The sequence below is a fragment of the Mytilus edulis genome, chromosome 3 (assembly GCF_963676685.1).
Source record: "Mytilus edulis chromosome 3, xbMytEdul2.2, whole genome shotgun sequence".
Lineage (NCBI taxonomy): Eukaryota > Metazoa > Mollusca > Bivalvia > Mytilida > Mytilidae > Mytilus > Mytilus edulis.
The window spans coordinates 102135369-102423726 of NC_092346.1; the positions used below are offsets into that span (position 1 = coordinate 102135369).

Genomic DNA, 288358 nt, shown 5'->3' on the forward strand with positions numbered 1-288358 from the left:
TACTCATTATAAGAGTTGTTGCCCTTTAAAAGATGGTTTCTTGTGTAAACTTTCCTTTTTGAATTTTCCTCGGAGTTCAGTATTTTTGAAGTTTTACTTTTTCCCCATATTTGAATTTTTCCTTACTATGTAACAAACAAACAAAAATACCAAAAATGATCTAATAACCGAAACCATCACGAGTGATTATTTTTGAATGATGATTTAGGAAATTTTGCCAGAACCTAATACAAATATTCTTCTGTCATTGTATCGATTTTATGCCAAAATACCATGTACGTGATACTGGCCTCTTTGAGTCTCTAGAATAAACTTTTATACATAAGAAAAATGGAGGTAACAATCGTTTAACTTTAAAAAAAAAATTAAAAAAATAAAAAAAAATGCCAACATTTATGACAGATTTAAAACTCCGTAAATGTTATGGAAACCATCACAAATTGGTTGATCCATACGATGTTTTTATCTAAACTAAGGACATTTTTACCACGTCTTAGATTGTGGTTTGCCATTACGTCGTCTGATCTTTAAAGTACCGAACGTGACTTATTCCGATTGTGACTGTTTTACTAAGTGTGAATTCGCATTGCTATAAGACAGTATTTTGCTATCCAAACTTTGATGTTATATCTGTTTTTCTCATCGGATTTTATTCAATGTCTTATCGTTTGTAGTTGTTAACCTTATATTTTTTTTTCTGTTCTACTCGTGTGTTAGGATAAAGATAATTAACCCCCCAGTTAATTTATAAGATTTTAGTTTGGGTCAACTAAATTTATACGATGTATTTGATTTACAGTTTGATATAAAAGAAATATACGACGTAGCTAGATTATCTATTTACCACTGGCGACAACGTGATGATCGTAACTGCAGTTACGATCATCCCAATATGGTGGACACAAATATAGGGAAATTTTATAAGGCTGATTACTCCACTTTAACAGGTTATTTTCAGATATGTATTATTTCAAGAAACATCTTTATAAGCATTGCCAATGAAATATTTTTTCGGACTGGATGGAAAAGCAACAAGAAGAATGAAAATCGAGATACAAAAAATCACGATGATGATCGTAACTTTTATTTATTTTTATAAACGATGATCGTAACTTGTACTTAAGATGATCGTAACTGTTTGTTCCAACGGAGCATTTTCTGATAAATAAGGACAAATAAAGCTGTCTAGTATGCGACAAAATGTACGTTATCAGCTGATATTGTGATAATAATGACGAACGATCATAGAGGGGAGGATAACGTCCTATTGGTAAACTTGTGCACAAATGGTAATGATTTCGCGAGATTTGGTATTTCTTATTTATCTAGTTCAATATTAAAATGCATTGAGGGTTAACAAAACTTTATATTGATTTCATATGTTTTATATAAATAAGGTATTGGACAGTTCATATTAATGACCAGTTTGTTAAAATTTAAGTTTTTATTTTATTTTTTTCCCTACACTTTTAGGGACAATAGTACCTTTCGAGGATCTGGTATTTTTGGGGAATTCAGACTGTATAGTTTCTTTTATTAACAGATTTACGATTTTTAAGGGAGAGGTTGGGAAAATAAAGCATTAAGAAGTGAAATCATATCTGTTGAATAAAAAAAAAACCAATGAAACCGTCAATAAAGGGAGCTACTATTTGATTTTTATTTTGGGGGAGGAGCTAGGATGAATAGTTTTGTCCTGCATTTTTTTTTGTCGAACTCTCTATCCTGTGTTTTTATTTTTACTCTGTTCGGTCCTCCTTTTTTTCATCCTGATTTATTTTACATAAATCGTCATCCTGCCTTTTTGTTTGGCCAAGATGTCCATCCGGCCTTTTTTTACTCAAATCTCCTGTCCTGCCTTTTTCCAAACATCTCCCCTTATGATAGATCCCTTATTGATACGTTTGGCTCAACACAACTTCTTCGACCAACTTCAATAATACATGTCATATACCGTATAAATGTAATAATTTGTAGCTTGAAAAATCTAATATGAACGTGTATACCATCTATTTCAACTTTTCCTTCTTTACATAGATAGTCAACCCATGGTAAATATAGGCAACAGTAGTTCGGTGGCGTATCCAGAGATTTTCAAAAAGGGATTGGGGACTGGCTGCCTAAGAGTAGGCCCGCTACAGTCATGCTTCATTGATTCCCTATACAATCAACCAAATTTCCCCCACAAAAAGGTGATGCGAGCACCTTGACCTTCCCTCGAAGTCCACCTCTGTAGTCTTCCAATTTTTAATAGTCATAGTTTGATTAAGAAAACCCGAGACCAGGCAACAATTTAAAACCGATAGAAAGTCATCAAAATAATGTAACTTCATGCCCTCCTTTACTTTATTCAGTGAAAGTTTTGGTCTGTATTCTTAAACTGTATTATGAGAATGATATTTATATCAACTTCATATCCACGTAAATCCATTTGCAATGTTAACTTAATTACTCATAATGTTGGGGACATTTGCATATAAGTCTGCTAATCCCCCTTATGTCATTTCTTTTTAGAATAGCGGTTTTCATTTAATCTTTGTTTGATTTTAAAATAACATGTTTTTTATCGTGACTGCTAAATAGGGTATTCATTTAGTGGAAAAAAAAACATTCGTAAATTTTGAGTTACAATCATCTTTTTATAAAAACAAGTCAAAGTTACGATCATCTATAGACGAAGTTACGATCATCATCGTGATTTTTTGAATCTCGATTTTCGTTCTTCTGTTTGTTTTTCTGTAACTTATGAAAAACACATAGTTTAAACATATTTTATTTGCAAAAGTAGCAAAAGGGATTGGACACAAGTTATAACAACATTAGAGACGTCCTCTCCCAATATAAATATAAACACAAAGTACATTAGATAATGGCGAAAAAGAAAAAATACAACATAGTAGTAATGCATGTAATACATACTTCAAACAAAAATTAGAAATAAAAAGAAAAAAGAAAAAAAATACAATATAATAAGGAATAATAATGAAACAACTAGACTGGAGTGAAAGGTTGTAAAGTAGAAATTTAGAATGTTAATTGATTGTTTTAAATCTTTGTGTTATTCTGATATAAGATTGTACGGACTCAAAAATGTCTTTGTTTTGCTGAAAAGAAAGGTCACCGTCACCAGCTAATAGAAGCTCAATGGATATAGCATAATTTTCTAATTTTGAAAACAGTATTTCTCTTGCTTCGTTATGAAGAGCGCACTCTAAAAAATAGTGTATACTATCCTCAACAGGGTGGCCACAGCTGCATGCGGGACTTGGTTTAATATTAACACGATGTAAATCTGAATTTAAAGAACTGCACATATTTCTCAAACGTGTATGAATGATATTAAGTTTTCTATCCCCACAACTAAAATAGGAAGGTGGCTGTATCAATTTGGACTTCATCTTTCGTTTAAAAATATTTATGTTTTTGGACGTACGTATGTCGGGGGGAAGGCTATTCCATTCAATAGTAGTGGATGGGAAAAGGATTTTCTAGTTATGTCTAGTCTATAACCGTGAAAAACACATCCAACGGCAATGCTTATAAAGATGTTTCTTGATATAAAACAAATCTGAAAATAAGCTGTTAAAGTGGAGAAATCAGCCTTCTAAAATATCCCTATATTTGTGTCCGCCATATTGGGATGATCGTAACTGCAGTTACGATCATCACGTTGACGCCAGTGATTTACTACCACACTTTTATATTTAAAATAATAATAAGTATTGGATAATTATTAGTACATGTTATATCAGTATAACAAACCAAATCTTGAACTCGATCCTATTTTTTGGAATTTTTTTTTAATTTAAATGTGATGTCATTTTTGTGTGTCGATCTCTTCGGCTAACATATACTACGTTGTTCGGCTGTGCGTTTTTTATGTTCTGATTTAGTATAGGTTTTTTTAAGTATTCGTTATTATTCTGTAGTCAGTCACCACTTCGGTGAAAACATGTATATCTATTGTTTAGTCATTTTTATAAATATACTGTATGAATTATTCTAAATACTAAGGACTTTCTTATCCCAGGCAGACAACCTTAGTCGTGTTTGGCACATTTATTTGGAACTTTTGGTCCTCTATGCTCTCCAACTCTTTACTTTTGGCTTTCGATTTTTTTTTATCTGAGCGTCACTGAAGAGTCTTATGTAGACAAAACGCGGGTCTTGCGTATTAAATTATAGCCTGGTTCCTTTTCATAGCTATTTTTTGTGTGTTTCTCAGCCCTGTATGTTCTCTCATATAATTTTATTGTAGTCCTGTCATGTAATGTTGTTATTTTAATGTTATATTCAACTTAAAAGCGTGAGGTATGGCTTCAACCCACAGTTTTCTCTTAATATGTCCTGTACCAAGTCAGGAAAATGGCCATTCTATCTGTAAGTATCTTCAGCAAATTAAGGCACACACTCGGGAACCCGGAGTACGGTATATAACAAATGTTAGATATATACACTGAATATTCTCCACCAATATTTCAGTAAATCCGTAAGTATTATTTATACTGATAAATGTTATACTATACTTGCGTTTCTATGTGTGTAACATTTTAGTGTTGTGTTTCTGTTGTGTCGTTGTTCTCCTCTTATGTTAAATGAGTTTCCCTTAGTTTTAGTTTGTAACCCGGATATGTTTTGTATACCCCACCTACGATAGTAGAGGGGCATTATGTTTTCTGGTCTGTGCCTCCGTTCGTCCGTCCGTCTGTGGTGCCGTTCGTCCGTCCGTCTGTGCGTCCGTTCGCTTCAGGTTAAAGTTTTGGTCAAGGTAGTTTTTGAAGAAGTTGAAGTCTAATCAACTTGAAACTTAGTACACATGTTCCCTATGATATGATCTTTCTAATTTTAATTCCAAATTAAAGTTTAGACCCCAATTCACGGTCCACTGAACATAGAAAATGATAGTGCGAGTGGGGCATCCGTGTACTTGGGACACATTCTTGTTTCTCCAGCAATTTATGAAATTCGAACAGCGGTATACTACTGTTGCCTTTTTTATATTTCATTTCAAAACTTTATTGTATTAAAAGTTTATGTTTATATGTAAAAATAAGACCATGTCGACCAAAATCAATTTATTTTTAAATTGTCTAGTAAAATGTTTTGTCATACATTTGCATACGGGTTTGCGTTTTAACGTAAAGGTTTGCGTTATTTCGCAAAGGTTTGCGTTAAACGCAAAGGTTTGCGTTAAACGCAAAGGTTTGCGTTATAACGCAAGTTGCTTTCGTTGTACATTTAAAATATTAATATTTGAAAATTTATTTGAAGAATTTAAATAGTTGATAGCAAATAATTAAATAAGTAGGATATGTTATTAAAAGGCATGTACAATCAAGCAATGTGGCCACTCACTAAATACTTATAAATATCTTATCAAAAGGCAGGTTTCATCAAGCTATGTGACCACTTATTTTTCAGACGCTTTCTGTTTGATTCCATAAGTCTGGCTTTGGTTATTTTATATATTATTTATATTTCTATATAAGCTTATCATTTGAACATCCAAGTGTGACCCATTCTTCCATTTAATAGTTTGAATACACAGTAAGTAATTACGTCAATCGCCATTGTTGTCATTTTATAGACATGCAAAGTGAAAAAATCAAACAAAACTACCCCATTCAGAGTATGTCAACTACTAAGTGAAACGTGAAACCTTTAAATTTTTACGCCTAATTTGTTCACTTAGAAAATATTTTTTTATAAATCAAATACAAACCAAATAAATTTTATTGAGTATGGATTGAATTTTAATTCAAAATTTCAGTTCAGTATGCATTAGATGTATTATGTCCATTTAAATTAAATTTTTAAAGTGTTCAATTTCAGCACTGAACAGAAAGCGTACTAGTATGTATACTACAACTTATATTAATTATCCTTGTGACATGCGTGAAAACGGAAGCAGTCAACCCACTTTTTTCAGGCGGGATCTTGTGACAGTTGTAGTCTAACAATGGCAAGTATTATGATTTTGTATTAATCCAGTTTTCCATTCTTGATTCATTTTACATTAATCTAGAAGGAATATGTTTTTGTTTCAGAAATAAAAAAAAATAAAATTGGAATAGGTTCTTTTGCAAGAAGTATAAAATTCTACTTTGAAATCCAAATATATTTTTCTAAAAATGAAAGAATTTTGGTCAAAAGGAAGTAATATCACTAAGAGTACACATATGTATTGCAGGACCTAAGTCCCTCTGGAATTTAAAACTGGTTATCTGTTGTAATGTTGTTTTACTGTTGCAAATTAGCTGTTTGAAATGTAAAATAATGTTTACATCGGGTCGCATAAGATTTTTGAAAACAAGATTAATCTATCATTCATGTTTGACCATCTGCTGCTGTTTAACTATACGATACACTCCGCACAGTAGCCCGTGCTCTGGAAGTGGCATATTTAAGATGGTACTTTTTGTCACTTAATAAATACCTTTTTTGTACTGTTACACCACGGTTAAAAGCTAGGAAATGGTTGACGTCTTCCAACTAGTTTAACACTGCCACTTTCGATAAATGTAGTCCGAAGTCAGGACTTGTAATTCAATGGTTTCCATTTATTTCTGTATATCATATTTGTTCTTCATTCATTATTTTTATTACATAAATCAGGCCGTTAGTTTTCTCGTTTGAATTGTCTGCCCTTTGTCACTCAGAGACTTTTATAGCTGACTATGTAGTATGTATTTTACTCATTGTTAATGGACGTACGGTAATCATAGATGATAAGCTTGTGTCGTTTGGTCTATTGTGGAAAGTTGTTACAAATGTCTGAGCAGAAAGTTGATGAACCAGGGGTACGTCAAAGAACGTCTCGTACTTTTTCTAAAAAGTGTTCATCGGAAGATACCAAGATCTTGTTCACAAATAATACACGATGGTCTTGAAGTATAGATTATGTGTACTGACGGTGTTTATCATCTTAAATATGTGTTATATTATTTTTTAATTTTACCTTTTTAATATCACTTTTACTGTTTAGTCTATTTCTGTAAAATTTTGTATTCTTGTGACATTATTTTTTCTAATGTGCTAATGTGTTTTGTCTATATGCCTTTTTGTGTTTCTTTGTTATATATTTGTTGGTTTTTATAGTGATTAAGATTATAAAACAATGTTGACTGCTGACCCCCAATTTTTAACATGTTTACCTTTTATGTCCGTCTGGTTTTTTTTACACATCGATGTCAATATAATGAAATTGTATGCGACTGTCATACAAGTAAGAGGTTTAGCTAGCAATAAAACCAGGTTAAATCGATCATTTTCTACATAAGAAAATGACTGTACCAAGTCATGAACATGACAGTAGTTTTCCATGCGTTTGGTGTGTTTGTTTTTCTTTAAATTTCCAATTTAATTAGGAACTTTCCGTGTTGAATATTCCTCGGAGTTTTAGGGCTGATATCCATATAACCACTTAAGTTAAAATATCCAGTCGTAGTACTAATTCATCGTCGGACATGTAAAACATCGGCTCGTCTGAACAAATCTTAACTTAGTTTTAATATGCATATCAGCCAAAGGCAAAGCATTTTGTTTTTTACAAGCTTGAAATAATCTAGACAAAATACCGGTGTCATAGATAATAACAAAACACACCACCATCAGAGAGCAATATATACTAATATAACAGATACACCGACATATACATTTTCACACCGAATTAGATAGATTTACATGTAACTTTAACGAGACTAACAAGTAAAACCGATATAGTCTCACTGCAAGGAAAATAACATATATAAGATGTATGCAGTTACTAGTCACATTAGTTTTCATCAATATTTTTGAATGATAGTAAGATCATTACAAGGTATATACGTGTACAAAAGGTTTGACAGTTTAAAGTTTAAACAAAATTATAAAAGTTAAGGGAGCACGAAATGACATTTTCTAAAGAAAAAACATAAAATTGAACACCGATGTATGTACAATACGAACTAATACGTTACATAAATGTTGAAAGTTTTAATGGAGAAGTTTAACATAAGTGTATTTACCATTTAATAAAAGTCTTTAAATCTGTATACCATACTTCACTATTTGATTTAACTTTATTCTGAATATAGACTCAATAACACGGACATTTAAAATATATATGGTTACTACTTCTCAATTTACATTATCACTGAGGCGATATGCATGGTTAATCTCATTCAAGCATGTGACTGGCCACAACGTTGTTGTATCTTTGTCTCCTATGAAAATGTGAAAGTCTAAAATATGCAACAAGTGACTATTTTGGTTTTTTATATTTTCAAAATTTGTTCTCGATATCAGAATTTCAAATATCCGATTTTCTATTTCACTCTCATCATCTATCAGAAAGTTGATAATGAATGATATATCAAGGAATACTGTTTTTAATTAAAAGTCATATGAAACTTCAGATTAAAAAAAAAATTATAAAACTTATGAACATATACTTTTTTTTCTAATAAAATTCTTTTATGTTTTCCGTATGCAGTTTTCTCGTTAATATCCAGTGATCGCAATACGCATGGATCTGTCATTGAAATTAACTTTTATCTGATTGTACATTTTATATACTTGCTCAATATCCGTGCTTCTTTGTTGATTGTTTACTATAAATACTTATGAAGGTGACAATCGACAAACTATGGCTTCAAAAAAAATAATTAGCTTTCATATTTTCACATCATAACAGACCAAGAGTACTGATATTTGGACGATTATACGATATGGATGCGTAACAATTGATAAAATCGTGCACAGAAGACTTAGTTTATGATATATACATGCATCGATTCAAGAATTTTATAATTAAAACATTATTTTTCACCAGTCACTCGTTTCATGTGATTTTAAAGTTCATATTTAGAGTTTTAATAGAAACAATAATGTTTTAATGATAAATAAAGTATTAATGATAAATAATGTATTAAATGACAATTAATATATGCCAAACTGATTTATAAATATATACTTGAAAATACCCTGGTCTTTTTATGTACTAATATACAGGGATATAAACTGAAATGGCTGCGAAGAAATCTGTAACAGCATGTGCAATATTGTTGTTGAATACCAAAAAAAAAACGAAATGTGCTAATTGCTAATTATCAGCTGACATAATGTTAGTACACCTATTTTTATTGTATAGAATTTATATTATTTAGTTAAATTTGTAGGCAGAAAACTTAACAGAAGAACAAATAGGAGGTATGTTTACTAAGACTGTAATACAAGTTAGAGGTTTAGCTAGGTACAAAACCAAGTATAATGCACCGTGTTCTACATAAGAAAATGGCTGTTCAAAGTCAGGAATATTACAGTTGTTATTCATTCGATTTATGTGTTTGAGCTTTTGATTTTGCCATTTGACTACGGAGTAGCCAATAGACGTTGCTAACTTTAACTACCAATTATGTATTTTCAAGGCAGCTAAATACAAGTGCAACATATACATTGAGCTGCAAAATTTTCTTATTTTCAAGGCAGCTAAATTCAAGTGCAACATATACATTGAGCTGCAAAAGTTTCTTATCATCTTCATCCGATTTCACCTGGATAGATGCACGCTTGATAAAGCTAGTTGGTCTAGCGAAATATATTTTCATCATTTTGTAAATATTTTAAACATTTTTATATTTACATACTAAATAGTGTGTTAAAATTACATTGTTATGCAATCTCTATATATATATATATATATATATATATATATATATATGGTCTAGCGGGACGGCTACAGTGCAGGCGATTTGGTGTCACGATATCTCAGTAGCATGGGTTCAAATTCCGGGTGAAGAACAAAAAATTGCGAAAGCAAATTTACAGATCTTACATTGTTGGGTTGATGTTAAGACGAGTTGTATATAATACATAATGTACAAAACCATGTATCACTATCATTGCTGGTGATCCGATGGATAAATCTGTTGTAGAGTTGTCACTGACTCAGACGTACTTATATGACCCAGGTGGTCGTGTGGTCTAGCGGGACGGCTGCAGTGCAGGCGATTTGGTGTCACGATATCACAGTACGTTCAAATTGGATGAAAACCGCAATTTTTTTACGTGTGCATGTAAAACAAATTGAGGTAAATATAAGGCATGAAGATGTTATTCTTACAGATCAGCTAAATTATCTATAGTAAAGGAACCTTAAAATTAATGTAGGATACAGTCACAGAAAATAATTACATTTATAAGTACGTCTGAGCCAGTGACAACTCTACAACAGATTTATCCATCGGATCACCAGCAGTGATGGTGATACATAGCTGTGTACATTATGTATATACAACTCGTCTAAACATCAACCTAACAATGTTAGATCTGTAAATTTGCTGTGGCAAATTTTTTGTTCTTCCCTCGCCGGGATTCGAACCCATGCTACTGTATACGGTTTCCTTTTTTATAACATCATAATAAAAATGTAAATTAAAAATGATTTGTTCTCAGCGTTGTCCTCCATCCTTAGTCTATTAACTTGATACATGTTGTACAACGATTCATATCTTTCAAAAACAAGCTATCCGTCTCCTATTAGCTGTTTATTCCAATAACTCTTTATACGAGGATATATAGAGAAATAAGAAAAACAAAGTAACCGTTTTTGTGATTTTATAAATAAAAAGTTAGCAAAGGAAACGATATCGGGAAATATAATTTCCATATATAATGGAACTGATTACCCTCTATCAAACATTAACATTGACCAATTTTCCTAAATTAAAGATTACAGAGTGTTGTTCTGCAACAAAAATGATTGGTATGTCCAAATTGCGAAATTTTTTATTTAAAATTTTATTTATTTCAAATATCATATTATTTTAACCTAATTTTAAAAACCGAAACTTGAAGCATAAACGTAGTCAGATCAAAATTCCGACATATTTGAATGCTTACTTTTAATTTCAAAATTGGGTGCCGATTTTTGTCAACATTTCCCGCGAAAAAATATTTTCAAAACCAATAATCAACGACCCATAAATTCTGAATTGTTTGTAGTTGCTTTGCAAATGAATATTTTCCATTTAAAAATTTAAGTCATAATCAACATCCGGCCCATACTTTTATTCAAAAACACTGCCAATTATACAGGGGGGGGGGGGGAATATAAGCTTTTAATGCACAGTTGGGCTGTCAATGGGCAATGTATGTTGCATTCGTTTGACATCGCAATACGACCGGTACAGACAAGATACATACATACTTATTCTTTTTTAATTCGTTGTGAATGGTACAACACAGATGTCTGTTTGTTATGTTGTTAAGTGATTTAAAGTTGGTGCATGTATATCCTAGATATAGTGTCATATTCTTTATTGATTTGAATACCTGTTTTGCACTAGACCGATACGCGAAATGCAGATTTGTTTTAAATGTCAAAACTCCAAGTTAACAGTCCGTAGGAAGCTAGACCATATTCGCACACATACTATTGCACGTGCAGGAGCCGACCAGTGTATATTCTTTTCCTCTTAGAAACTTCAGTGAAGATTGAGAACAATAATGTTACCAAATTGGGGCCGATCCAATGACCTGCCATCGAGGCAAACATGCGTCAATAGAGACAATTTTTTATGCTAGTAATACGTGTCAGGTATCTTTGCCAATCATATGGTGAAAATGCATGCCTTCCAAACCTATTTTTACTTTAAGCTTGTTCTAGATATGATGATTTGCTTTAAAGATTTTTCCTGAACCAGCTCTATAGATATGTATAGTGTAAGTGTTAACGTAATCACCTATACCTTTGTATACTGAAGTAACAAACAAAATAAGACCGTTTATTTGTTGATACATGTACTTGGATATGGTTTTAGAAAATCTATTCACTTGTGCATACAAGGACGAATATCTAGATATGACATGTTTTTATGAGTATAGAACAAGGTAAACCTTGGTAGAAATGCATATCTCCATATCGTCGATTCACTTGTATTGTGCATGATTAACATACATTGATTTATTATGTCGTTGACACTTAGTTTCGTGTGTAACTTAAATACTATGCTCTAATTTATATATATATATGTATAACTGAACCTACTGATACTTTCTGATGAATAATTTAGTCTTGGTTAATATGTTTATTAATTTATTTTTTATTTGGACCTGGCTTTGAGTGGTTGCATCAGCAACCATGTTTAACCCGTCACACATTTTCTTTTGTTGCTTTATTTCACACACGTTTTCGTTCGTTGTTTTGTACATAGATAAGGCCGTTAGTTTTCTCGTATAACTTGTTTTGTCGTCTTAAGATCTATAGCTGCTTTCATCCAAGTCTGATGGTCTTTAGTATATATGTGTATTCTATGAATTCATATGTCCTCTTATATGTATACATTCAGCATTCATTTTGGATAATTTTTTGCTCCATGATTAAGGTACATAAAAAAATGGCTTTTTTTGTTAGGTTTTAGCTAAAAGTTAATAGAAATTAAAAAGATTTTAATAAAGTTGAATCGAAAATAGATATAAATTAAACCTATCACTAAAGAAAAGATAAGCGAAATGTGTTTAACATTTAAAGTTCCTGTCAATAGAAGGCGTTATAAGTTTAACAATTAATATAAAGTATGTAAAACATGATTAAACAGACCTTTTTACGAATGGGTTTTAATTACTATTTTATTTTAACAAGTACCCTTGCGGAAACATCTTTGATAATATACAAACGAATAATCTCATTTTTCTCGGAAATGTGTCGTCCAACTTTAAGCGATAGTTGTGCACAGGATTTTCCTCTTACATGCATCAACTTGTTTCGCGTTTATTTGCAAACATAGTTTCTGTACCTTTTTGAGTGCCGGGTTAATCAACAGTAGAACATCCTGGAATTCTGTGATGTTATAAATATTCATAACGATACTTGAATGCTAAGACGTTTTCTTTTTTGTGTCATCGTTTCGCTCAAATTAGTAAATAACAATTTATAGTGTACTTAGTGCACATTTGTTAAAATTCTTTCTCTGTTTTTCTCCTCTCACTTGAGCTGTGCGGTGGCCCAAGTTATAATGAGAGGTCGTAGATAAGGTCATTGCATACGGAAAAATATTTGTTGATAAGTGAACGGGAAGGCCAAAATTCAAAAGCAGTACATGTATGAGATTTTGATTGAATGAAGGGTTGTCTTTCACAAGAAAGTTCACGTACACTTGGTATAAAGTACCAATTCACGTTTAAAAAACATATTCATATTTTGTTTTTTATTTGAAGTTTCATATGACTTTAATTTATTTTTAGTACTAGATTAAATATCCATAAGATTTCCACCTAATCAGTTGGAATCTTTTTTGGGGTAAAGAAACATGTTATAAATACTTAATTTCCTTTGAAATAAATTTAACATACTTTTTTATCATTAGAATTCAAGGAAGCTTTCAGTTTATTTGACAAGGACGGTGATGGTACGATAACAACGAAAGAACTTGGAACAGTTATGAGGTCCTTAGGACAGAATCCAACAGATGCTGAACTACAGGATATGATAAATGAAGTGGATGCTGATGGTATTAATATGTAATCATTTCACCAATGTTTTTTTCATATCCAAAATTTCTTTATTAATTCTAGTTTTGCACGTTTAAAAAGGGTATTGTGAAGACAATCTTTCGATCTTTTATAACCAATAACAGATTTGTACATGATTTGATATTTAACTCCTGGAATAAAAGTCTCTAGAGAAGAATCGAATCAGATAGTTTTGACCCGGCTTACTAATAATCCAATTTCAAATCAAGGTTCGTATTGTCCTTGGACCTTATTTTTTCACAGTTTTGGTTACATAATGTTGAACGACAAATCTTTAAAGATTTATGGAAAATGAAATAAAACATTTTTGCATGACCCTTTTTCATTATAAAATAATATAATATTCACTAGAACAAAAACATTTACTCTTTTAATCAGTCCGAAAATAAACATTATTTTTGGTCTTTTGTTTTTCGAATAGGCAGGGGTAATAAATACACAAAAAAGTTTGTTCAACATGAACAAGTGAAAATATGGTGTGTTGAAAGATCTTTAAATATCTCATAACTTCGATACACATGTACCCACATTGCACAATACTGTTGGAATGTTTGTTCTGAGAAATGACAATATATTGAGATTTGATCGTTTTGAAATGAACTTAGTCAACATTTATTGTTTTTACTGTTACGTTGATAATATATCATAAAAGCAAAGCATGTCAAACTGACACTAGTGTTGGTTAATATATCGAATATGACCAATATTAAAGTACGAAGATACTAGAACACTAGTCAACATCACCAGAAAGTAGCTGTGTGATACTCACCATGTTAATAAAGTGATGATTTTGACAAAGCGTGTTGTAAAAGCCGTAATGAAATTGAGAGTATATCCTACACACTGGAAATCAGTTTTAATATTTGGATGATATCTTTTTTTTGATATCTAAATAAACAGTCTACAGTTCGAAATAGCTTTTGGATATATACAGATAAAATTGGACTTAAGTAATTAGTTATCAAAGGTACCAGGATTATAATTTAGTACGCCAAACGCGCGTTTCGTCTGCATAAGACTTGTCAGTGACGCTCAAATCAAAATATTTATAATGCCAAAATATAGATAAAAGGGCATCGTGCTAAACGTGAATCTTTATAAAACAGTTAAATACCGGGTATGCGTTTTCTGTTTTAATTTAAGTATTTAAAAGATAGAACTAATATTGTCTTTTGTATGGAATATACAATTAATCAGTACAGCTTGACATTAAGCAATCAACTATAAATCAATGAAACATAAATTATAAACCCTTAATCCATGTTATAGGAAACGGAACAATAGATTTCCCAGAGTTTTTAACCATGATGGCAAAGAAAATGCAGGATACTGATTCAGAGGAAGAAATAAGAGAGGCTTTTAAAGTATTTGACAAAGATGGTAATGGATCGATAAGTGCAGCTGAACTCCGTCATGTTATGACAAATTTGGGAGAGAAATTGTCAGACGAGGAAGTGGACGAGATGATACGAGAGGCTGATTTAGATGGGGATGGGGAAATCAATTACGAAGGTATTTAACTTTATCCTGATTTGGATGGGGATGGGGAAATCAATTACGAAGGTATTTAAAATTATCCTGATTTAGATGGGGATGGGGAAATCAATTACGAAGGTATTTAACTTTATCCTGATGTAGATGGGGATGGGGAAATCAATGACGAAGGTATTTAACTTTATCCTGATTTAGATGGGGATGGGGAAATCAATGACGAAGGTATTTAACTTCATCCTGATTTAGATGGGGATGGGGAAATCAATTACGAAGGTATTTAACTTCATCCTAATTTAAATGGGGATGGGGAAATCAATTACGAAGGTATTTAACTTTATCCTGATTTAGATGGGGATGGGGAAATCAATTACGAAGGTATTTAACGTTATCCTGATTTAGATGGGGATGGGGAAATCAATTACGAAGGTTTTTAACTTTATCCTGATTTAGATGGGGATGGGGAAATCAATTACGAAGGTATTTAACGTTATCCTGATTTAGATGGGGATGGGGAAATCAATTACGAAGGTTTTTAACTTTATCCTGATTTAGATGGGGATGGGGAAATCAATTACGAAGGTATTTAACTTCATCTTGATTTAGATGGGGATGGGGAAATCAATTACGATGGTATTTAACTTTATCCTGATTTAGATGGGGATGGGGAAATCAATTACGAAGGTATTTAACTTTATCCTAATTTACATGGGGATGAGGAAATCAATTACGAAGGTATTTAACGTTATCCTGATTTAGATGGGGATGGGGAAATCAATTACGAAGGTTTTTAACTTTATCCTGATTTAGATGGGGATGGGGAAATCAATTACGAAGGTATTTAACTTCATCTTGATTTAGTTGGGGATGGGGAAATCAATTACGATGGTATTTAACTTTATCCTGATTTAGATGGGGATGGGGAAATCAATTACGAAGGTATTTAACTTTATTCTTATTTACATGGGGATGAGGAAATCAATTACGAAGGTATTTAACGTTATCCTGATTTAGATGGGGATGGGGAAATCAATTACGAAGTTATTTAACTTTATCCTGATTTAGATGGGGATTGGGAAATCAATTACGAAGGTATTTAACTTCATCTTGATTTAGATGGGGATGGGAAAATCAATTACGATGGTATTTAACTTTATCCTGATTTAGATGGTGATGGGGAAATCAATTACGAAGGTATTTAACTTTATCCTAATTTACATGGGGATGAGGAAATCAATTACGAAGGTATTTAACGTTATCCTGATTTAGATGGGGATGGGGAAATCAATTACGAAGTTATTTAACTTTATCCTGATTTAGATGGGGATGGGGAAATCAATCGTATTTCCGCATTGTTGAAAACCGTACTGTGCTTAACATTGCTTACATCCAAATCATTTGAACATTGGTGGATGGTTGTCACACTGGGAAATCAAACCCCATCTCTTTATTTTTATTTTTTAACTATTCAGTCCATGCATGATACCACTAGATCACGAATGTCATATGTAAGGATAAACTTACGAGTGTTTCCTACTTTTACCATCAAATTTTTTAGCTCATGATCGATTCCACTGTATCACTTACTGCCATTAAAGCCACATCTTATTTTTCACTTGCAAGTGTTTCCTTAAATCATTTAGTCCGTGCACGATACCATTCGACACCGATTGCAAAAAAACATTAATGATGAAAATGCAAACGCATATAAAGCGCTTTATTGCTAATGAAGGTAAATCCAGAAAAGCGTTTCGGATGCACGAAATAAATATGATTTGTTGTTCTCATATTTTACATCACTGGGTCGATACATGTACCTCTGCTGGAGGACTACCAGTCCCCGAGGGTATCAAAAACTCAGTAAACAGTTCTTCGATACTGACATGATTTTTAACAATACTTTCTAAAATTGCCTGTTTATAAACTTTGAAATTATAAAGAAACTTATATTTCAACTCCATCAGGCACAATTGGCCTTGGGTGGATTTAGCTATTTTCAAGTTCTTTTATGTTTATATAACTCTTCAATTGTTTCAGTTTTTATAATTACTTGCTTTCAAATGTTTGGCTTCGAACGTTCCTGATAAAGGTAAACCCATAAAAGCAGTTCGGACGCATGAAATTTATATAACGTATTATTTTCATATCTTATGTCATTTAAACTACAAAATATCCATTCAATAGTTAAAACTATATTAATACTTCCTGACTATATTGGAAATTTGCAATTCATTTGAATATCTCATGCCTCTCTTGTTTGATCCGAAATAAAAGTGGCTTGTTACGTCAGAATGTATGTTTGTAAATAGGCCTGAAAGACCACTTAACGTTTGATACAACATATTCTGCGTTTTCTACGACCATTAGTAGTTAGAAAAAACAGTGAATATGACCCTGTCATCTTCTATACCAATTAACAAAGTTATGCAGTAAAAGTATACATCTTTTAGAAGTAATATATTTATCTATAATCAAATAAGATGTGTATGGTGCTTTCTGTCACTACCGCATTGCTGTTTCATTTTTTTTAATCAACTTAGACGCCGAAAGCGTTTTGTTCTCAACAAGAAATCTATTGACAAAATAATTTTTCTAAGACCGGAGAAAAAGTGTTCTTCATTCTTAATTTTGATTAAAAAAAAGATAGAGTTAACTGAAAATTTAAATCTTGATTACATACCTCTCAGTTGAAAGATTCAAACTAATATATTTAACAGAGAGATTACCAACCAGGACTGTCAGAAAAACGTTAAAATATATACTTGAGGTATACAGTCAAGTGTATATGGCAACGGGCAACGGTTATATACACTGTAAAGCATGGATATGGTGTATCAATTCTATATGAGCACAATAAAAATACATGCAAAAGTAAAAGCGCTTGCTTGCTGTTCTTAATCTCATATTCACAGTTCAAGACAATCCTTGCAACGATTACAGTGATGTCTTTATTACGATCAGTGACGTATCTAACTATTCAAATATTGAAGTTTGCTTTATTGCTAAGTAAAGGATGATATATAATACAAGTAAAGTATGCGTATATTGCATATGTATGTCTGTATACTTAATGTGTTTAATTGTAAACTGTAGAATTCAACACAATCGTTAGGAAATTATCACATATTATAATTAATCAATCATAATTTCCTTTTTTCAGAGTTTGTAAAAATGATGTCGGGCAATAAAACATGATATGTGTATCAAGAACAGACGAAAAGGCGCATTAAACTATATTTTATTCAATTGACTAAAGTAAAATTGTTTTGTGAAAATATTGTGTATGGATATTTGAGGTATTAAATAATAAGGAAAACTGTTTTCATATATGATACATATAATACTAATCAAAGGTACCAGGCTAATAATTTGATACACCAGACACGCGTGTCGTCGCCATAAAACTCATCAGTGACGCTCAGATAAAAAAAAAATAGAAATCCAGACAGGTATAAAGTTGAAGGGCATTGAGGACCCAACATTTCAAAAAAGTTGTGCAAATCAGGGTTAAGTAATACATGCCTGAGATAAGAACAAGGATGTGTCCATAGTACACGGATGCCCCACTCGCACTTTCATTTTCTATGTTTAGTGGACCGTGATATAGTGGTAATTTCGCATTCAAATTTAAAGCCTCGGTCACACCTTACCGGATAGCACGAACGAACGCCTAACGGATGAAAATAGAAGTGTCCGTTGACAAAATTATTATCCGTTGGGAGTCCGTTGATGTACTGACCGAATAAAACGGACGTGTAACGGATGCATAACGGACACACACCGGATATGCAACGTACGAGAAACGGACACGTACCGGACAGAACGGATGTCGAACGTACATCCAACGGACGAGTAACGCATAAAACGGACACCTAACGGAAGCGTACTGGATAAAACGGATGAACAAGATATACGGAAAACTCAAAGGCAAGGCGACAATAATGATATATATAAATTGCATAAATATTCAAAATGTTTCTGTGTAACTGGTTTTGGTTTGTTCTTCAAAATTCCGGCGAAGGGCAGTGTCTGGCCTGAATAAGAACTGCTTGATCGTGAAGACGTGCCTTTACTCTAAGATCGATTATTATTATAATATGAATTTATGAACCTTAAGAAATCTGACATACCAATAATTGGCATTTCTGACGCGAAATTTCCAATTGGCAAATATCCGTTTCAGATCCGTTCATCATCCGTTTTATCCGTTAAACGTCCGGTAGAAGTCCGTTTCTCATCCGTTCAACATCCGTTTTATCCGTTAAACGTCCGGTAGAAGTCCGTTGGTGAATTTATCTTCCAGACCTCCAACGGATGTATAACGGACACGTAACGGATACAAAACGGAAATGAAACGGACGAGTACCGTACAAAACGGACGCCTAATGGACGTTTAACGGACATTTTATCCGTTGGACGTCCGTTCAAAGTTTTGAACATGCTCAAAATTTTCCACCGGACAGAACGGACGTCGACGGATAAAACGTACGCTTAACGGACATGCAACGGATATGGACGGACGTCTAACGGATAGGAACGGACGTCTAACGGACATGAACGGATTAAAAAAAAAGTTATCCGTTAGGCGTCCGTTCGAGCTATCCGGTAAGGTGTGACCGAGGCTAGAAAGATCATATCATAGGGAACATGTTTACTAAGTTTCAACTTGATTGGACTTCAACTTTAAAGAGTACCTTGACAAAAAACTTTAACCTGAAATTTGCACTATCATTTCCTATGTTCAGTGAACCATGAAAATGGAGGTCAAACTATAATTTGGATTTAAAATTAGAAAGATCATATCATAGGGCACATGTGTACTAAGTTTCAAGTAGATTGGACTTCAACTTCATCAAACAACTACTTGACTAAAAACTTTAACCTGAAGCGGGACGAAATACAGTGAAAAGAGAAAATAAGCCATGATTAAAAATGTTTGCATAGGAATCGATGAAACTTCCACGATGGTTACAATAAGCATACATAAAGCTCATTCATAATGTACAATAATGTCAGGGCACGAAATGAACTTTGAAAGTGGTTAAGTACGAAATGGAGGTAGGAAATGGTTCAGGTACGAAATGGAGGTAGTAAATGGTTAATGAACGTAATGGAGGAATGCCATGGTTGAGGTACGAAATTGAGGTTGGAAATGGTTAAGGTACGAAATGGAGGTTGGAAATGGTTCAGGTACGAAATACAGGTAAGAAATGGTTAAGGTACGAAATGGAGGTAGGAAATGGTTCAGGTACGAAATGGAGGTAAGGAATGGTTTAGGCACGAAATGGAGGTATTAAATGATTCAAGTACGAAATGGAGGTTGGAAATGGTTAAGGAACGCAATGGATGTAGGAAATGGTTTAGGTACGAAATAGAGGTAGGAAATAGTTAAGGTACGAAATGGAGGTAGGAAATGGTTCTGTTGAGATGATCGCGGGAACGTAACGTTCCAACTATTGTACATGTCTATTGTCGACGTCGTATTGTCAATGACGTCGCGTTGGGCGGAAATACGTACTTGTATATCAAATGTTATGGCTGAACAGTTGTTGTAATATCATTGCATGAACTATCATCTATAGGTTCAGGTACGAAATGGTGGTAGGAAATAATAAAGGTACGAAATGATTCAACCTCATTGATGTATTTGACATTCCAAAAAAGTGGTCCATACCAGCGGCATGTCTGTGTATACCGGAATAAAGAAAGAAACCGACCCTTTCAAACCATGCAGATAGTAACCAATTGTTTTGTTAGATTTTTCTCAGTTGAGTCTCTTTAATCAAATAACCATGAATGCCTGTCAGTGACTAAGTCAATACTTAAAAAGGTTGTGTTCAACAGTGTCGTATTATTTCGATTGCTTTAAAACTATCGATAGTGTAGAGTTAAGCTATTCAATGATCTATGTCTTTCTCGTTATTATATCTCAAGACTTAGTTTTTATTGATTTAAATAAGTCTTTATAAAATTTGTAATAAAAAACGAAAAGTTAAGTGTCCCTGAAAGTGTGTGTTTATAGATTGATACTCTATGTCGTGTTTGAAGACTGTTTTTGTCCTTTGGTCGTTTTTCTGTTTTTGCTCTGTTGTTGTCAGTTTGTTTCCCGCCTCTCTTTGGTGGTATATCTAAAATCTACATTCTGGTTTTTTTTCAGTTGAGTCTCTATTATCTAATAAACATGAATGCCTGTCAGTGATTAAGTCAATACTTCAATAGGTTGTGATTTTCAATTAGTGTATTTGACTTTTTGCCTCAGCTGTATGATAAAGGGATTTATTTGAATTATCATTTTTTTTTATTGAGAACAAACAACACATGTTATTGGCTTTCCGTTGATGTAAGGTGGACATTTCAAACTACCACACTGGGCTCGCACGCCATACAGTAAATAGCCATTTTTACTTTCTGTTCCTCCATCTAGAAATTCCACTTTTTCATCTACGCAAATGTAATGTTGTGTGTGTGTGTGTGACACTAAATTTGCAGACAAATAACCATGATACTCTTCAGTCCAACCAGGAAGGCATTGATTCCTTCCAGGAATCATTAGAACACTTGAGTGAGTATTAGGCTTGCATACAGCGCAGGGAACGTCTTTATCCCCAGTATTAGTGCCCCAGAAATTATCCTGGTATTCTGCACCATGAATCTCTGCCATATTGCCTTCACTTTGATGGCTGCCCCAGATGACGTCATGAACCATACACAGAGGATTTGCAGCACCACCTGTCGATGCGTAATTTGTGCCTCCAAGCTGACCTACAAAAGAACATTTAAGATTTCACTGATTTTATCAATGGTTTTATTTATATTAACCTTAGCAGCTTAAAGATGCCAAGTCTATCCGCCCATCCCGTATATGGTATATGGTTTGTCCGACTTCAAGTTAAAGTTTACCAACACACAATTTCATATCAGAAAGTGTAAGATCAGATATAGAGGGTTGCTGCTCACAATGAAGCTATTAAAGAATAGTTCCAAATGGTGAAGTTGAAATCATCCATTCGTAAAGTTGACGGATGCCATCACGAGTTTGTTGACTGTTATGGAACAACCATTTCACAGAGGACTTTACACCGGATTTGTAATAACATAAGCAACACGACGGGTGCCACATGTGGAGCAAGATCTGCTTACCAGTCCGGAACACCTAATATCACTTCCAGTTTTTTGTGGGGTTCGATTTGCTAAGTCTTTAGTCTTCTATGTTTTGTCTTCTGTACTATTATTTGTCTGTTTGTGTTTTTATTTTCAGCCATGGCGTTGTCAGTTTATTTTCTATCTATGAGTTTGGCTTTCCCTCTGGTATATTTCGTCCCTCTTTTTATGTAAGTCATTGGAAATATATTAATCTTAAACATATCATAGATACCAAACTAAAAAAATGCCAGACACGAGTTTCGTCTACAAGACTCATCAGTGACGGTCGAATAAACCTTTAAGAATACCTGAATAAATGAGTGTTGCATTAGTATTACAAGAATGGGTTCCCCATCTGATGTAGGTTGATTTTCCATCTGAAATGAGACAGACAAGCAGTCTTTATTGATATGTCTATAATAGTACTCCATGTTAGGATTTTCCAAGGAAACAAACACAGGGAAAATGATCTTTAGTTATGCCTCGATTATATGTTGGAGAGACATATTTAGATATGTATATAACTTTTCGCGAGAATGTGTCGGCTTTCGCATGATGAAAGCGTAAACTTTCATTTAGTTTAATTGAGGTCTGGAGCTGGCATATCATGCAGTCACTTGTTATGTATCATTGTCATTTGCTTAGTTTCTTTTGATTCATTTTCTAAAATCGGACTAGGACGTTTTTTAAACTGCGTTTTATTGTGCGTATTGTTGTGTGTTTGTTTATTTTATATTTGACAGGGGTATAGGGTGAGGGTTTAGATCCCAAAAAACAAGTTCGATCCCGCCTTATTTTTACAACTGTTCCAAGTCAGGAGCATCTGGCCTTTGTTAGTTTTGTCTTTTCTTTTTTTAATTCTAGTTCATTTGTATGTTTTGGATTTTAATATGACGTCCATTACCGAACTAGTACACATTTTTATTTAGATATTAGCTGAGGCCCACCTCTTTGCTAGTTTTGTATGGGTTTCTTATATATAATTTGGGTTCATGTAAAAATGAGTATGGAAATGGGGAATGTGGCAAAGAGACAACAATCCGACCAGAAAACCGCCGAAGGCAACCAATGGGTTTTCAATACCGCACCCGGAAACGTGCTCTAACTGGCTCCCCAACAGAATTTTATTTTTACAAAATTTACGTCTGAGCACTATCTTATGATCATATACAAACTTCTGGTCCAGTTTATATTTTAGAAATCCAGGATATTTTACGAAAGTTATTAAAATTTTAAAAACATGAACAACATATTTAATTTAATATTGACTTGCAGAAAAAAAGTCAATTTATAAGAAAAGTAGGGTTTATTTTACATAATTTACTTCTGAATACTATCTTCTGTTCAAGTTTGGTAGAAATCTAGGATAGTTTAATAAAGTTATCAAACTTTTACCACCGATTGAAAATTGGTGGACGCCGCCACCACCAACGACATCGACGACGCCGAAGACGCAATGTAGGATTGCTATGTCTCGCTTTTGTGACAAAAGTCGCAGGCTCGAAAAATATCATACAAGACTAACAAAGGCCAGAGGCTCCTTACTTGGGAAAGGCGCTAAATTGCGGCGGTTAAGATATACCATCTCAACCCTCCCCCTATACCTCTAGAAATTGTAGAAAAAAAATTACACACAGCAACACGCACAGTAAAACTCAGTTTATAAGGGACGACATCAAAAGTTCAATGTGGGATAAGAAAGTTAATTCACATAGTTTTTTTTTCACTGACCCCCCCCCCCCTTCTTAAATTAATTTGGGAAAATTTGATTTACCTATATGGATATATGGATTTGAGATTAACAAAGCTTGCAGCCATGTTGACCCCCTCCCCAATCCCCAAACTATTTGAAATAAGTTTGTTTATCATACATCGATATTTTATGTCGTCCCTAAGAAGTTCGAGTTCGATGTATGAATAGGTAACAAAAAAAACTAAACAAAATGACAATGATACATAAATTAATACTACTAGCAGTAACTGACATGCCAACTTCAGATCTATATTAGACTGATTGAAATATTATATCTTCATCATATGAAGATCAAGCAGAATCCCTCCCGTCAGAGGTGTAGTATTATATCACCACAAAATATATGAGAACATAATCCGTGTCATGCCAACAACTGGTTTTATAATATATTTGTTTATTTCCGATGCAAAGACCCTATAAGTGGATCAAATATTAATGCCAAAATATGCAGTCTATAATCAACTGACAACAGTATCGTAACTATATCCCTTCCTAATAAGTCTGTATAAAGGTTTTGTTAGCTTTTGAGGTGGATGCCAACATTTTTTGATGCTTTGTAAAGAACATTACCATAATATTGGATGTGAAATATCTGAACGTATAAGATGTCTGCATGTTGATCTATATTTACGGATGATGTCCACGTACCGATGATGAAATCTAGTAAATGTTTTAACTAGTTTATGCACATGCTTCATGTTTGAAGTTAAGTGTGACGTCTATTTCGGTCATCTTCGCTAGCCAAGGGTTACAATTCACTTTCTTCCTCTCCGCCCTTGGCAGAGTGAGTTAGAATTTCGGAGACACAAGGTAATGATTTTCATCGCTGCATCCAATCAAAAAAACGCCTAAAACATAATCACGTGTAAATGTAGAAAGTGTACGTAAAATTTTGCCACGTGCTTTTTGTGAAACAAGTCTTTTCATCCCTAAACATACGACTATATTTTGTCACAATTTGAAAGTTTGTAATCAACTAATAGAAGTTCCTGTGTATGTTTTTGCAAAAATGCATGAATATCAACGTATATTTTCGTTTCCTGCTGTACCAAGTGTGTAAAATCTACACGCTACCGTGTTTTCCCTCCAAAATGAAGAGTTCAAGTGCTTCCAATGGTCAAGAATAATGTATTCGGAATGGGCGTGACTTTAATCTGCCGATAGATGGCGCAACATTGTTATCACAAGTTCTATCACAATCCGCCAACGGTGAAGAGGAGGGAAGATGATCGTAACCCTTGGCTAGCGAAGATGATTTCGGTAAACTATAACATATTTTATTAACGGACCAGCCGAAAGCCAGCATCTCGAAGCGGGATTTTCTCGCTGTGATAAAGACCAAATGGTGCCTATAGCCTGTTCTGTTTTCTCTTTGACACATTCCCCGTTTCCATAATCAACTGTATTACAATTGTTACCTTGTTACTATTTACAATCTCGCTATCCAATGTTCAAATTTCGATACCATTTAAGTTGATGAATTTCATTTTTTCTTGGACGGAGCTACAGCTAGTATCCCCTGTTATTAATCCTAATCCCGCCAGACGCGAACTGTCTTGTTTTGGCAATAATTTTCATATAAATATATGATCATATAAGTGGGACGAGCGCCAACAAAAACGTTAACGTTAATTACATAAGAATGCCCTAACAAAGAGATCAGACATCATCAATTCTGGCAATACCACTACCTTAAACAATGTGCGAAAAAAATGGATACATTCTTTGCAAACTTAATGAAGAAAAGAAATATAGCAATACAATTGCTGTTCCTTTAATTTTTTTCCGTGCACAAACTTAACTTCTGCCATTGATGTATGACCCATATCCTTTCTTATATACTAGCGACCAAGTAAAATGAACTCCTACGACAAACGAGTGTTGAACTGATGTTTATGGGAGGGGTAAGACATTAATGTTCTATCAACACTACATATATGAGTTAAATATCTACTCCACCTGATATCAAAGTTGATTGGTGATTTAACTGAGTTGTCAATTGTTCCACTTTGTGTTTTCCTTTATTAAGCTCTACCATAATGTCCTGTAATTTTGATTCCATTTGGTCAAGTCTGTTCTGGATAACATCTGGGTCAGTCAAAAGAAGCCGTTTTTGGTCGTTTATTCCTAACACTACTGTAAATAATCCAGCTGAAATAAACCATAATTCCACAGATGACAGTAACATTTTCTACTTGTGGACAGCACTATATATTACTATCTTTGCATTTAATTGGGTCAGAAAGATAACGACAACCTGATAATGATTCAAATGTATTAATAAAATGACATTCTATTTTTCACAGAAAATTACACAAATGCTCAAAACAACAAATCCCCACGTCCTATACAAAATACATGTATACAAAAGTGACAGAGAGAAGTGTATAATTAGTTTTCAAAGGTATAAAACACCTATATAAAAGCAACAATAGTATACCGCTGGGCCATTTTAAAAAAAATGAAGCAAAAGTGTGACATGGGGGGTCCAATTTCAAACTTAATATTTTGTATTTCTTTTTGTCTTGCCCTATTACCAATACTTTAAATTTTATAATTACAAAGTTTCAGGCCGAACGAAACAGACACATTAAATAATCTTATAGCATACATCTCAAAAATATTTAACAGAAACCATACTACTTAAAAACAAGTTTGGTAATAAAACAGTCAAGAAAACATTGCTCAGACCTTTTCCAAATGAAAGTCAATATAAAAAGGAAAATTTTAAAACCAAAATTTCCATCTTTTCTGCTAAATCATATAATAACAATCAAATTGAATAGCTTAATTTGAAAAAAATAATAGTAGCTAGTGATTGAAGTTTTTGCCAATAAAAAGAATCTTAATATATTTCAGTTACAATAGTAAACTTTGAAAGCCCCGAGATTTTGTGATCATTTGCAAAAAACAAAATGTCATTTCATTGTACCGTTTTAATGTAATTGTATGTAGAAAAAGCCTTCTATTTTCAGTATTTTGTCACACTAATGACATATTTTATAAAGATTGAAAAATGCTTTAAACTTTCACAAAAAATCACTAAACACATTGCTATATCATTGATTTCAATTTCTGATATCTTTACCCATAGAACAGGACTTTCTTTTTAGGACCATTTAAAAAAAAAACAAAGAGAGGCACCCCAAAATGTCAGGAGTGTGACAACTGTCTTTAAACATCTACCAAAGAATACAAAGGACTTAAATGTTTTATTTTTTTTATTTTTCAGAAGTGGCTATTCCAAAGAGAAGAAAAAAAATCATTACCACTGTGATATGTTTATATCATAGATGTGGGAGTGCATTATATATGTCAGGAGTGTGACGCTTTTTTTAAGGCATTTTCTGTCAATTCATAATTTCACAAGAACAAGTTCCACAAGTTTCTTTGTGTAAGAAATGTTAAAACCAAGTAATATTCATATCATTTACCTCTTAAATGTGTTATTTATCATGATTGTTTTGGCACAATCAGTTTTAATTAGTCATTTTTCTATTTTTGTGGACTGAGTAATGCAAATTTATCAAAGGAAATAAGTGTGTACAACTATAATATCATATAGGAAAGTGAGGAAATGAATTTTGTACAAAATAGAACAATTATTTTGATTTAAAATGGTATATTTAAAGATGTTTCAAGGATTAACCATTCAGATGTAATTCGTCACACTCCTGACATGAATTTAACAATTTAAGAAAAATATGAAAATTAGCTTTATTTTTAGGACAGATAATTGAAAGACAGCTAGTAAAATGAAGAAACTTTTGATAAACCTTCCATTCCTTAAAACATCTACTAGATTTGCTGAAATAAGCAGGGCAAAATTTTCTAGAAGAAATGATTCAAAGAAAGAGACTTCGAATGAGAGAACCCGCAAATACTGGCTGAATCTGAAATTAAAAATTGATCAGCGGAAGTTGGACCATCTTAAAATAAAAACCTATAAAACCAAGCTAACAAAAAAAACCTTAAAGAAAGAAGAACTTCAAATTCCAAATTTTATAAACAATATAAAGAAAAACAAAGGCAGTGGCAGAGAAACCGTAGAAAAAAAGGAAGAAAGATAAAAAAAAAAAGAAGTTGGGTTGAATAAGGACTTCGAATCTAACAAAAACAGCTCAAAAATTAAAATGAGAACAGATCTGTGACTGTGTCAGATTCCAGATCTACAGTGAGAAAACCTGCACAACAAACAAAAAAAAAAACAATTGCCACAAAACAAAAATGCTTATAAATGATCCCTTCTAGAAGGACCTTTCTTCTTGGTGTAGCATTTTTTATGATGTGTTTCAAAGAACTCGTCCAAGCATTCGGGTTTTGTGGCAGTTGTTTTATTGTTTGTTGTGCAGGTTTTCTCACTGTAGATCTGGAACCTGACACAGTTACAGATCTGTTCTCATTTGAATTTTTTAGCTGTTTTTGTTCGATTCTAAGTCCTTATTCAACCCAACTTCTTTTTTATCTTTCTTCCTTTTTTTCTACTGTTTCTCTGCTACTGCCTTTGTTTTTCTTTATATTGTTTATCAAATTTGGAATTCAAAGTTCTTCTTTCTTTAAGCCTTTTTTTGTTATGATGGTTTTGTAGTTTTTTATTTTGTTTAAGATTGTCCAACTTCCTCTGATAATTTTTTAATTTTATATTCAGCCAATATTTGCGGGTTTTCTCTTTCCAAGTCTCTTTCTTTGAATCATTTCTTCCAGATAATTTTGCCTGGCTTATGTCAGCAAGTCTAGTGGATGTTTTAAGGAATGGAAGATTTACCAAAAGTTTCTAAATTACTAGCTGTCTTTCAACTATCTGTCCTAAAAATAAAGCTAATTTTCATATTTTTCTTAAATTGTTAAATTCATGTCAGGAGTGTGACGAATTACATCTGAATGGTTAATCCTTGAAACATCTTTAAATATACCATTTTAAATCAAAATGATTGTTCTATTTTGTACAAAATTCATTTCCTCACTTTCCTATATGATTTTATAGTTGTACACACTTATTTTCTTTGATAAATTTGCATTACTGTGCACACAAAATAAAAAAATGACTAATTAAAACTTATTGTGTCAAAACAATCATGATAAATAACACATTTAAGAGGTAAATGATAGGAATATAACTTTGTTTTAACATTTCTAACACAAAGAAACTTGTTGAACTTGTCCTTGTGAAATTATGAATTGACAGAAAATGCCTTAAAAAAAGCGTCACACTCCTGACATATATAATGCACTCCCACATCTATGATATAAACATATCACAGTTGTAATAAAAAATTTTCTTCTCTTTGGAATAGCCACTACTGAAAAATAAAGAAGAAGAACATATTTAAGTCCTATGTTTTCTTTGGTAGATGTTTAAAGACAGTTGTCACACTCCTGACATTTTTGGGTGCCTCTCTTTGGTGTCCATTAAAACAATAAAATATGTGATTTAGAGCACCAACATACCCTTAACTATAGTGCTAATATACCAATACAAACTTATTTCCCATACTGGCATTATTGGACTTAAAAACATGGTTACAAGGAAGCTTTAGTTTTAAAAGTGTCATTTTTTTAAAGACTTTATTTTTTGTACATACCTTCACATTAAAGGTCAGTGTTTACTTATCTTAAAATTTTATTGGACAAAATTACCAAAATATTTAAGACTAATAATGTAGCAACTACCAGAAATATTTCAGTATAGCATAAAAACGATCCACTTTTTTCAATACTACTTTGAAAATTTCTATTTTTTTAAATGTCACGCTAAAAGCGTCACACTCCTGACAAAAATGACCTGTTTTTAAAACATTTCTCTGCAGTGGTTTGATATATCTTCATGACACTTTGCAGCAAGCTAGCCCTGACTATCCTGCATTTTATAACACCTGTGTTATAATTCTAAACTTAACTAATATAAAAATATACCACAAAAAGTAAAAAGCTTCATTTTTTTTAAATGGCCCCGCTGTTAAAACGTCACACTTAAGTGCAAAAAAACAACAACAACAAAAACCGCCAATGATACATATAAATAAAACGAACTTTTTGATATCAACAGCCATATACCTGACTTTATACAGGACATTTTAAGAAAAAAAGTTGGTTTGAATCTGCTTTTACGGGTAGGTAAACCTTCCGCTTAAACAAATAGTTACTTCACATTCAAAATTAAAAAAATGGTTCTTTCTTATTATTGCAACATTAAATGAGCTGCTTATGAAATAATACCACAATTGTTTTCCATTTAGTCTTCATTAAATTGTAAGTAGTTTTAAATTGTGCAGAATTCATCATTGTTTCAAATAAAGAAATACCTAGCACGAGTAAACTTTTATCCTGTCCATTACCACAGTCAAAATTGTGCAAACATTTCAATTCGTATAGAAATTTACCTTCATTGTTAGTTAATCAATCAATTTGTCCCGTTTACAAGTTTAAGTAAACATGTCACCTCAAGTTTCCAAAATGAAACATCAAATAAAAACAATGTCCTTTACAAAATACATGTTTACAAATATAACAGAGAAATATGTATAAATCACCTAAGGAGGTCAGGTTAGTTCAATTTTAGCTTGTAGTATCGGCAATACAGTATATAACTTGAAATAATTAGAAATTCATTGACCGTGACTCTGGTATAAAATATCAAAACAAAAAATTATGCCTTTGCCAATACAAAAAAAATGTTTTGTGTGGGACACCTGATAAAATTAAATTCGATTTATATAGTCTGTAAATTCAGCTCCATAAATTTGATTAGGTTCTCTATCTATATTTTCAAAATTTTCCGAAACGTTTGATTTGCATAATCCAGAATTCAGCAGATGTTCTCTTTTTATTTCCGAATTGTATAAATCGAATTTTATCATGTGGCCCTCAAACACAAAGGTGCAATGTCAATAATTTTGAAACAAAAACATCAGTTTAGCCTTACAGACGTAATGTATATGTAAGCTTTTGTGTTTCGTGTCATAGCCTGAAATTAATAAAGTTTTCAAGTAAAAGACTTCCGCCCGCAATGAACCAGTAAATATTATTTTCGTATTGTAAAGGCAGTTAATTATTTAAATACAGTGTCTGTATTGAGTGTTTCGTACATGACCAAAATCCATCTGATAATCTGCAAGGTCACTTAAGAATAGGTGTATTTTCTCAATACCGGGAAGTTATGTTGCATATTGTTTGGTTTGTGCATGTAGAATACTTTTTACCGTTTTATAAAATTGAAATTGTAAATCTAATATTTTCTACTTTTGAACGAGTTTAGATAAGTGGAGAGTCTACGGGGCTCTGTTGGACAGATACATATTAAGCGTTGTGTTTTTAAACTCAAATGGACATTTGAAGTCTCTTTATGAGAGAAAATAGGAGAAAAATTTACAACTTTTGTACTTTTTGTTTTTTTATTTGTCAATAATTGAACAAATTAAATTAACTAGAGGCTCTAAAGAGCCTGTGTCGCTCACCTTGGTCTATGTGAATATTAAAGGAAGCAGATGGATTCATGACAAAATTGTGTTTTGGTGATGGTGATGTGTTTGTACATCTTACTTTACTGAACATTCTTGCTGCTTAAAATTATCTCTATCTATAATGAACTTGGCCCATTAGTTTCAGTGGAAAATGTTAGTAAAAATTTACAAATTTTATGAAAATTGTTAAAAATTGACTATAAAGAACAATAACTCCTAAGGGGGTCAATTGACCATTTCGGTCATGTTGACTTATTTGTAAATCTTACTTTGCTGAACATTATTGTTGTTTACAGTTTATCTCTATCAATAATAATATTAAGATAATGACCAAAAACAGCAAAATTTCCTTAAAACTAACAATTCAGGGTCAGCAACCCAACAACGGGTTGTCCGATTCATCTAAAAATTTCAGAGCAGATAGATCTTGACCTGATGAACAATTTTACCCGATGACAGATTTGCTCTAAATGCTTTGGTTTCAAGGTTATAAGCCAAAATCTACATTTCACCCCTATGTTCTATTTTTAGCCATGGCGGCCATCTTGGTTGGTTGGCCGGGTCACGCCACACATTTTTTAAACTAAATACCCCAAAGATGATTGTGGCCAAGATTGGATTAATTTGGCCATGTAGTTTCAGAGGAGAAGATTTTTGTAATAGATTACTAAGATTTACGAAAAATGGTAAAAAATTGACTATAAAGGGCAATAACTCCTAAAGGGGTCAACTGACCATTTCGGTCATCTTGACTTATTTGTAATTCTTACTTTGCTGAACATTATTGCTGTTTACAGTTTATCTTTATCTATAATAATATTCAAGATAATAACCAAAAACAGCAAAATTTCCTTAAAACTAACAATTCAGGGTCAGCAACCCAACAACGGGTTGTCCGATTCATCTAAAAATTTCAGGGCAGATAGATCTTGACCTGATAAACAATTTTACCCATGTCAGATTTGCTCTAAATGCTTTGGTTTTTGAGTTATAAGCCAAAAACTGCATTTTACCCCTATGTTCTATTTTTAGCCATGGCGGCCATCTTGGTTGGTTGGCGGAGTCACGCCACACATTTTTTAAACTAGATACCCCAATGATGATTGTGGCCAAGTTTGGTTTAATTTGGCCCAGCAGTTTCAGAGGAGAAGATTTTTGTAAAAGTTAACGACGACGGACGACGGACGACGGACGACGACGACGGACGCCGGACGCAAAGTGATGGGAAAAGCTCACTTGGCCCTTCGGGTGAGCTAAAAAGGAGGATTTATAATTTGAAAAAGAAGATTAATCCTATCACATATTCATATGCGGGTCCCAAGTAAGAAACATCTTTAGTAATAATTTCATTCCATTTCTTCATGTTGTTATTTCAAGAAGTCGGACACTTTGGTGTTGATTGCACATCTTTGATGGTTTCTGTTTAGTTCTTTGACAATGACTCAGAATGATCTAGAGCTCGATTTATGGTATTGTTATGAATATGGTAACTCGGAACTACATATAACTGGTCTTACTATTACCAATGTACATTCGGACAACTACCACGTCATATTAAGGAATTCCGGGATTCCCCATGGTATATTTGGCAGTCATTACCCTAGTTATTATCCAGATCGGACGTCCCCACATTGATGAGCGGCCTATTAGACGACTAATGACTCAAGCATAGGATTGTGATATTATAGGTAATATATTGCATACACATAACCCTATAAAAGCATTACAGTGGTGTCAGAAGTCGGCACGAATCCACTAATTTACACTGTTAATCGGTGACATCCGTTCGCGCCATATTTTCATATTTTTTCTTTGTTTTCGCGAGAGGAAAATCTTTGTATCTTCTCTCCGGCTATTGTATTATTTCATGGCGCGCTGATTTATCAGTACTATTGATATTTGCGCGAGTGATATATTCGTTTCATATTTATATTGTGATTATCAGACTTCCCGTGTGATAAAATTCCCATCCCCCTTTTTGTAACACATTTACAAAATACACAGATTTGCATACACCTTGAGAATAAGACAAAATAACCTTATAAACAAACAACTAGTGGATAGTTTTTGATTATCTATTTGGTTTATTTCAGGTTTTGTTTATTTATATAATACAAATCAACACATTTTTTTTCTTCATTCATTGATATTCCGTTGAGCGTCAGATCTTCTGATGTAAGATATCATTTATATGTTTTTCTTTTGTTTTTCATAAATTATTGATACAACTGTGTGCGTCAGATCTTCTAATGTCATAGTTGTTATCAAAATATTTTTTTTTCATTTTGTTTAATTGTCTAGCTTGTCTGTTTTACCGTCTGAAAAGTGTTCACTCATTAAAGAATGTGTTGATAATAAAACTTTTACTGTACTACTATTTGTTGTGAATTGTGTATACATACGTCAATGTTTACAATTTCATGCCTGTGTATAAATAGTATTTTTTCTGAGTTTATGAATTTGTATATATGATATTAAAAAGAAAGACAAATATAAACATATTTGATTGTGTCACTTATATGTTTATTTACATGCATATGTGAAAGTTTTGAATATTTAGGTCCCTTGACTTATATGATAATATAAACAGGGTTATTAAAATTGTTTAATTTCTGAAGCAGCTTTGCGCGTCAGATCCTCTGGTGTCATAGGTGTTTTCAGATTGTTTTTATTTTTGCTATACTTTTGTTTTCATTGGCAAATCGGAATAAAATCAGTACATTTTTTTTTCGTTTTTTTAAGCTTTTATTAAAATCTTAGTTAGTAATTCACAACTCAACTCAAAATATGAGTAACTCAAGTAATTTTGACGGAACAGTGCCACTCGGATGGTCTCTGCTGAAAGCCGATATTGAGTCTACAGCTTTTGAGAAAGGGTGGAAAAGTGAACAAAAATTACAAGCATTGGTATCGAGAATTACTGGAAAAGCACTGAAATTCTATAAGAACCGGTCATACACGATACAGACAGACTACGAAACACTGTGCAAACTATTTAACGACCGATTTGACTCAGTTGGGCATCCATTACTTATTTTGGAAACTCTAGAGAATATCTTCCCATATCCAGATGAGTTATTGGACGAATTTACAGACAGGATTGAAGAGTTGGTAGAAGGGGCATTCCAAAATGAATCGGAGATTGTAAAAGAACATCTTATTATAAAATACCTCACTAATGCTTGTTGTGAGGAAGAAGGGAAAGAACTAGTGCAAGCTGTCGCCGAAGGTTCAGTGTACGAGGCAAAACGTTACCTCTGTACATTAAGTAAAGTAACATCTAAGAGATATTTAAAACTGAAAAGTTTATGGGAACCAGAAATGACAAATAGAATAGATGATATTAATTTCAAGATTGAAAAGACCGGAGACCATGATCCTATTGTAAGAAGACAAGAAACAGATGAAATTGTTGATTCCAAAGAGATAACTAGAACAATTAGAAACGATGAACCAGAATGTTATACCTCATATAAATATTCGAGCGAAGTGGAATGGAATGGAGCAATGGAAAAGAAAGGCGCTGATACCAATTTGATAGAAAAGACGGAAGTCCATAGTCCCGTTATGATAGGACAAGGAACAGAGCAAACGGTGCATCAAGGAAAGACAATCGAGAAAGTATCAGACCCAGTAATAGAACACCATGCAACACCATGCCATTCCAATGTTGTGAAGGAAGATACAGTTTACACAATTGAAAGTCCCAATCCCAATTACGAAGCGTGTTGGTTAAGTGAAGATGATGATAAAGTGCACAGAGAGGAAAGTTCCACTCCTAAGTACGAAACAGATTGTTTAGATGAAAATGATGATGATAACATACAGACAGAGGAAAGTCCCAGTTCCAACTACAAGTCAGATGCAATATGTGAAACCGAGGAAAAGGGACAGAAAAAACTTACCAAATCCCACTGTTTCAACGAACAAAAACATGATTGTAATAACAAAATGAATAAAAGTAAAGTCAGTGCAGCTAAACCATGCAAAGAAACATCGAGGTTAATAACTCGACACAAACTCCATCTACTTGTTCAAGCAATGGTAAAAGACAATAATGACTTGGATAAAAGGAGGTCAACAAACAGACATGAACATATTTTAGAAGAAAGCATAAATACCAATGAAGATTCACAGTGTATACTAAAATACGACCAGGTCATGCAATCTCAACCCAAACACGAGGAAGGAGGAAATAAAGACTTGAAACATTTTATCAAGTTAAATTCATACCAAAATCAGTTAAGTCAATCAGAACTAGAATTGCTTAGTAACACCATTGACCGCCTTACTCCAAATTCTGTATACTGCCAAGATAATTTGTTGACGCTTGAACTTAAGGACAAACAATATCGTTACTGGATGACATCACATGGCAATACGAAGACCCATAATCATGATGAAGGAGAAGATAGAGAACAAGATAGTAATAAGGAGGGGAAAAGTCTTCAAAATACTTGGAGTAACTGCGACAAAAGACAAATTATGAAGACAGAACAAGGGACACAAATTGATGACTTATCTTCAGGAAAAGAATCCAGTCTTACAAAAAGAAAAGAGGTGAAAGATCAGAGTACACAAACAACAGATGATCAACAAACTCCAATACACTTTGATCAAATACATAAATGGAGCATGCATTTTACACAGACAGCCATCAACCATCGCAATACTGTCAACGCAGAAGGTGAACATATTGATCCTGGTTTCCTTGAAGGAACACTATTAAAAGGAAAAACATGTACAGAAAAAAATCAGGAAGTAAAGAGATGTACAAGAGCATACGAGACTAACAATCTGGTCAGAGATGATTTGAAACATACAGAAAAGAAAGCTTACGTGAAGACTGAAAGGTCCAAATACAAGAAAATAAACTTGGAACAACAGATAAAAATGACAAAGCAGAACTTGATCACCAAGAAAAAAGAAACTGCTACAAGTAAAAGGAAGATATTGAGAACAATAAGGAGAAAAGAAGAACAAGTAGCAATTAGAGTGTTACCAAAGACGAGGAGTTGGGGTAAAGACGTGAAACTTAGATGGAAGAAACCTAAGGCTAAAAGATTCCATAGTAAAACATTGGTGGCATCGGATTGGAACCTTAACCGTGACAGAAAGGATGGTCAGACTGAACGTTTGGTGACGGACACATCATTTGATATTTCTGCAATCGAAGATGGAGATATTGTTGCCATACAAAAACTAGTTTCTTAAGTTGTGTTTTTATGTTTTTAATTTGATTGAAATCAAATGTATATAGTTACTGTATTATTTATATCAGAATTACATTTATATTGAATGCTATAGTTACTGCCATGTATATAATTATGTACAAGTGTTGGTTCAGAAAACTAGTGGTTTAGTTTTTTAATTTTTATATTCGAAATGCATATATAATTGTATGAAATTCATGTCTTTAGATATTTGCCACTGGACATCAATGAGCAAAAGACAATCCATCCATTTATTCATTTTAAACTGATGTTTCTGCATAAAAACTACAATAATTTCAGCTTTACTTTAGGTTTATGTCGGCATCATTTTATTCATATTAAACATTTATATGTCTCTTTCTTATACCAGAAATATCCTTTCTTCCAAGATTTCTACTGGTAGGAGCTTTACAACAACGAAGTGAACTATTTTACCCCAAATAAATTGTAGTTGCATTCATATGAGCGTACGCAACTAATGCTTTTAGAATAGAATCATTGTTTTTATGGAAGAGGGAGGAAGTGGAAAGGATATTCATTTCATATTTAGCATTGGCGTTTTAAGAGACATGCATATTGTATTCTTTGAATAATTCTACTTCCAAATTGGCTATCCTCTGAATAGACGAACTTGTTCAGCAATCACAAGATGTCGTGTTGAAACTAAAGCTATATTATCAATATTATTGTATAGGACGTTTTAAAATACACCTTTACGATACAATATATCTTATTATCGTCATAATCGTATATAGAGATTGTTTTATATATTTGTGTACAGAAGGAAAAGGATAGCTGTTTTTCATAACTTAAATGATTATAGCTTTATACTGTATAACAATGGAGAATCTATCTCCATGTATCAACCATATGTGTATCAACTACAACTTTACGGACTAGTGTATTCCAAGGATTTCAAATTAAGGATGTATTTTTCGCATTTAAACATCGAACACTTTATACAATTTAGTGTTGAGATATAAAAGAAGGTGCCATGACTTTATTCTAGAAGAGGTCCATTTCTATGAAAGAGGGAGGAATGTTATGAATATGGTAACTCGGAACTACATATAACTGGTCTTACTATTACCAATGTACATTCGGACAACTACCACGTCATATTAAGGAATTCCGGGATTCCCCATGGTATATTTGGCAGTCATTACCTTAGTTGTTATCCAGATCGGACGTCCCCACATTAATGAGCGGCCTATTAGACGACTAATGACTCAAGCATAGGATTGTGATATTATAGGTAATATATTGCATACACATAACCCTATAAAAAAAAGTAAAAACACAAAAATACTGAACTCCGAGGAAAATTCAAAAAGGAAAATCAAAAATCAAAAGGAAAAATCAAAAGTCCAAACACATCAAACGAATGGATAACAACTGTCATATTCCTGACTGATAAAAGCATTACAGTATTGTCATCTGTTTTTGTTGGAATGTTGTACGTGTCCTTTCTAGATATCTTTTGACTACTTTTGTTGTTATGTTGTTGTCTTATTGACTTAATTTCTATTAACACACCTACACAAATCCAATGTACATACGTAACGTAAAAATATAAAACAACACGTTTAATAATTTATTGCGTCCGAAGCGCTTTTCTGGATTTACCTTCATCAGGAACGCTCAAAGCCAAACATTTGAAATCCGAGATGTATAAGTACCGACAATCGTTGAAGAGCTATATGTTAAAAATACCTAAAATAAATAGCCAAATTCATCTAAAACCAACTTTGCCTGAGGGAGTTGAAACCTTAGTTTCATAATAATTTCAAAATTTATAAACGGACAATTTTAGTAAAGTTTGTTTAATCATGTCTTAACATATGTGTCGTACTCTTCAGTTGTGATTTAAATGATTAATAAAACTTTCTTACTTTAAAAGTCATAGCTTCCTGGTTAGGTACGCGGGCATCTGTTAAATACCCGCACATAATAAATACTTCCTCATCTCTTACACCTACGATGATGAAAAATGAGAATAAATGACGTGAGAGATAACATGTATAGTTTACTTTAGATGTCTAGAGAAAGAGAAAACGATGGTAAGTGATATGTTATTCTGCTTCTTCCATTTTGTCTTACCACGTGATGATCGTACTAAATTAAACTATAACTAACTCGATAAACCATAAAACCTAGTCTAACCTCTTTATCAATGAATATTAAATATATGTTCTTATAAAATGTTTTTTTTTTCATTAATAGTTTTATAGGGAAAATTCTTCCTTTCCTCCCTACACTGGGCTTTTTTTGAATTTTTTTTTTTTTTGTTGTTGATTATTTTTTTTTCATTAATTGTCGAGGAGTAAGGTTCAACCCCCACCCCCTCTTAAAAAATTATTATGCGATTTGTTATACGGTGATTATTCTACACACACAAACAGTTAAATGGCTTTCATGAAAGACATCATTATACAGGATAAAAAAAAGTAGATTGTTTAATTCAAATCTGCAAATTATTCAATATATCCTGATGCACAAGAATTAAATGGAGCATGAAACAAATTTGTGAAAAGGAAATAAAATACCTTTCAATAAACCGTTAACATAACTAACTATAATTGCGTGACTGTAAACAGAAATATTTTCTCTCTTTTGTTATTTTCTTTCTACAGAATTAAAATATTTAACAATATTTCACCGTCCAACAAAGGGTCCCCAGAGGGATATGAAAATAACCAACAAGCGTACCAAGTAGTATATAAAAATTATATAATTTAACGTAGGTGCCTAGGGGGTATAACATAGCTCGGAGTATGTATACTCTCAAATAATTATACAAAGGTCCCTAGGGGCAGAACATAGCCAACAGTCATATTCAGTAGTATATTAACATCAAATAATTAAACTTAGGTTCCAAGGGTGTTTGGGGTAGTAGAACAATGCCAATAGGCAATAAAAAGTAGTATATAAACATCAAAGAATTCAACAAAGGTCCGAAAAGGGGGTCAGTAAAACAGCAATATGCATAAATAGTAGTATATGAACATAAAAGAATCAAACTAAAGTCCAAAGGGGGTAGAATATAGTCAACAGATATGAATAGTAGCATAAATAAACTCAAATAATCAAACAAAGGTCCCGAGTGGAAGATGGGTGGGCTAGACGATTGACATAGCTAGTGGTTTATATACATTGTACACACACAAAATTAAACAAAGGTCCTTAGGGACGAGAACAAAGCCGACAGCCATAAGTAGTAGCATATATTCACTTAAAGAATTATACAAAGAGTTCCTTGGTGTAGATCATACCCAAAGCAATAGCTAGAATAATATGTTCACTCAAAGAATTAAACAAATGATCCATAGTTGTAGAACATAGCCGAAAATCATAACGATTCGTATTGCTTTCTTTAGTATTCTGTGTTGTGTATTATTATTTTTCAGTTTGTCTTTTTATTTTTTAGCCCTGACGTTGTCAGTTTATTTTTGATTTATGAGTTTGAATGTCCCTCTGGTATCGTTTGCCCCTCATTTATAATAGTCAATGCATTCACCATTTAAGAGGTTTCCGATTGGTAGCAGATACCAAGGGAAGCTAACAAACCAGTTACCATGTAATAATGTCTATATCAAATTCTTTGTTATGCTATCATTCCTATCATTGGTGTCGATGTGGTGCACAATTTACTAATTGTATTGGTTCAGTAATAGCATCTTTTTTTTTCGTTTCAGTCACCCGAAATCGTGTCTGCTATTGTGATCGCTGTTTTAGCAATTCTGCTATGTATAGGTATTATTAGTTTTCTGATATTTCTCTGCTTCAAGTTTGTCCACCATCATAAAAGGTTAAATGACCTTGAAGAACAATTAGATAAACTAAAAACACAAGTTAGTGCCGTTACCAAACAGGATGAATATACTATTCTGAATGAATCTAAGCTGAGACACAAGGAGCCGATACACGATAGTGCAATAGAACTTCGAGGTGCTTCTGGTAACAGTTCAGACAATGCTCAGCCTACAAGTGGCCATTCAAGTCTTTCTAGTTTCATAGGGCCACGGTATACAATCAAAATAAGGAAAGAAACCGCAAAATATGTTCGGAAAGAAATCACAAATGTATATGGCAATGTTCTTCCTGATTCGCAAGTTGTTGCGATTGCTCAGCGTTATTACAAAGAGAAAACAAACTCGTCAGACCTTGTGGGAATTGATGATATGGATATAACCAATCAGAAAGAAGAGAAAGAAATTATAAATACTAGGCAGAGTGTTATACTTGAAGGACGGCCTACTTCAATGATGATGGATCTTGATGAACTACCGGATAGCAATAGGTTAAATGAGCAGGGAGTGTTTGTGCATAAGATGATAGGGAAATCGGGTGGAGATCTTCAACTCTTGGGAATAAAACTCGAAATTCCGAATGGAGCATTGAAAAATAATACTCAAATTACTCTAGGTATAACATGGGATATTTCTGCGTACCCTGAACTCACAAAATCACAAGCATTGTTGAGCCCTGTTGTTGTGTGTCAGCCATCTATAGACTTTGAAAAGCCAGTACGTTTATCTTTTCCTCACTGTGCTGTTAATCATGAGTTGCATTGGAAGTTAACAGTTCTATGTAACAAAAGTAACCTGCATGGCAATGATAGTGCATGGAATGAAATAGAACAAAATGGCGTCCATAAAATGGAAATTACGGAGCATCACGTTGTTCTTTTTCTAAAACATTTTACTTTGTACACACTTGCTGGAGAAAGTGTAGAAGGCAAAACTGCAGCCAAGGCAGTAAAATTGCTAGCATTTACATCTCGTTTTCAAATGGACCAAATGTTTACTGTTAGAATATATTGCATCAACAATTATATCGACGAGTCTTCTCCGGAAATGATGGTAAATATGTAATTTACAACCCTTAGCAATGCGTTTATCACTTAATGTTCATCAGTCAACATACCATTATCATATGCAGATTGTCAGTAGACATTAAACAATTACGTTTTTTTTAAATAAAGTTGGTAGCCGATCATAAATATATTTCAATGTTGGCGTCCATATTGAAAAACAACTAAAACGTGTAAAGCCTAATTATACCTGCTGACAAATCTTGATCAGATTTTTTCTGTGGTTTCGAAAAAAAGGGGTAAAATGCACTCTGGGCATATATTAAAAGGGTTTGAATATGTAATCTTTATAAAACACTCATAGGGAAAATACCGAGCTGCAAGGGAAAACAACGGACAGTCCCTTATCAATAACATAATCAAAACCTCCAACAAAACAAACGAACGAAAAACAACTGTGTAGTCCACTATTTTAAGATTACAGGTAAGAAAGAATCCGTGAAACTGGACAAATATCAGAGATCGATATGCATTAATAATGTCACCAAATGATTGTATTTGGCTCTTGTCAAAAACAAATGTACGTTTGCGTCATTTCGTACATAATGTAATGTGTCTTTGGTCAGATAATACTTTTGATTTTAGGTTCTCTTCTTTATTTAACTTATCGACACTAAACGCAAAAGGTGTATTTCTTATAACTTATTCTAACATCACTGTACATTGTGTGTCGGTCATTGGTCAAGACCATCGTCAGTGGTTGTCCATACATATACCTTAAAGTTATTGTCATATAAAGCATTTTTAATAGTCTTTAAAACTTTTGACAACATTGTAGACTTACTGCAATATAAGATCTTGGCACATCATCTTTTTATTAAACGCCGTATGTTTTACCTTTAGGCAAATTTATGCTCCACTTCAAATTTGGTTACATAAGTTGATTCTTTATTGTGCCTTATTTACCGATAGCATTGTCGTCAGATTAGAAATGATAAAGTAAACATCCTTGTTATATTAATGTCTGATGTTATCTTTTAGAATTAGTATTTCATTCCAGCTAGATCATTGTAATTATAATTAATATAAAACAAAAGTAGCATGCATTATAAACAGTTGAAATAATGTTGATTCATAGTCGAAACTGTTGGTATTGATTACAAGTATTAGTGCGTGTGTATGTAGGTTTTTGCTTTGAATGTTAAGGTTGATGATGATTTTCTTGTACAGTTTTCATGTACAACAGCATTTATGTTTTCAATTCCGACCAGACGTTCAATTTAAGCATGAATTTTACTACCGGACAGCAAGTCCAAATTTCTTCTAGATTAAACTAATATACTATTTGTCCACGGTGTTAATATTTGATAGCGGGTTAAATAATAAACATACCGCAAAATGTTGCATACATAGCAAATTAACAAGATACTATATACGTTTGAAGGAGATATAATTGTCTGATTAAGTTATTATAAAAAATATATAACTAAAAAATAATATGAAATAGCGATTGCAGTTAATATTAGTTCTTTTGGTTTATTGAATCAATTGTAACGTAATCGCAGGTTGCATTCAATATCTTTTTTTTTAATTATTGTGGGGCTTCTCTCATTTGAACCTTAATATCACGTGTGTTTATTATTCTTAAATATTAGGTTTGTACAAGTATGATTTTCATTGACAGACTATAATTAAAGCTACAAAAGATATGAAAGAAGCCGATGCACCACAACCCTTGTTCATACATGACAATGGTGAAGATGTCGTTGTTGAACTGGCAAAACTGTCCAACGGCTGGGAAAATGACGGACTTACCAGTAAGGTAAGTTTTTGGCGATGTTGTTATTGCAGTAGCGTACATTAAAATCTCAATCGATATTACATCTATGGTTCAAGTTCATAATGTATTCTTAGCATATGTATAGATGTACTAAAGAAATATTTTTAAAAATCAAGAATTCAAAATTGTTACTTCAAGTCGGAAGAACATTAGTTTCGAGATATTTGAGTTTTAAAATATGGCGGGAAAAGGCAGACTCTGATTTTTACATTATACTTGCATTGGAATTATATGGGTCTCAAATGAAAATAAAATAAATCTAAAATCCTCTTTAAATTTGGTATAATGACCTTTTATGAGCTGTTACAAATAAACGAAAGAACGCTCAGCACAGAGAACACGTAAATATGTAATAGCACATTACTACACGTAAATATATAATAGTACATTTCTACACGTAATCCACAGAATAACAACGGACACCTTCAGCACACAGTTCATCACAATAGAATTAAGAACTGTGTGTCACACAAATGTATATATAAACGCCACAAAAAGTGACACCACGGGTAAATTTATAGAATTGGGGTTAAATGTGTTATGGTGTTATTTTATGTATTTTCTAACCATTAAAATAATATGAATATAAAATTATGTTAGTAATGATGTAATTATTTGTTTTTTTCTAACCATATCGGCTTTTCTTCTAAATGAAAAATGAATTATGTGCATATAGTTGCTTTAAACTAAAAATCATATTATTGAATAAGCTGATTAATTATCTCAACTTTTATAAATATGTAGAAAATAAAAATAGAATTCAAACCACAAAAAATTAGACACAACACAATTTGAAACAAGACTAACAAAAGACACACCATAATTAAATACATGAATATTGGAAGTATAAATACCGAGACACGTCCGGTCATATAGCAATACTAATGTGAATCACATTCGACAAAGCATTCATATTCGGGAATAGGTCACGTTCGGTACTTAACAGACTAGACAACATTGATGGTAAGCCACAATGTCGATAGTTATTTTAGACACAGACACATACGTCCGTATAGTTTGAACGTGAACAAGCATAGTGTAACAACTGCGTTATGTAAACACCATACGACGGGGTAGAGGGTATGTTATTGCTGAGAAATGAGAAATTGATAATTGGGAAGTTGAATTCGTCTCGTTTGTGATAGACTTTAGTGTGAAATTGTCCATTTGTGTCAATATTGAGGAAAAGATAAGGTATGAAATAGTCCCTCTAGTATCAGAAAGGACATTCACAAAAATACCGAATTCTGAGGAAAAATCAAAACAGAAAGTCCCTAATAAAATGGCAAAATAAAAAGCTCCAACACATCAAAGAATGGATAACAGCAGTAGTATCCTAAAGTTCACTGGGATGTATGAGATGTCAGTACTGAGTGAAATATGGTTTATTCAGTGATAGGACATCATCAATATATATCTAAACGTGGCCTTCGCAAAGGTGGTTCTTTTTTTTTAGAATGTTCTGGATGAATTCTGCTTCATAGGAGTAAAAAAAAAACTCGTGCACAATCAGTACCCATTTGAATACCGAATGTCGATGGGACTATTTATCCTTTAAACTCGACAAATATATTGCCGACCAAAAAGTCCAGCATGTTCATCCAAAGAGGAAGATGACGGAAATCGACAAAACATATATGACTTGTATATATCATAAATTGGTTCACTGTGACCGATTCGATGAGCATGTGTCTCAACTCAATAGCGACATGTTTTCGCTGTTTTGGAGGATAAGTTGGTAAAGTCAACATTTTTAATGAAATAATTCATGCCATATTATTCATATATAGTATACATGAAACTAAACGGATTCGGAAACTAGCAAAGTTGTGAACACTAATCTGTCTCCGAAGAGATGATGACATGTGGACGGAGTGTAAATTTATAATAGCCATACATTTATTGATGTTAACCTTGATTTGTTCCTCCTCTGATCATCGGTTAGCTACTGTTGCCTCTAATAAATACTCTAAACTATATAATTGTCTTAAATTATGGAGCCAAGTGTCAAGAGAAAGTAGCCACACTTTTCAATCAATTCAAGCATTATATAACGCTTTATTCTTATACTTACAGACAATAGATTTTGAGAGTATTTGGCACTGTTTAGCTCCAAACTGCAAATATTTGTTTCATCCAACAGAAATGTCATCGACGAAAATCGTGTGTGATTTTACTTATTATCAGCCTAGTGATAAAGAACTTCAACCAAAGAAAAGAACTTTAAAGATAGCCGATGAATATAAAGATGTAAGTCTTGAATTGTATACATTACCAAATATTAATGAAATATTGTTTCAAGAAAGATTTCAAAGGTAATTCAAATTAAAAAAAAAAATTAAAACATGCCAATGGTGAGTTCAACAATAAAATAATTCCGTGGTATCCAAATACTGATACATGTAGCTAGAAACATATCGTTTTGGTTTGGTTTGAGACTATCACAGGCGAAAATTAACAAAACACCATGGTTACTGCGCGTGGCCCAAACCGTGGTTTATAAATATCCTTCAAAGATTCTGACACAACGAAAAAATTGTTGGAAATTGTAATTGTTTACATATTCTATTCAGCATACATAAGTGATATTTGATATTCTATGTCTGTCTTGTAGTTTAAAAAAAGGATTATGGGAAAGTGCTTGTATGTAAATATTGTGTGTGCTTGAGTCGAAGAAAGTGGCGGAATGACACATCCATTTCCCTGTAGAGAAAGTGATGAATGTATAATATTGAGCATTCAATATAAGTTTTGAAATACAGAGTTCATATTGGACTTATTTAAGAATTGTGAAAACATTCAAACATCAAACATCAAACGAAAGGATCACAATTGTCATATTCCTGACTTGTTAAAGGCAGCTTCTCAAGTAGAAACCATTCTATTGTGACTTTTATAACCCTTTTTATAAAATTTAACAACTAAACTTCATTCTGTAGAACTCCCCAGGGGTGACTGGGGTATAGAAATATGGTCACTTGGTCTTCTCCAGACCGGCAGTAAAACGCTTGCTGAAATGGGGCGTCCGTTTGATTGTGCGGGATGTATCAAGTTCGCAGTCACGTCCGGTCAGAAGGGGACGTTAAATCCGATGCCTCGTGTAAAGAGAGTGCCACGCTCTTTGCACGTTAAGAACCCTTGCAACAACTCTTTGAGGGGTCCGTAGGTGGCCTGTTGCAAGGCTAAACTTCTGTCCCTATCCAATATACCCTCATTTTCCAGTGGCAATCCAAATTTCCCCGACCATCATCCCAGATGGCCTCTATTGTATCAACCTACGTATTGTATTTATTGTGAACTTGTTCTCGTCCTGAATATGCATGAAATATTTGCCACTGGACGTTAAGCAACCAACAATCAATCAATCAATCATTCTGTAGAATATTTACTTGTCACTATTTTTAGTCATTTTTTAGATTCATGATTAAATTTTAGAACACTTTAAGCATACACAATAATATCCATTACAAACTTGCAGGAATGGTTAGGTCCAATTTCCTAAGGGATATCAATAGAAAGTATTTCCAGATTAGTAAAAATAGATAGGTACACCATTGCATTCCAAGGTTTCATGCAAAGTTAACTCAAAACATCTTTCGAAAGAAAATGTGAAGTCAGTTTTAATGTACAAAGCATAAGTATAATGCTGAGGAAGTTTTACAAAAAAGCTGCCACGTGATTCAGGTTCAGATGAATTACAAACGTGGAAAAGATGAACGAAAGAACGAACAAATAAACAGATAGACGAACTTCGACGTCACTTGTACATCCCACTTCTAACAGAAAGTTATAAATCACACTTGATCCCTGTAATGACAATTTCTCCTCCATTATATCCTAAATTATAGTTAGCGCATAACAATCACCATATTCCATAAGTCCGGGCGCTCTTCTTGATTTACCCCCAAAGCATTTTATCAGTATCAAAAAATCAATTTTGATCCTGGTTTCTATGATTAGTTTACTCAGTAGACAGTGCTTCGGTAATGGCACTTTATATAACATACCTTTTTTTTTTTAATTTTTCGTTGATAAATAAAAAAGATATTCTAAAATATGGGTTTCTATCACCATTAGGAATAGTTGGCCTAGATTGATTTGGCTATCATATTAGGTTACTTTGGGTCATACAGCTCTTAACGTGTATTTTTGGTAATTATACATCATACTTTCACATGTTTGGCTTTAAGCGTAAGAAGTAATCAAGAAAATTTCTTCAGACTTATGAAATATATCATATGTTGTGTCGCAAGCAGTGGTATCGATCCAATGATATGAATGAAAACAAGAATGTGTCCATAGTACACGGATGCCCCACTCGCACTATCATTTTCTATGTTCAGTGGACCGTGAAATTGGGTAAAAACTTTAATTTGGAATACAAATTAGAAATATCATATCATAGGGAACATGTGTACTAAGTTTCAAGTTGATGTAACTTTAACTTCATCAAAAACTACCTTGACCAAAAACTTTAACCTGAATTTCGCACTATCATTTTCTATGTTCAGTGGACCATGAAATTGGGGTCAAAACTATAATTTGGCATTAAAATTAGAAAGATCATATCATGGGGAACATGTGTACTAAGTTTGAAGTTGATTGGACTTCAACTTCATCAAAAACTACCTTGACCAAAAACTTTAACCTGAAGCGAACGGACGCACAGACGGACGCACAGACGGACGAACGAACGAACGAACGAACGAACGAACGGACGCACAGACCAGAAAACATAATGCCCCTCTACTATCGTAGGTGGGGCATAATAAGTATTATTGCTATGTCAAAACTTGCTGTTAGTACAACTTTCATAATGATCGGAGAAAAGGTTTTCATTATAGGTTCCACACATTATGGAAAAAATGCTATATATGTACTCAATATGGAAGTTAATATATACAATATATGCGACATTCATACAAGCAAGTGAGAGGTATAACTGCCTATAAAACCAGGTTTGGTCCACGTCAGGGATATGACAGTTAATATATACAATATATGCGACATTCATACAAACAAGTGAGAGGTATAACTGCCTATAAAACCAGGTTTGGTCCACGTCAGGGATATGACAGTTAATATATACAATATATGCGACATTCATACAAGCAAGTGAGAGGTATAACTGCCTATAAAACCAGGTTTGGTCCACGTCAGGGATATGACAGTTGTTGTCCATGCGTTTAAGGGTAATGATCTAGTCATTTGTTAATTTTCCTTGGAGTTCGGTAGTTTTGTTATCTTAGTTTTGGCAGAAATTCTTGTTCTTACTAAATAATTAAATACAACGTTCTTTTGATGTGGTGTTGTACGACCACAAAAGTAATAACCTTTCTCTCATTATTCTGGTCAAGTGAGGTACAAATTGTAAATAAGTGTCAGGGTGGCAGTAGTGCTTTGTTACAATGTCAAGTAAAGGTACAAATTGTAAATAAATGTCAGGGTGGCAGTAGTGCTTTGTTACAATGTCAAGTAAAGGTACACTTGTAAACAAATGTCAGGGTGGCAGTAGTGCTTTGTGATCTTTGTTACAATGTCTATCTTTGAATCAATTTGTTACAGTTGTTTAGCTATACGTACTTATTGTTATATGTTGTAGCAATCATCATTAGCCCTAAAAAGAAATTTAACCAAGGATAGAAAACAGATGAAAAGCTTGATTTTAAAGCTAGACCCCAAATCAGACATGGATTATACAATGTTAGCAGAGAAAATAGGCTATCAACCGGAAGAAATAAGATGGCTAGAAGAACAAAAAGGTCTAAAGAGTCCTACCGAAATAATACTGCAAAAATGGATAGACGATGGACATCAACTGATCGACTTGGAACATTATTTTTCAGATATGGAACGGGAAGATTGTGTTTCTGTTCTATGCGTGAAGGGAGCACAACATAAACAATAGACTACCGTTATAAAATATTAACGCTTAGGCTAGGAAGTAAGTAACATGTGTAAACTCATTTAATTCATTAAACTATACATTCTAGTATCGAAAAGCTTAAACACATTTTAAAAAAATTAACTAAGTGTGTTAGTCTAGTTGTCTTGCATAATCAACAACAGTATAAACTAAATACGTAAGCCAATTTTTCCAATTCATCGATTTAGCGGTGGGTATACATGTATATATGTTTTACCATGGGGAAACAAGGTTCTTTCTCTTTGCCATTTGCTATGCTAAAGGGCCTTTTATAGCTGACTATGCGGTATGGGCTTTGCTAATTGTTGAAGGTCGTACGGTGACCTATAGTTGTTAATGTCTGTGTCATTTTAGTCTCTTGTGGACAGTTGTCTCATTGGCAATCATATCACATCTTCTTTTTTATAAATGTGTAAATACACAGTCGTGTCCGATTTACGTCTACGATAAATCATTTTAAATGTTTTTGGATTGGTGCCATAGCTGGTGCTGCATTAGTGCCACGCTCTCGACACGTACAGAAATATGTCAGGGTTATATAGTAAGGCTGCATTAGTGCCACTCTCTCGACACGTACAGAAATCTTTCAGGGTTAAATAGAAATGCTGCATATGCTCTCGACACGTACAGAAACCTTTCAAGGTTATATAGTAAGGCTGCATTTATAGTGCCATGCTCTCGACACGTACAGAAATCTTTCAAGGTTATATAGTAAGGCTGCATTTATAGTGCCATGCTCTCGACACGTACAGAAATCTTTCAGGGTTATATAGTAAGGCTGTATTAGTGCCATGCTCTCGACACGTACAGAAATCTTTCAGGGTTATATAGTAAGGCTGCATTAGTGCCATGCTCTCGACACGTACAGAAATCTGCCAGGGTTATATAGTAAGGCTGCATTAGTGCCATGCTCTCGACACGTACAGAAACCTTTCAGGATTATATAGTAAGGCTGCATTAGTACCATGCTCTCGACACGTACAGAAACCTTTCAGGATTATATAGTAAGGCTGCATTAGTGCCATGCTCTCGACACGTACAGAAATCTTTCAGGGTTATATAGTAAGGCTGTATTGGTGCCACGCTCTCGACACGTACAGACATCTTTCAGGATTATATAGTAAGGCTGCATAAGTGCCATGTTCTCGACACGTACAGAAATCTTTCAGGGTTATATAGTAAGGCTGCTTTAGTGCCACGCTCTCGACACGTACAGAAATCTTTCAGGGTTATATAGTAAGGCTGCATTAGTGCCACGCTCTCGACACGTACAGCAATCTTTCAGGGTTATATAGTAAGGCTACATTAGTGCCATGCTCTCGACACGTACAGAAGCCTTTTAGGGTTATATAGGTATCCAACAATTGAACATACCGTCATTGTTCAAGGTGAGGCCAAATTCCCCGCACTTCATCCCATATAAAAATAAAGAGATGTGGTATGATTGTCAATGAGTTAACTATCACCCACCTTGAAAGTTAAAATGAAATGGATTTATTTTTATGCAATTATAGGCAATCGTTCTGCATTCGAAAATGAGAACAAAATCATACCTTATAGTGGGCTATACAAACCTTACTTAGCATATCTTAGCATATCATAAATCCAATGTGAACTTGTTACCGACCTTAATGAGCATGACAACATTATCAATTAATTCGCGGTATGTCCGTCGCCGACTTGCAGATTAAATTAAAATATAAAATTTATGACAGTATTATCGTTACCAGTCCCCCCAAAAAATAGTGATTATTTTCATCTTTTTCAAATTATTTGTTCTGTTATATATATATATGTTTTTAACAATTTAATTTTAATATATTGTACTTTTATTTTCAAATTTAAAGAAGCATCAATTCCTCCAAAATATGAACTAATATATGATATACTTACAATGTAGATATTATGAATGTTTGTTAAAATTGAATTTTGTTTGTTTGTAACTATTGTTATTTGTATGTCATATGTGTTTTTGTAACAATCCAATATTTGGATTTTACACCAATAAATAATAACGATTTGATTTCGTTCGTCAGATTATACTATGAATTTGTGCAGGATATTTAGAAATTGAAGGGATCATTGACGTCGGGATCACACAACTTGCGTTGGTAGTCGGAAGATTTGGCTGCAGTAGGTTTGGTACAATGAAAAATATAATTTAAACAGATGGATTTTTACGAGATTGTATATACTTTGTGATTTAATGTTGAATGAAGGAAATCTGCCAATTTACAGTATTGCTACTTCATGTTTGTTGTAAGACAGAAACTTAACAAGAATGCTTGTACATATGACACAATGCATCACTTAAACGTTCACATTTCACAGTTCAGCAAAATCGATCTGGACAAACTGTACAATTGGCACATTTAAAAAATCGCTTCATACTGAACATGCATACCAAGTTTTAAGTAGATGTGAACAACACAATCCTATTTACATGATTTATTTATTAGTTGTATAAGGGGGAGAAGGATACCAGAGGGACATTCAAACTCATAATTCGAAATTTAATTGACAAAGCTATGACTTAAAAAAGCAAAAGACAAACTATAACTGTCTTTAAATAAGTACAACTTATATCGGTTCTTTGTTTCTCTTTTTTATGTAAGTGGCGTTATACTCTTACCAATCAATAGATAACTGGGATCCAATTTTAAATGATTTTAACAGTTTGGTCTTGTGTTGTTCTTTTACACCACTGTCCCAGATAAAAGAATGTTCTCACAAAAATATTTAATACCTCTACATTTTTTATGTAAGTGCCTGTCCACAGTTAAGAACCTGTAAATCAATGGTTTCCATAGGTTGCTGTCGGTCCTGTTCGTTCTTTGTTTTGTCATATATCAGACACAATGTCATGCTTTTTTGTCATATATCAGACACAATGTCATATATCAGACACAATGTCATGCTTTTTTGTCATATATCAGACACAATGTCATGCTTTTTTGTCATATATCAGACACAATGTCATGCTTTTTTGTCATATATCAGACACAATGTCATGCTTTTTTCAGTCTGTTTATGACGTCTTTCTTAGTCCATTGGATGTGTTTTACTTGTTAATACATGGTTTTGGAGAGCATGATTTATTTATAAGTTGTAACTTGTTGATACATGGTTTTGGAGAGCATGATTTATTTATAAGTTGTAACTTGTTGATACATGGTTTTGGAGAGCATGATTTATTTATAAGTTGTAACTTGTTGATACATGGTTTTGGAGAGCATGATTTATTTATAAGTTGTAACTTGTTGATACATGGTTTTGGAGAGCATGATTTATTTATAAGTTGTAACTTGTTGATACATGGTTTTGGAGAGCATGATTTATGTATAAGTTGTAACTTTTTGATACATGGTTTTGGAGAGCATGATTTATTTATAAGTTGTAAGTTTTTGATGAGGTGTTAGTCAGTAGTCGGTAGTATTCTTAGATCGGGACTTTTGTTATTTCTTTTATGTTATTAGGTGGGTTTTTTCACACCAATTCATTGTCACTTTATTTTTACAGTTTGTTCTTATTTTGTGTTGTTTAGTCACTATTCCATGCTTAGAGAGGGTTCAGCACCTACAAGCATGTTTAACCCACCACATTTTTATTAGCCTAAAATGAGTGGCTGTCTTTGGTTAGTATCTGTCTATTTTGTTTTTCGTTATTTGTTTTATGAATCAGGCCGTTGATATTCTGGTTTGAATAGAGGAACATTTTTGTCATTTCAGTGCCTTTTTATGATTACATGTATATGTTATTGGTTTTGCTCACTGTTACAGGTGGTTGAACCCTTCGTAAACTTGATAGTATATTATAAGAAAAATAGCGATATATCCATGTAGTGAAAATTAACAATCCTAAACTTAAATAATTAATTATTATGACACGCTTCAAGTGCCGGATGATTGTTATTGAAATCCAAATGTATTATAATATTAACAGAAATTAACTGTACCGGAAGTGCACACTTAATCACTCCCATCCTGAATAAGTCATTATTAAATTAGTGTTCAAATACATAAACTATCTTCCTTTATATCATTTTTCTTGCAAAGATAATGTAAATCATAACTATTAGTAGACTCTTGAAGAATGATTCCATATGAACATAAAAAAGAAATGATCATGAATGGAGCATATTCATTTTTATTATTGCTTGACTAATTGTTGAGTATACGTTTTACGGTTCTGCTCATATTGTCTGTTTATGGTTTAAAATTAACTGCCAGCTCAAAAAGAGATTCACTGCATTTTAATCTCCTTGTGCAGATTTTTTCTTTCCATATGCTTTATATTCCATATGAACACGGGTTATAGCTAGCATTATTGGTTCATGTTTTATATAACGTCGCATTCTGAAGTATGTTCAGAATAATATATCAAAATAATAACTTGTAAGCTTTCCAACGCAAAATTTACCTTTTGAAATGATCAATTGTCATTAATTCATGTTCGTTTTATTTTGCATACATTTCACAGATAAATTCAATATTGAAATACCAATAATTAATACGTGTTTAATTGCTTTGTTACTCTGCAATTTGCACGATTTACTTTGCTAAACAATGTCCCTATACAATGTTTACAAAAAATGCATTATCTGTATTTTATAACTTCTGACAATATAGGCACACCTCAAGAGTCGTGTCTAAATTAAAGCATGGGTGTATAACTCTTAAAGTACATCCATTTTATATCAATCAATATCTAGAAATATCACATTTCCAATACTAACTTAACAACCACAGTCATGCAAACATATAACCTTAAATTAGTGTAGAGCGAATCAGTCCATAGCTTTTTAGAAAGCTAAAACTTGTGTTGATATCTAGTTTCGTAGATGACAGTCTACTTTATTCTGGGCTACATTTCGGGTATTGGTGGACGACCATTATGTCTGCCAGTCACACTTATTTCGGGTATTGGTGGACGACCATTATGTCTGCCAGTCACACTTATTTCGGTATACACCTGTAAAAATCGTCAGATAGCTTCATCAAAAATCAAGATGAATCGATCTACCTTTTCCGTGTCCAATGCTATACAAATGCCAATAATAAGACAAATCTCGACAAGACAACAAGCGCCACAGAAATTAGCAAAGGTTACTGTATGGCCTTCAACACTGAGTAAAACCCAAACAACATTGTCAGCTATAACAGGCCTTAAAAGAAAAGGGAAAGAATTAAAACGAGAAAACTAACAGTCTGATTTATGTACAAAATAATGAACAAAAAGCATATATGATATACAGCAACAAAAAACAACCACTGAATTACAGGCTCCTAACTTGGGACATGCACTTTCATAAATAATGTGGCGGGGTTAAACATGTTAGCGGGATCCAAACCCTCTCCCTAACCTAGGTCAGTGGGGTAACAGTACAACATAAGAACAAACTATAAAAAAATCAGTTGAAAAAGGCTTATCTTATCTCATCAGATTGATACATAGTAGAACGACACCAAACAAACAAAAAAACAGAGTGGACGTGGCAGGATAATCATACATTAATTCCATCCCAACAAGATTAAGACACGAAGTAATGGTTTAGTTCAAAGCCAATAACTAACAAAACACATCTAAGACTATAATACATCTTTCTTTTATACATACCGAGACAAAAAAAATGTACATTGTGTAATCTGTTCAGTTTTGTTCTGTAGATATAAAAAGGAAGATGTGGTATGATTGCCAATGAGACAACTGTCCACAAGAGACAAAAATGACACAGAAATTAACAACTATAGGTCACCGTACGGCCTTCAGCAATGATCAAAGCCCATACTGCATATTCAGCTATAAAAGGCCCCGAAATGACAATGTTTAACAATTCAAACGAGAAAACTAACGGCCTTATTTATGTAAAAATATGAACGAAAAACAAATATGTAACACATAAACAAACGACTACCACTGAATTACAGGCTCCTGACTTGGGACAGGCACAAATATACATCATGTGGCGGGGTTAAACATGTTAGCGGGATCCCAACCCTCCCCAAACCTGGGACAGTGGTATAACAGTACAACATAAGAACAAACTATGAAAATCAGTTGAAAAAGTATTAACTCATCAGATGGACAAAAATACAAGTGGACGTGGCCGGTTACTTGTACATCTCGACAACATGCCACATATTATACTAGGAGGTGACTTTAACCTGCCAGATATCAACTGGGACAATACCACAGTGAACACCAACCCACAGTATGGACAGGAGATCAACTCTAAACTTGTTGAGATAGTAACAGAAAATGACTTCATTCAGATGGTAAAAGAACCCTCCAGAGGGAAAAACATACTTGACCTGATACTTACCAATAACCCAGGACTGATAGAAAGAACACAAACACAGCCTGGAATGAGCGACCATGAAATCGTGATTACAGATATCAACATCAAAGCAAAAACATACAGAAAAAAACCAAGAAACGTCTATATTTATAAAAAAAGCCGACATGAATAGTCTACAAAATGATATTGACCAAGCCTTTACAGATCATTTAAAGAACAAAGATAAGGTCACAAACTCAGTCGAAGATAACTGGATTTTTTTCAAAGACACAATTCTCAACAGTGTTAACAAGCATGTCCCACAAAAAACTATCAGTGGGAAACAAGATGTGCCCTGGATGAACCATACCATTAAGCGACTAATTAGAAAACGTCAACGTAGATACAACACAGCTAAAAACTACGATACATCAGAAAACTGGAAAAAATACAGAATAGCTAGAGACATTGACAAGCAGACCATGACAGAAGCACACGATAAATACATCAGGGGTATATTGAACGAGGACAGTACCAATGAAGAACAGAAAAAGCCTACCATGGGAAAGCAATTCTGGCAATACATCAAGTCCAAGAAAAAAGACACTGTCAACATATCAACCTTGAAGAACAGCTCAGGAACCGAAGTAATAGACCTCACCTAGAGTATGCATCTGCAGTATGGGACCCATATAAAAAGTGCCATATTAGCCAAATCGAGATTGTACAACGAAGAGCTGCCCGATTTGTAACAACAACCTATTCTCGGGAACCAGGAACTGTAACCAACATCCTACAGACACTTGGCTGGCCAACACTAGCAACACGCAGACAAGGAACAGGCTCATACTCCTTTATAAGATCCTACATGGAGAAGCATCAGTCATTATTCCAGATTACATCAGGAGACCAACTGTAACAACCCGACAATATCACAGAGACAGGTTTTCCAGAGTCAGCACTTCAACGGATGCCTATAAATACAGTTTTATCCCAAGAACAATTGTTGACTGGAACCAACTACCTGAATGTGCCATCCAAGCTCCCACAACAGTCGCCTTCCGGGTCTGTGTGTGGCAGTTCCTGGCGTAACTATTGATACCTGATTTTAACCCTGTACAGTTGTTGCAAACATCACATAATTTTATTTGTTTTTGTTCCTGTAAATACACAAAGTTTGTTATTTTTAACTTGGCGTGTACTGGTTGACACACGCGCACAGTATATTTGCATTATGGAATTTCCGACTGCAGATTAACCACATAGAAGTAGAAGTAGAAGAACAAAAAGACACTAGGAACAGATCTGAGAGTACTCACAGTTATCTAATACTCACAGTTATCTAACTGCTAGTTCAAAGCCGGAACAACCAGTAAAAATCAAAGCCGCTAACAACTAATAAAAAAATCACGCATCTAAGATTAGAGTATGCTACACATGTGAGTACAGACTGACGTAGTGCATAACGATAATTTGGACTCGCTTGAATTTCATGTATAAAGCAGATTAGGCCTATGGATTGGTTTGTAACTTATGGTTCCTCAAATTTCAAACTACTAAAAAATAACTAGATGCATAAAACAAGAATAAATTAAAAACCAATTGTTCAGAGAACAATTGAAGGTCTTTCCACCAAAAAATGTAATTTCCAGCATCAAATGATAGCTTAGGGACGACATCAAAAGATCAATGTAAGATAAAAAAACTTAATTCAAATAGTTTGGGGGTGGGGGTTGAACTGCTGCAAGATTTGGTTATCTGACATTGATTTTTACATATATCCATATGGGTCAATCAATTTTTCCCAAATTAAGTTAATAGGGGGGTAGGGGGGTCAGTGAAAAAACTATTTGAATTAAGTTTTTTTTTTTTTTTTTTTTTTTTTTTTAAATGTTAAAATATTTTATTTGAATTTTACATTTGTTAGAGATACATGAAGTACCGGTACCTTATCCCGGCCTCGTTAACGTTAGTATATAGCATTTTATTGATAAGTTAGTACTTGTTAGTGCACAATATGTATATATAGTAATAATGACATGTATGTAACTGAATAGAAATATGATAACAAGATGTATAATAAATTCTAGTTTATGAAATTAATTTAATTTTTTCTGCAACCAGATTATGGAATTTTTCATATTTGCCTTCTTTATTTATCAATATTTCGTGATATTGAAGAAATTCTTTTTTGAAAATTTCAAACATATTAATTTGTTTTGTTTTTTGTTCGGATGTATAGTATCCTTTGTATACAGTAAAAATAATAATTGTAATTAAATCATTTATACTGTAGTAATTTGTATCGTTTATTTTGTATCCGTACAAAAGTGATTTAATTGATATGATGTGATGTCCTATTTTAAGTTTATCAAGCAAAAGTTTTATTTTATCCCAAAATGATTTCAGAAATTTGCATGTTAAAAAGTAGTGCTCATAATCTTCGATGACATCACAAATATTACATAGCGGAGTTTTAGTTATTTTCCAAGAGAAAAGTAATTGTTTGGTTGGTAAAATGTAGTGCAGAAATTTCCATCTTAACATTTTGAATTTATTATCTTGTATATAATAAAAGATATAATTTAGCATTTGTTGTCTTTTGTTTGTGTTGTTTTCCAAGATAAATATGTTGTCCCATTTTTGAAATCCTATTGGTTTTTCATAATATCTATTTAAGAGGGAGATGTAAATGTCTTTGGAGGAAATGTTTTTAAGTGATACCATTTTTCCTTTTTTATCTTTAAATTTATATTCGGAGTCAGTGGCAACTTTTGTTTTTAATGATTCTTCTTTAGTTAGCTCTTGTAACCACTGTTTTGGTATTGCTTTCATTAATTTAGAATATTCTGAAAACCAGTTAGCATGACAGGAAAGTTTATCTAAGATCATGTTTTGATTAAATTTTCCTTTATTATCAATAATGTCATTTAAAAAAAGAATTTTGCTGTTTATCCAGTTTTTGAAGATGAGACATTTACCGTTTAATTTGATATTTTTATTGCCCCATATAAGCTGCTGTCTGAATTAAGTTTTTTATCCTTCATTGAACTTTTGATGTCGTCCCTTATTGGACGCTGATTCCAAAAAATATATGGTTTTTATGAAATATATTTTAAATAAGGGAGATAATTTGTTACTTCCGGTTTGAAAATGTTTCTTCTGGTATTATTTGAAATATCTCGTTTTATATACTTTTGTATTAATAAAGTACAATAAAAACTACTTCCGGTTTACACAAGGCCACTTCCGGTTGGCTTTTCCAAGATTTAGTGGTTTGAAACGTAATGCAAAAAGTCCCATGGCTTTATCATGTATACATATGAGGTAAAAGCAAAGGTCAAAATCTAGAACGTCAATTTAACCTATGACCTTAAGCTCAATTTCAAGGTCATCAACCAAGGACCTCAAATCAAGAGACCCTAGGTCTTAATTATATTTGGTTCATGAGTTATATCACCATATACATATTTATAATAAAAAAAAAGAGGAGAGAAAACTCTAATTTGAACTAAGCGTACACTTTAAACCAATATCTATGTGTTACAACATGTCGCAACTTACAATTTAGTAAAAACATGTTGTCAATATCTTATATCGTGTTTGAAAAGAAGTGAAAATAAGCCAAAATCCAAATTTAGAAATGACTTTGACCTTTGACCTTGACCCTATTTTCTTTTTTTTTTTTTTTTTTTTGGACCAAGGACCTCAAATCAAAAGAACCTAGGTCTCTATCACTTATGGTTTACCAATCACAATTAAATTTTACTTATTTCAAATACAGAAGGGGAAATAACTCTCATATGGAGTTTCCGGACCGCTTCAGTCAAAATTATTTTGAAGATCCTGAGGATATAACGAGCATATTGGTGAAATAATTTTGTCGTAATCTTTAACGGTTGCCAAAGAGATTTGTATACAAGAAAAACAGTGTTTGGGGAGATAACTCTTACAATTAAAAGTGTTTGGCTTAACAGGGTCAGTTTCAAAATCGTAATAACTGTTCGAAATCATATGCAAACAATCTTATCGACATCTTGCGAAACAAAAAAGCACAGTCAGAAAAAAGTGGCGGAAGAAGAAAAAAAAATAATAATAATAATCAGAAAAAAAAAACAATAGGTCTTTCCACAGAAAAGTGGAAAGACCTAATAATCGGATTGCACTTTGTAAGGACCGCATAAGTAATGCATAACTTGACCTGCAAACCCTTTCCTGTCACTCATATCTATTTTCTAAATAAAATAAATGATCATGTATAAATCTGGGAGAAATCCACTGCGCCTTAATTATACCCTTTTGCGCCACAAGTCATTTGCGCAAGTAATATGTTAGCCCCACTAGTTTTAAAAGTTCCTGCTAGTATTACTTGCGGTAAATATTTAGTATACTATTCCGGCAATTCATAGAAAAAAACTTGTTCTAATCTCACATGATATATGAGGGGGGAAACGTGAATCAAATGGTTATGTATTATATCATTAAAACATGAAATATAGCTGTACAAATAAAAGTAAAAAACCCAAAGAAACCCAAGATTTTTTAATCAGAAATTAAAGGAATATAAATGAAATTCAACCAGAATGTTCATTGAACCGAAGAATTATTATTGTCGAAATTTGATGATACACTTCCTGCTTAAAGTTCAGGAAAAAAGATAGAATTTATATGATAGGAAGTATTGCTTTGTGATTAATTATAATATCCGGAGTTTTTTTTATTAAAAACACAAATGAGGAGAGATGAATATAACATTTAATTAATAATACACCATGGGTAATGTAAGTACGATTTAAAAAATAGATTTCTTTCATAATGCAAATATACTTTTTGTTTCAGAATCGAACTATTTTTTTTATATTTTACACAAAACAAAATAATATTACTTTTAAAACAGTAAACGAAGAAACGTGCTTAGTTAGACAAGAGCCAGATATGGATAATTTGAAAAAAAGAATGTATGATACTAGACAAGAATCATGTAATTTCAGTAGATGCCTCCTATAGGTGGCACGGTGGTATTTCCTGGCCCATAGGGGATAATGATAGCCTTTTTAGAATTTTCACCCATTTCTAACACTTCGAAAAATTCTACATTCACAGTTAACTGAAGTACTTTCATTTTACTATTCAGAAATGAATTTGAATGTGTATCATGACCGTTTACTTTTTTTGCTATTTTTAAAAACCTAAGGCCACTAGTGCTTTTAGGTCTTTTATCGTGCAGTGAAAACAAAATTAAAAAAAAATCCAAAAAAATCATTTTCATCTGTATGTAAAATTATTTCATATTTTTCTACACCTGATTCATTCCTCAGTTTGGGAAAGTATTTCAGTTGATACTGGATTTTTTGTCCAATCACACTGTTCAGATACATTGACTTAGGTAGGGTACACAAAAGAGCAACCTAAATTCTGGAATGCAAATACTACTGTGCCACCTATAAATGGAAACGTTTTTTGGTTATTCTGAAGTTCTCTAGCGTCTTTTTGGCTTTTTCAAAAAGTAAATCTTTCAATAGATTTATGACTTTCAAAAATCATTATAATCTTTTTTAGATTAGATTTTGTGATTTGCAATTGCATGTTTTAAGATATTGAATTTATGTATAAACGTTTGAATATATATGAAGTGTATACATTGCATCAGAATTCTTGGTATATCATAATTGAATCAGATGTAGTGGGTGCATTTATATTTTCCGGGTCGTAAAATATACCTACTAAATCATTTTTGATATTTTTTATCAGCAGTGTACATTTTTTCAAATATTTCGCTCATAAATCCCCGCCACTGTGTTTACATAGTTTTACTCAAGGACTTACTGAATACTTAATACACTCTTTTTAAAGAAATAGCGATATGGCTTTGTTGTATATGTTTGCTCTGACTGATTACGTGTTACTGTCTGACACTTTATGATGTCTCCCATTTTTACGGGGTTCTTTTTGTTGACTTCGGTTTCCTGTGTAGTGTTTTGTTATTGTGTTTTTGTTGTTGCGTATTGTTTCTGTTTCGTTGAACATATCTAGAATAGATCTTATTTTATATTTGTTTTCTATATTATTCCTTTGTTGTTTCACAAATACATTTGAGTGTAAGTCATGTTGTATTTTAAACATAAATAGTATTTGTGAATTTTTTAACGTGTTTGCTTCGATTAAATTGGTTAGATCAAACAGATAAGGAAATTGTCAACAAATAAATCTTTTCTAACATATACTTAAACAATTTTAAGATATATTACTTCACATTAATTCTAATTCGTAAATAGTTTGTTTAACTTAAAGATCCAGATAAACAAAAATAGTTTCAGATAAAACACATATTTATCTCGGGTCAAAATATTTCTTTTATTACGGACAAGGAAAATATTTCAATTGCTATACTTGTTATACATCATTATCTTCATAAAATTATATCTCTCATTCATTAGCTATTCAGGTAAAAAATAAATTATTGTCCTACTTCCTGAGTAGCTAAAAAAATCTTTAAATAATTTTGTTCCTTCATAACATGGTTTTCCATCCACACTTGTAATAATACTCTTTTAAAATCCCCCTAAAGTTGTTCATTTACTTGTGCTAAACACTGTAAAGGATTTATCATAAAGCCTACGCAAAATAAAATCATTGGACTATTGTATTTATTGCCATCAGTCCGACCTTAGAAATGTCCTCAATAGGTCATAATGTCCTCGCCGGTTTGTCGGCATGTCCGATAGTACTGAATGTCGCCGGTTTGTCGGTATGTTCGATTGTACTGAATGTCGCCCGTTCATCGCCAGTTCGATCGAAATTGTGGTCTTTTGAGTCTGATTTCATTTGATGTTGTTGGTCCGATAACTAATGCATCGGACCTCCCACGGGGCTATGCATACATCTTTTCAAAGTTGACCATGCAGTCGGTCTGTAATAATTACTGTTAACATCATTATGTTTGAAATATGAGTCTCGAGTTAAACAGTATACAATAAGAATTGTACGTCTAATAATTAGACTTGATAGAAAAGCTCCTAAATGAAAATTTGTGTATCACATTATATTGTGTTTCTTCATTAATGAATTATACAGCTGATTTTATTTTGTAGAACTTAATCATCTGTCAGAGTGTGACATCTCTTCCATAGATTTTTCTTTTTCTTCTTAATTAATACTTGTACCTTGAATGGAGAAGGTTATAAATGAACTGAATAATGAACTAAAAGGAACTAAAAATTGGTATTTGCTGCCTTTCTAGTAAAAACTGGTCAACTAAGAATAATGTATCCAGTTAGTCGTCATGCGGAATGGTACCGTGTGATCTAGCAATCTTCATCGTAATTCCCTTCGCCTATATCCCCCTGCTCGGTCGCTACGTTATTTCAGATCAGATAAGATTCTTTTATTAGATAACTAATATTACATTAGTGTTCTCAATTACAAATCTTATCGGGTCGCGACTTTGACACGTGAGTAGGCAGTATCAGCGACGTCACAATGTCTGAGAAGCTATCAACAATATCACAACGTGGGAGAAGATGTTTTCAATATAAAAAAAGAAGATGTGGTATAATTGCTAATGAGACAACTCTCAACAAGAGACCAAATGACACAGAAATTAATAACTCAGTCAAGCTTGTTTTCGTCTCAAGTGTCAAACTGTCCAACGGAAAGAAGGGCACGTGATTGAATGATCTAACGGAAATGGGGGTACGTGATTGAATGATCTAACGGAAATGGGGGTACGTGATTGAATGGTCTAACGGAAATGGGGGTACGTGATTGAATGATCTAACGGAAAGAGGGGTACGTGATTGAATGATTATCTGTTTTTTTCTGCGTAAAGATATCTTATACTATCAGCCGATTGACACAACATGAAGCTTTTCTACTCGTTTGCTACGTTTGCTATCAAAATAAGGTTCGCATTGTGGTTCGCGGCTGATATTTCACGAAATCAAAGGTAGAATAATCGATAATTTATACGTCTGAGTGCGTCAGTATAAATTGGGGTCATATTCATTTCATATTCACATGGTTTTGTTGTGATTTGCATGTAATATTTGTCGTTGGAAGTCCATCATCATAATCATATCAGTTTTCCCGATATTTTTTTCTGTTTTTTTTTTTTGTAACTGTGGAGTCACGGTTATGTTGGTTTCCTCTGAAATATTCAGTATGAAATACAATTGAGAATGGAAATCAGGAATAGGTCAAAAAGACAATATGCCTTCGGAGTTTTGTAAAACTCGTCAAAAACAGAACAGGTACCATATTGCATTACGTTATGCATTGTGGTGTCTTTATGTTCAAGTCATGTCTTGTCACATTATACTTGGACATCTTCTATGTTATCTAAACGGTGATGGCCTGTAAGGTAAAATCATAGAAGCTAATTAATACATTATACAACATAACCATATTTATGATTAAATAATATATTTTTTCCAGCTCATACTTGATTCATTTTTTTTTTCAGTCAATTCTTTTGATAGCTACGTTGATCATTGCAGTAACTGGACTAACAATTTCTATAGGAGTGGTGGTATTTTTGATATATAGATATCTATGTACAAAGAGCAAGAGATATAAATCTGAATCAACTGATTGTGAATTAAGTCAAATTGAAAACAATAATAAAACAGATATTTATGTCAAACAAAATGACCATGACATTCCTCGACGAAGGAAAGACAATGATAGTGCTATTGAAATGCGGGATATTTCTTCTGGATGTTCCGATCAATATGATGAAAATGATCATGTCGCAAATCACTCTCGATGTGGGATACGCTCTATTGGTCCACAATTCACAATCAGCATTAATAGGAAGAAGGCGAATACAAGCATATCAAGCGACGAAACGGCAAATGTGTACGGTCATGGCCAGCCTGATTCACAAGTTGTTGCAATTGCTCAAAGCTATTACAAAGAAAAAACAAATTCGACAGACATCGTAGGTATTGATGACATGGATATCATTAATCATAGACAGAAGAGAAAGTACATTCTAGAAAGACAGAATGCTATTGATAGACCTACTTCATTACTGTTTATAAACCCTCAAACATCGTGTGATGATAATAACCTACCCCAGCAAGGGGCTTTTGTTCATAGATTGGTAACTAGAGCAGGTGGCGAATTAACTGTTTTAGGTGTGAGATTAGAGATACCTTATGGAGCACTTGAGGAAGATACACACGTTACTTTGGGTATCACATGGGACTCTTCTCTCTATCCACAACTGACAAAATCCTGCACTATGTTAAGTCCTGTCGTTGTTTGTCAACCATCAATACAGTTTCTCAAACCGGTAAAATTATCTTTTCCTCACAGTGCAGTCAGTCACGACAAAGATTGGAAACTCTTCGTTTATTATAGAGAAAATGATATTCATGAAACAAATACGGAATGGAATAAATTAGATTCCGATGAAACGTGTAGAACAGAGATTACTCCAAATCAAGTAGTGCTGCATCTGAACCATTTCACATTATATACTCTCATTGGAGAAAGTTTGGAAGGAAGGACAGCCGTAAAAGCAGTCAAACTTTTAGCCTTTACCACTCCATTCCAGATCAGTAGAATGTTTACAGTTAGAATATATTGCATTAATAATTATGAAGACGATTCGGCTGAAATGAAGGTAAGTTAAATACCATTAAATACGATAGTCAGCAAACTTAATGATACAACTATGTTTTACAAGATATTTATTTTACCAAAAATAACTCTAAAATGTATACTAAAATGTCAATCAAGATAAGTAACAATGTGTACCCATCGTCTAACCACGAGAGGACCGTGATAGCGTCTTCCATCCCCACCACAAGGACAAAACTTGGATGATATTTACGTCATTTGGTCAATCATACAACACCCCTAATAGCAAACTGCATTGTGTGTGTAGGTAAAAGTCTTCGGCTAGCTTGATTGTTAGCTAAACCGTAAAATTATTATAAAGTAAACTATACTACCCATCTTTTGGAGTAGTCATTTCCTACATATAGATTTTTCATCTGTCGGAAAAGTCTTAAAGGAGGGTAGTATACCTAAACTAACCTTATAATGATTTCATGGTTCAGTTGACAAACAAGCTAACAAATGACTTTACCTTTACCTACACAATAAATGCATTTTTCTTTAATTTTATACAAGATAGTGTCGTAAAAGATATGAGTTTAAGTCATAAGAAACATCAAATTAAAAAAATAATGCATTATATGTTTTTTTATAACTCAATGGATAGTTTTCATTATAAAACTTATGTACATATACTTTGTTCTGAAGAAAATTCTTTAATTTGTTCATATTTAGAAAAAGTTTACTTTTTTTTTAATTGCTTCCTTCCAGGAAGCAATTCTCCGACATATTTTCCGTATTCAAAGCGACCTCAGTGTGACCCATCTCGTAAAAATCCGGTGATCGCAACACGCATGGATGTCCTTAAATAAACTTTTATCTGATTGTACATGTTAAACACGTGCTCAATATCAATGTTTTTTTGTTGATTGTTGACAAACAGGTGACAATCGTTAAACTTCGGCTTCAAAACACGAACTTTAATTACCTGCCATATTTTCACAACAACACTGACCGATTGAAAAAAAAATTGACGATAATACGAAATTTATGCGAAAAAAAAGGATAAAATCGTGCACAGAAGACTAAGTTTTTGATGTTTGTATGCATTGGTTCAAGAATTGGAATAACATTATTTTTCACCGGTCACTCGTTTCATATGACTTTAAAGTCGGTAATTCATATATTAAAGTTTAAAATTTAGAGATTAAACTCCGAGATAAAGTTGACTATTTCTATATCTCTAATCTGCTTCCGTAGAACACCTCAATTATTCGCCTAGGACCAATTTTATTCATTTAAAAAAAGGAATTCAAATTTGAAATTAAATTCATTTAATGCGAAAAAGTAAAAATATTAGACCAAAGTTTTTAGGTCTATCAACTATAGCAACTTATTCAAAATATAAATATTAAATGTATTTTTTTGTGTCTCTGGTTTTGTGGATTTAGTATTCTAACTTATGACTGGAAGAGAATTCATGAAATTCTACGAAAATGTCTTTCACAAACTGACTTGTTCGTGTGTAGAAATGTAAATACGGAACAAATTACAATTATAATGCATCACTTCAAAAAATGACAACTATTATTAAGCTGTTCTTAAATATGTATATTTTGAAGGGACTAATTGTATAAATGTAGGTTATTTTTATAATTATCATTAAACTAAGCCGAAAACAGGAAATCACTTTTGTCAACATTACAACAAAAAGCATTCAAACTATAACATTAAAAACCTTCCCTTTTTAGCTCACCTGGCCCAGAGGGCCAAGTGAGCTTTTCTCATCACTTGGCGTCCGTCGTCCGTCGTCGTCCGTCGTCGTTAACTTTTACAAAAATCTTCTCCTCTGAAACTACTGGGCCAAATTAAACCAAAATTGGCCATAATCATCATTGGGGTATCTAGTTTATAAACTGTGTCCTGCGACCCGGCCAACCAACCAAGCTGGCCGCCATGGCTAAAAATAGAACATAGGGGTAAAATGCAGTTTTTGGCTTATAACTCAAAAACCAAAGCATTTATAGCAAATCTGATAGGTGGTGAAATTGTTTATAAGGTCAACATCTATATTCCCTGGAATTTTCAGATGAATCGGATAACCGGTTGTTAGGTTGCTGCCCCTGAATTTGTGATTTTGAGGAAATTTTGCCGTTTTTTGTTATTATCTTGAATATTATTATAGATAGAGATAAACTTTTAACGGCAATAATGTACAACAAATTAAGACCTAAAAATAAGTCAACATGACCAAAATGGTCAATTGAGCCCGTAAGAAGTTATTGCCCTTTATAGTAAATTTTTAACAATTTTCACTATTATTTTCCACTGAAACTACTGGGCCAAGCTCATTATAGATAGAGATAATTGTAAGCAGCAAGAATGTTTAGTAAAGTAAGGTCTACAAACACATCACCATCACCAAAACACAATTTTGTCATGAACCCATCTGTGTCCTTTGTTTAATATTCACATAGACCCAGGTGAGCGACATAGGCTCTTTAGAGCCTCTAGTTTAGTATACATATGGTACTGCTGATCACTGGTATACAGACTTTCCCTTTTATTATAAAAATGGTAGCACTGTTACTAAAACGTTCCTTTGTTTATCCCGGTGTGTTTATGTAAATCGTAGAAGTCCTCAAATAACTGCTTGTGATCCAGGATCATTTTATTAAGCATTATAATACATGTACTTACAATTTATTTAGATAATGACACATTTGATAAGATTATCATGTTAAAAAGTAGGATATTTTACCAAATATGTACTTGCTACCAAATATGAACTTTCTATATAAATAAACTATATCTCCTAGACAACAAAAGTAAACATTACAAAATATAGAAACGTGGGAGAGGAATGGTGTTCCGGTTAACCGACTTGAAGATCCACACACTGCTGATATGTGAACGCGGGTAGATGACCTTGAACGAGGATTTCCTATTTATACTTCCTTGTGTAGTACTTTTACATGCACACAAACTTATAATTGTCCTTTTTTGGGCAACACGTCAATGGTCAAAAATTTATCTTCTAGTTTTTACTGTTGCTTCCCTAACCGATGTTATGTTACGAACCTTCTATTTCAAAAACATAACACCGAAATCGAATCATAAAATATGATATTGACACAGGCACTTGTCTCAGATTTTTTTCCCTATAAATTTATAACATATTAAGGTATATATAGAGAAAAATTCTGAGACAAGTGGTTGTGGATATTGACTGTAGTATATTAGTTTACTATATATATATATGGCTATATAATTGTATGCGTGTGTGTGAATAACACGCAAGCACCAGCTTCCAATCGATATTTTCTTCGTGTAAAGAGGTAGTTTAACGATAATATTAAATTTACCCATTAGATAAGCTTATATAGAAGTTTAAAACTAACTTCTTTTAAATTACAAACACGGTTTCAATTATATTTTCGGCTGGGCCGTCCACTAGGATGGCGACGGGGCAATAAAAGGTGACAACTATTTCATCAAACACAACACTGTAGCATACTTGACCATCCCACTGTTTTTTTTAGAAAAGGACTCAATAAAAGTTCCAAGTGTATTCCTTGTAAAAAGTAAAATCATAAAAATACTGAACTCCAAGGAAAATCCAAAAAGTAAAGTCCATAATCAAATGGCAAAATCAAAAGCTCAAACACATCAAACGAATGGATATCAACTGTCATATTCCTCGCTAGGCACATGCATTTTCTTCCGTAGACAATGATGGAATAAACCTGGTTTTAACGCTTAGCCTAGCTAAAACTCTTACTTTTATGACAGTCGCATCAAATTCCATTATATTGACAACGATTTGTGAACAAAACAAGCAGACATAATCTAGGCAAAATTTGTCAAAAATAGGGGTACAGCAGTCAACATTGTTTTAAACCGTATTATTAATCACTATGCAAAAAAAAACATGCAACAAAGAAGCACAAAATGGCATATAGACCAAGCATATTAGCAAAAATTAAAGACAAGAATAAATGATTGAATTTTGGTGTACATAAAAATTCGCATACTCATATCCTACTATCATCCCACATTCCTTTATCTTCTAGCATATGCCTTACATATTTTGTTGCTATTAAGTTTTTTTAATACATACTTGCTCGTTTTCAGAATATCTTGAAGTCATCGAAGGAACTGAATGAAAAGCAAGCAGATGTACCTCAGCCGTTATTTATTCAAGACAATGGTGAAGATATAGTTGTCAGTCTATCAAAGCTTTCAAATGGATGGCAAAACGACGGTATTACGTGTCAGGTATGGTAAATATTGCATTTGCCTGTATGAATCTCTCTCAAAACAATACATCAACTAAACTCCAAGATAGTGCACCTATTGTTCACATATGTTTTGGCAAGTACAGTATTTGAATGTATTAACATGATAGTCTACCTATCTGATGTGACAATGAAACAAAAGTTAAGTAAGCAATATCACGTAACTATGCACCCCCTTCAAATAACTGGTGTATTAAATCTGCTTACTTTTAGGGATGATACTTTTCTGTTTTGATTTCATAGACATACAATTATATCCAATTGCTATCTAGATCTCAGATGCAAAAGGCTGCTTCTATGAACGACGGACGGGTCAAAAAATTATGGTAAAGTACTTTTAAAAAAACTCACTCGGGTCCCGGAGTCGTCTTAGTAAATATATCGGAAATGAGAAATCAAAGAAAAGTGAAAACGACAAAAAACAACAATAAAAGAACGTATATACCACTTAGAGTGCAATAGGGACATGTGCTCTTGTAACTTCAACAAATATGTATTATAAGAGATCTTTTGTCTTGTATTCAATGCTGGTCATATATTAATAATACCTTTCAGATAACTAATACTTCTTCCCTTTTCTAATTGTATATTGTAGATGATTGACTTTAAAAGTGTGTGGAACTCTCTATCACCTTCATGTAAATTTCTGATACATCCGTCAGGACATTCGGAACGGAAAATAGTTTGTGACTTTACCTACAGTCAGAATCCATCCGAAAAAGAAAGAACGTTAAAAGTTTCCGATGAATACAGAGAGGTAAATAATTTATGATGTATGTCATGTTACAAAATGTATAATAACTAAACTACAGAACTCCAAGTACATTTAAAAACCGGTAGTCCCTTAAAAAATGGCAAAATCAAAAGCTCAAACACATAAAACGAATAAAACAACTGTCATTTTCCTGACTTGGTACTAGCATTTTCTAATGTTGAAATTGGTGGATTAAACCTGGTTTAATAGCTAGATATTCAGCTGAAACGATATCATAGTCTACTCTAGTGATTACTATTTATACATGAGTAATCAAAATGTGTCAACAAAACTCATTAGTACAGCTTAAATGATAGAAAATTCCTTGTAAGAAAAACGCTAATGGTTAAGAAGTGATCACTCCAAGATAGTTACACAACGAGTATTCAGTTTCCAAGTATTTTGTTGTGATTTTTCCCCCTTTTTTTATATAAAGAAAGAATATGCATAGGAGCAATACACATCGAATGCCAAAAAGAGACACAAAGCACCATGATCAAAAGATGAAACTACATAGAAAAAAGAAGATGTGGTATGATTGCCAATGAGACAACTCTCCACAAGAGACCAAATGACACAGAAATTTACAACTTTATGTTCCCGTAAGGTCTACTAAAAACAAAAACAAATAACGGATAAACAACACGAACCCTATCACAAACGGGGTCTGATATTAGGAATCGCGGAAGGGCAAACAGTTCCTGCTCTCCCAGTGCATAATAGCATCACATCGATATGTTACATTCCGTTATGTCATACAGAAGAAAGACACATATTTAATAATGACATTGAAACATATATGTAATATAAAGCACAAGGCTCAATGTACTACCAAAATATCCGTAGTACGTGACAATCGATTTGTTCTCCGGAAAAATCCTAAATTATCTGTGTAAATGGTAGTCTTTATTTGCTTTTAGATATCCCCCTTAGCATTGAAAAGACATCCAGGAACACAAAGAAAGGTTATGAAGGATTTAATTCTTAAATTAGATATAAAAGGAGAAAGAGACTATAGACTTTTAGCAGAGAAAATCGGATACTCGTTTGAACAAATAAGATGGTTGGAACAGCAAAATTGTCCAAAAAGTCCAACAGAGATTATTCTTGAAAAATGGATTGGTGACGGACGTGGACTCCAAGAGTTGAAGCCTCATCTTCATCAAATGGGACGATTAGACGCTGTTTCCGCCATAGAAGACAAAATCATATGATTGAAAAAATATATCATTCTAATTTTTCAACGTTTCAAAAGATTTGTTTTAAGTTTCTTCAGTTATACTATACAAATATCTTCTTTTGTTTAGGGAAACACGTATGTACAGATACGTGTAAGAACTTAAACAGGAGACAAAAGGATTGTGCTATAATTCTGAATATATTTTATTAAAACTTGTGTAAATATCGGCCGGCATGTTGTAAATAAAATAACTTTATAGCTTATATCACTTCATACCACAATTTTGGAGCAGAAGGTAGGAAGTATGTCTAGAGCCACTATTTTGTCCCTAATATTGCAAAAATACTAACAAAAATTCTTCAAATCTTTAAAAAAAAATGTTATTAATTCTACAGATAAATAAATATGATGATACTACTGAATTTACTGGTGAGTCTTTTGTAGACGAAACACCCGTATGGATAACATTTTAATCCTGGTATGTATAATGCGTTTATTAATACATATGATAGCTCTTCCTTTTGCACCACACTTTCCCTTTTTCAAAGTCCTGATTACAAAAATGCACATCATAAGAGATTTAATTACCGGTAATTGTCCAACGTGTACTCAATGGTTCATACAAACAATAAACTAAGAAGTGGATAATACGCCTATTCATGGCCAGTGTGCTGTGGTCCTGGTGCATTTGAAGGGTTATTTGTTACATTAATGATTAAAGGGAAAAGGAACACTTTTTTTAAAGTAAGGATGTATTTTTATTGTTAAGAGATCTTATTGTCTTGTTTGCAGTGAGAAACTAGTGTTCCTCGTCATTGTCCAACTATCATAGACTCTTAGTGATGCTTTGAGTAAAATAAAATAATGACAAGAAGATGTTGTTATTCTAAAATGAGACAACTGTCCACCATAAAAAAAATAATGACGTAGACGTTTGCAACTATAGGTCAAAGTACGGCCTTAAATAAGGAGCAATATCCATAATTGAGTAAAATAAGTCATGCCCTGGATGTCTGTGGTGAAATACTTGTTCCTTGGTAATTGTCCTTCTGCCCTGCAATCTTGGTTCTATTAAATGATATACTTGTTCCTGTTATTGTCTTCATGTCCTGTACTCGTGACAGCCTTTGTTAAGATACTATTCCTTTGTAATTGTCTTCCTGCCCTGCAATCTTGGTTCTATTAAATGATAAACTTGTTCCTGTTATTGTCTCCATTTCCTGTAATCGTGACTTCTGCCTTTGTTAAGATACTATTCCTTGTTAATTGTCTTCCTGCCCTGCAATCTTGGCTCTAATAATGAGATACGTGTTCCTGTTATTGTCTTAATGTCCTGTACTCGTGATAGCCTTTGTTAAGATACTTTTCCTTTGTAATTGTCCTCCTGCCCTGCAATCTTGGTTCTATTTAATGATATACCTGTTGCTGTTATTGTCTTCATGTCCTGTACTCGTAAATGCATTTGTTAAGATACTATTCCTTAGTAGTTGTCCTTCTGACTTTTAACTGTCTGTTGTGAAATCATTGTTCCTGATAAATTGTATTAATTCTATGGAATCTTGACTGTCCGTAGTTAGATACTTTTTCATGTGTTATTTTACTCTAGCTTTGAAACTTGAATCCCTGAGTTCAGATACTGGTTTTTGTCCGGGTAAAGACATTCTTGCTTTAGACTCTTCGCTATATGTGTTGAAATGATTGCCTGGGTTCTTTGGTTCTCTATGCTGAGTCCTGTATTATTGTCCTCCTACCTTAGACTCATGGGTGTCTGTGCTATGATAATAGTTCCTGTGTTAGTGTCCTCTTGTTCTGTCCTGTAATATTTGCTGTCTGTGTTATGATAATAGTTCATGGGTTATTGTCCTCTTGCCTTGTCCTGTAATATTTGCTGTCTGTGTTATGATAATAGTTCATGGGTTATTGTCCTCTTGCCTTGTCCTGTAATATTTGCTGTCTGTGTTATGATAATAGTTCATGGGTTATTGTCCTCTTGCCTTGTCCTTTAATATTTGCTGTCTGTGTTATGATAATAGTTCCTGGGTTATTGTCCTCTTGCCTTGTCCTGTGATACTGTTTTTCTGTTCTGAGATACTTGTTCTTGTATTATTGTCCTCTTGTATGAATTTTTGCCTGTCTGCGCTAAGATATTTGTTCTTGTGTTATTGGTCTCTTGTCATTTTTCTTGAAACTCTGTGCAAACATTTGTTTCCTTGATAGCTCTCCTTACGCCCTGGACTATTGCCTTATTTAAGTATTGCTGTTGATTAATGATTTAATATTTGATCTTGCTTTTCATATGCATGACTGCCTTAATAAATTGTAGTTAAAATTATTTCGTATCTAACCTATATACACTGTGTAGTTACCTTCACCGATACTCAATAACAGGTGTATTAAAATGAATTTTTACTTTTAACTAGTATATCTTTAAAATTTCCGACTCATTGAATTTCAATAAATTGTATCAATACAGTTTAACTTCCTCCTACATACAACGAATAAAAGGAACGAGTTAATTACAACTCCACAAATGTTAACAATAATTCATTCATTCGGAGTACTTTAAAAGATCCGAGGGGAAAATGGCAACTGTAAGTAAATATATGTATAATATGTATGTATAATATGTATGTATATGTATAACTTATTATTCTACAAGTGTTAATAATATTACACTCATCCGGAGTACTTTAAAAGACCCGAGGAAAATGGCAACTGTAAGTAAATGTATGTATAATATGTATGTATAATATGTATGTATATGTATAACTTATTATTTTACAAATGTTAATAATATTACATTCATTCGGAGTAATTTAAACAAACCGAGAGAAAATGGCAACTGTAAGTAGTTATATGTATAACTTATTAGGTGAAAATGGTTAACGTGAGATGAATCTGATTTATGTTTTAAGTCTGTCATAGGTCAGATGATCTCAGATGTCTACTTTGGACCTTCTGATATTAAAAAGGCTTATTATATTCTGGATTTAACCCTATTTTTATTAGAAAATTATAAATCTCTTCAATGATGACACATGGACATTTATATAATAGTACTTCAATCTCTTTTCGGTCGAATTGATGCGATTCTGACTGGGTTTTTTTTGTCCCATGTTTGTCTTGTTATACCAGATTTGGTAGTATCATATGCGTACTGATGTCGAGCCCCGCATCCGTTGCTTTCAATTAGTGCTCTCTATTTTGTTTAGCGATACCTTGTTTGATCATTGGTATTTAACCATTATATATTTATCGTAGGCAAAATTAGGTGATTATCCAACCTAAATAGAAACAATGTACCTTTTGGACTTTAGAATTGCTCATTCCATTTTATGATCTTAAAAAAAATATATGTTGCTGATACTCAATTTTCCGTTTTAATGATATAAAATAATTATATGGTCTTATTGTGTATCAACCAATCTATTACATTGCAGGTAGTGAAAAATATTTAAAAAAATAGACGGTTAACCGTCTAAATTATAACACGATGACGTCACGATAATTTCGACTCTTTTGGGTTTTTTTTGGGGGGGAGGTATTTTTTAACCTAGTCCACAACTTTGATTGATGTTAACAGTAAAAACGAAGTCGATGACCCTATAAATGAAGACAACAGTAGTATACCGCTGTTCAAAAGTTATAAATCAATTGAGAGATACAAAAATCCGGTTACAAACTAAAATCGAGGGAAACACATCAACTATAAAAGAAAAACAACGAAACATGAGAAACACTGAAGTGCAACAAAAACAAACGACTATGCAACAAACATACAAAACAAACTATTGGATAACAACTGCCATACTCCTGACTTAATACAGGACATTTTAAGAAAAAAAAAGAGAAGTTGAACCTGGTTTGGTGGTTAGCCAAACCTCGCGCTTTATGTCCATGTTGATTATACCGATAAAATGTACTAATAAATACAATAAGATTTAGAACAGAAATATAGATAAATAAATAAAATAATAGTACATTTTGACATGTTAACCATAAAATAATATATATAATAATTTTACATCATAGAAACGGAAATTGTTGTACCAAGAACATATTAGTTTTTAAGAAAATCATTATTTTTTCGATTTTCAGATATAGTTCATAGAGCCGAAAATGTGCCACATTTAAAGAAAATCTGTTGCATAGCCCATTTACTGTAACTTGACCTTAACTCTAACGGAAGTACTGTAACTTGACCTTAACTCTAACGGAAGTAAAACTATCAAACACATAATGATGACATTAAGAAGTCAAAATGTGTAATCTCTTCGTTAACTGTATATCTCATTTCTACTATGTGTAATCTCTTCGTTAACTGTATATCTCATTTCTACTATGTGTAATCTCTTGGTTAACTGTATATCTCATTTCTACTATGCATACATGTGATGTGTCTCATGAGCCAAGTAAATCTGGGTTTGATTGGCGGATTCCATTTATGCCTTCGTTTTCTTAATTTGGTTTTATCATATAAAACTGACTTGTGTTCACTAAATAAAATTGATTATTTTGAGATCCGCTTTACATATAGCCTAAATTGTTTCAATAATCTATGGGCGTCAATAAGACTTAACGGCTTAATAAGACTGGTATCTACTGTCAGATTAAAAGAAAAAAAAACACAATATTTTAGCAGTCAAAAGGGTCTACGAAAATGTAAGAAAATGCCATGAATAGCCGGAGCCTATCTTGTTATTGGGACCATCCGACGAAGCTAAATAAGCTGCTGAATTCAATACAAATCATTTTTTAATAATAAATTTGTAATCCTTTGCATACATGGCATAGTTACATGTACATATGTTTAATTCGTCACAATAGATAAATTAACTGTACACTATAATATTTTTTGAATTTGAGTAAAACATGTTTTGATTTGTATCGATCACGATAGGGTGACAAACTATGAAATTTGTTGTCTAACTCAAGAATTCTGTATATTAATATTTGCATTTAAATAAACACATCATAGACGAATGAATTAAAATTTGGTATGCCATACGCGCGTTTGTCTACAAAAAAAAAACACCATGCAGTAACGCGCGAATCAGAAAAAATATTGAAAGTTCAAATAAAGTAAAAGGTTAAAGATCATTCCAAAAGGTATTGCTTAAAAAAACTTTCCAATGTACTTGCCATGTGGATATATATTGAAGCCATATTGAAAAAAATATGTTAATCAAGGAGACGGTTGTTAACTAATGTTTAAATCCCATAATTCGATTAGGAGATGACGATTCAAGGTTACAAACAAAATACGAGAAAATCGCATGAACCTACGCTGGACTAGGTGCGCCGACAGAACAAACAGCGAATAATGGTAGACATGCATTAATCGCCATCTAAATTAACACTAAGTCAAACTGTCACAACCGGAAATATAACACACTCAGTAAATACACATTATACGACTATACTGGAATCTAAAGAAAGAAGGCCCAGAAAGTATGTTACTAGTATTTTGAGACACCGACACATTGTATCGGATAACCAGTTTCATTGAAATGACCGTAAAACTGGTTAATGTCGTTTTCAATCGTTCTTACTTAAAACTCTATAGGAGCAATTTATGTGCTAGGAGCTACACAACTGTAAATGTAATCTGTATACTGTCAGCATGCAACAATGTAACGTATTCCTTCTTATTTCTTGATAGGGAGATGCTGGTCTAATTATTGCTGTACTTGTGCTGCTACTAGTAATAGGCCTTGGTTTATTCGGAGCATTCCTTTGTTGGAAACTCCGTGAACACCATTCAAGCATAAATAATTTGCAGGACCAGTTGGAAAAGTTGAAAGAATATGATAATCATAGAATAATCGATTTAGAAAAAAAAATCAAACATTTAAAAGCAAACATTCAAGCTGACAAAGGAGAATCGTCAGAAATAGTGGATGAAACGGTTACCTTTAGACAAAAGAAAATAAGCAATGACGACATACATGTGGATGTTGATGATATTTTACCGAACAATCCACAACACCAGGACCGTTTAATCAAACCATCAATGGTCATCAAAATTGGAAAAGATATCACAAATGCCCACGGAAATGTACAACTGGATTCTCAAGTTGTTGCAATTGCCCAGAATAATTACAAACATAAAACAAAGTCAAAAAATCTAATTGGAATTGATGAAATGGACTTTGTTCTCAAAGAGGGAGACAAATCTTTCATGTCCGAGACAACAAGGCGACAAACTATTTATAATGGGAGGCCAACCTCTGTACTTATAAACGAGTCTTCGTTTCTCGAGGAAAAGGGAAATTCTGAGAAAGGTATCTTTGTGCATAAAACTGTAGGTAAATCAGGAGGCGTTCTTCAGGTTTTTGGAATACAACTAGTGATTCCAAGTGATGCTCTAACAGAAGATACACAACTTACTGTCGGAGTAACTTGGGATGCATCTATTTATCCATCACTTACTAAACAAAGTTCTTTATTGAGTCCAGTAGTCGTTTGCCAACCTGCAGTTAAGTTCCTTAAGCCTGTAATTTTATCATTCCCTCATTGTGCTGTTCATGAAAAGGAAAACTGGATACTCAAAGTATTAAACAGAGAAAATGATTTGCATTGTAAGAATGATGAATGGAGAGACCTTGATGAAGAGAATGCTGGTGACATTGATATAAACAACAATAAAGTAGTATTAAAGTTAAGACATTTCACGCTATATGCAGTTGTTGGAGAAAGCTTGGAAGGAAAAACAGCAGCAAAGGCAGTGAAACTTTTAGCCTTTACTTCTCCTTTACAAAGAGATAAAATGTTCACTGTTCGAATCTATTGTATCAATAACTATGATGAAATTAAGGTGAGTGATTGTACATGATAACATGAATGTGTCCTGAAACATTTTATGATTAATCTTTTAAATTTTGTTCACTAGCGTAAATATGATGAAGATAGTTCTAAAAAAAAAAACACATATCATAATTTTACCACTGAGTGAGACCGTAGAAATAATATCAATGTGAAACTTCAATAGTGAGACGTCGGATAATATTTTAATACATGGACTACCAAGTTATTATTAATAAACATGATAAGGGGGAGGAATTTCAACGTTCATTTTTTTCTCTCTCACAACGACGAAGACTTAATTTTGTTCTTCATGCTAAGCAAGTTTTCATGATTTCAGAATTTCACGTAAACAACGTAAAATTAAGACAGCTTCAATTTTTTTCGAGATACACAGTATATAGTAAAAAAAAAATCACATAATTTCTATGTAATCCGGGGACAAAAGTAAGGTTCAAGTATTATCAAGTGGAATGTCTGAATCTTTCGTCAAAGAGTCCATTGTATTTTGTTCAACGACTTAGTTTAAACATATTCTATTTCCTCAAAGTAAAATGGATTGGACACAAGTAAACCATACAATAAATTACAATACAATATTAATATGAGCATGCAATAATTCAAAATATAAAATTGAGAAAGGAAATGGTGAATATGTCAAAGCGACAACCACCCGACCATAGAGCAAACAACAGCCGAAGTCAACCAATGGGTCTTCAATGTAGCGAGAATTCCCGCACCCGTAGGTGTCCTTCAGCTGGCCCCTAAAATATGCATAATAGTACAGTGATAATGGACGTCATACTAAACTCCGAATTATACACAAGAAACTAAAATTTAAAATCATACAAGACTAACAAAGGCCAGAGGCTCCTGACTTGGGACAGGCGCAAAATTGCGGCGGGGTTAAACATGTTTATGAGATCTCAACCCTCCCCTATACCTCTAGCCAATGTAGAAAAGTAAAAGAATAACAATACGCACATTAAAATTCAGTTCAAGAGAAGTCCGAGTCTGATGTCAAAAGATGTAACAAAAGAAAATAAATAAAATGACAATAATACATAAATAACAACAGACTACTAGCAGTTAACTGACATGCCAGCTCCAGACCTCAATTAAACTGACTGAAAGATTATGTCTTCATCATATGAATATCAGGTACAATCCCTCCCGTTAGGGGTTTAGTATCATACTATCATAAAATATATGAGAAGAACATAACCCGTGTCATGCCAACAACTGTTTTTTTTAGAAATAAATGTGTTTAGTTCCGATGCAAAGACCCTATCAGTGAATCAATGTTAAAGCCAAAATATGCAATCTTTAATGACCTGACAACAGTATCGTAACTATATCCCCTTTTAATAAGTCTATTTAAAGGTTTTGTTAGTTTCTGAGGAGAATACTGACATTTTTGTGCTTTATAAAGAATATTTCCATAAAATTTTGGATGTGAAATACCTGAACGTATAAGATGTCTGCATGTTGAGTTATATTTACGAATTATTTCCTTATACCGGTGATAAAATTTAGTAAATGTTTTGACCAGTTTGTGATATCGAAAACCCTGGTGTAATAATTTTTCAGTAATACATAAATTTCTCTCGCTAAAATCTAATACATTGTTACATACACGAGCGAATCGTACAATACTTTACCAGTCTATCAATTGAAAAAGATGAAACAATAATGACGTAAAAATTGATGATGATGATGATGATGATGATGATGATGATGATGATGATGATGATGATGATGATGATGATGATGATGATGATGATGATGATGATGATGATGATGATGATGATGATGATGATGATGATGATGATGATGATGATGATGATGATGATGATGATGATGATGATGATGATGATGATGATGATGATGATGATGATGATGATGATGATGATGATGATGATGATGATGATGATGATGATGATGATGATGATGATGATGATGATGATGATGATGATGATGATGATGATGATGATGATGATGATGATGATGATGATGATGATGATGATGATGATGATGATGATGATGATGATGATGATGATGATGATGATGATGATGATGATGATGATGATGATGATGATGATGATGATGATGATGATGATGATGATGATGATGATGATGATGATGATGATGATGATGATGATGATGATGATGATGATGATGATGATGATGATGATGATGATGATGATGATGATGATGATGTGGATGTACCGCAAATAGACTTTTTCTACATAACAAGAAATCTCTCAGACCTTTTAATAAATTCCAATAAATTTTCAAATATATTGACGTTTTGTTCATACAAGAGGTTCGGATTACCAGTTAGATGTTAGTAACTTAACATTCAGTTTATGGTCACCAGGAAGCCATCTTAGATTCGTTCATCAGAATTTTTCTCTGGTGTGTATATAAAGAACAGTCGAATAGGAAATGGCGTACAGTCTCAATGTTACATCCACAAAAACAAGGTGGGTCAGCAATTATATTGACTCTAAAAACTAATAGGGGATATTTCATTTGAAGGTCTAGTCAGATTTTCTTCTCTCTCTTAAGTATTACAAAACCTCGTCATATAATATGTAATGTCATTTTTATTATTTCCATGAAATTTGTTTTAGGACATTAAAAAGGAGGCAATGAAACTAAACGAGAAACAGGCTGATGTTCTACAGCCATTGTTTATTCGTGATAATGATGAAGATGTGACTGTAAGCTTAATAAATGTTTCAAAGGGATGGAAAACTGATGGTGAAAAATCTCAGGTACACAACTCGAACAATTTAAGTATACGAATTGGTTTGCTGAATTAAATTTCAGGTATTATGTACACAAGACGTGTCTTATTATAAATTTAAAAAAAAACAAAAAAAAGTGCTATACAAATCGATTGAGAGAAAACAAATCCGGATTACAACCTTAAACCGAGGGAAACACATCAACATTAACAGTAACAAAAAATTCATGAATTTTGCGATACTTAAATGTAAAATTTAAGATGACGTATCTCTTTAAATGTCTACAATTGTCTTAACAAAAAAACATAACACCATGTTGTGGAATACAGTTTTTATCAAATAATGCATTTTTTAATTTATATTAAAGGAAATCTTGAACCAAAACAAACTTTGATTTTTATATGAATACGCTTTAACAAAATTAATTACCCAAAGCATGTTTGTATTAGTTCTCTCTATAAACATTTATAATATAGTTATGCAATAATGATATGAAAGTGTTCAGGGTCCCTCACAAGTAATATTTAATTCGTTTGGTTAAACAAAATATATACAAATATAGAATACCTCAATCGCACTACTAACAGGAATAAGTAAAATTATCTTACCTCCTATACATTTCTAGGAATGTGATTGGTTAAAAGCGTCCGCGTGAAGACCGTGTATATTTGATATTAGGTTAGTAGGTAGGCGGGGCTTATTTCATACACGGTTAGTAGTGGAGTTACATCCCTTTATATTCCATATTAGGTGGTAGGGAGGCGGGGCTTATTTCATACACGGTTAGTAGTGGTGTAACGTCCCTTTATAAAAACAAAACAGAACTGAGAAAAAATCTTCAAGATTTCAACAGACGAAGATTAGGATTGAAATAAATTCATTAAACACATTTAAACCTAACAAGTTGTTATCGTTGGCTATTGTTCTTGTAGGATCAATGGAATGAGTTTCTTAATGCTAACAGTATTGAAGACTGGCTTGCTCATTTTGGTAGATTACAAGTCTAAATTTTACACGTTAAGATAGTCGGTTAGATAAATTCGTTACATAGTGTGCTAGTGACGTAATACGGTATATATGGGGTCAGTAAATTCCATATGGGGTGAGAGCGTAGACTTGTTATCTACCAAAATGAGCAGAAATGAAACTGAGGAAACAAACATCAAAATGGGATAAATTGATTTAAGTGATTCAATGATAGAGAAAAACATCTACACATATGGTCAAATTCTATATCACGGTATCAAATCTGTAGTGAATTATGCCATCAACACCGTTCAAAAACACAAGGATTAATTACTATGAATAAAACTTGTGGAGTGTTTCTTCATTTAAAGGAAATGCAGATTAATCAAAACTATATCTTCTAAATAAAATTAAAATCAGTACAATACAAATGTATTATCACAAAAATACAGTTCGCCTGTGGATGACTCATCACCTTTCAGAAATGGTGTTTATATGATACATACTACTTTATATTATTTTCTAGAATATTGACTTTGAATGTATATGGCACTGTTTGTCTCCATCCTGTAAGTTTCTTTTTCATCCTGAGACAACTGTTAACAAAATAGTATGTGATTTCAACTATAACCAACATTCATCAACAAAGGTGCGAAGTCTGAAAGTTGCGCAAGAACAAATACAGGTAATACATCTTAACGAGGCAGCTCAAAGTAGAGATTTATTGTATGATAAGGTTGGTGATTATATTATAAGTATAGAAAATTACTGAATCAGATGTGATAGAACCAGTCTTTCTACAATATTCTATATAGGGAAGAAAAAATGTTTATACTAGTACATGAGGAAGTTTTTGAATTTTTGAATTTTTACGTATACTTAAATCTCGCTTTATTGTCTTAGTTAAAAAAATAGGATGAATAAAATAAACTGTAGAATAAAACAACTACATGTATATTATAAAAAAAAAAAAAAAAAAAAAGTAAATCGTTATGTGTCAATATCTTTTTTTTTCAGTTTTTACCTCTTGCTTTAAAGGAAAATGTCGGGCCAGAGTATACACTGCTTCAAAAAATTATTTTAAAATTAGATCCCAAATCAGACAATGATTACAGAATACTGGCAGAGAAAATTGGTTACACATATGAACAAATAAAATGGCTGGAAACACAAGACAGTCCTACAGAAATACTGCTAGACAAATGGATCAGTGGTGGAAAACTTGTTTCAGATTTGAAAGGTCATTTATCAGACATTGGACGACTGGACGTTCTTTCAGAGATTGAAGAATATGAAAGCAGTATCGCCTAAATAATAACCATCTCGTGAGATAATATTGGTTATATAACATAGGTAATCATCACGTTAGATATTTCCTGTATATGAAATCATCATATTATATATTATTATTTGATACCCTACTAAATTATAACACGAAACATTTGGCAATGTTATACCTCAAATATTTCAGGTCTATGAATATTATTTGATATCCGTACTTACATTGATTTTTGTTTTCAATAAATTAAAACATAAATATATATGTTTTGATTTAAAGTTATAAAAACCTCAAGTCCTACATTATGTCGATACTTATATTTGGGCATTGCACAATTTCATAAACTCGTCATAGATACCAGGATTGATATTTTTATATTTGCGTCAGACGCGCGTTTTTGTTCTACAAAAGACTCATCAGTGACGCTGGAATAAAAAACGTTAAAAATGTCAAAATAAAGTACGAAGTTGAAGAGCAATGAGGACCAAATATATCTAAAAGTTTATCCATCTGAAACATGACAACTATCCTTATATATTTACCGCTGGATGAGAGAAGTTCTTAAAAACATACCGATAAAATCGATTGATATGCAGCAACGATTATTATTTTTCACATTCAAATAGTCCTTATTCAGATTGAAACATGTGAAATGTAATGCGAATACGTCGAGAAGAACGCATTTACACGTTCCCAAATTGAAATGATTCAATTTTGATTTTTTTTAACTCTTTAAACAGATAATCTATTGTGTAAAAAATAAATGTCTTTAATTTTGTTCTACATGAACAGAGATAACTTTTAATCTTTGTATTCCCAGAAATAAAAAATGAAAAGATGTGGTATAATTGCCAATGAAACACCTTCCCACCATAGAGAAAATAACGCAGAAGTTAACAACGATTAGTCACTGTATGTCCTTGAACAATGAACAAAAGGGGGGGGAAGACTAATATTTGTATATTCTTGTCATGATTATGAGCTGATCGGCGTGCTCACAACTTAGTTTGAGAATATAGGTCTATTTTGAAAAATTGTATCATGGTTAGAACTATTTAAGTGCATTGATTTATTCAAATGCTCTTATCGTTAAGCAGAAAAGATTAACATTTTTTCGCTAAATAATGAATTGTATATATATTTCAAATAAAACTATCTAAAAGATGAACAATTGCGCTTTAGAAATATCTTTTCCTTAGTGTGGTTACCAGCTAAAACAAAATATTGATTGTGTTGTCTTTATCATACGAGGATTCACCTATCTATTGTTCCCGGGTCATCGGTTTACCAATTGTAATATCACATTTAGTTTTACAGTTATGCAAATATCTTTATTTCTATGGAAATAAAGATTGCAATTAATACAGGCAGGAAACTATTTAAGACAAAATGTACCAATTTGTCCTTGAAAAAGAACAGTTTAATCTAATATAAAATAGAAGATGAGATATGATTGCCAATGAGACAACTCTCCACATGACCAAATGACACCAAAATTCTGTATATATGTGAATGTCCCAAATCATGAGCCTGTAATTCAGTGGTTGTCTTTTGTTGATGTGTTACATATTTGTGTTTCGTTCATTTTTTGTACTTAAATGACGGCGTTAGTTTTCGCGTTTGAATTGTTTTACATTGTCATTTCGGGACTTTTATAGCTGACTATGCGGTATGAGCTTTGCACATTGTTGAAGGCCGTACGGTTCCCTATAGTTGTTGATTTCTGTGTCATTTGGTCTCTTTTGGAGAGTTGTCTCATTGGCAATAATGCCATATCTTCTTTTTATATTAACTCATCAGATGGATACACATAGAAATACTACACAGAGTGGACTAAGTTTGTTTTGATACACAGTTTTTTATTGAACTACATGTCCTTGGCTTCGAGTTATCTCAGTTCGGTGCTTTCAGGTCGTTATTTTTTGTAATTTATCCCTTTCAATGGATTTTTATATTTCTGACGTAAAAGGAACGAATTATAGAATACTATAGTACATACGTCCGCACTTCATTCTGTTAGTGTGCCCGTCCGTCAATAATCCATACGTTAAATTTGTAATTTGTAATAATATGGTACTATTATAGCCTAATTAATAAAGGACAATTTTTACATGATTTGATCAATGTACTACAAGCTTTACACTGTTGTTGAGATTGTTGAGTGAAGAATAGGTTTTGTTTTTTTACGTTTGTCATTTCAGAGTCATGAGAGTTTTAACAATCATATTTGACACAATAGTTATACTATATAAGATATTATAATCTATATTTTTATACTTTACTAATACCAAATAAAATGCTTCTAAATTTTTCATTTAAATATCGCAACAATTGTGAAATGAACAATGCGAGCATATCTGTTTATAACAGTTTGTTCCTATAAGTTGTGCTTATGTGCAATTTTCCCTGGTTATGAGAGTTTAGTCGGCCGCAAATGCGTGTAGCCAAGCCAAATTGTGTATTTGACTTCCAAAGGCAGGACACTGCAACGGAATGTTTGTCGCTTGTTGATGTATATCCTACTTGCACATAAATCAGGACGTTGGTTTTTTCATTTTATGATTTTTTGTCATGGGTTTTACCACTTTTTCTATTTTTGTTACAGTCCAATATATTGCGATTGTATTTCATGTTCTTCATGTTTGCAATACCTGAGTTGTTATATAGAATTCACCCTCACGAACAGTTTTCACAATTATACGTAACTAATATGCAATATTCTTTTTTTTTTTAAATAATGTTTTATCATGTTCAAATTAAATATATTTCCGCATTTAAAGAAGACAGGCTTAAAAAAATAAATTATTAACGAAATATTGCTACAAAGTATTGCATATGATATTTTTTTCCCTTTGAATAAAAATTTACTTGACAAAAGTATCTTAAGCACAAGTTGCATAAAATTATTTGCATCACGAAAGGGTATTTCACATAGAAAGGATATTTGATGAAGATAATATTGTTTTGGGTAATTTAACGAAGAATTAACTAAATGTGAAAAATAACCATCGTTTCAATACCAGGTTCAATCCACCATTTTCTACATTTGAAAATGCCTGTACCAAGTCAGGAATATGACAGTTGTTGTCCATTCGTTTTTTATGTGTTTTGTCATTTGAGTTTGCCATGTGGTTAGGGACTTTCCGATTTGATTTTCCCCTGAGTTCAGTATTTTTGTAATTTTACTTTTTTCAAAGGTAAATTGACTTTTTTCAGTGTGGGTGGGCTAAACATGTTTACTTCAGTTCGAGAAGAATCCCCCTTACCAAATATACCCTTTTCCAGTGGTAATTTGAATAATCCACCCATTTTGAAAAAATAACGTAATGCAATAATATCAATCATTTTTTCAACTTCATATTGAACTAATACGAAATAAAACTTCGTTGAAAAACAGTTATATCATGGATTAATGTAATATCTAAGTTCATGTATTCATATATTTGTGATTAACTGATTTTTGTATAATTTGACATTCACAAATATAATAGAATTCTAGCTATACAGAATGTCAGCTGAAAGGTGTTTTTATAACAGTATATATATTCGTGTTATCAATTTCCCACAAGAAGATATAGCTTGTTGTATGAACCTCAAAGATTGAATATTGTGGACTTAAGTAACGTTTAGTAGACTTTTTCTTTAATGTTCAAGTGTGAAATAAAAACAGGGGAGAATTAATTATCTCGTGTAAGTGTAGACTGTTAAAGATGATCGTATCAATTCATCAAAATTAAACTTTAGAAAGAATGGCGAAAGATACCAAAGGAACTTCTACTCATAAGTCGAGCACACACTGATAATGCGATTGCCAAAAAAGACCGAAAGCAAACATAAGTAATCAAAACACTAGAAAGAAAATATCAGTAATAAAAACACTAGAAAGAAAACTGAGCACCCCAAGCCCCACCAAAATATCAGTGATGGTCTCAGGTGCTCTGAAGGATAAGTGGATCCTGCTCCATATGTTGTATCCGTCGTATTCCTGATGTAAGTAATTCTTATTCAAAAGGTCACATTCTAAAAAATAATTAATAATAGAAATTTGGATATCAGTAACTGATCCATATGGATTCTCAATAATTCTATTTCATTTCACAATTCTATTTGATAGTTTTTTCCGATGCATAATTTGAAAATAAAAGAAATCCATTGATCTGTATCGTTTGTAATAATTTTATGTAGGGTATACATTTTGCTTTTAAAAATTAATCATTTTGGCAAATAGTTGGTTACTCGTAAGAGTGCATATGAACTTATTACATGACACATATCACAATTTATGGATTTTTAATCAATAAATAATATTTACAAAATCAAATTCTTTGGTCTCTGCCTAGTATCCTCCCTGAAAGCATAAATACAATAAATGATTTGATTTCTGATTTTTTTGTGTTTTAATGCCACTTTTAAGCTATTTCGTGGCGGCCTGTTTTATTGGTGGAGGCAAATGGAGCGCTCGGAGAAAACCACAGACCTTCGATAGGAAAACTGACAATCCTAGTCGATTAAGATTAGAGTCGAGTGCACAACAATAAATGACATGCTTAAATAATACCATAGGGTTTACAATAAAAATGGCTTCAATCAAAGGCAACAGTAGTATACCGCTGTTCGAAATTCATAAATCGATTGAGAAAAAAACAAATCCGAGTTACAAACTAAACTGAGGGAACCGTATCAAATTTAAGAGGAAAACTACGACACAACAGAAACACAACATTAAAATGTAACACACACAGAAACTAACTATAATATAACAATGGCCATTTTCCTGACTTGGTACAGGACATTTTAAGAAACAAAATGGTGGACCTGGTTTTGTGGCATGCAAAACCTCCCGCTAAATATAATATAACATTAAAATGACAACATTACCTGACAAGACTACAATACAAATAAATGGGAGAACATATAGGGCAAGAATCACACGAATAATAGCTAACAAAAGATACCAGGTTTAAAACTTAATACGCAAGACGCTAGTTTCGTCCACACAAGACTAACCAGTGACGCTCAGATGTAAAAAGTTTGAAAGCCTAAAACAAGTAAAAGTTGAAGAGCACTGAGGACTAAAAGTTCCAAAAAGTTTTGCCCAATACGGCTAGGGTTTTCTGTCTGGTTCTTTTTTATTTCAAGGCAGCGTATTGGATTGTTTTCATATACTAGCATTGAATTGGAAGATATGAATGCTTAGTCCTCCATTTTTTTGTTCGACTTGATATGTTGTTCGAATTCAACCAATAGCATAGATTTCGTACTTGTTAGGATATTAGAAATATTATCCGATATTGTCATTGTTCAACATGTTGTGTCTAAACGCACTCACTATAGATATTCCTTTTTACTTCACAAGAACTTTGATATAAATAAACAAATAATACTTAAAAGGTCTGTCAATGATTTCTGTACAGTTTCAAACATTCTTTCTGATAATGTTAGATATATAAAAAAAATAATACTTGTATTCAACGGTTGTCGTTTGTTGCTGTTTGTCATATTTGTTTTTCTTTTATTGTTTTGTTCATAAGTCAGGACGTTATTTTTCTCGTGTCACGTCTGGACCTTTTATATCTTACTATGCGGTGTGTGAATGCAGTATGGTGCCCTGTAGTGTTTTTATTTCGACGCCATTTGATCTCTGACTGATAATTGCCTCATTCTTCTATTTGTTGTATATTAAGGTAATGCCAGAGAACATTTCTATTTTCGTTTATAAATATCTACCTTTTTTCCATATTGTTTCTTGTAAGATTTTTCATAACGTTTTTTATAAGGCACGTATTGTTTACCATAATACTTAGCATTTCTTGTTCCATATGATCCCTGAAAACCAAAATGATAATTATAACTATTAGTACCAGTTGCATTATAAGGTGAGTATAGGTTATAGTTAAAGACGAAGTGCTGATATTGTAGTCTGTTTCACTTTCTGTGAGTACATTTTTTGCATCATCCCATTTTTTTAGTTCCGAAGTAAACCATTCATTTTAGTCCTCATGTTTACTTGATTTCATGACAATTTTATTTTCAAAGCCTTGGATTTTTAATCCATAAATTATCTAAACCAAGAGCGATTCAAATCTTCAATAACCGGTCTTTACTTCTGTTTAGTTTCGATAAATATCAAAGAATTATTCCGTCGGTAAAGAAAAAAACATTTTGCTACCAAACCCTCCCTCCGAAATTCAAATATTTCCCCTTTATGTTATGAAACATGCTTAGATGATGGTGCTGCACCAGAGAGTAATATTAATTTCTAAATACCGGTATAATATTATCTTACTTTTGGTTTACCATACAGCTGCATAGCAACTTTGTGTCCATATAACCTATCCTTTTGTCGGACTAAACGGTTATTGCTATCATAAATCACCGAAGAAGGGTCACCATTTGGTCTTGTTTTGACTCCCAAGTCCCGTCTTTCTGTTAAAGATGAAACATACCATGGGTCCGATCGTAAAGCTTGTGGTATTGGTGTATATTGTATCTTTCCAAAAGCTCCGAAATTAGAATCTATCATATTTGGTCTTTGTATAGCGGAATTTGATGTATCAATCGACATTCCATCTAAACTTCTTTGAACTCCATTCACATTGAAATTATTCCCTTTAGCATTATACAAGCCATTTAAGGACATACGCTGCCGGGTTAAAAAATTGTTATTATTTTGTGATCGGTTCGGCATAATAGAATTACTTCCGGTGCCACCGAAATGATCCGGATTTCCAAAACGTCTGGAGTTAAAATTACTTTTTGTCATTCCTAATCTACGTTCACTGCCACCGGCAAACATGTTTGGTGAGTCTGTTGGACGTTGTCCTCCTAATCTACGTTCACTGCCACCGGTAAACATGTTTGGTGAGTCTGTTAGACGTTGTCCTGCTGATCTCACATTCGATCTTACTCCACCACCTACTTCAACATTATATAATAAATTCCTGTTATCCATGTTTCTCGAAACTGGTAATTCATTAACACCAGTTGATGGAACTACATTTCCAACGTTAGACAATCCTTTTTCTGTTCCTTGATTTCCTTGCAAGTGAACAATCAATATCATTGGTCCAACAGCGTTATTAGATGGTGTTCTTGAATTGTCAGATGGGTTTATCGCAGTTGTTTGTCTTTCTAAAGGCTGATCCCAGTTATGACGTTGTTGTAAATCTGTAGGGAATAAAGACAACAGTGGTGAACCGGTGTTCAAATTTTTTAAAACAGTTAATGTCACATTACTTGACTTTTGCCCACAAGATAGGCAAATATATGTATCAAATGTTTCTTGATATGGACTAATGATCATAAAAATAAAAAGAATAACTATATTTCAGGAAAGACAAAAGTCACAGTTTGGCTTCTGCACGCATGAATTTCGAGGTTTTAACACAATTATTGACATAATGCTATTTTTGAATAAGCAACATCGGTATGGGGTATTTTTAAATGCAGAGTAAAAAAAGTAACAACTTATGGCGTATTTGTAATAAAGCGGAATAATTATATCGGGTTTTTAAGTTTAGTTATAGAGCATTGCTAAACTAAAGGCAACACTAACTTGCGTATTTTTATTTTAAGAAACAACACTATCATGATTTTCTGAATAAGTAACAACACAATGACATTTTTTTTCTAAATAAGCAACAAAACTATGGCGTATTTTTGAATAAGTATCAAATTTACAACGTGTTTCTGAATAAGTAACTACACTTTGACATATTTCTGAATAAGAAACAACACTTTGACATATTTCTGAATAAGTAACAACACTTTGACATATTTCTGAATAAGTAACAACACTTTGACATATTTCTGAATAAGTAACAACACTTTGACATATTTCTGAATAAGTAATAACACTTTGACATATTTCTGAATAAGTAATAACACTTTGACATATTTCTGAATAAGTAACAACACTTTGACATATTTCTGAATAAGTAATAACACTTTGATATATTTCTGAATACGTAACAACAACACTTTGACATATTTCTGAATAAGAAACAACACTTTGACATATTTCTGAATAAGTAACAACACTTTGACATATTTCTGAATAAGTAACAACACTTTGACATATTTCTGAATCAGTTATAACACTTTGACATATTTCTGAATAAGTAACAACACTTTGACATATTTCTGAATAAGTAACAACACTTTGACATATTTCTGAATAAGTAACAAAATTATTGCGTATATATGAATAAGTAACAAATACATTGCGTATTTCTGAAAGAGTAACACACATACGGCTTACTTTAATCGCTGTACAAATCGAAGAGTATTACTTATCATTGTATATTTTAAAGTTAATATTTGTCAGTGCGTGAGCATCTTACATTTACAAATATTTACTTACGTGCCAAGTTTGGTCTACCAATAACTTGACGTCCAACTGAATCCATGGCAGCAAAATTGTTTGGTAGGTTGGGTCCAACATCGACCAAAAATTGTTCTCCACCATTTGAACCGATAAAAGAATCTCTCAATCCAATTGTTTCAGTAGCAGTACCTCTTCCATTAGGGGTTATAGGATTCCCACCAACAGCAATGTCATGATGCAATTCGTCAGTGCCAACTCTATCAAACAACAATCTATCACCGGCCATATCTATCCATCCCCCATTTCTGTTACCTTGTGCATCTAACCATCCTGAATTTTTATTTGAAGATGATTGCAAGGATTGGCCATTAGAATTAGCAGTTCCGCCTCCCCATTCGGTATTTCTGGTTGGAACTGGTACATCGGTTAACCAATTACCAACTGCGCTTGTCAGTATATCAGCTGATCTACCATGCTGATTTCCTTGCCTGTTAATCCACTCAGCTCCAGTATTGCCAATGCCGCCGCCATTTTGTAAATGGCGCTCTGGCCTGTTAGTCCATTCAGCTCCAGCATTACCCATGATGCCTCCATTTTGTAAGTGACGCTCTGGTATGTTAGTCCACTCAGTTCCAGTATTACCCATGCTTCCACCATTTTGCAATTGACCTCCTGGCCTGTTGGTAGCCCAGTGTTGTCCAGCATTTGGCATGCCACCATTATTTTGTAAGTCGATAGTTATTCCACCGATAGGCATTTGATCCCCATTCTGTGAGTGACGTTCTGGCCTGTTAGTCCATTCATTTCCAACATTATCAATGTCACTAACCTTTCGTAAGTGAACTAACGGCCTACTATTCCAGTCAGCTCCAACATTACCAATGTCACTAATCTTTTGCAAGTGAGCTACTGGTCTATTATTCCAGTCAGATCCAACATTACCAACATCAGTAACCTTTTGAAAATTAACTACCGGTCTGTTAGTCCAGTCCGCTCCGCGACTAGGCATGCCTCCGCTATTTTGTAAGTCGACTTTTACCCCATCGGTTGGCATGTTACCCCCATTAGACATCACAAGTTCGTATGGGTACAAATCTGTGAACTGTTCATACTGTATCCCATTTTGATTTAGTTTTGCCACGGCCGCTACTGAACCAATTGATAGCAGGAGCAAGATATTCATTTTCTGAAATGATGAGTATGATAAAATGTATAGAAATGCGGAATGTTTTTATATATTGTACGGACTTAGATTTAAATATCTAAATCATTTGATAAAAATGACAGAATCTTCAGTATTCTTTGTAAAACTCAAGCTCATATGGTATAGATATATACACGAAATAAAACCAGAGAAAGTTTGATTATTCTTGAAATATTTTAAATTACGTTTCGACTGTCTTTATTTTGTATTGATGATTTTTACATTAGATCCTTACCTTCACCAACGAATGCAAATTAAAGAGTGGTTCACTGCTTTAAATTTCACAAACAAAATAGACTCTATTTATACTTTAATAAGTCATTTATCAAAATACCACCAAAATATTCATAGAAAATATTAATAGCTTTTTTTAATACCACTATACATTGTAATAACAGATTTGTCAATAACTTTATAATGTAATACCAATGATGTTTACCTCGATTGCAATGAAATTACATTCTAAACTTCAGGAAATGTACATGGTTTAACAATAGTAAACATGTCGTTCAAAATTCTAAAGTGCATCAAAGTTGGGTGTAAACTGTTTCAATCTAGGTTATAACATACTTTATAGAATATAAAAATGATAGGTTGTTTTAATAGTTCATTAAAAACCGTCATCAAACACTCTACAACATTTTTTCTGAGGGAGTTTAAAAGATTCCGTGTTGCTAAACCACTATCTATTCAACTCAATACCATTTGAGGACATTTTCATGTAGCTCATCAGTAAGTAGACAAGGCTGATCGTTCTATATTTGGCGAACAGTAATTTCCCTCTAGCAGTAATTATTAACAAAATACTGGGTTTTTTTTTCTAAAGTACTATACTGGAAGACATATGAAAGCATAAAAAAATATTCCACCTTTGTATATTTATTTGCAATAGTACACTACAGTCTGTGGTGAATCACTGATTCTAGATCGGTAAAAATATCTGACTAATAACATAGGACAACAATAGAGTAATGGGAAAATTATGGGAAACCACTTGCTTTACCACTATTCAATGGTAACATACTTACAGTACAGAGACATTTGTTATGATTGTTACTTTTCTATTAATTCAAATAGATGTTTTTAATTACTGCAATATCTTTTTTAATAATTTTATATTGTTTTATTGATGTCGTTACGCTTAGTATGAATGGATTCGACAACTTGTTTTGAAGTTAAATATGATAAACACCTACTCGACATGTTGGGAAAAGGGTGCAATGTATCAAAATTTTGAAGTAGATGTGTGTATGAGTTACTCATTTTATCGCCTACGCATAGGACATCTGATCTTGACTTTGAATGGTGTTATATTTGGAGAAATAACTACTTCTATAATGTATGCATGCTACTAAGTAAAATGATGGTTTGGTTTTGAGGTTACCCGATTAAGGTAAATCCAGAAAAGCACACAGCACGAATTAAGCTTATAAAGTGTTGTGCTTATATATAACTTTTGCAGCTACAATAAAACTATTTAAACAACGCATCTCGGATAAAATTTATGATCACGAATTACATAATTCTTCATCACCAATTAAAGGAGTAGGTTCAGTAAGACCCCTTTTCGGCCCCAAAATATAGCAGTTTTACAAAATTGTTAGAATTTAAACTATTAGTTATTTATTGGAAAGTAGAATGATTCTGCTACATAAATATGGGCTGTTTTTGACAATACAATGCACATATATCGGGTACTAGCACCATTAAGTCATGCTAAATTACTGAAATCTTCACTATTCTATCATTTTAGTTAAATTTTAGACGGTTTTCGTGTAAAACAAAAGTGGCCACATTCGTGTTCATCCTCAATATTGAAATGCAAGTTGTATTTGATGATAATACATAACATATATAAAGGTTGAGGATAAACACGGATGCGGCCACTTTCATTTTTGACAAAAACCATCTAAAATGTGACATTTTTCGGCATATTTTGTACATTTTTCATATTTAAGCTTGAATCAGATCGTTTTTAATGACTAAAGTAGTTAAAATCTTTCACATAAACTAATTGATTCCAATGAAATAGACACTTAAGTGTTTAAAAAGTGTTCAAAATCTAATGTCAGATGAACCTGAAATTTGAGGCCAAAATCGGTCCTTACCGGACCTACTCCTTTCGTGGTAAAGAATCGGTGCAAGAAGGTCTTACTTTTGTAATTCGTAGTCATGGATTATATTCGTCATCACATAAAAAAAGTATAATTTATAAGAAATCTACAATAAAAATTAAAATCACAAAACGGAAATTTCCTTATCATACAAATGGACAACAACTGTCATACTCCGTCCGACCTTGGTACAGGCATTTGCTCATGTAGAAAATGGTTGATACAACCTGGTTTTATAGGTAGCTAAACCTCTCACTTGTAAAAGGGGAAAAGATGTGTACCCACGTATGTCTTTTTTTTATATATTGTTATTTTAAATATCTTTCACTGCGTTTTAATTAAAATGTTTATTAGTTACGTCGATTAATGACAGTAACAACTATATTTACAACAGAAGGAATGTGATACAATTAATATTTATAGTCAATGATTGACAGATATTGATATAATATAAACAGAAATGTATCTTGTTAGACAAGATATTAAAACAATTAAATTAATTGTAAACAATCTTTATAATGTCATTAGGATACCTGTTGTGACAAACTACACATTGTAATGAAATAAGTATATTATATGTTATATCGTTATCCACTTTCGAAATACGAAATAATGTTATATCGTTATCCACTTTCAAGATATACGAATCAGAAAAAAACTACTTGAGACACATTTCTCCTTGATAATTTGATTGTAGTATTATGAAAGGCAAGACGGTAATATACTGCTTGTCAACATTTGCCTGTACAAAGCTCCAAACGGATTACATAATTATGTACACAATTTAGTTAAAAAAATATTGATGTTGACATCTATATATTTCTTGAGGTCAATGTACAGTAAATAGGCCATGTCGCAATTTAAAACTTTGGCCGCTAGTGGAACTTTAACTGAAAATCAGGGGAGAAATTCATTTGTCTCTTTTATTTGCTAAAATTATTGCATTAATTCCTACGTCACGTTATAAGTTTTAAAAAAGTGGAGTTTTGACGTTTGTCATTATCAACAAGGTTACTGATTGTTGTTAATACACAATAACCAGAAACTCTTATATGGTTATTTTACATCATTTAACTGGGAATGTATGCAACAGCAAATTAATTTTCAGTATTTCTCCATTTTTAATAATTAACAAGTTTACACACCGATTTTAAAAAAAGAATTGTTTAACCCCTTCAAATTTTCATATTCTTATATATGATTGTAAAAATTATGTCTGTCTATCAATTATCAAAATCATTATAATTATTTACTTTGCTCGTCATGGGTCCTTTAACTGGAACAAAATGACTTATCTTATCTGTACACCTTAAAAACTTACCATATACCATATATAATATAAATATTTGAGCAACAGACTTAACCATTAAAATTTAACATTGACCTATTAACCATGAAAATTATATCAATGTCACCTTAAAACAATCCATACACTCCACATAGTTGTCCTATTGCATTAAGAAATAGACCAAAACATAACCAGATGCTCCGCATGGCGCAGCTTTATACGACCGCAGAGGTTGAACCCTGAACGGTTGGGGCAAGTATGGACACAACATTCAAGATGGATTCAGCTCTAAATTTGGATTGTGATTAAAAAGTTGACACAGCATAGGTTTCTGACACAGAATGAATGTGGTCTAATGAACTTAAAATATTTTTTTTGCCTTTGAGCAATTCACTATGCTGTTGAATATTAATCCTCTCAAAAAAATGTTTGAAGAAATTTTCTTTTTATTTATGAAATCTGAAATGAGAAAAATTTAACCCCCCACCCCCATTTGTTTTCACATCCCCCTTTCCCTTTTTCCAAAACTGATCTCAATTCAAATTTCTAATGGAGTTTGCAACAATAACTACTCATTTAAATACATCATAAAATATTAAAATGTAAAATAAAGTGCTTGTTATCACTGAATGGTAAAGATTGTTTTAATTTATCAGTTGGTAGAAAAAGTGAATATACATTGTATATTGTATAAAACAATGATTTAAGTTGATTCAACTACTATTCTGGACAAAGAAAGATAACTCCAATTGAAATTGCAATTAGATATTTCTTGCTATTGCGCAATACTGAGTAATTGAAAATATTTGCTATTGCACAATACTGTGCAATTGAAGATTTTTTGCTATTGCGCGATACTGTGCAATTGAAAATTTCTTGTTATTGCACAATACTGTGCAATTGAAGATTTCTTGCTATTGGTGAATACTGTGCAATTGAAAATTTCTTGCTATTGCACAAAACTTAATATAATAATTTTGGATCCTGATTTGAACAAACTTGAAAACTGGGCCCATAATCAAAAATCTAAGTACATGTTTAGATTCAGCATATCAAAAAAGCCCAAGAATTCAATTTTTGTTAAAATCAAACTTAGTTTAATTTTGGACCCTTTGGACTTTAATGTAGACCAACTTGATAACGGGACCAAAAATTAAGAATCTACATACACAGTTAGATTTGGCATATCAAAGAACCCCAATTATTCAATTTTTGATGAAATCAAACAAAGTTTAATTTTGGACCCCGATTTGGACCAACTTGAAAACTGGGCCAATAATAAAAAATCTGAGTACATTTTTAGATTCAGCATATCAAAGAACCCCAAGGATTCAATTTTTGTTAAAATCAAACTAAGTTTAATTTTGGACCCTTAGGATCTTAATGTAGACCAATTTGAAAACGAGACCAAAAATTAAGAATCTACATACACAGTTAGATTCGGCATATCAAAGAACCCCAATTATTCAATTTTTGATGAAATCAAACAAAGTTCAATTTTGGACCCTTTGGGCCCCTTATTCCCTAAACTGTTGGGACCAAAACTCCCAAAATCAAACCCAACCTTCCCTTTATGGTCATAAACCTTGTGTTTAAATTTCATAGATTTCTATTTACTTATACTAAAGTTATTGTGCGAAAACCAAGAATAATGCTTATTTGGGCCCTTTGTTGGCCCCTAATTCCTAAACTGTAGGAACCAAAACTGCCAAAATCAATCCCAACCTTCCTTTTGTGGTCATAAACCATGTGTCAAAATTTCATAGATTTCTATTCACTTAAACTAAAGTTATAGTGCGAAAACCAAGAAAATGCTTATTTGGGCCCTTTTTGGCCCCTAATTCCTAAAATGTTAGGACCAAAACTCCCAAAATCAAACCCAACCTTCCCTTTATGGTCATAAACCTTGTGTTTAAATTTCATAGATTTCTATTTACTTATACTAAAGTTATTGTGTGAAAACCAAGAATAATGCTTATTTGGGCCCTTTTTTGGCCCCTAATTCCTAAACTGTAGGAACCAAAACTGCCAAAATCAATCCCAACCTTCCTTTTGTGGTCATAAACCTTGTGTTAAAATTTCATTGATTTCTATTCACTTTTACTAAAGGTAGAGTGTGAAAGCTAAAAGTATTCGGACGATGAAGACGACGCATGACGACGGCGACGACGCCAACGTGATAGCAATCTACGACGAAAAATTAAATTTTTTGCGGTCGTATAAAAACTGAACACTGACCAATGAAAAGGAAAATGAGGTCAAGGTCAAATGAACCCTGTCAGTCAGATATGATCACATTACAATCATTTTATACATTAAATAAAGCTGACCTACTGCTTATTGAGAAATGGAACTAACTATGAAAACTTGATATTGACCAATGGAAAAGAATACTAGGTCATGGTCAAATGATACCTGAAAACAGATATGCACATCTATAAAGTATTCAATTCACCAAATAAAGCTGTCATAATGCTTATGGTATCTATTTTACAACCTATCAATGACCAAACACTCCTAAACGTCATTTTTTTTTTTTTATCAAAATTGATCACCTTTTGTCATTAGTAACAGTGTATTGAAATTTTAAGAGCAATATGGTTCATAAGTAATTGTACCGAAATAACAAAGACTTACTCCTGAATGGCAAACATAAAAATATTCAATATCAACTTGACCACCATTTTGACATAAGAAACAACATATTACAATTTTAAGAGCATTTGTTGAACAGTTCTGAGAATCTGGCGTATGTGCAAAATGTAATCCTGGTATCTATGAAGAGTTTATTTATAGTACTACTACAAGAGTGTATATGATCGCCGTTTTGCATTTGCGCCGATTTTTTCTTTCTTTTGCGCCGATTTTTTTTTTCATTTGCGGTAAATTACAGGTGAAATGATATAAGAAGATGTGGTATGAGTGCCAATGAGACAACTCTCCATCCCAGTAATGTTATTTTCATTTATCATTAAAGACCTCTTCCGTTAGCCAGTTGTACATATGTTATGAATTGTCAATCATAACATGTATAAAACTGTTGTCTCCTGCTTAAAATCAAGAAGTAAAAACCTAAGATAAAAGCACTTTGTTTATACTTAAATGACGAATTGAAAATATATGTGCAGCATTCAAATCCATAAAAACGGAATACATTCAAATCATAAATCTGTTCTTGCCGAGTATGCAATTATACTGTGTATTAATATTCAATATTCAGTGGTTAGTGAAGAAGCAAAAACGGATAAATGTTTATACATATAAGAACTGTTTTATTAAAAATAGGTTTAACATGGAGAAACAAACATATTCAAATTCTCATTACTTGGACTAGAGATAGACGATTCAAATAAATGTGTTAGTAAAGGAGACAAAAGGAGGATATTCATCAAGTTGAATTGATAATCACCCGAATGCGAGTTCAGCTCTAAATTATGAGTATAATTTAAATTTACAATCTCTATAAAATGAGAAATGCTATCATATAATTAAAATAATTAAAATTAATGACAAGCTCCTGTATTATAAATGATAATTTTATATGATGCCAAAATATTTTTAACCACATTTTCCACTTAAAACAAAGCAAATTTATTACATGATACTGAACCTAAGAATAAGAACTTTGTTTTTAATGACTGTCTTATTTTATTTTATTTTTTAGCTTTTTAATTAGATAAAAGATTCTAGTTTTTATCAATGAAATTCCACATCGCCAGTCAAGAAAATTGATGTTCACTATTATGAGATATTTTATCATATTAAAATTGATGCAATATATATTTTTACTTTTTAAAATACATACTTGATCCTTTTAAAATAATTAAGTAACCTCATTTTAGAAAATTAATCTATAACTCTATCCTTTTATAAAAAATGGAATTATATATATATATAACTACTATCACTATAGACACTTATTTTGTTTTTGTACAACTTTTAAATATTGTATGGTTAAGTTTTAAAACAAAAACATGTATATAAGACCCTCACATGTAAATACTGCTATGGTGCACATTTCCTTTATTATAATAAAAATAAAATAAAAAGATACAAAATAAAACAGTCTGTATATATATATAAAAACAACCTATAAATGAAAGAAAACCTCCTACATAGTGTGCTGTACATAGTTATCTACATACAACCAGAAAAAAAAATCTTTCAAAATTTACCCCAAATACTCTAATAATATATATATTAGAGGTGTTCCTATTTAAAGGAAGCTAATACAGAGAAGAAGAAGAAGTATGTTTAGGCAACACATCTAATATATTCCTTTCTTATGATTTCGCATCTTCTATATTTGGCGAATTAGTTGACCGTTATGGAATGTGTACTTGCACGTTGTCTAAGAATGTATGACATTTGTCATCAGAAGGAGCGGAGCGTCAGACAATGTCAAACGTGAAGCAGTCATAGATTTCATTTAGGGAAAGGAATGGTAACCTGAAACATTGGGATACTAGCCATTTACCAATTGCAATGTCACTTGATTTGTCTTTATACTCTGTGCTCAGCCAATATAAAAGTATAAACTTACCTGTAACTTACCTGTAAATCCAATTAGGAAAAATATAAAATCGGCGCAAATGAAAAAATGAAATCGGCGCAAATGAAAGAATGAAAATTTTCAAAATCGGCGCAAATGTCATACGCCCTATATGATCTTGACTATAAAGCCCTTGCACGGTTGGCAAAACAAAAAATAAAAAACAAAATCATTGACCAATCAATCATGTGAATGAGGTAAGGTCATGTATACCTTATCGACATTCCATGGTTGAAATCAAAACTAAACAGGACAAAAGAAATGGTTTCAGCTTCCCAATTGAATGTTCTATTTCTTTGAAGCATCATTCCAGCAGCGCCTGCTTACGGAGTATATATTGAAGTTCCAATTGATACGATATCCTCTGATTGTATTTCCTACCATGTTTTCCTTGATAGAGGATTGCTGCTCACACTGAAGCTATCAAACCAAGAGTTCCGAATGGTGAAGTTGAAATCATCCCTGTGTAAATTTTATGGACACCATCACAAGTTGGTTGACTGTTATGGAATATCCGTTTGACAGATGATAACGGATATGTTCATTATGTTGTAACTTCACTCCTCTTCCCTTTTCATGAATGTAACCTACTGAATTAGACTACTTATCGGGTTTGTAATAACACGAGCAACACAACGGGTGTCACATGAGGAGCAAGATCTGCTTATCCTTCTGGAGCACCTGATATCACCCCCAGTTTTTGGAGGGGTTTGTGTTGCTTAGTCTTTAGTTTTCTATGTTGTGTCATGTGTACTCTTATTTGACGGTTTGTCTTTTTCTTTGATAGCCATGGCGTTGTCAGTTTATGTTGATCTCCGAGTTTTAACGGCCTTCTTGTATCTTTAGCCCATCTTTCGCTCATGAGTGCGAAATTCACATGATAAAAATAAAATAGTTTTTAAATGAGCAGTCTCGAACCATTAAAATGAGTTCAAGGACAATGAACGATGGCCATACGACAAACAGAAACGTCTAACATAAGGCGTCTATATACAATGTCTTCTAAATTCTAAAATTAACAGCTTTATATCCTCATCCAGTTTAGCATACCAGTCTCATATTTTGTGACTAGTTGCATGTAAAACAAAAACGAAATATTTATATTGTAGGGCACTCTAATGCTCACTAATGATGTACTATAAGTAATTTATAAACAAATGAATTTTACAAGGAATTGAGATGATACAGCACATACAGCATGATACTAAATTTTTGAAATCTTTGATTTATAGCTCCTAGGTACTTTGCAATGAATATGTCATGCATGGCTTTTGTCAATAAGGCTATATAAATATTCGTTGAAAAGCAAATTTGCAATGAATATTTCATACATGACTATTGTGATAAGGATATTTAACTATTTTACAAGGAATTGAGATGATACAGCACATATAGCATGATACTAAATTTTTGAAATCTTTGATTTATAGCTCCTAGGTACTTTGCAATGAATATGTCATGCATGGCTTTTGTCAATAAGGCTATATAAATATTCGTTGAAAATCAAATTTGCAATGAATATTTCATACATGACTATTGTGATAAGGATATTTAACTATTCCATGAAAAGCAAATTTAAAATGAATATTTCATACATGGCTATAGCGGAAAGGATATATATGTATAATGTTTAAAGGAAATTTATCTGATATGAATGTTGAAAGCATTACTATACAGCATGCTTGAATGAAGCTTAATACCAAACATAAGTTAAATCTAATTTTACATATTCACATATGAGAATATCTTAGTTAATGAGTCTCACTGAAAGGAGATCCTTTTGGATTATTACCAATGAAATTTAGTTTTCTGGTGAACTAATTTATGTTTAAAAAAAATAAGGTATACCGGTTTATCTTACCTCCTATATATTTCTAGGAATATGATTGGTTAAAAGCGTCCACGTGGTAACCGTGTATATTCAATATTAGGTTAGTAGGGAGGCAGGGCTTAATTCAATACACGGTTAGTAGTGGATTTACGACTTTGACACTGTTTGAATATTTAAAAGTATTGAAAGTTCTGTTTAATATTGTTATATAACAGTTATTGTTTGCATTATTTTTTTTAGTGCAGACCAATTGAAGAAGGTTCTTAAAATTGAACACTTGAACACTTTAATATAGAAATAAGAAGATATGTTATGATTGCAAATGAGACAACTCTAGTCTCAATTCAACAAATAAATATAGTCGGTAAGATAAACTTGTTATATAGTGTGCTAGTGACCTAATATGATATATACAGGGTCAGTAAATTCCATATGGGATACTATGTAACTAATAATATTAATTTATAAGAATTTCAACAAGAATAGTTGATACAGCACTTCTTTATTGACAAATATGGACATATATAGCACAAACAATAATCTTAACAAAAACATGAGATGAAAAAAAATAGTGATGAAATGTTCATTTTAGCCACACTTGTTTATAAACACAATGTCATCAATGTCTAGGCCTATCTCTCCTCGATTCTCTTCTTGATGACTGAAAAAAAAATAATATAGTTTAAAATAATTTATCATTATGACATAGTAAGAGTAACATGTTTACTATTAGAAACTGTTAACTCAGAGTAACAATAGTGTCTATAACAAATAATGAAGTTTTGTTGTAATAAGTGAAACAATGTATATCAATCTAATTCCAAATTAGACTTGTCTCATGAGCTGCGTCGGATAGAAATTGACCTTATGCAAGTGCACATTTACATACATATGATTTTGATTGATGCTGGAACAATCAATTACAAAAAAGATAAATTTTGGTCTGTTGTTAAATTTTTGGTATATCAACTCAATTTTCAAACATTTACAGACTTTGCATAGAGATTTTTTTTTGCATTTTTTTAAACCGAAGTAAATAATATGAAGTATTGATGCATAAATTTGATTTCTATCTGAAGCAGCTCTAATTTTTGTCAATAGTGTAAGCCAAGAAAGTAGTGAAATCTTTTAATGAGAGTTTAACTTTTCAAAATTATGAACAACTTATTTTCAATTCTAATTCTTGTAAGCTAATTTTCAAATTTCTTTCATAAGAAAAGTATTCCAACAACATATATCAATGCATCACTCAGTATAGTATGCTAACATGTCGCTTGATATAAATAGAATATGAAAATGTTGTTTCTGGTTGAAATAGCAATGTTAATTATGAATTCTTGTGTCGGGAGAGTGTTATACCCTCTGACCACTCCTGATACAAGTCTTTGAGGGTACATAAGTGAACTGTAGTAATGCAAAACGTCTGTGTCTATGAAAAATACTCATTTTGTAGTTAACATTTCTTTAATTCATTCTAGTTGAAAAACTTTGCAGACCTGAAATCTATTGAATTTATTGTTTATTTTTTATTGTCCTAATTATGCATGACATATCTGCTACTGGTTATTAGTTCAAACATATTTATTTATAGTAGATTGGGAAACAAGTTATTGCAACTTATATTAATCCCTTTCTACTTTTCAGGTGCAAGTGCTGCCTTGTAGCAGCATTAACCTGCTCTTTTTTGCAATCTACGTCTTTTACGTGCAAGAGATATGGCTCTCTCTTAACACAAGTCAGCTGTTTATCCTCCCCTTCCAATGGACCTACCATTGTTTCTAAAGACCATCCTCACAAATGGTGTCAAGGGAGAGCCGAAAATTATTAACCAAGCAACAATAAATTAAACTGTGCAACATTGTATTAGGCAACAGAAAAAGCAGTAGAGTTAATTTCACTCTAAATCAGACATTAACTACATAGAAATGTAGCATATGTTATGTTAAGCCTGTTCGTTTTTGTTGAATTTATAAATATGCATGCTGTAACACTAGAGATGCTGTATTTCTACTGATTTTCTGTAAAACAATTAGTTAAGACAGTAACATACAGAATCTGTAGTATCCATTGGTTCTTCAGCTATAGCTAATGTATTCTCTGGAGAAACATCCCTCATCATCACATCTCTGTCAGACTTCACTCTCTACAATTATACAATACATTCTAAATAGATGTGGGTTTTTTTCAGTAAAAGGTCAATCTAACATGTTCTTGTGATTTTTTCTTAGTCACTTTGAATGTTGCATCATGAACCAATAAAATAATTCCAGCTATAAAATATCACATCAAATTAATGTCTTGTACTATAAAATTAACACTCCAAACTTTTTTTGCTTGGCATGTTTCCAGGTGTTAGATATATATTTTTTCATTGCAAATCAAGTCTGTATTTTAGTAAACAGGGTACACTGAGAACACAAATGCTCCAGCTCAAGCTTGGCAATGAAAATTGAACGGAGGGAAAGACTAAAGGAGGAAAAAATGAAAAGATGGAAGGATGGGTTACACTTTCTGCTCCTGTCTCCTATGGCAATCTTATGTTTTGATGTTTGAAAAATAAAATTTAGCTCACTGCTCCTCTATTTCTATCAAAAATATCTTAACAACAAGTTTTTTATTCAGTGTGGCCTGAGTCATTTACTACTAACCCTTGGATCTGTTGATCTTTTTTCATCTCTTTTTCTACGTTCATCTTCTTTACACCTATCATCGTCTCTCTTTCGTCGATCATCATCCTGTTGTAATTCCTCTGATGATCTTTGTTTTTCTGCCTCCTGTCTTTGACGATCACCGTCCATATTACGGTTGCCGTCACTCAGCACCTGTACTGTTCTGATTTCCGTAACATCTTTTGGCGGAGGCATAAATTGTGATGCTGGTTCAAAACTGTCTGATTTTTCTAGTTTGATTTGATGAGGTTGTAACATGATGAAGTTCTGTCCTTCCTCTATGTTTCTCTTTTCCTCCTGTTTTCTCTTTTCTTCTTCTGGGTCTTTCTCAAGGACATTCATGATGGTTCTAGGAATACAAGCTTTCTGTAAAACACACACACATAAAATAATCAAAATGTGGAATTCTCAATAATTTAATTGTCACTGGCTAAACTGTAACACACATGGCTCACACTACTTAGGAATCATATTTAGAAGCTGAAAATTTGAAGTGGTGTAAATGCTGGCTTGCTACATTATTGCCTCGTAGTTTGTTGCAATTCGTTTTGTCTGCTACAAAGCTTTTATAAATTCAAGATTAATTGATCTCCATTGCTCCTCACTAAAGAAGTTAAATCAAAGTGATGGATATCACTCATGGAAAGATTGAAGAGTAGTTTGAATAATTTCATATCAAGGTATGGTGGGGACAAAAAAAGAACATTAATAAAGCACTAATACTGAAAATTACGTTTATTTATGTACTTTTCAACGTAAACAAATTAAAAAAACTTATTCTATTGAAATGTGGATTTTATCTTTCGTGATTGCAAAATTATATATTCACTTCTTCTATATATTCATCTGACTAAAATTGTTAATAGACATTTGTCAAGGGGAATAAAATTTAAAAAATAAATTTTTTGTTATACATGTATAAATTAAAACTTTTTAAATTTTACTAACTGTTTCAAGCCAATTACTGATAAAAAAAATATAAGTGAACTAACCTAAATTGTTGATTTTAAAGTTACAGATGATTATTGGAAATTTATCAAGTAAATTATAGACCTTACTTGAATACCTTTACATTTTTTTTAAAGATCTTGTTAATTCTAAATTAATCATTTATCTTTCAGACATAGTTTACAGAGTCACTTTTGTAAATTCACTTTATGTAATGTAGATCAAAAGTAATGGGCAATGGATAAATCTATCATCCTTATATGTATACAAACACCTAATATATATACATGTATTTGTGTATTCAATTATGAGGTCAAATATTTGTATATTGGTCTGTATAATTATGTAAGACTGAGATTGATCAGTAATGTGGTCAATTTGATTGGCAGTTAAGGAGGTGGGGCATTGTAATTAAAGGTCCACCTTGTCTCTGATTGTTTGGTGATAATGACACTAGTATTTTATCAATACTCAATCAAACTCATTAAAAAAGCCTGCACATGCACACATCTTAATGACATACATTCTTGAATGAACTGCTCCAAAAATATACCATTTTTTCACAGTTTATATGTGTATTATGTGCAAATACATGAGAACTATAGGGAACTATATTTCAGTGCAGTGAATACATTTAGTAGCTAACCTGTCGTGTTGTTAGGGAGGCCAGTGCCTTAAGAAAGATTTAGAACAAGATCCAATCTTTCCAAAAACAACAAAGTAAGTAGAAAAAAAAGACTATGCTTCTAACGAAAAGATATCCCCAAAACAAAGTATTATCAATTATAGATGGAAGTAAAATAAAGGTCAGGTGAACAAATACAAATTTTCCAGTCTTTGGTTTGACCCTCCAAAGATCAAACCCAAGAATTCCAGCCCTTCAGGCAAGCACACTACAACTAAAAGTAGTTGTCAGACAGACATTTACAATGAACCTGACCATATTAACACCAATTAATGTTAACAGATAAACCATGAAAATGAGGTCAAATGAACCCTGTAAAACAAACATCACAATTATTGTTAAAAATTGTTAAGCTATAAATTTACCTGATGTGCTGTAAAAGTATTGACATGATCTAATAATGGCTCCCTCAGTTCTGGACAAGTATCAAACACACTTTTGTTAAGCTAGTAATTTACCTGATGTGCTGTAAAAGTATTGACATGATCCAGCAATGGCTCCCTCAGTTCTGGACAAGTATCAAACACACTTTTTAGCTGTGGAGCTGGTAGTTGTAACATGACAGCAAAAGACTGAGGTTTGGTACGCTGACAACAACGTATAAATCCTTCCCATACTTTCTTCTGTTTCCATACCTGGATAATCACAGAATTATCATACTACACAAGTTATAGTTTCAAGAAAGCATGTAACTTTGAACACCAGTTTTCTTAAGAAGCATTGAAACCAGGATAAATCTTAGGTGTGTAACTTTAAATAAAGAAATGACATCTCATAAAAAAATATGGCTGATTCTAATTTGCATTTGTTTAATCTAATTTTTGCTTTGAATAAATAAGACTACAAAATCTTAATTTACAAAACAATGAAACCTTTTGAAACCAATTCTATTCTGACAGATTCCTTCCACTAAGATGTACCTGTTTTGTGATAAGTCTTTGTAAGATATTCAGAACAAAGCCTATAATTCTAGGGTACATTGACAATGACTGTAAAACGGTCCTCATAAATAAAGTAGGAATGGGAGTCTGTTCCATCAATGTCTTCATCACAACAGCCAATACTTCCTGGGTGTAAATATTCTTCTCACTAAAACATAGGTTTGTAGCTGAAAATAAACAAACATCATGTTATTTTATTTGCAAATATCATTTTCGTGATTACTTTATTTATCATTTAGCCATTTCTAGCCCACTCGTGGCATTAAAATTTTGAGAGATTTTTAAATCACTTGATGTAGTTATATTATATAAGAATAGATCCAAGTTTTTAAATTTAGCGATTTAGGTTTGCATTATTTTTCTACTTGCGAAAGTTGCAAAAAAAGAATCGCTCACAAACAATCAGTTGGTTTACAGTTCATGTAATGATATATTCATTATAAAGTCTATGCCAAGCCTGTAACCATAAGTGGCTAGTTAATATCAATAAAAATAAAGTAAATTTCAAATTCCAAATAAAAACAAATTAAGAACAGTACCTTTGATGATAGTTTTCATGTCACATTTTGTAGGATCAATATTATGTAAGGCAATTAACAGCTCCACAGGGGATAAGGGAGAATTGTAAGCAGCATCTCCTGAAAAACAAAGCAAATAAATATAAAACATGGCTATTAACAGCTCCACAGGGGATAAGCGGGTATTGTAAGCAGCATCTCCTGAAAAACAAAGCAAATAAATATAAAACATGGCTATTAACAGCTCCACAGGGGATAAGGGGGAATTGTTAGCAGCATCTCCTGAAAAACAAAGCAAACAAATATAAAACATGGCTATTAACAGCTCCACAGGGGATAAGGGAGAATTGTAAGCAGCATCTCCTGAAACACAAAGTAAATAAATATAAAACAAGGCTATTAACAGCTCCACAGGGGATAAGGGAGAATTGTAAGCAGCATCTCCTGAAAAACAAAGCAAATAAATATAAAACATGGCTATTAACAGCTCCACAGGGGATAAGGGGGAATTGTTAGCAGCATCTCCTGAAAAACAAAGCAAACAAATATAAAACAAGGCTATTAACAGCTCCACAGGGGATAAGGGAGAATTGTAAGCAGCATCTCCTGAAAAACAAAGCAGACAAATATAAAACATGGCTATTAACAGCTCCACAGGGGATAAGGGAGAATTGTAAGCAGCATCTCCTGAAAAACAAAGCAAATAAATATAAAACATGGCTATTAACAGCTCCACAGGGGATAAAGGAGAATTGTAAGCAGCATCTCCTGAAAAACAAAGCAGACAAATATAAAACATGGCTATTAACAGCTCCACAGGGGATAAGGGGGAATTGTAAGCAGCATCTCCTGAAAAACAAAGCAAACAAATATAAAACATGGCTATTAACAGCTCCACAGGGGATAAGGGGGTATTGTAAGCAGCATCTCCTGAAAAACAAAGCAAACAAATATAAAACAAGGCTATTAACAGCACCACAGGGGATAAGGGAGAATTGTAAGCAGCATCTCCTGAAAAACAAAGCAGACAAATATAAAACATGGCTATTAACAGCTCCACAGGGGATAAGGGAGAATTGTAAGCAGCATCTCCTGAAAAACAAAGCAAATAAATATAAAACATGGCTATTAACAGCTCCACAGGGGATAAGGGAGAATTGTAAGCAGCATCTCCTGAAAAACAAAGCAAATAAATATAAAACAAGGCTATTAACAGCTCCACAGGGGATAAGGGAGAATTGTAAGCAGCATCTCCTGAAAAACAAAGCAAATAAATATAAAACATGGCTATCAACAGCTCCACAGGGGATAAGGGAGAATTGTAAGCAGCATCTCCTGAAAAACAAAGCAAATAAATATAAAACATGGCTATTAACAGCTCCACAGGGGATAAGGGAGAATTGTAAGCAGCATCTCCTGAAAAACAAAGCAAATAAATATAAAACATGGCTATTAACAGCTCCACATGGGATAAGGGAGAATTGTAAGCAGCATCTCCTGAAAAACAAAGCAAATAAATATAAAACATGGCTATTAACAGCTCCACAGGGGATAAAGGAGAATTGTAAGCAGCATCTCCTGAAAAACAAAGCAAATAAATATAAAACATGGCTATTAACAGCTCCACAGGGGATAAGGGAGAATTGTAAGCAGCATCTCCTGAAAAACAAAGCAAATAAATATAAAACAAGGCTATTAACAGCTCCACAGGGGATAAAGGAGAATTGTAAGCAGCATCTCCTGAAAAACAAAGCAAATAAATATAAAACATGGCTATTAACAGCTCCACAGGGGATAAGGGAGAATTGTAAGCAGCATCTCCTAAAACAAAGCAAATAAATATAAAACAAGGCTATTAACAGCTCCACAGGGGATAAGGGGGTATTGTAAGCAGCATCTCCTGAAAAACAAAGCAAATAAATATAAAACATGGCTATTAACAGCTCCACAGGGGATAAGGGAGAATTGTTAGCAGCATCTCCTGAAAAACAAAGCAAATAAATATAAAACAAGGCTATTAACAGCTCCACAGGGGATAAGGGGGTATTGTAAGCAGCATCTCCTGAAAAACAAAGCAAATAAATATAAAACATGGCTATTAACAGCTCCACAGGGGATAAGGGGGAATTGTTAGCAGCATCTCCTGAAAAACAAAGCAAACAAATATAAAACATGGCTATTAACAGCTCCACAGGGGATAAGGGAGAATTGTAAGTAGCATCTCCTGAAAAACAAAGCAAATAAATATAAAACATGGCTATTAACAGCTCCACAGGGGATAAGGGAGAATTGTAAGCAGCATCTCCTGAAAAACAAAGCAAATAAATATAAAACATGGCTATTAACAGCTCCACAGGGGATAAGGGAGAATTGTAAGCAGCATCTCCTGAAAAACAAAGCAAATAAATATAAAACATGGCTATTAACAGCTCCACAGGGGATAAGGGAGAATTGTAAGCAGCATCTCCTGAAACACAAAGCAGACAAATATAAAACATGGCTATTAACAGCTCCACAGGGGATAAGGGAGAATTGTAAGCAGCATCTCCTGAAAAACAAAGCAAATAAATATAAAACATGGCTATTAACAGCTCCACAGGGGATAAGGGGGTATTGTAAGCAGCATCTCCTGAAAAACAAAGCAAATAAATATAAAACATGGCTATTAACAGCTCCACAGGGGATAAGGGGGAATTGTTAGCAGCATCTCCTGAAAAACAAAGCAAACAAATATAAAACATGGCTATTAACAGCTCCACAGGGGATAAGGGAGAATTGTAAGTAGCATCTCCTGAAAAACAAAGCAAATAAATATAAAACATGGCTATTAACAGCTCCACAGGGGATAAGGGAGAATTGTAAGCAGCATCTCCTGAAAAACAAAGCAAATAAATATAAAACATGGCTATTAACAGCTCCACAGGGGATAAGGGAGAATTGTAAGCAGCATCTCCTGAAACACAAAGCAGACAAATATAAAACATGGCTATTAACAGCTCCACAGGGGATAAGGGAGAATTGTAAGCAGCATCTCCTGAAAAACAAAGCAAATAAATATAAAACATGGCTATTAACAGCTCCACAGGGGATAAGGGGGAATTGTTAGCAGCATCTCCTGAAAAACAAAGCAGACAAATATAAAACATGGCTATTAACAGCTCCACAGGGGATAAGGGGGAATTGTTAGCAGCATCTCCTGAAAAACAAAGCAGACAAATATAAAACATGGCTATTAACAGCTCCACAGGGGATAAGGGGGAATTGTAAGCAGCATCTCCTGAAAAACAAAGCAGACAAATATAAAACATGGCTATTAACAGCTCCACAGGGGATAAGGGAGAATTGTAAGCAGCATCTCCTGAAAAACAAAGCAAATAAATATAAAACAAGGCTATTAACAGCTCCACAGGGGATAAAGGAGAATTGTAAGCAGCATCTCCTGAAAAACAAAGCAAACAAATATAAAACAAGGCTATTAACAGCTCCACAGGGGATAAGGGAGAATTGTAAGCAGCATCTCCTGAAAAACAAAGCAAATAAATATAAAACAAGGCTATTAACAGCTCCACAGGGGATAAAGGAGAATTGTAAGCAGCATCTCCTGAAAAACAAAGCAGACAAATATAAAACATGGCTATTAACAGCTCCACAGGGGATAAGGGAGAATTGTAAGCAGCATCTCCTGAAAAACAAAGCAAATAAATATAAAACAAGGCTATTAACAGCTCCACAGGGGATAAAGGAGAATTGTAAGCAGCATCTCCTGAAAAACAAAGCAGACAAATATAAAACATGGCTATTAACAGCTCCACAGGGGATAAGGGAGAATTGTAAGCAGCATCTCCTGAAAAACAAAGCAAATAAATATAAAACATGGCTATTAACAGCTCCACATGGGATAAGGGAGAATTATAAGCAGCATCTCCTGAAAAACAAAGCAAATAAATATAAAACAAGGCTATTAACAGCTCCACAGGGGATGAAGGAGAATTGTAAGCAGCATCTCCTGAAAAACAAAGCAAATAAATATAAAACAAGGCCATATAAACTCCACATGCAACTATGGGTAATTGTTAGTAGTATCTTTAAAAAAAAAAAAAAAAGGGAACAATTATTAAAGGCCATATGTAACACAGATCAATAAACCCTATCATTTTATATCCATTAAAAATAAAAATAATTAGAAGATGAAACAATAGTTATTTGTAGGTAGCCTCCCCTTGAATATAAATAACATGATTAATCCTTAGATTTTTTTTATTATATCTTTTATGTTAATTTGAAGTTCTAGGTTCTATATAGGTTTAGTGATTGTGCTCAAACTATTTAAAGTGGTAACTTCCTTAGAAAATCTCACATTTGCACATAGAATCTGAAATTGAGTAATGTATGGCACACTGAGACAGATTACTATAATTGATTGTTATTTAGTAATAGATACTGGAGGCTACAAAGAGCCTATAATTCTTATTTTACTTCATGCACATACACACAATATGTCCTGGTTTTGACAGGGTTGTATAAAAGATGCTATATACTTACCATGTCCAAGTAATCTGTTAAACACTTCTTTAACTACAATGGGATTCAGTTTAATCAGCTTGGACAGAGCAGCTATTACTTCACTCTGATAAACAAAGTTATAAATAGATAGTAATCAAACATGGTCAGAATTGTCAGCATTATCTGTTTGCCAAAAAAAACTTACTAAAGACAGGAAGATCCTCTCAAAATTGAAGAATAATCACTGTAAAATGCCTTATTATGATTTATATAAGAATAGACCAATTAAGATGTCATTGATATTGGTAAACAATACTTTAAGTTTTCAATAGAATACAAAATTTCCTTTAAGCTTTATATAACCAGAAAATTAAGTACCTAGGAAAATCAATTTTTCAATAATCAACAAAAATTGGTGGGTAGGAAAATATTAAATCCTGTTTTGAATGTATGCTAAAAGGATAAAAAGCTATTCAATATAAAGATGCATTGGACAAGAACAACATGATTAAGAAATTTAGACGCACTTACTTACAATATAACAGTACTAGTAAAAAGAAAACTAACTGTTATTATTTTTTAGTTAACCAGTTTTTGCTCTCACTCCTTCATGCAAAATGACAGGTGCTTGGTATTATTTAACAAATAACAATATTAAAGTCATTGGTTTGAACTGGAAATGGATAGTTATAACTTTCTCTCCTCAGAGCAAGCACAGAACAACAATACTATCCAAGTTGTTATTTCTGTGTCATTTTTGTCTATTGTAGAGAGTTGTCATACCACATCCAGTGTTCCAGCTAGGTTTTCAAAAGGGCAGGGTGCCAATCCTGAAAAAGGGCATTTAACGCGCGATATGATAATATGAAAAGGGCATATTTTAATAAAAGATGTTAATCAAACATTTGTGTTTATTCGTTGAATCACAGGTTATACAAGAACAACATCTTTAGCCCATATAGAACTCTATCTTTCTACTTTTAAGGCTGAAAAACTTGTCAAGCAGCTTGTCACACAAGTTTTTTTATCATTGCTTGGCACAGTTGAACTTATATGCAGTGTGTTTTGAAAGGAGATCTGTTTCATACTGTTTCTATGGTCTACCACATTTTACCAGTTTCACCTTTCTACCCCTGCTGTGCTTGATGGCAATACAGAACAAAACAGCTGTGCTCAGTAAATTCACAATTTTAGGATATAAAGCAACAGTGAAAAATAGTATCAAAAATAAAGAATACAGAAAAAGATGACCAAGGCACCCTACCAACACTGCTACTAAGACCATCTTTAACTTTTCCCATAACTCAAAATAAATACCTAAACATATATATTCTTAAGCAAGAAGTATGGAGACACATTTTAGAATATGTAAATGGGTTACTCAATGCAAGGAAAAAAATCAGATTGAGTTATCTTTCTTTATTCGGGTGTGCTCCTTCTTTGGAGGATTATAAACAGTACGTAAATATGATGTAAATATGATCACAATATGGCGGCCGATTTTGTTATTTTCGTATCAAAAATGAAGGCAGTCAATGACAAATACGTCTGAATTTTCTGTTTATTTTACAGAAAACAAGTAAAACAATGTCTTCAACGAGTTTATAATGGTTTTCCAACTTTCTGTCATTACGTTTCTTCCATGAAACTACGGTAAACATCGCAAATTGTGCCCAAGTTGTTGTATGCACATTTCTTCAAAGATAATTGCCGACTGACCGATTCTATTTGAACGAATTAATGTTGATGATCATTAATGACCCATCCGATAAACGGATTACCTATAACAACAGATTATGACACCAGTTGTAACCATTGATTAGCTTGGGGTGGTAAACAAAGTCATAATCTTTTCCCCAGGTAAAATTTAGTAATTAGCGTATCATATCAATACGCAAATTAATATGCAATCGATCTTCAAAAAGGGCAGGGCGCCCTGGAAACTGTAAAAAGGGCACAGGGCGCCACTCGGAAAAGGGCAGGCGCCGCGCCCTCTGAAAATGGCCTAGCTGGAACACTGACATCTTCTTTTTTTATATCCAAGCAGTCAACGGCATACATAAATGAACTTATACATACCTTGGTTAATCCATTCAATACAGGAATTAAGAAGCGGACATCTGGTACCCTCTTGTGGTAGAGATCTCTTACTCTTTCAACCAGTTCTGGTGATGGGGTTGCTAAATACAAAAAAACAACCAAACATAATAATCTGATATCAAACATTTTCATCAGACTTTTTAATACATTCCCCTGTCTTGACAGTAAACACATATATAGAAAGTTATAAGCATACCATATGTCTTGACAGTAAACACATATATAGAAAGTTATAAGCATACCATATGTCTTGACAGTAAACACATATATAGAAAGTTATAAGCATATTATATAAATGTTTTTAAATGCAAACACGTATTTAAAACTTTATATGGATATTAATCATTATTTCAAAATGCTTTTTTCATTGAATCAAGTTGTTTTGTGAGGTGAATTTTGTTTAAATAATTTCAGTTACCTATTAAAATTAAAAAAAGTTTAATAGTGCTCTAAGGGGAGTAAAAAAATCAATGATTTTGTTATAAGAATGCCAGTATTAAAGTAATAGGGTATGGAATTAAAGCTGACTCTGCGAGCTACTGCTCAATCATGATACCCCCGCCGCAAGTGGATAATATTAATAGTGTAAAAATATGCAAGTGTTTGGTAAACAGGAAGTTGTTGAGTGATAAATCTGAAAACGCATCACACGGTATAGCTGACTTATATTAACCCTTAAACCAAATTTCAGAAATCCTTGAATTGTAGTTCCTGAGAAAAATGTGACGAAAATTTTCAAATTGGCTATCATGTGTAAAATCATACAAGTGTTCGGTAAACAGGAAGTTGTTGAGTGATGAATCTGAAAACGCATCACACGGTATAGCTGACTTATATCAAGCCTGAAACCAAATTTCAGAAATCCTGGTAGTGTAGTTCCTGAGAAAAATGTGACGAAAAAATTTTCAACTTGGCTATCAGGTGTAAAAATGATACAAGTGTTCGGTAAACAGGAAGTTGTCGAGTGATGAATCTGAAAATCTGTGACGAAAAATATTCATGGGACGGACGGACTGATGGACTGACGGATGAAAGGACAGACAGAGGTAAAACAGTATACCCCCCTTTTTTTCAAATCAGGGGGTATAATAATAAATTTTCTGAAAAACAAACTTTACTACACAATCAATAGAAATATATGAATATTCAATTATGCAGTGATTCATTACAAAATTATAAAAATTATATTAAAGTTCTATAAACTTGTCAATTTCAACAACTGTTTATTGTACCTGATTGATCAAAGTTCAATATAGAGAGAAAACTATTAAATAAAGATAACCTGAAAACCTGAAAACCTGAAAACCTTAAAGCAGAGCTAAAACAAATCCTCACCGTACTCGTCCAATAGAATAACTATTACAAAGTTCATGTTCAATATTGTGTGACAATTATAGGAGTTGAACAATTGCATTATGTAATAAAGATTCTGAGAAAAGACTCATCATCTCTTTATAACTTTGGTGTATGAAGTATTGTAGATATTAGATGCCTATCCCCAGTTGTAGAAATGGCAAATTCAACATTTGGATATGGAAACCTTCAAAAATAATAGCTTCAAAATTTAAAATACCATTAAGTACATAGTATTCTTAGAATCATAATGTAAGTGTAACGTAAAAGGATGATTCAAATTACAAAATCACATTGTCATCTGGGACTCGAACTCAGGAGCTTTGTTTTTAAAGGCAGCTCTCTAACCACCTGAGCTAGGAAGTACTTCCCTAGCTAAACCACTAAGGATCTACTATTTAAGGATATTAAGGAGAGGTGACAAATAACAAGTGGAGATACACCAACAAATGATCGACACAAAAATCCCTTACTTCAGGTAGCAATTGTATAAACTTAAACTACAGATGTTTTTTATCTAAAATTTTAAAACCTTTGTGTCTATATAATTTCTCTCTTAAAGTTTTCCTTCATTCTTTCAAAAGAAAATAAATATTGCATATCATTCACCAATATTCCAATACCACATGCAAACCATGGAGGACATGTTTCCTCTACCATAATGAATTCATTATATATATGACTAGCACATGAGGCATCATGTAATGGAAATCAATAAGATTACCATAGTGTTTCACTGGACCAGTTGAATATTCTGAAATGGAACTGATTAATTAGTGGTGAAATGGTACTGATTAATTAAAGGTACTGATTAATTATTTCATTACTTTAAATACAGTAGTATAAACATGCACCATTAGCAGTTATTCTAAATACACAATTTATAACTTAATAAGTAGATATTATTAATAATTATTTGTTATCTCCCTTATTTCTGAAATTTGACCATAGCTCATATAAACGAATAAAGATAAACACTATAATCAACATCCAAAATGCCTCCATTAGCAGATTATATGTGCAGAACTCATATTTAATTGGTTTTTTCCCCTCTTAAGGAGGCTCAAGGGTATAAAAATTTCAGAAAAAAATTAAACATTATTTTTTCATTACAAATTTTATTCATTACTTTATTAGTTGTTACTTTATCACATGGTACAAAAATCATTCAAAAAATCAATTTCGGTTTGGTCCCAGCTGACTTTTAAAATGTATATATCATTGATTTAGCTCCAAATTATCTCCCTTTGGTCCAAAAATGCAATTTTTTGGCATTAAAATTGAAATATCTTTTCTAACTCATCAGAGACCTATATTATTTATTATTATTTTCAAATAATCTGTACTTAAACTAAACTATTGTAAAATTTGAGCGATTTCTGTAATTTAGTTCTTTTTTTATTTCGATATTACCCCTATTTCTCCTATTAGTTCAACAGAAAAAAAGTACCTTTACAAACATGTATGCTTCTTTCGAAGGCAGCTTGTGAGCGTAAATGAATGGTGACCGCTTTTTTTATTTTATTTTTCTATTTATAAGTATAAGATAAAGTTCAATTATAGAAAAATATAGCGAAATCCTATATTAAAAAAAAAAATTTAGACCTGCGAGCCCCCTAAAGTAGTGATGATAATTTCAAGATATTCCATGTTGTTTGAACTGTCACATATCTGATAATATCATAAACTTAACTTTCTGTGACAAGTATTTTCCCTACAAAGCAATGATTTGTTGGAAAATTCCTGCTGAGTTATTATAATCTTCAAGAATTTTTTTAGATCTCTACTAACAAACAGAAAAGTAAAGCATTGTTATTAATAAGAACTACAATGTATCTAAAGCTTTGATTTCACTAAGTTTTTTTACTAATGCAACAGAAACAAGCGAAAAGCTGACAGAACCAACAAATGCGCCTCAAACTGAACAATTAATGAAAGAAAATAACAAACAAAGAGTGCACACTGTTGTCGTGCTATGCATAATCCCATTCATAATTTAAAGCAATGTAAATAGGAAGTATGTATCTGACCATCAAAAAGTACACATAGGTTACAGCTTATCACATGAGCCGCTAAAATATTGGTCATTCAACATATTTATGTTTTCAGCCTCAGAAAGTGGTCAAATATTCAATCATGATCATCTCATATATATATATATATCCCATTTGCATATTTATGCCTGGGAGAAAGACCATTGGCAGGTGCTTATTCCATTTGCCTAACTGTCTACAGACAAAACAATAATGGTACTTATTATAAATATAAACGATGGTAGGACTATGATCTTGATAAACTACAATGAACTCAAGCTATTCTGATCAAAACTATTTAGTAACTATGAAGCTGCCTTAAACTAGCAAGAAATGTTATATCTTATTTTGATTATGACTTGTCAATGTTGAGGCAATGGAAGTAAAAAAAATACTGTTATCTGTATAACTGACAGCTAGTATTGAATTAAGATTTTACCTTTACCTGTTAGTATATGTATAACTGACAGCTAGTATTGAATTAAGATTTTACCTTTATCTGTTAGTATATGTATAACTGACAGCTAGTATTGAATTAAGATTTCACCTTTATCTGTTAGTATATGTATAACTGACAGCTAGTATTGAATTAAGATTTCACCTTTATCTGTTAGTATATGTATAACTGACAGCTAGTATTGAATTAAGATTTTACCTTTATCTGTTAGTATATGTATAACTGACAGCTAGTATTGAATTAAGATTTCACCTTTATCTGTTAGTATATGTATAACTGACAGCTAGTATTGAATTAAGATTTTACCTTTATCTGTTAGTATATGTATAACTGACAGCTAGTATTGAATTAAGATTTCACCTTTATCTGTTAGTATATGTATAACTGACAGCTAGTATTGAATTAAGATTTCACCTTTATCTGTTAGTATATGTATAACTGACAGCTAGTATTGAATTAAGATTTCACCTTTATCTGTTAGTATATGTATAACTGACAGCTAGTATTGAATTAAGATGTTACCTTTATCTGTTAGTATATGTATAACTGACAGCTAGTATTGAATTAAGATGTTACCTTTATCTGTTAGTATGTGTATAACTGACAGCTAGTATTGAATTAAGATTTTACCTTTATCGGTTAGTATATATATAACTGACAGCTAGTATTGAATTAAGATTTTACCTTTATCTGTTAGTATATGTATAACCCTGGTAACCAGTGTTTCAGCTCCTTTAGGACAGCTCTCTACCAGGGTCAGTAACTCTGGAGACTGCATTCCCATACCTTTTACCTATAAATTATTTACCAGTTTATATGAAATACATATGTTCAATTATAGCTTCAGTCATAAAGTTTTAACACTTTGATTTGATGTAACTAATTGGAATTTGGTTTAAATTTTGAATGTACTGCAATATTGAAATAAGTGGAGAGCAACACTTACAATCAAGTCAATGTAAGACAAATACTTATTGTTGTAAATGTGGGCATCTATTTTCATTTATATCATGGTGAATCAAAATTTCCAATAAATTTTATATTGGTGAATGCAATTTTTATGTGTTAAGTCTGAAACAGCACATAATTAACTACACAAAGACGGCATAGATAAAAGATACTACCACAAAACAGGCATTGATACTTCCTTGAGGAAGACACAAACAAATGATACTCAACTACAATGTCATTACAAAACCCATCAGTAAATGATACTTCCACAAAGGAACTGCATATAATTACCTACATGAAGAAGGCATGGAACTATGATACTTTCACAAACCAGTCATAGACCAATGATTCCATGAAGTAGGCTAATTATACTCAACTACTATGATTTTACAAAACCCATCATTCAATGATACTTCCACAAAGAAGGTATTACAAAGTACATGTTTTGTTAATTAAGATTTGACTTACAGGTGTCTCCAATGTTCTCAGGATTGTACGTTTGATATCAGCAATGGCACCTGTATAAATTACGGCTAATCTGTTGAAATAAAAAAAGTTTATGTCAACTGGATCTATTATATAAGTTGTCAGATGTATGGAGTTCTATTAATTAACTTATTTCTGAATCAGTGTGTATGTACTCTTTTAATGAGTTACTCGTGAATAAGTGTGTTTATTTTTCTTTAATAAATAACTTATAAATCAGTGTATATATTCTATTCCATATCTTATGCAAGATTCAGTGTACACATACTATTTATTAACATACTCAAGAATCAGTTTGAATTATACTATTAATAAGTTGACTCATGAATTATTTTGTATGTATTATTAATAACTTACTCATGAATAGTTGTGTATATACTACTTAATAATTTTCTTACAAATTAGTGTGTATGTACTATTCAATAATTTACTCATGAGTTAGTGTGTATGTACTATTCAATAATTTACTCATGAGTTATTGTGTATGTATTATTAATAACTTACTCATGAATAGTTGTGTATATACTACTTAATAACTTTCTTACAAATTAGTGTGTATGTACTATTCAATAACTTACTCATGAGTTAGTGTGTATGTACTATTCAATAACTTACTCATTTGTTATTGTGTATGTACTATTCAATAACATATTCATGAGTTAGTGTGTATGTACTATTCAATAATGTATTCATGAGTTAGTGTGTATGTACTATTCAATAACGTATTCATGAGTTAATGTGTATGTACTATTCAATAACGTATTCACGAGTTAGTGTGTATGTACTATTCAATAACGTATTCACGAGTTAGTGTGTATGTACTATTCAATAACGTATTCATGAGTTAGTGTGTATGAACTATTCAATAACGTATTCATGAGTTAATGTGTATGTACTATTCAATAACGTATTCACGAGTTAGTGTGTATGTACTATTCAATAACGTATTCACGAGTTAGTGTGTATGTACTATTCAATAACGTATTCATGAGTTAGTGTGTATGTACTATTCAATAACTTACTCATGAGTTAGTGTGTATGTACTTTTCAATAACTTACTTGTGATTAAGTGTATATGTACTTTTTAAATAACTTACTCATGAATGAGTTTGTGGTTACAAGGCAGAAGACCAAGATACAGGTATAAACACATTTTAATGACATCTTCTGTCCATGCATCTGGTATAAATTCTGAAACATTATTAATTAAATATAAACCAAACTTTTATATAATGTATATCTTATTAAAAAAATCAAATAACTTGAATGATTTCTTTTTAAATCAGGCGTATTTATAAAAATCGTAGATAGAAGAATTTAATGTGAAGTTATTTGAATCTCCATTAGACTTACTTTTCTACAATAAAAAAATTACTGTTCAAAATTTAATGTGAATATGCAAATATAAATAAAGGTTTGTAATTTGTAACAATACAACAGTGAACCAATGAGTTTTATTAATTCATTTCTTTAAAGAGTCAAGTGAATTAATCATTTATAATTACCTTTGTTTCTTAAATTACCAAATATTTCTGGAGGTGGTTTTGGATCTAACAATAATTTCAGTGTTCTTTGAGCATATTTCTGAAAAAATTAAGGAAACTTTATTAGCATGAAGTACAACATACAAATCCAAACATATCTTTTGATAAGTTTGGTAACAGTATTTATTTGTATTCTAATAGTTCCCAAAAATATCTAAATTAATCAAACCCAAGTTATAATTTTTTTTATCAGCAAATAGTGATATTATCTAGCACCTTTAGATAATCAAAGCACCAAAGGGTGCTATAGGCAGTTAATCAAAAACCCAAAGGCAAACTTGGCCAAGTTCAGATGAATAGTGTTAAGAATTAGTCAAAATATTTATCTCAGGCATTGTTCTCAGCTATTTCTAAAGTATCAAATTACATGAATAATGCTTGTACAGTAATGTTTATCCTACCACTTTCAAAAGTTATTTCCAATTTATATGGTTTGCCGATCAATGCATTTGAATGGGAGCATATAGTTGGATCCCCTCCTTTATCAAATGGCTGGATCCACCCCTGATACTGATAAAAAATAAATATTATTATTCAACAAATGCTGCATAACTTCAATAGTTTTACGTATTAATGGTTTTGTGTTCCTAAAGATACTACTCAAGATTAGAAGTGCCAAAGGCGAAAAATATAGTTCAATGGTTTCACTTTTTTAAAGTATTAAACTGCACACCTTCTCTTATTACTGTCATTATACTTTGAACCAATTTGTTTAGATTGGGAAACGTTAAAACTTGGGATGCGTTTTAAAGGCATGAAAGGAAACTAAAACAATATCAAGACATAAATTTCATACAGCTATACAATTTGACGCAAATTGATACATCAAAAGCACAGTTTGCTAACTGTCACTTAAATACTAAGAACTTCTGTATGTACACGTATCAGTGGAGGACTTTATTTCGTTCATCAAAAATGTGTCGGACTTTAAAAAACACTTACTGGATTTGTAGAAATTGTCATTGTAAATAAAAAATTACAGTAAATAAATTGTATGTAATAAATGTATGTATGGCCAATTAAAATTAATTGATAGATTTTCATCCCCGCACGCCCCTCTGAAATCATCCCGCCCCGATTTTTTTTATTATATAAAATTTACGATTTACGGATTTTGTTCGTTTCCGTTACCGATAACCGTTAAAATTTCGTTTCATTTATGACTTCCTGTTTCAATTTTCGGTTTTGTACCTCGAGTAAATCTAACCAAAATGATTGTCGACATATTCTGCTGCTCTATGATGACAACATCATCTTTCGAGACTAAAAACTGATAACGATAATGATGTGAAATATTCGTGTTACGAGAAAAACGCTGTGTCCTAGACCACAAATCGCGGTATGTCACAAATTTCTGTGATTAGAAAACTGGATTTTTTTAGGCAATATTTTTGTGTCAGGAAGTTTAAATGTGAAAGATATCCAAAGCGCAAAAATCGTGGAAACCATTGATACAGAAAACATGACTGGATTAAAGATATTGAAACACAAACACGAACTTGTTTATTGAGTTTAAAAAGTCGACTAACATACGCTTTTTATTTACAGAAGCCCTTAGATTTTACCCATGACTGTCTTTTCTTGTTGATTAACACAAAATGTCCCAATATCCCCAAAAGAGTCATTAAACAACAACTTCTTTTTTTTTATTAAGTTCACATGTGTTTTACATGGTAATTTTCATCTTGCATAAATGCATAAGTACTGTACCAACCCTATTATTTTAAACACTGTTTGAGTTTTCATTTTATTCTGTACTCATAATAATTGTGTTGCATACCAATGCATTTGCTTCATTTTATGGGTACTAAAAACAATCGTTTAGGAACCCAAATACATTTGGTGTAGAAAGTCCAACTGAAGAGAGCATTTCTACACGTCTTTGTTGTTTAGTTTCTAAAGCCGCAATTAGAGACATTTATTTTAGGATTTGAAAAATAATGTAAGATTCCTCATACCTGTGTATACATGATATAAGCTTATTTATAAGCTTATTATTACACTTGCATACATGAAGAATTCGTCACAAAATGGTTTCATATGAAATAAAATTTAAAAAATAAAATCCTCCCACCCGCCCCATTTTTTTCAGAAATTTGGATGAAAATCTACTAATTAATTTTAGTTGGCCTATTGTAAATATAAAATAAATGTCTTCAACTTTTATTATTAGTACATATTTCTAGTCACATCGTATATTACTGTTTTTCATGTAACAATAACGCAAATGTATAGCCTCCATAATTATTGTTACATTTGTAATTAAACAGGTCCTGTCAGACCCAACCATGCATTCCGGCATTTAGTATCCAATGTAACAATAATATTTTTATTATTGTTACATTTCCATGTAACCGTAGCCAGTTCCGTACACCTTATCGCTGTTAGTCCGCCATTACTGAAAATCACACAGGTTCCCGTAAAATGTTGACTTCATTAAACACAATATCTGACGCCACAATGGAAAAGTGATTGTTGTATGTTAAAACAAAAGAGAATATGTACATGTATGTACTCAGTATTAACCATAGTGACTAATCAATAGCTATCGTTTATATATCATCTGTGTGCTTGGACTTTAGCATGCTTAAATATAGCATTATTGAATGGCTTAATCTGTGTGGCTTGGCTTACCTGCTAGATTAACAGTAGCAAATATTAGTGGCCTTGTCTTGCTATGTTGTGCTGATTACAAAACCGTTTACATAAAAACTTTTTTTAGCTTTTAAAAATTTCAGTCTGAAATTTTTAGTCTGTATATATTAACATTTAAAACAGTCCATAGTTTTATGATAGAAGTTTTAAATAACATTCTATGTGGAATACTTGTGCCGTGTAACATAAGCCTCACATTCTATATTGATATTTGTGCCCATGTAATATAAGCCAACTATTTCTTAAAATCCGTTTGGATGTGCTCCTCATTAGCAGGAGGAAGATACAGAAAAGAAGAAGAAGAAGTATGCGTCAAAAGTTCAAGCGGCCGGGACTAAGTTAGTGATAAGGTGAATTTTATTAAAGTCTCAAGTTATAACTGAATTAAAATATCTTGATTACGGTTTAACTGTCTTCCATTACTAATATCATAATAAAAAAAACAACATTTATTTAAACTTTGAATAACTGTAATAGTAGGAATTAAGAAAACTTGTTTGTAACTTCAACTTGTTGTCAATGTTGAAAACAAACGTTTCTCGAGCCTCATTAGTCGTTACCTTTTTATGTATCATGCGATTTCTTTTCACATTATTTTTATGGGGAAATCGTTAACCAGCATAAAGTTGCTGAAGGAACCGCATAGAATTGATTCAAGAACACTTAACGAGTGTTTAAATGTGAAAATTTTTAAAAAGAAACATTATAACAAAAAAGTCGTATTTTTATTTTTCTGTACCGGAAATCGAAAAGTCCTTGTAAATCAAAAACAATTACGGTGTGATACACGTCACAGATTCGGACTTTAATATTTTACAGAATATGCGACTTTGGAAGTTGAATAATGCCGTCCTTTAGAAAACAGTTGTCAAAGTTTTAATCTCAATATTTATTGAAGCACATTGAGCTAAATCAAAGCACGTGTAGCATTATGTTATATTGTAACACCAAAGGGAAACAATCTTAAAATGACCTTGACATTGACCAATCAGAAAACTATAACGCCAACTTACTCAAAGATAATAGAGATTATAATTAAAGGAAGGGAAAATAATAAGATTTTGGAACATCAAAACCCGTTACAAAAAGGTTTTACGGCAAAATCCACTCCATTGCTTTGTGAATTGTTCATTGAGGAATTTGAAAGAGAAAATAAAGATCTCAAGTTACCAACCTATGTTGCATTACTGGATGGAAAATCTGCTTTTGATGTTGTAGTTCATAAAAACCTGATACGACGTCTTTTCCAAATTGGATTCTCACAGCAATCTATTTTACTGATCAGCAATTTATATGAAAATGCAACATCCTGTGTAAAATGGGGTAATACAATGTCAAATCGATTGTTTAATATTGAACAAGGTGTAAGACAGGGTGGAGCCATTAGCGCTGACCTCTACAAAGTTTATATCAACCCCCTACTACAAATTCTCAGCAACTCTGGACTGGGAGCCAAAATAGGAAATATAAACTGTTGTGCGCCAACTTGTGCTGACGATATTGCCTTGATATCTAACAATCCATTTGAACTCCAAAATATGATAAATTTAGCAGTTGATTTCAGCCAAAGAGAGGGATATCTACTACAGCCTCAAAAAAGCGTAGTCTTGCCAATCAAAACGTGTAATAAAATGCTAGATGTTGAACAAGGTTTTTGGAAACTTAAAAATATAGATATGCCCATTGTCCAAGACTCCTCTCATATTGGAATAAAAAAATCTCAAAAAGATTCTACTAATGCAACCATCACTGAAAATATAAAAAAGGCCAGAAGATCTATGTACAGTCTTATGGGTGCTGGATTACATGGGGAAAATGGATTAGACCGGAAACAATAGTCTCCTTATTTAGAACATATATCTTGCCAGTTTTGACCTACGGCCTAGAAGTCTTGATACCAACAGGCAAAAATTTAGATCTTATACAACAGCAACATAAAAGGTGGATTAAACAGTTTTTATCTCTCAAACTAAATGTGGCTGACCCGGCTGTCTATATGTTATCAGGTTTGCTCCCACTTGAAGCAGAGATCCATATTAAAATTATTACACTATTTGGGAATATAACCAGATCTGAAAGATCGTCCTTAGAATGGAGAATAGCTGAACGACAACTTCAAATTAAAACCTACTCAAGCAATAGCTGGTTTATTGATCTAAAAAAGATATGTGGCAAATATGACATCATAGAGATAGAACAGTATCTTGATAAGCCATTAACAAAAATTGAATGGAAGAGACTTATAACCAAAAAGATTCACAAGTACTGGGAGGATGACATAAAGACCAAAATGAAGGGGTACTCAACTCTAAAATATCTTAATTGTGAATATGACATTGGCAGAATTCATCCTTTACTTAAAACGACAAGTGCAAATATAACGGAGATCAAGAAACTGTCAATCTGCACTAAATTTGTTACGGGTACCTACATACTACAATCTAATAAAGCGGAGTATTCAAACTATGCAACAAATCCGATGTGTAGACTCTGTAATAAAGCTAACGAAACCATTGAACATTTTATCTTATTGTGTGAAACAACTTCACAAATAAGGTCATCCCTTATCGTCAAAATTCTACACGAAGGTAGTCTGGTCTTAGCAAGAGAGAGCCTGCAAACTCCTATTGATTTAATAACATTAATCATTAATCCTTACCATTACCTACCAAAGAAGATGTGCAAGGATGTTGAAGATAGAGTCGGTAATCACTTGGTACCGCTATGTCGCCAACTGTTATATACACTTCATTCCAAGCGATATGATGTGTTGACAAAAGCTGATACAAAAGCCAACAGAAAATGAAGAACTGTGAATTCATTTTAGCTGTAATATATACATGTTGGGGTACACATGGATCTCCCTCTTTTAGAAGTTTTAAAGTCCATTAAATTTTTTTACGGATTGCACTTATAAACTTTCCTATTTTTTTTTCCTTTTAACAGTGTTAAAAAAAAAAAAAAAACTTTTTTTAATATATAATTGTACTTATTGTCTCTATTGTAACTTATTTTTAACTTATTTTAAAATTAGTTTTTACCATTTTAATTGCATTTGAAATATTTTTAACACTGTCGTGGCGTAAACATGTATGTTAAATAAGATAACCTTGTGTATGACTATTGTGAACTGTGAATTTACCTGTGTACATATATTGGTGGAGGAATTTCATTGACGGAACTACTTTCCTCTTTACGGAGGTGTGCCTTGATTGGCAGAAATTCGTTTACAGATACAGATACAGAAAACTACAATAACAACAACTTTATTTGAAAAGCATGAAGGAAGTCATTTGCGAGATAACGGAATAATATTAACAAGAATACAAATGAGCATACATTTAAGATTACTGAATTTAGATGATTTAAATAATCTCACTCAATCATTTCAGACAAAAATATTAATAAAGTGAATAATAATAAAGTCCTATGTATCATTAGAATCCCCCCAATTTAAAAGGTACGTAAATTTCGTCTTCTATGTAATTTGAAATTGCCGCCAACTTATATCAGCTGATTAATAGACTACTGACGTATGTAATACGTATCGATGACAAACAATATTCCTACAACTTTTGACATTTGGGAAATGTAAACGACTCATCTTTATAGATTTTCGGCGATCAAATATTTCATACAATTGTTCTTTGACATCTTAACCAACAGCACAGGGAATAATAAACTATAGACGGATTTCTATCGAGCACTTCTTCCTATGTGCAACTTCAAAACTTTCCATTTAACATTTTTATGGTAATATTTTTTATATTCCAGAATAAAAAATATGAAAAAAGTGTCCAATTAGTTATAAATAACATGATAGCCAGCCAGATAATAAAAGTGGCACATATTTCAGCATTTATTGGGTTGAACATAAATCTAGGGTGCTCGCATAAAGCAGCTTAACTGCTTAAAAATGTAACTATGATATCACAGAGATATTCTTCTTAATATTGGTTGCAGACACAGTGGTCTCGCTAGCCCAAAATAGAAGGGCGCCGTGCCCTGGGTGCCCTCAGCTGCGCCCTGGGTGCCTTCATCCGCGCCCTTCTGCCCTGACGTCTTTTTCCAAAATTATCTTGTGCCGTTTTGGTAAAATTTTGTTTCATCGATTTCTGATCTCCAAGTTAATTACATATATGACACCTGTGTGATTGCCCCCAGGTTAATCATGTCATTACAATCAATTACAATGATAAAGACTTCAAAGGTGTTAATAACTATGTAATTTAATTAGGACAATGTATCTTTTTGTCATACTTTTGATGAATGTGTCAGCGAGTGTGTTAAGCTTGGGTCGGCATTTTCGATCTCCAAGTTACAATGGAAGAGCGTATATAAATGAAGACTTTCATGACTTTAGAATTGAATTTAAGTCATCAAAATAAAACTATGCCTTTACAGAAATGCCTTCCATCTCAACTTGTTAGCGACAAGCACAGTTTTTATTAACCCAAACCTGGTGGAAATTGATTTTGGAGTTACTTCCCCTGTTTTAGCTTATTACAAATTTGTGCTCTAAAAATATTATCTAGTACCAAAAAAAGGAATAAATTACCAATTGAATATATAATAACATAATAATGTTACCTTAAAGATATTAACTGTCTTTGAACATATTAAATAAATATATATTGCAATTTCTACTTGATAATTATACTTTTAGCAATCCATGTTCTAAACATTGTTAAATTAGTAATGCTCTCTGGTTCAAATCATATGATGTATTCAAAGCTATAATTCCTATATAGATAAAAAAAAAAAAAAAAAAAAAAAAACACATATTCTTTGATAATGGGTAGAGTGAAGTTGAACTGTAAAAACATAATATGTTGATGAAGATGTACTATATCAATCATAACTACACAAACAATGAAATAAAGACTATAGTTGAAAAGCATCTTTATTTAAAAAAACCAACATATACAGTAAAAAAAAAAAGAGATTCGTTAACTCATGATACACACAGAAACGTAGACAAAAAAATGAGCAGTGCCTTTTCTTATCATAAAAAGTGCCCTGCCCTCCACTGGCACCCTGCCCCTTTTGATTTCTAGCTAGAGCACTGAGACATTTTTGTGGTGGGTATCTAAAATATTAAGTCTCGTTAATATCAATCTAGACACCCAACTCTCTAATTCCTATAGGGGACAGACAAACTTACAAACCAGCAAAATAAAGTGTCCAACACCTGGAAACACACACACCCTGGATCTGACACTGCTTTTATGTTTAGATGGATGGACAATCAGACAAATGTAACCTGTCATACTCCTTATACAGATTGGGATATGAAAAAGAGGTAACAAGTAAAACTGTGAGCAACTGCTCACTGATGAAACCCCTGCCGAAATATTTCGGTAAACAGGAAGCTGTTGAGTGATGAATCTGAAAACGCATCACACAGTATAACCGACTTATATAAACCCTGAAACCAAATTTCAGAATTTCTTGTCGTCGTTCCTGAGAAAAATGTGACAAAAATTTTCAACTTGGCTATTATGTGTAAAATGATAACCAGTGTTTGGTAAACAGGAAGTTGTCGAGTGATGAATATGAAAACGCATCACACAGTATAAAAACCCTGAAACCAAATTTCAGAAATCCTTGTCAAGTAGTTCCTGAGAAAAAATGCGACAAAATTTCCAACTTGGCTATTATGTGTAAAATGATACAAGTGTTGGGTAAACAGGAAGTTCTCAAAACACCACACGGTATAACTGACTTATATAAACCCTGAAACCAAATTTCAGAAATCCTTGTCAAGTAGTTCCTGAGAAAAATGCAACGAAAATATTCATGGGACGGACGGACTGACGCATGGATGGATGGACAGACCGAGTTAAAATAGTATACCCCCTTTTTTCAAAGCGGGGGTATAATGAATACCTAGGTATCAAAGAATGATATATTTTTGTCAATAGATAAGTTCCCTTTAACTCACCTCAATAGGACCACAAAGATTCTCATTCTCATATAATTTCTTTGTGACTCTGATGGCAACACCTCTGACCTGTAATTAACAATTCATAAGTTAGTACTCAAAGAATAACTTCAGTTTAGAAATTATTGCACCATTTTTTGTTTGTAATTCATGAACTCTCCTTAATGAAGTTCTACCAATTACATTTCAATACTATTTTTTCAGGTTTTTCAAAATATATAGTTTTAATTTATATACAAGTATTGCAGGAATATGCTTTTACTGCATATTAAACCTTTTCTTAATGTTTATGTCAAAGATAAACAAAACAAAAATATGTATTACTATGTGTTTAAAAGCTGAAGAATGCAGTTGCTAAAATAGTTCCCAAATTCAGATGAATATATTCAAATCCTAAAAAGGAATTATTATTATAATATAAATATAACTTGTAACATACCTCAGGCTTTTCATGAGAACATGATTCTAACAATATGCCTAAAAATCTTAATCTGTGTTCTGGTCGAGTTAGAATCAGGTCCTTTAATGTGTTCATACCTCCAACAACCTTTGACTGGAAAAAAAAATACCATTGTTACTGTAAATTGATATGCCATAATTAAATGTTCCATGAAATATGGAAATAAAATCAAACCCAAAGTTCTTCTGGTAGTTTGTTCCCTTTTAACAAGGGTTTATAAATGAGGAAATACAGTTGATACCATCTTCAATTGGGAGAATAAGGTTCAGTCCTTTAGACATTTATAAGCACATTTTAAAGATTTGAATCCTAGTCTATTTAGTCATTTAAATCAATGGTATCTATGTTTATTGTGGACCCATTTATATTTATTGTGGACCCATTTATATGTGTTTATTCAAGTTCTACAGCTTATCAGTTAGCTTCTTGCAAGCACTCTACCTGGAGAGCATACCTCATCAACAAAGAACCTCCTCAGTATCTCTAAAGCATTATCTGTAATTGCTGGAGCCTCTAGTAGTAATCGATGGAACAATCTGTTGGGAAAAAATAAGTGAGCATTTTTACAACTATTTAGAAAGTTCGAAATGACATGTACCTAATTAATATATAAAAATTTCCTTTATTACTACAAACATTTTTCATTTTCATGAATCAATAATTCTACCATACAAATTTTCAAATTGATTTTACCATTTAAAATTGTTAACATGACTTATTTGAAGACAACTTGAAATAGTGTTATCTTTTTTCAGCAAATGATCTTTTTTAAGACAGTTTTTCAGAATAGTTTGGTGATACTTGTTCTTTTTTATTTAAAACTTGTTTTAGAATTTCATGTATTGACTTAATAAGTAGTGAAAGCCAAGACTCTGTGTTGAAGATGGTGGACAGAAGACCATATATATATATGTAAATATGGTTGTGATGTTGAATGAATCATATATCATATATCAGTCTCTGTTAGGGATCGAAACAGTATTTGGAAGGCCATATAATTTACCTCAATTTAGGATAGACTCTTGAATTTAAAGTGTCAAAATAGGATGAACGGAAAAAATATGAATAAGTCTAAATTGAAAACTACGTTCAAACCTTTGATTGTGTCGGATAAAAACTGCAATATATATATATAGAATAGGTTTGTATTGGTTACCCTTGAGTAGGATGTTCTGGTCTTTCCATCAACCCAGACAATAATCTGGTCAAACATTCATCATAGCTAGCCATAGACAACCTCTCATTGCCTAGACTACTGGCACAAAATCCCTGACAATTAGCATACTCTTGGTATAACCAGGCGAATGCTAGATCTGAATGTGTCCTCAAGTCTTCAAATATATATTCCTGAAGTACTAGAAAAATGTTATGATTTATTAGAATAATAAATTTCTTTTTCTATAGACATAAATAACTTTATTTGTACAAAATTATTTAATGGCAACGTGAAAATTAAAAAAAAAAAAATATCTGCTTATGTACATAGATTTCATCACTGCTATTCAATAATTTTGAAATGGTTTTTTTTTCTGTGTGTGAAAATTGTACTGGATAAGGTTTGGAAAAATGAAATTTCACATTTTTAAATATTTTTTTTAAAGAATAATTTGTATCAAGCATTTCATGAAATCGTAATAATTCATCGTGCTTTTTTATTCATTATTTCTAAATAATTCATGTCAAATAATGCTAGCAAACAATTTGTTTGAATTTACAGTCCCATATCGAAAACGTTTTATATTTTGGTAAGTACAAGTCTATGAAGACATTGACACACTTTATTTTATACAATGATAGTGACAGTTCAATTTTTGGTGCTATAATCATTTAATCTGTGTTGAAGACCCATTGGTGGCCTTCAGCTTTTTCTGCTCTTTGATGGGGTTGTTGTATCTTTGACACATTCCCCATTTCCATTCTCAATTTTATACAACAACAAAAATGCAGTAAATATTTTCAATTTTCTTTCTTATGTTACTCTTCTTTTATTTGGTCTGTTCAGAACTTTGAGTAATAAGTATGTCATTTTTTCTTATTCTATCTAATACAAGTAAGAACCTACAGTTTTTGAGTTCTCCCCCAAATTGAGATGTCAAACTAGCCAACAGTTTAGTCCTAGCTTGTAAAGCATTTCCTTTGGCAGCATTCTCTGAAAGATAAAATATTATTTTGCAAAACTTATTTTCATTATGTTAATTGTGCAATACATGAATTATTACAACTAATACTTTATACAAGATAACACTTTCTTTCAATTATTTAAAAACACCTTAATAATAAAGTGTTGACACAGAGATATGTCACAGCTTAATGTACTTTTAATAGTAAAATGCAAAAGTTGAAATGAAATAACAATACTTCATGGGAATGAGATGAGTCAATGCTAATAAAACAACATACCAAATATTGATAATTTATCGATACTAAATATTAAAAGTACTCCCTGAACAGATACTATTGATAGTACAGAATTTAGTAATGTTTAATGAAACAAACTTCCATATAATAATGTGTTTTTAAAATTAAAAACTATACAATGGTTCCCAATAAACTGACCTAATCACAAAGTAATACATTGTTGACAATAATGGAAACAGCATACTTATGTCTCCCTTTTTGACTCTGTATGTTCAATATGAATTCTTATTAAACTCACTCTCAGCTTTAAGTATTCTTTTAAAGGCACTAGCAGTCATGTTATCTAACCGGTCTCTATCTAGGGGCTGTGTAATGGCTCCAAGTTTAAATATCTTTATTCCTCTTTTGACAGGAAGCTGAAAAGTAGAAATTAACAATATAATCCACAGAAAAAAACCTGCTTATGAACATGCACAATGTTTGCATACATGTAATCGTACCTAATAATAATATATATTTTACTCTTTTAAACAATTGAATTGTACTTTCATGTCATAAAACACTCTAGGATGACTTCTTTTAACACTCTCCCTGATATTATAAGGGATTTTCCCCCTACACCTGTTTTATATGAGATAGTCCTTCAGTGTATGTTACCTACTTTTAGAATTAAACAGTTCACTAGAAATTTTACACCTTCAAAAAAATGGTCAAAATGTTTCTTTCAACATGTATAATTTCTATACATTAGAATATTGCATTACAATTTACACAGCTAACAGAATGTGTTCAATAATGTGAATTACTCATCATTTTACTCACCATAGGAGCTGGCATGGATGGTCTAGATATTATATGATCTTCTATCTCCTGTGCCGTTAAACCACCTGTGAATCACAGTTAACATATGGTCAGTATATTATTCTATTAGAAACCTTGAGAGGACACTAGTTATGTATTCACATCTGAAACCTGTTATCAAAGCCTGACCTGAAAGGTCTTAACATGCACATGTTATAAAGATCTAAAAGTTAATTAAACAATGTGACTGCAGTCATAATATGAAAACTGTGACACTATACATAAAATTTTGGTTCTGTAGCAACCAGACTATATCCAGTAGACTCTACTTAATCAGATATCAGCAAATTCTATGGGCTATTGTAGTCTTATTTCAGTACACAAAACCCTTCCCTATATGTTTAATGATAATTCTATTGTGTAATCATATGATTTATTCTAATAAAGTAGGATCAAATATTAGCATAACATAACCAGCTGATGACTTTTTTACACACACATAGTGGTGATATACACGATAAAAATATCTCCCAACCCTTTTATATATATATAGCAGTGGTCAGGACAAGTAACAGCTCAGGGTAAGGTCTACTCATTATTGCAGAATATTCAATGAATATACATTTATTGTCTAATTGAATATATATTGGGTAATGGGATATTTTTTGCTGACATTTTGGGTACCTGATTTGCATGAGTTTATTATATACATATTTATTTATAAATAAAATAGAAAACAAGCATTCTGAGAGTATTGCATGGTTAGTCCCCTACTGGTTAAACATTCATTATATTTATCTATAACCTGTCATGGTGTAAACTTATAACAAATATCAAGTCAATATCTTCAAGCATGATAAAAAAAAAGTGTGGAAAACTGATTATTTATGTGAATTTTCTAAGTCCAAGGACCAAAACTCTGCACAAAGTCAATAAACTGGAACAAAATTTGATCTTGATCTGTAACTTGTCATAATAAATATATACCAATTATAAAATCATTATCTTCCAGCATGACGGTAAAAAGATGAACAGGATTATCCACTGTAATTATTTTGAAATACCAGGGACTATGGGTAATGCTAAGTCTTAGAACATCAGCCCACAAATTATTTCTATATTCACTGTGCTTAAACGGCTGTGGGTAACTTAAGTTACCCACAGCCCAAGATGGAGCCGCCTTGCGTCGGTTAGATACTTTTCTTCTATAGAATAACAATACCACGAATGCATCAATTAAACAACTGAATTTAAAAGTTGTATTAATCGTTTAGGGAAACCCCTAAACTGGAAAAATGATTAAATTCTACAAAATAAACGATCACAACACGATTTTAAAATACACTTAGGCTGTCCGTAACTTCAAAACAACTTGTCCGTAACTTTTTTCATCATACCAATAGAGATGTCCGTAACTTTCAAAGAATCGACATACGCGGATGTAATGTTTAAACTGATGATAGAGATTGCATCGAATACATATTCACAAAACGAAGTAGATGTCTAGTATGATATAATTCATTGTATCGATGGAAGACAAAATTGGGAAAAATATGAAAAAAATCACGATAAATCCGCAAAACTCGGGTCTCATTTTGTATAACGTCGGGGTACCCGAATCGCCTAGTTCGGAGGGTTGTTTCTGATCATAGCAGATAAACTGTTGAAACATCATTGTTCGTTTTTATTTTTGAACAAGTAGACTACACAAGTATTTTTTACACATACATGTAGTATGTATACACTTACTGATTTTCTCTCAGCAACGACAAGGGTAGCGTGAATCCGGGATTTTGAAGAGGAACCCAAATTGCCCAGGCATGCAGTGGATAGGCTATACGAGACTTAAGTGCACAAACTTTTTCCGTCTTTTTGAAAAGGCCAAAAACACTTTTCTCTCATCCCCACAAAAACAAATCCCATCAGCAATGACAGTAAAATAAAAGGGGTGTCAATCTGGACACACTGGGACGTTGCGCATGGTAATATTGCGGCACCCTGGCCAAGATTTACAGTAAATGGGAAAACTTTAAAAAAGGACATTTTGTATAAATGAATAAACCTAGCTAGTTTTAATGCGTTTCCCTCAGTTTTAGTTTGTTACCCCGATTTTGTTTTTTGTCCATGGATTTATGAGTTTGAACAGCGGTATACTACTGTTGTCTTTATTTACAGCTAGCTGCATATTTCATTTGTATGCAAGTTGCATTAAATCTCATTAAATTGGATAAAACTAAAAGACACAATAGGTAAAAGTCAGTGACAATAAAAGGAAAAAAGCAGTCAACATAGTGTAACAATTCGACATAGTATATAAAAATATAAATAACTACGTAGGACAACAAGGTAATTTAATAGTCTAACAACCCCTGATAACATACAAAGAGAGAAAAAAAACACACACTAGGAAACATAATTATTCAAAAAATCATAACACTATAACTAACTGGTGGGATGTATAAATACCGAGCCGCGTCAAAGAGTATTCATCAAAATACACATAGAAAGAAACAGAGGTGAATTAAAACGCAAACATATAATTAAACTCAAAACATTAAAGAGTATGGAAAAGCCTTGGTCTGACAAGCGAAAAACGTCGATAAGACGCACATCAGTAAATAAAAGTTCAAACCATAACCAGGATGGAGTACCACAAACCCCACATAAAACTTCTGTGGTGTAAGTATGATGCGTTAATAAAATCACATTTGGTGGTGAATGAGTAGTATAAACGGCCGCGAAGGTTACAAATATGATGTTAATTGTCTTCTAATTGTTGAAATTATAATTCTTAAAATTTTAAATCAAAAGTTACCCACATCTAAAAATAAAGTTACGGACAGTCTGCTTAGTTTCGATCAAAAAGTTACGGACATCTTATGCATTTTTTAAAGTTGACCTTGCGCTTTAGTGAACTCTATATTAACAAATTTATGGTAATTGTTAGTCATTTCTTTATTCAATAATCCTATAAATATTTACATTCTGCATGAAAAAAGTCGCAAAAGGTACATTTTGTATGAATTAAATATCAACGAGTTTAGAGTCCGCCATCTTGGGCTGTGGGTAACTTAAGTTACCCACAGCCGTTTAAGCACAGTGATATTATTCTCACCAACAACTGTTTGTATGGTCTGTTTTGGTGATGTGGGTTTATATTGTACTCACCAACAACTGGCTATGGTCTGTTTTGGTGATGTGGGTTGATATTGTACTCACCAACAACTGTCTGTATGGTCTGTTTTGGTGATGTGGGTTGATATTGTACTCACCAACAACTGTCTGTATAGTCTGTTTTGGTGATGTGGGTTGATATTGTACTCACCAACAACTGTCTGTATAGTCTGTTTTGGTGATGTGGGTTGATATTCTGGTGAGGCACTACCATCCTCTTTACTGGTATCTGATTGCTATAGATAAAGTACACAATTCTCGTAATGAGGTAGAAATGTTAACAATGTCATTTTCAAGTTGTTATCAAAAACAATCATGAATAATATAAGATATGAAGAGTAAATAAATGATGTCGGGACCTTTTAAAGTCAACTACAGTGAAACCTGGGTAAACCGAACCCTGATAAAACCGAATTTCAGTTTAAACCGAACAATTTTCAAAGTCCACTAAAATTTCCCTATCAATTAACGTTAATCTAACCTGAAAAAACCGAAACCTGTCAACACCGAATTCCGAACGCTTTTTAAAGGCTCGTTAGTAAATTTGTATCTAAAAATTACCTGTCAAAATCGATCAGTATATATACAATTCCTTGGTACCAATCAAAACAATAAAATATTATAAATCATTTGCATGATTTAATGAAACACAGGATGGCAGAGTATCTCCGAAGGTATTTGAGGTTTAATGAACATGTGAGTTGTTAATACAAACTAATTAGCATGTTTGTGTCCATGTATCAAGTGATTTTTTTGTAGGAAACGTTAAACTGGTCAGCTACCCTATCGCCAATAATGACAAGAAAGGAACTTTTCCTCAGATCAATTTAGTGCACCTTACTCAAATAATTACGGCCACAAAATCGAAACTGCCATTCTGTAGCTAAACTGTTTAATTAAATAATAGTTTTAAAGCCTTTCACCGGATTAAGAAGTCGTGCAACACAACAAGGTCAATGGATTTCGATTGCTTGATTCCCTTTAGAGGCCCTATATATTTGATTCAAATGCTCCCGAAGACTTCCGTTAGCTATTTAGCAACGATAAAGTCCGAGAATAATCTAGACCCCTTCTGTTGTTTCACTGTTATCGTATGCCGAAGTATCAATCAGTGGGTGACCAGTTTAGTCCGAGAAAAAATGTGTACAATGACGTTCCCGATTCAACTACGGAATCGTCATTTGACAGTGACTGTGAATCTGAATTGGTCAGTGAATTAACGGATGAGAAAATAATTATAAAAAACAAAATCGCTCCACGTCGGACATCTCCCAACGACGAGCGTGATTGACGGAGTGGCGTTTGATTTATAAACAAAAATGTAGCAAAACGTCTATCTTCATCTTCTTTTATTTTTACATTTACGTCTAAATCAACACAAAAATAAACTGTTGTCTGTTGTGTCACCTATTATCCCTCGTCAGTAAATGCCAAAATTATTTTGGTGTCGACTTCCGTTTACCTCTACAGTCCGAACACCTGTGAAAACCGAACAAAACGCAAAGTCCCATGGGTGTTCCGTTTGGATAGGTTTCACTGTATATGGCATGGGTTTTTCTCATTGTTGAAAGTTATACAGTTGCCTATCATTGCTCACATCCACTTTATATGAACATTGGTGGATAGTTGTCTCACTGGCAACCATACCACATTTTCTTATTTTTATATGGATAACATCTAGAGGTTAGTTTGAGGCCAATTTAATACCAGTCACTGCTCTAAATCACCATGAACATTGACAAGTTAAGAATAAAATTTAGCTGAATCTTCCAAGCAAGATATGTGTCCTCTCCAAAACATATAATCATAAATAATATAACTGTGTCTCCTGTTAAAGGTATTCTATGCAAGTTTGGTTGAATTCTGACACTGACAACTATGAAGAGACAACAGAAGTGTTGATCAGCTGGACACTTTAAACACAAAAAACACTATCAACAATCTGCCATCAACATACTTTCAAATTCTATTTATATTTACCAGGCTAAACCAAAAAATTCTTAACAATACATTACAAATCTAAGTCGAAACAAATAAAAGCTGTAACCATCTGTCGACTTAGCTTTGCACACTACAAAAATTTATCCTCAATCTAGATACTGTTATCAAAAGTGAGTACCAACCTGTTTCTGAACTTCCCGTATTCCTTTCCCCATGCCTGCAGTAGTGAGCTGTGTGGCTAATAACCTAGCCATGTGTTTCTTCTGTGCCTCTGTTCCTGCAGCAGCTATAGGGGTATAGGTGGACTGGAAATGTGCCGGCATTGTCTCTGGTAACATGACCATACTAATCAGAACTAAATCAGCCACATTGTGGGGTGTCAATCTCTCATATAAATCATTGGAGGTAATATCTATAGCTGTATGTTGTAAATCTGCTGGTTTCTGTTTGAGGACAGATGTGGTACCCCTCTCTACAAATGGAGTTGTTAAGTAATCCTCTTCTTGCTCAATCTACAATAAAAATATTTAGACTATTAAACAACGTTTGTACTCAATGTAAAGTGAATAGACAATTGCACTCAACATTAAGTGGACAAGCATTAATTGGATAGACAATTGCACAATGTTTGTACTCAACATAAAATGAATAGACACTTGAACAACATTTGTACATAAGAATACCTCTACTCAAGCCTTTTTACATTGCCACATTTAATTTGTTGAATGGAATACCTTTTCTTAGCCTTGCTTTATCACATTTGATCAGCAGAATACCTTAAATTTAGCTTTTTGCCTCTACTTAGCCTTTTTACTTCTATTTAAGCCTTTTTACCTCAGCTTTAACATTTTTACATCAACTTTAGCTTTTATACCTCTACTAAGCCTTTTTTCCTCAACTTCAGCTTTTTACCTCAACTTTAGCTTTGTTTACCTCAACTTAAGCTTTTTTACCACTGCTAGCTTTTTTTACCTCAACTTAAGCTTTTTTACCTCAACTTAAGCTTTTTTACCTCAACTTAAGCTTTTTTACCTCAACTTAAGCTTTTTTCACCTCAACTTTAGCCTTTTTACTTTAACTTTAGCTTTGTTTACCTCAACTTAAGCTTTTTTACCTCAACTTAAGCTTTTTTACCTCAACTTAAGCTTTTTTCAACTCAACTTTAGCCTTTTTACCTCAACTTTAGCTTTGTTTACCTCAACTTTAGCCTTTTTACCTCTACTAAGCTTTTTTACCTCAAATTAAGTTTTTTTCACCTCAACTATAGCCTTTTTACCTCTACTGATCTTTTTTACCTCAACTTAAGCTTTTTTCACCTCAACTTTAGCCTTTTACCTCAACTTTAGCTTTGTTTACCTCAACTTTAGGTGTTTTTACCTCAACTTTAGCTTTTTTACCTCAACTTAAGCCTTTTTACATCTACTAAGCTTTTTTACCTCAATTTAAGCTTTTTTCACCTCAGCTTTAGCCTTTTTACCTCTACTAAGCTTTTTTACCTCTACTTAAGCTTTTTTCACCTCAACTTTAGCCTTTTTACCTCTACTCAGCTTTTTTATCTCAACTTAAGCTTTTTTTACCTCAAGTTTAGCCTTTCTACCTCTACTAAGCCTTTTTACCTCAACTTTAGCTTTTTTAGCAGGTGCTGATGCCTCTTCAGCTTTCCTTTTTCTACTTTCGTCTATCTTTGGCATACTTTTCATCACCTGTGAAAATAAATAATAATATCATAATTCGTTAAACAGCTTTATGTATCAATTACTCATTGAATATGTGTTAAAATATTAAAATGATAGCATTGAAAAGTTTTAAATGTAAACTTTGACCTGAGAGTTTGTAGTACTAAATTCTTAGCAATTTAATAATAATCCGGCACATACAGTTTAATCCTATACAAAAATTACACAACATTTCGCTATAAAATGTATAAACTTGTCAAACCAAAAAATAAATCAATTTTACAGAAAAGTTAAGAACTTTAAGTGATCAAACTACTGATATATTGATATAGGTAAATTATCATAAAAATCTTGTTTGTTCCATAATTTTTTTTGTTCGTCCCAAAACAAATAAGATGAACTAAAGTTTTGTGATTTCACAACAAGAAGGACATCTTGAGAAAGCAAACAGCATACAAAAAATTTAGTATTGGACTGATACAGTTCCCAGATAGAATTTGTTTATACTTTGCCAAAATAAAGATTTTTCTAAGCTTTTTTCGAAAATATAATAAAAAGTATGGGTCACCTTGCAATTTTTCAAGCTATGGATTTAGATGAAATTGCCCAAATTTGCTTAGATTGTTCATGAAAAAACACATTTTTGTGCATAAAAAGAAATCTATTAGATAGAATTTTGAAATAAAATATGAGAAGATAGGTTTTATGTATGCTTAAAAAAAAAATTAGAAAAAAATGGTGTCACCGAACTTGTTTTCTTGCTACATGTGAAAAATTAAAATTTCTAGTCCAGTATAATTTTTTTATAAAACAGTTATCTCCCCTTAAGTAGCCAAGCTGACACAATTATTTCTTAAATCATTCAAGAAATAATTGATGCAAGCTATACTTTATAGTAGTTTTAAAATGGGTAGGCATTAAAAACATATAAGATGAACTACAGTTTTGTGATTTCACAACAAGAAGGACATCTTGAGAAAGCAAACAGCATACAAAAAATTTAGTATTGGACTGATACAGTTCCCAGATAGAATTTGTTTATACTTTGCCAAAATAAAGATTTTTCTAAGCTTTTTCAAAAATATAATAAAAAGTATGGGTCACCTTGCAATTTTTCAAGCTATGGATTTAGATGAAATTGCCCAAATTTGCTTAGATTGTTCATGAAAAAACACATTTTTGTGCATAAAAAGAAATCTATTAGATAGAATTTTGAAATAAAATATGAGAAGATAGGTTTTATGATATGTTTAATAAAAATAAATAGAAAACAAGAGGCTCTCAAGAGCCTGAATCGCTCACCTGAATTTTTTTGGTTTAATCTCTCATCAATGATTATTTTGGCTTTTCAATTTATTTAAATGTTCTTTGAATCGTCCTATTTTCTTCAAAAGCAAAAAAAAATCATTTTCTCCTATGTTCTATTTTAGCCATAGGAGCTATGTTTCTTGACATACAAGGAAATGAAATATAAAATTTATACTAGATACTCTGAAACTCTGAAACTCATTTAGCATAAGTTTTGCTGAAATTGATACAGTAGTTTCAGAGGAGAAGATTTTTTAAAGTTAGCAAATATGATGAACAAATTGTGAAAAATTGTCATTAAAGGACAATAACCCCTTAAGGGGTCAATTGACAATTTTGGTCAAATTAACTTATTTGTAGATCTTACTTTGCTGATCTTTTTTGCTGTTTACAGTTTATCTTTATCTATAATAATATTCAAGATAATGACCAAAAACTGCAAAATTTCCTTAAAATTACCAATTAAGTGGCAGCAACCCAACAATGGTTTGTTTGATTCATCTGAAAATTTCAGGGCTGATAGATCTTGACCTAATGAACATTTTTACTCCATGTCAGATTTGCTCTAAATGCTTTCGTTTTTGAGATATAAGCCAAAAACTGCCCTTGACCCCTATGTTCTATTTTAAGTAACGGCGGCCATGTTTTTTGACGGATCAAAAATCAAAGCACACACTTTGTGCAGGATAATCTAAGGAACAATCATGCTAAGTTTTAACCAAATCCATTCAGTAGTTTCAGAGGAGAAGATTTTTTAAAGTTAGCAAATATGATGAACAAATTGTGAAAAATTGTCATTAAAGGACAATAACCCCTTAAGGGGTCAATTGACAATTTTGGTCATATTAACTTATTTGTAGATCTTACTTTGCTGATCTTTTTTGCTGTTTACAGTTTATCTTTATCTATAATAATATTCAAGATAATGACCAAAAACTGCAAAATTTCCTTAAAATTACCAATTAAGTGGCAGCAACCCAACAATGGTTTGTTTGATTCATCTGAAAATTTCAGGGCTGATAGATCTTGACCTAATGAACATTTTTACCCCATGTCAGATTTGCTCTAAATGCTTTCGTTTTTGAGATATAAGCCAAAAACTGCATTTGACCCCTATGTTCTATTTTAAGTAACGGCGGCCATGTTTTTTGACGTATCAAAAATTGAAGCGCACATTTTGTGCAGGATATACTAAGGAACAATCATGTTAAGTTTTAACCAAATCCATTCAGTAGTTTCAGAGGAGAAGATGTTTGAAAAATTGTTAACGACGACAGACGACGACGACGACGACGACGACGACGACGTCGACGACGACGGACGCCAAGTGATGAGAAAAGCTCACATGGCCTTTTAGGCCAGGTGAGCTAAAAATGGTGTCACCGAACTTGTTTTCTTGCTACAAGTGAAAAATTAAAATTTCTAGTCCAGTATAATTTTTTTATAAAACAGTTATCTCCCCTTAAGTAGCCAAGCTGACACAATTATTTCTTAAATCATTCAAGAAATAATTGATGCAAGCTATACTTTATAGTAGTTTTAAAATGGGTAGGCATTAAAAACATATAAGATGAACTACAGTTTTGTGATTTCACAACAAGAAGGACATCTTGAAAAAGCAAACAGCATACAAAAAATTTAGAATTGAACTTATACAGTTCCTAGATAGAATTTTTTTATACTTTGCCAAAAATAAAGATTTTTCTAAGCTTTTTTCAAAAATATAATAAAAGTATGGGCCACCTTACAATTTTTCAAGCTATGGATTTAGACGAGATGGCCAAAATTTGCTTAGATTGTTCATGAAAAAACACATTTTTGTGCATAAAAAGAAATCTATTAGTTAGAATTTTGAAATAAAATATGAGAAGATAGGTTTTATGATATGCTTAAAAAAATAAATAGAAAAAAATGGTGTCACCGAACTTGTTTTCTTGCTACAAGTGAAAAATTAAAATTTCTAGTCCAGTATAATTTTTTTATAAAACAGTTATCTCCCCTTAAGTAGCCAAGCTGACACAATTATTTCTTAAATTATTTAAGAAATAATTGATGCAAGCTATACTTTATTGTAGTTTTAAAATGGGTAGGCATTATATTCATGATTATTTTTGCCCGAGCGATAGTGAGGGCTAAAATAAAACCAATATAATGAGTTAAGGTGGCTCGGGCGTATTCGAAGTTTCTATCAGAAGTGCCGTATTTTTGGTTATTTTATTCTTTAAAGAAAATAAATCAAATTGGTCGAAAAAAATAGGGGGTCACGGACCATTTAAGCTCAAAATTTTACTTTTAAACAGGTATGTAAAAGGGACCATTTTTCAATGAAATGATAGGGGAAATAGAGGTGTTGACATATTTTCTTCGGAATATCAAAAAAACGTTCTAACTTCTATGACAATTGTTCCAAATCTGTAATATGAAAAGCTGGAATACAGCTTCAAAGAATGAGCCAATAAAAAACATAGGTCACCGATATGGAAAAAAAAATATTTTGCCTTACAACCCAAATTTTGGCGGGAAAATGGTAAAAATGGGTGAAATGTCATTTTGACCCTTTAAAAAATACCGATAATAACGAAAATATTCTATTAGTCACATAACTACAATGATTTAATATTTCTAATCAATCAAAATATTAAAAAAAATTACGACAAATACTTTTGTAATTCATGCGTGAAATTATGCGCAGTCGAATAGTCCCGAGCCACCTTAATGAAATATATTAAATGCATGCTAATTTGATAAAATTCATTATTCTGCAGTAGTCAATATACGAATGTGCAAACAAATTTTATTGGATTTAGAGCATGGGTTTATTCACAAAGCGAAAGAAGCACGTCATATTAGAATCTAAAATCCTAAATATTTGGCATTTATTTAAACAGTTTGATTGATGCAATAAACCACCAAATTTTCTTTCTATAAATAAAGTCTAACCTAAAAATTGCCAATCTGTCTTCATATTTGCAGATAAGGGCTAAGATCTAGACTGATTGTGTACTGCGCTTAAATAATCCAAGATGGCGGTATACCATGAATCCACCTTAAACAGGAAATCTTATGCTTTATTACTTGCTCGGAATTAGTGGCACCAAGTTCGGGTAGCAATGTTGCTATCTGTGTGATGTAGTTCTGAGAAGCTACATACCCTAATAAAGATCCAAGAGGATAGGAAAAGCTAACATAACTAACCTCAGAGTTGGTTGCACCTAAATCAGTCAGTAGTGTTGTTATCTGTGGAATATAGTCCTGAGAAGCTGGATGTCTCAATAAAGACAACATATGCATCTTTAGATTCTTTCTCACACTACTAACTTGAGATTTGGCGAGTGTGGGAGGTAAATTTACTACAAATATAATTATAAATATGTAATATTTAACAGTTGTATAGGTTTTCATTATTGAGAGTTTTGTGATATCATTAGTCGTCCATTGGTAATATATCTTGACTGGTTAATTGTCTATTAAAATTAAAGATACATGACTTTTAGATGATGAACAGCAATAAAATTGATGTATTGATACACCGCATCCTTTTTTTTTTATTATACTTAAGTCTATATTAACTTAAGATTAAACGAATCAATACTATTGCCATTTTACTTGGAATATTTGTTCTCTAAAGTGTAGGATTTTTTTCCCCTCTGGTATATGTTTATCTACTGTACAAGCAACTGATTATTGTTGAACACACAGAGATGACCTCTATTTAATTTTGTTTTTATCATTTTTTATATATAATATACATAGTGTTTCTTGCAGCTTTTAAAAAGGGCAGGGTAATTGTTAGCTCAGAGGGCACATTAAGCGCGATGGACAACAATTTTAGGGCACTTACTTAAAGTCATAAGAAACCTCAAATCAAAAAAAATTAATGCATATGATTTTTATAACTCAATGGATAGTTTTCATTATAAAACTTATGTACATATACTTTTTTCTGAAGAAAATTCTTTAATTTATTCATATTTAGAAGAAGTTTACTTTATTTGAATAGCTTCCTTCCAGCAAGCTATTCCCCCCGACATATTTTCCGTATGCAAGGTGACCTCAGTGTGACCCATCTCGTAAAAATCCGGTGACCACAATACGCATGGATGTCCTTAAAATAAACTATTATCTGAATTTACATGTTAAACACGTGCTCAATTTCCATGCTTTTTTGTTTATTTTTCGTCAATTGTTGACAAACAGGTGACAATCGTTAAACTTCGGCTTCAAAACACGAACTTTAATTACCTGCCATATATTCACAACAACACTGAGCGATTGAGAAAAAAAATTGACAATTATACGAAATTTACACGAAAAAAATGATAAATTCGAGCACAGAAGACGAAGTTTAGGATGTTTGTATGCATTAGTTCAAGAATTGGAAGAACATTATTTTTCACCGGTCACTCGTTTCTTATGACTTTAATATAAACAGGCAATTTCTATAAAATGGATTCATTTAATTCGATTACAAAATGGCGTCCTAGTGAACTTTTGTTTACGTTTGAAGGGAAATAACTCGAGCGGTATTCATAAAATATGTCTTTCAGTACCGGTTGTTAATTACGACGATAAAGGCATGGCGTCAGGAATTTCAACAAAATTAGAGCAGGGCGCCAAATTTTTTCCCCAAATAGGGCAGGGCGTCGAGAAATCGCGGCAGGGCGCCATTACACGCCAAAACCACCTGTAGGAAACACTAATACACCATTTAGTTTTTCATACATATTGTTCGTGTAAGTAATAGAAAATTTGTAAAATTGAATTTCAATCAAGAAAATTTTGATTTCTTGAAGAGAAAATTTTCCTATTAACTAGCATAATAATAAATCATACCTTGTAATGCTTCAAATGCTTGTACTACTTTACTAAAATAATCTGGTCGTTGTTTGGCAATCGTTGTTATACTTCCCATCACGGTCATTAAATTTATACTGAAAAATTATCACTCAGTTAATGAACCAATATTATAACAGTAAGAGTTTTACATGAGTGTTTACAACTTGTTGATGTTCTAACTTTCAAATGAAGGATTTGAAATATTGAATATTTCAATTTTAAAATGTAGTGCACTAATCCCTCTTATTCTATGACATATGTAAAATAAAAAAAATAAAAGACTTATAAATTCACTGTACATTGATTTTAACATAATCAACAATAAAGAATGATAATATTTATAAAACATAAAATAACCATGTTTGTGTACACTAACATCGAATTTTAGCAGACCAAAAGGCCTTTAACAATAACAAAAAATTCAATTGCCATTTCCTTTAAAACATAATTTTAATTCAAGTGATGGCTGACTACTTTTACAAGGATATTGAAGTTTTAAGAGAGGCTGCTACTAAATTCAAATTAAGTTTTTTAATTTTGAGTCATTGAATTTTTTTTACAAATTACTCTGTTCACAGCTCATTGAAGAACCTATTAAATATGAAACATAAGAATATTTCTGAGTACTGTTCTAAATTTACTGTGATCTTTTACTGTATTAAATCACAGAAAACAATTTTAATATATATATACCTAGATATATGGGGAGAAGCTTGGAACCTCAACATGATATCAAATCCTTTAGCTCCTTACCTAGATATATGGGGAGAAGCTTGGAACCTCAACATGATATCAAATCCTTTAGCTCCTTACCTAGATATATGGGGAGAAGCCTGGAACCTCAACATGATATCAAATCCTTTAGCTCCTTACCTAGATATATGGGGAGAAGCTTGGAACCTCAACATGATATCAAATCCTTTAGCTCCTTACCTAGATATATGGGGAGAAGCCTGGAACCTCAACATGATATCAAATCCTTTAGCTCCTTACCTAGATATATGGGGAGAAGCCTGGAACCTCAACATGATATCAAATCCTTTAGCTCCTTACCTAGATATATGGGGAGAAGCTTGGAACCTCAACATGATATCAAATCCTTTAGCTCCTTACCTAGATATATGGGGAGAAGCCTGGAACCTCAACATGATATCAAATCCTTTAGCTCCTTACCTAGATATATGGGGAGAAGCCTGGAACCTCAACATGATATCAAATCCTTTAGCTCCTTACCTAGATATATGGGGAGAAGCCTGGAACCTCAACATGATATCAAATCCTTTAGCTCCTTACCTAGATATATGGGGAGAAGCCTGGAACCTCAACATGATATCAAATCCTTTAGCTCCTTACCTAGATATATGGGGAGAAGCTTGGAACCTCAACATGATATCAAATCCTTTAGCTCCTTACCTAGATATATGGGGAGAAGCTTGGAACCTCAACATGATATCAAATCCTTTAGCTCCTTACCTAGATATATGGGGAGAAGCCTGGAACCTCAACATGATATCAAATCCTTTAGCTCCTTACCTAGATATATGGGGAGAAGCTTGGAACCTCAACATGATATCAAATCCTTTAGCTCCTTACCTAGATATATGGGGAGAAGCCTGGAACCTCAACATGATATCAAATCCTTTAGCTCCTTACCTAGATATATGGGGAGAAGCTTGGAACCTCAACATGATATCAAATCCTTTAGCTCCTTACCTAGATATATGGGGAGAAGCTTGGAACCTCAACATGATATCAAATCCTTTAGCTCCTTACCTAGATATATGGGGAGAAGCTTGGAACCTCAACATGATATCAAATCCTTTAGCTCCTTCCTCTTCTAATCGTTTTAACTTGAGAAACTTATGTTCATTAGGTATATCATCTAAAGTGAGGGCTTTCTCAGGCGTCATACCTTTAGGGACTTCAGATTCCTGTGAATTAAACATGTCTTGAATTAAGTTATGTGGTTAAGCTTAAATTCATAGTGTAGGCTTGATGTCCATGTTACTAGATGATAGATTCACTTTTCTGTCAAAAAACAATATTGGACTACTTCAACTTCTAATGGATATGATAAATAACTTAAATTAGATATGGTAAACTAGGAAATTTTTGCTTTGTCTTTTATTAGCAATTTGTCAAAATGATTTAAATTTGCCCCACTTTAAATTTGCTATTTCATCCTGGTATATATTGTTCAGTGTTGTTCCTATAAATTAAGTTCCTATATTATTTGTGGTAATTTCATTTTTCATATCAACAAAATTAAATTACAAAATCGAAGATAAATTCAATTGACAATGACACATTTTTCCAGATTTTCATTGTGCTACATGTATTTTACACGGTAACAGTTTCATTGTGCTACATGTATTTGTCACGGTAACAGTTTCATTGTGCTACATGTATTTTACAGGGTAACAGTTTCATTGTGCTACATGTATTTTACAGGGTAACAGTTTCATTGTGCTACATGTATTTGTCACGGTAACAGTTTCATTGTGCTACATGTATTTGTCACGGTAACAGTTTCATTGTGCTACATGTATTTTACACGGTAACAGTTTCATTGTGCTACATGTATTTTACACGGTAACAGTTTCATTGTGCTACATGTATTTGTCACGGTAACAGTTTCATTGTGCTACATGTATTTGTCACGGTAACAGTTTCATTGTGCTACATGTATTTTACACGGTAACAGTTTCATTGTGCTACATGTATTTTACACGGTAACAGTTTCATTGTGCTACATGTATTTTACACGGTAACAGTTTCATTGTGCTACATGTATTTTACACGGTAACAGTTTCATTGTGCTACATGTATTTGTCACGGTAACAGTTTCATTGTGCTACATGTATTTGTCACGGTAACAGTTTCATTGTGCTACATGTATTTGTCACGGTAACAGTTTCATTGTGCTACATGTATTTTACAGGGTAACAGTTTCATTGTGCTACATGTATTTTACACGGTAACAGTTTCATTGTGCTACATGTATTTTACACGGTAACAGTTTCATTGTGCTACATGTATTTTACACGGTAACAGTTTCATTGTGCTACATGTATTTTACACGGTAACAGTTGTAAGTAAGACATAGTGCTCTAACCATACCCATTCCACAGACACTGAGCTACCAGTCTATGCTCATAATCTTAAATGCTGCATGCTTAGTGGAGAAGAGATTCAATCAAAAACAGAAATTTGCATATATACCAATAAGAAAACGCAACAGGAGAAATATTATTGTTTACTTACAGATGTTTTCCTTGATAAAGCTAAGACATAACCTTCAAAGAACTTCACAACATGGGTTCTTATTCTAAAATAAAAGCATATAGAGTTAGAAAATGTGTACTATCAAAAATGTAAGTTCTACATTATGCAAGTTCTACCATTTCATACTTTGTGTTTTTTACTTAAATTTGTTAATTTATCAGCATTAAAAATATCTTTTGTAGCAAATCTGTATGGGTCAAAAACTTATCCCAGACTAATAAAATAATTATAAGTGAAATAGCCTGGGACTATTAAAAAAATCTAAAAGATGAACTGGTCTTATTTAAGCTTGTAAGCCAACATTTTATTTTGAATCAAACTTTTGTATGAGAAAAAAAGTTTGTGTTGGTGGCACCAAAATGTTTCTTTTTTTTCCTGTTTGAATCTATCAGTTTATACACCTTACCCATCGTTTTCTGAATCTATCAGTTCATACATCTTATTTTTCATTGCCTTCATAGACTCCCATACAAATGACTTCTCCTCGTCATTTCCTGGTTTAGATTTGATGAGCCACCACACAATAGTCCTATAAATGTTAGGTAGTACCAGTATTGTCTTCTTCTGAACATTCACATTCTCGTCCTGCAGTAACACTTGAAGACACGGCATACATTTACCTAACAAGTCTGGTTCCTTTTTACTGCATAAAAAAATAAATCAAACCACTACCAAAAGAAAGTTGGAACACATGCTACAAATGTATTTCACATCAATAAATTGTAAAAACTACAAGTCATTCGAATCCTTTGAGATCTCATGTGAACATCTGTTAGTAAATAGGTTTTACTATGTTATCTGTTAAAACTTTTATACAAATTTCTACTTCACAGACAAAAACAAATATAGTTTCTAGTGAATGATTATGCATTTAAGATCTAATTACAATATGATTGATGTATTCATCATTTTCTGAGTCTATCAACAATACTAATAAGATGATCTTTTGCTTTATACCTAGTTATAATATAGTGTGACCAGTTTATTAATAAAATACACTTTAGCCAATTTATTACACACTTCAAAACCATGTAATATCTTATATGCTTTGATGCCTTAAAGTTATATGGTTAAATGGATGCTCCCAACAAAATAGCAAATATGTTCTTGCAAAAATCTTTTTCTCCAATAATAATGGTAATGTGTTGCACAATTTTATAATCAAATATTAATTTTATAATGATACAAACCATGCTTCTTCAATAAAGCTGACAATAAACTTTCTCACTTCATTTCCCTTATCACTCTGGAATGCTAGCATTTCCTGTCAACCATAAGAGAAAAACATGTATGAATAAATGAAACATCACACTAGTAGCCAGATTTAAGTCTGAAACGGTCATTTTGGTCTGATCAAGTCTTAATCGACTTAATTTACCGCTAGAGAAAAACGTTAAGACCTGTTTAGACACTCAGACTCGGTTAAGATATATTGTGTTCAGTCAGATCAGTCGTGTCAAGATAAATAAGACAGATTCGTCTAGCATCCAAATAAGACTTGATTAGATCACGTTCAGATTAAATAAGACCAAAGGTGAACAACTTGTTTAGTTGTAGTAAGATCGTGTTCAGTTGTGTTAAGATTTTAAATATTTTGAATAAAACGGGCGACACTTTATCTGTTTTTATCAGGGGTTACTCCCCCTTTATGAATATAATCTCTATATCTTGGATGATATTCTTTTGTGATCTTTTAATATGACTGTATATCTATTTAATTAAATAAAGTATGCAAACTTTAAAAACAATTCATTTATTTCCGATAGAATCTTTAACATTTCATTGGTTATATGAGAAAAGATTAATTGTTGTAACCGGAAAATTTGTCATAAAAACTTTGCAGTCTGACATAAAGTAGTCCTGTATGTATGCATTCCGCCTCTAAAGATATAATGATCAGTATTAAATATATCTCAAAGATGTTCTTAAACATTTTTTGTTTCTAATGTAGAGTAATAGTTCTTATCTATATTTGGTCAATAAACGTATATTTTAAGTATATAATTTACTTTTTATTTTAAAATTGTACACAGATGACAGATGCTTGGTGAACGTTATTTACATTTTAATAAACGGATTATCTAAGCAGTCAACCGAAACGGATGAGCATAAACTACCTAAATAATTACGCATTCGTGTCACTGGACGTATAATGAATGAAGTTCTACGTTTTATCTTTAATATAAGATGTAAAAGGTTAAACCGGGTTAAATTATTACATTTACAAATAAAACATTATTTTATATTTTTTTTAATAAATGCAACAATTATATTAGCATATTTTAAAAATTTAATTGACAGTTTATATTGACCATTATATACATATAAAGACCGATGTCGATAACTCATTTGAATTTTTTTTTCGCCATTTTCTTTTTAGCACGAATTAAATACAAGAGTAAATCATATCATAGAAAAATACCAAACAACGTTAGTTAAGACACGATTGATAAAATCTAATGTACGGTTTATATTTCTGTTTCGTATCAGATATTTTGAAGCACCAGTGTTACTACTCATTTTGAAAAACAGTGAGACGCTTACATGCTATTTCGGAATTGACCAAAAAGCTATAAAATAACGTAGCGAAATGACCGTATTTATAGATTAGACTTTTGTTTTTTCATTTTTAATTGTTATACACTAGTCATTTTAGGGACCGTTATAGCTTGCTGTTCGATGAGGGCCAAAGCTCCGTGTTGAGGTCGTACTTTTGACCTCTTATTAAATTATACCATGTGACTTGAATGATTGAGAGTTGTTTCATTGACACACATACCACATCTTCTTATTTATATTAACTGGGAGCAGTTTACAACATTTTCATTTAGATAAAAAAAAAAATATATAAAAATTCAATAAATCAAATGGATTTGTACCATATTGTTACATTCAAAAGTCTTTAATTTTGATTGATAGTAAACATTATACGTATTGCATTGCTTCAAAAATAATGTCCAGTGTCAAATATTACACATCGATGGCCACTTAGATTAGTTACTTTATAGAAATTCATTTCCTTGGATGGAAGTACACGCTAGTATTTTGTCCTTTAAAGTTAGTCTGTCTGTTTAATAATTCAGTTTAGGGAGAATTCTTCGTCATTTGCAAATAGACAAAAAAAAAAAGTAAAAAAAAATTTGCTTACGATTGCATTCAGGCAGAGAGAAATATGTTTTATTTTATTTCAGATGATTTAGAACAGATATAAAAATATTCTTAATCTTTTACAATCTACAAATATAATTTGATAATGTTTTTTATACACACGGTATATAAAATGCTTGTAGTATTCCGTTACTGGTTGTACGCTCATATTTAAATACCTTTCTGTTTAATAAGAAAGTGAGAAAAAAACCAGTTATTGAAATTCGCCTGAAAAAGAGTAAATGAATAGCGGCTATCTAAATTATTTTTCAAATATCGAATAAACAAATAAATCGGCCACGCTTGCAATTTGTTTTTTACTGACAGGTGTCTGCTGGTATTCGATTGGACATCAGTATCAATGTAGGCGTAACAACCTATCATATTTATCCAATCAGCTGTCTTGTATAAGGTAAAATGTATTCGATGACATACGGTCCACATAGTTTAGGTTTTTTTAAGTTGATTGCAATAAAAATTATTCATTCACTCTAAAACAAACAATATCCTGCCCAAAAATGACTTACAAGACACTATATTATACTTTTAAAAATAACTATATTAAATTACAAATTAAGACAGCGTAAAAATAAAATAATAACATTAATAACAATTACACTTACTATTTAACGGTAGAGCTCTGATTTAACGGGGACTATTATGCTATTAGAATGATAGTCCCAGCAAGTTAACAAATTGATCATCAAAAGGACGGTTGTGTTTATTTACTTGTGCACTCTATTGCGGGACCTCGTGTCATCATGAATGATACATTTTATTGTGTATTTAAATTGATTAAGGAATAACGCAAGATTGCAGAGAAGCCAATTAGAATAACGTATTATAATGAAACATATATCTAATGTTATTATAACATTGTACATGTCCTCCTAATGATACATCTAATAGTTGCCACTGGACATTAAACAGCTAACTATAAATTCATCCGTCATATTCTTATTTTTGTTATAATGTGAAAATCCAACAACATGATGATATAATAATTATTGCAGATTTCACTAGGGAAATACGTGGGAAATAATTGTAAACAAAACCACTCACTACGGCACAAATTAAAGTCTAGCCTTTTCACATGAAAATACGTTATTTTCATAAATCTATTCTAAATAATTTTAAACAATTTTAAATCAAACGGTATTTTTTCTTATTTGCCATAAAAAAAAACAATTATTTGCATTACTTATTTTAAACAGATCGATTGTTTTTCAATGGTCGGTGCCTGTCAGCATTTATAAAACCGTGTTTGCCAGAAAGATAGCTACATAGAACAGAAAAACAACAATGTATTAGAAATACTTAAAGGTCCTACGTGTATATTCTATTTTCTGTTGTAATGTGGTGTAATGCAAAAAAAAAGTTAATTCCTGAATACTGATTTGTACCCATCAAGTTAATAACAAATCTATGGTAGTCTCTTCTTCTTTACCCGCAAAGTATTCGATTAAATCATGTTTTATTAATGAAAATTGCTCATTGCTGGCGAATGTTAAACATTGATCTCTAGGTTTTCAATTGTTTCGTTGTTAGGTTACTGTCTGATCTCGCAAACCTGATATTTTATGGTCATTATTGTTTGCATCCAATTGCACCAATGCATTAAAAAGATATAAACTCGACACCGTACGAGAGTCGTTAATCGTAATTTTACATAAACTATTAGTATTTTCTTTCTTTAACGAAATACGAAACCACTTCTCGCAATTCGCTTTGGGGTTATTGTGCTTGTCTTTTGACAAAAAATAGCCTTGTTTCAAAAACAAAACGTATAAGAGTAATATTTAAAACTGAACTAGAGTGAAGAGATAGGAAGTAAGAATTTCGAATTTTAATTGAATGTTCTAAATCTTAGTGTATTTCTGATATATGATTGTACAGACTCAAAAATATCTTTGTTTTTCTGAAATAGATAGATAGATAGATACTTTATTCTCTGAAAACTAAATACAAGTTTTCAGAGAAACATACAATATAATTACAGATACAATAGTTGAAATGAAAGGTCACCGTCACCAGCCAATGAAAGCAAAATGGATATAGTAGATCTTTCTAATTTTGAAAACAATATTTCTCTTGCTTCGTTGATAAAAGGGCACTTAAGAAATAGTGAATACTATCCTCAACAGGATGACCACAGCTGCTTGCGGGATTGGGTTTAATATTGATAAGGTTTATATCTGCATTTGAATAAATGTACCATATTTCTCAACTGCACTGGTATTAAACTGATAACCGTAACTGGAATTACAGCCATGTTTTCTCAAATGTAGCATGTTTTTGTCAAAAGTTACTCAGCTGCAAGGTTTCTCTATACCATTACATCATATTTGAATCGTAACGGTGCACTGGAATTGTCTAAGCGCTTTGAACATTGCCGTTGAAAAATTTTGCCAACATCTGTTACAGAAGAAGGTTGTCAAAGTTGAGAAAAACGCTTGGTACTTTTATATACTTTGTGGAAAGATAGAAGAACACTATAATTTTCGTCAGAACTCAAAGACTCGTCACCAGAGAACAATACATAAATTGTAACATTGACAACAAAACATTGATTTCATTTATTATTGTAAGCCTTTGTGAATAAAAATTGTTATAATATAATAGATGAATAATGATTGTTTGATATGTCCCATTGTCTACTGAATATTTTTAAGATCAATAATTTAAAATTTGTATACCAAACTTTTGAAATTTTACTCAGCGTTTATAAATAGCATCGAAAGTACAACATCTTATAAACGATAATCATTGATAAATGTAAATGAGCCACTCTTTCTTAGGTTGAGATGGAATATGTTCGTTATTTGATTTAACGAGTTTAACAATCAAAACCCCTGAAATATCGTCTCATGACAAGAACGAAAAATGGCAAAACAGAACTTCCAACAGCGGACAAGGATTTCTTATTATACAATATTCTTTCAATGGATGTTTTAAATTAGTGTTGTCAAATCATACACTTTTGCCTAACCGGTTACTCGTATAATCGTTCGACCGATTAACCGGTTAACCGGTAGTCGAATGCCTTATCAATAGTACCCTACACATAGATAAAAGAAGATGTGGTATGACTGTCAATTTGACTACCTTCCATTCAAGTCATACATTTACGTTTTTATAATACGATGAATTGAAGTTTGTCCTTTGGTATTATAAGGCTCATCTGTGAAGATTCCTGTCGAAGATTGGCTTTTAATAATCAAATACACAGTATTAACTATGGCGTTTGTACTAACTTCAGATTGTAAAATAAAAAACAAAACACGTCTTGATCTCGTAGAATTGAATATGGCTGAAATCGATGATTCTTTGTTTTCTCTTGTTGTCTCCGAAAATAATCTGGAGTGTTTTAATTTAAATTGATGAATCCTGATACTCGTACCATCAAGTATACATTGATTACATTCACGTTGGTTTTATTTTTACAGTTTTTGGGTTAGCTTTTCGTTTAAAGTATGATAACAAAAGCATGCACGACGGAGATTGCACATTTAAGATGTAGGTCTACACTATATTACTAATAATAGATCAAAAATGAAATAATAAAGTAAATTGTAAAATTTAATCGTATTACTGATTAAAAATTACTGTTAAACAAACATGAAACTAATTATGTTTTCTTAAGATCTTGCCCCAAGGGGCGTATGACTTTTGCGCCGATTTTGAAAATATTCATTCTTTCATTTGCGCCGATTTCATTTTTTCATTTGCGCCGATTTATATTTGCTCCTAATTAGATTTACAGGTAAGTTAATACTTGTACATGTACTATGTACTGTACTATACTATTGGTAAAGTCTGGTTATAAATGCTGTTCATTTATGTTAATTTTGATTCATATTGTTCTGAAACTTCATAGTAACATGATAGACATATTGCACACTGAAACGAGTCGAGGAGTCAATTCTTTAATCATCGAGGGCCATACATATCGGATGACAGGTGTCCTGAAACACATTTTACTAATGTACCATAAAATCGTGTACAGCCAGAGTCACCACGGCTTCTATTGTCAAAACACAGAACGAGCATAACCATGTGGTAGATGTCCGAAAGACAGCGGGTACAGTCAATGTAAAGTCTGGAGATGTATCTTGTAGGTCTTCATCCACTACCCGTGGTGAGCAGGGGACAACAGTTATATACAAGTTATGATTGATAATTCATTAAATTTGTACAAGTGGCTAACTGGGGAGGTCTATAATGGTAAATGAAAAAGAACATGACTTGGATTGAAAGTTCATTCATTGGCACTCATACCACTTCTTCTAATATCTATTCACCTGTAATTTACCTGTAAAAAAAATCGGCGCAAATGAAAAAAAAAATCGGCGCAAATGAAAGAAAAAATCGGCGCAAATGAAATGCAGATTGGCGCAAATGCAAAACGCCGGCCCCAAGCTGAGAGACAAGTTCAAATTAATTTTATATTTTTGGATTAACAATAGCAATCAATATACTGGACTATTGATCTATCAAATTAATTACCACGACGACACTTTTTAAAGAAAACATAACTATTGAATGATTTCATTACTTTATATCAAATCTATTAAAATTGAAAAAAGTCCGGTTAACCGGTTAGCGTTTTTGGTATTCGGTATTCGGTCGTTCGAACGGTTAACCGGTTAACAATCAAAACCCCTGAAATATCGTCTCATGACAAGAACGAAAAATGCCGAAACAGCGGACAAGGATTTCTTATTATACAATATTCTTTCAATGGATGTTTTAAAAGCAATGTAGAACTTATCAATTAAGACATTTCGTATCCATTTTGAAATATGAAGTTACATGCATGAAGAAGTTTGTCTGACGTATAAAAATTGAAATAAAGCATGACGGGAGTTAAGAGAAAGAAGGCAGTATGGCCATCTTGCGAAATAGAAAAGTCATGATGACTTAATGAAAAACAAGTCAGGATAAATTAATAACTAAGAAATGCAGGACAGAAAAGAGTGTAAAATAAAAAAAAAAGCAGGACTACATTTACATTGAGATATCATTGAAGAGGGGCGTACATCATCTACGCCCCCTCTGAATCTGCCACTGGATATCTAGTTTCGCTGAAAAAGAATGAATTTGCGCAACAACTTAATTACGCCAATTCTTATTTTACATGCTTTATTGTAAAAACTGCAGCATTCATTTGCGCCAATAAAACAACCATTTAATTGCGCAAATATTATAGACTTGTTTTTTTAAGATGTTTGTTCTTAGTGCATTGAGGAGGTCCTTTCCGGTATTAACAGGTACAAGTAAAGGGTCTCCTTAGTGCACTTAGAACAAAATATTGCACTTAGGACCTGATGGGATGATAGAACTGACACAAAAACATGACATAAAATGGAGACTTTCTTAAAGTACTTAATTTCAAATTTTATAATCATATCTTTAGTAATTATAGTTATTTAACAGTTGAAGTCAGTATTTTAATGTAACATGTACGTGCAAATAAGTAAATCGTTTCGAGGTAAATATGACACAACTAATAAAATTGAAAATGGAAATGGGGAATGTGTAAAGTTCCATTTATTGGCGCAATTCATATTATAAAAAAGAAAGAAGAATTGGGCGCGATTCAAACCTTTACAATTTGACAAATTACAACTGACCGTTTTGACAAACCAGTAAATTCTTCGCCCGGGGATATGCACCTGACATTAATCTACCTTCAGTAACTTTACAATACCCAGCCGTGTCATTTCCGTATATTGTACATGTAGAAAGCACGTGTGATACATGTATACACCAGAAATACCCATTCAAGTGATTTTTATTTTTAGAAGAACTCCATATCGGGTAACATTAAATATACATACACATAAAATTACAATTGAAAAAAAAAATGTTAATAATAAGTTCAAATGTTGTTTTTATTAAATGCACCTACAACATGTAAGTACGTATTCGTAAACTTATGTTGTTACTTTATTTCATATAAATTTTATTTTTCTCGTTGTGTTGCTTGTCCATTAATTGACGTTTACGCTATATTTTTTGTTCGGTATTTGTGAAAACCTGCTCATCTATCAATTTCACAAGAATATAAAATAGTCGTAAGTCATGAACACTGAAGTTGAACTTGTTATCAATTTTTCGTATACGCAAAAAGATAGAATTAAATGAAACACTTTAAAGCTGTTTAAATCATGCAGTGAATTTTCAAAAATATAGTTTTGAAAAACCGGTTATTTTTGTTTAATACTTTTTCTGTCCCTTTTCTTAAAAATTAGGACGCGTGTCACTGGTAAATATAGAACTAGTCAACTATGAATCACAAACAACAAATTTTTGAATCTTTTATCATTTGTTCTGTTAAATCAAAGACATAACTTGTAGATGTATTCTATTATCCGGGATAAATTATTCACAATGATAAAGACATAAGGGATGATTTAGAAATTGGCATGTTGTGTATTCACCAATCTATTGGTGAACACTTATGTTGCCCACTAGCCGTCCTTATGTGATTTTTGTTGTTTGGTTGCGAGTGTCTCGTTGTCGTTCAACCCACTATGATCTCCTACAGTTCCAATATATATTTTTCTTAAGACTTTGCTCACAGGAAAGTAATAGAATAGGTTTGGATATACATTTTAAATCCCCAAAATTTTATTTTAAACTATTAATTTTGAAGACGTGAGTTATCTAAACGAAGTCTAAATGGTCACCAAATCACCTGTTTATTGTCTGTTTGGGTTTATTATTTTAAGCACAAAGTTTATAAATCGATTTATGAACACACATTATACATGTATAGCATTAAGTCAAAGTAAACATTAAACTTATGAATGGCGGAAAAGAAATATCTGAAAACGATAGATGGATGTTGGATGTGTACGGATTGATAGTTTAGTCTTAGTTGCATGATTTTTTTATTAGTTGTTAGTGACTTTGAACTAGCTGTCAGATAACTGCGAATACTCTCAGATTTGTTCATTGTGTCTTTTTGTGTCGGGATGTATAAGTACCGGGCCGCGTCCACTTGTATTTTTGTCCATCTGATGAGTTAAGTCTTTTTCATCTGATTTTTATAGTTCGTTCTTATGTTGTACTGTTATTCCACTGTCCCAGGTTAGGTGGAGGGTGGGAATCCCGCTAACATGTTTAACCCCGCCACATAATTTATGTATGTGCCTGTCCCAAGTCAGGAGCCTGTAATTCAGTGGTTGTCATTTGTTTATGTGTTACATATTTGTTTTTCGTTCATTTTTTTACATAAATAAGGCCGTTAGTTTTCTCGTTTGAATTGTTTTACATTGTCTTATCGGGGCCTTTTATAGCTCACTATGCGGTATGAGCTTTGCTCATTGTTGAAGGCCGTACGGTGACATATAGTTATTAATGTCTGTGTCATTTTGGTCTTTTGTGGATAGTTGTTTCATTGCCAATCATACCACATCTTCTTTTTTATACTATCAGTACACTATTCTATCAACATGTGTTTGGTGTCCATTTTACAATATATTGTTTAAGAATTTAGTGTTTTCTTATTCATTCTGACATCTGTGTCCATGGCTGTTAACAAGAAATTGCGAAGACGTTATGCTTATCTGTTCACCTTTAAAAATGATTTTTCAACAGAATATTATATCTATAAAATTGTTTAAAGGGAAAATTCACGATTTTTTACTTATGGTTTAAATATGTTCATTATGACATAATATATATATTCACAAAGTTTTATCGCTATATGTGCAGTAATAAAGGAGAAATTCAATAATTAATGAAAAAATATCAACTACTTCCTGTAGGTCGTGACGTTTTCTCCTGATTTTTGCATGCCGGGATTTAAAATACAATCATTAAAAGTCTTGGTTTTTAATCATATTTTAACGTAATCGTAAGCGCGCCGATGACTTATGCTTTATCTAATAACCATCCGATAATAAGAAGATAAAACGCACAGACGTTCAATTGTACTCATTCGTGAGATAAATTATCTATGTTAAACGTATATATTCGAATTATTTTTGTAGACAACACAAAAAGTTATAAATTTATTTTTAATAAATGCATTTTCGGACTGATAAGGTGAACAAATTAAAGTACAATAATCTGTAAAGACAATATGTTGGTGTACTATTATTGACCTTTTACTATCTCTGCTATGGCTAGGTTTATACGATGTGTGTATTCACGGTTCTGTGGCAATACTCGTAGATGGCTTGTTGAAAGGTAAATTGTTATTTGCACTTCGGTATTTAACCACGCCTCTAGGGCACACCTTGCCAGGTGTGACTGTCTATTCGGATCAGTGGTAGCATTTAATACACACATTAAAAATACATATTCAAGTTGGTGACAAATAAAAATTGGTCGCCGTGGAATTATTTAATTATATTTGGTGCTATTATTTATTTGAATTCAAATAAGTTAATTTACTAAGAAATACACAATTTTCGGTTAAAGACGGGAAACTTAATTCATATGTCAGAATGAAATGATATACAAGTCTTGTCCTTGATTTATGTCTCATAAAAAAGGGGGACTTAGAAATTAGAAATAGCTTTACTAAATCATTCTTATTTGTCTTTATTAGGCGAAAAAATGTACGAGAACACTTACATTTAGACTTTTGAAAGCCATGTATTAATTAATATATGAAACTATCTGAAGATAACTCTACCGAAGCAGAATATAATATGTACGAATAAAGAAAAATATATTTTTGTAATGGAATCGAAAAATTACGAATAGATATTCTTTTCAAGTGTGATAAACGTCAACCAAATTTATTCATAATGGGGAACGTCCTTATTAAAATCTGAGACAACTATAATAATCGTCGTCTCCCAACGTATATATATACTTAAATAACTATTTGATCAACGATGTTTAAAATTAAAAGACAACGAATTTAATGTTATCTTTCCCTATTTTTGAATGTTATTATAAGTCTGTTCAACTTGCAAGAATGCCCCTAAAGCGGACAAATATCCGACAAGCAGTTTATTCTTTAAATTGCTGTCATTGAATATCAAGAAAGAAAATAAATCCCGAAATTGATACTCAATAGTTTTCCTAGAAAATATTCACATTCCTTGGGGATTATTAGTGTACGTCCAGTTGCATATATTTTACATGAATGTTGGAACAATTGTGATGATGACGAATTTCGTCCTTTATTCGAGAACAATTTAATTGATATATAAATCTGTGAGTTTACTATGTTCTTAACTTCGATGAACCAAAGCAAGTTATAAATTGACCTGTATTTAAATCAAATTGTTTCTTTTTTTTCTTCTTCTTCTTTTGGTATACAATAGTCTATCGAATTCGTTGATTACATACTGTTGGCATACATGGACTAGTCTATTTACAAAACTTTTACCACAATTTACACAAAATGTGTGTTTCTTTCTTATGTTTAATGTATACATGTATACATATTTTAAATTGCGCTACTGACTATAGTTCCGTAACTTTCTACCAGGCGTATGTATACACGAATCGTCGACAAGTGCGCACATTTTTTTAGATCAATAATTCTGGTATGTTCCAATCTGTCCTAAACTATTGACAACGAGTATATATTACATTTTCCCAAATTAACCCTTGGAAAAATATGTAAATAGATTTGTATTTCTTCAATTATTTTTTTTTGTATTATTTTTTTTTTTATAAATAATATTCTTTACACCAGAAATGTTATTTATAAACAAGCGTATGAGTTCAGTAATGACTAGTATATTATATCACTTTCGGACACGCAAGACAAAAATGTATATTATACATGCACCTGATAGTTCAAAATGGAAAGTTATAAGTAACGGTCGTGTACACTGATCAATACCTACAGAAGTGAAACGATGCATGAACTTGCAAGCCCGCCGGACAGGAAATCGATTGAATACCTGGACGTGTCACCTTACACCCCTTCCAATACCTTTGGGAGTAATACCTTTAGCCATGCTGGTGATCAGATAAGGGAAGATCCGAATTTATTTAAATAAAGTTTATTACTTGAAAGAATTATGAACGAATTAGATTTTCGAAAACAATTTCCACGGCGGAACACTTATTTATCATTTTATGATTTGAACTTTGACTTTTTAACTAATTACAATATTATCAGTTTAAAAATAACAGACTATATGGTTATTTAAAAATATAAGACCATTTTCCGTATCAAGTTAGTCAGTCAGATAAAACAACCGTACGATTGACAAGATATCGACACGCAATTACGACTACATCGTTTACTGTAGTTTTGTTCCTTTGTGGTTTATTGACATATCGGGATTTTTCATCGGAGAAGGTGACAAGATGGCGGAGAGTAGAGAACTGATACTCAAAATTTAAAATCGATGGTGATCTCTTATTTAGCGGAATAAAACTTTAATATCTATAAATTTGAGCATTTTTATACAGAATGGACATAATATCAATTTTTGATTTTTTTGCGAAGTTTCCCTTTAATTTTTGTTTTTCTTTGCGAAAACAAAATGGCCCTCAAGCTAAATGTCATCATCATCGGCATGTATAATAGAAGACGATAAACACTTTAGAATATACACCACCTGCTGGATCTTTTTACCTGGGCACATATCTCGTTACGTAACAAGTATGAATGTAAAATTCTCGATATGGTACAGGTATATTCAGCCGAATATACACGGTATCTCTGGACTGGGGTATTTAAGATATTTTGATCTGATAATGGAACATGTAAATATATTTGTGCTTTATGTAAAAAAAAAAAGCATTTAACCATTTTATTTTTAAAACTTCTTTAAAATAAGTTGACTTTGAGCATATATTAGGTGAATATTAGATTAAATTTGGGAAGTCGTGTATATCCCATTTGTCAGGTGAGAAATAAAAAAAAATATCAGCTGGGTTTAAGAAGTGCAAATATTAACAAATTAAATTTATTTTTTATTTGTGTTGTTCCTCAATAGTGTTTGCTAAATATATGTTTTCTCGAATGCCGAAAAGTGAAGAGTTTTTAATACGTGTAAATCCCGAATTCACACAAACGACGTTTATAAATGGTCTGTTCAAGAGTTTAGTTACACTTTTCAAAATATTTCAGACACGTAAATAATATAGGTTATTAGTGCTAGCTTCACAAAGAAAATATCCACTGACATGCATAATATCTAATGTCATGGGCCACGCATGGACTGTCTTTTTTATAGGGATGCCCATGTGGCACATCAAAGATAAGATTGATTTAACCATTGTACTTTAGAATTGCAACAAATCTTAAATTCTGAAAATCACTTGAATACATTAACCTGTTATCTTGTCGACTTTACAGCTTTTTTCCTAATGCTTGTAGAGTAAAATGTTGTTAGGCTTGCTTGCTCTGTTGGTATAAACATGAATTCAAGCTTTGTAAATAACATTGACATCTTCAAACAATGTAGAGGCACATTTTAATCTGTATATATTATATTTAAATTTCATTGGATATTATCCCAATTACAATTGTAAAATATACAAACTAAGCAATCAAGCTAACAAAAGTCTCGCTTTACATGCATTGGGAAATTAGCTGTAAACCCAACATACAGATAGCCGTTATATCCTGAGAAGAGATCACGATGAAATTTGAAAGTTAAACAAATCTTATAGTTTTCACGGGAACGAATATTTTGTTTAAACGTTGTAGTGATCAGCTCATCAATGACGTAATTTAAAAAATAAGACGACAAGGTCGAAAATAGTCATAGACGTCTTATACTGCTTAAACAGCTAAGGTAATCTATGCCTGAGGTAGAAAAGCAATTATAGGCAACAATACGGCCTTCAATAACGAGAAAAACATTGCCATATAGTCGACCGATCATTAAAAGGCCCTGACATAAAAATGTGGTTTTTATTAAACAGAGTGAATTCATATAAGCTTACAGAAAAACAAAAAAGTCAGTTATAAATAAAAATACGGATAAACAATTCTTTTTTTTTCAGCTATCTTATGATCAAAAACAAGCTTCTGTCCTAGTTTAGTAGAAATCCAGGATAGTTTAAGAAAGTTATTAGAGTTTCAAACACTTTAACCACAAAGTGAATATTTGTGGTTTGTGGATCGCTATGTCTCGCTTTTGCAACAAAAGTCGCAGGCTCAACAAAAATGTAATAAACTGTTATACTTTGCGAAACATGTGTATCTTCTATGTCAGTATGTGTTGGTAAACAAACTCTATACATTTTTTTACTATTTTAAAATATCTTTATAAAATATTACTAGAAAACTTAAAAAAGTGAACTTACGGAACAAGCAAACGAAATTAAAAGAAACAAAAATAAGTAGAAAATACACTTTTACATAGAAGTAAAAACTATAGCAGACAGAAAAGCAAAATAGATACGGCAGTAATAACTATACCATAAAAAACAAGAACAACATAAAATAACATAACATATACATTTTTAATAAGTATACCAGTGTATTCAAAACGGGTCATGGTTGAACGAACATAAATTTCTATAGATTACAATCAAGTGAGTGTGTCGTGTGTCGATAGAACATTAAATAACTTTCTAATTACTTAAGATATGATTATAAAACTTGAAATTATTTATTTCTAAAACGTTAACTTAGATATGCAATGTCCTTTGTGTCAATTTTATCATTCCATCAGGTCCTTAGTGCAATTTTTTGTTCTTTGCACTAAAGGGGTCTTTTGCGGTATTTCTACGGACCCCCAAAAAAAGATTTAAAGGACAAAACGTTATTATATGGATTGTTTTTTTTCTTCGGAAAATGTTTCTTTTGGCAAATATTTGAAAAAAAAATTTCAACTTTTACATATTCAATACATTTTAGGTAAACACCTAGAGTTACAAATATACGACCATACATTTTTGATAGAAAAAAATGCATTTTCAATATCGTTTATCTTTTTAACTATACTAAAGTTGCGGTTTTGTGACATGAGCATGTAGTTTAAACAATGTCGTCAATAGTGTTTATAGAAAGAAGCTATCAAAAATGATTTCAAGAACCTTATACTACACATACGGAGGTACATGTATGATACCATGACAGGTGAACGTATGATACAACTATGAAATAGCCATTGTAATTGCCACGTTATTTTATGGATCGTTGATTTTATTACCTTTGGATAATTGGCACGTGCCATCGAACTTAATCTTTATAGACCGAATATTAACGCATACATACGTTACTTTTACAGTTTAGAAGGAGAAGACGAAGAAGAATTATTTATAATAGTGCAATCTGAAAAAACAAATAAATACATATTTTATATCAAATAAGTTTTTTATTCAAATGAAAGAAAGGATAAGCGCATTTACAAAAAGATGTACTAAGACATATACTCGATGCTGAACTTAAAATTAGGTTATATTGTTTTAATCTATGAGGATCTGGAGGGGGGTCCTTTATTTCTGTATTCTTTAATGTTTAGTAGGCCGGGTTTTTTCTTTATACTTTTTGTCTATTATTATCAATTCTTTATATTCAAGCACCTTATTAATAAATTCTCCATTCTTTATATTTTTTTCCATTTTCTCTATTATTCATAGTTATAGCCGATCATTCTCTTTTCTGTAAAACCTATCGACATCCTTCTCTTTCCGATGGTATGTTATTTATAGTTTTAACACTCTCACTTCACGGCCTTAGAGCAGTTTCAGAAGCTTAGTTCAAACGGAATCATGGTTCCCTGATGCGGCCTGATGAGGATAACGAAATTAACGATATAAATTATCTGACATATAAAATACTTGTATTTTGCGTTGATCGTTCCAGATGAAGTAAAATCCAGAAACGTGATTTGGACGTATGAAATTTATAAGATGTTGTTGTCACTCTTTTGTTAGTGTTACGTCCAAAATTTGCAATTACTTTTTTCAAAGAATAAGTAGATAAATACATAAATTAACACCAGAAAAAAAATAAAAAAATAAAATCAGAAACAGTTATTGGTGAATAATTTATTTCTACAACAAAACAAGCTAACAAAACTGTATAATATATAATTTATTCTCTTATACCTTAAACAAAGACCAAAAGAAATAAAAAGCCAACGAATGATTTTATGTTTAATAAATCAAAATAATATACATTTTTTATTCTAGCATTTATAATACAATGTATCATCCACATAAAGGGGCGTAACTCCTAATATCATTCTAACACACTAAACGGATCTTAACACGATCTGAAAGTTTTGAACGTTGCTTTTTATGATTGGTCTTAATTTGTCCAAAACAGTCTTAACAGACTTGATTGAACGCTAGAGCCTTCCATCTTGATTAACTTGACATGACTGAACAGACTTGACATAACATATCTGAACAGTGTCTTAAAATCTGAAAAGTCTCAACGTGTTTCTCTAGCGGTAAATTAAGTCGATCAAGACTTGATCAGACCAAAATGACCGTTTCAGACTTTAATCTGGCTACTAGTGTCATAAAATCATATTTAAAGTAAAATTGTTTTACAAATAGATATATTATCATTAATTAAGACATAACATTTTGAAAATTTTCTATACAATCTCTGGTTAAGGGGGAGTAAGAGATATAAAGCGCAGATATGCAAACAAATAAATCAATTACATTAAGCTTAAGTAAGCAGAGGGCATAATGCAATGTCAGTAATGCACACTGGAATTATTGCCATGGCTGGCTGCCTTTAAAATTCAACTTGATGACAAGAGTTTTTTAATGAAGTCAAATACTGCTTCTATTGTTGCTTCTAGTTTCTCTCCTTTACATAATTTGTTTCAATAGTATATACCTAAACCTCCAGATTTAATTGCTGTTGCATGTAGGTTTCATATGATGTACAATCTTACCTCAAGAAAGTTATCCAATAATCCTGGCTCCTTGTGTACAATTAATTCTTGTACCTACAACACAATCATATCAGTTGTAAAATTCATGTTCAAAGTGAACTGTCAATATGTGAAATCTTATTAAATCTTGACATCTTAAAACCAAAGTTTGAGGCATTTTAACAATTGTATGTACATTTTGTTTCAATAATTTATAGTTCTATGTTAATAGATACTATAATCATATAGAGAATATTGCATGGATTTTTTTAAATATCACACTTGCATCATCTTGAGTGGTTTTTTTAGTTGAGACCCCAATATAATCCTGAAATCTTAGCTCAAGTTATCAAATTTATTGAGGGTTGATATGGGGGTGATTGTTAAAAAGTCACATCATACACTCTTAACTATATACTTTGAACAAGACTGTTTTTTTCTGATAAAGCTAAAATTACCATGACTGGTAAGGATATCACCATTGATGGCTGATATAGAATGTTTGCCATTAATTTGATTACACACAAAATTCAATTGTATACACTTCTGAAGCATATACTTAATTTTCAATCATTAAAAGGAAATATACATTTGAATTTTGATAATTTGGAGAATAATCAAAGTAAAAATGAAAAGAATGACTCAAAGGTCAACTTTTGATTATATAATCAACAGATGATTGATGTTTACAAAATCGTTTAAGAAATCTACATGTACATTTATATGTAGTTTTATTTCATCTTAAGAATGTTGTGGTGCAACGTTATCTGGTACTTATGTTAAGACATTGTAAGTATAGTCATATCTGAAATGCAAGAGTAAGTAAAACCTGGAAAACAAAAGTGTGAGTCTTGAATGAACACACATGGTAAAACAATTAAATACATGTACAAAAATGTATATAATTTATCTAAGTCATAAATATCATGTTTGAAATTTCCATTCTCTCTACTCTTTGGTAATCATTCCCATTTTTAAATTACCAAACAATCTACATTCAGCACTGAGGTAGTTATCTACATACATATTACCTGCTCAAATTTACAATTGTATCTTTACCAATCAATTGTTAACATACCTGTCTTAAATTACCAATCTTTTGAACATCTTTTTGCATCAAAGTAGCCTGGTTGACCAGTTCAACAACCTGAAATAATAATCTTAAAATTGTCACAAGAAACATTGAAATTTTTTTCTCAATTTTACGCTGGTTGAAGTGTAGACAACTTACTAAAATTTATTTCAGTACCTTATTTAGAATTACTTTCAACATGTTTAACTTATGACTGTTCAATATTTTAGGTCAATTTTCACCTTCTCATATCAATTTTGAAATTCTACTTAACTTTGGATGATTTCTCAGGAGAAAGTACAATCACTCACAAATTTTATCTTATGGACAATTTTAGTTTATTGAACATTTATATTCACACGCATGAATCAGCCACTATCAGACCCTTTTTATGTTATTAACCATATTCATATTAAGAAGGTTTATTCAAGCTGTTTACATTAGATTCTGTTTAACAATGTCATTTTTTGTGTAACTGCAGTTTAAGCTAATTTCTATTGATATTAAATATATAAAAAAACATATTATTTCCAATGGCAATTCTTCCAGTCTTCAACATGTTCGTTCAACAATGTTTATTGCTTGTTATCTGATCCTTTCGATGGTGCAATTTAAAACTTCACAGACATAAGGAGGTAATGCTGAATATAATCATGCCTTGTAGCCTAACACACAAAACAATAAAATTGTGATACAATCAACTATGTGTTTTATTAATATGCCTGTAGAGTTTAGACCACACTTCCAAATATTTCAGCAGAAACTTCATTTTATAGGGATCTCCATGGATGAAAATTGAACGATGGAGGAACTTTCACCACGTGTCTATGCTGAACAGTGTAGCGTGATCGAATATATTTCATCCCTCCATATAAAGAATGGTGAACATGCTAATTCATTGCTTATTTAAATTATATTTATTTGAATTTTCATTATAGAAGTATAAATATTTTCAATAATTGGCGTTAGTATTGTAACCATTCAAATGCCAAGCCTTCATGCCCCCCCCCCCCCCCCCCCCCTTTGTAGAGAATGATCAAAAGCTGTCAAGAAGGTCCCCATGTAGTTTTCTTGCTATTTTTGGTAATTGTTATGGGGGTTAAAAATCATGTGGAGGTTATTTTTCACTGACACTCAAATTCAGAAGTCATGAACCCATTAGCTAGGCATTACCAGTATGGCTGATTTTCAGCAACAACAAAACGATTCGTACACTTGGGTTATGTAAAAGGTTAAAGATATTTGTAAAGCAAACGTTGACAAATGAAAATGTTTTTAATGACTTTATCTAGCAAATTACTGCTATGCAACATGCATCTTTCGAGTCTGAATAAAAACCGGAAACGTAGATGTATCAATTTGATTGTAAACTACGAAATGAATTCGTAAAATAGATATGATATTTCTTTACAGGAAATATTAAGTTTTCACTTTTTTTTAACTTTGAAAGTAATTCTATATTATCGTTACAGCAGTACTCGAGTTATTTGCGATGAAATAATAATTACTGTTTTACGTCTTATTTTGTACTTGTGGGATGCTGATTGCGTAAGTCAAAATAAATGCATGTGTTCGACTTGTTCAACTGTTTTCTTTGTAACTGGACAATTTAACGATGGTGGGGGTCATTTGACAATGGCGCAAAAATTGTTTCAATCTGATAAAAATTTGACTTACATGTAAGTAAAACAAATTTTATCTGATGCTGTATTTTTTTTTAATGGACATTGGCCAAATATTGTAAATCACGGGATTGCAGTTATTATTTCCATCTGGAACTAATCAATTTTATTCTTTTTTATCCCTTTGGAATGTTAAAACAATAACAAGAACAATTTTATTTGTGTTACCTTGTTGATATAATGAAATCAGTTTATGCGCTGTATCACCGGCCGCGCGGACACCGGGGACTCCACTGTACAAAGTATCTCTTTTGACGGTCAGACATAGCAAAGTAAGGGATGAGCAAGCCACTTTATTGCCCCAGTCGCTTGCTAGTGAATTGCATTGTACTCAGTTGCTCTGAATACTTTGGAAATTTACCTATTGCCTATTGGGTCAAATATATCGGGTATTTAAAATAATATCTATATTTGAAGCGTGGCAGCCAACAATTTAGTGTGTTAAATAATTATCAAAGGCAGTGGAGGGAAATTCAGTGTATCACACTAGATTAGGTAGAGGTGATCCCTGATGTATTGACAGGTGGCAGTAGCAGTGCAGAAAGAAAAAAAACACATTTTTTATGCGTTGTTACCCTATCGTAAGTGGACGTGCTGCCCTCTTCTTCGTCCATGAAGAACTGTGCAGCAGTCGACAGAGGGGTTGGCTGACTTTCTGCAGACATCTTAATCAAATAAAACTAATCAAAATAGGGAATTTGTGTTCAATTATTTTTGTTGACTTTTGCATTTTCCCAGTTTTCCCTCATGCTGATAACCGGAAGTTGAAAAAGAGCTAGAAACATCAGGATCGGAGACGATAATTTCCGCGTTGTGCTTTATCATTAAAAACATATAAATATTTAGTATGCCAAAAACAATAAAACTACCAAATTTGATTAAGAAATCTATCTATATATATACCTCTACACAATACTTCTTAACTTCAAAATGTTCTTCTTCTTCTTCTTCTTCCAAGTAAGGAACCGTATTCATACTGAATATTAAGATACAACAACAGGGCATAGAAAAACTATTAAATAATATCAATATCAACAAAGCCGCTGGGCCTGATCTCATCCATGGAAAATTTTTAAAAGAGTGTAAATCATCTATCACTCCCATCTTATCAATCATATTTCAAGCATCACTGAACTCTGGAAAGATCCCAGACGACTGGCGTCACGCAAGTGTATGTCCAGCCGCTTTCAAAAAAGGCGACAAACACGATCCCATAAACTATCGCCCAATATCATTGACTTGCATCTGCTGCAAACTATTAGAACATGTTGTAGCTAGTAGCATAATGAAACATCTGGAAAAAAATAAAATTCTATATGACTTACAACACGGTTTTCGATCCTCCCGCTCCTGTGAAACTCAGCTAATATCATTTATTCAAGATCTTGCAAATTCAAATAATAAAAACATCCAAATAGACATCATAATAATGGATTTTGCAAAAGCATTCGATAAAGTTTCACACCACCACCTCATGTATAAAATTGGTTTCTACGGTATAAATTGTAATGCATATCATTGGATTCAAGATTTCTTAACAAACAGAACACAAACAGTAGTCCTTGAAGGTGAAACATCAAATACAATTCCTGTAACATCTGGGGTACCTCAAGGCACAGTGCTTGGTCCAATTTTATTTTTAATCTTTATTAATGATTTGGCAGAATATATTGAACATAGTACATTAAGATTGTTTGCAGATGATAGCATTATTTATAGGGAAATTAAAAAACCAGATGACACACTTAAATTACAGTCTGACTTAGAAGCGGCCGGCAGGTGGGAGCAGGACTGGCTCATGCATTTTCACCCTGATAAGTGCAACATTCTCAGTGTAACTCAAAAACGGAAACCTTTAGACTTCACTTATAAATTACACAATCACTCTCTAGAAAAAGTCGACTCTACAAAATATTTAGGCCTAACTCTTCAATCAAATTTAAAATGGGACAAACATATCGATAACATGACATCAAAAGCAAACCAGTCCTTTGGATTTATTCGTAGAAACCTAAAAATAGCATCACCGAAAGTTAAAGCTCACGCATATAAAGCTCTTGTCCGACCAAAATTAGAGTACTGCTCAACAATTTGGGACCCACATCAAAAACAGCAAATTTCACAAATCGAAAAAGTTCAAAGAAGAGCAGCACGCTTCTCATGCAACCGCTTCCATAACACCAGCTCAGTTACTGAAATGATGACAGACCTAAATTGGTACCCACTCGAAATTAGGCGTTTACGATACAGACTTGTTTTCTTTTACAAAATTATACATGAAATTGTTGCAGTCCCTACACATATCCTTTTGATCCCACTAGACAATAGAACCAGACATAGCAATCCACACCCATTTAGGCAAATACAAACATCCAAAGACAGTTATAAATATTCATTTTATCCACGAACTGTTATAAATTGGAATCATCTGCCACAACAAATAGTATCATGCAGTACAGTACAGGGATTCAAGAGTATGATCTCAGAATCTGCTCTCATCCCCATATTTTATCCCTAACTATTCTGTTATCAAATGTATATAGTTTTATTACAATTCATTTTTTCAAATGTAAATACGTTATGTTGATTTTTTGATTTTGTTATTTTTGATTTTTGTTGCTAAAGTGTAAATTATAAATTTTATAGTCGACGCCCGGCGAATAATCTTCAATAATTGAAGGATCGCTAGAACACGGCCGACACTCGGCTAACCGAGAGTTTGGTCGGTTAATCTATATTGAGTATGCGGCTATATCGGCGGTTGGTCTGTTAATCGGGTTGGTTATACGTCTGTTAAGAGTAAAACTCAAAATTTAATGTTAAACTCTGTTAAATATATAGATTTTTGCCATATTATGAGAACCACATCAAAAAAAGAAAAGTGTCTGACAAAATGATATCTATCATAGAACATTTTCCACCAGTAAAAAAAATACATAGCCTGCGCAGTTTTAAGTAAAACGAAAAGGCGTCTCGCAAGTATGTGGTTTTTATGCTTGTACGCATAGCAATATTTTGGATAAAAGGCTAAAAGACATTTTTATATATGATTTAAAGGACACAAAATAGTACTTTGGTTCTAAAAAAATAATTGTCATTGATAAATATTTCATAATTGGTATATAAGTTGAGTAATACCACATTTTAATGAATATTAGGGGAATACAGTCTGTTAATGGGTTGGACAATTTAAATCGTGTCAGTTAAGAGTTATTTAGCCACGACAATAGTCTTACTACCTTTAGTTTATATTTTCACATTGAAAAAAATGAGATGTACTTGTGACGAAAAAATTACAATACGGTGCAACAGTATCCTTATAGAAAGAGAACTTTTATTTTAATTTTATTTCTTTGTATTTCATTGAAGGGTGTGTCACTTCAATATAGCGTTATATGGACTGATTGGCCGCTCGAATTCGCACGAATTTATTATTTACGCCAAGTTATCAATCAGCCTTATTTTGTTTTGTCTGTTCAAAGTCTGTAACATCTATGAATCTGTCATATGTTGCAATGCAGCTGGTTAAATTCCATGCGTTTTCTTTGAAATATTGAGGCTTTTCTACCTCAGGAATAGATTACCTTATGCCGGCGTCACACATTGGCGTATAGACCTGCGTGCACCAAACGTACAGAGAAAATTTACAAAGTCGGTATACGTTAGTTGCATGCCATAGGAACGCTTAGCAATAGTCCAAAGCGCGTTGCATAAGTTTTTAGTACGTCTAAATACAAAGGTAAAATTGAGAAAGGAAATGGGGAATGTTTCAAAGCGACAACAACCCGACCATAGAGCAGGCCAAGGCCACCAATGGGTCTTCAATGTAGAGAGAAACTCCCGCACCCGTAGGCGTCCTTCAGTTGACCCCTTAAAAGATATGTATACTAGATCACACAAGACTAACAAAGGCCAGAGGCTCCTGACTTGGGACAGGCGCAAAATTGCGGCGGGGATAAACATGTTTATGAGATATCAACCCTCCCCCTATTCCTCTAGCCAATGAAGGAAAGTAAATACGCTTGATGAACGCTACAATCACAGGAAATTTGTATGCAGTATAAAAAACATACAACATACGCCAACATACGTTTCTAGTACGCCCAATACACGCTTAAAGCTCGTTTTGCACACGTTACAAATATGATTGACAGGTTAAGGTAGATTCATGGTACCGCTATCATGTTAAGTCAGCTTCATATCTTGACTTACATCTAGAAATGGACAATGAGGGTCGGTTGAAGACAAAACTTTACGACAAAAGAGATGATTTCAGCTTCCCAATTGTGAACTTTCCATTTCTAAGTAGCAACATTCCAGCAGCACCTGCATACGGGGTATATATCTCTCAATTGATACGATATTCCCGTGCTTGCATTTCCTATCATGATTTTCTTGATAGAGGGTTACTGCTCACAAGGAAGCTATTAAATCAAGAGTTCCAAATGGTGAAGTTGAAATCATCCCTTCGTAAATTTTACGGACGCCATCACGAGTTGGTTGACCGTTATGGAATAACCATTTCACAAATGATATCAGATATGTTCCTCACGTCGTAACTACAATCCCCTTCCCTTTCATGAATTTGACCTACCGAATTAGACTATTTACCGGATTTGTAATCACATAAGCAACACGACGGGTGCCGCATGTGGAGCAGGATCTGCTTACCCTTCCGGAGCACCTGAGATCACCCCTAGTTTTTGGTGGGGTTCGTGTTGTTTATTCTTTAGTTTTCTATGTTGTGTCATGTGTACTATTGTTTTTCTGTTTGTCTTTTTCATTTTTAGCCATGGCGTTGTCAGTTTGTTTTAGATTTATGAGTTTGACTGTCCCTTTGGTATCTTTCGTCCCTCTTCTATCTTGGATTGTACAATCACAGTACAAAATCGGTATAGTTATTTGCCCAAATCAGCAAATTTGGAAACAGATTTGCAATTTAATGGTTAGACTGTTTATTTATATAAAGAAAACTTGCTAATTTATTGTATTATTCAAAATATTTTAACAAATATCAACCTTTTTGGTTTTTAAAATCATTTTTTTTTTTCAAATGAGTCATTTAAGGGGAGATAACTCTTTTAGTACAAAATTTATACTGGGCTAATAGGGATTTTTTTTTTTACTTGTGGCAAGAAAACAAGTTCGGTGACACCATGTTTTCTTTTTATTTTCTTAAAACATATTATAAAACCTATCTTCTCACAATTTTTTTCAAAATTCTATCTCATAGAATTTTTTTTATTCACTGTTATGGTTTTTCATGAACAAACTAACCAAATTTAGGCAATTTTCAACGACTCATAGCTTGAAAAATAGCACGTTGACCCATACTTTTTATTATATTTTTGAAAACAGCATAGGAAAATCTTCATTTTGTCAAATTATATGAAAATTCTGTCTCAAAAAACATTTACTTATGATCTACCTTAAATGCATCCAAAATTACTAGCGTATTGGCAGCGTAAATGATTTTGAACACGCCAGTGCTATACGCTGATGTGTGACGCCGGTATTAGTTGTGTTTCCTCAATGCTTTTCAACTTCGTATTTTATTTGGCCTTTTAAACATTTCTTTCGTCACTGATGAGTTTTTCTTAGACGAAACGCGTGTCTGGCGTAAATATAAGGCATAAATATAAAATTTCAATCCTGGTATCTATGAGGAGTTTATTTCCGGTATGTATTGTCTTTTGAAATTAATATTACTTTGATATTACACTTTTTGAAACCATTTTTATCAATTTTCAGATTCCATTGTCTAAACTTATGTTTCATTTTTCATGTGTTGTTTCCATATATTCTAGCCACTAATCTTGAGTCTATCCCTTTATTCAGATAACACCCCATATAGCAATTAAATTATGCTTGTAATGTCATTCATAACTCTTAACAGACCAATTAACAGACCGAGTTTTATACATCCGACCCATTAACAGACCACATTTTTATTAAAAATTGATTTATGTCACCAAAATACAGTTTTTCGTGTAGATTTTTTACATATTGATGTTGATATGGTAAACAAACATAATGCCTGTCTTATTTCGATGTTCAAAATATTGCATGCAAGTAAAATCAACCAACTTGTCATTTTTGTGTACATTTTGTGTGTGTAAAATGTGTATAAATTTACTGATGAGTAACTCGCCTTTTCATTTTATAGATCGTTTATTGAAGCTAGAAAAAAAATAATTACACCACTGGATTCAGTACTCCAAATCGTTTTGTCAGACATGAATAGTTTTTATGATATAAATATAATTAAAAAGTTATACAATGAAACATAATGACCTTGCAATGATTTTCTCGATAACACCTGATTAACAGACTTTAGCCAACCCGATTAACAGACCAACCGCCGATATAGCCGCATACTCAATATAGATTAACCGACCAAACTCTCGGTTAGCCGAGTGTCGGCCGTGTAGAAACCTATAGAAGAAGATGAATGTGTATGGTCCCGCGAAAACTTAGCGCATTGCCGGGCAAGGCAGCAAGTCCTCTCAAAGTTATATACATTTAAAACATTCGCCAATTGACAATTAAAATTATGTACACTCTATGCTGTTCACTTCCTTCCAGAGCCTGCTTTCAGAGCAGCTCTGAAACCCTCTATCGAGTCGGCTGATGTTGTTTTAGCTTGAAGTTGATTCCAATCCCTGATGGTCTTTGGGAAGAATGACTGTCCATAGGTTTCAGTTTATGTTCTTTCTTGGTAAAAGCGGCCTATACTTCTGGTCCGGCTGTCATTGGGTAATAGATATTGTTGTCTATCTATATCAATAAGCGCATGGTGGATTTTAAATAGCATACATAGTCTGTTGGTTTTTCTACGTTCTTCCAGGCGTTCCCACTGTAATTGTTTAATCATAAAATTGAGAATGGAAATGGGGAATGTGTCAAAGAGACAACAACCCGACCAAATAAAAAACAACAGCAGAGGGTCACCAACAGGTCTTCAATGTAGCGAGAAATTCCCGCACCCGAAGGCGTCCTTCAGCTGGCCCCTAAACAAATATATACTAGTCCAGTGATAATGAACGCCATACTAATTTCCAAATTGTACACAAGAAACTAAAATTAAAATAATACAAGACTAACAAAGGCCAGAGGCTCCTGACTTGGGACAGGCGCAAAAATGCGGCGGGGTAAAACATGTTTGTGAGATCTCAACCCTCCCCCTATACCTCTAACCAATGTAGTAAAGTAAACGCATAACAATACGCACATTAAAATTCAGTTCAAGAGAAATCCGAGTCTGATGTCAGAAGATGTAACCAAAGAAAATAAACAAAATGACAATAATACATAAATAACAACAGACTACTAGCAGTTAACTGACATGCCAGCTCCAGACTTCAATTAAACTGACTGAAAGATTATGATATCATCATATGAACATCAGGCACAATCCTTCCCGTTAGGGGTTTAGTATCATACCATCATAACATATATGAGAAGAACATAACCCGTGTCATGCCAACAACTGTTTTTTTTTTAAATAATGTGTTTAGTTCCGATGCAAAGACCTTATCAGTGACTCAATATTAACGCCAAAATATGCAATCTTTAATGACTTGACAACAGTATCGTAATTATATCCCTTCTTAATAAGTCTATTCAAAGGTTTTGTAAGTTTCTGAGGTGAATACTGACACCTTTGTGCTTTATAAAGAATATTACCATAAAAAATTGGATGTGAAATACCTGAACGTATTAGAAGTCTGCATGTTGAGCTATATTTACGAATGATGTCTTTATACCGATGATAAAATTTAGTAAATGTTTTGACTAGTTTGTGATATCGAAAACCCTGGTGTAATAATTTTTCAGTAATACATAAATTTCTCTCGTTAAAATCTAAAACATTGTTACATACACGAGCGAATCGTACAAGTTGAGATATATAAACACCGTATGTGTTACACAGCCAGGTGTTCGGTCTGAGTAGTTATTATGAACGAATGTTGCTGCTCTTTTAAAGTCTTTTTGAACTTGTTCCAATGATAATGTTGAAAATTTTTGAAATAAAATAAACATAAAGAAGGCTACAGGAGCTGATGGTATTCCAGCAAAAATAGTAAAAAATTGTAAATCTTAATATTGCACCACAGCTGACAACTCTTGTAAATTTGTCAATTGATAATAACTGTTTCCCTTAAGAAGCCCAAGTGACCCCCTTTATAAAAAGAGTGACCCATTATTAAAAACAAATTATAGACCAGTTAGTGTCTTACCCATATTTTCTAAAATCTTTGAAAAAAATATATGAAATTCAATTACTAGTAACTGATTATTTTGATAAAATATTTAATCCATTTTTGTGTGTATTTAGACGTGGACATGGATGTCAGACCCTACTTCTCAGAGTGTTAGATGACTGGCGTGAAGCTCTTGATAAAAACCAGTACATTGCAGCGGTATTAATGGATCTTTCTAAGGCTTTTGACTGCCTGCCTCACAATATTATGCTAGATAAACTATCAGCATATGGTTTAACCCCAATGCAGTTGCTCTTTTAAAGTCCTATTTATCTAATAGAAAACAGCAAATTAAAGTCAACAATGTTCTGAGTGGTTGGGCTGACATCCATAAAGGCGTACCACCGTTGTTGTTTAACGTATTTATAAATTTTATTTTTCTTTTTGTTAAAAATGGTAGTTTATATAACTATGCAGATGATAATACTTTGTCTTTCTGTATTCCAGATTTCGATTTATTAATTTCAACTTTGGAATCTGATTCAAAAATACTTATTGAGTGGTTTAGGGTGAATAAAATGCAAGCAAATCCTGACAAATTTCAAGTTTTGGCTGTTGGCAAAAAGACCTTTGAAAAGAACCCATCTATACATATTCAAAATTCGAACCTTACATGTGAAAAAAACAGTAAAATTATTAGGCATAGAGATAGACTACCAGCTTAATTTTGATGTTCATATCAGCTCAATCTGTAGGAAGGCATCACAGCAATTAAATGTTTTAAAACGTTTAGGCTCAGTTTTGTATAGACTTAGTAAACTTACTATATTTCATACTTTTATTCTTAGTAATTTTAATTTTTGCCCTTTGCCATGGCATTTTTGCACTGAGAAAAATTCCAAAAAACTAGAAAAGGTGCAGGAAAGAGCACTCCGTTTTGTATATGAGGATTTTACCAGCTCCTACGAGGACCTCTTACTTAAAGCTACGGTGCCCTCCTTGCAGATCAGACGTCACGGATAAGAACAATGGCTCTAGAAACTTTTTAAATTATTAACAACATAGCTCCTGCGTGCTTACAAAATTTGGTGAATGTCAAAAAATCTAAATATTCTTTCAGGTATGTAAATATTCTTGAAATTCCACAGGTAAAGTCAACCCGTTACGGTAAAAAAAATCGTTCAAATTTGCTGCTGCTACATTTTTGAACAGCCTTCCAAACCATTTCAGGACTGAAAACAGTTTTTCACATTTTAAAAGTCTTGTTCAGTCCTAGAACGGTTTGGAATGTCGCTGTTCTGCTTGCAGATAATTCTTGTGCTGTTTATTATTTATGCTGCTTTTGGTTGCTCTGGTCTAGCATGTTTTTACTTCATTCGATAATTTGTTGCCTTTTTTTATTGCATGCTATGTATGTGAGATTTCAACTTTGTATTACAGGTTGTTTTATATGTCTAAATGCACTGTTTTTATGTTATTTGTATGTTTTTATATTTGGTCAAAAGCTCCTTAGAGCTTGTGTTGCTTATTTGTACTTATGCCGAATCAAAATAAAGTTTTCTTATCTTATCTTATGATTTAATCTTTTTTTGGCTCGATGGATCCCAAACTGTGCAGGCATATTCCACTGAAGGTCTTACCATGGTGTGTCATTTTGGTCTTTTGTGGATAGTTGTCTCATTGGCAATCATACCACATCTTCTTTTTTATACTGTATATGCTGCTGCTTTTACTGGTTTTGTGCAGTCTTTTAGATTTCTTCGGATAAATACCAATGTTTATTTCCTTTGCCTACAATAGTGTCAATGTGTCTATTCCACGATAGGTTGTTGCTTATTGTTACGCCTAATTATTTGCTTGCATCAACATTGTCTAGTGTATGTCCGTGGAGTTTATATTATGTATCTCTCACTTCTTTGTTCTTCTGAGTTATTCTTATAACTATGCTTTTTTTAGCGTTAAAACTCATTTGCCGTTTATTCTCCCATTCTTCCAATGATGTTAAGTCTTTTTGCAAAAGGTCGCTGTCTGCCTGGCTGTTTATTTTTTGGTATATAGATAAAACCAAGATTCGATTTAGCAATACATATGTGGTTTTGCACCAGACTTAAATGCGGAAATGCTTCTAAGTCAGGGCTACAAGCTATTTTGTATGGTAAGGAATTCTACAACCTTATTATTAAATGAATATAAATGGTAATTTGTGGGAGAGAATGGCTGTACAAATTTATCTTTTTTTTTTATGGTATCAAGTATTTATTTATTGGGACGGAAACTAATTGATGTTGAATTTTGTATAGCATGGTGACTGATGCAAGATTTCTTCTTTGTTGTAGTGTTGGCCAGCTTAGATGTTCAAGCATGACTGCCAGTTACACTGCTTTAAATTCAGTGGTAGCTGTATTGAAGTTAAGTGTATACCTGCCAGTTCTTCTCTGAATCATTTTAATTTTATGTATATGTCGTTTCTTCCAGGGGTCCCAGACAACACTACAGTATTCTATTTTTGGTCTTACATATGTTTTGTAAGCGAGTTCTGTTGTTTTTATGTTGTTGGTTTTGACGTTTCTTTTATGATAAATCTCAGTGATGCATTTGCTTTATTTGTGATGTTATTTATATGAGAATTCCTTGTCAGATAATTAGTGGATATGCCCAGATATTTTGCTTTGTCTATTGATTTTAGAATATGATCATGTAGTGTGGTCTAGTGTGTATTTAAAGATGATTGGATTATGTTTTCTTGTTATGTGGATGATTTCACATTTGTCTGGGTTAAAGGACATAAGCCATTCTTGCTCCCATTGTTCCAATTTATTTAAGTCTGATTGAAGGATATGGCAGTCAGTTAGTGATTATATTGTTAAATACACTATAGTGTCATCTGAAAAGAGGCGAACATTACTTTTGAGGGTGTCTGGCATGTCATTTATGTAAATTAAGAACCAACATGGGCCGGGAACAGAGCCTTAGGGAACGTCTGACAGTACGGGACAGCTAAATTATGTGTGACTGTCAACTACCACTTTTTGAGATCAATGTGATAACCATGCCTCTATCCAATATGATGTTTTGTTATTTATTCCCATGCGTTTCAGTTTTAGGATAAGTCTTTCATGGGTCACTTTGTCAAACGCTTTTGGAAATTCCATGACAACTTTGCCATATAATTAAGTATTTGTTGTGTGAATGTTAGAAGTTGTCTTTCACAGCCAACTTTTGATCTAAAACCACGCTGCAGTTTACATATAACTTGATTCGTTCAGAATGAGACACATGTTAAACTGTTTAATCAAAGGTACATTGTAGACTTTTCTTTCTATCTCTACGTTGTGATGTTTCATGTAAGAGCGAAGGTTGGTAGCTGTTGACATACATGTGAAGCAGCTGCGTATATTTGTACTTGTTCTGGGTCGGGAACCCGATGTTCGGTGGTTTTCGTTTGTTGATGTGGTTCATAAGTATTTTTTGTTTCTCGTCTTTTACATAGATTAGACCGTTACCGGGTTTCAACGTTTGAATGGTTTTACACTTCATTTTTGGGGCACTTTGTGGCTTACAGTTGCAGTTAGGTGTGAACAAGGGCTCCGTGTCGAAGACCGTACTTTGACCTGTAGTGGGTTTTTTTTTCTACAAGTCAATCTGACTTGGATGGAGAGTTGTCTCATCGGCAATCATACAAAAAATAGAAGATGTGGTATCGTTGACAATGAGACAACTCTCCACAAGAGACCAAAATGACACAAAAATTAACAACTATCGGTCACCGTACGTCATTCAACAATGAGCAAAGCCCATACCGCATAGTCAGCTATAAAATGCCGTGAAATGACAATGTAAAACAATTCAAACGAGAAAAAAAACGGCCTTATTAATGTTCAAAATATGAACGAAAAACAAATATGTAACACATAAACAAACGATAACCACTGAATTACAGGCTGCTGATTTGGGACAGGCACATACATACAGAATGTGGCGGGGTTAAACATGTTAGCGGGATCCCACCCTCCCCAACCTGGGACAGTGGTATAACAGTATAACATAAGAACGAACTATATAAAAATCAGTTGCAAAAGGCTTAACTCATCAGATGGATAAAAATAAAGGTAGATCATTTGCAATAATATCAATATTTAGATTAATATGAATGCAAATGAGGCAAATATCCAACAGAGTACAAATTATTTCTAAGACGAAAGCAACTAGCTTTAAGCGTACGGCCTTCAACAATGACCAAAACCCATACCATATATATTTAATTGTTGCAAATTGCAACACTCAAACATGTTAATTTCAACATAAATGATCAATCAACCATTGGATGATAATCAAAGTATTGGCAGAGTGCATTTCATTTTTAACTGAGATGTGAAGCATTGTTTTATGTACTCAGTGGACTCGATGTTACTCGTTTACTACTAAGTGTATATTTCGTGCTCTTAAACCATAAGCAGTATAAAATATGCGGCTTATTTGTTTTATAAATCTTTTTACAATATATATATAGTCTTAAATCTACTTTTAATTGACATACTTCCCAGCCCTGTACACGGCTTCAAATTACATCATACATTCACTTTGAATGAAAGGTTGACAAACTAAATACCTTTAAAAAAAGCAAGAAATCATTTATGATTTAAACATCTGACCACACAGATTTGTGTACAGAAGTATACACAGACTGGAATGGATGTTTGCATAAATTCATACTTCTTTAAAATCAGAATTCTAACGTTTAATGAATAAGAATTCGGCCAATTCGTTTATAAGAATATATATGTATTAACTATACGGTGATATATGATTGTGTAAAGATCTGTAAAGTCTATTCCCGACTGGTTTTAAATGGGTAGTTTTAATTCTTTGTTTGAAAAGGTACGTAAACTATCTTATTTTGTCTTAATCATACATATCAATATATATTATGTGTAATTTACATTTGTAAAAAGGATTTAAAAAATTAAAATTTGACAAAAGGTGTGTATGTTATATATGTGAATATGACTAAAGGGAAATCTAGGGTATACGTCAAACGTCAATGTATTTATGTGTATGCTTTATATATACTCGAATACGTAATTGTCAACAGTTTTCTTGTACACATGTATGTCACACGAATAAAATATAATGGTAAGTCATTATATAAAGAGTCCTCTTCGAAATGCCGGGTTAATTTCTCTCTTTTTTCCTAATTGGTTTGCTATAAAGACATTATATGCAGCACATAGCAATTTTACTATTAATGAAATTTATTCTTTCAGACAACTCATTCAGAAAGATCTGCTAAAGTTGTATCAGGTGAGATGTATATACAAATATTTACTTATCTGCTGCAGAAGCGCCATCCATTTTAAAAAGGGGGGGGTTCCCAACCTAGAGTAAAGGGGGGGGGGGGTTCCCAACCTAGAGTAAAGGGGTGGGGGGTTCCAACTATATGCTCCCATTCAAATGCATTGATCGGTCAAAAAAAAGGGGGGGTTCCAACCCCCGGAACCCCCCTCTGGATCCGCCACTGTGCTGTATAAAAATCTGACTAAACTGATATATAAAAATGTTTTATCTACCCGGAAAGGAAGCGTCATGTCGGTTTGACGAAGCAATTTCAAATGCGATCATGATAATTATCAGTTTTTGCATTTATCAGTTTTATTGGACATAGAATTTTTTTTTAGGTTGTTTCCATTGAGTTCCTGTATAGTTAGTATCAACAAATAGTTTCTTGCTTATTAGGGTTTGTCCCGAGTATCCCCGCCCCCAATTTCAAAATATCAATGGATTTTATTTTTTATTTTTGAATAGATTTTAAAGAGGTTTTTGAACTTTTTGACAAAGACGGTGATGGGACCATAACAATTAAAGAACTAGACACTGTAATGAGATCACTGGGTCAAAATCCAACTGAAAATGAGGTCAAAGAAATGGTGCAGAAAGTTGATACAGATGGTATGTTATAAGTTTCAGTTGAGAGATTGGGAGACAGAATTGCCGTATGTTGGTATTCATGTCATTCCATGTGTGTACTTACATTAGTAAACTTTATACAATTCATAGGCGAGATATATTTAATGCAACGAGGCAAAGCTCTGGCAACAGCACAAATAAAAATCACCAACTTCAAGATGCAATTTAACTTGATATATAAAAAAATTGTATAGGGAATTAGTTTTAACATATATGATAAGCATAACGGACACAGCATCTGCATTTCAAACAGATAGATTTTTAACGGCGGAATTAATGTCAAACTGACATTTTTACATTTTTCTATCAAAGGTAACGGAACAATAGAATTCCCTGAATTTCTCCAAATGGCAACAGACATGATGAAATCTGTAGACTTAGCAGATGAGGTGCGCGATGCGTTCAGGCTGTTTGATAAAAACGGAGATGGTTATGTGACTGCATCAGAACTTAAAACAATTCTATCCAACAATGGAGAGAAGATTTCTGATGAAGAATTAGATGCTATGGTTAAAGATGCTGATGTGGATGGGGATGGGAAAATCAACTATCAAGGTAACAAAGTAAAAGACTGTTGTGCAAAGAGAGTATTATATCATTTAGAATTTAGAAGTATATTCACAGCGGCAAGGTTCAGCCATAAATAAGCTAGTCACCAGCTTTAGATATATGCATTTTAACTTCTTGTCCATAATTTAATACATAATAAGCAAGTCTTAAAGGGTACAACATCACCATAAAAGTAAAATCATGAAAAAATGTTAAACATTTCGATGTCAATGGTTCTTAAGCTAGGTTCACACTGCCGATCAGATCAACTCGATGATCCCGATTGTCCAAATTTCCACGACCAAGCTCAACCAAATTCTTGATCGGGCCTGTTTACGACTTCTACCCGACCGCCATCCGACTGTACACGACCTTAACTCGACCATTCACGACTCCTTAATGACCCCATCACGACTCCAGCCCGACAACAAAATGAATACTTATTCGATAATTCCGACCAATTCACGACCTTTACACGATCTTTACTCGACTAGCTAGATCAAAACTAATCACGATCTCAGCCTGATCTTGACCAGACCAGATCGTCCTGATCGTATATGGGTCGTAGGGATAATCGAGAATTGGCCGGGTAGTGGGCTTTAAGTGCCAACCTTGTCCGTCCGTACCCACGTACCTCCCAACATGACCCTTTATAATGTTATATATGCTAGCTGGGGCATCATAAGTTTCCCATGGACACATTCTCCGTTTATTTGGTTATATTCAGTACAAGGTCCGAGTAAAATCATACATTTGAAATATCTACATAGAATCACAGAGGTTAATAGCTGTGACGCAGCTTGTAGAGTGCATAGAAGACGAACAAGATGGTGTAGACGGCACCGGGCGCCGAGAAATCTAGGTGAGGCAGTGGCTGACACGACGATCACTGTGTGGGAAGTATGAGAGACTTGCACTACCTCAACAAAGAGGAACCCAATGGTTAAAAAAACTTCTTCATAGTGGACACTAATATGTAATGTTAGTTTTATTGCTCTTTTTTTTCAAATGAAACCACAAAATGGGATTTGTCACTGGATTATTACTTATATTAGATAGCAATATACATAAACTTTACCATCCACATTTCCTTGCTTTCTTACAAATAAAGCGTATATGTGCATAAGTATGTAACCAGTATTTTTCATAGATTTGATATCCAGTAGTTGAATGGTTAAAGATATTTATTTTCTTTTTGCTGTATGGCAACAACCTGTTTGTATTTGCCAAAAAATATTGCAAAAAGAGGGCAAAGATGTCACATATTTACCCAAATTTTGCACCAAAGTAGAATTGCAATCCCCTGGTGTGCCGTTTGTGTGTCGTTTGTTATAGTTTTGTTAAACGTTTCAGAAGTAGAAACAAATACATCGTTTTGAGGGGATTGAAATTTCGAGTAATTTTAGAGTTTTGAGTTATGACAAGCAAGAACACGTTTAGATAATTGATTTAATGTTAAAGTTAGAAAGAAATGCATCGTTTGAACTTAAATCAATTTGATTTCATAGTTACTATATTTTTAAACTTTGAAATTACTTCATTCAAAATTTGCTGCTAAATTTTAATTGAATGCTATATATGCTTGGGAATCAACGTTGTTTTACAAGTTGTTTATAACACTGTTTTATGTCATGTATATGTTTTTTTATATTCGGTCAAGAGCTTGTTTTTTGTATATTTTTGACTTATGTCGAATCAAAAATAGTTTGTTTTTTTATCTTATCTTATGCTTACAAATGATTTAATAAAACATGTTTTTTCAATAATCGTTCAGCTCAGTTGTCAGAGTAGGCTTACAATTTATTTTCCAATGGCTTCGCCACTGCACTGAACCGCCGTCAATGATACATTAATGCAACGACAACAAAAACAACAACACTAAATACATTAACAGGTTAACATAATGTTTCAATGTTTGAATCGGCTGAATTTGAGCTCAGTGTAGGGACGTTGTAATAATTTTAAGACTTAAACATTTTTACCATCAACACACATTTCCCTATATGAAAAAATATCCAAATTGAATGTCTATGTTAAAAATGATGGAGGAAAACTGCAGTACACATCACATTACAGAGAAAATGATATATAAAACCTACCAAAATCTGTCGATAAACCAGTTGCTTTTGTTTTGAATATTAAAAACAACTATACTTATCTTTAGACACATTAAGTTTTTGATATCCTTAAGTTCCAATTGTTATTCATTGAAATATTGGCTGCTGCTTAACGCCAATTAGCAAATGATTACAAAACTAAAAATGTCAAGGTATTATAGAATACTCAAATTACCAACTGTACTACATAATAAGGAGGTGTGGGATGATGACAACGAGACAACTATCCACCACAGTTCAAATGATGTGGATTTAAGCAACTATAGTTTACCGTATGGCCGTCAACTATGAGCCAATAAAAAAAACCAAAAATAAACTAAAACAAATATGACAGAAAGTATCAAACGAAAACCACTTACCCGTTAGCGTTTATCTTAGAACAAGCCCCCACAGAAGATAGAGTTAAACATGCTTATTTGCGCTCAACATTCTCATAATCTGATACAGTGGTGTAACAACACAACATAAAACAAACCGTGAAAAAATCACTTGAAAATGGTTCGATCCAAGCCATTTAGCCAATGCTTTTACCAGGGGTTTAAAGTCCTTGGGTTGAACTGTTTGTAGATTGAACATAAAAACTCCCAATCCGATGATCGCTTAGCAGAAAACGTATTATACCGAGAAATCTTCCTTTCTTCATACAAATGTTAAAATTCGTCTGAAATTTCCCAAAAGGCAACTCGTTGATATAAGACCATAGCACTATATGTTATATATTGAAACGTTTTTATCGATTCGCTTCTTCCATAGGCTGTCTATTCTACTGTGGAATGGCTGTAAATAAGACATGAAAAATACACTCAAGCCCGAGGACACATTTATACCGTAGTGCATTTCTTTTAGACAATAAATAAACATTTTAAAAAATCGCAACTGCTCAATCTATATTTACAGTGTAGTGCGCTACTATTGGGACAACTTGCTACAACTCAAAATATTGACAATTCCATGATAACGGGGTCTTAAATTCAGTTTCAGACATACTATTTTTTTACCTTTTATTGCTCAACTCGACATCATAAAGATTCAGCACCCAAATTCTTTTAACATGTAATTTCATCTCCTTACTTAATATTTCATGTGTGAAATATCAAGAAATAAATTGGGAAAAAGTATGAAAAAAATTAGCAATTTAAGTTATACACTGTTTACAACTTAGGGACTGTGTCCTTGGACATGTCTGCCTACTGTAATTTAAAAAAAAAATGTCGAAAACGTGAAAAATCTGATAAAAAATCTCTAGACAGTTATTTAAATAAAATTATGAATACTGTTAATATTCGTAAATCTCATTTTAGAATCCATAATGAAATTAATAAAAGGGTCGATGATATTCCAATTTCTAGACTAAAAATAATAAAATCCAAGTACTGGCAACAGTACGTTTTTTTTTCTTACCGACAGACAAATCAGCCAATAATGTAGTGGTGGTGTGAAGCATATACTACACGGTAGTTCTCCAAAACATCAACATTTAGGTCCGTACGCTCCACAAACAAGCATATCACTCGCGGCAACTACCCGGCTTAAACTTTTGAAAAATCGCATTGCAATTTTATTTGCTGTTTCTGGTTCAAAACCCTTTTCTGTAAAGAAAAAGGAAAGTATGCCATATACACTTACTGAAAGTGTGAAGATATGATTACAGCTTTAGATTTTCTCCTAGACAACACATATATCTACGTTTCGGCGATAAAGTGTATCGACAAGTAGTAGGTATTCCTATGGACACTAACTGCGCCCCATAAATAGCAGATTTATTCCTGTATTGCTATGAATCTCAGTTTATGACCAATCTCAGTAAAGACACGCCATTGTTACATTTGATTGATACATTCACCAATACCTACCGTTATCGAATAATCTAATTAATATGTGTTCGTTAATAATCCAGATTTCTCTAAGTATACTACCGAAATTTACCAAAAAGAACTTACTTTAACTAAATCCATTATAAACAACAGTAGTTGTCCTTTTTTACATTAAGATATTTCAATTTCTAAAGGGAAACTTCATACTAAAATTTACGACAAAAGAGACGATTTTTCATTCCCTATTGTTAATTTTCCTTTTTTAGGCGGCGATGTTCCTTTGGCTCAATCATACGGTGTTTATATATCTCAACTCGAAATTGTAGAAAACTTGTCAAAAACGGTATTTCACATCCTAAATTTTACTGTTATATTGTACTAAAAGCGCGGAAATCACTATGTCATCCGTGTAAACTCATCGCACCTTTAAACAAACTTATTTGCAAAGGTTATCTTACTAATGTTGTAATTAGATCCTTAAATATAGTTTACAAAGGCACTTATATTGATTTTGTCATCAGCAAATTAAAACAACTATATTTGTATTCTTTTCAAACGGGGTGTATAAAGACACACAAACCATTCATTTATACAGCGGATGTTCGTGAGGGCATTCCAATGTGTTGCTATCGCCTAGATTTTCATTATGTAATATTCTTTTGGGGTTTTTAACCGATCTATAAACATAACTACGTGAATATTAACGAGTGCAAAATAGCATTCCATATCGTTTGTTATAAATACATCTCTTCAATGAATACTGATAAAACAGTTTTTGTTTAGAAAATACATTAATAATATGAAAATGTTTTGTAGTTTTAAAATTATGATTTTATTTTGGATGTAACGCGTCTTCTGATTGGCTGACGTTATTTTGTTATCAGCCCAGAGACATAATTTAGTCATGTGACCGTGACGCGCGTTATTCAGTGTGCACCAAATTTTTTATGCTATTTCTTCATAGACAGAAAAAATATTACAATCATTCCTTAAATAAAATTCGCAGACTACATTTCACATCAAATAATAACAGTTCGTTAAAATAAAGGGGAGATAAATCAAACGTGTTTACGTAGATCAGTTTAATTTTGGCTGAAAGACCTTTAAAAAGTGTGCTTTATATATAAATAAGAAAAAAATCATTGATAATATCTATGCACACGTACCGAAAAATATCTCAAAGAAAGTTTTGCGAGTAGCTCTGCATCGAAGATTGTTTTTTGGCGGGAAAATATGAATTCCTACCCGTATCCAATCTTTTAGAAAATTCGAATTTTTACAGAAGAGTGTCCGCCATGCACTTTCACTGCACTATTATTACAAAAGTAGAATAGAATGATATACAAATAGATGAAAACTATATATAAATGTTACTGTTATATGCATATAATATACAACAACAAACCAGTTTATAGTGATTTGTATCACTATAACATAATAGTTATTACGGTGAGGTTGAATTTCCTGTCATTTATTCATCATCCACGCACGAACTTGTCTCAGAAAATAAAATCTCTGTACATAAACCTCAGTTTTAGTTGTGATTTTTTTCTGTAACAAGTGCTTTTGGCCATCCACAAAAACTTGCGGTCAGTTCAGTACTTTAGTACTTTGATTATATATTAAGAGGTTAACTCCTAGGCTAACTATCATTCTGCCTGTCGATACATTTATTTTTGGCATTGCACAAGTCATGTTTCCTTTGACTGTCCATGAAAATAAACTGCTAAATCCCTGGGATGTGTTTTATTTGATTTTAGTCTCTGATGCATGATTTTTTTACCATTAATTTTCGTTCTCCTTTTCAACTTTATACCTACCAACAAAATTATTTTCAATTAACTGTGTATAATAGTATGGCAAATGGCGGATTTTTTTTAAGATAACTGTTGTTTTTTCTGATTTTTTTTTAACATTTCACAGCGGTATAATACTGTTACTTTAATTTTTCATCCCTTGTTTTATTTATTTGGTATTTACATTGTATCATAGATCAAATTTATTCATTAAGTGTATGTTCACTTGTGTTAATATGTCTTTTGATTGAGTTAAGCCGGTTCAATTGATATTTTATAGTGTGTCTTTCTATGTTGTGGTGTTATTCTATTGTTTCAGATAAGGGTGAAGGTTTGGTACTTTAAAACGTTTAAACCCGCTGCAATTGTTTGCACCTGTTTTAAGTCAGGAATCATGTTTGAAATAGTTGTCGTTTGTTTCACGTTTTTATGCCCCATTTATGGGCATTATGTTTTCTGGTCTGTGCGTCTGTTCGTTCGTCTGTCACGCTTCAGTTTAAAGTTTTGAGGTTAAAGTTTTTGGTCGAGGTAAATGAAGTTGAAGTCCAATCAACTTGAAACTTAGTACACATGTCCCCTATGATATTATCTTTCTATTTTAATGCCTAAATAGAGAGATTACCAGATTTTCACGGTCCAATGAACATTGAAAATTATATTAAGGATGGGGCGTCCGTGTACTATTGACACATTCTTGTTTATGTAGGTTAGTCCGTTGGTTTTCCCGTTTGAATGGTTTAACACTAGATTTGTGAGGCCCTTTATAGCTCGCTGTTCGGTGTGAGCCACGGCTCCGTTTTGAAAACCGTACTTTGACCTATAATGATTTACTTTTATAATTGTGACTTGCATGGACATTTGTCTCATTGGGACTTATACCACATCTTCCTATATCTAATTACCTTATGTCAAAGGAGATAGAACTGACCAGATATATATAAGTTCTGTACAATAACTTGCTGTACATAGTATTTACAGATAGTGTACAGAATTAATGAATGTGAAAAATATATGACAAGTCTAGTTTATTATCAAAGGTTTTTCTTTGTATGTGTATTTTTGTTCCTGGATCACTTATAAAAAAGAACATGTGGTATGATTGCCAATGAGACAACTATCCACAAAAGACCAAAATGACACAGACATTAACAACTATAGGTCACCGTACGGCCTTCAACAATGAGCAAAGCCCATACCGCATAGTCAGCTATAATAGGCCCCGATAAGACAATGTAAAACAATTCAAACGATAAAACTAACGGCCTTATTTTAATTTATGTAAAAAAATGAACGAAAAACAAATATGTAACACATAAACAAACGACAACCACTGAATTACAGGCTCGTGACTTGGAACAGGCACAGACATAAATAATGTGGCCTTGTATAGGTTTAGAAAATATGTCTTCATACAAACCAAGTAAAAATTATTCGATTTACTCTAAAGTTTAGTACTATGAGAAAGTTCAGTGCAAATGTTTTTACCCTATGTGTTATCATATTTTGTCTAATTGTTTTATTTCTACTTTTTTGCAGAATTTGTGTCTATGCTGGAAGGAAATTGATTTTAATATGTGCAAATATTCAGGACAGGATTGATAGCTAATTGATAATGCTTAACATTTTAACATATCTGTAAATATGTATTTTTTTGTACATATTTATTTCATACTCATATGCATTCTCATTAATACAGTAAAAGTACAAATAATAAATTGTGTATCTTTCTTGATAATTATGGTATAACTACCCATGGAAATACAACTACAGACAATAGCATTATAATGCCATTGCCTTACGTTGGTATATTTCTTTATTTGTTTGCTTGTACACCATTGCTGATGCTTAACGAGTATTTGTATAACATTTCACTTATTTGGAATGTATGAAGGGAAAACAACTCTCACATGAAGTCTTATGACTGTTTCCGTAAAAATTATGTCAACAATGCAAGTTGATAATATTACTAGCAATTTGGAAAAAAACATTGTCATTTTCATTCATGATGAAGTAGGAGTGATATCGAGTAAAAAGTGTTCGAGGAGATAACTCCTTTAAGGAAAAGTGTTCGGTTAAACAGTATTAGTTAATTAATTGACTTTTGATTTCTTTGCGCGCAGTGGCAACTATTTCATACATGATCAGGACGAGAACTGATTTTAAATGTTGACAAGTATAACGCCTACCATGTTAAAATGAGCATAGAGCACGGCATGATAGAATTATTTCTAGCATGAAAATTTGGAACTTTTGTACATGTTCAGGATGATAATGAATAACGAAATAGTGCTGAAGGGTAAATATATACTGCTCCACATGTGGCACCCGTCGCGTTGCTCATGTAAATATTAACCCAATCTTATTCGGTATGTTTCATTCGCGGAAAAGAAAACAGGTTGTACTCACAACAACCATTAGAGCATTTTCGTCGTCATCTGTGAAAAAATATTCAATAACGGTCAACCTACTCGTAATGGCATCTGTAAAATTTCCAAGGAGATGAATTCAAAGTTCACCATTTGAAATTTTATAGCTTCCTTATAAGCAGCAACCCTATATTAGGGATAGAAATTGATAACTCTTGAATATCGGTTCATGACATGACGCTTTGAAAGTAAGAAGAAATTTCTAAAGTTCACTTTTTAGCTCACCTGGCCGAAGGGGGTAAATGTAGAACGTATCTCTGAAACCAAAGCATTTAGAGCAAATCTGACACGAATAAAATTGTTTATCAGGTCACTATCTATCTGCCCTGAAATTTCCAGATGAATCGGACAACCCGTTGTTAGGTTGCTGCCCCTAAATTTGTAATTTTAAGGAAATTTGCCGTTTTTGTTTATTATCTTGAATATTATTATAGATAGAGATAAACTGTAAACAGCAATAATGTACATCAAAGTAAGAGCTACAAATAATTCAACATGACAAAAGTGGTCAATTGACCCATTCAGAAGTAATTGCCCTTTATAGTCAAACTTTACAAATTTTCATTAATTTTGTAAATTTTTGTAAGTTTTTACAAAATATTTCCCACTGTCATATTCTTGGTCAATTTCATTATAGATGGAGATAATTGTAAGCAGCAAGATTGTTCAGTTAAGTAAGATCTACAAACACATCACCAACACCAAAACACAATTTTGTCATGAATCTGTGTCCTTTGTTTAATATGCACATAAACCAAGGTGAGCGACACGGGCTCTTTAGAGCCTCTAGTTTTTCAAACCATTATATGGAATAATAAGCAGGGATCTTTTTACTTAAGATGGTTTCCCATCACAAATAGCTATTTAATTTCATGAATGAAGCTTTCTGAAATGAAGCGAGAGTTAGAAAATACCAAAGGAATAATCAAACTCACAAATTCGATGACGTACTAACACCGTTCATTCTTTTACGCATTTTAATGTGTATCGAGTTTCGCCAACAAAAATTAGCACTATAATTTGGCAGAAGTCCTTTTGCGCCAGTAACTGTTTTCAGGGGTATCATTTGCGCCAAAAAAAATATTCCCAAATGTATCAATTTATATCCATAAACCACATTAACCATGGAGGCTCAAATAATTTTGTGCAATGGGTTGTACCAGTTATAGAACAGGTGAGTTCTAGAGTAGTGATTAGCATCTTGCATTTTATACTTGTTCTTTCCCTTTTTTTTTCTATTTTCAAAATTGAAGAAAAATGAAAGAATGGGCTCTTTCAACAGTCAAAGCAAATGGCTTTCTTTAAAAAAAAATATATGTTATAGTGAACCCAAATGCCTCTTTGATACGAATGATCAGATAATTGTTAGATAAAGATCTGCGGTTGTTACAGTACCTTGTTTTTGTTGATTAAATGAAAGCAATAGCAGTATGCCGCTGTTCAATGGCTTCAATAGCTATTATTCAATTAAGCAAACATAAATACGGGTAACCAACTAAACCAATCCTAAAGATATAGAAACTAAAATGGATTGTCAATGTAAATGCTGTTCAATGTGGGGCAACACATTCTTGTTAAAAGAATCCAATTTCCATCTCCTCTTCCTCTCTTTGGCCCGAAAGATAACATGACAACATTCTTAATAAGAGTCACCCTTATGATGTTCATTTTGAGGTGCTGTTTTTAAAAACTGAAGTTAGTTTTCTGACTACATTCGAAATGCGTATATGAAGAAATTTAATGAAATTAATCATAACTGTTTGTTTGTGTAGCCAATTTGATAATAGTTCAAAATTATAAGCTGATCATGAATTCTTATTTGATTATCCCGAACTAACTCTTTTTTTGGAAAATCATTCACGCTAGTTTATATTGTTTGGTCATTGGCTATCATATTCAAGATTTGTAAGCAGAGGAGGATTTAGGGAGGGGCAGGGGCCCGGGCCCCCCTTTTTGGGGAAATAATTGGTTGCTTATATAGGGAATCATTGAAGCGTGACTGGAGCGGGCCCCCAATAGGTCAGTCAGTGGGCCCCCACTTATGAAAATTTCTGGATCCGCCACTGGTTAGACCTCAATCTATTTATATATCACAGACACCAAACTCAAACTAAACTTGTAGAGTGAAAGCGTTTGAAACCTGTATATTTGTTCAAACAAATCTCACTTTTCATTTCTAGCTCGTCCTGTTGTAAATACTAGTAAGCAAAAATGAAATGAAGTTGTTGTTTTGTTGCTTTTATACTGTTGTGAATAAGAATAAGAATAAAAATAAGAATGTTATTAGTCTAAAATCCAAAGATTAGAATTGCTACTTAAAAAAACCAATCAAACCACAACAACATATAGATAACAAAAGGATCATGGAGACGCAACGTTAGATATTGCTACTACCATGAAAAATAGCGCTAAGTAATTATTTGACAGGAAAATTTTCTTAGATATGCTGAAATAAATACGTCAAATCATAAATGAAAATAAAGATTGCTTCTCGAATTTTCCCATTATGATAGAAAAAAAATTTAAAATATAATATTCATAGGCACCGGAAGACACTATATTATCAGAAAAACGTTTACTTAGCGTTGTCCCATGTAACAAACTCACAATTCGCGAAATGTTCACACAACTCTTCGAAATTTTTCATGAGCGTTCTATGACGTGATTTATTTCAGTAACGGTTTACATGGCTGTCTCCATTTAAAAATTGCATAGATATTTCGAAAATAATATGATGAAATGAAATGTCCCAGCTAGGGGAAATTTAGTCTGGAAATGAAATATTTCAGTTAAAAAAAAATAATTTGACAGATAATTTAGTAAATTGTAAGCACGATCGTTTTATACTAAGTGTGGGCTTCAAAATCACAAATTATCAAACACATTTAGCTACATATTCAATTGAAAATATAGGTTTGCAAAGTCTTGCGAGTTTTAAACTTTCAGGCCTTCACATAACTTTTACAGCAAAAAAAAAGATAGTATATTTCGTGAAGACTATTTTTCGTCTTTGAAAACAATACCAATATACCTTATCGCTATTTGTCCGCCATTACTGCATATCACACAGGTTCCCGTAAAATTTTGACGTCATAAAACAAAATATCTGACGCCATAATGGAAAAGTGATTGTTGTATGCGTCAAAAGTTCAAGCGGCCGGGTCAGCCGGGATTAGCGATAAGGTGTATAAAAAGTGCCGGAGAGACATATTTCCATGGTTGAATTTATGCATGCTTCTCATCAATGCTGTTTTTTTTCAAATAAAAGACCGAAGTTTAAACAGTGTTATGCTTTTCTCAAATGGGTCCCAAACGTAACGGTCATTTTGTCGTGACGTCATATATCGAATGACGTTGTTATTTGGCATGTCACGTCACAGACGTCGAGCTGTCGTATATTGCCACCCAATCCTATACCTTTTAGCTTATAATATAAGAAATGTATTAGGTTTTTTAGCCTTCTTATATAACTAACAAATTAAGACCGTGGGACCATACGGTCTAACAAATGTCTTATAGAAGCAATAATAAGTATCATAATCCGAACTTCACCAGCATAACTGTAAGACGTTACCGCATCCGTTTTAACTTTTATATGGTTTTATATGAGCAAGCTGTCGCCATTATCACGAAGACCAATAATGGCAGGGAGAAACAGATAAATAGTGAATATAGTTGTAAATTATACTATAAATTAGAATTCAGTCGAAAATAACACCTTGATGATCGAGATTGTTTAGTCTGCATAGTGGGTAAATAGTTTCGTGAAATCGGTAAAAAGAGCAACGGCCAACGTGCAAGAATTTTTTTATTCCGTTCTGTGTATTTTTTTGTGGACCAATAGGCTAATAACAGAGAGCCCGCTGCCCTTCAGAAATTGGTAATGATTCTCGTTACTGACTTTACAAATGGTGTACTCTTTAGACTTAAACTTAAGATTGTAGAGAGACATGATTATGTTTTATTGGCATTGGATCTGTCAGCTGTCTTGCATGTTGTTGAAGGAAGTTAAGGGTTATTAATCAACCAATTTTAAGCATTGTACAAATATACGTCCCCAATTCAAATGCATTGATCTTCAAAAAAAAGGGGGGGGTTCCAACCTCCTGAACCCTCCCTCTGGATCCACCACTGGTACATATGTATATTCATGATATCTTTTAAGATTGTATTGTTAATAAGGGTAATTTACAAAATGTAGGCTACACAACTGAGTATATAATACCAGAACTCCATTACTAGAGGAAGTCTGCAAGCTGTGTTATATATAGTCCGCAGGCAATCAGGTCACATTGTCCCAGCCTATTCACAGTGGAAATCACTGTACAATGTACATGTCATGGGTTTAAAATGTTACCATAAAACAGACAGTTACTAAATAGTCTCTCAGTTTTAAGCTCACCTTTCCTAAAAAACATGGGTGCCAAACAAATTGCCAAAGCTAAATACATGTATAGAACATAGGGGTAAAATGTAGTTTTGGGATTATATCTGAAAATTAAAGCATTTAGAGCAAATCTGACATGGCGTAAAAATGTTTATTAGCTGTACATCTATCAGCCCTGAAATTTTCAGACAAACCCGTCAACTGATTGTTGGGTTCAGGCCCGTAGCCAGGAATTTCCAAGGGGGGGGTTCGTTGGACTCATGAACTCGACTTTAACAGTCACAATTTGAACAAGACGTTGACTTTAACAGTGCTTATTTGATTTCAAGGGGGGGTTCGTCCGAACCCCCCCTGGCTACCGGTATGGGGTTGCTTCCACTATATTAGTAATTTTAGGGAACATTTGCAGTTTTTGGTTATTTACTTGAATATTATTATAGATAACGATTAACTGTTCACAGCAAAAATGTTCAGCAAAGTAAGATCTACAAATAAGTCAATATGACCAAAATTGTGAATTTATCCCTTTAAATATAAAAAAGAAGATGTGGTATGATTGCCAATGAGACAACTATCCACAAAAGACCAAAATGACACAAACATTAATATCTATAGGTCACCGTACGGCCTTCAACAATGAGCAAAGCCCATACCGCATAGTCAGCTATAAAAGGCCCTGATAAGACAATATAAAACAATTCAAACGAGAAAACTAAAAGCCATTTTACACAGTTTGTTCATTATGTTTGTTAGCTTTCAAAAATCTTCTTCTCTGAAACTACTGAACAAGTTGCAGGCAAACTTATTCTAAATGATCCTAAGTGTTTAATTTTGTGTTTTGTAAAAAAAAACATGGCCACCATGGCAAAAAATAAAATAGAACATTGGCGGATCCAGGGGGGGGGGGGGCGGGTTCAGTGGGTTGGAACCCCCCTTTTTTGGGGGGCCGATCAATGCATTTGAATGGGGACTGTATAGCTGGAACCCCCCCTTTTATCCTGGGTTTGGAACCCCCCCCCCCCCCTTTTAAAAGGGATCCACCACTGTAGAACATAGGTAAAAATGCAGTTTTTGTCTTATGTTTCAAAAACTGAAGCGTTTAGAGCAAATATTTTATCAAAATTTAATTGTTCATTAGGTCAAGATTTATCAACCCTGAAATTTGCAGATGAATGGAACAACCAATTGTTGTGTTGCTGCCACTACATGTATATATATATATAGTAAATTTTGGAAAAATTGCTGTTTTTGGTTATTTTCTTGAATATTATTATAGATAAAGACTGTAAACAGCAAAAATGTTTAGCAAAGTTAAAAGACCAAAATTGTCAATTGGCCACTTAAGGAGTTATTGCCCTTTAAAGACAATTTTGCACAATTTGTTCATCATATAAAATTAAAGATGTGGTGTAATTTCCAATGTGACAACTCTTCACAAAAGATCAAATGACACAGAAATAAACAACTATAGGTCACCATAAAGCCTTCAACAATGAGCAAACCCCATACTGCATAGTCAGCTTTAAAAGGCCCGGAAATGTCAAATGTAAAACAATTCAAACGAGAAAACTAACGGCCTTATTAATTTACAAGTAAATGAACGAAAAACAAATATGTAACACAGCAACAAACAAGAACCACTGAATTGCAGGCTCCTGACTTGGGCCAGGCACATACATACATAATGTGACAGGGTTAAACATGTTAGCGAGATCCCAACCCTCCCTAACATAGGACAGTGGTGTAATAGTACAACATTGAAACGAACTATAAAAATCAGTTGAAAAAGGCTTAACTCATCAGATGGATACAAATAGAAATATATCTAACAAAAACAGAGTGAAAGTGGCTGGGCACTTAAACATTCCAACAACAAAAAGACCATAAGTACAGATCTGAGAGTACTCACAGTTACTGACAGCTAGTTCAAAGCCATTAACAATAAGAAAAATCATGCATCTAAGACTAAATTATCAATCATTACACATCCAACATCACATGGATTTAGTGTAAAGACGTCATAAACAGTCAGAGAAAAACATGACCTTGTGCAATGCTAAGATAAGGTATCAACAGATTGTAGATCCATGAATGTGCATATATGTATATAACAATAATATTTAGTTTGCTTTTATTTTACTGATAACAAAATCAATATTAATACCAATTCTTTTAGAATAAGTTTGCTAACTTTAAACAATCTTAATATTCCTTTGAAATTACTGAACAAATTTCAACCTAACTTGAGGTGAATTATAATTAGGGTATCTCCAATAAAGTTTATGTTTTATTTTCTGTTTTCCCGAGAAAAAAAACATGGCCACCATGGCTAAAAATAGAATATACATGTAGGGTAGAATTCAGTTTTTGGCTAAATAATTAATTATTTCAAAAACTAAAGCATTTAGAGCAAATCAGAGAAGGAGTTAAAATATAATTCATTAGGTAAAGGTCTACCCGCCCTGAAATTATCATCAGGGTAACTGATTTTTAGGTTATTGCCCCTGAATTGATCATTTAAGGAAAATTTGCAGTTTTCAATTATTATCTTGAATATTATTATAGATAAAGATATTAAACTGTAAACAGCAAAAATGTTAAGCAAAGTAAGATCTGCAAATAAGTCTTCTGAACTAAATGTTCAATTTACCCTTAAGGAGTAATTGCCTTTTACATTCAATTCTCAATATTATTATTTACAATTTGTTCTCTTAAATATTAAAAAATCTTCTCCTTTGAAATTGCTGAATTAAAATCCGCCAAACTTAGGCTGAATGAGCTTTAAAGTATCTAGTATAAATTTTGTATTCTATTTTCTAGCATATAAAAAACAGCCCTATGGCTAAAAGGAAACTAAGGGGTAAAATGCATTTTTAATTTGAAAAGCAAAAATAATAATTGATGAAGATTTAAGCATAAAATTACAGTTGAGAGCCTCTTGTTCATTAATTACAAGTATGTATTATATATATTCATTAGAATCTGTCATTTTATTAGTGTTTTATAAGCATCCGCTTTTAATTTGCACATTTCCAATTCAATGGACCATGTTTTATCTTTATAAACGTTCGATGTGACTGTGTCACTGTGGGCCAATTAATTCACGGTGTGCTTTGCATAAATTATCAAGACCCAGAATTGCAAAAAAAATATTGCTACATGTTATTTTCAATAGCTTTTTTCCCTACTGAGGACTGTCTATAAAGCATGATGAATTTATGTCTTTTTTTCTTTCTTTTTTTAGATAAAATGCCTTTGTTTAGGAAAAGAGGCAGACCTTATGCCCATGTTACATATGAAAGAGGTAAAAGGAAATTAAAGAAAGGTGTTCAGGTCATAAAAAAAATCAAACAGGAAACAAAACCTACATCTGGACTCTAGCTTGCTTCCCAATTTTCAGGAAATGACCTTAATTCAGATCCTCCTTGTTCAAGTTCAGTGCTTTGTATAGAATATTGCCATAAAATATTGGATGTGAAATACCTGAAAGTATAAGATGTCTACATGTTGATCTTTAATTACGAATGATGTTCTTGTACGATGATAACATTTTGTAAATGTTTTGACTTGTTTGTGATATCAAGAACTTTGTAATAATTTTCAATAATTCAGAGATTAATTTTTTTTTCATTAAAATCAAATATATTGTTACAATACATACAGGAGCAAATTGAACAAGTTGAGATATATGTATAAACACAATAAGATGTTGACAAATTGTTTCTGAATGTTTCTTATTTATTTCTTGAATAAATTCCAGTAGTACATTGTGTACTAGTACTGCTTTTTTCAAAGATAATATTGTAATGGTTTGGGAAAAAAATCCCTCTTAACTATTGAAAGTTAGATAACTATTCACATACATGAATGAATGTTTATTTTTTAGGTACAGATGCCCTTAAAGTTTTTGATGAAGTAAAGAGCAAGATACTATCCCATCTGGCAATGATACCTTCATGACACTGTATGATTAATTTGACAAAGAATAACAATAGGACACCAACAGTTCACATATAAGAAGATGTTTTAGGGTAAACCACATACTGTGTAGGATTTAATAATGTCCCCTATGAAATGATGTCCAGAGGACATGATTTCATAGTAAATACATGGACAATATTTACTTATTTAGATGTGTCCTGGACACAATTTCCTATAAAAATATGTCCTTGGATATGAAAAAGTGTCTATGAACATGAACATTATTTAATACTATACTTCTGTACTGGTGGACACTTTTTTTCAGGACATTATATCCATCAGGATATTTTTTTGATATGATCAAAATATTAAATGATGTCCATTGCCTTGTTATTACTGGACATATTTTAACTTTAATACAGTGTTACCTTGACAGAGAGTTGTCTCATTGACACTCATATCTTCCTTATCTTCCTATTTATACTTTTAATATATATATATACATGTGTGATGATTTAAATTGAAATAAAAAAGTGACATGCTGTTCAGTATTATTTTCCTTGAAGGACACAATTAAATAACAATCACTACAAAAAATTTTCCTGTAGGTGGACCATATTTCATAACTGTTGCTGTAAAATGCTGTATACGTAGGGGACAACATTCCATGGCAATGGACAGTGTTTAATACCAAAATTCTATATTTTCTATTGCCTTCTTCTCATAATAAATATAGTATAGTTCTTCACATTTGATTTTATACTTTACACTCTTCTTCCTTTTTGTTCTTATCATTAGCTGGGTATTTCTTAAAACTTTAATTTCTCTCTATTTACTTCCATCCTTAATTTTTTGTTTACATATGTATATTAATCAATTTCTAATCAATCCTTCAGATTTTTATTAATATTCAAGTGTAATAAAACTTTTTAATGGCCTTTGTATTACTTCCCTTGGAGGACACAATTTAATAGTGACTACTATGACAACTTGTCCTGTAGGTGAACACTTTTTCATAACTTTTGCAGTAAAATTCTGTCCAGTTGAGGGACAATATTTCATGGCAATGGACATTATTAAATACCAAAATTGTATGAAAAATTGTCCACATGGACACTATTATGTCTTACAACTGTACAGAAATTATTTATATAATTTGAAATAAAGATATTAAGCAAAATTTGCAAAATATTGTTGGGCTTTAAATGACACAGAATTAACCACTATATGTCACTGTAAGCCTTCAACAAAGAACAAAACCAACACCACATAGTCAGCTATAAAAAGCCTAAAAAAAAAATGTAAAACAATTCAAACGAGAAAAATAATGGCTTAATTTATGTAAAAAATGATTTGTAACACAGTCACAGCAACAAAAATCCACTACAGGTTCCTGACTTGTGACAGGCACATACGATTGTGAAGGGTTAAACTAGTTTGAAGGCACTAACACTTCCCCTAACCTGGAAAAGTGGTGTAACAATACAACATAATAACAAACTATGAAAATCAGTGGAATTTTTTTTAACTCAGCTTAAGGATACAAATAGAAATACATCTAACTAACAAAAAACAGAAAATTAACATGGATGGGTACTGGTACATCCCAACATAAAAATAGAAAAAAACCCAGCCTAATTAATGTACAAAAAAATGAATGAAAAACAAATATTCACAGTTACTGACAGCTAGTTCAAAGCCAATAACAACTTATAAAAAGAATCATGCATCTAAGACTGATTTGTCAATCAATACACATGCACCATCTACTGGATTTAGTAAACAGGTGTCATAAAGTAATTCGGAGAAAAAACATGAACTTGTGCAATGCGAAGATACAGGTATTGACAGATTGTAAGATCCATAAATGTGCATATGTATATAACTATAATATTAAGTTCGATTTTAATTAAATAATAACAAATCAATATTAAACCAATAAAAACAAAATTTAAAGACCTAATTACAGTGTTGATTTGGTAACCGTTTCAAATAGGTTTATTTAAAGGATCAATAATTTTACCTGGATCGTTTCTAAATTTCTGTGCTTGGAAAACAACATATGATCAACATATACATTTGTACTCATATTTGTTCTTTTTTTCATATGAGGCAGACTTCATACATGTACAGGAGCTTCTAAAGAGGTTTGAAAAGATGGAGATGTGGTATGATTACCAATGTGACAACTAGTCACAATTGATTTGGGTAGAAGGGACAATAAGTAATGCCTTAAACCATGAGTATAAAAGACCAAAACAGAAAAAATAATGGCTAGATTTAGGACCAAATAAATTGAAAACAATTTTAATGGAAACCAACCACTCAATTTCAGGCTCCTGGTTCCAGATTTGGTACAGGCACATATTAAATATTTTAATTTGAGATAACTTGTGAGCACTTAACCAAGAAATATTAACAATATGTAACAAAAAATCTCCCCTTTGGCTTACATTCTTGCATAGATTTTCCCATTGGAAACTGACTGAATTAATTAAAAAAATACACATTTATTACTTTTTATTTTTCTCTTTCTTTATCAACTTTAATTAATTTGCTATCATGTTATTGTTTCTTTGTTATTTTTAGGTGAATGGTTATAGTAATTTAGACAAGCAAAACATGCATTAAAGACTGGCAGTGTTGCTTGGATTTTCTTCAAATGGTAATATCTATAGTAACGTGTTTAATTCATACAAATGTTTTCATTGGCTATTTGTGTTGGCTGATAGATGTATCAATTCGTGCCATTTTTAGCTCATCTGACCCAAAGGGTCAAGTGAGTATTTCTCATCACTTGAAGTCCGTCGTAATTGTCTGTTAACTTTTACAAAAAACTTATCTGAAACTACTGAGCCAAATATAACCAAGCTTGTCCACAACCATCATTAGGGTATCTAGTCCCAGGACCTGACATGCCAACCATCATAATTGCCATGCATGGTTGTAAATAGTACAGAAGGGCAAATTCAAGTTTTTTTTATTGTCTTAAAAATGCTATAGATAGAGAAATTATGGAAATTGCAGAAGTATTTAGGAGATATTGAACTTAAAAATAGATTTTAACCATTTGTTTTTGTTTTTTTATTGCATTTTCCCCTTAAGGTGGTACCTAACACTACAGGGAGATAACTCTGTAAGGTCAGCTAAACGTTTTAATTACGTTGTGTTGTAAAGGGAATATTAAGATTCTCAATGATCAAAATTGGTGTTTGTCAAACTGCTATATAACCAGTGTAATTTTTCTAACAAAACGGTTGGTTCAAAATTTTTGAAATTTTTATGTTTTTGTTGAAGGGTCAAAGTAAATACATTGTCAAATTGTCAAAATTTTATGAAAATTAAACGAGCCAAGTTAATTTTAGTGAAAGTGTTGGGTACCACCTTAAGAAGGCTTAAGAAAAAAATCAGCAAAAATTGAAACATTCTTTTTCATTTCAAATTTTATTTATTACACTATTAGTGTTACTTTATGATATGGTTCAAAAATCAACCAAAAAAAACAATTCGTTTTGGCCCCAGAAGACTTTTTAAAATGTTTATATCATTGAAAATGCTCCAAATTATCATCCTTTGGTGAAAAAAATGCCATTTTTTGCATAAAAATTGCAATAACTTTTTTAACTCATGCACCAGTGACCTATATTTTTTTATTATTGTTTTCAAATGAACTTTACTGAAACTAAACTATTGAAAAATTTAAGCAATTTCTGTAATTTAGTTCTTTTTTTATTTTGATTTTACCTTTTTTTCTCCTATTAGTTCAACAGAAAAAAAGTACTTTAACAGAAATACGTTCTTCTTTCAAATGAAGATTGTGAGCTTAAATGAACGGTGACCCCATATTTTTGTTTAATTTTTCTTTTAAGAATAGGATAAAGTTTATTTATAGAAAAGAAAAGGGAAATCCTATATTTTAAAAAAAATGATTTAGACCCGCTAGCCCCCTTATTATAACAAAAGCTATAATAGAAGAGAAGCGAAAGGTACCAAAGAAAAATTTTAAAAGACCAACAGACAACCAATAGTGTATAAAACATGTTACACTAAAGACGGACCCTATTACAAACTGGAGGTGATCTAGAAGGGTAGGCAGATCCTGCTTCACATATGACACCTGTATAGATGTAGAGAAAATTTAAATATAAAAAATGATCTAGTTTCTGGTGTCAAAATTTATGAAACCTGAAACTATTAAATGTTTCTCAATGTTTGGGACAGAATTAGGTATGTGTTTATGTGAATCACTAACTTATGCAAGACAGGCCCTACACCTGACAACCTCATATTTTTTTAGTTTCTTTGTTGATTTCATAGGTATAGGGAAACCATGAATTTAAATATCAATCAAAGTAAAAAATATCTTGTGGTCTGGTGTGTTTTTGTTGCATCGCATATAATATCTGTTATCCCTTTTAAAAGAAAGTTTTCTTAGACGTAAGCGTTGACAATATTCTTGTTCACAAAATAAAACAAAATATTTTTTCGTATTATACTAAATTAACTACAGCAATCAAAAAATATTTGTGAAATTTTACAGATTTTTTAGATTACTACTGGTACGAGACAACACTATTTTTAACATTTGACCTTTGTTTTTAATTTTGTTAAAGCATAAAATTTTAATTATCACATATATTTTGAAATTGTAATATAATCTAGAATGTAATGATATCTCATACATATTAAAGTTTTTATTTTAATATATGAAAGTAATCTGGGACAGTGGTGTTATAACCCATTTACTGTTCCTTGACCTTAAAATAGATTGATAATTCAAATTGAAAAACTCAATTTTAGCACTAACAGGTTGTTTTGCATTTTATTTATTAAAAATGTTATAATAGCCATGAAACTGATTTTATTTTCAGGTCATTTAAGAAGAAAATTGATAGAGGAAAGATACAGATATGCAAGAATTTAATATTTGAAATGCACTTAATATTTCTTTTGTATATGACCACCAAATTTTGGCTGTCATTATTATTTCTGCCATATAAACAAATATATCTTGTAAAATTTATTCATTAGAGGAAGCTAAAATAACAAATATCTAACCACATTAGGGGGTGCATATACACATAACTAAAAAAAAGGCTTATTTAGTCCAGTCAATCTAGCATAAATTTGACCCTAACCTGAAAGTAATTGCAACAGAAGATTTTTAAGGTTTAATCTTTAGCATTATACCCCAAATATACACAGAAAAAAGTCCCATAAAATCTTACTGGAAGAAGACTAAAAAAATCACCATATAAAATTCCTATGGAGATTTGCATTGAAAAGGGATATAACTCTTGCAAAAATGGCAGAAATATCAATAAAAATTGACACAAAATAATATTGATAACTTTGCCGCTTATATTCATCAGAATGTATTGATTCTTGTTTTTTTTAGCAGTCTTTAGAGTATAACAAATAATTCTAAAGGTGTTTTCATATCTTTTATCAAGCTATAATCTAGATTTCGTAATTCATTAGTTGACCATTTATTAAATTTTTCAACATGTCAAGAAAAAGAATCTCAAATTTAATGAAAATAATTAAGCATGTATTCTTATTTTAGTGGTTTAAAGTTTCTTTAGACAAGTAAGATGCTGAAAAAATATAATATACAGATATAGATAATATCAAATTTTTACATTATTATTTTCAAAATGGTCACAAAGCTTCTAATTTGCAATTTCTTCAATGAAAAATGCACACAAAAAATAAAACTACCCACAACACTTTGGTTTTGTACATTTCATGAACAGAAGATTATATGATTTAGTCAATAAACCAACTTATAACCCATCAAAGTTTCATACCTTACATAAATTTCAAGAAAATCAACCAAAAACTGACCAAAAAAGACATTTTTGCAGAGTTATCTCCCCCTTCCAAATTTTAATTTCCATAGGAAATTAGAAATGCTGATTTTGAGTTTTCCTCAAGTTAGATTTTATGGGACTTTTTTCTGTGTATATTAAGGGCATAATGCTATAGATTAGAACTAAAACATTTTAGTTTGGGGCTCAATCTTAGTTTGACTGGACTAATTGTAAAAAAGTTTGAAAATAACGCAAACAATATTCGAAACCTTTTTTAAACATGGTATTACATTTGTATATGTGACAAATGCAGTTAACAGCAATTTTGTTGCCAATTTACCAACTGTGTAGACGCTTTTACCACTGTTCCTGTACTGGTACCTAAGTCATCAAAAAATAAAACAACACCACAGAACAAATCAATTACACTACAAATCGTGATTGTAGGTAAAACATCAAGAAGCTGTTGCATCTGTAATACAACGAAGAGCCCATTTGTTAAAATGCCAGACAAGGCCATATTACATGAGTTTGTAACACAAGGTGTTCAATGGCCAACTAATGTATTTAAGTAAGATGTTGTCCAGTTAAAATATATCTAATCTTGTCTTATAGCCGATAAAACCTTAAAGAGCAGGACAAAAACAGATATACATATATTCAGAATGAGAAAAACAGCATCCCATTTGAATTTGTTCTATATTATTTGGCTTCTTGACAAGTCATGTGGTATGGTACCATATGCGCATAAAGGGTGTTAACAATTAAACAAAATCAATATAAAAAATTCAATAGTCTTGGCCTTGTTTTTTGTAGGAATACCTGTTCAAGGTATGAAAATAGATGATGTGACCTATTTTCAAGTACTATGATTAGCATCTATCGGGTTATTTAAAACATGATTTACCTATCTTATCCAATGAAAAGGACTCTAGGGAAAATGGCCCTAGCTCTTTAGCCAAATTATGAAAAAAATAATGTTTTCACAAAATCCACCTACATTGATGATGTCACAAATACATCAAATGTTGAAAAAAAATTGAAATATATTAGTAAAACATTTTAATTGTATGTCTTCATAACAATATCACACGTATAAAATGATTTCGTTTTTTTAAGGTTGTATGTTCTTTGTGAGGGTTATTCCATTAAAATGTATCAGGGAGGGAAGTTTAATTATTGAACTTGGGTCATGGGTCGTTATTCAGTATGCGTCTATTAGCATTATGAAGAATTATCTGAAAAATTGTTCTTGGTTGTAGGGATATTTTGAAAGTCCCTACCTACCTTCCGACATACAATTAAATGGAATAGCCCTCACAAACTTTTTTTGCTTATTAGCATAGATGCAATAATAACATTAACTGAATGATTTATTAATTGTAATGTTTGTGGCTCATGTTGACTGAAATGACATTGAATGAAATAAAGTTTGTACCAAAAAATGTTATAACTACTTTGAACCCAGAATTATATGCAAGTTATTAGGCTCTTAGTTAGGCAGTCAAAAGGGGACTATAGGTTTGCACACCGTTTGTCTGTCTATCATATTAAGTTGGTGTATCAAATGATTACAAGTCAGTCTGAAAGCTACATGAACTTGGCCACATTTTTTTTCTTGGACGCTGTAAGCAGTAAGACAACAGTATTTGATGTATGGATGTATGGAATGATTATTCGATTGCAGGGTGTACATTATGGTTTACCTGTCATTGACCTCTTTTTAATGGTTTTATTGTCGAGCCTTCAACTTTTGTTGCAGAAAGCTCGACATAGGGATAGTGATCCGGCGGCGGCGGTGTTAGCTCACTTCTTAAAAGCTTTATATTTTAGAAGGTAGAAGACCTGGATGCTTCATACTTTGTATATAGATGCCTCATGTTACGAACTTTCCGTCAGTCACATGTCCAATGTCCTTGACCTCATTTTCATGGTTCAGTGACTACCTGAAAAAAAAGTTCAGATTTTTTGTAATGTTAAATTCTCTCTTATAAGTAATTGGACAACTATATTTGGTATGTGCGTACCTTGCAAGGTCCTCATACCTGTCACACCGGTTTCACTTGACCTCAACCTCATTTCATGGATCAGTGAACAAGGTTAAGTTTTGGTGGTCAAGTCCATATCTCAGATACTATAAGCAATAGGGCTAGTATATTCGGTGTATGGAAGGACTGTAAGGTGTACATGTCCAACTGGCAGGTGTCATCTGACCTTGACCTCATTTTCATGGTTCTGTGGTCAAAGTTAAGTTTTTTAGTTTTGGTCTATTTTTCTAATACTTTATGCATAGGTCAACTATATTTGGTGTATGGAAATATTTTATGATCTATATTTTTGATACACAGGTTTTATTTGACCTTGACCTCATTTTCACGGTCCATTGCTAAGTTTTAAGTGTTTGTGTTTTGGTCTGTTTTTCTTTATTTATAAGCAATAAGTCAACTATATTTGTTGTAATGAAGAATTGTTAGCTGTACATGTCTGCCTGGCATGGTTCATCTGACCTCGACCTCATTTTCATGGTTCATTAATCAATGTTTCATTTTCTTGGTTAATGTTGAGTTTATGTGACAGTTGTAATAAAGCTTTATATTTAGGTCTATCAAGATAGTATCAAGGATTAGTAAAGAAGGCGACGCATTTCAGTATGTGCACTCTTGTTGGTCAATGATTAATTTTCATACTTGCCGGTAATTCAGTTTCTCAGATGTTTTAACTATCAGATCTGATGTGTGGAACTATTGTTTGTGTTATATGACCTTGAGCCAACAGTGGTCATGGATTTAAGCAACTATTGGTAATCTGACCTTCAACAATAAACAATCGTTAGAATAAGAAAACTCTAACAGAGATCATGGATTTAAGAAATTATGGGTAATCTGACCTACAACAATGAACAATTGTTACATAAGACAACTCTCCAACAGTGATCATGGATTTAAGCTATTATGGGTAATTTGATCTTCAACAATAAACAATCGTTACAATAAGAAAACTCCAACAGAGATCATGGATTTAAGAAATTATGGGTTATCTGACCTTCAACAATGAATAATCGTTACAACTCTCCTTTGTTGTATGACCGTTGTATAGGGTATATACCCATTGAATAACTGTCATATTTGTATAAGCACGTTATTTAGGGTATATATACTAGTGTTGCATTGGCATATGAACGTTAAAAGGATTTGCCCCCATCAAATAACTACGTCTGGCTCGTTGGTGTAAGAACTATGTATAGGTATATACCCATTGAATAATCATTGGTATATGAACTTTGTATAAGTTTTAGACTCATCGAATAACTTTGTCTCAATTGTGTATCAACGTTGTATAAAAGTTATTAAAAATACCAGGATTATAATGGCTCGTTGGTGTATGAACGTTGTATAGGTATATACCCATTGAGTAACTCTGTCTCATTGGTATATGAACGTTAAGAATAACTTTGTCTCAACGGGTTATCAAAGTTGTATTGTGTTTATACCCATCGAATAACTGTCTCATTGGTGTATCATCGTTAAATGGCATATACCTTTGTCTAATTGGCGTATGATCGTTACATAGGGTATATACCCATCGAATACCTGGCTGTGTCTCATTAGTGTATGCACGTTGCATAGGGTCTATACACATCGACTAACTTGGTGTATGCACGTTGTATAGGGTTTACACCCATCGAATAACTTTGTATCATTGGTATATGAACGTTGTATCAATTTTAGACTCATCAAATAATTTTGTCTCAATTGGGTATCAACGTTGATTAGGGTCTAAACCCATCGAATAACTTTGTCTCATAGATGTATGATCATTAAATGTTTGTTTAATTTGTGTATGCACGTTGTATAAGGTATATATCCATCAAATAATTCTGTTTCATTGGTGTGTGACTATTGTGTAGGCTATATACCCATCGAATAACGTTGTCTCATTGGTGTACGAACGATGTACAAGTTTTAGACCCATCGAATAACTCTGTCTCAATTGTGAATCGACGTTGCATACGGTCCATACCCATCGAAAAACTCTGTCTTATTAGTGCATGCACGTTATATAGGGTTCATACCCATCGAACAACTCTGTTTCATTAGTGTATGAACGTTATATAGGGTCCACACCCATCGAACAACTCTGTCTCATTAGTGTATGTACGTTATATAGGGTCAACACCCATCGAAAAACTCTATCTCATTAGTGTATGAACGATATATAGGGTTTATACCCATCGAATAACTCTGTCTCGTTAGTGTATGAACTTTATATAGGGTTCATACCCATCGAATAACTTTGTCTCATCAGTGTATGAAAGTTATATAGGGTTCATACCCATCGAATAACTCTGTCTCATTAGTGTATGAACGTTATATAGGGTTCATACCCATCGAATAACTTTGTCTCATTAGTGTATGAACGTTATATAGGGTCCACACCCATCGAACAACTCTGTCTCATTAGTGTATGCACGTTATATAGGGTCCACACCCATTGAAAAACTCTGTCTCATTAGTGTATGAACGTTATATAGGGTTCATACCAATCGAAAAATTCTGTCTCATTTGTGTATGAACGTTATATAAGGTTCATACCCATCGAATATCTCTGTCTCATTAGTGTATGAACTTTATATAGGGTTCATACCCATCGAACAACTCTGTCTCAAAAGTGTACGAACGTTATATAGGGTCCATACCCATCGAAAAACTCTGTCTTATTAGTGCATGCACGTTATATAGGGTTCATACCCATCGAAAAACTCTGTCTTATTAGTGCATGCACGTTATATAGGGTTCATACCCATCGAAAAACTCTGTCTAATTAGTGTATGAACGTTATATAGGGTTCATACCCATCGATTAACTCTGTCTCATTAATGTATGAACTTTTTATAAGGTTCATACCCATCGAATAACTCTGTTTCATTAGTGTATGAACGTTATATAGGGTCCATACCCATCGAATAACTCTGTTTCATTAGTGTATGAACGTTATATAGGGTCCATACCCATCGAACAACTTTGTCTCATTAGTGTATGAACGTTATATAGGGTTCATACCCATCGAACAACTCTGTCTCATTAGTGTATGAACGTTATATAGGGTTCACACCCATCGAAAAACTCTGTCTCAATGGTGTATGAACGTTATAAAGGGTCCATACCCATCGAAAAACTCTATCTCATTAGTGTATGAACGTTATGTAGGGTTCATACCCATCGAATAACTTTGACTCATTAGTGTATGAACGTTATATAGGGTCCATACCCATCGAAAAACTCTATCTCATTAGTGTATGAACGTTATGTAGGGTTCATACCCATCGAATAACTTTGTCTCATTAGTGTATGAACGTTATATAGGGTTCATACCCATCGAAAAACTCTGTCTCATTAGTATATGAACGTTATATAAGGTTCATACCCATCGAATAACTCTGTCTCATTAGTGTATGAACGTTATATAGGGTCTACACCCATCGAAAAACTCTGTCTCATTAGTGTATGAACTTTATATAGGGTTCATACCCATCGAAAAACTCTGTCTCATTAGTGTATGAACTTTATATAGGGTTCATACCCATCGAAAAACTCTGTCTCATTAGGGAGCTACCATTTGATTTTTATGGGGGGGGGGGGGGGGGGGGGCTAGGATGAAATTTGAAAAAAATAGGCAGGACAGGAGTTTTGAATAAAAAAAAAGGCAGGATGAGACACTTGCAAAAAAAAAAAAGTCAGGACGACAATTTAGGTAAAAGAAAAGTCAGGATAAACTAAAAAAAAAAAGGCAGGACCGAACAGAGTGAAAAATAAAAAGGCAGGACAGAGATTACAGCTGAAAAAAAAGGCAGGACAAAATTTTTCATCCTAGCCCCCCCATAAAAATCAAATGGTAGCTCCCTTAGTGTATGAACGTAATATAGGGTTCACACCCATCGAAAAAACTCCGTCTCATTAGTGTATGAACGTTATATAGGGTTCATACCCATCGAACAACTCTGTCTCATTAGTGTATGAACGTTATATAGGGTTCTTATCCATCGATTAACTCTGTCTCGTTGTATAGGGTCTATATCCATCGAATAACTCTGTTGCATTCGTGTATGAACGTTGTTATAGTGTTTATGCATTTTGTATAACTGTGTCTCATTGGTATCTTATCGTTGTAGGGTCTATATCCATCTTATAACTCTGTCTCATAGGTGTATGAACGTTATATAGAGCATTCATCTTCTAGTTAAAGCTAGATTGATTGATTGATGTTTGTTTTACGTCCAGTGACAAATATTTCATTCATGTTCAGGACGAATCATATTATCGATGATTACATAGTTAGGTTATTCTACCGCTAGTCTCTGTCCGTTCAATAAACGATTTAAATCCAGTGGCAAATATTTCATTCATGCATATAAATTGAGTTTAAGAACCATTATGTATACACCTATGAACCGCAGACAAAATTTATAGGCTGTATATATAAGAACCAGACAATACTTACAAACTGTACGTTAGAACAGACTATACTTACATACTGTACGTAAAACAACAGGCTATACTTAAAGACTATATCTAAGAACCACAGACAATACTTACAGACTGTATCTAAGAACCACGGACAATACTTACAGACTATATCTAAGAACCACAGACAATACTTACAGACTGTATCTAAGAACCACAGACAATACTTACAGACTGTATCTAAGAACAACACACAATACTTACAGACTGTATCTAAGAACCACAGACAATCCTTATAGACTATCTAAGAACCACAGACAATACTTACAGACTGTATCTAAGAACCACAGACAATACTTACAGACTATATCTAAGAACCACAGACAATACTTACAGACTACATCTAAGAACCACAGACAATACTTACAGACTGTATCTAAGAACCACAGACAATACTTACAGACTGTATCTAAGAATCACAGACAACACTTACAGACTACATCTAAGAACCACAGACATTACTTACAGACTGTATCTAAGAACCACGGACAATACTTACAGACTGTATCTAAGAACCACAGACAATACTTACAGACTACATCTAAGAACCACAGACAATACTTACAGACTGTATCTAAGAACCACAGACAATACTTACAGACTATATCTAAGAACCACAGACAATACTTAGAGACTAAATCTAAGAACTTGACAATACTTACAGACTACATCTAAGAACCACAGACAATACTTACAGACTATATCTAAGAACCACAGACAATACTTACATACTACATCTAAGAACCACAGACAATACTTACAGACTACATCTAAGAACCACAGAAAAGACTTACAGACTGTATCTAAGAACCACAGACAATACTTACAGACTATATCTAAGAACCACAGACAATACTTACAGACTGTATCTAAGAACCACAGACAATACTTACAGACTGTATCTAAGAACCAGACAATACTTACAGACTGTATCTAAGAACCACGGACAATACTTACAGACTGTATCTAAGAACCACAGACAATACTTACAGACTACATCTTAGAACAAAACAGACAATACTTACAGACTGTATCTTAGAACCACAGACAATACTTATAGCCTCTGTATCTAAGAACCACAGACAATACATACAGGCTATATCTAAGAATCACAGACAATACTTACAGACTACATCTAAGAATCACAGACAATACTTACAGACTACATCTAAGAACCACAGCCAATACATACAGACTGTATCTAAGAACCATAGACAATACTAACAGCCTCTGTATCTAAGAAAAACAGACAATACTTACAGACTGTATCTAAGAATCACAGACAACACTTACAGACCTCATATAAGAACCACAGACAATACTTACAGACTTATATCTACGAACTCCAGACAATACTTACAGACTGTATCTAAGAACCACGGACAATACTTACAGACAACATCTAAGAACCAGATAATACTTTGACTGTATATAAGAGCCACAGACAATACTTACAGACCATCTAAGAACAACAGACTTAACTTTCAGACCCAGCCTATACTTACAGACTGTATCTAAGAACCATACACAATACTTACACATTACATCTAAGAACAACAGACAATACTTATAGACAACATCTAAGAACCAGATAATACTTACAGACTATGTCTAAGAACCACAGACAATACTTACAGACTGTATCTAAGACCCACAGACAATACTTACAGACTGTATCTAAGAACCACAGACAATACTTACAGACTGTATCTAAGACCCACAGAAAATACTTACAGACTGTATCCAAGAACCACAGACAATACTTACAGACTACATCTAAGAACTACAGAAAATAAATACAGACTGTACCTAAGAACCACAGACAATACTTACAGACAGTATCTAAGAACCACAGACAATATTTACAGCCTCTGTATCTAAGAACCACAGACAATACTTACAGACTACATATAAGAACCACAGACAATATTTACAGACTATATCTAAGAACCACAGACAATACTTACAGACTGTATCTAAGAACCACGGACAATACTTACAGACAACATCTAAGAACCAGATAATACTTACAGACTATGTCTAAGAACCACAGACAATACTTACAGACTGTATCTAAGAACCACAGACAATACTTAGAGACTACATCTAAGAACCACAGACTACATATAAGAACCACAGACAATATTTACAGACTATATCTAAGAACCACAGACAATACTTACAGACTGTATCCAAGAACCACAGACAATACTTACAGACAACATCTAAGAACCAGATAATACTTACAGACTATGTCTAAGAACCACAGACAATACTTACAGACTACATCTAAGAACCACAGACAATACTTAGAGACTAAATCTAAGAACCAGACAATACTTACAGACTACATCTAAGAACCACAGACAATACTTACAGACTGCATCTAGGAACCATATACCTACAATACTTATAGACTGTTTCTTGGAACCTCATCAATCATGGAAATCAGCCAGACTGATATATACCCCTTTCAATCATTACAAATACAACATATAGTTGACCTACTACTTCCAGTATTTTAGAAATGGATCTAATCACATAACTTTTAACATAAAATGAGGTGAAGGTCAGAAGAACCCTGTCTAACTGAAATGTATACATTGCCAGGAACCAATATACCAAATATAGTTATCCTATTACTCATAGTATATAATAAATTTAAATGACAAACATTTATTTTTTCTTTAAGCAGATGCTGAACCATTAAAATGAGGTTGAGGACATGGACATTTGACAGGAAAAAAAATCGTAGCATCCAGGTCGTCTAACCTTAGAAATATAAACTTTACATTTGAGAAAAAAATATCCTGTAACATGATAAACTTATGGTCATTTATCATAATTTAAAACCATTACATATTGCATGGACTGTAGACCATTTCTTAGAAACCCATATAATTCACACAAAAAGTATCCTGATCTAGTTTTACTTGGTTAAAATAGTAAAGTTATCATTTAATAAAAAATCCTTTCACATATGCTAAGATACAATACCAAGTCCAATTCAGGCGTTATATTACACTCAATTCTTTGTGTAAACAGGAAATGTGACTTTGATTATGACAGTACAATCCTGTTGAAGCAATTGTCTCTCTTGTTTTCTTTCTTTTCCTCCTTTATTTTCTTTAAGATGCAAGTTATATTTAAAAGCCATATCTATATTTGGAACAGCTTTCCTTTTTGGAGAAGACATTACTAAGTTGAAAAACTTGTGTCTAATCCATTTGTAATTTTTGAACAATAAAATATGTTTAAACTAGCTTTCCTTTTAATATACATATTGGATAAAATCAAATCAATCAAAACAAATTTAACTAATTTTGTTCTTTTTATTATCATAAAACTTTTAATTTTTCCAAATTTGAATACAGTTAATATATTTTCATGCATAGCATTATGGTACAAAATAGACAAAAATGTAACCAATTAAAACATATATAACAAGAGGTCACAATGTGGTTTCAAAAGAATTTTTTTAATAGAAAGACTAATTCAATTGACATTTTTATAAACATTCTATTCTATTATAGACCAATCAAATTTACTTGTGACTTTTGGACTTTCTGTCTTGTAACTCTTAGTCCTTTGACTTATTACTGTTTTTCAACACATAATGTCAACAATCAACGAGCATAACATGTGAACAGTCAATTCCAGTTGAAATATTCATTATATTTAAAGTTAAATTATTTGTTATAATGAGCAATCATTATGTTTGCTTTCTGTATTCACAACATTTAAGGGCATACGATCAGTTTTAATCCCGTATTTACAGTTTGATGAAAATTTCCATATAGCCTATTTTTCGCCTAATTAAATCAAATATGTAATAAAAAATATACCTTCATGTGCTACTTTTTGATTTAAATGAGGTCGAAATTTTGTATATTTGCCCAAAATTAGGATTTGTGGTTGTATTTTCCCTTTCGAGAGAAAGCCATAACTTTTTTGTTTTAAAAGATAAACACACATTGTTTTTTGTTAAATAATTTGTAATTTCTGTATTTTATAAAAATCCTAAAAAATTGTGCATTTTTTATTCAGAAATAACTCATATTTATCAAATGGTCATGAATTGAGAAAAAAAGTATTTTTTTTTTGCTGTATATTTATCAACATTAAAAAAATTGCACTATTTTAGTATTTACAGTTTTATAAAATTTGGTTCACACAATCTCCCTGCAAAATGAAACAGTATGTTGTTTTAAAAAATAGGGGTCCATGCTCTGGTTTTCAAATTAAATCAGTTTGAGTGATAAAAATCAGTCGAAAAAATGCATCTTTTCCAGATATGTCACAGTTTGACGTCACGAAAATAACATTTAACGTTAGCAATGTCATTACCTCCCCTGTAACTGTATCGTATGCCCTTAACAATTATATTGTGAATATAATAATACAGATGATAGAGCATCCTCGATGATCTCAGAGCTTACCTGAATTATACCAGAAGAATCACTGGTGTGATACTTTCCAAAGTATTTTTGAATGGAGTTTTCATACATACTATTTTCTTTTGAAATTCGTATTAAATCTTTATTTAGAGAGCCATTCATTGTTGACAGACCTTATGGAAATTAATTTTTTTACAAAACTAAATATATTTTTTTTTGGGGGGATAATTCTACACATATCAAAGAAGCAAGAAGTTCATAACTACAAGGTATTCAAGTATGACACCTTTATATAATGAAATATTATGAAATACGAAACCCAAAGAAAGTAACCTTACTAAAAACTTCAAATAGTTGTCAATGCTACTCCAGTAGGAAAAGGTATAAAAAAAAACCGTCTAAATGTATCTAAAAAGGAGTAATTACAAAACAGATATATCAGAAAAAAACAATTCCTGAATTTTACATTACTCTATCATAGTGGTAAAAATATAAAACAAAAACTCAAAACTAAGTGCAATAAAACAAGTCTTCTCTGTTCTTTAAAATTGTTCTTGCCCTTCACTCTGTGACACTTGTATGGCAAGCACTAAGAAGTCTTGATAAACCTAAAATAAAATTACCTTCATGTAAAATTCACAAAATCTGGTTTAATTATTGAAATAAACATTATGAAAGAAAAAAAAAAGTTTAAACTATTTTTATTACATTTCCACAAGATGACTGGCTTTCCCAATGATATATTAAACTCAAGTTGGTATGGTGTCTTTTCTTTGGACATGTCGCAAAAACAAACTTTTTTTGGCTTAAAAATATTCTACCAAGTATAGTTCATTCTGGACTGGAAAATCTCTAGCTTGCAAGGTAGATCCAACTTTCAAAACATTAAGTGTAATCAAGCGTATTTAAATTTAATTAGAAAAAAAACCACTTTTATAATCAAGGGCAGATAATTACATTGATTTGATAGGACAATTTGTGTTTTGTTCTAATGGACAGACAGACTGACAGGGTGAGTCCTATATTCACCCCAAAAACTCAGTTGGATAAGGATACGATTATATCATGGCAACTGTTTGGAGCAGCATGTCCAGTCTGCCTTACTTCACTAGAGTACTAAACAGATTTTCCATTGGCCAATAAAACATAAAATCTCCATGAAAAAATGTTAAAAAGATGAATTGAAACTATGCCTTAATTAAATGGATTTTAATGAAGTTGTAATATGTATATGTCTCATATTAAAAGGTGTTTTTTTCAGATCAAATAATCCTAAATTTCTTTCAACATCACCATACAGCAGTACCTGATCGCTTTAATCTTCACTGTTGTTAGGGTAGATGTTCTTTTGGTTAAAATACTACTCACAACTTCAATACACTCTGAAACAATATACACATAGATATATCTTTATATCATTAGATACAGAACAGAGAAAAAGAGTTTTAATTTGCAATATATACACACTCTTTAACTTGATTGACATACTCAGATAAATGAAAAAAACAGTAAAATTCTTTTTTTCAAAACTAAAGTTTGCTTTAACAAGTTGAAAGTACATAAAGAGTGAATGATGAACTGCAATAACAAGATGTTTGATTTTTTTTATAAATTTATAGATAAATTATACTCAAAATTAAGACTTTCAAAGAGATAGCAGAAATAGCATTTTTCTTGTTTTCTTTGCATTTTTCTTGAAAGAAAACAAACTCCCTAAGACAATTTTACACTTGACAAAAGGAAGCTTGATAACGTCTCCTCTCGCATTGTGACGTCACTGATAACTTCTCCTCTCACATTGTGACGTCGCTGATAATGCCTGGTCTCGTTTTGAAGTCTTGATACGAGAATTACTGAGCGACAGAGCAGGGTGATATAGGCGTAGGGAAGGACGATAAGGATACGTAAAATCCATGTGCATTTATAAAGCAGGATTGGTTTTTGATGAGCATGGATAGATTATTAAATTTCCCACCTGCGCACATGCTCACTAAATCAAACAACATGGTTTTGACGACCTTTTAAAAATCTTCCTCAAATCATATTTATAAAACATTTGTTAACACATTTCTAATAACTTTCATCTTTTTGAAAAAAGAAATTAGATATAAACCGCTGAAATGTAGGAACTTCCAAATATTTTGGTGAATCATTTTAAAATGACCGTCTCTTAAGAAAGCTAAAAAGTAGATGACCGTATCATACTTATCCCAGACGAACAATGTCTGGACAAATTTCATTTGTCAGGAATATATGACCGTTTTGGAAGTCATGTTATTTATTGTATCCAATTAAATTTTTTTTTAACTTATTATTATACACTACCAAATGCTCTATGTATGTGTATCATTCTCATCACAGAAACTCCCCTCTTCCTCAACAGGATTTTCTTTATTCGGTATCTAATAAAAAGAAAAAGCAAATCATATTGAAATTAACCACCCCTCTACATAATACTTTTATATGATGTATTGAAAACAAAAGAATTAAATGCTTGTTGAAAACTGTATGTCCTTTTTCCCACAGGTTCAAATTCACGTTAGGCAAATAAAGGTCCAAATTTTCGTACTTTTGTTCAAAACGTTTTTGTATTTTTCTTAAACTGCAAATATAGGCAAGTACATTGGGTATAACAAACTACCGGTACCGGTGGGATTTTTTTAACCCACAAATGGAAGGTCATGATGGGCCTAGAACCAACCTTAATTTGAACCTCTGTATTCTAGTGTATATCAATTTTCCTTAAGTTCAAATATAAATAACACCATACAGCAGAATTAAATCCATATAATATTAATGAAAGATGTTTGCTAGTCAAGTTTTTAAATTTTGCCAGATTTCTTAATTCCTCTATAGTTCTATCCATTTGAAGACAAAAATGTAACATTCATTTTTCTTTTCAAAATCTTACATTCGGAAAGAAGTCATTTGTAAAAATCTTATCAAATTCTTGTAATTTTAGCTTCCTAGCATTTTGTAATAGTGTTTGCAAAGTAAGACTTGTCAATGATTAAGATATCGAAATTCAAGAGAGAGTTTTTTTCCCACAAATTTTCAATAGCCTATATCTCATGATATATCTCAAACAAAACAAAAACACAAACAAGACAGTCCTTTAATTGTTTTTTTTCTCTTTTGTCCTTTATTAATCACCTATCAATATTTACCAGTTTTATGAAAAGCTGAAAAGCTGAGTAGCAAACATCCTTAAAGTAATTTACCATATTTTCAAATGGTGCACGATGAATTCTGAATGTATATAACTAACCTCAAATGTAGAATCTCTGTCTGTTTTAATGTTGCTTACAAAAAAAAATGAAGGCATAAGAACATAAATGCTCATAAGAATAAAAAATAGTGCACATTGAAGAGCCATTGGTGGCCTTGGGCTGTTTTCTTCTCTTTGGTCGGGTTGTTGTCTCTTTGACACATTACCCCTTTCCATTCTTTATTGTAAGTCGATCATTCAATAAATGTGACAAGCCTTAGAAAATCAAATCTATTTTTTTCATGTTAGTAGCCTGTTGTCTATTTCTCACATTAAGAAAAATTTCTTGCATTACACTGCATATATATTTAAATAAATGCATTCAAGATACATTGTAATGGGGTCTAAATATATTCTTTATATGATTTTGAAAGCAACACTGTTAATGGATGGAAATGCAGAGATCTCATATTTTATATGCAGTTCAATATATATATTCATATACATCGGCACAAGTTATTAAATATATACAACAATACCTGATAAATACTATGTTAACCTTTGTTTGTTCGGATGACAGTCACATCCACGGTGAACTCAAACACTAGATCACTCGTCTATACCCTATATCTATAAAAAAAAAAATGCAATATATTAAATATGAGATGAAAGTACTAAAACATTCAACAGTCTTGAACTAAAAGAGAAGGGATTACAGTAGTTGTACAATTATTAAGTAATTTTGTTGGTAGTTATTTTTTTCCGGCTCATGCTTAAGTGAGTCCACTTCAAAATTATATCAATGTATTATTATGTGATGTAAAATATATATGTTGTGTCCAAAAGTAATTTATGAACACAAGTTTTTGTACAAGCTATCAGTTATTTAACACACATCTCCTTTCAAAAGATAATGCAATTTTATCTTATATAATTAACAGTTTATTGTTTTTCTCATATAAAATATTATAAACTTTGTAAAAAATCTGAAAATGATACCATGCATGATGATTTGGGTCAATTGCTTTGTTTCTTACAATCTTATCATTTTTAAATACTGGTTTACTAAAACAAGCTATAAAACCAGATTAAATCTAAGAAATGACTGCACTTAGTCAGGAATATGACAGTTGTTTTCTTTTTGCTTGATGTAATTCAGCTTTTAATTTCGCTATTACATTTTTAATTTTCCTCAGAGTTCCATATTTTTGTTACTTTACTTTTTACATGTAACTTGCATATCTGTCTAATTTCAATATCATATAATTCCTCTTGAAAAATAGATGCATCTTCTGTAATAGGGCCATGTTTCTAGACTTACAAAACAATAACAGCATGCATTGTTGTAAGGGATTTTCCAGTAAAAAGTATAAAGGGGTTCAGAAATACACATTTTAAGGTTTAATTGCAAAATTATTAAAATTCTAATGTAGGTAAACTGTTTTTTTTTTCTTTTTTTCTACCAATCTCAACTGAAGACACACTTCTCCTTTTGGCAGGGGCTCCCATTGGTTTCTTCATTTCTATACACTGGAAACAAAATTCCAATAAAATGAACTTTATTAACCAATAACAAAAATATGATATATTTTACGATATTAGTATTCATTCATGTGATATCTACACTTCACATAAAAACTGCATTTACATTTAAGAAACGTGTGTAACCTGAATAAACTAGAACTGGGAGTCAACTCACACAAATCCCCCATCCAGCACTATTATTTTTATATTTATTAAAAATCTTTATTTCGAGTTACGAAAGTCAAAATGCTTGAAAATGGGGAAAACTATTTTCATATTTTTTTGGTGTATCTCTTAAACATTTTTGAATGATGATTGCTTATAGAATTGTATACAGTATTGTTGATTCGTGTAATAAAAATGTAATCTCTACACAAAGTATGTTTATTTTCTGCAGAAACAGATAGCCTTTTGAAATACTGCGGATGGCTTGTAGTTTAATTATCATCATTATCATTAATTCATAGCCAATATAAAAAAGACGATGTGGTATGATTGGCAATGAGACAACTATCCACAAAAAGACCAAAATGACACAGACATTAACAACTATAGGTCACCATAGGGGCGTACGGCCTTCAACAATGAGCAAAACCCATACCGCATAGTCAGCTATAAAAGGCCCGGATAAGACAACACTGTCAGTGTCATTTTAAACGTAAAGAGAGATAGTAACTAAAACTATAGCACATATATGTAAAAGATCTCTTCTGCTGCAAATTTCGTTAAGAGTGGGCTTTTTGGGGCAGCTGTAGAGGCAATATTTGTTCTGGCAATTTGCAAGTATATTTTATTTGTCTACATAATTAATTTTCTTATGCTTGATTTGTTCAGAACAGAATACATTTTGTCTTGTATCTACAGTTTATCCCGTTTTATTTTAGAAAATGAACAATGTCACTCTCATTAAAGATTTTTATGGGTGCATTTATACTTTCTAACATATAGCCTCTTATAAATAATTATCACATAACTTTTTCAAATCCTGCAATCAAAATACTTGGACCCTTCCTCATGTAATGTATAACTAAGGTTGGGTAGATCTATACTTTGTTCATTAAATGTAAAGTAAATCTAAAAATTCTGTTTAAAAAATCAGACGCCATAACCGTTTTAAGACTCGCTGTATATATAATTCTTAAGAAATTAGAGAAACATAATATTTTTGTTACTTGCAACTCGTCTGTCATAACTTGCCCTTCATAACTCGACTATCCTAACTCGCCTATACACCTCGCTGATAAGAAACCCAATGTTTTTTGCTGTGTAATGCCATCAATTTCAGCAGTTCTGAGGGGTTGCACTTGCAAAAATTATGGACATACAGATGGATGATATAGGGATTTCTATGTATATCCCAAAACTTTGTTTGTTGGGACTAGGGGATATAAAAACAAAAAGTGACAATCAACCGGAATATATTCCATTCATTTTTATAATAATAGACATCATTTTCATACCTTTATATCAAAGGTGATCTAAGTTTGGTCTCCTGTTACATGCATAGGAAGTCTCACCACTTCAGCATAGGTCATCTTTGATTTTAATTGTAGCCCGGGGTATGCACAGTATTCTAACTGGGTCTTCCATCATTTCCATTGGCACAACTTGCTTCAGGTTGGAATCTCCTAAAATTAAAATGCTTCTCAACCTTTTCTGAAGTTTTTAAATCATATCTAAATAAATATAATCCGTATAAAAAAGTTTGTCCGATCCACCATAGATTTGAAAATTTTTCCATTTTATAATAATGAAGCATAAATGCATGTAACTCAAGAACAGTATTAACAGTGACAGTCAAATTTGAACTTAATCTGTGTTTTGTTGTTATAAGCAGTGTACAATGGTGTATAAGTTTTATAACATTTGTTGAGACAAATTAAAGTTAGAGACTAGAAAAGAGGTTTAGCAATTGGTCTGAGGACACAGTTATCGTCCTTCCATTTTGGTTGTCCACATATATATTCCCTAGTGTGAACAGTGTATTACTTGCCAATTTTTTTCATACCCTTTCCTAATTTATTTCTTGACATTTTTTGACATTTTATGCATGAAATATCGAGTAAGGGGATGAAATTACATGATAAAAAATTTGGGAGTTGAGTTTTTATGTTAAGTAGTGATTTGGTCCAGTTACAAAAGGTCTAAAATTAGTACCGGTATGTCTGAAGCTGTCAAACTGAATTTAAGACCCCTAAACACAGAATTGTCAATATTTTGAGTTAGAGTTGGTAGAAGTTTCTAAAATTTTGCTATTATTTGTCCCAATAGTAGTACACTACACTGTAAAAATCTTTTTGAGATTAAACTGGTGAGATTTTTTTAATTTGAATCTATTGTCTAAAAGAAATGCACTACGAAATAACTGTTCTCAGGCTTAAGAGATGAAATCAGTAAATGTAGATTCTGTACTTTGGCAACTTCCCTGAATAGTTTGCTGGTTTCAATTTGTCAAACTCAATAAAAGTAAAGAATTTAAATCTTTGTTTGATAGAAATTTTGTCATTTTACAGCTAAATAAGCATTTTAAAGCAGTTTCCATGTTTATGCATAAGAGGCATGCTGACTTTCTATCTGAAAGCTTTTCATGCTTTGATATTTGTGTTTCTGTACACAATTCAAATTATATAACCCATTAGTGAACTTTGAATCTATAAAAAAGTAGATTTTAACACAGAAAAAATGTGCAAAATATGTTGTATTTCATGGCCCTGGTTAAACAACCTGTTTCATGTATGTGTCCATCTGTAGTCAATCATAAATATTTTACTAAATCTATAAAAAAAAAGCACTTTACAATGATCAGTACACCTTATTCATTTCATATGCCACCTTTAATGTCTTCTTTAAGATAGTTAGTGGTTCAAATATATGCCAATTGAGACTAAAACAGCATGCAAGTTTTCCTTGAAAAGTGAAAAAACTGTGCATCAGACCATGCTGTCTGCAAAAAAAGTTGAATGCAATCTTGAGTATTTTTCAGTCAGACTTCTTGTATCATAACATCTTAGCATAGAAATAAACAATCAGTAACAAATTTCCATTTCAGATAGCTTCTGTCATTCTGTATGCATTTTTATATGTAAATATGTGCTACGGCCTAAATCGACTCTAAATAATCTTTAATCTTACATGGCCTAAGACCATTCTATACTCATGTGGTATGCTTTTTGTAACTTTTCTTTACATTTAAAGTACATTTAATATATATTGAAGAATAATTTATGGTAAAAAAACTTCAAAAACTTGAAATTGGGTGAAAAAATTGCATGTTTATGTGACAACAGTAAAAGTTAATGACCACTTCTACAAGCAGTGGTCTTGAAACAGTATATTTTAACCATGTTAACAGGAAATGAATCTGATAGGCTCTTCAGTATAAAATTGACAAAATCTTTGACCTCTGCAAGACTTTGAGAGATTAATGGATTTTGGTGGCGTCTTACAGAAAAAAACGTTGAAACTGCTGAGGCTATGCATTGACCACATAATTCTAAAGTTTTATCATAAAGTAAATATATTTTGTCATATAAAAGGGATGTCAAAAATAAGTGTGATTTATAAAAGTGTTTTATAATGTTTTTGAATTTGGACTGCAATCGGCCCTGTTTTTTAATTACCCTGTTTGCATTCTGTGATAAAATGAATGTGGTTATAACGAATTTAAAGTGACAGTATATAAGTTTGATACCCTGGCATCACTATAGTTTGAATGACATTTGATTGATATTATCTGAAATTATTAGGATAATAGTTAGTACTTTTTTTAACACATGTCTGGTACTGTATTGTATCTTTATTACCTACATGTATAGCATGACAATAAAATCAGCTACAATTAGGTTGTGTCTAGTCCCGCCAATATACATATGTTCCTGTGGTGCATAAAAAAAGTTATAATTATATTTATCTATTCATTCTGTCTTTGGTTTCCAGTTCCAGATATTTATTTCAAACTCTATCTGTTTATATGGTTTGATTGGTGATTTAATCAGTGGTAAAAAAAACCAGACACATTATCTAATGCATGAATAGATTGTTACTAAATACAAAACTGTGGCAAAATATTTTTTTATAGACCAGATCACAGACACTTGTTTCTATCCATGGGAAGACCAACAATCAACGTATATTTACGTTTCTATCCATGAAAAGACCCTTAATCAACGTATATTTACATAAATTTATGTTGATAGTGGGTCTGTCACGGAATATAAGTTCCTTCATAATATAAGTTCCAAAAGGAATAAATATTCTGGAATATTATTTCCACAGGAATAATATTACAGTATATGTTCCTAACGGAATAAATAGTATAGAATATTTGTTCCAACAGGAAAAGGTATTATGACATTGTTTATAATAAAGTTTCTAGTGGAACTTCTGTTAGGCGGAATAAATATACGTTGACAGGTCTTCCCATGGATAGAAACAAGTGCCTGTGAACCAGATACATAATCCAAGACGGAAATAGATTGCCTCTAAATACTTAGCTCTATAGAGAAAAGATACAGCTCTTAAACGTCTTCTGTACAGTAATGAAAAATATAGTGCTCTAGCAGGTCCATGGTGATTTTAGTTTGACAAACCGCAGTCCCGATAGCATACTTTAATTTATTAATTCTAGAACTGAATCTGCTTACACTTTTATGCAAGAATTCTTAAAAATATGACAATCTTGCAAAAGGTACTAAATATCTGCCTGCTTATTTTAATAGCGTATATAATAACACTATTTCAAAAGAGAGAAAAAAAGAAACTTTTTGTTTGTTTTCGTATTCATATATATACCTTTGCTACCTCAAACGTAGAGAGCTCAAATAAAAATATAAAATGGGATCAAAATCGGAATCCATCCGGAGTCCTCAGTGAAAATCTCTATACACGTTGGCGTTTATGTATACGGTTGTTTTATCACTTTTGCAAGCACATCATACACAGTTCAAATTTATGTTCAACTTGATGTCTTTAATGAAATTGAAGGATACGGCGTTGCAAACAACACTAATGTAAAACCGAGTACATCGGGAAAACTTGTGTTGTTTAACATTTTATAAAAAGGATTTCATTACCCTCAATATCATTACCAGCTGATTACTATGACCAATCTGAATGTCATCATGATCTGGATATGTCTGTTTTGTTTCATGGACTTATAAAAATAAACTTACGAAATAAGATCTTTGAAAATAACTTCTGTAACAAAAATGGCGAAGATAGCATTGATGTCAGGAGGATCAATATCAGCGATTGGTTTATTTAAAAAAAATTTGTTATCAGTACTAAAAGATTTTGTTAGACCGTACTTGCTAGAATTCAAAGCACTATGGTATTATATGTTAACGTTAGTGATTGGTTGATCGCACTGTTCAGTTTTTGTTAACGATATTATCAGAAATTTGTTAGACCGCACGGTCTCACGGTCTTACTTTGTTAGTTATATAAGAAGGCTAAAAAACCTAATACATTTCTTATATTAAAAGATAAAAAGTAAAGGATGGGGTGATATTGCGGCATATGGAATGCAACCTTGAAAAACGGTCGGCATCAAGAGGGTTAAAAGCTGTGATTGGTACACAAAATTGTATTTTAAAGATTACAGGTTATCTATAAAAAATACGAATTAATGAAAATGTCTTGCGAATTTGTCCGTTTACATTATTTGACGTCGCAACAAGCGTAGTATCCATATGCTAGGGATTACATGAACTGCATTCGCATCCGCTTACTGTAAATGTCCTGTTTTCAACAAAACGAAATGATACACAATACAATACAATACAATATTTTTATTGTCAATCAAGGACGCCCTTAAAGAGCAGTATAATTACAAACAATTTATTACAATGATTATGCAATTTATTACAATGATAATGCACATATTACAAAGAATGCACATCTATAAGAGCACAAAAAAAAAGAAGAAAAACTTCAGGGCCCAGTTTCACGAAGCTGTCTTAGGATGGTCTTACGACATATATCTTAGTCCTAAGTGGGTTTCACAAAGCGGTCCTAAATTAGGACATCTCTTAAAGTTGGTCATAAAGTTAGGACAACGCGAGAGGTGTCTTATGATTGTCTTAGGATAGTTATACGTTTATTTATATAAGTTACACTCATTTTTTATATTAATTTTGAAAAAAAAATATCTTATTATTATCTAATTATCTAGTCTCCTGTTCCTGCTGAAAACATATATACATTGACGGATTATCAGGATTTGTAAACAATGCAAATTCGATGTATTGATATAAAAATTGCACGATTTTATCTCTTAACCTTTTATAACCAATAAAGTCGAATTGAATTCAACTCACTTGAACCAAAACAACGTCATTATTTTATAAAATTAATGACAGTAAAATCTGATATCCTATTTAAATTATATAGAGATTAATACATGGCCTTTTCCATATCAGCCTGGGTATCATCCCGAGACCCCCATATCAGCCCGAGACGGAGTCGAGGTGCTGATATGGGTCGAGGGATGATACCCAGGCTGATATGGAAAAGGCCATGTATTAATCACTTTATCATATACTTCCGACAATAGTTTTATGTAAGGCAAATAAACAAATGCAATAACTAAAACAGTCAAAAACTTTATAAAGAAAATAAATTATGAATCAAATATACTATAATTGTCCAACAACAGCATCACTACCTCCTTATATATGTATGGTAACATTTCCTATAGAGGCATTTTGAAACATTGAAAATATGGAAAAGTTTTATGATCATTACTAATCCATGTTTGTTGTACTATAAAATAATTCATAATTGTCAATGGCATTTGTTAGCAAGTACTAAACTATCCCCATAAAAGTTCCCGTAAATTTTGACGTCGTCATAAAAAACATCTGACGTCACAATGGAAAAGTAAACAACCGATACCGGAAACACCGGAAGTAACTTGCACGAGAGGCACTGATATGGGTTTTTTGCACGAGAGGCACTTGATATGGGTTATCAGCCCGGGTGGGAAGATATGGCTTGTGCACTTCCGCCCATTACACATATGCAAAAGCTATCATATTAATGCTAAGTATATGATAAAAAATCATATTGGATTGGAATTTCACAGCATTTATACTTGTGTGGTATACTTTGCATTTACCCAACAAGGAAAACATTAATAGTGCGTGTTTCTAATAAATGGTAGCAATATCTGACGTTGCGCCTAGACAGGAGATAATAAAAAAAATGTAGCATGAAAAAACAAAAAAATACTCATTACAATATTATTATTGACAACATGCATATCATTTCAAAATTCTTGATTATAAAATTATGTTTCATTTTAATATTGGTCATGAATCATTCACAGTATATATATTGACATTTGACTTGTTTCTCCCGTTTCACATTTCACTTATACTGTTAACAATGGATATTTTATATATTTCACATTCTTCACAAGAAAATATAATATCAAGTTTGTGTTCATTCAGCTCATTGGATTGTGATTAAAACAGAGAACAATATAAGAAATTTCATTACAACTTTTGATCCTAGATTTATTAAGCTCAGTACATAGTATGATAAAATAGAATTCATCTCCGACCTCTTTGTATGGCAGACAGAAGGAAGCGGGAATAAAAGGGACCAGAAAACATAATGCCCATAAATGGGACATCAAAATTAAGGCTGATCATAGATAGGGGTGATTAAAGAGCACGGGTGTCATTCGGTTTATACTAAAATGACGAATTAAAAATCTATTTACAATAATAAAATCCATAAATACGGAATTATAAAATTATATTACATTAAAATCACAAATCTGTTCTTGCCGAGTATTTATAGGCAACACATCTAATAAATTCCTTTCTTGTGATTTTGTCTCTTCTATATTTGTTGTAATTGTCAATTTTAACAAAATTCATCTTTTCTATCTCTCCGCTTTAATGATGCGGGCATTTCTAAGAGTTCGCATTTTAACATACGCAACGGCCTGGATTTTCTTAACTTAAATATAAGTGAACAACGTTTATAACCAATATACCAATATACTTTCAAGGTATAGTACATGTACAAGTAGATACTCATCTGTGTTAAGCTGAAAATGCAATTAGGAGCAAATATAAAATCGGCGCAAATGAAAGAATGACAATTTTAAAAATCGGCCAAAATGTCATACGCCCCGTGAATTCAATCTTACCGAGAAGACTATGCAAGGTTAATATATGGAACGCCATCACTGCCTTATAAGAAGAAACTACTATGACATGATGCAAATGTTGCTTACATGATGTGAATTCTCCTTTATATGATGTGAATTCTTCTTTACATGATGTGAATTCTTCTTTACATGATGTGAATTATACCTTACATGATGCGAATTCTTCATTACATGATGTGAATTCTTCCTCATATGATGTAAAATCTGCATTACATGATGCGAAAACTTCATTACATGATGTGGTTTCCTCTTTACATGATGTGAAAACTTCATTACGTGATGTGGTTGTTTCATTACCTAATCTGAGAGTTTTATTACATGATGCGAAAATTTCTTTACGTTATGTTAAAAAATCTTTATGTCGTATTTCTATTACATTATGCCAAAATATATACATCGTAATGTCAAATGGGTATTACGAGGTAAGAAACACATATGACGTTATGTGAACACTTCATTATGTCAAAACATCTTTATAAGAACACGGGACCTCTCAGACGTTAAAATTTACGCATGGCGTTTATAACTTAAATTCCTTTAAATGGGTATACGATAAATGGGATGAGCTAAAAATGCAGGCCATAATTTTGCTAGATTTTATATAGAAATCAAATGACCTCTCTTTTTTTTTTTTTATGAAATTCTATATTAAAATTCATTGTGGCTTGATAACTGAACATTGATTTAGGCAGGAACATATATATAATAACGTTAGATATACTATTCCCAGATTTAGGGTAATGATATGTTCTACATATTTTATTAATATGCTATTGGAAATCATATATTAATGGCTTATTGTGGTATCTAAGGAAGTACTTAGGTGAGGTTTTGGAAATACTAGAACACACCCATGATATCGTGGGTCCGTTACTGAATTAAAGTATATAAATATGCGTATGCCTTATTTTAGTATTGGTATAATTGTCATCTGATAAAGTCATGCCGATTATAATATGCAGTTTTCTCTGCTTTCAAAATCTTTCTGTTTGAACCCGTCGACCTGGAAACTATCAATTATTGGTAATATTAATAAATGAGAATACCTTATTTCAAAAAGTTGGATAAATGGGAAGGCATCGTTAATTTCTGTAAATTATGAGTGATGCTATACATTTAGAGCTTATATAAGCATGGCCGTGTCATATTTAAAATTTTCTTTTTTTAAAAGTATAAGTCATGTTTTTTTATATATTAATATAAATTTAGGAACCTAATACAAATGAATTTTATCTGAAAATAGTACTTTTTTTAACCCCTTCCAAAAAATATCGAAATACTTCTCCTATATCATGTATATCCAGAAACTATACGGTACATGTACAGTTGTCTCACTTACGTTACTTTGTTACATATCTCACTTTCAAATTAATTAATCTATTAATTTATCTCAACGTAAAAAAATAAATTCATAAAAAATGGCTAAGAAGTGATACACAAACGTAATAAGTGTGGACAAAGACCAGCATGGGTAGTATCCAGCATTCTGAGAGTATTGCATGGCAATACATAGTCCCCTGCCAGTAATAACTCATTATTCTCAAACAGAAAATTTGAAATTGATGTGTAAATTGTAATGTTAAAAGTATAGATACCAAATATCAAATCAATATAACGGTAGTTAGACAAGCATGACCGACTAAAACATGTGCAGAAGATTGATTATTGTGTGATTTTTCTTGGTCTAAGGATCATATCTCTTGCACGTAAAAGACATCCTTGTAGATTTCGAAAACGAGTAGGCTAATGCCGCTACAAGGCAGCACTCGCATTCGCAAAGTGGAAAGGTAATTATATAAGTTGCAAAACTTGTTTCCAAATCCACTATAAATAAATATGTTTAAAACTAAAAAATGCAGAAAGCTAATTTTCCGGACGGACGTTCTGACAGACGGACAAAGTTCAAACCTAAAGTCCCCTTTAACTTCGTTGGTAAGGGACTCATAAAAATCTTGTATATAATACTGAGTTTCCTAAAATATAAACCTTATAATAGTGTAATAGGTCTGCCTAGTACGGAAGCGTATAGGGGCCTTATATTAGTTAGTTAACAATGCTTAAGAAAACTTAATTAATACAATATCGTGTACTATAATGCATTAAATTGTTTTAATTTAGATAATTTACTCACTTATAAGAGATTTAACTCCTTTATTTATGGCAATATTAATTCTTACTAATTTTATGGATGTTAAGTTAAATATCTTTATTTTTTAGAATTTATTAAGTTGCATTAAATAAAACACTTTAATGTTAAGGAAACTTAATTAAGGAGTTTTCATCAATTATACTGTTTTAAATTGTTTTAATTAAGTTCATTTACTAACTTATGATAGATAAATCCAACTTAGTTAAGTCATTTTATTTTTTATATTTATCTAAAATGTATAAATTTAAAAGCTTTATTTTTAATATGGCATAACTAAGGCAAGTTAACTGTTATGGTGTATATATACAGCGAAACATTACCACGCATCCATTCTTGGAAGTAAAGCAGCATTTCAATTCGACGAAGCTTTTATTTCGGAAGACGCCAAACTATGTGACCTGATAATGGATATTCACATGATTAAAATGGTAAGTAGAATCACAGTTGATCACTTCTAGTTTGACATTCAAAAATCAATTAAATGAACATATTACAAAAATATACTGTACAACTAAAGAAAACACAGGAAGTGAAAGTCAACAGGTAACTCTGGCTTCATATGAAAAACTTACAAGCTTTTCATTCATATTGAACATATTATGCCTCCACTCGATGGGGGTATGATCTGGTATATTGGAATAAACTGGTCCATCCGACCGAATGCCATTGCAACAAGTGGTCTATTCAATATATTACTTTACATACACGGGACATAAGTAGAGAAAGATTTTGGTTACTGTCCGACATCGACATCCTATGTGGTGTTTTTTTTTATTTGTATGGTTAACTTGTGAAAAACTCTACCGAGTCATCGTGCGAGAGAAATTGCGTCTCAAGACTAGTACAGTTGCACAAATACCCTGACCAAAAATGTTATCTTCTTAATTCAGGGGCGGATCCAGCCATTTTAAAAAGGGGGTCCAACTATATGTCCCGATTCAAATGCATTGAGCGGCCAAATAAAGGGGGGTTCGAACCCCCGGACCCCCCCCCCAAGAATGGAGGCTTTTGATTGGTCAATAGATGGTATATTTTTTGCACATGTTCATGAATTTATTCCGCTGCAAGGGAAATTTGCAGCGATTTTGATATCACCGAGGTATTTGTCATTAATAATTACCTAAGTTTACCCCTTTTCTTTTTGTCTCGTATGAGCCTCCTTTATCAGGAGCACCACCATGAGTTATGGCGTAGAAAGGAGGACATTTGGAGGCTGTATCGGTACAGATTAATGTGAGCATTTGCCTTCCCAATTCCCTAGCCAGGCCGTGACGGGTTTTATTACCAGAAAGTTAACCGTCCAAAAACAATAAATACAATGCAATAGAAAATATAAAATAAAACTAGATCACACGCTCACCTGATTCGCTCAGGCCTCATAGTATAAAAAAGTGCAAAACTATACATAAAATGGACCAATATCACCCCGGATGCCCCACAAATGCCTTGGCCAGATACATTTAAGGTAATAACGAGGAATCCCCATTCGGTTAGGACAAAATACATATCAAAACCGACTCTTCTAAATGCCCTGCTGTAACAACCCTTCACTTAGACGCTTGTAACGAATTTGTCAAGGGATTTGTCTTTTGGTCATTTGTGCGTTTTGATGATATTCGGTGTAATTAAAACGATATACATGTATCAAAGGAAGTAGTGGCAATTGTAAAAAATACAAATCTTCGGTCTATAAATATTCCTCGCCTTTCAGGCTCGTGAAATTTTACCGCCCCGCGATTTGTAATTTTCACAAATACCACTCCTTTCGATGATGTATCTATTGATAAATCTACCGAATGATGTTACATTATAAACGCACGAGTGACAGCATCTCGGTGAAGGGTAAAACATACAAAGACCGGGAAAAACATATGCCGGTAAAAATGCATGTACGTCTGCAAAATACCCCGGCAAAGGATACAAATGTCTCAAACACTTTCTGAAATATCTCGTATTTGTGAAAGAGCAAAGGCCGTAAGTATAGACGTGAATCGGTTAATTCGAGCAAACAAACAAAAGACAAACCAACATCACAAAAAAACAAAAAAGTACACAAATGATACACAGGGATTGTATTTTCTCTGGCTATGACATAATTTTGTATCTAAATATCCTATGTTTATTTTTCAGATTGTTTTGTTTTGTGTATGTGCAACAACAGTGAATGCCATTATTCCCCAACCACAAGATGGAGCGACATTAGACGAACTTATTGAGTACTATTTCAGCCAGTTATACACGCAAGATGAAATACTGGGTTTCCTGCTGTTTCTGCACAATGTGATGATAAGCAAGAGAACTCTGAAAAGAATTTTGAGGAGATTAAATTTGAGAAGAAGAGGTGTTGAAAATCTTTTGCCTGATATTGTACGTAAAATTGTTGACCTGCGACGTTTTGGATACGACCAAGTGGGATATCGCACAATGTGGAGATTGCTAAATACATTGTACGGTGTGCGTGCAACCCAAGAGACAGTCAGAATTGCTTTGAGTGTAATTGACACTGACGGTGTCAATGCTAGAAGACGAAGACGGCTTATTAGAAGATCCTATAACAGCAGAGGACCTAATGATTGTCTTCACGTGGATGGGTATGACAAACTTAAGCCTTTCGGCATTTCAATACATGGTTGTATTGATGGCTTTTCCAGAAAAATCATGTGGCTCACCGCCAGTCATACCAAGAAGAATCCACGGTACGTTGCTCGTTACTTCGTAGAACACTTAAAGAAGTACAAGCGTGTGCCAAGATCAGTTAGGACTGACGCGGGAACTGAAAATGTTCTTATTCACAGAATCCAAATGGCCTTACGATATCGCCACCGTGATCCTTCGGCTGGAGTTCATAGTGTATCAGTTGGTCGGTCAACTGCAAACCAGAGGATAGAAATGTTATGGAGTTTCTTAATGCGAAATTTTACAATTTTCTGGAAAAATTTATTTAACAGTCTTGTAGAAGAGGGAATTTTAAACAATACTGACCCTTTACATTTAGAATGTGTTCGATTTTGTTTTTTGCCTATCATTCAGTTGCATTTAAAGCAGTTCGAAGAAATGTGGAACAACCATCGAATCCGTCAGCAAGGATTCGCGGAACAATGTTATGGGATTCCTAATGTCATGTATTTCCAGCCTATCATTTACGGAAAATTGGACCAATCGTTTGCACTGCCCTGTGGTGACACTGTATTAGATGATATTGCAGATCAATACACTGAACAAACGCTTCACCGTGGAGTTTCACATGAGTTTAGGCAATTGGTATCCTTGGTTACAGGACTGACCATTGAAGACTTTGATGTAGTACAAACGCCTGATGAGGCTAAAACCTTATATCGTCATCTCATATCTTTGATGTTGCACACCATTTTTGCTTAGCTTCTATTAAAATATACTTAAATTTGACCAATTATTGATCATTATTGATTTCCCCAGTGTCTATCAGCAGTTCATGTTGATCAGTTGTGTTAACGTTGCATGCCATTTCCCGCAACATTAATATCTCATGCAGTCGATGTATTTTCAAAATGTTACATCGTAAGGGTTGTCGAGTTCAAGTTACCGTAACGTTTTATACATGTTTTATTTTTAATAGTACATTGACCATTTGCATTATATCTTCAATTTATTTGTGTAATCTTTTGGCAAAAGTTTTTTTTACTGAACACTATTTAAAAAAAAACAATGGTTGTTATTAACTTACGGGAAAACGAATTTTTATTTTCAAGATTCGTCTCTTTGCCTTGCATGGATATGATGTTTTAACACAAATGGTTGCACACACAGCCGTACGCGTAATCATTGTTTACATTTATTCAGTCTGAAAATCAGGATCTTGTTTATCATTCAAGCGTTTGGACTACTTTATAAATCTGTTTGTAGTTCTTTGCATGTGAAATTCATCTTCGTCACAAAACGATTCCAGTTCTTGTCTAATATATATGTTCTTTTATTAAATGATAGGAGCAAATAAGCCATAATACGGATAAATCAGCATGTGCAATACTGAAAACGTTTCACTGTCAATATAAATCAAGATTTATTATTAACCAACTAAGTACATTATTGCCAAAAATTATTGTTTATTATAAACCCTAACAGGGCTTAATACTGCAACAGACAAACTGGGCATTAATATAGGGCCATTACAGAAAAACAGGTGCCATTACAGAAAAATATGGCCATTACAGAAAAACAGTGTTTATATCAAATATAATAAATTTAACATGGCCGCCGATTTTCAAATATAGGGATCACTGCTCATCCTGTTTTTCAACACATAACTTCTGTTAACTTAATATCTTGGATATTTGGTATATTAAAAGCTTTATGATGTGAAGTACAAATTATTTTTTTCAAACTAACCTGTCATTAAAAGAGTAGAGAGTACATCAAGTTGGCAGCAACACATAGTTACACTTTTGTTCAGTTGGTTAATAAATGTATTAAGAAATCGGAGTTTTTATAATGGCCAAGTTATGTGTCCTCGGTCAGTAATAATGGCCTCGAATGTCTGTAATGGCCCTCGGCGTTGCCTCTGGCCATTACAGACTTCTCCGGCCGCTTGAACTTTTGACGCATGTACAACAATCACTTTTCCATTGTGGCGTCAGATATTTTGTGCTATTACGTCAAATTTTTACGGGAACCTGTGTGATATCTAGTAATGAAGGACAAATAACGATAAGGTGTATTATTACAGACCTTGGACATATAACAGGGCCATTATAAAAACACCTATTCAATAATACAATATTATTGACTTGGACTGGATTTTGACCAATTCTCTGACTGGCTACCGAAGATTTATGAAAAACAATAATTTTGGGTGGTGGTAAAGTCTTGTGGTCTTAATAAGGCTGCTAGATGGTATTTTTTGTTGTTGTGAGATTAACATTTACCATTTGCTTTACCCAATTCTAAACGGTTGATTTCACAAATTGTCCCGTGTTGTCGTCTGTAGCGAACACAACGGAAAATTTGCATTGAATTCCGTCCAGTGAAGTTGAATAGACAATGCATGTGAAATAGTGCATCCACGCATATTTTAAGCATCTTTAAAATACGTGCGTTTCTTGTTTATATGAAAAGAAAAAGAACTGTAGGCGGATTCCTGTTTTCATTTAAAATTATATACATTTGAGCATTAGGTACAGATGGGGCAATATGCGTAATTGTTTCTCCATAGGCGGTAATGGTAACGTTTTCCTCTGTTGCTCAGCCCATATCGTAAACTTGAATATGTATGATGGCTTGTTTCGAAGGTGAGACACTTTTGCATATGTGGTTAAATTTTCGGGGTACGAAGTGTGATTCATTTTTCTGTAAATTAGTATACCCCGAAAATCTTTTCGTGATGCGGCTCTTCATGGTAAAAAGTTCCTTTTTTTCACACAATTATTTCTTTGAAAATTTAATACTTTGAATACATATAATAACTCCATTTTTTTTCTAAGGTTCTATACTTTGTTAAGCTCAGTTACTTGTTAAAAATTGAAACATGTCCGATATCACTACACAGAGATTTTTTGTTTACAACCTCAATCGGAGGCGCGTTAGGTATATTGTCCCAGATGCGGAAATAAAGTTTGCAATATCCTTAGATTCAGCAGGTCTTATTTCTAAAATAAATTATTACCAGAACACTCGCGAAATCGCGGGCATTTTAAACTGTTGTAGGATGAACTTTTGGAGAATTTCAGAAAAGGCATCAAAAGCTCTCTCCCTTTTTTTGCAAAGTCCATTATTTTTTTCGTTTCTGTTAAACTCCATTATTTTTGCGTTTCTGGCCTCCTTCTTCCGTTAAGGAGTTGACCTCATATTTGAATGATTTACTAACTCCGCTCGGTAAAACATTACAGGAGGCTTCTCCATTGATTAAAAGTGAATATTAACAAAATAATCAAAACTATATACACTGTACAATTTGGAAAGCTGATGTCTAGTTAGGCTGCATCTGGGTCCAGGGCACACTGGCTAATCTGGCCCTGAACTCCTCGAGTGTTGGTGCAGCTGCTACTGTGTCTGGCAGAAGGTTCCAGTCTCTTATAGAGCGTGGGAAGAAGGAGTTTTTGTATACTTCCTTAGCTCTTATCTGTCTTAGTCTGTGGCCACCCCTTGTTCTGTTGTCCCCAGATGTGTAGTAGATAGCGGGTTGTATCTCCACTAGTTGGTTCTGTATCTTGTAGCATAGTACGAGTCGCTGTTTAATTCGTCTATACTGTAGGGGATCCCACTGGAGTTGGTCTAATAGTCCAGTGACGCATCCTGGGGAAGTGTCTGTGTACTGGTTGTAGACAAATCGTGCTGCTTTACGCTGTACCCGGTCGAAGTCTTTGATCAAGGTGGTTTGATGGGAGTCCCACATTGTGGCAGCGTACTCAATCGATGGTCTGATGAGTGCACAATAGGCTGTGTTTTTAACAGATGGTTTGCATCGGCCCAGGTTTCTGCGGAGAAAACCGAGGGTCCTGGTTGCTTTTCCTGTTATTAATGTGCTTATTCCACTGTAGGTCTTGACTAATGGTAACTCCAAGGTACTTTCCGCTATCAACAACTTCTAGTTGGTGTCCGTGCAAGGTATATGTTGTTTGCAGGGTGTTGCGCTTGTTAGATATCCTCATGACTGTGCACTTTTCTGGATGGAAACACATCTGCCACTTGTGTTCCCACTCTTCCAGAGCAGTGAGGTCTCTCTGTAGAGTTGCAGCATCATCAGAATTTCTAATTTTTCTGTACACCAGGCTATCGTCCGCAAACAACCTTACATCTGATGATGTACAATCTGGCATGTCATTGATATATGTCAGGAATAGTAGAGGACCTAAGACTGTTCCTTGTGGAACTCCTGATATTACATCTAAAGGAGATGATGTATGTCCTTCTAAAACAACTGACTGGGCTCTACTGCTTAGAAAGTCCTTTATCCAGTTCAATGTTGATCCTTTCACCCCGTAGTATGCCAGTTTCACAAGACCACAATTATTCTTCCCCTTTGCTACAATGCTTTTTTGGTAAAATTCTATATTTGCACCGCTTCAAACATGAAATAAATGTAACTGCTTATACACATATATGTTTGTTCCTCATCGAAATATTGGATAAGGAACAAGTATTGCAGTTCAACATTATATTCTTTGTTACAACCGGGACAATCAGGGTCCAGGGATCTAAGTACATGACCTTTGTTCATTCTCACTTTCCTGTTCTGATACAAATCTTAGCCAAGCTGATTGATAATGCTACACATGCTACAGTTAGCATCAAACTTTAAAAGATGTTTACGACAACACAGTTTCATTCATCTAAGCTTGATGATTCCCTAACATCCATCAAATCCACCATACACCAGGATGTGCATGAGCGTACAAATACACCTACCGCTACATGTAGTACGTCAAAAAAAAATTTTAGTGGACCACTTTTCTCGTATTGTAAAAAACAATAACTGAGGCTATCATGCAAACAGCAATCCAACAATCTAATAATTATACCAAATTGATGACAGCAATCACCACTTCTTGTGAAACTCTAACTACCATAAACTATGGATACATTTGTGTGTGTGTGTATGTAGTATGCTAGCTACAACTCATTTATATATATATTATATATAATTATATAAATATCTGTTTGTTTATGATGAAACATTGTTCTATCAGTTGTGAAAATATTTACAGTATTATTACTCTCATATCACAATCACCTGTAGCTTAAACCCTAAAATTTTGTAGTATAAAGATACTGAGTTAGGATAGCCAGTATCTCATATATTCAATTTCTTTTATTAATATCTGCAATCATTAAAACAAGTTGTTCAATCATATACTATTCAAAAAATTATAAGATAGAATTAGAGACACTCTTTTATTCTATAAAATGAGTTTTGTGGTGATTTATCTTCCATTTAAATGGGCTTCTGGGAAGTGGGTGGTCTAAAAAAAAAATGAAAAAAAAATAAAAAAATAAGACCCTTTTTTTTTAAATATAGAAAATCTAGATCTAGTGTTCCTCGCTGAAACCCACTTGGGCATTAAATGATCAATTAGTTATATTTTCAAGAAATGTTATGTTGTTTTTAAAAAAGGAGTTGTTGAAATTGCTAGCAATTTACGACTTTCATTTGAATTTGGGGAAAATATTTTTGTTCATAACCATGATAACGACGGAAGCACAGTTTTGAAATATTGTTATGCACGTTTTGAAAATGTCTATAATCATGGTTTTATTAAAACATCTGTTAATTTAGGTGTTAAAGCTGAACGTAAGAGACAACCAATAGAAAAATATATAAAAACACAAGCAATTCTTTATTGGGCTAGATTAAATACTGAAAACATAAACCCATTACTAAAAGAAAGCTATACAATAAGTAAACATCTTGATTCACAAGGAATTTATACTTGTAAATATAAAAAAAGAAGATGTGGTATGATTGCCAATGAGACAACTGTCCACAAGAGACCAAAATGACACAGACATAAACAACTATAGGTCACCGTATGGCCTTCAACAATGAGCACTGTTATCACAGATTCAACACAATAAATGAATAATGATAACTTAAGACTTGGATTAAGAATATTACAAGCAACTTTCATTCAGAATTACTGTAAAATAAAATAACAAGTTTGAACGAAAATAACAAACTTTTTCTTTACAAAAATATTAATGTCAAACAAGACCAATAATTTTATCTAGGATATCCAAATTTTGAATCTAGACGTTTATTTACAAAAATTAGAATTAGAGACCATAATTTGATCATTGAGAAGGGCAGATATCTAAAAATACCTCGAGACAATAGAACATGTCCAACTTGTAAAACCTTAGAAGATGAAAATCACTTTCTCCTCTACTGTCAAATTAATAATGTTTTACGTTTAAAACTTTTTAATGACATGGCAATATATAGTCCTATGTTTCCAAATCTGTCTGATACTGAAAAACTAGTAGTCCTACTAAATCCTTTTAATATAAACCAAGTGAAATAAAACAGTCTTTAGAACTGAGGACAGGGGACTCTTAGTTAGTTTTACTTGTATATATATAGGTATGTGTGTGTTCATCTCAGGTATTTTATTGTTGCTGTTACTTTTGTGTATATCAAAAGTATAATGTTACTTATATGGGTCATTTGAAAAAAATGTAGAATTTTGAAAATGAAAAATTTATTAAAAGTTACTTATTCAAACAATCCTCTACATAAGCAAATCAAAACAAACAGTACTTTAAGAACAACATATTAAAAGATGCAATCTTAATGATGTCATACAAGAATATCTTGAAACATTTTTTGATCGGTGGTACAATATTTTGTCTATCCTGTTACCATTTTCAAAAGAAATTTTGGGTTATTAAGAAAAGGTTTAGATAAAATGTTAAGCTTGTTTTATGTAATCAATTAGACGGTTTTTAAGAGAATAAACACCTATTTATACATGTTATATTCATTCTGTAAAATAATAGATTATTTTCCAATTTTTCAGGTTGTACTGAAAAATGCCTCTAAAAATTGGTTTTCAAAGGTTGTAAAAATTACCACCAGTAATGCAAGTCTAAGATAGCAATTTATATTGTTCGGCATTTTTTCACCCTTTCAAATAAACCCAACATAATAGGATATAGCTTTCGTCTCCTGTCCTCTATTTCTTTGGGGAATTGTTGCTTAATGCCGTATCGTGTGTTCCGTAGCCTGTATGCATTATCTAAAACGTACTGTAGGTCACAATGATATAGGAAACGTGCTACTATGGATCTTCCGCCTCCTTGATATCGTCCAAACCTGTGAACGTTCCCGAAATCTATTTTATAGTCAATGCCTAGTTCATTGTAAAGAAAGCACCGGAGAAGTTCTTCGGTGTTTTCATCTATATAGACATTATAAAGTCCGGTAAAACAAAATTGTTTTTCATGGAGCGGCACTGAAGGTCGAGCACTCTTTCCTTCATGTTTTCAAGCTCTGTTTGGCAGTTGCATTCTTGCTGCTGGTCACTCAATTCTGATAAATTTTTGAAAATTTTATTTATACAGACTTTTGCTTGTTCGAGTTAATTTGATTTTTTCTCGGTGACGATTTTGTTTCTGTCGCATCGAGCTTTAAAGGGGCACTAGCTGCCAAATTCATGGTCACCGATTTCACTCAAATTCTCATATTTGATTTATAACAATGTAAAACATTTATCCAAACTATCAAAAGTCTAAAATAAACAGTTTACAGAGCATGGGGTAGATAATATATAGGTTCGTTTCGTGTGCATTTTAGTCCAGACGCCATCTAAGGGGGCGGAGCCAAATTATCTCCATGAAAATGAGATTTGCCAATGCTTATACAACTGCATACCAAGTATCATTGACCTACCACTTGTGGTTCCCCATAAACTGACCTAATCACAAACTAATACATGTTAAATAAGCTGAAAAGTTTCGAAGCCAATAGACCATTACTGAGGGGACAAGGCCAAATAATCTCCATGGAAATGAGATGTGCCAATGCTCAGTGGCGGATCCAGAGGGGGGGTTCCGGGGGTCCGCACCCCCCCTTTATTTTGGCCGATCAATGCATTTGAATCGGGACCTATGTTTGCACCCCCCTGCACCCCCCCCCCCCTTTGCCCTGGGCTAGCACCCCCCCTTTCGAAAATTCCTGCATCCGCCACTGATGCTGATACAACTGCATAACAAATATGATTGACCTACCACTTGTGGTTCACCATAAACTAGACCTAATCACAAACTAATACATTGTTGACGTCGTCGCCGACGCCGGAAACAGCATACCTTTGTCTCGCTTTTTGACTCCGTCAAGGCGAGGCAATAAAAACTATTAAAATAGCTATGCTACAGTTTATTTTAACTAATTAAAATGTAATTTCTATTGTAAAAATAAAGTCATTCCCAAAAATGAAAGTGAACAAAGAAACTATATCAATGCGCGGTACTATTCGATTTTAACTATTTACGGTTAACCTGATTTATGTTTTCTGTCTGTGGTATGTTAATTTATAAATCAAAATACAGATTCAATTTTAAAAATTCCCGATAGAAAAATGCATACCTTTACAAGTATGAATCTTTAATAATATGTATTTATAAATATGATTTGGATGAATTCGATTCCTAACAGACATTGTTTAATGCCGAAAATGCGCACATTAATAACAAATTTTTTTTGGTTAAAAACTAAGGGTGTTGCTAAACGGCGGAAACGGAAAACGGAACGGTAACGGAAACGGAAAGAAAAAAAAATATATGGACGGAATTTAAGGGGGAAATGGAAAGAACTACAAAAACCAGTAACGAAATCACACAACAATTATTGCTGACAATAGGATAGAAGCTAGATATCAAAGTAAAAAGCAAACAGTTTTGGAAATACATAACATCGCTATTCATAGTGGTTTTCAATAGACAGCACTTGCATTTTATTCCTATGTTTTAATTTTAGCCATGCTGGCTATCTTGGCTGGCAGGCAGGGTTATCCAACATACTTTTCAAAATAGATACACCGATACTAATTTTTGCCAAGTTTAACCAAAACTGTAAGACGACTTTCTAAAAGACATGACTGTGTTCGGTAAAATTGGCCCAGTAGTTTCAGAGAAGATATTTGCAAAAGTTCATAAAAACGAAAACAGACGACGGACGCCAAATGAAGAGAAAAGCTCGATAAGCATCTGAAACATGCATTCTCTGCAAGATTCTCTAACATATATAGTATGCTCCAACATAGTGCGTAACCGTCTTGATTATTAGAATATTATCAATGCTTTTCATAAATATTGCAGTTGCAACTATGACAATGTGTTGTCATCAATGATTGCTCAAACACATCGGTAAGGATATTTACCGTCATGTTATATTTTGAAAAAGCCACATATATACTACTTAAATCGAAATTAAACAGTTACATGAAACCAGATACATGACAAGAAATCCTCGCTAAAAATTCCGGTCGACCCCCTACGGCAGTCATTAGTAGCTAAAGATTTGATTTCATTGAAGGAATTAATTTATGACCTTCATGTACGTGTCGCTTAGAACACAGCCATATACCAAATGGTCAATATTAAGCATCCATGTAATTTGCTCTATGGGGTGTTTGCAGAATTTCAACGGAGGCAATTTCTTGGCATGAAAACACAATGCATGTTGGGTTTACTCATTCCTATGCTTCCGCAAGCAAAGAGTCGTGGTAAATTGGACAACATTAAACAGGTCAAACAGGCCGTTGATTCTGTGGTATATCAAGAAACTGTTATGGGTCAGGTATTGTTTAGTAAATGATATCTTGGATAATCGGGTGTTTGGCCAGTAGAAACATCCATACGATCTGTAAATGATGCGAAGTGTAAAATAAAAATAATTTCCGTTATAAAAATAACTATCGAGTTTTCAGTTGTCTTGACATAGCATCAAATTTTTTAAAAACTACCAATACAAATAGAAAGCAACTCTCACATTTCAACATTCCTTTAGTGTGAATGAATAAAAATTAATTATAAAAAAGAAGATGTGGTATGATTGCCAATGAAACAACTGTCCACAAGAGACCAAAAAATGACACAGCAATAAAACAACTATAGGTTACCGTACGGCCGTCTATAATGAGCTATGTTAACGGATGTCACACGTGAAGCTGGATATGTGTACCAATGCGGAGCAACTGAGATAACTCCCAGTTTTTTGTTCAATTGTTTATCCGTTTGTCTGTCATCTGTTTTTTTGAAATGGATTGAATTTTCTGAGAAGAATTAAGCGGCATGATATACAAAGCAGTTTTGACAATATGATTTTGAAAACCCTAGACATGACTAAGACTAACTGGGTAAGGGCACTTTGCAAAACGTATAATATCCATGTAGGCTACTAAATTCCCGCCACTTTTTTCGCTTTAATTCGTATTTATTGATTTTAATTTCTAGGAATTGTTGTGCTTTTTTTTTTTGCGTTAATACCAAACTGCAAACTTCAGTATTGTAATTGGGTGAGAAAGGCTTTGTATAGAGAGTGATTTTGTCAATTTTACATAAATATAAAGTGTATTCGAGTTTCTATTCTAGTTCCCGGGTTTCCTTATCGGTTGTTGTCCATACAGCATTGCCCCATTAGGTTTCTTTTACGTTTTCTTTCCATTATATCAAAGAATAATATCAACAATTCAGAACAATGCAACAAAATACACCACATCACTAATCTTGATTCAAGGCAAGTAAAAAAGAAACAAAGAAAAAACGATGAAAAACATTTACCAACAAATGTATTACTTAACAACCTTTCTATCGAATCGAGGTCAAAGTCCATCTTTTAGGCCGTATGTAAAGTTCTTTTTGTGTCGTTGGGTTACTATCTTATTGACATTTAATCAACATTATTATGTAAAAGAGAAAAATCGAGTAGACTATTCTAAATCGCATGAAAGACGTACGCATGACCTTATCAAATATTTCAAAAACACACAGTCTCATCATCCCCTACTGATTTAAATAATTTATGCTTTAAAATCCTTTATTCTAATTTTATTCTTCTACTTTATTTTCTTGTTAACATGACTGTGTTACTAAGTATACTATATAAAACATTCCTATATAGATAAAGTTACCAAAAAGAAAAGATGTAAATTCTTTCAGTTCCGTTTTCCGTTTCCGTTCCGTTTTCCGTTTCCGTTCCGTTTTCCGTTTCCGTTGTGGAGCAAAAACTAAACAATCGAACAGGACCCCCTTTTTTAGGTTTATTTTTTCGTACACATTATTTCAGGATGAGCTCTTTTCAAAAGGTGGTTATCATTTATTTGTGAGTAACATATGTCAATTTTGTCATTATAATACTAATCACAAAACAAATATGATTCGATTTTGAAAAACTGCTTTGCAAGTACTATAAATAACGTCTAACATATGATAGTGTAATCACACGTGTTGTATTGATATAATTAGGTCTTTCAACCTTTTCGGTTCAAAGACCTATTGGTTTTGTTCTGATTATTATTTTTTTTCTTCCGCCAATTTTTTGTTCCTTCGCTGTTTTTTGTTTCGCAAGATGTGGCTTAGACATATGGTATATGATATCGAACAACTAATACGCTTTTGAAACTGACATCGCGTAACAAAAATCTTTTCCATGTAAAAGATATCTCTCCGCACACTGTTTTTCTTGTTATCGCTTAATCTTTGCAACCGTATAAGAAACCGACAAATTTATTTTACCAAATTGTTCGTTATATCCTCAGGATGTGTTGATTAATTTTGACCGAAGCTATCCGGAGACTCCATATGAGAGTTATTTCCCCTTTTATATTTGATATAAGTGATATGCATTTTAACTGGAAAACCATAAGTGATAGAGGTCTAGGGTCTTTTGATTTGAGGTCCTTGGTCCAAAAAAATGAAAATGAGGTCAAGGTCAAAGGTCAAGGTCATGATTAAAATTTTTGATTTTGGCTTGTTATCTCTTATTTTCAGAAATCATATAAGATATCGACAGTGGATGCGTGGGAAAGTTTCGCTGTATATATACACCATTTCAGTTAACTAGCTTTAGTTATGCCATATTAGAAATAAAGTTTTTAAATTTATACATTTTAGATGAATATAAAAAATAAAATGACTTAGCTAAGTTGGATTTATCTATCATAAGTTAGTAAATGAACTTAATTAAAACAATTTAAAACAGTATAATTGATGAAAACTCCTTAATTAAGTTTCCTTAACATTAAAGTGTTTTATTTAATGCAACTAAATAAATTCTAAAAAATAAAGATATTTAACTTAACATCCTTAAAATTAGTAAGACTTAATATTGCCATAAATAAAGAAGTTAAATCTCTTATAAGTGAGTAAATTATCTAAATTAAAACAATTTAATGCATTATAGTGCATGGTATTGTATTAATTAAGTTTTCTTAAGCATTGTTAACTAACTAATATAAGGCCCCTATACGCTTCCGTAGCCTAGCTAATTCCCCTTAATTTTGGATAGATAAATTATTTGTTGATTAAATGTTTATTTTAAGTTTAATTTGATTTAACTCCATATTGAGATAAAAGTAAGGATTGTTATTTTAACTGTTTTAGTATTTAACTTTTGATGTTTCTGTAATGTTTTATGAATATTAATTTGTTGAAGCTTTGAAAATGCTTATCTTTTTCAGAACTTTCTTTTGAGTATAGTTTTAATATAATTTGATAATAATATAGTGTTAATAATAAAATTCAAAATTTGATTAACTTTCCTCATAACACATAAAGACAGGTTCCTCTGCTGAATACATTGTTGAGTACTTGCTTCAAATTTCAGCCAACGCCAAAAAAACTGCTATGACATTAGAATATAAATATAGTAGGAAGTTGATATACCAAATTTCGCAGATTTTATGTGCAAAATTACAACGGAACATAGGCAAATGCATTTTATTCAATCTAAATGTCTCTAATGTTGTTATAACTTGGGAGAGGACGTTTCTAATGTTGTTATAACTTGTGTCCAATCCCTTTTGCTACTTATGCAAATAAATTATGTTTAAACACAATTAAACTAAAATGTTACGCCGGACATGCAATTATTAACGTAAACGTAAGATTTGTGTGATCAATAAAATAAATGTACGGTGCAAAAATTTATAGAACTAACTTAAAAAAAGAAAATCAAGTCAAGACCTTTCTGTAGATACATATCATGCATGTTGGTGGATTTATTTTGTATACGCGAATGGTTGCTGTTTTAAAATCATATTATAACGAAATCTTAATCCGAACGCATTACCGTGCGTAACGTCATGGCAAACGACACTCAACTTAAGGTAGATGGGGTGTCTTAATTATAATCCATAGAATCTTTTAATAATTTGCCAAAATGTAGTTCATATCCTGCTTGTTTAAAAACATTAATAAAAAGAATGGGTCACCGGACTTATTTTCACGCTACAGGTTGTTCAAAATTGTCAAGATTTTGTATAGATTATGCATGGAAAACCCATTTTTCCGCCATAAAACGCAAACCACACCATAGAATTATGAGATAAAATATGAGAAGATAGCTTCAATATTATGCTTTCAGATAAGAAAAAGAAAAAATGGGGTCACCGGACTCGTTTTCTTGCTACATGTAAAAATGGGTAAATTCCTAACACATTCTATTGTAAAAGTAACACTATCTGGATTATCTGCCCTTGAATTTGAGTTGCCTCCCCTTATTTGACAAAGTTGGAAAAAAATGAATCAAACAAAAGAATTCTTATTTTTGTAAAATACAATCATAAATATGATCAAACATGGCATTTTCTATATTATAATGAAAATTCTTACACATGAATTACCTACTACTATAAAAATTTGCACATTTCATCAAAGATCTAGACCTTGTTTTCTAGTATTTCAAAATCCAAGATGGAGGAAGACACCCTATCTACCTTAACTGAAAGTAACAACCTTTAAAAAAAAAATTGCGTACGCATGCATATATATTTCCTATGCGGTTGTATTTTAAGATACATATATACCCTTTTTCGACAATTTACGCTCGTAGAAGTCCTTCTATTTTGGAAATCAACTTAATTAGACACGGTTTTAGTTATTGTTTTAACTTTTCAGGGTAAAGGGTTGAATTTAGAAAAAAAATTGAAGCTTGTGTGTTCGTTTAAATATAAATAAGTAACTATATAACAGAAAAAGAAAGGAGAAAAAAAAACAATTTTAAAATAATGAAAATAAATACAACAAAAGAAGAAAAAAAAGTTCAAAAAAAAAAGAAAAAAGAAAAAAGAAAACTACACTGAAATACTACACACATGTTTAGATGAAATGCAACTTAGTGAGAATAGTGAATAACAATTTAACTTGTAAATCTCTTGCACTTTAGTAAGAATTTTTGTACTTTTCCAAAAATTACTTTAATTTGGTCTAAATTTAGAGCTTGTGATCCAAATAAAAGTAAATACGTGTTTAGTGTGACTGAATAATTCATTGAGAAAATAATGTCATTACGCAATTCGTCATATTTTTTACAATGCAATAAGAACCAAAACACGACCATTAAAGGTACAAAATGCGTGGGTTTCTTTTAATGAATCCCATAGACATGTATTGCGCCTTTTGTGTTTTTTCATATCTTTGTCTTATTGCAGAGTATTTTTGAAAAAGTTAAATCATTTTGACAGACATATTTGGTTTTTTTTTCGGATTTGTTCCGCGTTTTTAACATTCATCGATTTTTTCACACATTTTGAGGTAGAATCTACATTTGATTACATTCACGATCCGGTACGAGATGTTTCATGATTCAAAGGTAAGGTATTCTTTCACGATCAATTCTAGCGATAAACCGAATGACACCCGTGAAGAGGTAGTTTAATTAAAAATGTAATGTACAAATCAACTTAAACGGATGTAGGTTATATAAGTTTTAAAGAATCATTTAAGTGAATCTAATGTAAGTTATAAGATTAAAAACTTCAGTGCTGGAAAAGGAATAACACTTATTTGAACGAATCTTTTTTCTTTTAAAACTGGCTCTTTTTAATGCTTATGACAACAGTTATAAAATAACTAATCGAAGAATTGAAATAGAGATAATAAAACGAGTGACCGAACAGAATGAATTCACGAATGCGCGTAGCGCATGTGTTAAATATCAGTATTGTTCGGCCATTTAATTTAGTTGAATATTTTTAGATATAGTAATTCTTCTTAGTATATATATTTTTAGATATAGTAATTCAAATATGCTTTGATAGTTATTCCTTTCATTACATTGTAAATGATTTTTATGCCCCACCTACGATAGTAGAGGGTCATTATGTTTTTTGGTCTGAGCGTCTGTTCGTCTGTGCGTTCGCTCGCCCGTTCGTCCCGCTTCAGGTTAAAGTTTTTGGTCAAGGTAGTTTTTGATGAAGCTGAAGTCCAATCAACTTAAAACTTAGTACACATGTTCCTTATGATATGATCTTTCTAATTTAGAGCCAAATTAGACTTTTGACCCCAATTTCACAGTCCACTGAACATAGAAAATGAAAGTATGTGTTTCAGCTAAAGTTTTTGGTCAAGGTAGTTTTTGATGAAGTTGAAGTCCAATCAACTTGAAACTTAGTACACATGTTCCCTATGGTATGATCTTTCTAATTTTAATGCCAAATTATATTTTTTTACCCAATTTTACGGTCCATTGAACATGGAAAATGATACCGCGAGTGGGGCATCTGTGTTCTTTGGACATATTCTTGTTTAAGTGTTGTTTTATCAAACATTCATATATCTGAATTAAATGGGCTTACAAAAATAAAACGCATTTTATCTTTTTCATCATTTAAACACTACGTACAAGTTGCTATAATTTCTATTAACATTGAAGTACATTGTGGACCAATTTGATAACAAGGCTCAAAATTCAAAATCTAAATATATACCGTTCGATTCAACGTATTTCAAAAATCATATATTCAATTTAGTTTTATTTTGACCCACAAATTAAAAAAAATCAAAGAACCCCGAGAGTTCCATTTTGATTAAATCCAACCATGTTGGACCTTTTGGACCTCAGTGTGAACCAATTTAAAAATGGGAAACACAAAAATCCAAATCTAAATACACAGAAAAAGAGCATATTAAAGAACACACAGAATTCAAGACTTTGATTCAAATCTCATTGAAATTGGTCAAGAAAGAAGAATTAATGTGTACACAGTATATTAAAAACCAGATGCTCCGCAGGGCGCAGCTTTATACGACCGCAGAGGTCGAACCCTGAACAGTTGGGGCAAGTATGGACACAACATTTAAGCTTGATACAGCTCGAATTTGGATTGTGATTAAATAGTTGACACAACATAAGTTTCTGACACAGAATGAATGTGGTCTAAGAACTCAAACTTAGAAATTTTTAAATTGGACATTTACCTATTCAAATATCCAAAATCGAAATACATGGTTAGATTCAGAATATCATAGAACCCCAATAATTCAATTTTTTATGAAATCAAATAATGTTCAATTTTAGATCCTTTAGACCTCAATGTCAATTTGATAACCGGGCCCAAATATTAAAAATCTAAATACATGGTTAGATTCAGCATATTGAAGAACCCCATATATGCATTTTTTGTTGAAATCAAACAAAGTTTAATTTTGGACCCCGATTTGGACCAACTTGAAAACTGGGCCCATAATCCAAAATCTAAGTACATGTTTAGATTCAGCTTATCAAAGAACCCCAAGAATTCAATTTTTGTTAAAATCAAACTAAGTTTAATTTTAGACCCTTTGGACCTTAAAGTAGACCAATTTGAAAACAGGACGAAAAATTAAGAATCTAAATACACGTTAGATTTGGCATATCAAAGAACCCCAATAATTCATTTTTTCATGAAATCAAACAAAGTTTAATTTTGGAACCTTTTGGCTCCTAATTCCTAAACTGTTGGGACCAAAACTCCCAAAATCAATCCCAACCTTCCTTTTGTGGTCATAAACCTTGTGTTTAAATTTCATAGATTTCTATTTACTTATACTGAAGTTATTGTGCAAAAACCAAGAAAAATGCTTATTTTGGACCTTTTTTTGGCCCCTAATTCCTAAACTGTTGGGACCAAAACTCACAAAATAAATCCCAACCTTCCTTTTGTGGTCATAAACCTTATGTAATAATTTCATAGATTTCTGTTTACTAATACTAAAATTATTGTGCGAAAGCAAGAAAATGCTTATTTGAGCCCTTTTTGGCCACTAATTCGTAAACTGTTGGGACCAAAACTCAATCCCAACCTTCCTTTTATGGTCATAAACCTTGTGTTTAAATTTCATAGATTTCTATTTACTTATACTAAAGTTATAGTGCGAAAACCAAATGTCTTCGGACGACGACGACGACGACGCCAACGTCATACCAATATAAGACCAAAAAATTTTCAATTTTTGCGGTCGTATAAAAATGAGCTTTTACCTGATATCGTCATAACATTATACGACCAAGAGGTTGTTAGGTTGTTTAAAAACGGTATAAAAGGCCTCATACACAATCCCATGGATATACAAATGTATGTCTAGTATGCTTGAAAACATTGAATTGCAACGTTTGCCATATCTTTGGCAACACTTCTTCCTGTGTGGCCTATCTCCTTTCCCATGTCTATTTTGATCGCCTCGTTGCTCTCACCTGTCATAGCAATACTAAAATTTATCTGCATGCTCTGTGTACCAATTTCGCTCATCCGATTGATAACGTTCGTTACAGCACTACCATCAATTCTTTTCTTCTCGGCGATATTTAAACTATTCAGAGGTCTCATATCACTAGTGATGGGTGAACTGTATGGCTCTGTATCTAGTTCTATATCCTCCTCCACTAAATCAGATACTTTTACTTTTGTTTCTTCGTCTGAGTCTCCATCTGCTGCCCCCCTAGGCATATTTTGTCCAGATAGATCGTCATTTTGATCATAAGCTAAACCATTCTGACCAAATTTGGTATTTGTTATTCTATCATCAATGTTAACCTTGCCTGTAACAGCTGACAGATAAGTTTGTCCACTATCACCACCAAACAGCTGAGAGTCTGGAATTTGAGTTGCTTCTATCATAGTTTCTGTATAACTAGGCCTTATACTTGCATCACTGAACTGAGTGGAACTATCAACATGGTTAACTTTACTTGCATCACTGAACTGAGTAGAACTATCGACATGGTTAATTTCACTTGCATTTGAATGCCCATCTTCTTCCACGATTTCTGTTTTAACAAATGACTTTTTTACAAACAACATAAGTAAACATTTTTTTTTGCTTGCATTTAACTTAAAGAAAAAAGATTAAAGAAAAAAAGATGGATTTGTCTTTATCTGTTTGAAAAATCATAAGAACTCATTTTAAAAACGCAGATTTCCATTCGGGCAATAATATATTGCAACCTCTGTTTTTAAAAGTCACTTGTACAGTTATTGCTTTATCTATCAAGAACTTTTTCACCTAATTGGTATTTTTTTACTTGCATCATAAATGCACAAACCTGGTCATAAACTCAAAATATAAGTAAAACTTTGAGAAATTACATTTTTGGATGGTCATAAACAGACACTCTAGTCCTTAGTGTCACTATAAATACAAAACAGAAAACGGCAGGAAAACTCAATACATCTATACCTTTTCCCTTTCATTTGGTTACAAATGCAAAACATTGCAGAAATACGTCATAGGAAACGTTTTACGGTACAAACTAAATCTTTTATTGAAATCTTTTGTTGATAGAGTGGTGCACCAATTTCTACTTTTGAAAGTCGACACATGCGAATATCTTACATATATCATAAAAACAACAGTAGCTAAAGAAAAGTCATTAAAATGGCATTGACAACATACCTTTATTACAATTATTCTCGATAACTGCCCGAATACTTTTATTTATTATTCCTCCAGATGCTAAGGAAACATTCGTAGGATTATTGATAACAATGTTGAATACTAAAAAAAAAGAAATAAATCATTAGTAGAGAAAACAAAATGTAAATTTCAAGTAAATACACATGTGTTTATCAAAATAATATTGATTCTGAAAGGATCATAGAAAAAATATATCATTCAACAAATGACCCCTTATTGCTTAAAGGTTTTGTAAAGTCGCAGAAGAAGTGATATCCACTAATAACAATTGTTTAAAACCATATTTTACGGTTTCAACTCCCTCAGGTAAAGTTAACCTTAGACAGAGTTTACATTTATGTTATGTCCTTTTTTTTTGTCATATAGCTCTTCTACAGTTTTTAGTTCTTGTACATCCTTGGCTTTCATATATTAGGCTTTGAGTGTTACTGATGAAGGTATATACAAAAAAGAGATTCGAACACATGACATTTAAAAAAAAACGTGTTATTTTGATTTTTTAATACCTTTGTTTTTTCGCAATGCGAGTCAGTCATCAAATATATGCACCACCTGCATGTTGTTTCCATTGGATCAATGGTTTGTTTGTTAATTTCTGTTCATAAACCTTTACAAAATCACTTTATTTGAACTTAAAGCTTTTTTCTTTACCGTTATCGAACATCATTTCTCTATTGTAAGAGGCAAAAACGATTCTGCTATTAATACACATATTCTAAAATAATGATGTGTTGCTGTTAGTATGTATCTTGCTAACCAAAATCATTTAAATCTGGACAACTTCCAAATATAATGAAATGAATAGTTATATTCAAATATAATTTGCTAAAAAGGGTTAAGATACTATCAATATTAGCAATAGTTTCCACCATAAATCTCTCAAGAACTTTACTTAGTATTTAGTATGATTGCAATCGAGACAACTATGCACCAAGCAAGTGGAAATAAAGCAATTATGAGCCATTGTACAACAATCAATAATGCGAAAACCCAATATCGTATAGTTCAGGCTCTTGACTCTGGACATACACATAAAAAATGCAGCGGGGTTAATATAAAGATATAATTGCAAACGTGACACCAGAGACCAAATAACGTAGAAGTCAACACCTATAGGTAACCGTATGGCATTTAACAATAAGCAAAACTCATACCACATAGTAAGCTATAATAAGCTTAAACATGTTTGCGAGCGCTCAATCCTACCATAAATAAAGGCAACAGTAGTATACCGACGTTCAAAGGTCGGTTGAGAGAAAACAAATACGGGTAATTAACGAAACCCGAGGGAACACATCAACTATAAAATGAAAACAATGGAACAACAGGAATACTGAATTGCAACAAAAATAACGCCAACATACATATAAACTAAATACTTGATAACAACTGCCATATTCATGACTTGGTACAGGACATTTTAAGTAATCCTGGTGGTACGAACTTGATTAAATGGCTAGCCAAACCTCCCGATTTATGACAATGTTAAAAAATATCGCTAAAATGATAAAACTACGTCATGGAAATACAGTTCAAACAAATGACAGTGACCACAGAGAAACGCACAAACAGATGATATAATATACGTTTAAGTATGTTAAATAATAAATTTGAGAAGTTGAGTCAAATCGTTGAACATGAATTTGAGAGTAAATGCCCCTTTAATTAGGTCTGAAAATGTCTTAATACGTATAAACTGAACTGTATTCATGTATTGTGTACTACAGAATGTATGATTTTTCTCTCCTATAAACACTCAAGAGTTCATTTTCAAAAGCGAAACCCAGGACCAAATAAAAAAAAATCATGACTATAGTTTTTATTTAAATTCAAGAATTCAATAAAAACTATCATCTCGGTTATATGTATTTGTAATGATCAAACAACATGATGCGACGTTTTACTATATATCAATACATTTACAGAATATAAAGGTAGACTTTTAATTTCACATTCCGATATAATTATTGATGATGCTTTTCCATTAGCAATCCAAGTTTTTCGGAGTGGGTTCCATTAATATATCTTCCAGAACCAGAATTAAAGAAACAACAGACACGGCTTCCTCCGCCTCATTTTAGACTTATACTCGAATTGAACGTAAGCGGTCATCTCAGTACCAGAGTTTATGACAAACAAAAGGATTTTAATTTTGAAATTATAAATTTTCCCACCTTTGCAGAAATATACCTTTTATGTCTGTTTGTTTTGTTCATACGTTGTTGTTTATAGAATGTAATTTTATTCGACTGTCTTACTAGTAAAAGGTATAGCTAGCTATTAAACAGATTTGTACATAAGAAAATACTTGTACCAAGTCAGTTTCCAGTCATTTGAAGTGTGTTAGCTTTTGATTTCGCTATTTAATAATGGACCCTCCGGTTTACTTTTTTGTTTGGAGTCTGGTATTTTTTTTATCATTTTTGTTGCTAAATTCATTATTTCTGACATAGAAACATATGTTTGATATAAAAAACAAAAAAATCATGATATAAAAAAATTCAGTTGTATTGTATCAAATAAATCATTTACGATTTCAAGATATCCATTTAATGATATTAGATTTCCTGATATCAAATAATACTGACGGTTTTTTAATATCAATACGTACATCTATAATACTAAAATAATAGGTCCAATTTGTCAGCCGTCATGGGGTAAAAACGACAAATCAAAGAATTCAACTTTATATATAGGTAATATAGGGCAATGGTGTAGATAACAAATTACACCACTCCAGATCCTTTTGTTTTTCACATAATTAATATTGCCCATAATTAATAAGTTCCGGGTCGAATTTGATACCGATACCAATAGTATATTCACCTGTTACCTATTACATTATCTGTAGGTTCCGCATCTGACAGGCGCACCACCAAACGGTGTATTTAGGAGTTTGCTATATACACGGGTCATAATCACAGGATTGACACTACTAAATTCAATCATTGTTAAATTGTTCCCTATTGTAGTATTTTAATCAGTAAGACTTTCTAAGATAACAATACAAATACTAAAAATCTGGACTTAAAAAATAAGGCGTATAGGTGGTTTTCAATTTGTTAGCGGGCAGGACGTAAAACAGCGAATCAAATAATTCACCTTTATTTATAACTAATATAGGACAATGCCGTTGATTGAAAAAAAATTCATTTCAGGACCTTTTGTTTTCTAAACAATAAGTATTCCCAATAATTGGTAGAAGGGTTCAAACAGAAAGATTTGAAAGCAAAGAAAACTTTGTATCCTATAATCGGCATGAATTTATCAAATGACAATACCAATACTAAAATAAGGCTTACGCATAGCAACTACTTTAATGCAGTCACGGACCCGCGATATCAGGGCAGTGTTCTAGTTGGATATTTAAACCATTGTGGTGACGTCAGCCTATTCATTTATCGTGGATTCTTTTTCTAGAATCAACGCTTTCTAAATCCGTCGCTGAAATTGACTCACCAGATTATATTCTATTGTTTCCTTGTGTGCCTAATATCATTAAGTTTGAATTGACTAATTTCCTGATTTCTGTTCACTGATGGAACTATTTTTAAAAACTTACCTTTAATTTTTGTAATTTCTATATATAGGCCTTCATTGGGAATCGAACCCGTCCATAAATGTAGTAAATTGTTACAGACATTAACATATCGACGTAACCACTGGGCTACCAATCGGTTACGATTTAAAAGTCTATTTTATATATATAAATGACTATATGATATACATCGGTACAACGGACACACATAAAAGACAACAACCCGCCCATGGAGCAGACAACATCCAAAGGCCACAAATACATGCTTTCAAAGTAGAGGATATATATTATAAAACATCAAAATGACATTCGCCTCATGCAATGATCTTATAGTTTATAAACAAAAATTGAGTTATAAATTTACATAAGTCATGCTGAAGGCCAAAAATGTTGAAGAGTAGATCCAAAGATATTGATAATGAAGCGTGGTCCAATGAAAACTATTTCAGCTCTCTTCGCTTTTACAGAGTAAGCATATAAGACTTAGTCTTTGCATGCTATAAAACGAGAGGGAGGAGTATTTCCCAAAATTATTAGGAATCGTTCTTAAATTTTTTTGAAGGATTTAGTTACTAGTATATAATGTTATTGTCATTGAGGAATGCAAGCTTTTAATAAATAGTTTCACACTTATTTAAGCCATGATGGACTGCATAAAACATACAAATAAATGAAAACACATTTTGCCAACATAAGTCATGAAACATATATTTCTGAAACTCTACAGAAAAAAACACGTTCTGGCCTATCTATTGTTGTTCTTTATGCATTGGTGAATTTAAATGTATATTTTACTTCATTAAGATTTATTTTAAATTTTGTACAAGTTAAAACTATTTTTAAGCAATATTTTGTACAGGTTATAACATGTATGAGGTACTTTTGTACATGTTATAACTTGTATTTTTGCATTATACAAGTTATAACATGTACACTATTTTTGTACATGTTATAACCTGTACAAAATCGCAACGTGTACACGACATATACATAATAGTTAATCGTATAGTATGAGTTGGTAGCCACGAGGTTTCGTAGTTAAGATAAATGAGTTAAAGCTAAGGACTTGTCTGTTTAGGTTCGAATCCCTGAATTCTCTTTGTTGTTCCAATAGTCTAGATTTCCAGTTTTTGTTCTTGTTTTAAATGTTATTGTGGATATTTTGTGTAAAAAAAAAGCGATTTGGTCGTTTATTATCGGATAATGTTTGGCTATTCCATATGGTTCAAACAAAACAAAAATGGATTGCATAATATTGGTCCATTTTTGTTTTATAAATTAATATTATATGATTTTATCTGTTTTACTACATAATTTTACAAATTTTAATTCGCAAATTCCTATGCTAGAAAATCGTGATATGTCATGAATTAGGCTTATTGCTAGAAGTTTCGGAAACATACTTATTATATGCACTATATATAATGTTTTTGTCGGGTTGTTGTCCCTTTGACACATTCTCCATTTCCATTAAGATCAATTCAAATAGAACTAAGTTCCAATATGTCTTATTTTGTAAAAGCAGATAACATTCGGATGCCTGATGATATGAAGATCTTTAAGGGCAGACGTGTTGTGTTATAATAAATTTGTATTTTTTTAACTATTTAATTGTGATATCTAATGTATTGTAATGGATCGTTTGGCACAATATCATGGTTAATTAAACTCACTTACAATACCTTCTAATTAAGAATAGGCATTAATTTACAAAAGAAATTATCACAATAGTTTAAGTGATAGATACAATGGATAAGCGTTGATTCTTGAAAAAGAAACCATGAGCCCGCACACGCTAGTATTTCTTGGCACTTAAGGATAATGATAGCAACTGCCCAAGATCCTACATACATAATGAACTGAAATATTGAATAAATTTGAATATGCATGATGACCGTTGAATTTTTCAGCTATCATTATAAAACTAAGGCCATCAGTGATTTATATAAAAAAGAATATGTGGTATGATAGCCAATGAGACAACTGTCAACAAGAGACCAAAATGACACAGACATTAAAAACTATAGGTCACCGTACGACCTTCAACAATGAGCAAAGCCCATGCCGCATTGTCAGCTATAAAAGGCCCCGATATGACAATGTAAAACAATTCAAACGAGAAAACTAATGGCCTTATTTATATATGTGAACGAAAAACAAATATGTAACACATTAACAAACGAGAACCACTGAATTACAGGCTCCTGACTTGGGACAGGCACAGACATAAATTATGTGGCGGGGTTAAACATGTTAGCGGGATCTATTATACAGTGAATACAAAATTTAATAAGTTCTCAATTATTCTTTTTCACGTGTATGTTAAAATAATTCAAATGTTTCTACACCTGCTTCTTCCCTCGTCGTGGGAAAGTTTGTTCCATAGGTACTGTATTTTTGTAACACGACAGTGTTAACATACTTTGACTTAAGTAGGGTACATAAAAGAGCAACATAAACTCCGGATTGTAAATACTATCTTCTACAATGAATATTCAATAGATGTAGGAAGATGTGGAGGAGTGCCAATGAGACAACTCTCCACCCAAAAAACAATTTATAAAAGTAAACCATTATAGGTCAAAGTACGGCCTTCAACACGGAGCCTTGGCTCACAACTAACAAAAAGCTATAAAGGACCCCAAAATTACTAGTGTAAAACCATTCAAATGGGAAAACCAATTTTGATTCAACACCACCTTATATCGTATAGTTCTTCTTTAATCTGATTTTTTTGTATGAATTATTAGCAAGTTCACACTGACATTAGTGCATGTGTACATATATACATGTATTGGACTCAATTTCTACAATTCACACCATCAAGTTTTGTACATAGCTGCAATCCTGATATCTTTGAAGAATTTATTATAAAAAGTAATAAGTTATTTGATCTTTTATATAAATCAACCATCCAACAAAACCTATATATTTCCATAAAAAGATAACTTAAGACTGGTAGCAAAGATGTTGTATTTCGATTCAAATCCCCACTTCTTAGTCTTCTATTTTATAATAGCAGTTTTCAAACATATTGGTATTATATCAGTACTCTTAATTGATAAAAACGGATCATATCAGCCAGCAAATTCACAAATTTAATTGAATTTGTTTTGAAATAGACTACGAAGATATGAGAAGTATTTGGAACTGCATTTTGTGTATAGATTAAGTGATTAAAAGATGGTTGAAAGATACCAGAGGGACTGTCAAACTCATAAATCGAAAATAAACTGACAACGCCATGGCTAAAAATGAAAAGGACAAACAGACAAACAATAGCACACATGACACAACATAGAAAACTAAAGAATAAACAACACGAACCCCACCAGAAACTCGGGGTGATCTCAGGTGCTCCAGATGGGTAAGCAGATTCTGCTCCACAAGTGCCACCCGTCGTGTTGTTTATGAGATAACAAATCCGGTAAATAGTCTAATTCGGTAGGTAACATTCATGAAAGGGAAGGGGATTGTAGTTACCACGTAAGGAACATATCCGATATCATCTGGGAAACGGTTATTCCATAACGGTCAACCAACTCGTGATGGCGTCCGTAAAATTTACGAAGAGATGATTTCAACTTCACCATTTGGAACTCTTGATTTAAGTGATTAACTGGCATCATCATTGAGGATGGGGCCGATGCATTAGAAAAAAAATTGAACAAAAGTCTAATCTATCCGAAAATAGTTGCAAGGTCTATATTAGTAGAAATACATTAATGAAAAGAAAATGTTCAACTAAAAAGACCTTACCATTATTGTCATTTTCGGGTATCGTTTCCGGTTTGTTTTCTTCCTCAACTAAAATTAAAATTAATATAGCACTAAAATCTTTTCACATGAAAATCAAAATTTACAAAACCATTTGTTACTAGTATTACAGCATGAGTAACTACAATAATATTTTCGAAAATTTTAAAATTATTAATGTAATTTTAATGAAATTAACTATAAACAACTGTCATACAAATGGGAGCCTAGCTAACTATCAAACTATGAGCATGATAAAGTATTCCCTGGCCAATTTAAAACATATTCACTCCAAAGAGTGATCCTCTCTCATTGTAATAGTCAAACCCTTAACATGAGCTAACAGATGGAATGACCAAAAATGACATAGTTCTGTGATAAAATAGAATAAACATGCGAACGTAAACCTTCAACATGAGGTGCTAAAATTAGTACACAATATCCGGATTTCGACAATTAATGTCTCTTCAGTGATGTATATATACAAGTCTAAATTGAAAACAACGTTCAAACCTATGATTGCGTTGTATAAAAACTGCCATTTTTATACATGTGCATGTATATTTATATATATGTGTGTTTGTCCGTGTAGAATTCCTTCATTTTAAAACACACACAATGTTATCTATCAGCTTTTCTCAAATTGTTTTATTTGTTTTATTGTGACAAAACTTTATCAATAACCTGTAGTAGTGACAGGTTTAGCTAACTATAAAACCAGGTTTAATCCACCATTTTTTACATAAGAAAATGACTGTACCAAGCAAAGAAAACCTTCAATTTAAACCATCAGCTATAGAGGTTGATAACGCATGTGATAGTCGTGTACAGCCGTTAAAAGGAAAATGTCATCACTAAAAGTGAAACAAGGGTGAACCATTTCGTTGACTGATTTAATCCACAAAAATTATTCTTATACAAGAGAAAACGATAATTACGTTATTTTTTCAACCTAAAAATAAAACCAAACAGACACAAAAAAGTCCAATTGCACGAGGTCGCAATATTCTTATATAAGGTTATGTCACTATCTGCATTCTTTTGAGGTCCTTTCGATGGTTAATTAGTTGGAGTCTAGACTAAAATACACATGATATTGTACCGAGTTCAATCATTGTTAACTGTCTATTTCAGACTTAATGTGTAAACTAACGACGGATATGAAACAAAACTAATCATGAACTATTGTTGAACACATTTAATATGCAATAACTCAGTGGCATCACATTTGGAAAAGAAATACGAATGAAGATATTGATAAAAAAAAAGTTCTTACCGCAGTCAGTTTCAGGCATCCAATCCTGTTCATATGTCTTCACATCTAACAATTTATATGAAATAAAATAAGCATTGATATTTTTCAGAGCAAACTAATTGTGCACATTTTTTTATAAGTACTTTACCATGTTTAGTTATTATTAATTGCATGTAAACAGTTAATTTATAAGTGTGACCATAACAATGATAATTCATTTCAACACAGAAGTGCTGACTTCTGGGCCGGAGATACACCCTTCGGGGAATAAAAAGTCTACAAGCAGTGGCATTGACCGAGTGGTTGTAAATTATCTCATCATAGATACCAGGATTGTGATATTTTATATTTGCGACAGACGCGCGATTCGTCTTTAAAAGGCTCATCAGTGACGCTTAAATCACAAAATGTTACTGAAAAGGCCAAATTAAATACAAAGTTGAAGAGCATTGAGGACCAAACATTTCTAAAAGTTTTGCCAAATACAGCAAAGGTAATCTACTCCTGTGGTAGAAATGCCTTGGTATTCAAAAATTCAAAGTTTTGGAAACAATTTATTCATTGACCCTATCAATGACAATTCATGTCAACACAGAAGTGCGTAAACGGCTTTATCGCAACATTTGCTTTTTCTCAACATTTTTCTTCCTTTGAAATACCGGAAAAATTGTAATTTTTCAATGAACAGAAAAATCAGCTAGTTGTGTAAACTGTCAAATATGAGTGACCCATTAAAAGCATGACTTCACTTGACAGCTTTGGTGCCAAACACACTGTTAATTAACACCAATTACATTAGCTTTAGGCCATCTATAGTTTCTGTATTTCAAAACAAAATTGACCAAAAAAATTGAGTTACTTCCCCTTTTTAATTACCTTTAACCATATACTCCTTAAATTATATTCTTCTTCGTAAAAAGGTTAAATCTAAAACATATTGAATGCAAATGCATAACAGAATATTTCCCTAATTTTTTTGTACCTAAAAACAATTCAAAATTATATTCCATTAATTAGTTTTTACTTTTTTTTTTATTATAATTAAATCTAAGCTGATCAAAGTTTAATTGAACAAATTATTAAGATGTGGCTTAATATAGTAAAAAAAAAATTAATATAGTAAAGTTATCTAAAACAAGTAAGGTATGACATAGATCTGTCATGTACCTTAAAGTATTAATTTAACTGTATAAATAACGCTGTAAAGAAATTGTCCCCAAATACTTCTAAACTCAGCTTAAAAAAGTTTGTATGAACGGGAGTAATGACTTTTTTAATTCCATTTTAACTGAAACTTGATTTTACCATGGTGCCAGTTATGTAGAGTATTTTGTTTGTAATGTTATGTACATATGTATTTTATGATGTATGTTAATAGATTAGAAGGTTTAGATATTTGATTTTTTTTCAAATGACATTTACGCGTGACATTGCCCTTTTCTAACTAGAACCCTGCCCTTCGCAAAAATCCTGGCTAGACCTCTGACTGCACGAATTTTAAAAATCATTTGAGAAGGATTTACTCATCAGATGGATACAAATAGAAATACATCTAACAAAAACACAGAATGGACGTTGCCGGGTACTTGTGTATCCCAACAACAAAAGAGACACTAAGTACAGTTACCGAGAGCTAGTTCAAAGCCACTAACACCTTATTAAAAATATCATGTTTCACAAATGATATTGGATATGTTCCTTTCATCGTAACTACAATCCCCTTCCTTTTCATGAATGTGACCTACCGAATAAGACTTTTTACCGGATTTGAAATCAAATAAGCAACACGACGGGTGCCACATGAGGAGCAGGATCTGCTTACCCTTCCGGAGCACCTGAGATCACCCCTAGTTTTTGGTGGGGTTCGTGTTGTTTATTCTTTAGTTTTCTATGTTGTGTCATGTGTACTATTGTTTGTCTGTTTGTCTTTTTCATTTTTAGCCATGGTGTTGTCAGTTTATTTTCGATTTATGGGTTTGACTGTCCATATTCCTATATCAAATAGATTTAGTTAAAGGCGTCATAAACAGTCAGAGAAAAATATGACCTTGTCCAATGCCAAGATAAATGTGTATATGTATCTTACAATGACATTTAGTTTGCTTTTAGTTTACTGATAACAAAATCAATATTAATACCAATAAAAAAAATCAATGATCTGATAACAGTGTTGAATTGGTAATCTTATAGAATAAGTTTATTTAAAAGATTGTCATAGATAGGTTTACCAGCATCGTTTCTAAATTTTTGAGCACCGCCACGGTTAACAACATTTCCTTACTGATTAAGATGTGCTATTCCGTTTGAAATAAGTTTTCCAAAGGTACGCTAAGTCTGTTCCATATCTTGAGTTACGTCTAGCAATTGACAATGAGGGTCAGTCAACAAAACGGAGAATTCCTGTCAATACTTTTAGTTTTGGCATTGCGCGAGTCATGTCTTCTTTAACTGTTCATGCATTTATAACACTAAATCCCCGGGGGTGTTTTAGCTGATTTTAGTCTCTGATGCATGATGTTTTTTTGGCTTTTAACTAGCTTTCAGTAACTGCGAATATTCTCAAATCGCACTTTCGTATTAATTTGACACAATCAATGTTGGTTATGACGATAAATTTTCAAATCTGTTCTCGTACTAGGATTTGTAAAAAAAAAATTCGAAACGACAGAAACACAGAAGTGCAACAAAGAACAAACTACAATGCAACATACATAGAAACGAACTATTTTCAAAAACTACTGCCATTTGAAACAGAGTTCACAATTAGTGATCAGTTATTTTTAGAACCATTATCAACTGAAATAAGACAATATCATATGCTTCTTTAAAAAGAAAGAAACAAAAAAATAAGAATATTTGCTACCTGGAGATATAAACAAATTGAAACAAACATCCCAAACAGATGAAATTCTCAGACAAAACAAATTGATGGATCAAAAATACTATGGATTGATGAAGAAGAGAGAGAACCCATCAAAATATTTCATAAATGTAGACAAAATTCACGTAAATAAAACAATTCCTAAATTAATTGAAAGATCAGGAATTATAAATGAAAACCAAAAACAAATTCTTAAAGAGTCAAAAATTATTACAGAAACTTTCATCCGAAATAAGGGACATTTAAAGAGTTGCCTGTTGCAATTAAAAGAATGAAAAATGAGAAAAGCCCTGGATCTGATGTATACAAATGAATTTTAAAAATATTTTAAGATAGATATAGGTAAATTGACGTGGCTCGGTAATTCTATATTCCGTCAATGAGTTGTTTGTATTATATTTCATTTTTGCTGGTGTGTTTTGTACCTGTGACTTTCGTGTTTCTTTGGTACATATGACGTTGCTCTGTACTTTTAAAGATCCCACCATTATGTTAATTGTTCCATTATAATGCCATAATGTTATTGTTCTATTATTATTTTGAAAATACTTTGAACGACAAAATTATTTTACTCACGTAGTGGTATTTACAATATATTGATTCTAAAAAAATCTAAAGAATTAGCGGATAATTTTAAATCTCGATCTTTTTCTGAAATCAGTTCTAACAAACCTTTTGATTTTTCAACCCTGTATACCACCATTCCACATGGGAAATAATCATTTTGAAAATACTTTGAACGACAAAATTATTTTATATTGACGTTTACATTCTGACGCCAAACACGCGTCTCTTAGCAATGATAAATAAATTTGATAGATGCTTTTTGTGCTTCTTTGACATTGTTAAATATTTGTTTGTTTTTGTTCTAGTTGAGATTTTGATACATTGATGGCTGTTGTACCCCTGTTTTGACAATTTTACCTGTTTTGTCTGTTTTGTTCACACATCGTTGTAAATATAATGGGAGTTTAATCCGACTGTCATACAAGTGAGAGGTTTAGAGCTATAAAACCAGGTTCAATCCACCATTTTCTACATTTTAAAATGCCTGTACCAAGTCAGGAATATGACAGTTGTTGTCCATTCGATTGATGTGTTTTGTCATTTGATTTTGCCATTTGATTAGGGACTTTCCGTTTTGAATTTTCCTCGGAGTTCAGTATTTTTGTGATTTTACTTTTTTTTATATACATAGATCAATAGGATATGATTATACTCAAGGGGATGTTTATTACTCAAAAGCAAGGTATCATTACTTGCATACCAAAAGGTGACAAACCAAAACATTGCAGAAAGGATAAAATCTGGCTGATCAATCTTAGTTAATAATGACCAGACAGGATTTATACGTGGTAAATTTATTGATGAAAATACCAGATTGATATGTGATTTGCTACACTACACTGGCAAATAAGGGCAACAGTAGTATACCGCTGTCTGAAATTCATTAATCGATTGAGTAAATAAATAGATCCGGGTTACAAACTAAAACTGAGGGAAACACATCAAATATAAGAGGAGAACTACGAGTTCCCTAGTTTGAATTGTTTTAAATTGTCATTTCGGGGCCTTTTATAGCTGACTATGCGGTATGGGATTTGCTCATTGTCGAAGGCCGTATGGTGACCAATAGTTGTTAATTTCTGTGTTATTTTGGTCTCTTGTAGAGAGTTGTCTCATTGGCAATCATACCACATCTTTTTTTTTTTTTATATACAACAGAAACACAACATTAAAATGTAACACACACAGAAACGAACTATAATTTAACAATGGCCATTTTCTTGACTTGGTACAGGTTGAACCTGGTTTTGTGGCATGCCAAACCTCCCGCTTTTTTGACACTGTTAAATATAATATTGAAATGACAACATTACATGACAGAACTACAATACAAATAAATGGGAGAACATATAGAACAGAGAGACACACGAATAGTAGCTAACAGAAGGTACCAGGTTTGAAATTTAACACGTCAGACGCGCGTTTCGTCCACCAACCAGTGACGCGCAGATTAAAAAAGTTCAAAAGGCAAAACAAGTACAATAGTTATCAAAGGTACCAGGATTATAATTTAGTACGCCAGATGCGCAATTCGTCTACATAAGACTCATCAGTGACGCTCATATAAAAATAGTTATAAAGCTTAACAAGTTCAAAGTTGGAGAGCATTGAGGACCAAAAGTTACAAAAAGTTGTGCCTAATACGGCTAGGGTTTTCTGCCTGGGATAAGAACATCCTTATTATTTAGAATAATTCATACTTTTGCAAACAGTAAATCTTTATAAAATGACTATGTAATAGATGCACATGATAAAACCGAGGTGGTGACTAGCTATAGAATTAAAACGGATACAGAAAACAACCTAAACCAGCACATAAAGATTCACAGCCGAGTTAGCCAAAGCGATAAACGCACAAAGTGACGTCCCATTTAAATTTCTAAAAATTTCCAATAAATAGCAAAAATGACCGCCAGGCATTCTCCTAATTGATTTTCAAAAAGCTTCCGATTCCAACTCCTAGATTATCATAGCTGTCTTAGAACTAAGTCATGTCTTGGGATGGTCTTATGACATATCTTAGTCCTAATTGTGTGTTTCAAAAAGTGGTCCTAACTTAGAAAATCTCTTAAAGTTTGTCACTACACAAGTAGTCTTATGGTTGTCTTATGATAGGCATAAGTTTATCTATATAATTTACATTTATTTTCTATATTACTTTATTTATTATTTAATTGTCTTATCTCCTTTTACTGCTCCTAACTAAAACTTTATAGGTTGATGGATTATCGACAATGATTCATCAATTGAACAACATTCGATATATTTATAGCAAGAAAGCACGATTTTATCCTTTAACCTTATTCAAGGACGCATATTATAATATGCTTTCAGATAAGAAAAAGAAAAAATGAGGTCACCGAAATGGTTTTCTTTTTTTTTTTATAAAGGTAAATCATGTTTTATTGATAGTTTTTCACATTTGTTAGTGGATACATCGAACTTGTTTTCTTGCGACATATCAAAATATGTAAATTCATAACACTTTCTATTATAAAAAATAGTTTTTATCTGAGTTATCTCCCCTTATTTGGCAAAGTTGAAAAAAAATCTAATCAAACACAAACAAGGTGTTTTTGAGAAATTACAACTCTAATTATGATAAATCACACAATTTTCTATATGTATATCAAAAGTCTATATATTACATACAACTCTCAAAATTTGCACATTTCATCAAATATCTAGACCAAAAATATCTGCTTCTTCAAAATCCAAGATGGAGGAAGACACCCGAGCCTCCTTAATCAGAAACTAACTTGTTTTCCTCTTTTTTGCCTCTAATTCCCAAATGGTTTTGCCATAACCCCCCATAATCAATCCGAAGTATTCCTTTGTTGTGTGGAAACTTGTGGTATAATTTCAGAGAGATTCATACACTTTAACACAAGTTATTGTCTGGAAACTACAAAAATGCTTATTTGGGCCCCTTTTTTTATCCCTAATTCCCAACATCAATTCCAGCTTTCCTTTAGTGGTTATAAACCTTGTGTTAAAATTTCATTGATTTCTATTTACTTATACTAAAGTTATCCGGAAACCATATGTCTTCGGACGACGTTGACGACGACGACGATAACGTGATACCAATATACGACCAAACATTTTCAATTTTTTGCGTTCGTATAAAAAGCATTGTCCTTTAAATCTTTCTATTTGCTTGATATACTTTAGCGGTTGAAAATCATGTTTTACGTGTTTTTCGGCAATCCATTTTAAAAAGGATGTATTATCTTTATTTAAACCATTGTGGTGACGTCAGCCTATTCATTTACCATGGATTCTTTTTCTAGAATCAACGCTTCCTAAATCCGTCGCTGAAATTGACCCACCAGATTATATTCTATTGTTTTCTTTGTGTGGCTTATATCATTAAGTTTGAATTGACTAATTTCCTGATTTCTGTTCACTAATGGAATTATTTTTAAAAACTTACCTTTAATTTTTGTAATTTCTATATGCCTTCACTGGGAATCGAACCCGTCCATAAATTTTGTAACTTGTTACTGACATTAACATATGGACGAAACCTCTGGGCTACCAATCGGTTACGATTTAAAAGTCTATTTTATATATATAAATGAATATATGATAAACATCGGTACAACGGACACACATGGCTTGTACCTTTATATATACATAGTAGATAATCGTATAGTATGAGTTGGTAGCCACGAGGTTTCGTAGTTAAGATAAATGAGTTAAAGTTTAGGTTCGAATCCCTGAAATCTCTTTGTTGTTCCAATAGTTTAGATTTCCAGTTTTTTGTTCTTGTTTTGAATGATATTGTGGATATTTTGTGTCAAAAAGCAATTTTGGTCGTTTATTATCGGATAATGGTTGGCTATTCCATATGTTTAAAACAAAACAAAAATGGATTGCATAATATTGGTCCATTTTTGTTTTATAAATTAATATTATATGATTTCATCTGTTTTACTACATAATTTTACAAATTTTAATTCGCAAATTCCTATTCTAGAAAATCGTAATATGTCTTGAATAAGCCTTATTGCTAAAAATTTCGGAAACATACTTAGTATATGCACTATATATAATGTTTTTGTCGGGTCGTACCTTTGACACATTCTCCATTTCCATTAAGATCAATTCAAATAGAAATAAGTTCGAATATATTTTATTTTGTAAAAACAGACAACATTCGGATGCCTGATGATATGAAGATCTTTAAGGGCAGACGTTTTGTGTTATAATATATTTGTATTTTATATTTAATTTATTGTAATGGATCATTTGACACAATATCATGGTTATTTAAACTCACTTACAATACCTTCTAATTAAGAATAGGCTTAAATTTTCAAAAGACATTATCACAATAGTTTAAGTGATAGATACAATGGATAAAGGGTGATTCATGAAAAACAAACCATTCGCCCTGCAGGCTCATGGTTTCTTTTTCAAGAATCAACGCTTATCCATTGTATCTATAGCACTGCTTATTTTTTTTATTTTATTCAGATGCTATTTCTGGATGATTTGTCAAAACGTAGCTTGTACCTCAAAACTCTGCAAAGTCCACCAATCAGTAAAATTAATTATATTTGCTCCGGATGCTATTTCGAAATCACGAAAACACGTCCGACCAAGTTTCTTTTTATGTATGTTAGAGTTATTGTTGAATAAAAGATTGAGCCTAGAACTGATGGAATTCTGACATTGTCTATGATTGTCTCTTGACTTAAGAACTGAATTCACAGGCAAAACAATAAAGGATGGCTGATGTACGACTCATAATGATGTGCATGTCCCAAGTCAACAGCCTTGTCCGTGGTTATTTTTATTTCTATTGGTGTAGGTGGTTGTTTTTATTAAAAAAAAGTGTTGGTGTCAAATCTTTGCTAATTCTAAGTTGTTGAAACATTACTATATAATATTGACACCTGTCTTCTGTTTAGATCATATTTTGCCTTTATGATGTCAGTGGTTTTTAAATTTGATAGATGATTTTTGTGTTTTTTGTTCAATATGTTTTTGTTTTGAGATTGTGACACAGTGATGACTGCTGTACCCATATTTTTGCTATTTTACCTAATTATGTCTGTTTTGTTCACGCATCCGTTGTAAATGTGATGGAATGTGATGCAACTGTCATACAAGTGAGAGGTTTAGTGCTATAAAACCAAGTCAATTCATCATTTTCAACATGTGAAAATGCATGTACCAAGTCAGGAATATGACAGATGTTGTCAATTCATTTGATTTTGCCATTTGATTAGGGACTTTCCGTTTTGAATTTTCATCGGAGTTCAGTATTTTTGTGAGTTTACTTTTTTCTTATCTGATGGTGCTGATCTCATTTTGATTAATCAAATTAGTCAAATTAACATTTTTTTCTCTTATATTTAAAATTTAAAGTAAAGACAATCTCTTTCATAAAAAGACTTCCATCTTTTTTAGACAGTATTTAATCCACAGTGCTCAACTTGAGGACAAATGAAATGCAATATATCAATATATCAAACCGTGACTGCTATCTGTTCGGTCAAGTTTGTTTGCAAAGTTAAGAAATAAGAAGAAAAAACATTAAAACTATTTCTTTAACGAGAAATAGTAAATAAAGGGAAAAATTATATTTCAATAGCAATGTTGATGAATTGCATCTTCTTAAATATGCTTACATGGTTCCTCCTCTTCTTGGTTCCCATTCTTGTGTATACACGAATGTAGCATACATCTTAGCTTCTCCATATTCACTCAGGATGGTGCTACAATCAGAACACATAGACATATTGGTGGTGGTTGTGTTGTCAAGAAAAGATAGCAGAAGAAGTGACTTAGGAAAAAGTTATGAAATTTCATAAAAGTTGTTCAAAGATTATTGACTTTTTATTGGAAATGGTTTTTTTTATTTATTGATGTGTTTTACACCCAAAGTATTTCGTAGTGGTTTTTATTTTACACATTTGTTTGTTATGTGTAATTATCTTTAATTGTTATGTAGCATAATTTCCTTGTTCAGATTTTATAACTGTTTCTTTTCTTATCCATGCTGGTCTTTTATCATGTAAGAATCTTATAATACAAAATCCTGCTTTACCTATACAAGGTTACGTTGCTTAATAGTTATCAAAGGTACCAGGATTATAATTTAGCACGCCAGACGCGCGTTTCGTCTACATCAGTGACGCTCATATCAAAATATTTATAAAGCCAACAAGCTTAACTTTCAGATTGTTGAATACAACTATATTTAGAGTAAAATGATCGACCTGGTCTTGCTAACTTTTTTTTCTTCAGAAAACAGAGTCATTTTCCACTTTTGTAGTTCAAATGAACAGTTAATTTTGACATTTGAGTAATATTTGTTATTTATATATTTTGTCATCACTGTAATTTATTTCAGCACACATTGCATTATATATATACATATGATCCGTTTATCCTATAATGACTTAAAATTCAAGAGTATATCTTAAATTGAGGGTAAATTATATGGCCTTCCAAATACCGTTTCGATCCCTAACATCACTGAAGAGACATTTATTGTCGAAATCCGGATCTGGTGTACAAAAAAATATTGACACCTGATGTTTGTGGCATAACATCTTGGCCACAAAGTTTATTGTGTTCTGTGAAGTATTGTGGCATAACATCTTGGCCACAAAGTTTATTGTGTTCTGTGAAGTATTGTGGCATAACATCTTGGCCACAAAGTTTATTGTGTTCTGTGAAGTATTAAATTTATATTAAAGATTCATTTTGTTACATCTTGTGATCAATTTTATTTGGCAATCGCCAATGGCAGTCAGCAGGGTTAAAGAACATCGGTTGTTCGACCTGTTAGTCAAATGCGTTTTGTTTAAATATACTTTTTCACTTTTTTGGTCTTTTGGAAAACGTTTTTTGTGCTGTATTTAGTGTATATTCATATCAAAAATAGTCTGCACTTAGAGTTAACGAAAATCAAGGTGTTTTCCATAGAATTTTTTTTTAAATTTTACTGAAACCACACTTTTTTTAATGGTTGTCCCGTTTTTGCAAGGCCGATATCAATGATCCTTTACAATAGATAGTTCAGCTGACCTGTAACAATTCCATCTTCGTGCCTTATATATCATGTTCTATGTTACGACGCTAGATTTAAACTGACGAGGAAAGGTAACAGCCGGTAACCGAAAGCTTTATTATCATAGAGCCTAGGTGGTTATGTGGTCTTACGCGTCCGGCATTTCTGGTATACACATACAATGCAGACTATGCCTTCAAAGCACTATTTACAAATTGAGAAAATATGTGTTGACTTTTTATGGAATTTTAAAACTCATCATGTGGCATATGGAACAATTATTTTAGAAAAATCTAAAGGTGGTTGGCATTTTCTAGACATAATGCTCAAATGTTTGCCTTGAGGTTAAAATTTCTTAGTAGACCATTGAATTCGCATTATTTTACTCTGTGGAAAAATATTTGTATATAGTTCTTTTCAAAAATAGAAAATATGAATCTTACTTTGGGATTTGAAATAGTCTTTTTATTTAAAGCTTCCTTTTTTCGTGCGTGAAATGTTGATTGCATGAAGCAAACTGAAGATTTATGTTGCCTTTGAAGCTTATGAAATAATATTCACAAGATACTATTATTTCTTAACCCTAGTGTTAAAAAAGAAGTTAATTACTAAATTATAAACGTTTCATTTTAGTAGGAATAACAAAAGTATAACATTTAACGTATGAAGTAATTCCTGGTTTTCTAAAATTTATTGCAATCCATGAAATTTTATATCAGAAAGATGCTGATCTAAAATATGATGATGTACAAATTTTATAAAAATGTACTTGTCAGTTTGCCTCCTGAATGGGTACCTTTTGTCAATGAAAATGTCAATCCAGTTTCAAAGAATTTTGAAATAACTGCAGATTGTTTTTCTTTTCTGTTGAAGATAAAGAAGTTCCTATGCCACAAAGTACTCGAACATTTTGTAATTTAGATCTTGATAAAACTTGTTAGAAGATCGCCTATATCAGAATCTTGTCCTGATTCAGGAATCTGATGTTCAGTAGTTGCGTTTGTTGATGTGGTTCGTAAGTGTTTCTCGTTTTTATATATGCATCATAATTATGTTGTTATGTATGTTTCTTTACCTTTATTGATATGCTTGAAATGAACTATTTGATTAGGAAACAATGAACACAGTCTAACGGATAGCCAAATAAACCAGTTTAACAACACAATTAACTATTACAATCTGTACCCTTTCATAATGCCATGACTAACTAAAATCCTTCTTAATACTTAGAAGTATAACGTTCACATCTCTGAACACTTACATTTATATTTAAAATTGTTTTATCTGTCCTTAAGCCAAACAAAATAATACGTGTGTTTTTATTACATCTTTGAAAAGAATAGGGTAGGTACAGAATAACTAGCTTCGATATATATTCTGTTACACCGTTCCGTAATTGATATAGTTCGTTTGATTATATTTTTAATCTATTTATGTGTTCCAGTCTAGGAGGATTATTCATCTTTAACGTTAAAACATCGTATCGTCGCTACATTTCCCTCTCTCATACGTATCCGTTACAGGAAAATTGCAAGGTCATTACGAAATTGAGGAACATTTCGTTGAGACGTCATCTTGGACACAATTCGTGGCTAACAACAGAGTGAGTTAATCCTACAACATTGTATTTGAACCCTTCAAATTGCTCTCTACATATTTGAACCTTTTCTCCGTGAAATACTTGAAATTTAACTGTTCTTGAAGTACAATATTTTCTCGCATTCAACGGACTGTGCTATCTATTATTTTTGACATTTCGTTTTAATAACATTAATTGAACACATTGTAAAATTGTATTTTATTTGTATTTTCAGCTTTTTACCATTTGTTAGATTGACTCTTGATTAAAGTATCAGCACCTGATAGTCTTTTCTGCTTGAGCCCAATCGTCGGTTATACTTAGTGGTCAGGCCATTACAGTAAAAAGTCTACAACTTGCCTGTTGTATCTCACAGATAACGCCACTCCACGTTAGTTATACAGCTACATAACAACCTACCTGTTGAACCCTGCATGTACGCGTCATCCCTTGACGTACAGTAAATTGACGACAACCAGACAAGGAACGACAACGTATCAACGTACATACCTTCAAACTGACAGTGGACTACATATCTTGTGTGTACTCGGCAGCAACCCAACAACGTTGAGTCAACATGGATCCCAGTCATGTGGAACAACAAGAAGAGATACAGCCCCCAGAGGGAAATGTCCCAGATCTAGAACTATTACAAAATCCGTCTAATACCACACATTTAGATGAAAATCCCGAGACTAGGCGAGTACGGGATCTCACCGAAAAAGGTCAAGAAGCCTACACAGAAAAACGTAACAAGTTCTGTGAGGAATTAGAGGTCCTTTGGTCAGATATGACAACCCAGTTATTGGATATCACCACACCTCCCAATGAACTTCAGCAAGTCTTAACAGCCCAGGACAATCTTGTAAAAGCCTGTACAAATTATCGCAGGCTCACAGACGAATATCTGGACTTTCTAAACAGGACGAGAACGTTGGACAGTTAAAAGACATAGATGCATGTAACCTTACATTGGATCTCCGTCTGTCCAAAGTGGAACTGGCCATGGAATCTTTACACGAGCATCGCCTTGCCCTCACTAAGGCTAAATCAACTAAAACAAGGACCTCAGGCTCAAAAGGTAAGAAAACCTCACGCAGCGGTAGCTCTAACGTGTCCGACATGTCAAGCCTAGCACGGAGAAAGCGTGCCAAGGCAGAGGCTGCCAAGTCTAAAATAGCCTTTGTCGAAAAACATGCACTTATCCTACAACAGGAAACAATGTTAGAGGAACAAGCCCTGTTCAGCATGTTCAGACAAATTGAAATGGAACAGGAAGCAGCACGCATAAAGGCTGAAATGGAACAGGAAGCAGCACACAAAAAGGCTGAAATGAAACAGGAAGCCACACATAAAAAGGCAGAAATGGAGCAAGAAGTCGCTCAACGTAAACAGGAGGCCGCACAGACAACAGCTGAGCTAGAACAGGAGGTTGCACAGAGAACAGTTCAGCTAGAACAAGAGGCCGCTCACAGAAAAACGCAATTAGAACAAGAGGCTATGCGCAGGAAGGCTCAAATGCAACAAGAAGCCGCACGAGTAAGCCGGGAAAAGGCTGAGCTTAAAGCCAAATTTAACCTTCTTGAAGCACAGAGAGAAGCTGCAGCCGCAGAAGCCGAGGCTCGTATCCTGGAATACGATGATAGCCAAGCGTTTAGCGATCTCCCTGACGAAAAGAAAGACCCGCTCCAGCGTGTGCAAGATTTCGTCAATAAACTTCCTGTATCAACTGTTGTAAAGGAAGTAACAGGAGCTCAAAAGAAAAAACAAATTCCTGTTAAGATCGAGCTGAGTCACGAAGCACCAGTGTTCGTGCCATCCTTGGCATCGAACTTGCTGTCACAGACATCTGCTGTCTTGCCTTCCGATAACAAGTCACCGGAAGTTACCTTTATCACAGATCTGGGATTAGTAACCGGCATACAAAAACTAGGCCTTTCAGATAAGAGCCCTACTGAACACCAAAAACAGGGTGTCAAAGAAGCGATCCCTGTCTTACGCACAAAACAAGACGTTAAAGAAGAGATCCCTATTTCACACAAAAAACAAGACGTAATAGAAGAGATCCCTGTTGCACACCAGCAACAAATCAACCTTACATCAGAGATACTAGTAACTAGATTCCTCTTACGCAAGGACCTGCTTTTCTCCCGGTTAACAAGCTTTAACGATCGGGCAGAGTCCTTCCATACTTGGAAAGCAAGCTTCAAGAAAGTGGCTGATGAGTTACAAGTCTCTGACCCAGAACAGATCGATTTACTGATCAAGTGGCTCGGTCCAGAGTCTGCTAAACATGCCATTAGCATAAGATCGTCGACCTCCAATAATCCTACCATAGGTATACAGAGATTATGGAGGAGGCTTAACGAGCGGTATGGTGCTCCAGAAATGTTGGAGGCCTCTCTCACAAGTAAACTCCTCAACTTCCCTACCCTGACGAACAAAGATAACGCACGTCTTTATGACTTGTCTGATATTCTATCAGAAATCGAATATCACAAGGAAAATCCCAAGCTGGGATCTTTGCTTGCGTATTTCGATTCTTCGTCCGGGGTAAATCCTATTGTGGAAAAACTGCCATACGGACTCCAAGAAAAGTGGATTGCAAGGGCTTCAAGATACAAGTCTAAATATGAAGTTGCCTTTCCACTTTTCACAGAATTCTCTGCCTTCATCAGGGAAATTAGCAAAATTAAGAACGATCCTGGGTTCATCTTTGGGTCAAAAGTAACATCAAATACAAAAGACGCTACGCCAAGGTTCACATCTCAGACGTACTCTAAAGTCAACGTCCATAAGACGGCTGTTGAACAGCAAACTGAAGACAGCAGTCAACAACAAGATCTATGTATCCTACACAAGACAAAGCATACCTTGAATGAATACCCGAGCATTCCGAGCCAAACCAATCGAGGAACGCAAGGAACTGTTAAGACAAAACCATGTGTGCTACAAGTGTTGTGAGTCAACCACACACAGAAGTCGGGACTGCAACGCAAGTATCAGTTGTAACGAGTGTGGAAGTGAACGACATACCACAGCACTTCACATCACTAGACCACAACAATCTTAAAGTTCACAGTTTAGCTAACCCAGACAAGCCTACGGCGGGGAGCTAACACAAGTCTACAGCGGGGAGCAGACAAAGTCAGCTGAAACGAAGTTAACCTCTGTAAGTTCGATCTGCACAGAGATCTACAAAGATCATAAGAGCGAGAAATCTTATACCAAGATATTACCTGTGGATGTGTACCACAAGGACAAGACAGACAAAATTATCAGGATGTACGCCATTATTGACGACCAAAGCAACCGGTCTCTTGCCTCGCCTGAATTCTTCAGTCTGTTCAACGTTCGGGAGAAACCTGAAAACTACTCTCTTACAACATGCTCCGGCAGAGTAGCTACTTCCGGGAAAAGAGGTAAAGATTTCGTCATAAAATCTGTACATAGTGACGTACAATGGGCCATTCCAGATAATATTTGCTAAAGGGGGATGGATGGTCCTTTCTGAGGGGTGTAAAATTTATACATCTTAGGGGTGAAATTTTGGGGTTTTTCATCTGACACGTACAATTATACGCAAAAATTTCTGATGGTCTTGCAGCAGTAAATGATTAAAAAAAAATGCATCTTAGGGGTTACAAAAAATAATTATGTCAGATCTTAGGGGTGCTTTGGAATGTAGACAGTTTCGTATCTCGCATTATCTGGTATTGTATTTAAAATTCTGATGGGTACAATCCTTGCAGTAAAAATTCTGATAGGTCACTTTTCCCATGAAAGCCCATCCACCCAATATGAACAGAAACTCTACATCTGATAGGTCTTAAATTATAGATCTGATAGGTAGCTTTTCATGATGTTTTTTTCTGATAGGTATGAAAAAAAATCTCCCCATCCATCCCCACCTGTCAGAAATTAACTGGAATGGCCCAATTTAATATGCATACATTAATTGAATGTAATAATATTCCCAATAATCGAGACGAAATTCCTACTCCTGAAGTTGTAATGCATCATCCTCATCTGACAGAACTCAGAGGAAGCATTACACCACTAGAGAAACGTTGTCAAATTCTACTCCTAATTGGAAGGGACCTTATAGAGGCACACCACGTCCTTGAACAACGCCTAGGACCATCCCGAACTCCATTTGCCCAAAAGTTGAGACTTGGTTGGGTCATAATTGGAAATACATACATTGACAAGCAAACTGTTCCTATTGAAGTCAACACAAAGATAACATACGTTTCAATCACGGAATCAAAACAGCGTCTTGCCTCAAGACCGGAAATAGCCGTCAAGGACAATAATCCAATTGTTGTTCAGTCTAACGACAAAAACTTTCATTCGAATGCCAAGGTCTCAAAATCGCATTCAATACAATCCCTTGAATGTACAGGACCTAGTACCAAGCCTGGTAAACGCACAAATTCCTCTAAAGGAACATCACTCACGTCACTAAAAGCAAAATCTTTGACTTCTATAGAAAAATCTATAGATAAAGAAAATTTCATTCCGAAATCAACAGGACCTGAAGTTCATGGTGAGGAAATCAGTAGCATTCACAAACCTATTCCGATAGAAGGACCTATTGCCTTTGAGCAAGCAACCTCGACTCCGAGGAGGAAGCAATATTGCCAAAATCTGACTTGAATTTTAGTGAAAAGGAACCAGTAGTCTTATCTGGACATCATCAAAAAGTAACACCTTTTCTTGGACATTACTACAACACAATCAAACATAGAGGACCCCGATTCACGGATAGAACAACTGGATCAGCAGGATGGAACGTTAGGACGAAACGCTTAATTTCGTCTGATACTCAAAGAGATGTGACATTTCGCCAAACCGGAAGAGGATCAAGTATTAGCTCTCGTCATACCCACCGGAGTACCACCTTCAACCGTCGTCGCCGTCTAACAACGTTGGAGAAAACAGTTCCTACTATCTCAACAGCAACTATGGAACATTTTGCAAATCACAGGAACCGCATTGGAGAGATCCTTCCTCATAGGACAAGAAACTGTGCCGAACCCAGTTTTCCGTGGAATTAATCTATTCTGGAAACTTTATAGTGAAATGTCGCAAGTTGAGACGTGATATTTCTCACACGAAATAGTGGATATTTCACCTGTATATATTCAATTTATATTGGGATTAATTCATTTGTGTAAATCTTGTATTCATATTCGAAAAAATTATGGAATAGTGATATCAGATAGACATCAGACGGGGAGTTCTGTTACACCGTTCCGTAATTTATATAGTTCTTAATCTATTAATGTGTTCCAGTCTAGGAGGATTATTCATCTTTAACGTTAAAACATCGTATCGTCGCTACCTTTCCCTCTCTCATACGTATCCGTTACAGGAAAATTGCAAGGTCATTACGATAACGAGGAACATTTCGTTGAGACGTCATCTTAGACACAATTCGTGGCTAACAACAGAGTGAGTTAATCCTACAACATTGTATTTGAACCCTTCAAATTGCTCTCTACATATTTGAACCTTTTCTCCGTGAAATACTTGAAATTTAACCGTTCTAGAAGTACAGTATTTTGTCGCATTCAACGGACTGTGCTATCTATTATTTTTGACATTTCGTTTTAATAACATTAATTGAACACATTGTAAAATTGTATTTTATTTGTATTTTCAGCTTTTTACCATTTGTTAGATTGACTCTTGATTAAAGTAACAGCACCTGATAGTCTTTTCTGCTTGAGCCCAATCGTCGGTTATACTTAGTGGTCAGGCCATTACAATATATATATGATAATATGTGTGTGTATTATCTGGTTCTGTCCTGGCCTTTTATAGCATTTGTCATAGTGTTAAACGGTGGTGTTTTCTTATATGTTTCTAAAAGAGGGACGAAAGATACAAGAGGGACAGTCAATCTCATAAATCGAAAATAAACTGGCTTAAAATGAAAAAAGACAAACAGACAAACAATAGAACACATGACACAACATAGAAAACTAAATAATAAGCAACACGAACCCTACCAAAAACTAGGGGTGATATCAGGTGCTCCGGAAGGGTAAGCAGATCCTGCTCCACATGTGGCACCCGTCGTGTTGCTTATAGTATAACAAATCCGATAAATAGTCTAATTCGGTAGGTCACATTCATGAAAGGGAAGGGGATTGTAGTTACGACGTAAGGAACATATCCGGTATCATTTGTGAAACGGTTATTCCATAAAGGTCAACCAACTCGTGATGGCGTCCGACAAAATTTACGAAGGAATGATTTTAACTTCACCGTTTGGAACTCTTGGTTTAATAGTTTCCTTGGGAGCAGCAACCCTCTATTAAGAAAATCATGATAGGAAATGCAAGCACGGGAATATCGTATCAATTGGGAGATATATACCCCGTATGCAGGTGCTGCTGGAATGTTGCTACTTAGAAATGGAAAGTTCACAATTGGAATGCTGAAATCATCTCTTTTGTCGTAAAGTTTTGTTTTCAACCGACCCTCATTGTCAATTTCTAGATGTAAACCAAGATATGAGGCCGACTTGACTGTGTCTGCTGTATCCTTAATCTCTAGTTCGATAGGATAGATGCGTTCAACATAGTCACCAAATTTTGAATTGTTTAGTGAAAGCACGTCATCTATATAGCGGAAAGTAGAGTTAAAGGATATTGCTAACTTCTTATCTTTTTTCCTAAGAATTTCCTGTATGAAGTCAGCCTCATAATAATAAAAAAAAAACAAGTCGGCAAGAAGAGGGGAACAATTGGTTCCCATTGGAATACCGACAGTCTGTTGAAAAACACGACCTCCTTACGTAACAAATATGTATGTCAATAAAAAATCAAGCATCTTGATAATGTCAGTTTCAGAGAATTTTTTGTTTTAATCAGAGTGATCCTTTACAAAGTAGGATTTATCCTTCCCTAAACTTATGTCTAATCTTATGTACTTGTATGAAATGTGATGAAAGCTCTTAAAATATTGTTTATCATTTAATTAATTATCCATTATAATTTATTACTTCTAATGTTAGTCATTTGTTAAAATTAATCAAGCTGTTCAGCGTATATATTCATATTTTTTTTTAATTATGAACTTTAGTTAATTAGATTCATAAATCCAAGAGCTTTGGAAAACACGTCTGCCTCCACTGGTGTCGGAGACCGAAGCTGACAAGTGTATCGTATAGTCTGAGAAGTTTTGCCGTTTCTCTGTCGGTGAGATGAATTCCATCACGCCAGATTTGCTCGCTGTTGAGATGACCTTTTTGTCTAATGAAGCTTTGGACAGTTTGTAGACATTCCACATCATAACTTTCGGCTACTTTCCCAATTATGTAGTTAACGATTTTTACGTTTGCGTCTCGTCGTGGTGGACATTCGGCTAAAATAATTCTAGCATTATTAGTTGATATCAAACAAACAAAAACAATAAGCTATTTACCTGTAATGGTGTCAATTTCATGATAAATTCTTAATTTAAAACTTTTGCAATACATTCTTATATTAGATATTGGAATTCCATTTGCTCAATAGATTTAATTTTAGATCCAGGAATTCCATTTTCTCCATTGGTTTACTTTTAGATCTGGGAATTCCAATTTTCTAGTACTAGTAGTTATTTATTACATGTAGTAATGACAAAGGTATTTCGCTTTTAGATTGAACATGAAAAGATCCATAAAAAATAGGCGTATTAACACTGGTTTGTAATTTTTGCCTACCTTTACTTAAGGTCCCACAATATCCCCAAATTAGAAGTCCTATTGTAAAACTTGACTTTAACCGGGTGAAATCTGACAAAAAGTCATTTGATTCCCATTTAGATAACTGTCTGAATATTGATAATATTCGCATATCACATTTCGAAAAAAAAGTGAAATAAATAAATGGGACGATAATACGCCTATTTCTAGAATTAAAAACAAAATTAAAGTACTCTCAAAGTGTTATATGTGTTCGTACCGGCCGATAAAGCAGCAAACAAACTGGTAGTGATTTGACGTAGATACTACACGGAAGTTATTCAGGAAGAAACTGTAAATTAAACTACATTAGTAGTACTATCGATCCTCATGCCCCAAAAATATATTCCTTTGTTGTCTTAAGTAGGTGTGAAGTGTCTCTTTTGGTTTTTTTTTGGTTGTCCAATTTTTTTTTAAATTTTTTTTGGGGTGTATAAAATTTCTTTTGTTTTTTTATTATGTAAGTTTGGGGTGTATAAAATGTCTTTGTGTTTTTTCTTCATTGGGTTTGGAGTGTTGAAAAATTCCTTTTTGTTATTTTCTTGAATAGATTTGTGGTTTATAATTTAAACAGTCTTCCTTTGTTGTTTTGAATTTGTAGTCATAAATATTGGGGGCTATAAAGTTCCTTTGTTATGTACTTAAGTAGGTTTAAATGATCCAACTGTTAAATTATAAAAATAAGTGGAGGGGCGGTGTCAATACCCTTTATATAATTCATTGATACTCGTAAAATGTCAAATGTAAATTCAAAAGATATTAAGAAGGTGAGAAAAAACAAAATAAGAAGAAAAAAAGAAAGATACTCTTATACTGATGGAAAATGTCTTTGTTTAGGGGTTATAATGTTTTTCTCTATTCCATGTTCGAAAAAACACTGCGGGACTTTCCAATGATTCAGAACTTTATCTACCATATACCCTTGTCATCTGAGGTTAGTGCCTGCCATTGACCAGACGATACGGTGCGACAGGTTTTCTTGAATCAAACCTATATTGAGAAAGGCTTGCTATGATGTACATAGTTTCACTAAGTCTACTGATACTAAATAACGTTTACGGTGTTTACCTGTGTTCCCCACCAAATAACTTTGTGATATGTGTCTCCCCTGCCCCATGAAATGTCTATTTGCCCGACCATAACAGAAAAACTGCCGTCTATAGGTATCTCTTCGTTGCTTTGTTACGCTTAGCTTGTTTCATCCATCGTCGTGGAAGCATCTATTTTATTCCGTTCTCACACAATTGTATACGATTTGAAAATTTAACTACACAATTAATGTCTATAACCCCATTTTTGGTGTAAGTCCGTTCCCTTATTCTAGTGAAATGTGTGTATTAAATGTCTTTCGTCATTGGTACAATACTGCATTTGGAGGAAATTTGCTTGTTTTGCCAAGCATAAATTTTTCATTATTATGTAACGTGTAACCGGGCGATCAATGGATCCGTATCTGAATAAATCAGGATTTCAAGTGTTCAACTTAAATTTGCACCACAACAAGTTGTCCTATTTAAAACAATTAACACACCCTTATATGAATTCACAATGTCAAATATATAAGCTACACAATGCACATAAACTAAATTACAAGGTGAAGTTCCTCATTCACTTTGTATAAACACAATGCCTTATTATAGAATATATACACACAATGTCACTATGCAATCACTTTGCAACATGTATTAAGCCTGAGTATTCACAATGTCACTAATATATCACTATGCAACATGCATCAGACACTTAATTACACAATGTCACCAACGGATTACTATGCAACATGCATCAATTTATATCACACAAAACGTATAAACACATTATCACATATATACAACATCTATTAACAATATTCACCAATTTGTAATATCACCTTTGAATATTCAATAAACCACTATAACACAGTGACACAATAACACTTGCACAATGCTTCAATGCACAAGGAATGTATATGAACACAGCTCAACTCACACACTAATGATCACTATGAATCCGAACAAAATGAATATATTCCAAACTGGTAAGATTAAACACAGTGCACTTTCACTTAAACACTTCCACAATATAACAACTTGCAACACCAGCAAGATTTCACAATGTATTCTCACTAATACACATCCACAATATAACAACTTGCAACACAAGCAAGTATACACCTTGTACTTTCACTGTACAATAACTTATTATTATAAGTTCACTTTATAACACAATCACTATTCGAAATATTCACATATAAATCCAAACACTATAATTTATATCCTTTGAATCACTAAAGCCACTCTACTTACCAGTTGGAATATTTAATCCTAGAAGTTAACACTTCAATGGTCCACATAAAACTGATAAAGTTTCATATATATGGAAGTGTTTAACGACCTTGACTGGCTTTTCAGCCCTCGCACGGTCGGCTCGGTGCCCGAAGACGATTGGTGAGCATTTAAATATTTTGTGCCGTGGGTCAGGAACGGGTAGCAAAGGACGCCGAATGGAGGCCGCCATCTTGGTATTGGTGAGTTGATTTTACTTTTTGACTATTTTTGTTGTTTTCTTTACTTCACAACGGCTGCTTTCAGGGCCAGTTTGGTCAGCTTGGCAGCCCGCTAGCCTCGATGATGGAGTACTGGTAGATGAATCGTGGACGTAGTTCTAAGATGACAGGAAGCGTTATCAGGACCAAAGCCCTGAGGCAGTGAAATGTAGGTCGTATCACCCAACAGCCTAGGATACAGCCCTCGGACGTTAATCGGCATGACACTCCCCATAATAGACAATGGTTTTGGAGGCATGTTAACGCGGGTACGCCTACTACTACGTCTCTCTGTACGGCATGGATTGGTTTCTGTCATCTTAGTAGTATGTCGTTGACCATCTAGCAATAAACCCTCATCGAAGATAGCGGGTAAAGGAGAGCTGACCCAGCACGTCCGTTCAGCTGTAAGGACTGAGACGTGACGATGGATAAAGTTTCTCTGTCTTTAGCTGGCTTATATACTACCATAGGGAACGGTCCATTATACTTGAAGGGGTGAAAATCAAGATTATACCAATTGTAGGGGTGTTTTAACAAATAGACGGTGCTCCAACTATGGAGAAACTTATAAACATATAGAAACACAATTAACAGGAAAAGACAACTGGTATTTCACATCAGAATAAATAAACTATTACCGATTTTCGTTACACTTATACCAAATACATTTTTTTTCAAGTGCAGTGGTACCTTAGGCCAAAATAAGATAAAAAAAAAAAAAAAAGATACCGTGTACATGGTGTATGTGTACTTATTCCTGATCTTACCAAATATTTATTATAATTCTCATTCTAATAGCGTTTATAAGAATAGAGGGATCAAGTTTTATTTAGTTCTAAAACAACAATATCATACAAGTTTTTAAGAGAAAAAAATTTAAGCAATGGTTAAATTTGTAGTTAAAAGAGTGATATGTTCGTAAACCTGAAGGGAAAAAATGGACAATTAAAGGTAGTGATAATGATAATATTTTTTTTAATTCAAAGTCTTGTTTTCATTCAATTGTGTCACGCAACTCGATATCTAATTTCAGTCCGATCTTTCTTCAATCTCTCCACAAACAAACTACAGGACTTAAATCTAACACGTTACATAAACGGCTCAACATCAAACCATGTGTCTCTCCCAATCTATTTTTTACAAAAACTACAATACCACTTCCCTTCAAAACTGTTAACATTACAATCTGCTTAAATATATAAATGAAAGATCGAACTATACACTGGTTTTTAAAAAGTCGTAAAATCCAATAAAATTGATTGATTAACTAATAATTTGACATTTAGAGGAAAGTATTGTATTCACTCGTTGTTATTGTCCTTACAAATGTGTAAATTAAATTTACAATGTGTGTTACTTGTTCAAGTTATCTTTAAAATGGGGAAATAAATAAACCATGGTCTTTAACAATGCTTTGACAACTTCGAATCGATATGCTATATAAAATTTCTCTTCAAAATAGTAACATGTGTGCAGTTTTTTTCTTTTTAAGTGAATGATAGATAAAAAAATTTGTCTGTAAAACAAAAAACATATTCATATAGAACAAACTGTAATAATGAACGATTTTTGTTGGATTAAATGCGGAAATAAAGCTTATCAAAAGTTGTTTAAATTAAACATTTTGCAAATGTGCTTAATGCTTTCCTATTTTTTGTATCTTTTCTTTTTTTTTTCGTACGACAATGTATCAATAGATCTCAATTTAATCTATAATTAAAGTATAAGAGTTACATTTGAGATAGGAAATTTATTGCATCGACTCACAGAGGAAATTAAATTTAAAACCTCTCTCTCCAGCTGATTCATTTAGGCGATGAGCCACCGATGCTACAATAAAAAAATAAATTGTAAGAATACTTATGAAACGAATCAAATCCTTGCTAAGTACATGGCATATAGTCTTACTCTTAGTTTATAATGTCTTTTTTCTTTGCAGTATTTTGTACTGAAATTTTGTTTCAACTGGAAAATCGATACAAAACTGTAAACGATAGTAATTGAAATACTACATTGCAAAGTTATTATTTGGTCCTTGAAATACATATTTCGTTCCAGAAAATAAATGTATATAAACAAAAAAAGTGCCTAGAAAATCAACCTAACGATGTTAGAGTAGATTTGATTCGTAACTTCCTCCCCGGCGCCGGGGCTGGAACCTTTACTTTTTATTTCTAACTTCTACGACAAGACCACCTAGCATTGCGCAGAGACCTTATCCCCTCCTCTAACTCTAGCTTATATTACATAAGCTTTCGTTTCGGGAGGTGTTACCTTCTTGTAGGAATTTATTAAGGATCTCTGGTACAATACACGAAGTATTCTTATTAGTGTAGAGAAATGATCATCTACTCATCTCTTCAGTATAATTACAAGATGCTAATCTATTTCTAGAAGCATACAATGACTGTAAATAAATATATATGTATGTGTGTGCCTGTGTGTAGTGACAAGAGCAAATTATACCTTGTCTATCGGAATTTTTATGATTAAGAAATAGTAGG

The 288358-nt window shown here is 32.6% G+C and overlaps 11 protein-coding genes and 2 long non-coding RNA genes across 32 annotated transcripts; 8 read left to right on the top strand and 5 right to left on the bottom strand.

Moving 5' to 3' along the window:
• Window positions 1-5760: 5760 nt before the first annotated feature.
• On the top strand, window positions 5761-18323 carry LOC139518024 (calmodulin-like). Its single transcript, XM_071309660.1, has 5 exons — window positions 5761-5966; window positions 9163-9189; window positions 13347-13490; window positions 14782-15024; window positions 18164-18323. The coding sequence occupies exons 1-5, from the start codon at window positions 5960-5962 to the stop codon at window positions 18196-18198; spliced, it is 456 nt and encodes a 151-aa protein (XP_071165761.1). The 5' UTR covers window positions 5761-5959; the 3' UTR covers window positions 18199-18323.
• Window positions 18324-21288: 2965 nt separating this feature from the next.
• Window positions 21289-38590, bottom strand: LOC139518044 (short-chain collagen C4-like). Its single transcript, XM_071309688.1, has 4 exons — window positions 38465-38590; window positions 25859-26050; window positions 22455-22523; window positions 21289-21765 (listed from the first exon to the last, which is right to left on the bottom strand). The coding sequence occupies exons 2-4, from the start codon at window positions 25959-25961 to the stop codon at window positions 21302-21304; spliced, it is 636 nt and encodes a 211-aa protein (XP_071165789.1). The 5' UTR covers window positions 25962-26050; window positions 38465-38590; the 3' UTR covers window positions 21289-21301.
• LOC139515544 (uncharacterized) lies at window positions 34147-36573 on the top strand. Its single transcript, XM_071305121.1, has one exon. It carries the CDS (start codon window positions 34147-34149, stop codon window positions 36571-36573), a length of 2427 nt encoding a protein of 808 aa, XP_071161222.1.
• Window positions 38496-51174, top strand: LOC139518041 (UNC5C-like protein). Its single transcript, XM_071309683.1, has 5 exons — window positions 38496-38632; window positions 40268-41434; window positions 43070-43207; window positions 45302-45475; window positions 48828-51174. Exons 1-5 carry the CDS (start codon window positions 38630-38632, stop codon window positions 49131-49133), a joined length of 1788 nt encoding a protein of 595 aa, XP_071165784.1. The 5' UTR covers window positions 38496-38629; the 3' UTR covers window positions 49134-51174.
• An 8901-nt stretch (window positions 51175-60075) lies between these two features.
• Window positions 60076-71487, top strand: LOC139518042 (UNC5C-like protein). The gene is made up of 5 exons (XM_071309684.1): window positions 60076-60209; window positions 63890-65056; window positions 69127-69270; window positions 69886-70047; window positions 70965-71487. Exons 1-5 carry the CDS (start codon window positions 60201-60203, stop codon window positions 71256-71258), a joined length of 1776 nt encoding a protein of 591 aa, XP_071165785.1. The 5' UTR covers window positions 60076-60200; the 3' UTR covers window positions 71259-71487.
• A 2084-nt stretch (window positions 71488-73571) lies between these two features.
• Window positions 73572-83968, top strand: LOC139518043 (UNC5C-like protein). Of its 3 annotated transcripts, none has more exons than XM_071309685.1 (5): window positions 73572-73815; window positions 76887-78041; window positions 80665-80808; window positions 82274-82432; window positions 82765-83968. In XM_071309685.1, the coding sequence occupies exons 1-5, from the start codon at window positions 73807-73809 to the stop codon at window positions 83056-83058; spliced, it is 1761 nt and encodes a 586-aa protein (XP_071165786.1). In that variant the 5' UTR covers window positions 73572-73806; the 3' UTR covers window positions 83059-83968. The 3 variants fall into 3 exon arrangements, with proteins under 3 accessions (XP_071165786.1, XP_071165788.1, XP_071165787.1); XM_071309687.1 differs by lacking the exon at window positions 73572-73815 and adding an exon at window positions 73869-73941; XM_071309686.1 differs by lacking the exon at window positions 73572-73815 and adding an exon at window positions 73995-74068.
• A 3331-nt stretch (window positions 83969-87299) lies between these two features.
• LOC139518040 (uncharacterized) lies at window positions 87300-92841 on the bottom strand. Its single transcript, XM_071309681.1, has 5 exons — window positions 92792-92841; window positions 91389-92538; window positions 89313-90193; window positions 88754-88852; window positions 87300-87374 (listed from the first exon to the last, which is right to left on the bottom strand). The coding sequence occupies exons 2-5, from the start codon at window positions 92533-92535 to the stop codon at window positions 87363-87365; spliced, it is 2139 nt and encodes a 712-aa protein (XP_071165782.1). The 5' UTR covers window positions 92536-92538; window positions 92792-92841; the 3' UTR covers window positions 87300-87362.
• Window positions 92842-102827: 9986 nt separating this feature from the next.
• LOC139518045 (symplekin-like) lies at window positions 102828-171421 on the bottom strand. 5 transcript variants are annotated; one of them, XM_071309690.1, is made up of 32 exons: window positions 171224-171413; window positions 168973-169041; window positions 167916-167969; window positions 151158-151231; window positions 150374-150610; window positions 149947-150010; window positions 148483-148613; window positions 147796-147822; window positions 146680-146777; window positions 145042-145196; window positions 140479-140565; window positions 139045-139374; window positions 137073-137157; window positions 133769-133833; window positions 133245-133362; window positions 132651-132737; window positions 131745-131943; window positions 131043-131124; window positions 130568-130681; window positions 130129-130197; window positions 121491-121569; window positions 121083-121176; window positions 119968-120037; window positions 119233-119341; window positions 114685-114785; window positions 112645-112729; window positions 108124-108222; window positions 107564-107751; window positions 107102-107278; window positions 104990-105376; window positions 104392-104484; window positions 102828-103002 (listed from the first exon to the last, which is right to left on the bottom strand). In XM_071309690.1, the coding sequence occupies exons 1-32, from the start codon at window positions 171311-171313 to the stop codon at window positions 102961-102963; spliced, it is 3759 nt and encodes a 1252-aa protein (XP_071165791.1). In that variant the 5' UTR covers window positions 171314-171413; the 3' UTR covers window positions 102828-102960. The 5 variants fall into 5 exon arrangements, with proteins under 5 accessions (XP_071165791.1, XP_071165793.1, XP_071165790.1 ...); XM_071309692.1 differs by lacking the exon at window positions 147796-147822 and adding an exon at window positions 148156-148182; XM_071309689.1 differs by lacking the exon at window positions 147796-147822 and having other exon boundaries at window positions 148456-148613; window positions 171224-171421.
• Window positions 171422-183520: 12099 nt separating this feature from the next.
• LOC139515010 (calmodulin-like) lies at window positions 183521-192793 on the top strand. Of its 2 annotated transcripts, none has more exons than XM_071304569.1 (5): window positions 183521-183730; window positions 184117-184153; window positions 184655-184798; window positions 185129-185371; window positions 192629-192793. In XM_071304569.1, exons 1-5 carry the CDS (start codon window positions 183701-183703, stop codon window positions 192655-192657), a joined length of 483 nt encoding a protein of 160 aa, XP_071160670.1. In that variant the 5' UTR covers window positions 183521-183700; the 3' UTR covers window positions 192658-192793. The 2 variants fall into 2 exon arrangements, with proteins under 2 accessions (XP_071160670.1, XP_071160671.1); XM_071304570.1 differs by lacking the exon at window positions 183521-183730 and adding an exon at window positions 183886-183985.
• A 4373-nt stretch (window positions 192794-197166) lies between these two features.
• On the top strand, window positions 197167-207828 carry LOC139518046 (uncharacterized). 2 transcript variants are annotated; one of them, XR_011663274.1, is made up of 5 exons: window positions 197167-197291; window positions 201150-201209; window positions 201792-201936; window positions 204416-204491; window positions 206698-207828. It is a non-coding gene; the product is annotated as an uncharacterized lncRNA (long non-coding RNA). The 2 variants fall into 2 exon arrangements; XR_011663273.1 differs by having other exon boundaries at window positions 197167-197270.
• Window positions 207829-217617: 9789 nt separating this feature from the next.
• LOC139518025 (uncharacterized) lies at window positions 217618-228792 on the bottom strand. Of its 12 annotated transcripts, none has more exons than XR_011663269.1 (7): window positions 228461-228792; window positions 227097-227164; window positions 224750-224917; window positions 222305-223295; window positions 220883-220959; window positions 219864-219939; window positions 217618-219165 (listed from the first exon to the last, which is right to left on the bottom strand). It is a non-coding gene; the product is annotated as an uncharacterized lncRNA (long non-coding RNA). The 12 variants fall into 12 exon arrangements; XR_011663266.1 differs by having other exon boundaries at window positions 224750-226064; XR_011663268.1 differs by having other exon boundaries at window positions 227933-228792.
• Window positions 228793-233895: 5103 nt separating this feature from the next.
• On the top strand, window positions 233896-237025 carry LOC139515011 (uncharacterized). The gene is made up of 2 exons (XM_071304571.1): window positions 233896-234048; window positions 235751-237025. The coding sequence occupies exons 1-2, from the start codon at window positions 234025-234027 to the stop codon at window positions 236996-236998; spliced, it is 1272 nt and encodes a 423-aa protein (XP_071160672.1). The 5' UTR covers window positions 233896-234024; the 3' UTR covers window positions 236999-237025.
• Window positions 237026-239561: 2536 nt separating this feature from the next.
• LOC139515545 (uncharacterized) lies at window positions 239562-239987 on the bottom strand. Its single transcript, XM_071305122.1, has one exon. It carries the CDS (start codon window positions 239985-239987, stop codon window positions 239562-239564), a length of 426 nt encoding a protein of 141 aa, XP_071161223.1.
• Window positions 239988-288358: the final 48371 nt, after the last annotated feature.

Bases quoted from the DNA above. Each gene is read 5' to 3' on its own strand.
- LOC139518024 (XM_071309660.1), top strand. The intron at 9,190-13,346 runs GTATGTTTACTA...TTTTATCATTAG, and splicing joins AACAGAAGAACAAATAGGAG to AATTCAAGGAAGCTTTCAGT. The intron at 15,025-18,163 runs GTATTTAACTTT...TCCTTTTTTCAG, and splicing joins TGGGGAAATCAATTACGAAG to AGTTTGTAAAAATGATGTCG.
- LOC139518044 (XM_071309688.1), bottom strand. From the start codon at position 25,961: ATGGAATCAAAATTACAGGACATTATGGTAGAGCTTAATAAAGGAAAA. The intron at 22,524-25,858 runs GTGGAGTAGATA...GTCTCATTTCAG, and splicing joins CCAATCAACTTTGATATCAG to ATGGAAAATCAACCTACATC. The intron at 21,766-22,454 runs GTATTCTTAAAG...GTTCTTTTGTAG, and splicing joins TGCAACACTCATTTATTCAG to GTCAGCTTGGAGGCACAAAT.
- LOC139515544 (XM_071305121.1), top strand. From the start codon at position 34,147: ATGAGTAACTCAAGTAATTTTGACGGAACAGTGCCACTCGGATGGTCT.
- LOC139518041 (XM_071309683.1), top strand. The intron at 41,435-43,069 runs GTAAATATGTAA...TTTCATTGACAG, and splicing joins AGTCTTCTCCGGAAATGATG to ACTATAATTAAAGCTACAAA. The intron at 45,476-48,827 runs GTAAGTCTTGAA...TATATGTTGTAG, and splicing joins TAGCCGATGAATATAAAGAT to CAATCATCATTAGCCCTAAA.
- LOC139518042 (XM_071309684.1), top strand. The intron at 65,057-69,126 runs GTAAGTTAAATA...GCTCGTTTTCAG, and splicing joins ACGATTCGGCTGAAATGAAG to AATATCTTGAAGTCATCGAA. The intron at 70,048-70,964 runs GTAAATAATTTA...ATTTGCTTTTAG, and splicing joins TTTCCGATGAATACAGAGAG to ATATCCCCCTTAGCATTGAA.
- LOC139518043 (XM_071309685.1), top strand. The intron at 78,042-80,664 runs GTGAGTGATTGT...AATTTGTTTTAG, and splicing joins ATAACTATGATGAAATTAAG to GACATTAAAAAGGAGGCAAT. The intron at 80,809-82,273 runs GTACACAACTCG...ATTATTTTCTAG, and splicing joins CTGATGGTGAAAAATCTCAG to AATATTGACTTTGAATGTAT.
- LOC139518040 (XM_071309681.1), bottom strand. From the start codon at position 92,535: ATGAATATCTTGCTCCTGCTATCAATTGGTTCAGTAGCGGCCGTGGCA. The intron at 90,194-91,388 runs GTAAGTAAATAT...TATTCCCTACAG, and splicing joins TGGTAGACCAAACTTGGCAC to ATTTACAACAACGTCATAAC. The intron at 88,853-89,312 runs GTAAGATAATAT...TTTGGTTTTCAG, and splicing joins AGCTGTATGGTAAACCAAAA to GGATCATATGGAACAAGAAA.
- LOC139518045 (XM_071309689.1), bottom strand. From the start codon at position 171,313: ATGTCTGCAGAAAGTCAGCCAACCCCTCTGTCGACTGCTGCACAGTTC. The intron at 150,011-150,373 runs GTAAGGTGTATA...CTTTTATTTTAG, and splicing joins ATAGATTCAGAAAACGATGG to AATAAGAACCCATGTTGTGA. The intron at 146,778-148,455 runs GTAAGGAGCTAA...ATAATTTTTCAG, and splicing joins GCTTCTCCCCATATATCTAG to TATAAATTTAATGACCGTGA.
- LOC139515010 (XM_071304569.1), top strand. From the start codon at position 183,701: ATGGGTAGTTTTAATTCTTTGTTTGAAAAG. The intron at 183,731-184,116 runs GTACGTAAACTA...TTATTCTTTCAG, and splicing joins TTAATTCTTTGTTTGAAAAG to ACAACTCATTCAGAAAGATC. The intron at 185,372-192,628 runs GTAACAAAGTAA...ACTTTTTTGCAG, and splicing joins TGGGAAAATCAACTATCAAG to AATTTGTGTCTATGCTGGAA.
- LOC139515011 (XM_071304571.1), top strand. From the start codon at position 234,025: ATGGATATTCACATGATTAAAATG. The intron at 234,049-235,750 runs GTAAGTAGAATC...TTTATTTTTCAG, and splicing joins ATATTCACATGATTAAAATG to ATTGTTTTGTTTTGTGTATG.
- LOC139515545 (XM_071305122.1), bottom strand. From the start codon at position 239,987: ATGTGGGACTCCCATCAAACCACCTTGATCAAAGACTTCGACCGGGTA.